The sequence below is a fragment of the Heteronotia binoei genome, chromosome 1, assembly GCF_032191835.1.
Source record: "Heteronotia binoei isolate CCM8104 ecotype False Entrance Well chromosome 1, APGP_CSIRO_Hbin_v1, whole genome shotgun sequence".
NCBI classification, from domain to species: domain Eukaryota; kingdom Metazoa; phylum Chordata; class Lepidosauria; order Squamata; family Gekkonidae; genus Heteronotia; species Heteronotia binoei.
This window is the reverse complement of record NC_083223.1, coordinates 248,180,910-248,420,671: the sequence shown is the minus strand read 5'-3', so window position 1 is coordinate 248,420,671 and position 239,762 is coordinate 248,180,910. Positions and strand designations below refer to the sequence as shown.

The 239,762-nt window shown below is 48.4% G+C and overlaps 9 protein-coding genes and 1 non-coding gene across 13 annotated transcripts; 7 read left to right on the top strand and 3 right to left on the bottom strand.

The window, feature by feature from the left end:
- Positions 1–8,448: 8,448 nt before the first annotated feature.
- On the top strand, positions 8,449–12,315 carry ZNF513 (zinc finger protein 513). The gene is made up of 4 exons (XM_060251294.1): positions 8,449–8,682; positions 8,998–9,123; positions 9,885–10,463; positions 11,216–12,315. Exons 1-4 carry the CDS (start codon positions 8,643–8,645, stop codon positions 11,860–11,862), a joined length of 1,392 nt encoding a protein of 463 aa, XP_060107277.1. The 5' UTR covers positions 8,449–8,642; the 3' UTR covers positions 11,863–12,315.
- A 340-nt stretch (positions 12,316–12,655) lies between these two features.
- SNX17 (sorting nexin 17) lies at positions 12,656–20,870 on the bottom strand. Its single transcript, XM_060251282.1, has 15 exons — positions 20,643–20,870; positions 18,142–18,216; positions 17,740–17,857; positions 17,352–17,416; positions 17,128–17,238; positions 15,183–15,273; positions 14,954–15,041; positions 14,763–14,832; positions 14,573–14,665; positions 14,206–14,409; positions 13,851–13,973; positions 13,634–13,711; positions 13,398–13,472; positions 13,262–13,303; positions 12,656–13,139 (listed from the first exon to the last, which is right to left on the bottom strand). Exons 1-15 carry the CDS (start codon positions 20,703–20,705, stop codon positions 13,020–13,022), a joined length of 1,416 nt encoding a protein of 471 aa, XP_060107265.1. The 5' UTR covers positions 20,706–20,870; the 3' UTR covers positions 12,656–13,019.
- Positions 20,871–28,062: 7,192 nt separating this feature from the next.
- EIF2B4 (eukaryotic translation initiation factor 2B subunit delta) lies at positions 28,063–40,570 on the top strand. Its single transcript, XM_060251269.1, has 12 exons — positions 28,063–28,198; positions 28,273–28,444; positions 28,661–28,852; positions 28,952–29,034; positions 30,938–31,029; positions 36,821–36,935; positions 37,012–37,088; positions 37,203–37,305; positions 37,545–37,672; positions 38,848–39,025; positions 39,447–39,627; positions 40,328–40,570. Exons 1-12 carry the CDS (start codon positions 28,130–28,132, stop codon positions 40,525–40,527), a joined length of 1,590 nt encoding a protein of 529 aa, XP_060107252.1. The 5' UTR covers positions 28,063–28,129; the 3' UTR covers positions 40,528–40,570.
- Positions 40,571–45,656: 5,086 nt separating this feature from the next.
- Positions 45,657–65,738, top strand: GTF3C2 (general transcription factor IIIC subunit 2). Of its 2 annotated transcripts, none has more exons than XM_060251257.1 (19): positions 45,657–45,736; positions 47,313–47,707; positions 48,552–48,930; positions 49,700–49,982; positions 50,191–50,285; positions 52,087–52,164; positions 52,783–52,884; positions 54,391–54,618; positions 55,260–55,371; positions 55,580–55,697; positions 59,939–59,970; positions 60,300–60,429; positions 60,508–60,652; positions 60,976–61,137; positions 62,399–62,486; positions 62,613–62,741; positions 63,757–63,900; positions 64,498–64,605; positions 64,874–65,738. In XM_060251257.1, exons 2-19 carry the CDS (start codon positions 47,371–47,373, stop codon positions 65,087–65,089), a joined length of 2,886 nt encoding a protein of 961 aa, XP_060107240.1. In that variant the 5' UTR covers positions 45,657–45,736; positions 47,313–47,370; the 3' UTR covers positions 65,090–65,738. The 2 variants fall into 2 exon arrangements, with proteins under 2 accessions (XP_060107240.1, XP_060107231.1); XM_060251248.1 differs by having other exon boundaries at positions 48,549–48,930.
- A 3,051-nt stretch (positions 65,739–68,789) lies between these two features.
- SLC30A3 (solute carrier family 30 member 3) lies at positions 68,790–95,538 on the bottom strand. Its single transcript, XM_060260065.1, has 8 exons — positions 95,441–95,538; positions 82,812–83,026; positions 79,750–79,896; positions 74,898–75,051; positions 73,153–73,357; positions 72,080–72,185; positions 69,455–69,589; positions 68,790–69,321 (listed from the first exon to the last, which is right to left on the bottom strand). The coding sequence occupies exons 1-8, from the start codon at positions 95,536–95,538 to the stop codon at positions 69,176–69,178; spliced, it is 1,206 nt and encodes a 401-aa protein (XP_060116048.1). The 3' UTR covers positions 68,790–69,175.
- Positions 95,539–102,680: 7,142 nt separating this feature from the next.
- Positions 102,681–114,846, top strand: LOC132580428 (uridine-cytidine kinase-like 1). Of its 2 annotated transcripts, none has more exons than XM_060251226.1 (15): positions 102,681–102,786; positions 103,102–103,301; positions 105,372–105,478; positions 105,603–105,773; positions 106,830–106,901; positions 107,048–107,237; positions 109,145–109,206; positions 110,747–110,766; positions 111,363–111,461; positions 111,688–111,781; positions 111,954–112,016; positions 112,548–112,670; positions 112,779–112,886; positions 113,519–113,675; positions 114,004–114,846. In XM_060251226.1, the coding sequence occupies exons 1-15, from the start codon at positions 102,743–102,745 to the stop codon at positions 114,075–114,077; spliced, it is 1,584 nt and encodes a 527-aa protein (XP_060107209.1). In that variant the 5' UTR covers positions 102,681–102,742; the 3' UTR covers positions 114,078–114,846. The 2 variants fall into 2 exon arrangements, with proteins under 2 accessions (XP_060107209.1, XP_060107217.1); XM_060251234.1 differs by lacking the exon at positions 110,747–110,766 and adding an exon at positions 109,702–109,718.
- A 2,565-nt stretch (positions 114,847–117,411) lies between these two features.
- Positions 117,412–124,732, top strand: DNAJC5G (DnaJ heat shock protein family (Hsp40) member C5 gamma). Of its 2 annotated transcripts, none has more exons than XM_060251214.1 (6): positions 117,412–117,511; positions 120,483–120,601; positions 121,492–121,705; positions 121,908–122,061; positions 122,579–122,662; positions 123,811–124,732. In XM_060251214.1, the coding sequence occupies exons 2-5, from the start codon at positions 120,489–120,491 to the stop codon at positions 122,656–122,658; spliced, it is 561 nt and encodes a 186-aa protein (XP_060107197.1). In that variant the 5' UTR covers positions 117,412–117,511; positions 120,483–120,488; the 3' UTR covers positions 122,659–122,662; positions 123,811–124,732. The 2 variants fall into 2 exon arrangements, with proteins under 2 accessions (XP_060107197.1, XP_060107189.1); XM_060251206.1 differs by having other exon boundaries at positions 117,447–117,515.
- A 5,724-nt stretch (positions 124,733–130,456) lies between these two features.
- Positions 130,457–130,523, bottom strand: TRNAL-GAG (transfer RNA leucine (anticodon GAG)). The gene has a single exon. It is a non-coding gene; the product is annotated as a tRNA-Leu (tRNA).
- An 8,976-nt stretch (positions 130,524–139,499) lies between these two features.
- Positions 139,500–179,808, top strand: TRIM54 (tripartite motif containing 54). The gene is made up of 10 exons (XM_060251194.1): positions 139,500–139,809; positions 154,255–154,427; positions 157,834–158,005; positions 162,758–162,853; positions 164,747–164,980; positions 165,202–165,224; positions 171,516–171,640; positions 177,065–177,172; positions 178,806–178,844; positions 179,554–179,808. Exons 1-10 carry the CDS (start codon positions 139,642–139,644, stop codon positions 179,562–179,564), a joined length of 1,149 nt encoding a protein of 382 aa, XP_060107177.1. The 5' UTR covers positions 139,500–139,641; the 3' UTR covers positions 179,565–179,808.
- A 29,794-nt stretch (positions 179,809–209,602) lies between these two features.
- Positions 209,603–210,080, top strand: UCN (urocortin). Its single transcript, XM_060260053.1, has one exon. The coding sequence runs from the start codon at positions 209,646–209,648 to the stop codon at positions 210,078–210,080; it is 435 nt and encodes a 144-aa protein (XP_060116036.1). The 5' UTR covers positions 209,603–209,645.
- Positions 210,081–239,762: the final 29,682 nt, after the last annotated feature.

The window sequence follows — 239,762 nt, the reverse complement described above, 5'->3', positions numbered from 1 at the left end:
TCTTCCCGCAGCTCCTACAGTCCCAGGTCCGGTACTGGCAGTCCCGCCGATCGTGGGGGTCGCCGCAGCTGGCGCATTTGGCCCTTTCGCTGGTGCGCTGACTCGGCCGTTCGTGGGCTCGGGGGCGCTGTGGAGCTCGGGCGGCGGGTCCTGCGGCGCATCGTGTCTGGAAGGCTTCTCCCTCGTCCTGGTGCTCGGGGTCCAGCTCCTCGTGGTGAGCGGTCTCGGTCTTGGCCCGGGGAAACGTCCTGGCGGTCCTCTCCCACGCTACCGCCTCGCTGAAGGCGCCCTGGAGGGTGAGCTCTTCTTTGGCGAAGAGCTTCTGTTGGAGCCTTTCATCGCGGAGGCCCCACGTGAATCGGTCGGCCAGGGTTTCCTCCAGCTGGGGAAAGTTGCAGTTCCCGGCGAGTTTGCGGAGGGCCGCCAAGTAGTCCGCTGCTGACTCTCCTGCGGTCTGGTCCCTTCTGTGGAACAGGAATCTGCGAGCCACCCGTGAGGGCTGCAGCAAGAAATGGCCCGTGAGGAGCCTGATGATCTCCTCGTAGGATTTCTCCGCCAGGCGGGCGGGCGCCGAGAGACCCTTTGCGATCTCGAACGTGGCTGGCCCGCAAACGCTCAGGAGGGCATCCCTCTTTGCTCCGGCGTCGGTGATCTTGTTGGCCCGGAGGTAGAACTCGACCCGTTCCGAGTAGGACTCCCAGCCCTCTGGATTTGCAGGGTCGAAAGGCTCGAGGTAGCCGGTGATCCCGCCCTGGTTGGCCATGGTGGCGGCGGCGGTCGTGTCCGGTCGTTCGTTGCCCAAGATCTCCGTCGTAGCCGATGAGGCTAGGATCCCATCCTCGTCGCCACTGTAAAGTACCAGACTTGGAGACGAGCGTAGGGCAACATAGTTTATTCCATGGTACTATACAAGATGGAGAGAGAGAGCACGCGGGCCGGGTCCCGCATATATACAGTTGCCGGACTATTCTCCCTGCTGGCCGGTCCAATGCCGGCCAGCCGTATTTCCCGCCACGAGCTGTGATTGGCGGATCGTTGCGCCCAGCGCGGAGGCACCTGGATGTTTCTCAGTTGCCTCCGCGGCTGGGGTGGACTGATGTCATTCTGCTGTTGTGGCCCTTATGAACTGGTTGCGTTCTGCGAACGCCATACACTACAGCCCCACTCTGTCTTGAGTGAAACTCAAAAGGCTATCAGAGATATGGGCATAGGGGAAACCAATGTGCAAAGTCTTTTAGAAGGAATCTCTAATGGATACACTGTGATTCCTCAAGATTGGAAAAATGTGATAAGGATGATGTTAACTCCTGAACAGTATGTGGCATGGGACAGTGAATATTGTAATTTGGCTGATGCTCAAGGGTGTGGCTCCAATGGGTCTTATACTGCTGAACAACTATATGGATCTGGACAGTTCAGTACTATTGAAGTGCAAGCTGTGCTCCCTGTTGCAACTGTCTGTCAAAAGCCACAAGAGCCCTACCTAGACTTTATCAATTGTCTTCAGGCAGCAATCAGAAGACAGATTGATAATCCTGATGCAGCAGGAGAATTGATGATGAAATTGGCCAAGGGAAATGCTAATTTGGATTCAAAAAGAGCCCCATGGTGCAGAGTGTTGAAGCTGCAGTACTGCAGTCTTTAGCTCTGCTTACAGCCTGAGTTTGATCCTGGAGGAAGCTGGATTCAGGTAGCTGCCTCAAGGTTACTCAGGCTTCCACTCTTCTGGGGTTGGTCAAATGAGTACTCAGTTTGTTGGGGGGGGGGGAAGTGTAAAAGATATACTTTACTTTTCAGCAGGGCTCAGTGCAGCAGGCTGAAATTGTTACTATTCACACAGGCTTTCAACTTAATAAGACACCTTATATACATTTAATTTGATTCATCAGCTTCCTGGTTCATGTATCTCTCCAAATTAACCTTAATTTGATTGATTATACTTTTATAATAATAATAATAAAAATTTTATTTATATCCCGCCCTCCCCACTGAGGCAGGCTCAGGGCGGCTTACAGAGTGTGGCAAAAGCCATGTTAAACAATAAAACAATTATACATTTCTATACCATTTAAAATTTACCATTAAATTTACATAACATAAAAATCTAAAATCAATCTAAAATAATCTTATCTTATTGCTAACTCGATTGTTGATGTTAGTGATGGCATGGTGTTCATTTCAGGTTTCATCTTGGAAGGCTAGCCGGAAGAGGGCGGTTTTGCACGCCCTACGGAATTGGCTAATGTCCCACCTCTTCCGGCAGTTCCACCATTGGGGTGCTTTTATAGAGAAGGCCTGTTCTCTGGTTATTTTTAGTTTGGCCTCCTTTGGCCCAGGTACTTCCAGAAGGTTTTGTGAGCTGGATCGCAGTGCTCTCTGGGGAACATATGGAGAGAGGCGGTCCCTAAGGTAAACAGGTCCTCGGCCATATAGGGCTTTAAAGGTAATAACCAGCACCTTGTAACGAACTCGGTAAATAACTGGCAGCCAATGCAGTTCCCGCAGCCCAGCCCGCACATGTTCCCACCGAGGTAGGCCCAATAGCAGTCTGGCTGCTGCATTCTGCACTAGCTGCAGCTTCCGGGTTCGGCACAGGGGCAGCCCCATGTAGAGGGCATTACAGTAGTCTAGCCTCGAGGTGATCGTTGCATGGATCACTGTTGCCAGGTCATTGCGCTCCAGGAAGGGAGCCACCTGCCTAAGGTGGAAAAAGGTGGATTTGGCAGTGGCTGCTATCTGGGCCTCCATTGTCAAGGAAGACTCCAGTAGCACTCCCAAGCTCCTGACCCTGCGCACTGGTATCAGTGACGCACCGTCAAAAGCTTTTAATCTTGCAGTTTTTAATTTTTTGTTGTGAGTTACCTATTTTCTGTTACTCATAGTGAAAAGAATTTTAATCTTCCTGGTGTGATTGCTCAGGGCAATGCATTTGCTTGTAAGATTTTGAAAGATGTTATTTCTCTATTTATGCTGTTAACCTGTGTAGTTTGCAAACTAACATAAGAACATAAGAGAAGCTGTGTTGGATCAGGCCAACAGCCCATCCAGTCCAGCACTCTGTGTCATCCAGTGACCAATATATGTGTCAGTTTGGTGTAGTGATTAAGTGTGTAGACTCTTATCTGGGAGAACTAGGTTTGATTCCCCACTCCTCCACTTACAACTGCTGGAACAGCCTTGGATTAGCCATAGCTCTGGCAAAGGTTGTCCTTAAAAGTGCAGCTGCTGTGAGAATCCTCTCAGCCCCACCCACCTCACAGGGTGTCTGTTGTGAGGGAGGGCAGAATATAGATCCAATGTCTTTTTCTATGCATTCACACATGCACATATATAGGTTTATATATACTGTGGCTAATAGCAACTAATGGACCTCTGCTCTATATTTTTATCTAGTCCCCACTTGGAACTGGCTATGCTTGTAGCTGCCGCCACCACCTGTAGCAGTGAATTCCACATGTTAATCACCCTTTGGGTGAAGAAGTACTTCTTTTTATCTGTTTTAGCCTGATTGCTCAGCAATTTCATTGAATGCTCACAAGTTTTTGTATTGTGAGAAAGGGAGAAAAGTATTTCTTTCTCTGCTTTCTCCATCCCATGCATAATCTTGTAAACCTTTATCATATCACCCTGTGGTCAATGTTTCTCCAAGCTAAAGAGCCTCAAGTGTTTTAACCTTTCCTCATAGGGAAAGTGCTCCCTAACAAACTTTGAAAAATGGATATTAACCATATAGTTTCCCTGAAACCCTGATACTGTGTCCATATTTGTATAGTCATGTACTCTAAATATCTTTAGGCTACTGCTCACTGGTGAAGCCACAAATCATGTCTTTGCTCACTTAATTGCTGCCATCACTGTTCTGGGGAAACCTCAAAAACTCAGGACAGATGATGGCCCTGCCTACTGTTCTGATGGTTTCCAAACATTTTGTATCCAATGAGACATCAGTCTCAGTCCTGGTATTTCTTATAATTCCACAGGCCAAGCTATCGTGGAACATGCTAATCAGACATTGAAAGCCACTCTTCAAAAACAATTAAAAGGAGTGAAAATGAAGGTCCCTACCCAAATGCAGGTTCAGGAACAACCTGAATTTCTTTGGGCTTATTAACTTGGCATGGTCCAGCTCCCCTTAACTGAGGTGTAGGCATGCTGCTGTGTTTTCTCTTGCAGGTCTTTTGTGGGTTCTGGCACCCAGCTAAAGATGGCATGGTATCACAGTCTTCCAAATCTGATTCCCAATTTCAATCTCAGCCTCAAATGCTGGAAGAGGCTGGGCAAAAGCCATCTCCAGAGAATTTGGTTGCTGCTGTTTTTGCAACTCACAATGAAATCTATGACTTGTTTGTATTTATGTATCTTGTCTCCTGTCAAGGCTATTAGTTTTACATTTAACACAGTTTTTTATCTTCCCAATTTTTCATTCATTTAAATTTGAAAATTCGTTATGTTGTTGGTTCTGAATTTTTATTTTCTGAAAATAACAGTGTTTTAAAATTCCACCTCACAAATTTTGGTTCCTACAAGACTTCTTTTCATTTGAAGTTACAGCATGTGTTATAAAAGAACATCTATACCCTTCCTTTGATAAAACTACCCTCTCACTGTGCAGCTTCTCTCTTAAGTCTTGAAAAACTAATACTAAGACCCAATTATTCTCAGTGTCGTGTTTCTCATAGAAAAGCTTTTCTAGATTTATTGGTAATTCACTAGGCAGAATTCCTGAAAACTCTTGGTCTTCATTAGAAATCTGGACTTTACTAATATTCTGCATTCCTCAAATGAATATCTTCATTTGCTCTCTTAATGTCATTTATAGTTATGTTCCATCTATGAACTGTACATATCAATCTTCCTCTTTAGCTATTTGATGAACCTCTTACCTATGGAAAGAGGCATCTATATGCTTATCTATTTTTATTTTATGAAGTTTCAGCCTCTCCATTATTTCAACCTTCTTCATCAAGGTGCATGTTTTAGCACCCTGCTTTATGCATCAGTTTTGAATTACATCTTTGCACTGCCTCACACATCTCCTTGGCTGTGCAAGCTCCTTACTAGGTTTTCTCCTAAGTTTATTTATTTAAAGTTTGTTGAAACCCACTCTCACACCTATGTGAGACCCACAGAACAAATTTTGGATGAACTGGCACAGAGAAAAATGGTTTAAATTCTCTGATCCAGTTCCCTAATCATTTTGAATCTGATCCCTCATATACATGTATGTTAAAGCTGGAAGTGTTCTATTGAGGACTCAGTTTTGTTTTGTTTGTTTTTGACGTTTTTCTTATTTTTGACAATTTCATATGTTCCAAAGCTATAGCAAAAGTTTTCCTTCCCTTTTTGTGACCATTTTCATAATCCAGGGGTAATTCCAACTCTGGTAATCTCTTTTTGAAGCTCCAATCTTGTGCACAATTTCATGTTTTCTTTTTTAAAATTCATATCTGTTGCAACAAAGTAAAAAGCCTCTCACGAATCTCTAGGTGCATGCTTTCTATATGGGTGTACACTAGCCTGAATTATGAGAAGTGATGCATAGGTTTATATTGTGGATTTGTATTCTGCATAATGTATGGTGTATAAAATTTGCCCTTAAATGATGGAAGGATAGAGACCTTGTCAGACTAAGACTCCATATGAGGAGGAGGAAGCCTCCAGTTCAAAAACAAGTGTGGTAATTTAGCTAATATGTGCAACCCTATCTCAACAGGAGCTCAAGTTATGGCAATTTGTGGACAGCCAAGAAAAGCTTTAAAAGAAAAATGCATTTATTATTGTTGTTTTGTTTGTTTGTTTCTCCAAGTATGTTTTCTAGGCTCTTCCATATCTACCCAGAGGTCCTGTAATTTGCCTGGTCATGCCTCATTGATGTTGGAAGGAAGGCCTCCCCCAAAACCTCATCCAAACTGAGTTATGGAGAAAACTTATTCCCAGGGAAATTCCTCTGCCTAGCAAAAGGCTGGTTGCCCCAGCTGATCATAATAGCAGCTGATCACAGCACTGCCACTTCCAAGTTGTACTTCCAAATAAAAAGAATTCCTTTTGGCTGCAATAGAAACAGATTTCCCTGTGAAAAGATTGTCATGCATAGAGCAGACAAACTCTCCATGAAATGAAGAAAGAAGACCTTTTGTTAGACTAAGGGGGGCGGGGAACAAGGAATTATTCAGGAAATGGTTTTTGTATTGTAATAATATAGCCAGTATGGATTGCCTATCTCTGGCCATGCTCTCACCTATGTTTGAATGTGTGTATCTTAACTCCCTAGGCCACAATAAGTTGCTTGCCATAAAGGCACATGAATCCTGGCTGTGACCTTCCAAATACTAAAATATCAATAGCCATGGTATTCTTATAACTACTTCTGCTCATATAAATCTGCTCCAGCACTGAGGTCATTATTGACACGTTGGACAGCACCTGCAGTTACTCTTTTAGCCAAATGGGAGTGATGCCTCTCCCCATCTCCTTTTTTTGGAGTGGTCATGGCCAGGGGTCATTTTGTAGAAAAATAGGTGGTGGAGCTCATCGAGGGATTGTTATGCAGCTGCAATACTATTCAATGGACAAGAAGGTGGAACTCTCAGAAAGGTTCAGGAGCTGTGCTCCTGTGAGCTCCCACTGAATCTGAGGCCTGGTCATGGCTGAGTGGTGGAGTAATCACTTTGCACATACAAGGTTCCAGGTTCAACCCCCAGATTTCCAGTTTAAGGGATCAGGTAGAATATAATGAAAAAGACCTCTGCCTGAGACCCAGAAGAGCTGCCGTGGTAGACCAGTGTTCCGACTTAGTATAAGGCTGTTTACTGTACAATCATAAATTCCATTTAGCAAAACTTTAGCAAGTAACTAAGCCCCTTGCTGGAATATAGTCCCCAAATACAGGGAACAAGTGGATGGCTTCAGGTCTATGATTATAGTGCAAGAGACTGTAGAATGTGTCTTGTGCTTACACAATACAAATGTCAAGGCCAGCCAGCCTCTTCTTGCCCTTTTTCATGTTTTGGCAGAGAGCTGTGAATTGGTGCATACCTAACCAATCCCCTTAAACGGAAAGATTTCTGAGCCTAACATCAAAAAAGGTGCCACAATGAACAACCCAAACGATCCAAAAGGGATACCATGCAATCCTTGGATTTGCTTTGAGGATTCACTATGACTGCAAAAATTTGCACACTTAAGAGGATGTGCATTATTTTCTCAAGCAGCCTGCCCTCACAACAATCCTGCGAAGTAGGTGAGGTGGCAAGGGGGAGTGGGTGTGACTGACCCAAAGGTCACCCAGCAAACTTTCATGGAAGAGTGGAAATTTAAACTCAGGTCTCTCAGATCTCATTTCATAGCCAGGACACTTCATTGCACTGACAAAGGAGCAAATCCCACTGAATTCAAGGAAATTTACTGCTAAAACATCTGAAAAAGTGAGCAGTGACTCACCAAAGCTCATACCCTATCACAAATGTTCGTAGTCTTAAGGGTGCTACTGGACTCTTGCTAGGACTGCACAACCAGTCTGGCAAGGCTTGACAAATAACAATCAGAGCTACCTGAGCGCTACCAGCCCATGGGCGAGAACAGAGCCAGCCTGGTCTAGAGCCTGGTTAAGAGCAGCGGACATAAATGAAAAGATGAGAATCCTCCTTATATATGAGTTTGGTATCTTAAAATCTAGGACTATTTTGTATTAGACAAGATCACTGCTGAGCTACACCACGTTAGCATAGGTCTATAATGGAAAAGTGGTCACCCTTTTTAAGAGTTAGTTTTGCTGATTATTTTTCTCTAACTTAATTTGTAAAATATATTTTTTCATGTACCTCTACACGTGTGTGGATTGTATGTATTTCCTGATGTGTTATTTTTAATGCTTTAATATTCTTTGTAAGCCGTTTGCGATGACAATAAAAATTATTCTTTTAAAAAGAGAGAGAGAGCAGCGGACTTTAATCTGGAAGACCGGGTTTGATTCTCCATTCCGCCACACGAAGCCAGCTAGGTGACTTTGGGCCGGTTCTCTGCCCCACTGCCCTCCCAAGGTGCCTGTTGTGGGGAGAGAAGAAGGGAATGGGATTATAAACCGCTTTGTGAGACTCCTTGGAGTAGAGAAAAGCAGCGTATGAAAACCAAGTCTTCTTCATTCGGAACCGCACAGGCGTATCCAACTTTTCGCTGGGCTCCGCGGTGAACCCAAAACGCCCGCCTATTTCTTCGGCCAATCAGGACACTTCTTAAAGGGCTCGCGGCAACCGGAAGCAGAAGGCGAAGGTATAATTATTAGCGGGGAGAGGGCGAAGCGATGTGAGCGGCGTGACGTCACTGCTGACGCGATACGTACCCCACCACGCCCCTCGGCTGTTGCGTAAGGGAGTGTTCTTCACGGTCCCACCGGTCCTTCCTTTTTGTCTTCTTTTGTGTTTTCTCAGGACTTCATTTCCCGTCTTGCAGCGCGGACGGGAGCGGAACCGGAACCGTGCGCTGCTCTGGCAGCCCGCCCCGCGGATGGGCGGGAGCGTCGGCGGGAGCATCTGCCGGGGCCTGGGGGCGGTGGAGGCGGAAGACGAGGCCGAGCGGCGTTGAGCGACCCGGTGCGGGGGAGGCACCCAGGGCTGGAGCGGCCGCCCTTTCCCCCGCCGGGCAAAATGCCCCGCCGGAAGCAGCGTAACCCACAACCAGTCAAAGGTGAGACAGCCTCGGCCCTTTTCTCCGCGGAGGGGCTGCTGGTGTCTTCCCCCTCCAGGCTGATCCTCTACACCGGAGGAACTTCGGGCTGATCCCTCCCGAAGATTCTCCTCCTGCTGTCTCCAGGCCGAGCAGCCACTCCGCGATTCTCTGGTCAGGCAGTCATGAGGGCTAGAAACCTTTGTCAAAGGGCGGGGGCGGGGAAGGTTGGGCTTGGGACTCCTCCTGGGATGCTCCCCACTTCCCCTCCTTAGGCTGGTGCCCAGATGACTTTTTCTGGTTGGCGGTCTCTGAAGCGGCTTCCCTCTGTTGCAGTGGATACCGTCGGAGTTCCCGCTGAACTCCCGGGAGACAACCTGGCGCCGCAAGGGAACTTCCTCCTGGAGCACGAACTGGAGGAGAGTGGCGACCAGATCCTGGCTTTCGAGAAGGACTCAGAAGGTTGGTTCGGGGGATGGGAGGTTGTGGTCCTTGGGCCCCCCAGGTAGCCCAAGTAGTGTTCCTGGGCTAGTAAGTGCTGTTTTTGTACTGGGCTACTGTCTTGGAACAGTGGCGTTTCGGGTGTCCTCAGTTCTTGTTTAGCTGAGTTCAGAGCCAGAAGTGTCAAAACCAAACTAATTTTTTCTCCCTCCCCTCTTTGTAGTGAGATGGGAGGTGGTGGTGAAGGAGAGAAGCTGAATGTTTTGTAGGGAACATGCAGAACAGCTGCATCTGTTGGACAAGACTCCAGAGCAGGGGTGGCCAAACTGCAGCTCGGGAGCCACATGTGGATCTTTCACACATATTGTGTGGCTCCTGAAGCCCCCACCGCCTTGCCAGATAGCTTGGAGAAGGCATTTTAATGTCTCTTTAATATCACCAAGCCAGCCAGTGGCTAGAAAGATGCATTTAAGGTTGCTTTCCACCTCCCCCCCCTTTGCCTTCCTTCTGACTCTCAAACATCTGACATTTATTCTATGTGGCTCTTACCTTAAGCAAATTTAGCCACCCCTGCTCCAGAGTTTCTAGACAAGAGAGGCTACACATTCAGGAGTCCCTTTTAGGGGAACAGTGGGGCAAGGGAGCCCAGAGGGAGGGTGGAGGGATTCCTGCAGCTTAGGTCCCCCACCCGGTAACCCCCTATTGTACCAGCAGGAAAGGGAGAGGCCAAGGTGAGGATCCCCACAGCTGCCTACCTGATGCCCCCTCCTTGTGTGCTGCAGACTCCCTTGGGGGGACTCCTGGGCTGCCGGCCTACCCACTGAGCGAGGAGGAGTTCGCACCTCTGTGTCAGACCCAGGAGGACAGAGAGACTGGTGGCCCAGGCCTGGCCTGTCACCACTGTGGCCTGCCTGCTCCCGGCTCCACCCCCTGCCGTCCTTGCCCCGAGGGGGACGAGGAAGGCTCCCTTAAGGGGCGTGTGGTCTTCTCCTGCCAGCTGTGCTCCTTCAGTTCACACTACTCCAGCCACCTCAAACGCCACATGAAGACTCACAACGGTGAAAAGCCTTACCGCTGCCCGCACTGCTCCTACGCCTCAGCCCAGCTGGTCAACCTGACACGTCACCTGCGCACCCACACGGGCGAGAAGCCATACCGCTGCCCCACTTGCCCCTTTGCTTGCAGCAGCCTTGGCAACCTCAAGAGGCACCAGCGAGTCCACGCCCAGGAACAGCCAGCGCGCAGCAGCCCCTGCAACTGCCGCTGCATCCATGGCAACTCTGTCCAGCACAATAGCCAGCAGCCGCAAGGGGAATCAGAGCCAGAGTTGGAGGGACCACCTGCAGCTGACCAGGAGACAGGTATAGTCAGAGCAAGGGCCCTGGGTTGCATAGCAGCAAGGCTTGGCAATACCCTTGATGTAGCAAACGCTACCTTCCCAAGTTGAAGCTTTTATGATTCTCCAGTTCTAGGGCAAATGTTGCTTACCATCATTTGAGTCTGAATCTCCAACCTGGGCTATTTCCCTGCCCTGTTGAAATTAAGCCTAAGAATACTTTTCTTGAGTCTGTATCCCTTCACTGATTTTTTTAAAAAAATACTTCTCTGTAAAATGACTGCATAGAGAGCACGCATAAGAGCGTATGAGCTAGTGGACTTCTAGTTTACAAAAGCTTATGCTGGAATAGAGTGTAGTCCAAGTGTCACAAGACTGCTGCCTGTCCTTTTTTGCTGCAATCGACATGTAATTCATCTCCCCCTCTAAAATTTTAGACTGCAGAACTCTTTAGAGCAGGGATCTGTCATCTTGTTCTATGACAGAAATTAGCTGCCACTTCAGTGGGCTAGTGGAGTCTGCAACCAGGAGTTCCAACCTTCCCCACAGAGAAACTAAACTCCTGTTGCTGATCCATGCTTCAGTTTTATAACAACCTGTTTCTCAGGAGCTTTACAGCCCAGGCTTGGGGGTGGGCTGCAGGAAGTTATTTGGTGCCTGAACCAAAGGAAAGGGGGGAAAGAGATGTTGCTAATGAAAATGGAGATGCAGGTCCTTGACCTGCACAGGGAAATTGGGAAAGTCAGCAAACTTGCTCACTGCTTCTTTCTTCCACAGAACCACTGCTGCCTGGCTCCCCTTTTCTGCGAGCTGAGGACTCTGCCACTGTTCTTCCCGAGCTGCTATTCCCGTTCACCTGCAGGGCCTGTGGACTGGTTCTGGAGGCTGATGAGGGGTTGGGTGAGCCTGTGTGTGGGCGCTGCAGCCTGACAGTGCTGGGGACTGAGCCCGCATCTCCTAAAGGCTTCTCGTGCCAGCTGTGTTCCTTTGTCACAACCTATCCCAACCACCTGGCACGGCACATGAAGACACACAGCGGTGAAAAACCTTTTGCCTGTGCCCTCTGCCCATATGCCTCAGCACACCTGGACAACCTCAAACGGCATCAGCGGGTGCACACTGGTGAGAAACCGTACAAGTGCCCGCTGTGCCCCTATGCCTGTGGCAATCTTGCCAACCTCAAGCGCCATGGCCGTATCCACTCGGGGGACAAGCCCTTCCGCTGCCGCCTCTGTTCCTACTCCTGCAATCAGAGCATGAATCTCAAGCGTCACATGCTGAGACACACCGGTGAGAAGCCCTTCCAGTGCCGCATCTGCCCCTACACCACTGGCCACTGGGACAACTACAAGCGCCATCAAAAGGTGCATGGGCAGGTCCTGCCGGATGAAGGGGAACCTGGCCCTGACAACAGTATGCCTTAAAGCAGGGCGAACATTTTTTGGACACTGAAGAGGTGGTCCTGAACACTTCTGCACTCTTGGCAGACAGAATGGTATCCATCAGTCTTCACTGCCTGTGGGGGTAGACTTGAGGCACTGACTTGTTAGCAAGCTTCTGGGGCCGGATGGAAGCTGTGCATACCTCGGGGGGGAGGGGGTGTTACTTTATAAGCTCTGAACTATGTCCTAAGCAATTTTGAGGGCTGGAGAAAGCAAATCTTAACTTTCTGCTCCATCTCATATCAGTGTGACAGATTCGGCCTGCTGCTGGGGCGGGGGGAGGGGTGGGCAGCTGAAGCCAGGGGAGGGGGAAGTTCTTGGTGCTTTTCTGTCTTTTGTGCCTACCACACCTCCCCCTCCCTTTAACTGTGGTTGCTGCTTGAGTCTGTGTAATTTATATGGTGTATTAACGCATTAAATGGTTTTCTTATCTTGCTTTATTTTGGCTGAGGTCAGGAAGGGATAGTATCTGAGCCCAGAGCCTTCTGTTGCTATGTGAACCGAAGTCCGACCTGAAGGGAACAGGTTCAGAGCAGGCAGCTATGGGGCTTCCCCCCCCCTTCCTCCTCCATTGCTCTTCTTTATTTTGGAAATAATTCCTGGACAGAGACCCCACCAAAAGAACCATTTAGCCCGCTTTGTCTCAGCTCTTCCCCCTCCCACCAAAAGCAGGTAAGCAGTACCAGTCACACTTTCACTGGCAGGGGAGAATAGTTTGCTAGCTTAGCTACACAGAAAAGAAGGGAGCAGCACTGGGAGGGCTCACAGGCCCCAATCCCAATCATGGACTATTTAATCATTGCCACAAACATTCGTTAATGTTCATCTGTAAACAGCAGGAAGATAAAAACAAGGTTATAAGCCTAGCGGTTATGCTGGAGTCTATGGTTAGCGCCAGAGCCATGAATGCTCTTTCTTTTTGTGCAAGTGTCCACTCTACCCTAACTTGGCATGTATGGAGCGGAAGCTGCCAGCCGGTTGTCCCATGCGGCTGCCTTGCAAAGGGCAAAGCAAGTCCCCACAGGCTGCAGGCACGGGTTGCGGAGGACGGGGGAGGCCAGCTGGGGTTGATTGAGGCAGATCCATCTCACAACCCTGGAGCAGGTCATACATTCCACAGATGCAGCAGGGCCAGGCGCCTAAAGGTCCTCGTCGCCAATGCCTTCAAAGGCAAAGTTGCCGTGGAAGTCGTTGGCCCGGATGTCAGTGGAAGAGCTGGAATGGCTGATTGCCCGCAGGCTGACAGAGCTGAGCTTGCTCTGCAGGAAGAAAAAGGAATTAGAAATGTTGCCCTCCTCCACTTTCCAGGCCTCCCCCCCCCCCCCAAGCAGAGACTGGTCTCCATCCTATGGGAATAATGACACAAGGCAATGTGACTTACCGAGACCTTTGCAATTGATTCCCTATTGGCGTCAGGAGAATCCTGGCAGGACAAGCAGATGTATTAGAGGGATGAAAACAATATATGCCCCAAATGGGGTAAAGGAGAGAGAGATCCAGGGATGAGGCTTACTTACCAGAAGTGGAGGCGACTTCACTGCCTGTTGGCTGTCCGAACGCTGCAGGGCACCATTGGCTCGCCTTCGGAACATCTGAAAGGGAAATGACACCAAAGCATCTGAATATGCAGCATTTATAGGGCTCTGCTCCAGCCTTTCCTTTCCAAGGTTCTAAAGAGGAAAAATGATTGTTCTGTCCCCCCCCGCCCCCGCCCAACTAAAGCTCCTAAAAGCCTGCTGGAACCAACTCTGACCTTGCGGATGCTGCCTCCTGACTTCTTCACCATCAGCTCATCCACCATAGACTGCAGACAGATGCTCAGCATTATAGCCTTAAAGGGGGGGGGGGGGGGGAAGAAGCTTAAGTCTCAATTTTGCAGTTTTTTCTCTCCCCTCCTAGAAGCTTTGAAAATGCAAATAAGAGATGAAACCCCTGCCAAGGTCCCCCATCCCCCCCCACTGGATACCTACTTGTGGGCTGGTGATAGTCACCCACTGCAGGCGGTCCTTGCTCATCAAATACTCAAAGGCCAGTTCCAGTTTCACATCCGACTTGCCAGCTGCTGGGCCTGATGTACCATTGTTCACAGGGACCTGAAAAATGTGCAGTGTGAGAGCCTGAAGCTCAAGCACATGTGGCTGCAGAAGGGGTACCAGCTAGCTTCCTAGAAGCAGAGCAGATGCAGAAGTTTCCAGGTTTGTTCTTTAGGAACTCCCAATAGCTGGGCTGGGGAAGACTGTTCTCTGCCTGTCCCGAAAGCTTCTGCTGCTTTGCACCAGAAAACAGGGTCTCGTCAGACTAAGGTAGCTTCACAGCTTTACTCACCGAGGAAGTAACCCGCCAGCAGCGCATGCGGGTCACTTTGAAACTCCCCTCTTTGATTTGGTCATTCGGCAACTTGACCTGGAAGTTCAGCTCGCTGTTCCCAGCTCCGACAATGACATGGCAGCCTTTCTCTGGAAAGTCGGTAATACAGGGGTCGAATTTGAGATAACCATAATACTTGAGAGTCTGCGCCAGGCGGATGAACTGTGGCGTGAAAAGAAGAAAAGGGAGCGTTGGCACAAGAGCCCACCTATCTGTCACTGCTGCCTGATTTCCCACCTTGACTGCCACTGAGGAAGCCAAGGAGTCAGAAGCAGCTTAAAACTAGTGCCAGAGAGATTCTGCTTACAGGGGAAGGGGGGCCCACCTCCTTCTTGGAGACCTTCTCCTGCAAGGACTTCAGCTGTCGGTGCTGTTCCTTGCTGGCGAGTATCCAGCCCTGCTCAATGTCTGCTACTGTCTGTGAAGAGATGGGCAGAAAGAGAAAGTAGACAGTGCCGCACTGCTTGCTGTCGGCTCCCTTCTCCACACTCCCTACAAGAGCCAGATCCTCTCACCTGGGCATATAACAGGTTCAGCCCCACCCGCTGCTCCATGACATCATCATCGTAGGCTGAGTCCCAGTAGCTGGTTGAGGGAGAGGGGAGAGTACAGGAAAGGTGACCCTTAGCTAGATTTCATGGGGTTGCTCAATCAGATCACAACTGATCATTGCTTGCTGCTCTTTCTGCCCTGCGCTCCCATGTACCTTTTCCGCAGAAGGATCTTGTAGTCTGGGTTGCGGAGGCTGGTAACAGACACGTACGGCAGTTCAAACTCCTGCAGTTTCCGAATGACTGGAAGAGAAGATGGCTCAGAAAAAGCTGGGCTGCAGCACACCCACTGCAATGCCCCCCCCTCCAGTTCTCGCACACAACCAGTTATTCCCCCCCTCCCCCCAGCATCACACAGCAGGGCCAGCAAGAGAGGACACTCACAGGAAAAGGCTCCGTCCTTGGCTTCTCGTACCAGGAAGAGGTGGAAGTAGCCAATCAAGTCCTCTGGCAGGTCCAGCTTGGAGGCTACAGCCTGAAAACAATGGGAGGGAGTCACCATAATCTGAACTCTTCCTACAGCTGTAGCTTGGGAAAGGCTGTCCTGGTTGCAGACATGACAGAGGGAGCAAGCCAGAAGATGCTGCTTTGTCACACCCTTTCACAAAGAGCTTGATTTGAGAAGGACAAGAAACATTTTGAAGATGTAATTTTTCAGCATCGCATTCATGGTGGAAACCAGTCAAAGGGTCAAAAATTACTGATTTTACTGGCCAAAATTCCAAAAAGACTGGCCCCAAACTGACAAATTACTGAAGAATTTAATTTCAGTCCATTGATAAAACAAAACTGGGACTTCATTAAAAATTATTATCTGGACTCCACCATACCCATAGCCAGTCGCTGCACCTCTTTTTATTGAAATTATGTTTTTATGAAGATAGGCCAATGTTTTCATTATTGTACAAAATTTAAGGCAAAAAAGATTCCCTTTTAAAACTGACTGCATACTGCAGATAATAGCAAAAAAACGTTTCAGGCTGGGGTGTCACCAACACGCTGCACCCCAGCTACAACTGTTGATGGGTGGCCGGCTGTATGCTGTTCTATTAGGTTTGGCTGAGGCAGGACTTTTTTTCTGAAGGGAATGTGGCGGAACAGAGTTCTGGAACCTTTTTGTGGAAACAAAATTCTCAAAACATGTTTAAAAGTTCATGAGGGGCACCCGTGTGTTTCTCCTTCATTTCCCTCTTGAGAGTTCCAGCACCTCTTTTTCCAGAAAAAGAGCCCTGGGCCGAGGGGTTGGAGGCTATAGTGGGATGGTTAAAGCAGAGCTGGCGGAGACTAAATCCTACTAAAACAGGTTCTGTGGCTGGGCAGGGAGGATTCAGGGTTGGGGTGCCAACTTCCAAGTCTTGCGGCATGCCCTTAACACTAGCACCAACTGTCAAGAGCCTGGGTGTGATTCAGATGCCCAGATCAATGGAGGTCCAGATCACAAATGTTGCCAGACTGGCATTTTTCCAGCTTCACCAGGTTAGGCAACTGGCTCCCTAACTCTTCTGCCTGACCTAGGCACAGTAATCCATGCAACAGTTACCTCCAGATTGGACTACTGTAATTTGCTCTACATGGGCTGATCCTTGAGACTGACCCAGAAACTCCAGCTGGTACAGAATGCAGCTACACGGGTCCTTATGGGGACCTCATGAACAGCACACATTCGTCTTGTGCTGCTTGAACTGCACTGGTTACCAGTTGAAATTCAAGGTTTCAGTGCTTGTCTTTATGGCCCTTAATGTCTGGCATTCGTCTGGCTGTTATTCCCTGCCTCCCAACAAGGTGGTAGTATAATTAGAAATTTAGATCCCCATTTGAGCAAATTTGGCTGATATTTAAATGTAATTTTAATGTTTTAACCTATAGAATATTTGGCTGATATTTAAATGTAATTTTAATGTTTTAACCTATAGAATATTTATTGTTGTACACTGCCCCCCCGAGCTCTGTTTACAGGGATGGATTTAAGAAATAACAAATAATAAAACATGTTAAAAATCATACATAAAATAATCATTATGATAAAACAATTACTGTAAGACTTGTCTTTGCTTTTACTTATCTTTGGTTTTTTTGCTGGAAAAGGTTATTAACTCTCATTTCTCAATTTTTCTGCACTGCATCTGCAAGCATTTTTTCTTGTCCTCTTCTCCTCCCCCATGCAGTAATGAAAACAACCCCCCCCCCACAAATTGTATTCACAAAAGCAAGAAATACTGACTTTACTGACCAATGACCGAGATGAAAAAACTTCTGATCTTACTGACCATTTCCCACCTCTGCTGATTCTCCACTTAACAGGTGCTGCCACCCCCAGGAAGGCGCTCACCTCGAGGACATCCTCGGTTTGATCCGAGGTGAGGATGTTGACCTTCACCTTCTGCCCATTGGACAGAAGCACTTCCAGTTGCACCTCTTCAGTAGGGATCTGCTGGGTCTCCTGAGGGCACACAGGGATCGTGGTCTGTTCACCTCTATTTGCAACACTCTAACCCTTACCTCCAACACTCACCCCCACTCCAAAAAAAAAAGCTGCCCCCTGTCCTTTCTCACCTGCTGAGCTCTGCGCAGGAAGCTGTTGAAGATCTCGCTGCCTCCCAGCAAGTGGTCCTGTCGTACTGGGGTTTAACAAAAGAGGTCATGGTCAGCCCAAAATGTTCCACTCCCTCCCCATCAGGACAGTGCCTTTGCTTAGATGTCTCAACTCCTCCTTCTCCCAACACCTTTCCAGACTTCAACAGCTGTTTAGAAAACTTAGGGGAGGGTGGCTTCGCAGTACAGCATCTGTTTTGCAGGCACAAGGTCCCAGGTTCAGCCTTGCCATCTCCAGCTAAAAGGATCAGGTAGCAGAGGCAAAAGACCCCTGTCTGAGGTCCTGCAAGCCACCACCTGTCCAAGTAGACAAGGCTGACTCAGTAGAAGGTAGACTCATGTCACTCACCAGCCTGCATATACTTCTCCAGCTGTTCCCGTCGTTGCTCCACCTCTGCTGGGGTGAGTGTGAAGATCTTCTTTGGGGGGAAGGCTGGTACCACGTTGGCACCATATTCTTTCCTTAACTGCAGAAAGACAAGGACACCTCTAAAGGAGTCAAGAATGGCTCTTCATTTTGCCATTCGAATTTTGGCAGAGGGCTGTCACACCTCACCCTGGCTTCAGAACAGGAACTCCCTGTGGAGTCACCTCTGTCTCATGGTAGTAGTAGAAGCCAGCATACCAGAAAAGACACTTAACACAGCTTCACCATTTGCAGTTTCGCAAGGCTGGGAGCACATCCTGCATCCTAGAAGCCTCATAACTCTAATGGCAGATTCCAGCACCTCTCCCCCTCCCAGCTCCTCACCTGTTCATGCAGGCCCAGCAGCTGACTATACCGTACTTGGCAGTGCAAGACACCGTTCACGTGGATATTGTAGGCCTGCCGGGGTGAAAGAAGGCAGCATCAGGAATGCAGGCAACAGCTGGACACACAGTAAGGATAGGCTGAAGAGACCCAATTTGGGGAGAGGAAGCCCTGCCAGCTGTCCCCCACTGGGGTGGTAGGACCTGGCAAGAATTCCCAGGTAAGAGATATCCTATCAACCCCATGACAACTCTGCCTGGACTGTGAAAGGGCTGCAGATCCCTGGCCAAGCCTAGCCAAAGATGCCTTAGCTCCCAGCATAAAGGCTCAAGAGGCCCTGAAGTAGATCAACCTCTAAGGGGCAAAAGAGGTGCTGGTGCATATGGATATTCTGCTTTGCACTGGAAAATAAATGACAGAAGGGGAAAGGGAAAAGGAAGATTACCACAGGCTAGCATAATACAGTCTTCTAAGGCAACATTCATCCTAAGAAAACTACATTCCCTGAACTGAACGAGAGTGTGTGCCTGAAATATCTGAGTCCAACAGTGCTCTTTGCCCTTCAAGACATATAGACAGGGCTTTTTTGTAGCAGGAACTCCTTTGCATATTAGGCCACACACCCCTTCATGTAGCCAATCCTCCAAGAGCTTACAGTAGGCCCTGTAAGCTCTTGGAAGATTGGCTACATCAGGGGTGTGTGGCCTAATATGCAAAGGAGTTCCTGCTACAAAAAAGCCCTGCATATAGAAATGTTAAAGCACTCATTTACGACAGCCAAAGCCTCTTCTACAAAGCTTTGTTCTGCAGCCCTTCAGACTGCACATGGAATGTCTTGTTTTCAATCTAGTTAAAAGGGTAACATGAAGGACCACTGCCAGTCAGAATAGACAAGGCTGACTTTAGCAGACCAATGGTGTGGTTCCAGCATAAGCCAATTTTCTTCATACAACTACTTGCATGGCTTCTACAAGAAGTGTACACAACAGAAGGAGGAAAAGACTGATGAAAAACATGCTTGCTATCACTTCCAGAGAAAGGTACCATCACAAGTGAAGCAGAAGCTGTAGCACTCCCTCTTCCAAGAAGACCTTGAGAGGAATGGAAACAGTTGCTCAGTCCCCCAGCACAGAAGCAGCAGAGAAGGAACCCAGATTAATGAGTAATACCAGCAGTCATCTTTGTACACATCAACTGCATACTATGCATGCATATACATATCAAACAAGCAGCTCAGCAACATGCTAGGTAGGAAAGGGTAATCCAGAGAGAGGCTCTCCCCATTAGGTCTCAAGTAGAAACAGGTGAAGACTATTTAATAAAAAATACTAAGGAAAAAAAAGCTACTGAAAGAGGAAGGCTGAAGGCAGCTACAGAGCAGTTACTGCTTGCTTCTTGCAAAAGTTGTCAAAGGCATTTAAACAAACTACACAAGTTGGAAGCCACAGCTCACTCCAGAGCACCAGCCGTGATTGCAGAAGGTTCCTGGTTCAATCTCCAGTGAAAGGATCTCAGATTGCAGATGTTGGGAAATATTTTCTCTGCCTGAGCCCTTGAAAAATCTCTGCCAGCCAGAGCAAACAATTCTGGGCAATGCAGACCAATGGACCGGGCTCTCTATCAGACAGTTTCATACATCTTAACAGCAAGAAAATGGTCACATACTGTGGTTTGGTAATGGCTGCAGAAGAGTTACCTAACTGGGAGAGAAAGGCTGGAAAAATCACAAACACAAAACTCTTCCCTACTCTACTAGAAGGGCTATATTAGGGATTGTAAAACAGGACTTTATAAAAGAGATTTTGAGTCCTCCAGAATGTAAATGAATGCTTTAACATTTCTGGGATGTCTTCAAGGGCCAGTATCACTATTGGACTCGAGGCTGTTTTGATTATTTTGGAGGCTTGTGTGGTGCTGTTTTTAATGTGTTTGTCCAGACTAGAATCCCGTTATCAGGGATAAAGGCAAAACGAATTGATAGGTTAGCAGAGAAATCCTTCCGCGAGCTTCATACCTCCGACACATAACTTGCAAAGTAACGCTGGGAAAGAATAAGCAAGGAGGGGAATGGGCGCAGGCGCGAACCAACAGAGCTGCCTCCCAAAAAGCCTTGCTCCAGCAGCTTCTGTGGGTTTGCAGGGAACTTGCGGAGGTGACGTGAAGGAAAAAAGCATGCCAGCTGCTAAAAACAGGACCCGGGACCACCTGATGCCACAGCCGGTGCAGCGTTGTGTGTTTGAGATTCCGTGCAGGTAGGCAGCAGCCCCTTCCAGCTCCAGCAGCGAGAGGGTGGCCAAGCACACCACTCTCATAACGGAAAAGGGACCGGGAAGCCCATCGGGTACAACCCAATATCTTCTTACCCCACAGTGAACACCAGAGCGCCGGGCGTGCAGAGGGGGCAGCATCGCCACCTCCCCGTTCGCCCGCCCCCCCCCCCCCGGCCCGCGACGGCAGAGGAGCAAGAAGGCTGTGGCTTCCCTCCCCCCCGCGACACCCACCACGTAGGCTCCGTTGCCGCCTTCCCCGGCGCGGGTCTCGGTCTCCGGGATGGAGAAGTGCATCGCCGCCCCCTGTCGCCTGGCCCCAGGTCCGCTGCTACCTCCGACTGAGGCCGGAACGGAGCCCCGCAAACACCGCCATCTTGCAGGGGACTGGGGGAGGAGGCCGCACTACTGTGGGCGGGGAGAGGGGGGTTGGCCGCCTCTCTCGTACGCGGTCCTCCCCCCCCCTCTTATTGCACCGAATGGATCGGCTCAGGAAGGACCAAGTGCCGGAGCAAGGGAGGGGAGACAACAAGGACTGTGGAGAGAAAAGGCAGTCTTTCTGCTGCTATGGCAAGGGATGGATATAGTGCATCTTGGATCCAACCTCTTAGGAAACCTCTGAACAGCGGGAGAAAGCCAGGAGAGGGATTTCCTCTCCTTTACACTACATATACCCCTCCTTAGCAGATGGCATGGTACGTCCCTTTAAAGGGACTGCAACACGTGGGTAATGTTGACACCGCCCCTTTGCTTTTCTATCTATTGAACGGATGCTTGGGATCATTCGCCTGGGTTTTCTTTTGTGAGAGTTGCACTTTTTGAAGCTTCCGCTCCCTACCCCAGTTCACCGGTCATGACTAGTAGCAACTGGATACAAGCTATTAACTGCATCGGGAGAGAGACAGTAAGAAGGAATATCTACCCCGGCATCCTTCCGGTTTCTCGCAGCCACTGTGGGAAACAGGATGCATACGATGTTTTGCGGCATTTTGGCTGATGCAAATAAAAGACATAAGGGGTGTTTTCTGATGCCTGTAGAGCACAGTAGCCCTTCCCAGCTGTTGATCTCCTCTGCCCAGTATTCAGAGATGCACTGCCTCTGACTTTGGAGGCTTTATTTAGCTATTGTGGCTAATAGCCATGGATTTTATTAATTTATTTGCTTCATTTGTTGCCTTCTCTTTTTGAGACTCAAGGAAGATTACAAAGTATTTTAAAAGACATCCAGTGAACAATGCAATAGGATTCTTTTACTTATTTAATCAAATTTATATCCCGCCCTTCCGTAACGGGCTCAGGGCGGCTTATAGGTACAGAACCAGAAAACAATCAAAACTGTCGTTTCGCTCAAAGTGGAAAAGCAGTCTATGAAAGTAGACAACAATGCATTTAAAACAAGGTAATAAATACAATGAACATTGTGATAGACAATAACATACCTGTCCTCTACAATTTTCTCTCATGCTGCAATTCTATGCAGAATTACTCCTGTCTAAATCCATTGAAATCAATGAGTGTAAACTGCATAATTCTGCAGAATTTCAGGCCCGATTTAAATGGGACACTGGCAAGATAAAAATAACTAGTGCTATTTTTGCAGTTGCTACGGATGCAGTAATGCAGGAGAGGCCATTGCAGTGACCATCTGCCAGGCATAGACAGACAGTGACCACGCGGCATTCACTACACCGGGAGAGGAGAGGCTATGTATTGCGCATACACTTTCTCTGGGGGGGTAGGATACCCAGAGGGAGCCCACCCCCCCCCACCCACCCCTTCTCGCTGGTCCCCCCCGTTTTTCACAGAGTTTGCTACGTTATGGTGCGACCAAATTGTCCGGCGGTATAACCGGATGGGCAGGCTGGGCCCACCAACCTTGCCAGCCTAAGAGAAGGAAAACTCTAACATCAAACCCGGGCAGATAGAGCTCGTTAATGTAACACCTACCACCTGGAGGACTCGCTGCCGGCGTCCCGACTTACTGGGCCATGGCAGATGACCCCCCAGGTGAAAGGGTGGAGCCAGCACCGCGCACACTGGGCTTCACCTAAAAAATTCCTCTGCGCAGGCCTGAAGGGCATATCCACATACACAACCCACAACGCATCAAGTCCTGCAGCGATGGGCAAGGGGCGAAACGGCAGGTGGAAGGTGCCACTGGAAGCTGCAGTCCCGATCCTGCATGTAGGCGGTTCAGGGTATTGGTCGCCTGATGCTAACCCGGAGACGAAAGCATTTTTCGGCAGCACCCTGAACGACCAAGCAGCCTTATCTAGGGACAGCACTGCTTGCTCCACACGGAGAGGGGCCTAGAAAAGGTGGCCTAAACAAAGCTCGTCTCCTCCACCCCAGTTGGCTAGCCACGGTCAACGGGCATCCTTACTTGCGGTCAAAAAATAACAACAAAGAAAAGGCATGCACCTGCCTCACAAAGTGTGCAAAGACTAAAGCTTGCGTGTTGGAACATCAGAACCATGCTTGACACAGTAGACAGTGGTCGCCCTGAACGACGCTCTGCTCTAGTTGCCCACGAACTTCTCAGGTTGAATATCGACATAGCAGCTCTCAGTGAGGTCCGTTTCCCTGAGGAAGGTAGTCTTCAAGAACACGGTGCTGGCTATACCCTCTACTGGTCCGGTAAGTCAAAGGCTGAGAGCCGCCTTTATGGCGTGGGCTTCATGGTCAGGAACTCCATTGCCTCCAAACTCGAAAACCTGCCAACAGGTCACTCAGATCGCATCATGTCCATGCGCCTCCCACTTCAAAACAAGCAGCATGCAACACTCTTCAGTGTGTATGCCCCAACCCTTCAAGCAGATCCTGCAGAAAAGAACAAGTTCTATGCTGATCTACACAACCTCGTACGGAAGACCCCTACAGAGGACAAGGTGATCATCCTTGGCGACTTCAATGCCAGAGTAGGTAAAGACTCGGAAGCCTGGAAAGGAGTACTTGGCAAACACGGCATTGGCAACTGCAATGACAACGGGCGCCTCCTGCTAGAATTCTGCATGGAGCACCAGCTCACCATCACCAACACTATCTTCCAGCAGAAGAACAGTCTGAAGACAACCTGGATGCACCCACGGTCCAAGCACTGGCACCTTATCGACTACATTCTGGTGCGCCAGAGAGACCTTCGAGATGTCTTACACACCCGAGTAATGCCCAGTGCAGAATGTCATACGGATCATCGTCTTGTACGCTGCAATCTCCGTCTTCACTTTAAACCCACACCCAGGAGAGGAGGTATCCCTTGGAGGAAGTTTCAGGTTGGCAGTCTCCAGTCAGCTGAAGTTAAAGCTGCCTTCCAGGCAAAACTCCAGTCAAGAATTGAGGACCCCAGTTGCCCCACAGACCCTTCTCCAGAAGCACTCTGGGAACACCTAAAAACTACCGTCCTGCAGATCTCTGAAGAAGTCCTCGGGTTCTCCACAAGGAAGAACAAGGACTGGTTTGATGAGAACAATCAAGAGATCCAAGATTTACTGGCGAAAAAGAGATCTGCCTACCAAGCACATCTTGCTCAGCCCTCCTGTCCTGGGAAAAAAGCAACCTTTCGCGCTGTATGTAGCAACCTCCAGTGCAAGCTTCGAGACATTCAGAACGAGTGGTGGACCAAGCTTGCTGAGAGAACCCAGCTGTGTGCAGACACTGGTGATTTAAGAGGGTTCTACGAAGCCCTGAAGGCAGTATATGGTCCATCATATCAGACTCAGAGACCCTTGCGTAGTGCAGACGGCCAAGTGCTCCTCACAGACAAGGCATCCATATTGAACCGGTGGTCGGAGTATTTTCAGGTTCTCTTCAGTGCCAACCGCGTAGTTCAAGATTCAGCAATTCACCTCACCCCACTTCAACCAGTGAAAACAGAGTTGGATGAGATCCCCACTCTAGAAGAGACTGTTAAAGCCATCGAGCAACTGAAAAGTGGCAAGGCAGCAGGAGTTGATGGAATTCCACCAGAGATCTGGAAGCATGGGGGCACAGTACTACATAGCTCACTTCACAAAGTACTTGTCACCTGCTGGGAACAAGGCAAATTACCACAGGACTTTCGCGATGCAATCATCATCACCCTATACAAGAACAAAGGGGAAAAGTCAGACTGCTCCAACTACCGGGGGATAACCCTGCTCTCCATCGCAGGCAAAATCCTTGCCAGAATACTCCTGAACAGACTGGTGCCCGCCATTGCAGAAGAACTCCTCCCAGAGAGCCAGTGCGGCTTCAGAGCTAACAGGAGCACCACCGACATGGTATTTGTTCTCAGGCAGCTCCAAGAGAAATGCAGGGAACAGAACAAGGCTCTGTATGTGACTTTTGTCGACCTTACCAAAGCTTTTGATACCGTTAGCAGGAAAGGCCTGTGGCAAATCTTGGAACGTTTAGGATGTCCCCCAAGGTTCCTCAGCATGATCATCCAGCTACACGAAGACCAGCGAGGCCAAGTCAGACACTGCAACGACCTCTCGGAGACCTTCCCAATAGGCACAGGTGTAAAGCAAGGCTGCGTTCTCGCGCCAACTCTTTACGATCTTCTTTAGCATGATGCTTCAAAGAGCCGCAGTAGATCTAGATGATGACGATGGTGTCTACATCCGCTATCGCACCGATGGCAGCCTGTTCAACCTGAGGTGACTAAAGGCCCACTCCAAGACAATGGAAAAACTCATCCGAGAGCTACTGTTTGCTGATGATGCTGCACTCGTCTCCCACTCGGTATCAGCTCTGCAGCATATGACGTCCTGCTTTGCAGAGGCTGCCAAGCTATTCGGCCTAGAAGTTAGTCTGAAGAAGACAGAAGTTCTCCACCAGCCTGCACCCCAGGAAGATTATCACCCTCCCTGCATCACTGTGGGTGAATCAGTTCTGAAGACAGTCCAGCAGTTCAGCTACCTGGGGTGCATAATCTCCTCAGATGCTAAGATCGACAAGGAGATTGACAACAGGCTGGCAAAGGCAAACCGTGCCTTTGGCCGACTGCACAAAAGAGTGGAGCAACAAGCATCTGAAAAAAGGCACAAAGATCAATGTTTACAAAGCGGTTGTGATGACAACCCTCATCTATGGCTCCGAATCGTGGGTTTTATACCGTCATCACCTGCGACTCCTTGAGCGCTTTCATCAGCGCTGCCTTCGCACCATCCTCAACATCCACTGGAGTGACTTTGTGACCAACACTGAAGTTCTCAAGCGGGCGGAGGTTACCAGCATCGCGGCACTGCTGTTGAAGACGCAGCTGCGCTGGGCAGGGCATATTTCTAGGATGGAAAACCACCGCCTTCCCAAGATTGCTCTGTATGGCGAACTCTCCACCGGCCATCGAAATAGAGGGGCACCAAAGAAGAGGTACAAGGACTCCTTGAAGAAATCCCTTGGCACCTGTCGCATCAACCATCACCAGTGGTTTGACCTAGCCTCAGATCGCAAAGCATGGAGGCACACCATCCACCAGGCTGTCTCTTCTTTTGAGAACGCACGCATAGCTGGTCTTGAGGACAAAAGGAGATTGAGGAAGAATCGCACTGCTACAGCACCAACCCTAAATCAGACTTTTCCCTGCAGCCACTGTGGCCGGACCTGCCTGTCCCGCATTGGTCTTGTCAGCCACCAGCGAGCCTGCAGCAGACGTGGACTATTGCACCCTTCTTAAATCTTCGTTCGCGAAGCCAAGCCGAGAGATTTTTGCAGTCACACATCTCCTTTAAACTGCAAAAAAATTGTATGTTACAACAAACATGCCAGACAGGCATGGGTGTTGCACATAAGTGGGTGTTGCACTGGCATATATACAGGGCTTTTTTTTTTTTTTAAAGACGGAACGCAGTTTTGGCTGGCTTGGTGTCAGGGGGTGTGGTCTAATATGTAAGTGAGTTCCTGCTGGGCTTTTTCTGTAAAAAGCCCTATCTGAAACAATAGTGATGTCAGGGGGTGTGACCTAATATGCAAATGAGTTCCTGCTGGGCTTTTTCTACCAACAAAGCCCTGCATGCACATACACACACCAGTCTCACACACACACTCTCTCACATGCACACTCTCTCACACACACTATATATACATGCCATATATATAGTGTGCGTGTGAGAGAGTGTGCATGTGTTTTATTTAAAGCAGGAACGCAGTTCCGGCTGGCTTGGTGTCAGGGGGTGTGGTCTAATATGCAAGTGAATTCCTGCTGGGCTTTTTCTGTAAAAAGCCCTATCTGAAACAATAGTGATGTCAGGGGGTGTGACCTAATATGCAAATGAGTTCCTGCTGGGCTTTTTCTACCAAAAAAGCCCTGCATACACATACACACGCCAGTCTCACACACTCTCACAAACACACACACACTATATATTATATTGTGTGTGTGTGACAGAGTGTGCATGTGTTAGCCTGTCTTGGCTCCAATTTCAAGGAAACGTCTACTGTGTGCTACAGTATAGTAGATAACTCTCCCTAACGTGACTAAACTGGGTTATTGTACTTTGGCCACATTATGAGACGACAAGAGTCACAGGAAAAGATGATAATGCTAATGATAAACTTGAAGGCAGCAAAGAGGAAGACCCCAACATGAAATGTTCATGGACTGACTCAATAAAGGAAGTATTGGCCATCAGTTTGCAAGACTTGAGCAAGGCTGTTAACGAGAGGACATTTTGGAGGTCATGGGTATGGTCATCATAAGAAGGAAGCGACTTGATGGCACTTAACACACACACACTCCCCTCTTCCTCTGAGGAGTGCTGTCTGTCTGTAACAGTGGAAAAGAGCAAGATGCCAGTAGCACCTTTTAAAGACTAACAAAATTTGTGGCAGGGTAGGAGCTTTCATGAGTCACTGACTCAGGGCTCACTTTTTCAGAAACATCCGAAGCAGTGACTCATTGGCAGACCCTTTGCTTCCAGATAAATTCTTTGCACACCATGCACAATAACTTGAAATGCCTCTGTTGTGTCCTCGCTTTATTCGACTCTGAAAAGGCCCAAGTACTAGTGCACACCTATGTCCAGTAGTAATCTCAAGACTACTGAAATCAATCCCTCTGCCTGAAAACAGCACCTAATGTAACATCTTCCTCAGCAAAAAAGTCAGACAAAACATGCATTCAACTTCTCAGCAATGTCCCTGTGGGCAGAGACCCCAGTCCCTAGACTCCAGAGGATCCTTTCTTTACGTCCCATTGACATGCAGGTGATCTGGTCGAACCCCTTGCCGCCCCACCGGCATCCAGATGCAGGCGCAACAGGAACATAAGAGAAGCCATGTTGGATTAGGCCAATGGTCCATCCAGTCCAACATTCTCATGTCACACAGTGCCCAAAAAACCCAGATGCCATCAGAAAGTCCCTCAGTGGGGCCAGGATGATACTAAATTGGGAGGGGTTGCAAACACAGAAGAAGACAGAAACAGGATGACCTTGACAGGCTGGAAAACTGGCCTAAACCAGTCATTTGATCACTGGGGGAGCGCAGAGCTGCCTTCCCAGGAGAAGGATTGGCGAGGGACAATCCCCTTCTCTCCACCCACCTCCCATCGCTATGGGCACAGCCGCAGTCCCCGTAGGCATGCTCAGGGCTGGGCAGCGAGGGCCTCCGCAGTACCGCCGCTGCAGGCGACCTTGCGCCCTTGTTTCCGTCTTGCCTGACGCCCTCGCTCCCTCCAGCAGGCGTCGCTGCCTCGCGGCTCCAGTCGCCTGCCGTCGGCTTCTGGCTAGCACTGAGAGGCAATGGCGGAGCAGCGCATCCGCGAGGCCAGGGAAGGCGTCCAGCCACCGTCGAGCGCGGAGCGGATCCAGGTACGGGTTGGGTGGCCGAGGCTGCGGCGGGAGGCGCCGGTCCGCTCTGACTAAACCTACGGTCACCTCTGCAGGGGCCCGGCACGGAGCTCTCCCACGAGGAGAAGCTGCAGCTCCGCAAAGAGAAGAAGCAGAAAAAGAAGCAGCGCCGCCAAGAGGAGCAGCCGGAGCGGCAGCAACAACAGCAGGAGGGAGCCCCCCTCGCTCAACCTGCACCCAGCAGTGCTCCGCCGCCGTCGCTGTCAGGTTGTCGATGGGGCCCGGCCAGGGAGCGAGCGCAGCCTTGAACGGGGCGGGTGGGCAGATGGACATAAGCCTGGCAACCGTTTGGCTCCCTCTTGGCTGCTGGAAGTTCCCCCATCGCGGTGGGGAAAAGCGCCCCCTGTCTCCGCCGAGGCTTGGCTGGTCGAGAGGGAAGCCGCGCCCTGGCTCCTGACCCTCTCACTCCCTCCCTCCCTCTAGGAACGCCGGCGGCCCCTGCCATGGCCGTTGACAAGGCCGCGGGTGGCAAAAGCAAGGCCGAGCTGCGGGCGGAGCGGCGGGCCAAGCAGGAGGCCGACCGGGCCCTGAAGCAGACCAAGAAAGGAGAGCAGCAGAGCCCGGCCGCCGCCGTACCCGCCAAGCCTCGGCTCGTGCCTAGCGAGGCCCAGCCAGGTAGGACTCTGCTCCGGCGACCCCTTCGGGTGGGAATGAGCCTCCCTGGGTCAGCCTCGTCCCTGACCTGGTTTTCTCCTCCCCCCCACCCCTTCCTAGTGGTGAAGCGGCTCCCCGAACACGTGCAAGTCGATGACCCGGCTGCACTTAAGAAACTGGCCAAGAAGCTGGAGCGACAGCAGGTAGGAGTGGGGATGCCTAGTTTCAACAGCCCTGTGGCTTGCTGCTTTGCTTTAGCTGTAGGAAGCAGTCCTGAAATGTTTTTATTTACTTCATCTCTCAGGGCCGGATCTACCCATTTTTTGAGCAGGGGCAAAACTAAAAGGCACCCCACCCCCACAAAGCAGCCCCAGTCTTCTGCCCGCCCCTTTTTTCTTTCCCAGGTCTGTACACAGACCCAAGGAGGAGAAGGGGGCGGGAGCAGTGTTTGCACCGTCCGGCATAAACACCACAGGAATGCCCTGGCTTTCTCCTCCCTGGGTCTGTGCACACAGACCCAAGGAGGAAAAAGGGGGGGAGTGGTGTTTGTATTGGCCTCTGCTTCAAGGATGGTGCAAACCACGCCGGGATGCCCTCATTTTCTCCTCCCTGGGTCTGTGCACACAGACCGAGAGAGGAGAAAGGGGCTGAGGCAGCATTTGCGGCATCTCCAGCTTCGAGGACGGCGCAAACACCCTTGCTTTCTCCTCCCCCAGTCTGTGCACACGGACCGGGGGAGGAGAAAAGCGTGGGAGGATGGCCAATTTGGGGCCCCTCGTGATGGTGCCCGGGGCAAGCACCCCCACTTGCCCTCTCCTAAACCCGGCCCTGTCATCTGTACCTGGCTTTTTTCCCCAATGGGAAGACAGCTTGTATCAATCTCTTCTTCATTTTATCCTCACAACAATTCTGTGAGGTAAATTAGATCGAGTGTGTGTGAGTGGCCCAAGGTAAACCAATGAGCTTCCATGGCATGACTAGGGATTCGAACCCAGATCTTCTAGATGCTAGTCTGACTAGAGTTACCAGCTCTGGATTGGGAAATATCTAGAGATTTTGGGAGTGGAGCCTGGGGAGGATGGGGTTTGGGGAGGGGAGAGATTTCAACAGGATATAATCTCATAGGGTGATAACAGATGGGCAGTTTGTGGAGGTTGGGAGGGGTCCCGAATTGGGCCAGCTCAAAAAGAGCTGCTCTGAAGCTTCCACATGCTCCCCGGTGAGGCAGCCCCATCCCGTCTGCAAGGCGACTTGGCACACTCAGATGGGGGGGGCGCCTCAGAAACTGGACTGCTCTTTTTTTCTCCTGAAGTGTCAAGTGCTTGTGCACTTATGTGCTTTGGTTAGGTTTTCAAAAGGCAAAAAAGCTGGAAATGGCTTTGGGCAGCGTGGTGGTTTCACATCACCAAGGCGCCTCCCTTGGACCCTTCCACTTCCAGATGCAGACGGGACGGGGACAGGTGGCAGACGTTTATGTGTGGAAGGGTTTTTTGGGTTGATGTGAGAGCTGTCTCTGAGTCAGCTCAAAGTGCCAGTCTGTAATCACCCATAGGGTCTACTCTCCAAAGCATCCATTTTTCCAGGAGATCTGATCTTGGTCATCTGGAGATCAACCATAATAGCAGGAGATCTCCATGTGCCACATGGAGGTTGGCAGCCCTAAGTCTGACAGTTTTAACCACTACACCACACTGGCTCTCACATTTGTAGGTAATCAGCCCCCAAACATTTGGGGGGCTAATGCAAGAGCTGCTAGTCCAAGGTTTCTTGGGAGGCTTATACTCTGCCCCTCATTGGTTTTGAATTTGGATGGTGGCTGTGAGTGTTAGGCCAGTGTTTGCCTGCGTGGTCTGGGGTTGGAGCTGAGCTGTGGGCTTGGGGGAAGATGATTTGGGAGGTACTGGGCAAATCACTCTGCCCTCCATCTTGTAATTATAAGGGGACATGCAAGAATGTTGCAAATCAACACATAATAGAAATTATTTTGAAGTAGGAATATGCAGAGTGAAGAAGCTGTAGGAGAGGGTGAAATACAGGAAGGGAGCCCCTTGCTGGTAGCCAGGAAGTGCAGGTGTCTTTCAGTTCTGTTCTTTGCTATCTGCCCAGGTGCCTTTGAGACCGGATTACGGTGCCAAAGTCAGTCTCTTCTCCCATCTGCACCAGTACAGCCGCAAAGTGTTGCTCACACAGCAAATGAGGTGGGTGCTTGCATGTGGTGGTGAGGATGCACTGAAACCCTGCAAAAGGGACTCCATCACAGTGGGACTCAAAGGGGGTGCCCAGAACTGAACAACTGAGCCAGGCGCTCTTAGAGGAAAGGGAAAGATGGACAACACACCTTTGGCCATCTCACTGAGACCTGGATAAAGGCCCTGTCGAGACTGGGAAACTGCTCCTGTCTTGCCAAGGCAGCTGTTGGTACTTAGATGCCATTCATTGGTGGATCCCCTTCTTGTATTCAAGTTCAAGTTTATTTATATCCCGCCCTTCCCACTGAAGTGGCTCAGGGCGGCTCACAACACATAAAAATCTAACATAATTTGAATTTAAAACATCTTACATAATTAAAACAGTAGAATAATAAAACATATAACGGCGGTCTATCAGAACTACACTCAGCTTCCAATGCCAGTTAATTATAAACCAGCCAGAAGAGGGCTGTCTTACAGGCCCCGCGGAACTGACCAAGGTCCCACAGGGCCCTCACCTCTTCCGGCAGTTGGTTCCACCAGAAAGGAGCTGTTATGGAGAAGGCCCTGTCCCTGGTGGATTGCAGGCGGGCCTCCAAGGAAACACGTAACTGGGAGGGCTGTGGCTTGGTGGAAGAGACCCTGATTTGCTTACAGAAGGTCCCAGGTTACAGGTTCAGTCATGGGCAACTCCAGTTAAAAAAGGATCAGGAAGTGAGATGAAAGGCCTCCGCCTGAGACCGTGAAGGGTTTCTGCCAGTTTGAGTAGACAATACTGACCTGGATGGACCAGTGGTCTTATTCAGCATAAGGCAGCTTTGTGAATGTTCAATCTAAACAGTTAAACCCTTCTAAATCTTTTGAAATCAGTGGCTAAGAAAGGTATAACTCTTGGTGCATTGACACTACACTAAATAATGCATTTGACACCTGGATTATTTCTGTGTTAGAACAGCAAAAATCCAGATGTAAAACGCATTATGTAGTGTAGTGTGAATGCACCATCTGATTAGGATTGTACTGGGAACCAAGCTACAAGATTATTTATTTATTTTGATTTCTAGCCCTCCCTCCCCTGCATAGCAGGGCTCAGGGCAGGTAACAATAAAACAATAAATACAATAATAAGAACATTAGAGACGCCATGTTGGATCAGATTGATGGCCCATCCAGTCCAACATTCTGTCACACAGTGGCCAAAACTCCCGGGTGCCATCAGGAGGTCCATCAGTGGGGCCAGGACACTAGAAGTGCTCATACTGTTGCCCCTCCCAAGCACCAAGAATACAGAGCATCACTTGCCCCAGACAGAGTTCCAACAATACACTGTGGCTAATAGCCAATGATGGACCTCTGCTCCATATGTTTATCCAATCCCCTCTTGAAGCTGGCTATGCCTGTAGCCACCACCACCTCCTGTGGCAGTGAATTCCACGTCGGGCAGCCCATTCCAGAGATAAGGGGAGGCCGGCCACGGTGTAGCTGGTGCGCCACTAGTAGACTTCCTGAGGACTTCGGCACGCTGGAGCGTGGGGAGGGGAGAGGGGTAGCTTGCTGTGAGGGAGACGGTTGCCATTGCTGGGCTGGCGGAGGCACGGAAGGGAGGCGGAGGCAGCTGGAGGGGAGGGCCAGCCCCCCCCCCCCATTGGCCAGTCCTGGTGCATGCGCCATGGCTCATGACCGTCAGGGATGGGGAGGGGCAGCCCCAGAGAGGCTGATAGCCATCCCCAACCCGCCCCCAAACAGAGAATGGAGCCAGTGATGGGCAGACCATCACAGGCAAAGGAGAGACGGCCCACCAACACAGGGAGGGAACAGGAGTGAGGCTGGGCATGCGCACATGAGAAGCCTGGCAAGGTGGCGGGTGGGGTGGGGGTGGGACAGGCCTGCACAGGACCACGGAGAAGCCATCAATCCCCTCACACCCTCCTGCTGTCAGAGACTCTACCAATGGCAGGCAGGCAAGCAGGAAGTACCAAGTGCAGGAGTTCGCTGTCATAGACAGCAGCTGGAATATGTGTCTGGGAGTGAGCAGCCCAGCAGCAGACACCCCCCCACCCAGAGACCCCCTGTGTTGCCCTGACACCCCCTGCCATGTGCACAGAACACCTCCCCTGGGGCGTGCATCAGCCGCGGAACTCTGAGTCCACTTCATCAGCCCCCCCTTAGTGCCCTGCGCACAACAGTCATGTGGGGTCGGGTAGGCTGTCAGCCCGGGCAGGCTGAGGGGTGGCACTCCCCTCCCCAGTCCAGCCACGCGGGGGGCAGTGTGGCGGCTCATAGACTCCTCCCAACCCAAGTCTGCCCACCCTCCCAGGCATTCCCTCGGAGTGGCCACTGATGGGGAGGGGTTGCCCAGGGAACGTGCAGCAGATGTCAAGCGGGAGAGACAACAGAGGCCACAGCTCAGACTTTATTTTTCTGGAACAGAGTGCGACAGTCTCCCTGGCACACACTGGGCAGTTTCACCGTGGGCGGGGCTCTGCTCCGAACGGCGGGCAGAAGCAGCTGAGGGAGGGGGGGGGCGGTGGAGCGGCACATGCGGAAGCCTCTGTGTTGGAGTCCCACCTGCAAAACAGAGACAAATCAAGAGCACCTGCAGGGGCGGCAGCTGGAAGAACAGGCTGCGTTTCAGCTGGCTGCTCTCTTAAAGGGACTGTCTCTGACCCACCTCCCCGCATCGGGGCAGCTGCCACGCACACGTACCTCGTGCCCTGCCAGGGGTTGGGAACGCGGCAGAGGGCAGACCAAGGGCAGGGAGCAGGCGGCAGCACAGGGAAGCGGGGTCAGCAGATGCCCCCTGCCCGAGCCCACTGCCTGGTTCATGTGCCAGAGACACTCGCACACCAAGTGGTCGAGGGGGAGGGCGGGACAATGGAACTTACCCAGTCATGGGCGACAGTCCTCGCATGCAGAGCCTCCAGGAGCCCGGCACCTGTGGAGACCTGGAAACAAGAGCAGTTAGCCTCAGGGGAGAGACCTCTCTCTCCCCCTCGCAAGGCAAAGATACTGTCAAAGCAACCGCGAGATGCAGAACCCATCACCAGTGTGCCTGTCTGTCCCTCACTCTAAGTCCATATGGCCGGGAGCTCACCGGCAGAACCTCCCGCCATTCGCTCCTTTTCCTAACAACAAAGTTGTGCGAGGCCAGAGCAGAAGTATTTCTAGGAGGGGGGAGACCGTGATTGGGTGATGGGGAGGGGGCTCATCAGCCTGAGCCATGAGGGGATGGGTGAGGCAATCACGCCGCTCCCTAGGGGGTTTCCGAGCTTCTGCAGTGGCTGCGGCAACCTTTGTTTTTAGTTTCAATGAGTGTCTATGGGGCACACCGCCATTTTTGCAGGTGTAAAGTGGCGCCTCTCGGGGGGGGGGGGGGATGTCATGGGCCGAACTGCTCAGGAAGCCGCCTAAGCCTGGCTGCGCCCCCAACTCCACCCCTTCTCTGATTGAACACCGCGCTCCGCCTCACTTCCACCCGTGCTTGGGCGCAGCCCTCAGGCACCGCTGCCCTTGGGCAGGGCACTGCTCGGGCGGCCTCCCACCCAGTACCTCCCTTTTGCTCTGGCGGCGCCGGTCGTACATCGGTGCGAAACCTTCCTGCACCCACGTTCTAGCTCGTCTGCTTCCAAAAGACTTTCCGCCCCTCCCCTCTGGATTGCGCTCCTAATCACCCTTTTGATAAAGAAGTACTTCCTTTTCTCCAATCTAACCTGACTATTCAGCAATTTCATTGAGTGTCCACGAGTTATTGTATCGTGAGAAAGGGAGAAAAGTAGTTCTTTTTCTACCTTCTCCCTCCATAAATTCCAGTATACAGTTAATAATCAAACAGACAAGGCACCTGGGTCCATCCTGTGGCTGCAAATGGCATTTTAGAAGCATTTGTGGTTCATTTATTTATTTATTTATTTATTTATTTATTTATTTATTTATTTATTTATTTTATTCTATAATTTATATCCCGCCCTTCCCACAGAGTGGCTCAGGGCGGCTCACAACAACGACAAAACAATAAAACAAGGTACAAAGTTAATACATTTAAAAGTCAAAACATTTAAAAAACCTAAAAACATTAAAATCTTAACATTAAAACTATCCAGTATATTTCACTAAAATCTGATAAGCTACATTTATCTAGTCGGCATAAGCTAACCGGAAGAGGGTTGTCTTACAGGCCCTGCGGAACTGAGTAAGATCCCGCAGGGCCCTCACCTCTTCCGGCAGCTGGTTCCACCATGTGGGGGCCATTATAGAAAAGGCCCTGTCTCTGGTTGTCTTGAGACGGACTTCCTTGGGCCCGGGGATGGTGAGAAGGTTTTGAGTCCCAGACCTCAGTACTCTCTGGGGAACGTGTGGGGAGAGACGGTCCTTCAGGTAGGCAGGTCCCAGGCCATATAGGGCTTTAAAGGTAATGACCAGCACCTTGTACCGGACTCGGTATGTTATTGGAAGCCAGTGCAGAGCCCGAAGGCCCGGCCGGATGTGCCCCCACCTTGGGAGGCCCAATAACAGCCGGGCCGCGGCGTTCTGCACCAGCTGCAATTTCCGGGTCTGGCACAGGGGCAGCCCCATGTAGAGGGCATTGCAGTAATCCAATCTCGAGGTGACCGTAGCATGGATCACTGTTGCTAGGTCGTCGCGGTCCAGGAAGGGGGCCAACTGCCTTGCCCGTCTAAGATGAAAGAACGCGGACTTGGCAGTGGTTGCTATCTGAGCCTCCATCTTTAGGGACGGCTCCAACAGCACCCCCAGGCTCTTGACCCTGTCTGCTTTTGAAATTTGCTGTGAGGCCCTGATCCAGCTTGTCTATTTCTACACTTGGAAAGATATGGAGGTGAAAACAGGAGCTCCTGGGGTCACTGTGCTGGCGCCCAATCCAAATCAGGGTCTCATATATAAACATATGAAGCTGCCTTATACTGAATCAGACCCTTGGTCCATCAAAGTCAGTATTGTCTACTCAGACTGGCAGCGGCTCTCCAGGGTCTCAAGCAGAGGTTTTTCACACCTATTTTCCTGGACCCTTTTTTGGAGATGCCAGGGATTGAACCTGGGACCTTCTGCTTCCCAAGCAAATTCTCTACCACTGAGCCACTGTCCCTCACATCTCGTGGACTACAAGTCCCTCATTTGTAGTGTGGCCCTGCAAGCATTGCCAAAGCATGTCCCTCTCTCAAATTATTCTTCTTGGGGGGTTTTCTTTTGTGGTCAAGCTATCCCTGAGACTACTGAAAAGTTCCCAGTGAGCCACTGTTTATCTTGATTCAGGGCTGTTTTAATATCACAGTTCAGCTGCGGTAGCAAAAATGCTCACTACCAATAACCTACCACACCCTTCATGTGCACTTTCTTTTGAAGTGTGTTGAGATATGGAGTTTTGTATGGATTTATTTTCTTGTGTAAAATGCTTGGGGGACCTCAGGGGAGAGAGAACACAAACCCAAGATCCTGATGCTGTCATATTGCCAAATCCAGCGCAGCTAGTTGGTCTCTTTTGCCTATTCTGCTGAAGGAAATAAGCATAGGAAACAGCCCTCATGCAAAGTACAGGGAGGATAGCAGTTGCAGGCAAGTTCACAGCAACCCCACTGCAGACCAAGAATTATGGAGGGTTGTGTTACTGCTGGCATCCCCATCACAGGCAGATGACCCACATGTGCCACAACATTCTTTTTATTTCTCTGCTTGTACTTGTTAAGCCACTTGAGGACAATCCCAAGAATTGAAATGTGGGGTACAATTAAATAAATAAAAGTAAATTGCTATAAAGTAGTAATTGCTCATTCCTGCTCTCCCTCAGCATCCCTGCATCTGCTATTCATCCAGCAGTGGTGCGTCTCGGCCTGCAGTATTCCCAGGGCATCATCAATGGCTCCAATGCCCGTTGCATCTCTCTCTTGCGTGTCTTCAAACAGGTATGTGGGTTGTGGGGTTCTGCTGTGCTGGGGATTCGAGGAGCATTCCCAATGGCGGCTTCTTTCTCCCTCTCAGGTCATTGCAGACTACACCACCCCCGCCAACGAGGAGCTCTCACGGGACCTGGTGAACAAGCTGAAGCCCTACATCAGGTGACAGGGATTTAGAGGGCCTTCTGGAAGGGTAGGCATTACTGGAGAGGGCTCCCTTAGGCTGGGCTGAGTACAGCTCCCTTAGGCTGGGCTGAGTACAGCTTTCCTTTGCAGCTTCCTGAATCAGTGTCGGCCCCTCTCGGCCAGTATGGGCAACGCCATCAAATTCCTCAAGAAGGAGATCTCAGGGTTGCCTGGAAACATGCGAGAGGAGGAAGTGAGTTCTGTTTTTCCCCAGGGCTGTGGATCAGGACATTGCTGCAATAAGCAGCCGTCCTTTGAGGCACTGATTTGTTTAAATGCCTCATTTTTCTCCCCATCATTTGAATTCCAAGTGACTTATGTCAAATTATGTGTGTGGTGGTGGAGGTGGGGTTATCAATTTGAGCAAAATAGGAGGGTGGGACTTTGATGCGGATCTCTCCAGATATGACCAGACCCTTCTTCCGGCAACAGGCCAAGGGGGTGCTACAAGACACCATTGACAAGTATGTGCGGGAGAAGATTGTTTTGGCTGCTGCAGCCATCTCCAAGTCTGCCTTTGAAAAGATCAACGACGGGGATGTCATTCTGGTATACGGATGGTATGGAGCTGTGTTGTAGGGGTCAGGATGGTGAAATCCTGCTGCTCGGGTGAACTGGAAGCGGAACAGAGGGCAGGGCTACTACTGTGGGTGGGTGTTGATCCCATCAAGTCTGTCAGTTTGCTTACCAGTGCTTTATTTGTTAAGGCACTGTATTATTATTAATTAGGAAGAAATTATGCTGCCTTTCCAGGAACCCACCTGAGGCAGATTACAAAATAAAAATAATCAAAACAAAGCATTAAAAGATAGTCATTAAAATCTAGCATTGCAAATCCAGCTCAGTGTAAAGCATAGGTGCCAGGTGAGTCTTAAATGATGATTATGATGATATTGGATTTATATGCTGCCCTCCACTCCGAATTTCAGAGTGGCTCACAATCTGCTTTATCTTCCTCCCCCACAACAGACACCCTGTGGGGTGGGTGGGGCTGAGAGGGCCCTCACAGCAGCTGCCCTTCCAAGGACAACTCTTGTGATAGCTATGGCTGACCCAAGGCCATTCCAGCAGGTGCAAGTGGAGGAGTGGGGAATCAAACCTGGTTCTCCCAGATAAGAGTCCGCGCACTTACCCACTACACCAAACTGGCTCTTAAAAGGAAGATCATTCCATAAATGAGATGCTGGACCATTATAGTGCTCTGTTACCCCAAAGCAGCATAGAAACAGACAAGTATGATTTAAATAAACAATTCAAACAAATAAAATACCATTGAAACTTTAAAAAAAACAACACATCATACGTTCTAGCTGCAGTTCATTCAAGGATGGCAGCTCATGGGCTAGAGCCTTTGGCTCTTGCCAAAAGGTTTGTACCTCTGGCGGTGTCCTGGCAGGTTGGGAAAAAGTATTAGTCTTGATGTTACACAGCTGACACCTTTACTCCTAAATTCTCCTTTTGCATGCAGAGCAGGCGGTTATTGTAGCCAGTGCAACACTCTCAGGGAGAGGTGTGGGTTATATCCTTTTGGCAGGAGCTGTGGTTTAGGTTCCTGACTTAGCAGCTGCCAAACTTCATTACATTTAAGGCCGCACTGAAAATCAAGGGAGAAAGAAGCAGTGCCTTCCTGCTCAGCTAGCAGTTGTGGCGAGTAGAAAGGTATGGGACATGAGTGGCAGGTTGGTCCATGGCTTAGGTTCCTTGCTGACTGCCTCTGTGTGCTTTTGCCTGGCAGCTCCTCCCTGGTGAGCCGCACACTGTGTGATGCCCACGCCAAGGGCCGTGCCTTCCGAGTGGTGGTGGTGGACAGTCGGCCGCGGCTGGAGGGCCGGGAAACTCTACATCGACTGGTGAAGCAGGGTGTCCGCTGCAGCTATGTGCTTATCAACGCCATCTCCTATGTGTTGCCTGAGGTGGGGTGCTTAGCGGAAAGGGGCAGGAATTAGGGTCTGAGAGGGGAGGAGAGAGGATGTGGGCAAAGAAACTGAGAGGGGGCCGTGGTTGAGGGACAGAGCATCTGCTTTGCACATAGAAAGTCCCAAATTCAATCCCACCACCTCTAGTTAAAAGGATCAGGTAGTAGGTGATGTGAATGACTGAGATCTTGAGGAGCTGTTGACAGTTGAATAGACAATATTGACTTTGATAGGCCAAGGGTTTGACTCCGCCTAAGCAAAACCTGGTAATTTGATGGAATTAGAGGAAAGGGGAAAGAGAGGTGGCTGCCCACCTGGCTTGAGGGGAAGTCACAGTTGGCTGGATGGTGGGGTTAGTGAAAGGGAATTAGGGCTCGTCTGAAAGGGAATTAATAGCCTAACTTGTCCACCCTTTCAGGTCTCCAAAGTACTGCTGGGAGCCCATGCACTATTGGCCAATGGCTCTGTGATGTCACGGATGGGCACATCGCAAATAGCCCTAATTTCCAAGGCCCATAATGTGCCAGTCCTGGTCTGCTGTGAGACGTACAAGTTCTGTGACCGGGTCCAGACCGACTCCTTTGTCTCCAATGAACTTGGTATGTTGTTGTATAGGGGCCAACCAGCAAGAGTGGAATATCTGCTTTTATCCTGCTGAATTTCTGTCCTCCCCTAGCTTCAGTAACCTCAGGTGGTTACAGCATGTGCTCACCTTTGTGAGAATCCTGTGTTTGAGTAGGGGCAAGAGCAGCTCAGAGACCCTCAAGGTCAAACAGGGCGTCAAACTACCTGGGGAGCAAATCGCTGGTGATCCTGGAGGCAGGCAGGGCTGCAGACAGGCAGAAGATACGGTGGTTGATGCTTTCTACCATCTCCAAGGGGTGGTCCTGCAAAATGCGCAAGCTACATCCCCTGTGGCTAGAGGCAGCAGATTACCATTGTAGGGTGGGCACCAAAACGTGTGGGAGGTGGGACTGGGCAAGTCCTAGGTTGCCCATTTGGGATCTGATTCTGTTTCTCCAGACCTGGCAGGGGCTGTTCCCTGAGGGATGGCGATAATGACATCTTCCCACTTGTGGGAAGGGCGGGGTATAAATCTTAAATAAAAAAAAATAAAATAAGGAGTTTGAGACAGGTTTCTAGTTGTGGAAGCAGGGAAGGAGGGGCTTGCTCCTTCACAGAATCCTAGCATCCCTGCCTTGCTGCCCAGATCCAGCTGTGCCCCACTGCTTTTGCTTCAGGGAGGGAGGGAGCCCCTGCCCACCTGCTTGTTTCCCGAATGGATCTTTGTCCCCGCAGATGACCCCGATGACTTGATAGTGCCGCATCGAGGGAGGATCCCACTGGCTGACTGGCAAGACAGCAAGTCATTGCGCCTCCTCAATCTGGTCTATGACGTGACCCCCATGGAGCTGGTGGATCTGGTGATCACAGACTTGGGGATGATCCCTTGCACCTCCGTTCCTGTTGTGCTGCGTGTCAAGAATGTGGAGCAGTAATGTGGGAGGGGAGGGGGGAGTGAATAAACCTTGTGTGCCCTGATCTGTGCCTGTGCTGTGTGTGCTCCTGAACTAAGACATGACTCCAAGCATTGTCCCCACAGCATCTTCCCTTCCCCTATTCCACTGCAAAGTTGGCTTTCTGGGGCTGGGGCTCAGTGGTAGAGTATCTACTTAGCATGCAGGAGGTCCCAGGTTCAGTCTCCAGTTTAAAGGCTCCTGTAGGAGGCAATGTGAAAGACCTCTATCAGGGACCCTGAAGGGCTGCTGCCAGTCTGAGTATACAGTCTTGACTGTGATGAACCAATAGTCTGATTTGGACCAGGTGTCCATGTAAGAAACACTGCATGCGTCCAAGTGAGAACCACCCCCGTCTGTATATATAGAACCATCTGCAAAGGCCATCAACATGGGAGGCAGGGCTCAGGCCGGGAAGTTATGAAGCCATATACGTGAGTACCTGTAAGCCGGTGCGGAGTGCCTTTCCCTCACTCCTGGGTATCTGTATCCCAGTCTGGGAGACAGGGTTGCCACATAGGCAGGAACCCCAGCCTCTGTCTTGAAGCTAGGCACAGCTTCGCAGGAGTTTTACTGTGTCCCTCCTTTTCCTGCCCAGAAAGGCCTTTGTTCTGATTTCAAGGGGCCAGCGCTTGTTCGCCTTTCTACACCTTTGTCCACACAGACCTTCCTTTCCACACAACTGCTGGGCTTGGTGGTCTGGTCCCTCTGCAGGCACCTCCTGTGCAGCTCACTGCTGATCTGCCAAGCTGGGCCAGGACTGACTCATTTGAACCCATTCTTGCAAGTTTGAGTTCAGAGGCAACCAGTCTCTGAATCACTGTGCCAAAAGGCAATATCAGGGCAGGCCTCGGCCATATTGAAGCAGGGACTTAAACTTGGGTCTCAGAGACAGTAGTCTTAACACTTTTAACCTCCTGTACACCACTCTGGCTCTGGAGTGTCCCAGTGGAAACTGTCTCTCCTCCAAGCCTAAACCCTGGTCCTTTAAATGCAGACAGTGGGGTGTCTTTCAGCACTTAAAGGGCTAATATTGTAAGAGTTGATCATGGTGTGGGGTTTTCCCAGAGAGGCATTAGGAGCTGGAACATGGAACGGTTTGATAGTTTTAGAAAAAGGAGATACTTCTCTATACAGTGAGTGATTAAAATGTGGAATCTACTGCCAAAGGACGTATAGATGACCATGGGCACAGACCGCTTTAAAAAGGGGAGTAGACAGATTCATAGTATCAGTGGCTACTAGCTATGGTGGTTAAAGGGAATCTCCACATTGAGGCAGTAAACCTCTGAATACCAGTGCCAGAAAGCTACATACGGGGGAAGGCTTCACCCTCTATGCTGTGTTGGCTATCCAGAGGGACTGGTTGGCCACTGTGTGAGAGAGGATGCTGGACTATGTGGTCCACAGGTCTGATCTGGGATCTTACATTCTCAGTGCCTGAAGGATCTGTCCTGGTCCCTGTGCTGTTCCAACAGTAAATTACTTGGATGAAGGAACAGAGGGCATGCTCACTAAATTTGCAGATTATACTAAATTGGGAGGGATAGAAAATACAGTAGAAGACAGGATACAGGATGATCTTAGGCCGGAAAACTAGGCTAAAACTTAGAATTTCAGCAGAGAGTTTGGCATTTAAGTAGGAAAAATAAAATGCATAATTGTAGGATGGGGGAGATTAATCTTGGCAGTAGCACATGTGGAAACAATCCAGGGGTCTCAGTAGACTACACAACATGAGTCAGCAGTGTGATGCAGCAGCTAAAAAGACAAATGTGATTTTGGTTAGACCTCGCTTGGAGCAATGTGTGTAGTTTTAGGTGCCACAGGTTAAGAAGGATATTGATGAGCTGGAATTTGTCTAGAGGAGGGCAAAGATGGTGAGGAAAGGTTGAAGGAGCTCTGTATGTTTAGCCTGGAGAGGACAGGAACATGATATGATAGCCATCTTCAAGGGCTGTCATATACAGGATGGAGCTAAGTTGTTTTCTGTTGTCCCAGAAGGCCAGACCAGATTCCAATGGATTGAAATGAAATCAAAAGAATTTTCAGCTAAACATTAAGAACAACTTCCTGACAGACCAGTTCTTTAGCAGAACAGGCTTCTTTGGGAGGTGGTGGGCTCTCCTTTGGAGGTTTTTAAGCAGAGGCTAGATGGCCATCTGATAGCAATAATCTGTGAATTTGGGCATGGAGAGTGAGCAGGAAAGGATGGGCCAGTGCTCAGTTCTCCAGACTGTTTTTTACATGCCCAGGGACCAGGTAATGCTAATTGCCCCTTTGGGGTCAGGAAGGAATTTTTCTCCAGGCCAGATTGGGGTTTTTCTTTTTCTTTTTTTTTGCCTTCCTCTGGCCATACGCCATGGGTCACTGGGGAAATGGGATGGGGTAGTTGTGATTTTTTTGCATTGTGCAGGTGGTTGGACTGGATAACCTTTGAGATACCTTCCAGCTCTGTTTCTTATCTTGGGTTCACTTGCTGGTCAGGGCCAGATACTGGGAACCCTCTGTCCTTAAAGTGGAATAGGCTGCAGTTCTGTAGTGTGACTTTTTTCTTGCAAATTTGCTTGGTAAGGTGCATACCCACATCGTAAGAATATAAGAGAAGCCATGTTGGATCAGGCCAATGGCCCATTCAGTCTTACACTCTGTGTCACACAGTGGCCAAAAGCACCAGATGCCATCAGGAAGTCCATCAGTGGGACCAGGACACTAGAAGCAAAGAGTGAGTATAAATGGGCAGTGGAGGACGGTAAGCAGTGGGGTGCCGCAGGGCTCAGTACTGGGTCTCATGCTCTTTAACTTGTTCATAAATGATTTGGAGTTGGGAGTGAGCAGTGAAGTGGCCAAGTTTGCAGATGACACTAAATTGTTCAGGGTGGTGAGAACCAGAGAGAATTGTGAGGAACTCCAAAGGGATCTGTTGAGGCTGGGTGAGTGGGCGTCAACGTGGCAGATGAGGTTCAATGTGGCCAAGTGCAAAGTAATGCACATTGGGGCCAAGAATCCCAGCTACAAATACAAGTTGATGCGGTGTGAACTGGCAGAGACTGACCAAGAGAGAGATCTTGGGGTCGTGGTAGATAACTCACTGAAAATGTCAAGACAGTGTGCGTTTGCAATAAAAAAGGCCAACGCCATGCTGGGAATTATTAGGAAGGGAATTGAAAACAAATCAGCGAGTATCATAATGCCCCTGTATAAATCGATGGTGCAATCTCATTTGGAATACTGTGTGCAATTCTGGTCACCGCACCTCAAAAAGGATATTATAGCATTGGGAAAAGTCCAGAAAAGGGCAACTAGAATGATTACAGGTTTGGAACCCTCCCTATGAAGAAAGGTTAAAACGCTTGGGGCTCTTTAGCTTGGAGAAACGTTGACTGCGGGGTGACATGATAGAGGTTTACAAGATAATGCATGGGATGGAGAAAGTAGAGAAAGAAGTACTTTTCTCCCTTTCGCACAATACAAAAACTCATGGGCATTCGATGAAATTGCTGAGCAGTCAGGTTAAAATGGATAAAAGGAAGTAATTCACCCAAAGGGTGATTAACATGTGGAATTCACTGCCACAGGAGGTGGCGGCAGCTACAAGCATAGACAGCTTCAAGGGGGGGGGGGGGTTAGATAAAAATATGGAGCAGAGATCCATTAGTGGCTATTAGCTACAGTGTGTGTGTGTAATTTTTTTTTTTTTGGCCACTGTGTGACACAGGGTGTTGGACTGGATGGGTCATTGGCCTGATCCAACATGGCTTCTCTTATGTTAAGCCCTCCCCTTGCTGCTCCCCCCACCCCCAAGCATCAAGAATTCAGAGCACCACTGCTCCAGAGAGTTCCATCAATATGCTGTAAAATTTATTCTGTCTTGGAATAATAATGATTTACAATACAGCAGTGCACTATTTGGGTTCTTGGTTGTGGCTTTGGGCTGCATCTGTTAAAATAATAAAATTTTCAGCTAAATTGACTTTTGGGATATTTTGCCAATGGCAGGAAAGGTGGAGAACTGAGTAATTAATTTTCCTTATATGAACTCCAGAAGCTTCTAAGTGACCTTGCCTGGTTGTGCAAAGAAACCTTATTAACGATGGGACAAATGGAAGCTTTTTGTGCCCATAACCTTCCTACTTTATGTGGTTTTAATGGGAGCGGGGTGTCTTTGGAACTAGAAACTTCTGCTTCCATTATTACCTAGTGATGCAATTTCAGTGAGAGGCAGCTGCAGTTTTCCAAGGCACATGTGGAATTCACTGTCATGATATAATAGCAGTGGTCACTAGCTTTAGGTGGTTTTGTTAAAAATGGGATAAATTTATGGAGCAAGAGAGGTCTAACAGACCCAGGGGCTTTCCAGTTTCCTTTGGCTATATACAATCATTCCCATTGGACAAAAGATTTGACTCTTAAAGTTTATATCTCAAAAATCTTGTTGGCCACTAAGGAATTACAGGACTCAAATCTAGCTGTTCTACTACAGACCAACATGGTCACTTCCTGAAAAATAGGGTTGCCAATCTCCAGGAGAACTCCATATTACAGAGATAATTTCAACCGGAGAAAATGACTGCTTTGGAAGGTGGACTACGGCATTATACACCATTGCTGTCCCTCCTCAAGTTCCACCCACAAAATCTCCAGATATTTCCCAACCCAGAGCTGGCAAGTGGCAACTTTACTCAAGTCTAACAGAGCAAAGTGAGGATTATTGCTAGCTAGCTTGGTTTGAGAATGAAGTTGGAGCTTAGTGATGTGATCCTAGTAGACTTTTTTTTAAAAGAGAGTGGGCTATGATATAATCTAGGTAAGGACATCGTACCATGTAGGAAACTGATAGCAGAAAGCGTTGCTAATTTACAGCCATCGTGGAAGATTTTCAAGGCAAGAGATGAGCAGAAAGGAAACTTTTAAATATGGGGCAGTCGTACTCTACACAACACTGCGCGTTAGTTACAAGAGCCCACATTTCTGCCATTCTTATACTCCAACGGTGCTCTGCTGCACAAAAATGTACAGGCCATATTTCCAAAAGCTGGCTGAGCAGCAAGCTCTTCGCGTCGCGCGCAGCAAGCCAGCGCGTACTCGTTGAGTCGCTGACGTCATCGGAACGAGCCCGTAACGGTCGCCATCTTGATTGCTCCGCCACCCCTCCTCCCGACCGGTTTCTGTGAAGAAAAGGCGGTTCGAGGTGAGAGTGGCGAGAGGACAGCTGGTTGGCTCTTTGGGCTTTTTCCTTTTCCCGACAGGAGGGGAGAGGTTCTCGGTATTGTTCTGGGTAGCGGTATCCTGTGCGGCCCGTGCAGAAGCCCTCAACTAGGAGCTTCTTGCGGACTGATTTGAATCACCGGCTGGCCTAGCCGGCAGGTTCTGCCATCCAGGTTACAAAGACGCCAGTCGCATTCGGGAGACATCTGTCACGTTTTTATCCCGATTTTTCTCTAAGGAGCGTGTCGAATATAGTTCTACATGCTCATCTTATTTAGCAGCACAACAGCCCTGTGAGGTAGGCTAAGTTGAGAGTGGCTTAGGTTGCCTAATGAATGGGGACTTGAACCTGGGTTGCTGTAGCCCAGCAATCAAAAGGCGGTACCATCTTGGCATGGCAATAGTTGCAACGAAGGGGAAAAACAGACTGAAACTAGAGCAAACACTTTGTATGGTGCCTGTTTAAAATAGCACATCTAACCAGAAACGTTCTGAGTACTACTGCAGAGGTGTTGTGCAGGAGATGGCAGGCAGCCTGGCTGGATCCATATGTCTCCAGAAATATCAGGAGAGTTTCTTTTTCCCCAAGGATAATACTGAACCCCCTTATAAAGTGGTCATAAAGGTTACTTGAATACTTTTTCTGTTATTACAGAATATTACAGACAATATATTTATTGTCAGAAAACTAAATGCATCCTCAGCTGTTTTTTAACTGCAGTTTAGCTAGAAACACCTTCATCAATTCTCAACTCTGCCATGATGTTCTTGCATGGCCTTAGTCAAGCTACTCTGAGCCATAAGTCCACTCTTATCTACAGTGTGGCCCTAATAGTATTGACATGTTGTAGTATTGCTGAGGTAATGCATTACTGCTGTATATAATTTGTATTGTTCTTTGTCTAGAACATTTAATTTGCAAGATTCTTTGGGTTTTTTTTCCTTAGCCCCACAATCTCCATGTGAGGGAAGAATAATTGTTGTGGCCCTTTTACAGATAGAGATCTAAAGCAGAATGCATTGGCTAAAGCCACAAAATGAATAGGACATATCAAGGACCCTTTTCTGGCCTTTGGTTCAATCCTCAATAACTAATAATGACACAGTGGTAAAGGAGACAGCAGGAACAAATAGCCCAAACCCATACTAATCTTCCTCCGGATTAGTCTGGGATACTAATACTGCAGCATTCTGCTGAGGAAGCAAAACAAAGATGGCCTGCTGTAAGAGCGCCTGCCCAATTCAAGTTATTGTTTAGTGAAGCAACACCTTGCACAAAGACCAGGTTGCTGAAAGTAATGAAAGAAGCATCCTACAGGCAGCAAAAAAAGTATGTGTGCTTGTGTCTACCTGTTTATTTCTTACCTAACTTAGAAAAGTGGGTTTCTCGCTCCCTGTGTTCTTATTTTTCATTCTTCAGTGTTCTTAGATTTGTATTCTAAATGTCTTGAACAGCTATTAATTACTTTCTGTATTTGCTGACTTAATTTCAATCAATACCAGTCCTCCCATGGTTTTTCTTGTTTGTACGCTCCTTCATTTTCATCCCTTTCTTGCAGGCAGAGCCTAGAACGCAATGGGAGGAATAGCACCTCCCTGAACAGCTGTGGTGCCTTCATGGAATCTTGCCCCACATCAGGCTGTGCCATGGGGATAGCCAAGAAAGCCATAGATCAAGTGGATGGAGGTGCCAGCCTGTCCATTTGCATGGAGACTTGCTCAGAGAACACTCGCTGGGGTGGGCAGATCGATACAGCCTTGGAGGTGGTGACCTCTACTGGAGCAGTTGTGAGTGAGGCAGACACAGCAGTCACCCCTAGTGTGGAAAGCTGTCTCCAGGAAGAATGGCAGAGCTCCTGCTGCAAGAAGAGAGGACGGGAGTCAGAAGAAGGCGAGCCTCTTCCTAAGCAACTGAAGAAGCAACCTAAGGAAACAGACCATCGGGAAGCCTCTGGTATGCTTCAGGGTGTTTTTCTGTCTCTGATAAGCCTATTTTTGCCATGGCTGGAAACTAGAATCATTCCATCTATCTGTTTTGCAAAGAAGAGAAGAAAAGAAATGGCTTAATGAAAATATTTTGCAGAGTCAGTGAGCATAAGAGAACAAGGTGGATTACAGGCTAAGAGAGCAATCCTAAACAGGTCTACTCTGAATTCTATTACAGCCTATTCAATGGGACTTACTCCCAGGAAAGTGTCCTTAGGATTGCACTGATTGTCCCTCTTTCTCCTTACATTTGCTGCACTGTCCTAGAGTCCAGCTCATCAGCCATTTCTCACTGTGCTCAAGTCTGCATGAGACAGGCCCTGAAAGAGTTTGCCTTTCTGCATCCATTCATGGAGATTTTGGGGGGAGGTATGTCTGGAGATTGATTGGGTGGAAATAAATGGCTGGTCTAATGGGTGTGGTTTGCTGATGAAAGGATTATCCTATCCTTACTCTTAGGTATCAGGATTCGTGCAGAGACTCTGTAGTGTGAAAGGGCAGTACATTAAATTATTATACTGGCTGTAGTCTTGTGGAAAGTTAGTTCTCAGTTCTGCAGAGCCTGTTGGATCCTTCAGGATTTGGGGCTTCTGTTGTAGCAAGAATGAGGATCTGAAGTGGGGAGGGTAGCTGAAAATAAATTGAATGTAATTGCTGGATTCACTGGTGAACTGACTGGAGCTGGCTTTCTGCATGGACAGTTGAAGCTAAAGGGTCAAGTATGGGATTGGGAGCCTCACCTAGTGCAGTCCTCTGTATCACTTCATGCATGGTCAACGTCTGCACTAATCTGGTTTTTTCTTTCCAAGCAGATGAGTTCCACATGTTAACAGCCATGGCTGTTGCTCATCCTGAAGCTGTGTCAGCAACCATCCCATTGAGACAGAAACCTACCCGTGGCCAGAAGCACAAAAAGAAAGCAGTGATTCGCAAGGTCCCCCCTCCTCAGGAGCCCAGAGTTCAAGGGGAGGTCCCTGGGCCTTCAGAGAATGGTCCTTCCCTGCCTGTGAAGGTACCAAAGAAGCGAGGGCGCAAATCCAAGGCAGAGCTGCTACTGCTGAAACTGTCACAGGGACTGGAGTGCCAGACGACTGAACCCCTTCACCAGCAGAAATTGCTGGCCAGTGACGAGAGCCAAGATTGCCTGGATACTACTCCTGGGGGGCGTCCAAAGCGCCGGGCTGCTAAAGTGTAAGGAAAAGGATTTAAAACCTTCATTTGGAGAGAAGGAATACACAGATAGCAAAAGCTTGTGTAAAAGTTATTTGGTAGACTGGAAAAGGAGCTTCCTAGTTAATGACTGGGGAAGTGGAGTTTAGGATACCTTCTCATAAGGTTGTTTTTGGGATTAAGCAGGAGACTCTGTGCTGCTCAGGAATGCTTTGCATGTTCTTTTTAACTCGTGATTAAGCTCCTCTTGATCTCATCTCAATGATACTGCTTTCTGCAGTTTTGTGGAGTTGGCTTTTTTGCTAGAACTATTAGGTATTGAAATCTTACCAGTTATTTACTTAATCTGCCTTTATTTGCATATGGGTAAGCAGCACACACAAAAAAAAAGGCCCTCCAATCTTGCATCAAGGCCCATTTTACACACTTCTGGTATCAGAGAAAAAGGGAAATGCCTCTCCCAATATGGCGCTTACATGTATATATAAAGATAATTACACACACACCAATCCTATATCTACTGTAATTGTGAGCATCTTTTTCTATTGGCTGATCAGACCCCTACAAGCTTGGTTATCAAATATAAAGCAGTATGGCTTCTAGATGGGTAGGATGGAGGCAGCTATGACAAACTTTTGGTCCAATGTTGCTGTCTTTCTTGGGAGTGCTAGATTCACACAGTGTTCTGAGAGTGGATCCTGCTGTTGCCCAGCAAACCCTGGAGGATGGCGGGTGGAATTCTGTGCTCTGCAACTTAGCCCCATGTCCTTGTGTCCTTGTATGTTCCCAGAGCCCTTCTGTACCTTCAGGAACTGGCTGAGGAGTTGACATCTGCCTATCAGCCCTCCACTCAGGGGACCTCCGAGAGCACCCTTGAGCCTGAGGAGCCTGTCAGGAAGCGACGGGGTCGGAAGCCACATGAGCAGAAGCTGGAGAATGATGGGGATGCGGACTTTGTCCCCTCGGAAGAAGGGCTTATGGAGGCGGCAGAAGCCGAGGAAGAGGAAGAGAGTGACCTGTTACTGAGTGAGGCATCTGACCCTGAGCCAGAGCACAGCCTGCCGGGAGCTGCGGTAACCCAGCTCTGCAGTACTTTTATGTTCGGGGCCTCTCTTGCCAGATACTTCTAAGGCAAAGATGCTGGTAGGGAGGAGGGATCTCAGAATACAGAGCCCACCTTGCTTTGGAGGGCTTAATTGAGCAGGGTGCTATTCTCATGAACTTTGGAGAACAGGTTCCAGGATCCTGGGGACAGCTTACATGGCAATTTCTTTTCTCTAGCGTCCTAAGACTCAGTGCCGAGGGTTTGCCTCCAACGGCTTACGCAACTCTGTCATGGCTCCTGTCTGGAAGTCTCTCAGGGTCACCCATCAGTTGTGAGTACAGAGCTTCTTGTGTATTTTTCTCCTGGTTTTCTCAATAAGTGGATGAGCTTGGGGAACTGGAAGATAACTGGAGGTTTGACAAGGATGGAGTGGATGCTGATGACCCCTAGCTGGAGGGGTGGCGTTGGTGTGTTGCCCAAAGGGATGGCACCTGATACTTCTACTTGTCCACGTGGAGGGTACAAGTGCTTTTGTGGTGTGAAGGTGCTAACACTTGCACTTCTAGGGCAGGTTTCCTACATGGTGCCTGTGGGTGTAGCGGAGCCTGCTGAAACCTTTCCTGTGCCTACCAAGTATTTTTAGGAAGTCTGTGGGGCTTTTATCCAGCAAGGCTTCTGATTGGCCACTGGAGATTTGGTTGATGGTGTAGATTTTTTAAAACTGCTTTAGCAAAAGCTGCCAGCACAGTACAAGAATAGTCACTGTATGACAGGGGGTAAGCTATAAGAGCCATTTTGGGACTGTGCCCATTGCCCTGTGTCAGAATTTCAAAGGTGTCCATAGGCTCATAAAGGTTGAGAGTCCTTGTACAAGGGAATGCTACAGCTACTAACCCAGAAGTTGGAGTCCCAGAACACAACAGATCTTACAGATTGCAGTTTGGGAGCAGTGGAAAGACTTGGTACCTCTGTATACAAATGACTTGGGAGGGGCACTTAATTCTATCACTGTTTGCTTTCTCATCCCATTGGAAACCTGAGGAAAGGGCTGTCATAAACAGAAAACAAGCAATGAACAGAGAAGCTGCTTTTTTGCTATATTTGGAAGTCATACGAATCTACCTCTTTTCTGAGTCAAATCCTTTGTTTTCATTCAGCTCAGTACCGTTTGCTCTGATTGGCAGCTGCTTGCCAAGGTTTTATCTTGCTCACTGGACCACGCACCTTCCTTCCCCCTCCATATTTTTTAAAATCTTCTTTGCTCTTTGTTTTAGTGTTTCAGTTTTTAGTCTTGGGTGAGTTTGCCATCATTTTATATGGCTCATTAAACAGGAAGGTGATAAATATTTTAAATAAAGAAATGGAGTGTTTGCAAGGCAGTGACAGAGGGGCACATTGTGTAACGGCTAGAGCAGGGGTGGCCAAACTGTGGCTCTTTCACACATATTGGGTGGCTCTCAAACACCTGCTCCCATCCCATCAGCCAATTTAGAGAAGCCGGTGGCTTGGAAAATGCATTTAAAGCTGCTTTCTTTCCACCTTTCCTACCCTTCATCTATTTGCCTTCCTTTCTGCTCTCAAACATCTGATGTTCATGTTTTGCGACTCTCAAACATCTGATGTTTATTCTGTGTGGCTCTTATGTTAAGCAGGTTTGACCACTCCTGGGCTAGAGATTTAGATCCTCTGGCGTTGTAAAACTATGGGCCAAAAAAGTTGGGAAAATATAAAATACATGTAGTACTTGCTTTGAAGCATGAACTTACTTATCCTGGTTTAAGAACATAAAGTGTATTCCTTCTGACTTCATTAGCTTTTAAAATTTCACTGTTTATGGGGTTAGGTCCCAGGAGGATTCATAGAGGTATGGAAATCCACTTCCTTTGCCTTTGGGTCTCCTTTTCAACCCACTTCTGTGTCCCCTCTATTCCTGCAGACCACTGCCAATGTTTGGGCACCATTTTGGGTTGCTGGGCAACCCAAAATGCCCCCTAGCTTGTTTTTGTTTGTTTTTGGTTGGTTGGCATGTTTTTGCAATATTTGCACTGGTGGGTTTGTTTAAATCTGGATTTTTCTGCAAACTTGGTTGTTTCCCTGTGACTGTGTGGTTATGCTTGCTTCTTCTTTCCCAGGCGTGAGCAATTTCACTCTCACTGGGAGTTTCCAGAGTGGATCCCCTCAGCTCAGAAATGGGTCTTTTTGTCAGAGAGGTGAGTGGTGTCAGTGGGAGAGAAGCTGAACAGGAGCTCTAGCTGTTGTGTCATATTGATCAGTCCAATTTTATACTTCCCTTCCTCCAAGGAGCTCAGGGCAGCGTGCATAGGTCTTCCTCCTCCATTTTATCCTCACAGCAATCCCATGAGGTAGGTTGGGCTGAAAGAGAGTGACTGGCCCAAGATCACCTGGTGAGCTTCATGGCAGTCTGGCTATTTGAACCTGGGTCTCTTTGGTCTCAGTCTAACTATTGCACCACATTGGCTCTCCTTGGGGGCAGCAAGCAGGTGAAGAAAGAGGCACATGGCAGTGGCTGCTGTGACTGGTCAGATGTCAGAGGGACACCTGGACTGGCAGGGAAGGAAGAAAGGTTAAGGGCAATGATAAGGGGTGTGCTCTGTGGCTGCTGTGGCAGAAGAGTTTGTCCCTCTTGCCCCCAGTGCTGTGAATGAATGCTTATCAGGAAGCAGACTGCACATGGCATGCATCAAGGAAGCTTGCAATCTTCAGGGATGGGGGAGCTGTTGTGCTTCTCAAGGGAGGGTTGAGGGGAGGATGACATCAAAGGATTCATAGGACTGAGCTTCCACTCTGTTGTTCTCCATCTCCAAAAGTGAAGTGAATGAATACCTCCCTGCGGAGACCAAATCCCCTCTCTTCTCCATCAAGCGGGAAGGTCTGCAAGAGGACAGCAGCATCCTCTACCGGATTAACAGGTATGCTGGAAGATGGATGGGAAAGCAGGGTGGTGCTGTAATGCGTTCTGGGGTTATTTTTGCAAAAAAAAGAGTAGAAATTATGCATATGACTGTTCCTGCATTAGTGTGATCCCAAGTTTCAGGTGTGTTTTTAATCAATGATCCCCCCCCCCCAAAGGTCAGTGGTAGTGGAAGGAAGTAGATTAATCCTAGAGATTGGCCTGAGATATTCAGGAAGGCAAGATTAGTTGCTACCAGACTGTGGCCAGAGTTCCAAGGCTATTTTCCTCTGGGAAAAATGAGGACTACAAGCAGGTTCAAAGAGAAATGGAACTGTTCTGGGATATTGAGTCTGTACCAGAGGTCTGATAGAATGTGGAACAAGATGTAATTGTTGGCTTTTGAGGAAGGGAATGGACAGAACTCGAGAGGATACAGCATGAGTGTTGTTCAAGATGTAGTAAATAACATGTTAAATGAGGGAATGATCCCATTAGGTCACCTAGGGTGCTGATGTTTTGTTGGTGAAAGAGACCCTAGTGTGCATACTCACATAGGCATCCTATTCATTGCTAATTCCAAATGGTTAGAATGGCATTGTTATGCTCTGGAGTACAGATATAGGCTAGGAATGGTTTGGGTTCCCTTTCATAAGCCTCTTCATTGGATGCTATAAATAATTGGACATTAAATGTTATCAGGGATGGGGAACTATGGATAACTGCTTGGTCTGGCAGGCATTGACCTTTTAGAGGCAGCAATCCACTTTCTGATTTTCTTATAAACCTTGGAGGGTGTTGGATACAGGCCAGGCAACAAATGGGGCAAAGTCTGGAAGCAGCTTGCTTGCAGCTGAGGCCTGAGTCTCAGAGCCTGGATGAAAGCATATGTAGGAGTTTACATCTGTTTGGGAAAGCAATAAGGAAGTTCACCAAGATTTCTGTATAATGGGATTATTAACAAGCCCGTATACCCTGTATTGGGTGGATGCAGCTTTTTCTCATCCAGTAGAAGAGTAGATTGTTGTACCCCACTTTACTCTAAGGAGCCTCAAAGCTTATAATTGCCTTCCCTTACTCTCCCTACAATGATAAGGGGCACCTCATGAGGTAGGCTGGGCTGAGAGAGCTCTGAGGGAAACTGTGACTGGCCCAGTGTCATCCAGCAGGCTTCATGTGGAGGAGTCAAAGCCAGTTCTCCAGATTAGAATCTGCCACTCTTAACCATTACACTACACTGGCTCTCTCAGTAACATACCTCCCAAGCCTCTTGGTTCTGGGTTTCTAATGGGCTCTACAATGTGCTCCCATGTGTTTGTTATGTCCCCAGTCTAATTTCTTGTATTTTACATGTCCATGGTGACTGGCATCAGCTCTCAAGGTCTGAGGCAGAGAGGTCTTTGCTCACTTTCATACTTGAGGTCCTTTGAATTAGAGATTTCAAGGACTGAATTTTGAACTTTCTACATGCAAAGCAGATGCTCAGCCATTGAATGTGTCCCCCCACCCATTTCCTACCTTGCAGGTTTAATGCCTTGCAGCCTCACGAGGAACGCTTGGACATGACTTTCTTTGTTGGGGGACCCATCTGGGCCATGGAGTGGTGCCCAACCCCTGAAGGCTCCATGGCATCCCAGTATGTGGCCATCTCTTGCAACCAAGGCATGGATGACCGGCACAGTTTGGTGGGAATCCATACAGGGCCGGCTCTGCTTCAGCTCTGGGAGCTAGGACCCATTCAACAAGACACGGGGTGAGTTGAGGAGAAAGAAGGGAGGCTGCTGCAGGATCTGTCCACCATTTTTCGGGCTGCCCTGTGTTCCAAATGAGTGATGCAGGCATTGGATGGGGTTTTTTTGCTGCATTGCCTCAAGTCTGGGACTTTCCCTGGGGTTAAGGTTCTGGCTCTGGGATACATTACAGGTATGTCAGTCCCACAAGAGACTTGTCGGTTGGCCATGGGCAAAATGATTTTCTTCTGTTTTGGGACAGAGGAATGCACATGTCTCCTCATGGCAGATGTCCCCATGAGCCAGTTGCTGCTATGCTAAGCTAGGTCCCCTGTTTGCCTGTGCAGAATAGTGCATTGGAGATTAAATAAGGGGTAGGTTATGTGAAAGGGGGGAAAGCTTGTAGGGGCAGCAGTGAGAATTTGCAACAAGGAGAGATGGTTTCCTCAGTCAATGGAATGCCTTCCCAGACTTCTTCTTTCTGGACACTGTGGACAGTCTAGAAACAGACTTTTTTGAGACTTCTGTTCACTGCAGTGGGAACCAAATGGCATGGCTGACTCCATTCCATCAACATGAGGGTGGGGGCATGGTTGGATAAGGAATCAGAGGTAAATGAACAAGGTTTACCTTAGATTCTCTTACAATCTCTTCTTCCTTCAAGGTCTACAACCAAGCCAGGACTGGCATACGCCATTGCCACCAGCCATGGCTGCATCTGGGATATGAAGTTTTGCCCAAGTGGAGCTTGGGAACTTCCTGGCACCCGACGCAAGGTAAGAACTTTTCTTGGCTGTAGTTGTGCTGGAGAGTTTGCAAAACAAGAGAAGTAGATTAGAAACCAGTCTCCGAGATCTTTTGTTTTCCATGAAATTTTGGGGATGCAGAGCAGGCAACCCACACATCGTCTGCTATCTATTGGGAGGTGACAGAAAAGCCTCTTGAGAAGACCCTTGTTGTCATCTGTCTCTCTGCCCCCTGCAGTCTTTCCAGATGAGCCGGTTGGGACTACTGGCTGTGGCCTTCTCTGATGGCAAGGTGCTGCTGTACAGCCTTCCACATGCCCAAGATTTGCATGCCTGCAGAAGAGCCCAGGTAACAGGTAGGAAGAGCTGTAACATCCCCTGGGAGAATGGTAGGCAGGCTGGACCTGGTGTCTGTTGCAGCAAACCAAACACCCAGGTGACTGTGAACCTGTGTGGTTGTCTTGGGCATCTCTGCCTCCCCTCTGAGCTTGATGGAGAAATCTTGTCTCCCTCACCCCCCCCCACTTTAATGAACCAAGCAGCGTTTAGGGAGGCATTCTAGGGCAGAGAAGGACGCTCTCCCAGCCCATGACTACTTAAGGTGAGGAGGTTAGTTGGACTCTCTAAACTGGATGGCGTTGGTGAGAAGCGGCCACTGCCCTTTGCTTAGAGGCAGCCTGTATCTAGTATCAGTCAGAGGAGAGCTCTTAATGCTGGATGTCCAAGAACAAGTAATCTACTAGTCAGGATCCAAACCCTTTGTCTCCACATCAGCCCTCTCTGCCTGGTGAGCTTCTGTGTGTTAATAAGCCCAAAGTTTGCCACAAGCCACAGTTACAGTCCTTCAGCAAAAGAAGTCAAACTTGTCAGTTCTTCCTTGGCAAATGATAGCCATGATGGTTTGCAGGACTTTCACATTCAGCACCGGCAGTCTTCTCACACTTAATTTGCTACTGAAGAGTGCTGAGACATTCCATTCTGAAGCAAAGGTTTCTTGCAGGATTCAAGAGACTGTTGTAGCACAGTTATGGCCTCCCTATAAGGGGACAGGGAAAACTGTGGCTTCCTGCTGCTTTCTTAATTTCCCTTTCTTCCTCCCCACCCCCCACAAAGGTTCTCCTAAAGTTATCCTTTCCCCAAGCTGAGAAACTTTTCACATCTTTGCAGGCAAGAGCCTTCAATGCAGTCCTCCACCATGATGTAAGATGTTTTTTTTTCATGGAACTGTCGGAATTCCAGCAGTGAATGTCTTTGTCCCTGTCTCTTGCCCCCTTCCCCCTCCCCTGCTCAGCCAACTATATCAGCTAATGACGCTTGTAATTACATCTGTCTACAAGAATGATTGATGATGATGGTTATGATTGTGTGTGTGTGTGGCACTCGTGGGCACTCAACCTTGGCCTCTGGTGATAACTGCCAGTCAGTCCCCAGGGAGTCCAGGCTGAGCCCTTAGCCCCTCCCCTCTCCTCCTAGTGCCTTTGGTGGGTGGGAGCAAGGGAGCACATATGCTTAATGTTCCATTAACCTCCTAGTCCTTCCACTTTTGCCAGAGTCTGACAGAGCCCCAAAAGGACATCTCTTTGATGGACAGATGGCTGGGGAGGACAAATTTGCTGTGCCCTCCCCCTAGCTTTAGCAGTCTGTCATCTTAAAAAAAAAAAAATTAATTGTAACCCCCAACCAGAAAGTAGTAAAAAATACAATAAAAGTGGTGCAAGTCTATAGATGAGCATCTATAAAAGGTTTCTAAATATCTTAAACTATGTCTATGCACAGTTGCTGCCTATATGCCATATGTTCAAATGTTGATAAGATTGTAACGTCCTCTGTTCATAGGATTGCTGAGGGTGGGCATTTATCTCTCCAGTGTTGTTATATTATATAAGTAAGGACATGAAGGCTCTGTTTTCATTGACCATCAGTTAGTCTCCAGGCGACCGGCAAATTGTTTAAAAGTTCATAAGCATCCTCAAAGATCAATTAATATTCTAATACAGAATTAAGAGTAATTACTTCCTCCCAAAAAGACTGTGAATAACTGGGCAGGCCCAAAGCATATATTTAACAAGAAGAGTATTTTTTTGTACCCTGCTTTTCTCTACCTAAGGAATCTCAAAGCATCTTACGATCACCTTTCCCTTCCTCTCCCCAAAGCAGGCACCTTGTGAGGTAGGTGGGGCTGAGAGCGTTCTGAGAGAACTGTGACTGGCCCAAGGTCACCCAGCAGGCTTCATCTGGAGGAATGGGGAATCAAACCCTGTTCTCCAGATTAGAGTCCGCTGCTCTTAACCACTACGCTGCGTTGGTTCTGAGATGAGTCTTGTAAGTTACAATGCCAGCAGTTTGACACTTTGGTGTCCAGTATATCCTGAGCATTTTTTTTTTGCTGAATAAGTTGCAGCTTGGTTCCATAGAAACAACATCCATCTCCACATCGCATTTCTGAGGCTCTTTATATCATATTAATTTATTGGCATGAAATATTTATAAACAAATACTGAGGGCTTCATTTTCTGTATTGATTCCATGAGAGGATTGAGTTTTCAAGAGTAAGGGAGAAAGCTGAAAAAATAATAAAAAATTCATTGTCTTCTTAATTGACCAAGGCCTTAATTTAAAAGTTCTCACAAATTTTAAATTTAGATTGGCCAATAGTGTTAATTTAGCATGTGAAAATCAAACTTATACTGTTGTGACAATATATGCCATAAATCATTAACTGCAGAAATTGAAAGAGGAACAGGATCTATTTTAGCATGAATAGACCCTAATCCAGGGGCACCAGACAAGAACCCTCCAAAATAGCCCAAGGTGGATAGTCAAGATGAGAAGAGTAATTAGTATTACCGTACTTCCTGTTACTTGGGCTAAGGCTGCCTATAGTACAGTTGGCATAGGAGAGATCTTTTTGCCCTCCCTGACAGTGGTTGCCCTGTTTCTCTCTTTGAAATCGATGGCGCGGCCTCATTTGAAACATTGTGTGCAATTCTGGTCACCGCACCTCAAAAAATATAGCATTGGGAAAAGTGCAGAAAAGGGCAACTAGAATGATTAAAGGGTTGAAACACTTCCCCTACACAGAAAGGTTAAAATGCTTGGGGCTCTTTAGCCTGGAGAAACGTCGACTGCGGGGTGACTTGATAGAGGTTTACGAGATTATGCATAGGACAGAAAAGGTGAAGAAAGAAGTACTTTTCTCCCTTGTCACAATATGAGAACTCGTGGACATTGAATGAAATCGCTGAGCAGTCGGTTTAGACCAGATAAAAGGAAGTACTTCTTCACCCAGAGGGAGATTAACACATGGAATGCACTGCCACAGGAGGTGGTGACAGCTGCCAGCATAGCCAGCTTCAAGAGGGGATTGGATAAAGATATGGAGCAAAGGTCCACCAGTGACTATTAGCCTCAGCGTATTGTTGGAACTCTCTGTCTGGGGCAGTGATGCTCTGTATTCTTGGTGCTTGGGGGGGCACAGTGGGAGAGCTTCTAGTGTCCTGACCCCACTGATGGACCTCCTGATGGTGCCTGGTTTTTTGGCCACCGTGTGACACAGAGTGTTAGACTAGATGGGACATTGGCCTGATCCAACAGGGCTTCTCTTATGTTCTTAGTATAGGTTAACAAATATGCCTAACAAATTGAGATAAGGAAAATTAAATCCTCCTTTACTAAAATGGGACTTGCATCCTCTAAGGAATCTGAGGTTATAAGGAACCCTATGTAAATTTCCAAAATAAAGTAGTAATTTTATTAATGTATCTTGCATGTAAAATGTATATACCGGTAATTGGAGGAATAATGTTCCTTTTGATTGCATTTACAATCTGTCACCTGTTTGATCTTGATAGTCCCTTCCTATCACTTGGGCTGAGGCCTTCTATAGTATAGCTGGCATGGGGGAGATCTTTGTGCCCTCCCTGACGGTAGTTGTCCTATTTCTCTCTTTGAAGATTGCCTTCTTGCTATGTGGAGGGTGGGCAGCAAAAGTTACCCATGCCTCCATATGGAAAGGTGCCATCTTGGCTAAGCTGTGAAGCTTCTTACAGGGCCTTGGCCAAGGACCCAAGTGGTGGTTGGGCAGGTTCCCTACATTGGGTTTAATTGCAGAGGCATTTGAGTTGCAGAGGAAGTACATCATGTGACTGCAGAGCTCCTCACAAGTTGCTTCTCTCAGGGAGCTAGCCACTCTTGAGAGTGCATTGCATTTCTGTTTGTGGCTTCAGGCTGTTTCTACCCAGTTTCCTCTGTGTGGACTCACTAATGCTAGCTTTCCTGGGCCTGTTCAAGGAAGGTAACAGCTCAGAAGAAGCTAGTGTGAGTAATATGACCCTTTCTGCTCCTTCTTGTGGAGTACCACTGGGGGAAACTAACATTTGAACCTCCTGGACTAAACGGAAGGCCATGAGGTGATAGAGAGGAGAATTGCCATGTGGCAAGAATTTGGGCTGGGCCAGGTGGTATTTGATCCCATCTAGCTCCTGGAATTCAGTGGAAGGGAGTGCTTAGACTGGAAGAAGGCTGTCCCACCAGCCCTTATAGAAAAAAAAGGATTGAGATTGCTTGTCATCTGATTCAATTTCTCCTGCTCTTCTAGATGGACCATCCCCACGGCACACTATCTGCAAGGTATGTCTCTGTGTCTGCATCCCTTAATGTGTCCCCCTCTGCAGGCTCCTATGGTGGAGGCACAAGTTGTCCTACATCTTTCAGTCTGCCAGTTCCTTGAGAGAGGTGGTTCTTTTTGCAAAGGGCTGCCCCTCATTAGCCAGTTAAGTTTAGTCTGTCCATTCAGACTGAAATTTACTGGCGTCCTCCCCCTGGTTCAGAGCTGGGTAAGAGTAGCCTGTTTCCCTTGGACCAGCAGTTACTCTGGAAAGACAGAGCTGGTCCTCACTCTCCCCTCACTCCCCCCAGTTATCTTTCTGCTGTTGATGGTGGCATCTCTTTCTCTTCAGGTGCAGTGTGTGGCCACGTTGCAAGTGGGCTCCATCCAGGCAGGTAGTCCCTCTGAATGCGGGCAGTGTTTTAGCTTGGCATGGATGCCCACCAAGCCTCACCATCAACTGGCAGCTGGCTTCTATGATGGTGAGAAGGGAAGGCCCTGTAGAGAGGGTAGGGAAGAGGGGAGTTTACAGTCCTGGGCTTAAGGTCTCCTCTCTCCAGGCACCGTAGCCTTGTGGAATCTCTCCAGCAAGTCCCTGCTGCAGCGAGTCCGCCAGCCCAATGGCTCCCTCAAGCTGTACCCGTTTCACTGCCTGCTTGCCCATGATCATGCTGTGCGCAACATCCAGTGGTGCAAGGCAAACAGGTGTGTGTACATGTGTGTGAAGAATGAGAGGTTGGTGAGAGCCACTCTTCCTCAGTGACCTAGCCTCCAGGGATTGGCAACCCTCAACCTGACTGTGGCAGAAGAAGCCAAGCAGTTGTGGTTGGCATTGGGGTTGCCTACAGAGAGATGCTTCTTGGCCTCCAGTTACTGAGTGCAATCTGTCTTGGTAGCCTCTGCCTCTTCTCAGCCAAGTCTGAGCCTACCTTACCCTCAGTCTTTTTCTGGCTATGACTAGCTGAAGATGGTGCCTTCCCTCTGGAAAGAAACTGGAGTGTCAATGGAACAATCTTTTTTTGTTGTAGCAATTTCATGGTGACGGCAGGGAATGATCGCAAGATCAAATTCTGGGACCTGCGCCGGCTGCATGAGCCCGTCAACAGCATCAAGCGTTTCTTGAGCACAGAAATTGCCTGGCTGTTGCCTTACAGTGGGATCACAGTTGCGCAGGATAACTGCTATGCCTCGTGAGTGTGTATGCATATGTGTATTTTGGGAAGAACACAAAAGCCTGCTTTGGAGCCTACACAGTCGTTTGTAGCCTTGTAGCTGAATTTACGCCAGTCATAGGAAACCGGGTTTATCATTTTTGCACTGGTACCCTGTGGGGAGCCAGCAGTCTCCTGCGGGATTGTGGGCAGTAGTTTCACAATAGGGCACAGAAGCCTCACTTGCACACTTTTCTCAAACAGGTTAAAATGCCATATGTAATTTTTTCCACATTTGTTACACAGAATAAATGTGTTATGTGAGGGTGCTTGCCTGTTGTAAATAACAACTTTCAGTGCTATAAATAACAGCGCTCTCTGCTTGAATGTAGGGGCAATTTGAATGCAGCGTCAACAGAATTTGTTTACATATGTACACAAAGAAACAGATACGCTCCCATACAGCTTGCTCCATCAGAGTTTTTCTATACGAGTGCCATAGCCCAGCCTACATTGCCTTATCTTCTACATGTTCTTAGGGTTTTTTGGAGTACCCAGTTCAGAGTCTAGTTCCAGAGAGCACCATCAAAGTGTTCTCTAGCTGCCACAGGTCTAGTTTATTTGTGAAATTGGCAAGCAGTTCAGGAAGTTACGCATATATTATGCAGACACACATTATGGGGAGGTTGTGTAAAAGTGATATTTATTTATTCTATAATTTATTCTATAATTTATAATTTATTCTATAATATCAGGTTTGAGGACGTCCTCTGAGCTGAGTTTGAAGCTGTTCTGATCAGATTCTGGAGATGGGCTTTTAAAGAGTAGGATATGAATATAAGATTTTCCTGTTGGACTCTGGATGTTCAGGTCTCACTGCTGTGCTGTGTTTAAGTTTTCTGCCATATAAAGGTTCACACTGGAAAAGGTATAGCTAGCCCTGGTTTTAAGCAGAGGCAGCAGGTCCAGAGAGCTGGATATGTGTTGGGATTAGCTCAGTGTTTGTTTTGGCATCTCCCACATAGAAATCTGTTCTTGGAAACAGTTTTGTAGTACTTAGACTTCTCTGAAACTGAAGTCCTTGTATGTTTGTTGATCTTTCTGCTACATTTGCCAGCATTTAGTGTTTTGACTTGTTGGCTATTCAGTGGAAGCTCCTCTGGATCAAACATAGTGATGATGCTGGATTGTTTGATAGGTGAATGGCAGTAGAGTACTGAATATGTGTGCATGGGGTGGGATCTGGGCCATTGTACACTGTAGTCAAGTATCATGATCCCCTACTCCTCTTGTGTTGCAGGTATGGCCTATGTGGGATCCACTACCTGGATGCTGGCTATCTGGACTTCCGGGCCTATTTTGTGGCCCCTCGCAAAGGCACCGTATGGGTAAGTTTCCACTCCTGCAGAAGGCAGAAATGAAGGGACATTCAGTTTGAGGCCTTTCCACAGCCTAGCTGGGTATGGAAGGAGCAGAGCCCTGTGCCTGGTTCTAGATTCTCTCTTCTTTTGCAGAGCATCTCTGGATCTGATTGGCTGAACACCATAGCTGCTGGAGATGCCACAGGGGAGCTGGTGGCCGCCATGATGCCCGACCTGTCAGTCAACCCACACAATGTCAAACGACCTTCTGAGCGCCGATTTGTAGGTGTTGCTGCCATTTCTTTTGGGGAGGCTGCATCTTGATGGCGTTGAGGGCATTCCCAAATATTATTGTCTGATCACATATTACAGGGACAGAAGAGAGCCCTGGCCATTATCAGAGAGATGACATTCTTTGTTTGGTATATGATCGGAGAGAACGCGTGGTCATCCTCATTCCAATCCAGAAGTATTCAATTCCCTAAGCATCCCACCGGTCCAGCTGCTGCAGCTACTGCTGCTATTTCCTATCTCCACAGCAGCTCTGAGGAAAATGTAACACTCTCCCTCCCCCACCCCCTCCCCCCCCAAAAAATGGTTAGCCTCATTTTCCTCTACCGTGGAAAGGCCAGGAGCTTCTGGATCAACCCTCTTTCCTCTTAACACAGAAAGAAATGGTGGCAAAGGATCTCTGATTTGGAGCCACTGCACTCCACACTAATTTCTCAGTGGTCAGCACCTTCCCTTCCTGTAAGAGTTAGTGATTACTTCATTAATCAGGTTAGATTCGAAGGGGGTTTTCTAACACCTAACAATGTACAATTGTGAAGTAGTCTCTCAATATGGGGTGGAGAGAAAATAAATGAAGAGTCTCAGATGTTTTCTTACGCCTTCATGTTGCACTCTCCTCCTCCTCCACCCTTCCCACAGATCTGCACATTTGTCCAGCTTCTTCCACAGTCATCAGAGCACCAAGAAGCCTAACAACAAATGGAGTTTAGGGTGGTCTGTGTTGCGGATGAGCCAGTAAACATTTAATGTCTTGCAAAGGAATTGTTGGCCAGTTTCTCCAGGAGGGAGAGGCTGATATAATTCCTTCGCTTGGCTCATAATGGCTTGGCTTTCTTGCTTGAGCCACTTCTTGGGTGAGGAGGCTGGGGAAGCCATCAGCTGTGCACATCCAGCTATCTCTAATGAGAAATAATAATACTGCTGAGCTGAGCCATGTTTAAGGTCAGGATCAGAGCAAGGGAATCTTTTCTTTGCCTTCAACTGTTCTCTGAATTTCCCTATGTAGCCTGTCTATAAGGCAGACCTGCTACCTTGTGGCCCCATCAGCACTGATGCAAGGACGGGAGCCAGTGAGAAGCCTCCGGTGGAGGGCCGGACATACAGTGAATCGGTGACCCGGAACTACATCCACTTTCAGGATACCGACCTGGTGAGGAAGCAGGGCTCTTCCCCACGTGAGGTGGAAGGGAGGCTTTAGTGAGGTGGTGGGAGGCTGTGTATGGCCCCTTTGGTGTCCCATTTCACATGGGAGTCTGTATGGTTGCCTTCTGCCTATTTGGTCTTGAGGTGGGGAGTTGTTCTCATGTTAGCAAACTGTGTTTGGAAAAGAGACTGAGCACTGTGGGGATGGGCGGTGGTGGGGATGAAGGTGTGTGGTGGCAGTTGTCTCTCCTCCTTTCATAATCCCCAAGAGGCCAGGAGTCCTATCATTGCTTTCCAGCTGCTCCAGCCTCCCTGCCCCTCAATTCTTCCATCTTTCCCATTCTGCGGCATGTTTTCTGGTTGATAAGAGTCATTTCAGCCAAATGATGAGGCTCCAGTCCCAGGCTCATCAATCTTTGACTTGACAGCAGGAGTCGTGGAGCTGGCCTGTATTGGAGCCCTGCCACCACAGGGGGTGCAGTCTTTTTTCTTTCCCTCACTTTTGCCCCCTGGTGAGCTGAGCCACTGCTTGGGCCGGCTGCACTTGCTCTTGAGCCTGATTCTCCCTTCTCCTCTGACCTTCATTCTCTTCCCCCAAATGAAGAGGAGCTTCAAGGGCTTCTTCAGGAGAAAGTCCCGGAAGCAAACCCCTATGCAAGGAATAAAAGAAGGGGATGGCCTAGGCAGATTGCAGCTGGAAGCCGTTCACAGGGTAAGAAGAAAAAAGGGACTACAGCATGGGCTTGGGGAGGCAGCCTCAGGTATCCCATTGTACATTTGGCGCTTATACACACACCTCTGCACCAAGAATCTCTGGATTGTTGCCAGAGAGCCTGTGGCTGGATCCAGCCCATCACAGCCTTGGGATAGAGGTGACTGGTCCAGAGTGGCTGGGATAAAGCATGCAGTAGAGCCTGTTCCTTCCCCCTCCCCTTTCTTGCTCTTTTCCCTCTACTTTATTGGCATCCTCTCCTTGACAGGTTCGCTTCAGCCCCAACCTGGACTGCCACAGCTGGCTGGTGTCGGGGGGCCAGTCTGGCATCGTGCGGGTGCACTGCCTTCGTGCATTGGCTTCGCCCCTAAGCCGCAAGCTCCTGCTTGATTGCCAGGCCCAGTTCAGCGCCATGTTCCAAGCAGAGGACCAGGGAGGTGGACCTGGAGGCAACCCAGCTGGGGCGCACACTGCAGTCAGCTGAGCAGCACTTGGGACCCCACAGTCCTTTTGTTATCAGCACACATCACCCAGGGATTCAAGTCTCCTGTGAAATATGTGGAGCACTGATGGTCTCTGCAGAATTCTGGCAGCTGATGGACTAGCTGGATGCTGACTTGAACTCTGGGGGTCAGCCAGATGAAGAATGGACAGGCTGCAGAGAAGCACAAAAGGGATGGGGCTCAGCCAGCCACTCTGACTGTCCTGAGCCCTCCAACAACCAACAGGGTTTGCCTCATGAACTATGGATGATGAGCCCATTCCTGGCAGGACCTCTCCACCAGGACAAGGGGCATGCTATCTCTAGCTGGAGTGTCAGGCTCTCTTTTGGATTACCCCCTGCATGACGCAAGGCGCCAGTCTATGAAAGAAAGGGTTTTTCGTCTCCCTTTGGCTGGCTCAGCAGAATAATGCTGTCTCCCCTCTCTGTGCATGGGCCTGCCAGTGACTGGGGGGTGGGCAGGTGGGGAGGCTTGCCGCTTTCCAAAGGCCTGTATTTGCTCTGAATGTTACACCAAGAAGAGCCAGCTTATAGTCCTCCCCTCTGCCTGCCTCTTTGGGGGCCGCAACCTTGCTCATATTGAGCTATTTTGTTGTCTTAACTGTTAGTAAAGTGGATTTTGGTTTTTAAAGGGTGTCTGTCTCTCTGAAGATAGAAAGGAGGCTGCCATTTTGGGAGAGCCAGTTTGGTGTAGTGGTTAAGTGTGCTGACTCTTATCTGGGAGAACCAGGTTTGATTCCCCACTCCTCCACTTGCACCTGCTGGAATGGTCTAGGGTTAGCTATAGCTATTGCAGGAGTTGTCCTTGAAAGGGCAGCTGCTGTGAGAGCCCTCTTAGCCCCAACCACCTCAAAGGGTGTATGTTGTGGGGGGAGAAGATACAGGAGATTGTAAGCCTCTCTGATTCAGAGAGAAGGGCGGGGTATAAATCTGCAGTTGTCGTCTTCCCAGTGGTAGGTGAGAGGTCTGGCAGAGATCTCTCTGCCACTACTTGGGAAATTCTTCTGTTATTTGGGTCAAGTTTGGTGATATGTTCCCTTTCCCCCCCTTCAGTCCTTGGTCTGCCCTTCTTCGGTAAGGTAAGGAGGTGCTACCTGGCAGCTTGGTGTTTTTTCAAAGAACTCTGCTGACACGTGCAAAAAAGCCCATTAGCCTGGCACCTGTTGGATATGCTGGCACCTGTTGGATATGCAAGTTAATCACATTAAGGTTAGCAAGGTCATCCCTGGCTTCCCCAGCTCAGGGAGGTGTTAATGCTGGAAATGGAGGCCAGGCCAGGTCAGGTCTTTGTGTTTCCAGAGAGAGGTATAGGAATTTCAGTTTCGCCAGTCTTCATACCCTTTTCTCTTTTCCAAGCATCAGTAAGTTGTGTGGGAGGAAATGATACAGAGTTGGGAAGGGGAGACATCTTGGATTTTACACTTGTGTTGTTCCTCAGTCCCCCCTCCCCCTCGTTTCTCAGCTTTTATTGGCCTCTTTATTCCACTTTTGATACGTCTTTTGTCTCATGAAGGTAAAAGTAGTCCCCTGTGCAAGCAACAGTCGTTTCCGACCTTGGGGTGACCCCACAACGTTTTCACGGCAGACTTTTTTAACGGGGTGGTTTGCCATTGCCTACACTTTCCCCCCATCAAGCTGGGTACTCATTTTACTGACCTCGGGAGGATGGAAGACTGACTGAGTGGGCTACCTGAACCCAGCTTCTGCCGGGATCGAACTCAGGTTGTGAGCAGAGAGTCATAACACCCCTAAAATTCCAGCCACCACAAAATGAACAGTCTTGCACATGCAGACCTGCAGACTCACACATCTTGCTGGAGTGGCTTAAATCAGATTGTTTCCTTGTGGAGCTTTCAGTGCAAAAGTTAACCAAATCCTTTGTGGGTAGGCAAGGTTAAGAATGTCCTGCCTTCCTGTCCCTCACCAGAGCTAAGCGGGCTTAGCAACTAAGGGGGAGTCTCTTAGAGGGGCAGTGTGGAACCTGTTTTAGTTCCTTGCCCTTACTGCCTTTCTTGCAGGGTGGCAACATGTGGGACATCAGTGACCACTACAAACAGCAGGAGGGACCCCTGCATGCCATCTTCAAACTCTCTGTGGGTCTGCAGCAATGAAGAATGCCTGTGAAAGCAGCTGTTTTGTTGTGCCTGATGGTATTGGAATTTGCTTCTCATTTTAAAAAAGCAAACTTCCAGCATGTGCTCTACCTGGGCAGTTTGAAAGCTTATCCAGCTCAGCTCTCCTTCCATGGTGGTTCCTATCTGCAGGTGTTTTGCTTCCCTTTCCTTCTCTAGTGGCTTCTGGTTTGTTGTCCTTGATTGTGATGCTCCTTAAAGAGAGAAGAGCCTTGTGCTTTGAGTCTGTTTTTTTAATGCAAACTGGAGAAAGGAATGTTACTGTATCCACAGTCCTTTGAAGCTGGTGTGATGCCCACAGGAAAGATCAGCCACATGGTGCTTTCTCTTTCTCCACCAGCTTCAGCTGTCCCTTTCCCCCACACTGCTTCTCCCCCCTCCTCCTCAGACACCCTTCATCCCCCCAACAACTGGCTCCTTATGTTGAGGCAGGTTACTTTATTGGGATCACTGGTACTTTCAGCACTTTGTTAAACACCTGGACACACAACACACTAGAAATACACTGATGTGCACGCACAGATAAGTACTCCACAAGATAACAGACAGAACACAACGTTTGGGCGCAGGAAGGATTTGGCTTGCGCACTTGCCTGTGCTTGGTGTGGAGGGATTTCCTGAAGACAGCAACATCCCTCCCAACCCCCCACCCCACCCTACAAGGGTTGGGGGTGGTCCTTGCTCTGCTAGGATGGCAGGGCTTGTAGGAATGGCAGGGAGACCATCCTCTCTGTATGAATGTGTCTCCTGGAAGTGCCTGACAAGCACTGGGTAGAATTCCTTTCCAAAGGGGGAGGGAGAAGGTGGAGCAAAATCTTGGGGATGTTCAAGAACAGCTTTGAACAACTTTCAAGAACAAGGTGCAATGCGCTCCCTAGAGAACACGGATATGGGGTCAGCTCCCCAGTTCTGTTGGCATTCCAGCTGAGGACAGCTTTGGGGTAGAAGGGCTGGAGGCAGCAGGAACTCTGCCCTGGGTTTGGCCAGTAATTTCCAATGCTGGCTAAATTGGGTCTCCCACCCAGGTGCTTTTTGGCTGACAGACTTGCAAGAAGCAGATGCAGAGACTGACCTTGGCTTCCTGTGGCTAGTAGCCAGCATGTGCTGGGAAGGCCCTGTACCACTCTTCAGTGACCAAGATGGAAGAAGGTAGGAGACCTTTCTCACCTGTGCAATGGAGGGTTGCTGTAGCATCTCCTTTCTGCCAGGTCCCTCCCCTCTGAGTGTTCGCACTGGCCCTTGGGAATGGTCATGCACAGTGGCTCCCAGCTCCTTATTCAGCAACCAGAATAAGTTTGAGGTTTGCCCTCAGAATCAGTCTCGGCCCATGCCAGCAGAAGCCAGCTCTCACTGCCCCACCATGTATGGGAAGGCAACTGTCCTGACTCTCAGCTGGCTGGTGGGAGACAGTGGTCTGCAAGTGGGCAGTATATCTAATTTTAGGTGGCCCAGATTTCTTAGGAGGGAGCAAGGACTCAGGAGTCACCTGAGCAATCTTGCACCTGGCTCTTGGTTCATTGTGAAGAAGACTGTCTTTCACGCCACCACCCAGACTCCCAAGGGGAGGAATGTGTGCTGCCAATATGACATATGTGTACAAAATGGCCACATAGCCCCATCCAACGGCCCGGCCCAGAGGCAGCTGTCTTGGCCTTCCTCCAGTGGCCCCAGCACCCACAGGCTTGCACATCAAAGACACTTAGGCTGATGAACGTGGGAAGTGGGCATAGCCCCCCCTGCTGGAGGGCAGCCCCCACCCAGCCTGGAATGTGACACGAAGATGCAGAGGGGGAGAGAGAGGCCAGATCCTGGGGCTCGAGAGACACAGCCGTGGACCCCGACTCTGGGAGAGAGGTGGGGGGAGTCCCCTGCTTCAGGCACCTCCTGGGCTTGGCAGTGGGGGGAGCACGGGAGCTGGTGCCTGGCAGCACTGGGCTCAATCCCGCGGGTCCTGGCACTGGCGGCAGATGGCCATGTCATCCAGGTAGCGTTCCACCTGGATGGTGCATGAGACAAAGCCAAACTTGCTCTGCAGGAGGGCTGTGGCTTCCTGCAGCACGGTCTCCGCATCAGTGCTGGGCTCTGGAAGCAAATGCCAAAGTTGGGGTCAACTGGGATGTGGGGGAGGGTTAACTGCCTAGCCAAGGCACTCCCACATTTCCTTCTCCCCCTCCTCAGGGTGAGGGGAAAAGCCAGGGGCCTTGGCCATGCTTACCTATAGCCACGTGCACAGCTACAACATGATGGCTGAGAGTCAGAGCCCAAAGATGGAGATTATGGGCACCTTTCACTCCCTTGACCGAGAGCAGCAGCTCCTTCACTGCCTTGAACTCCACACCACGTGGTGCACCTGAGAGACAGGAGGAGGAAGAAGAAGCTGAACTTCTGTGCACCTTTAATAAAAGGACCTTTGGTAAGGAAGCAAACATTTAAACAAGGCAACTCATTTGGGTGGGATGAGTAGTCAGAGTCAGACATTTGGTCTGTGTAGTTCAGTATTCTGTGACTGACAGCATCTGTCCAGAGGCCTGTCATTAAAACTTGAGACTGGTGAAACAAAAAGGGGGTCTCATTTAAACTGTGCTGCAGCCCACACAAAGCACCACTATATGCTTGGTTTGCATGCTGGCACCATCTCCCCAAAGGACCAGGGCGCTCTGCCATGAAGGCTTCCCCACAAGCAGCTGTTTGGCCTGGGTTGTGACATGGTTAAAATGATCCTTGAGACCATGTAAAGTTGCACAGGTAGTTCTTTGGCTTACTAGCATCACAGAAATCAGGACAGAGTCTCAGGAGACAGTCCCCCCCCCCCCTCAATAAAAGGACTCTGAAATATTTTCACTGGATTTTTTCCATACAAAACTTGCGTTGCAAAACTACATTGTGGTCCTTTTCTAATGGGCAACGTTTAGTGATCCTGTTGGGTACCAGAGCAGCAATACCTGCTTTGGGCAGTTCTCCATTTTATACAGTGGAGCTGTAATTTAAAGGGGGAGATGGGAGGGGTGGGGATGGAAGGTTCTCCTTCCCCCAGTCCTAATTGCCAGCTGAAACTTTCCACCATCCAGTTGCTTATAACTTACTGGGAAACAAATGGATGGATAAATAGTAGGCTCTTTGTCTGGGTCCATACCACAGGATGAGAATGGCCTGTACCACTTTGCAGTGCAGGTTTTTAAATGCACCCCATACATTGAAGGGGGTGTGCTCCTTGTAACTATAGCAGGTAGAATTAACACCACTATCTTTGCTATGACAATCTTCTTTTTGTAAGGGAGTCTTTCAAGGGATGGAGTATTTGGACTTGTTGTGTCCTGCCTGCAGTCTGAAGCAATCATTCTTGTGCATGTGGGGTGGGCCTGGTGTGGATGTTCAGCAACTGAATGCAGCTTGGTGAGGACTTGCATGATGCCATCCCTCAGAGATTTCATTCACTGGCAAGTGGCTGGGGAAAAATGGGTGTCCTGTTGGCTTTGATGTATGCTTCAATGGACTTTACTGGGATTTTGTCTTTGCAAAACAGCATAAGATTAAACATGGGGGGTACATTCTTAAATGTCATGCTGGTTCTTAAACCTGAGATTTGCAGTGTGTTTGGCCTTTTGGTGTTGTGATTTTTAGGTTAACATCCCCATATTCTGAGCATGGCAAAGCTTTTCCAGGACCCAGAAAGGCCTGTTAGATCTCATGTCCCTTTACTGTCTGGGGATTAAAAGGAAATTAGATGTATTCTTGGAGGAGGGGTCCAAGAGGGCTACTAGCAGAAGAAGAAGATATTGGATTTATATCCCGCCCTCCACTCCGAAGAGTCTCAGAGCGGCTCACAATCTCTTTTACCTTCCTCCCCCACAACAGACACCCTGTGAGGTAGGTGGGGCTGGAGAGGGCTCTCACAGCAGCTGCCCTTTCAAGGACAACCTCTGCCAGAGCTGTGGCTGACCCAAGGCCATGCTAGCAGGTGCAAGTGGAGGAGTAGGGAGTAGGGAATCAAACCCGGTTCTCCCAGATAAGAGTCCGCACACTTAACCACTACATCAAACTGGCTCTCCAAGATGATTAAAGGAGCCAAGATGACTAAATGAAAACCTCCATGTTTAGAGACAGTGACCTTCTGAATGCCAGTATGGTGGCCTTGGCTCCTATGCCTTTATTTATTGGCCCTTCGGGGGAATTGGTTGGCTGCTGTGTGAGACAAGAGGCTGGACTAGATGGGCTGCGGGGCAGATCTAACAGAGCTCTTCTTCATACATTCTACTCAGTGGAAATTGGCTTGAATAGAGCTGCTGGAATGAGGGCTCCTTTGTTTCTGTGTGACTACAAGCTTCTTGGGGCAGGGACCTTGAACTTCTTTTGCTTATGTAACATAGCAAAATGCTCTGTATGTTGGTGGTGCTAGGTAAAAGTAGTACAGCAGTTACAATGATGGATTAAGAGACCTAGTTTCAAATCCCACTCTATAATGCTTACTGGGTGATCTTGGATGAGTCACTGTTAGTCTAGCTCACAGGGTGATTGTGAAGATAAAATGGAGGTGAGGGGAACCACATGCACTGCCCTGAGGAAGGATTTTAAGGACTGAATAAATATTAGTAGCTGTTGCATCAGGAGGAGGATTCTAGCAGCTGCCACCTATTTTGCTGCAGCTGGGTGATGGGAAAAGCAATCAACAGGAGAAATAAGTTTGCAGACAAACTAGATGTGAGCCTGTCTGTACTCAGGTGGCTCAATCTACAGGGGGCTGCTGAACTGATTAGGAAAAGAGTTTAATTTTCTTGTACCAGTTTCCCAACCCAAGCCACACCCATGCATCCCAAACTGTACATGGAAGAAGACCTCTCACCTTCCATCAGCACCCGGAAGACGTCACGCAGGATAGTCAGAGTGGAACACAGCACAAAGACCGAGAAAAGAAATGTGCTGATTGGGTCAGCTATCTTATATTGGGGCTGCAAAGAGGAGAAGAGAAGCAATAACAGCAGGAGTAGGAGACAGGGGCCTTCTATCCTACTTTGAAACCTTGTTCTTGGGAGAGGAACAGAGGCTAGGTCTGCCTTGGAGTACAGACTCAGAGCATACTGGGGAACTTTTTCCTCTGTGCTAAGCTGGGTGTTCAGGAAAAGCAGGGGGGCTGATCTGGAACTCTCACTTTCACAGTGCTGGTCAATGATGGCATTCATGATAATGGACTCCTCCTAACCACAGACGAACAATTCACCAAGACTGAGAAAGCTTCATCTGCCTCTTACCTCTCTGAGAAGCAATGCTTTGTCTTTGAACAAAGCTGGAGGAAAATACTTGGAAGCATAAATGGAGTTAGGGTTTGTAGAATCTTTCGGGATCAAGTGCCGTGTTCTACTGGAGAAAGTTTTCCTTCCAGACGTTTCGTTCTCAGCTGCGGAGAACATCCTCAGTGGCGTTGCATTGAGTGCACAGCAGCCAAGAAGGTCAGAGCGCCTGCTACGGCTGCAACGCCACTGAGGATGTTCTCCGCAGCTGAGAACGAAACGTCTGGAAGGAAAACTTTCTCCAGTAGAACACGGCACTTGATCCCGAAAGATTCTACAAACTCTAATGATGTTACCAGCCGTGAAAACCTGAAATCTTTGATAAATGGAGTTATATGTTGTCAAAGGCTTTCACTGCTGGAGTTCATTAGTAGTTGTAGATTTTCCGGCCTGTAGGGCCATGATCTTGGCAAGAAAATCTACAACACCTAATAAATCGAGAGTCTATAACAACCAATAAATGGAGTTCTCACCAGCTGCTTCCTCTAGCATCCCTTGGTACTGCAGTCCCCCTCCAAAATACTTTTCCAGGTACAAGAGTTTAGTTGAAGTTAAGGAGTGGGGCTACTTAAGGTGAAAAGCTCCTTATGTAAATACGGGGGGTGGAGAATAAAGTGTGTCTCCATACCTTGAAATAGATGACAGTGGCAGCAACAAAGACCCCGATGCTTTGGAGCAGATCCCCCACCACATGCACAAAGGCAGCTCGTACGCTGGTGTTGCTGTGGGTGGGTATGGTGGTGCCGCAGGGGCTGTCGCCGATCCTCTCATAGCCCCCCGTGCTTGGGCCGTGGCTGTGTGGGGAGCCTGACTGGTGCAGAAGGTAGGCCATGCTGTGGAGGGAAGACAAGCATTGTGACCACAGACACTTTGCAAGTGGAATGGATTTTATGAAACAGGCTTGTACCCAGGCTGACCATTTAGCCCAGAATCGTTTCCATCTGACAGGGGCTCTTGGACAGAGATTTCCCCCCAGCCCTTACTGACTGGGATTCTTTTAGTTGAAGGAGTTTTTATGATGGACACTTTGCACATGTAAGAAACATGCTCAAGCTGTGACACTCTTGTTTACCTTTGCAGAAGCACAGCCGACATAACTATCCCAGCCAGCTCGGAAATTCCTACTACACATGGCTCAGTTCCTCCCACATCACTCTGTACAGGAGAAAGAGGACTGCTCCCGTTCTCTCCCTATCAGTGTTCACTCTAAGCTGTGTGTGCGTGGCCACTCATTAACACCGGAAGTCCTGCTCAGCAGCAATCTGGAGTCCATTGCCCATTTTAAGATTACAGCAGTTATACTCTGCTCAAGACATGAACGGCTCTGCTCAGTGTGGGTGCGTGTGGGGACATTAGCAGAAACATTGTAGTTGGCTCTTGTTCCACTATGTTCAGTGTGACCACAGGATCCTAACCCCACAGTGTGCAGCCTACCTTTGCCCCTGGATATCCGTGCAGAGTGGCAGGATTCTAGCATGCCCCAAAGTACAAAGACATCTCAGAGACAATCGGTGGCAATTCTCAATGTCAAAGTGATAGGCTGGCTTTCTTCTGGCTGCTTCTTTTCAGGAAAGATAAGAGCTCCAGGAAGCTACCTGTGTTTACATTTTTGAACCAGGTGCAGCCTCTAGTTCTGGCCATCAAGAAGTGTTCTCATGCACCAGATTAAATGCAGCAGAGAGGAGGGCAGTGTGAGGGCCTCAAGTCATAGTGCCCAAGAGCACTGCTATTTTTTTTTAAGAAAACCAAAGTGGCGCTGCTTCACATGCTGATTGTGAGAGCGAATCACCCTTTCCGCCCATCTGCTAATTTCTACCTGGTTAATTTGAAGAAGATGGATGCATCTTTGGGTATTAATGAAGGTGGTTTGCGACTGTCAAAGAATTCACAGCTAATCATTTGTTCCTTGTGAATGGTAGCTGCCTCGCTCTACTCTAGGCTCTTCAGTGCAGCCTAAGAAGTTACTTAGAAGGTGATTGCCCTGCAAAAATGACCCAGTCTGGGGATTTCCCCTGCGATGGCTTCATCAAATTTAGGGAAGAGCATCTGATATTCAGTGGTCTACTGCATTTAAATATGGACCTTGGTGATGCTAAAAGGTGTTCTTCTCTCTTACACACATTCCTATGAAGAAATAATATCATGTTTTCATTGCATTTTTAAGATCTATTTCTGCAGAGGAAGTGGGGGAAGTGTCCTCTTGCTAAGATCTTGAGAATGAACGGAGCTGTTGCCAGAAGGAAGTTCTATTCATGCATTGAATGGAAGCCTAAGAGGATAGCTCCTTGCAGCATAGTCAGGTGCCATAAAATCTACCTCTCTGTCCTCCTCTTTTAAATACAGTTTGTTTGCAATATCCAACCAGCTCCTTACATGATGTTCACGCCTACAGCACAGGCTGAAGTGCCCAGCATGGCTGATGCTTCAATCTCATAATCGTTGCTGATGATACGGGCAGAAGCCAGGTAGACGAGCACACCTGTGACAATCCAGATGGACAGGACAGAGGCCAGCGCACCCAAGGTCTCTGGGGAGAAAAAAAGACATCTGCCACTCTGGGTAACTAATCTGCCAAAACATGTTTGCCCTCTCGGGTATGGCAAAGCTTTCCCATGCACAATGCACCTAGTTCTTTAGCTTACCAGGAAAAAAAAAGTCTTGGATTTTACCCCTGCCAGCCTTTCAACAAATCCAGGTCAAAGAGATATAATAGCTTACATCTCAATCAAATAAAAACCAATGTCTAAAGAACATTACCTTGTATACAAATATATTGTGCATGCATGGGAGCATTTTTGTGCATTTTACAACTAGGGAATGCCAAGGTTCAGCAATACTTCCTTGACCCATGGGCAAAACATGGAAGTGTGCCAAAGATTCCAGCCCATGTAGGAGCACAGTCTTAGCCTTGCCATTTCAGTAAGAAAACCAGGTGGAGAGCCTGATCCTATGGTTATTTACCAGAAGGTGTTTGCCATTTTTCAAGCTATAAAAAAAGTTTTGAAAGAAAATAAGAGTATGCCCCTGTAGCACTGAGGAAATTGAGACCACAGAACATATCTTATTGCGATGTCCCTTCCATAAAGAAATTTGTCTAAGATTTATTAATCCTTTACTTAAGAGGTTTCCTGGTCACTCAGAATCAATGTACGCTAGACTACTGCTTATAGATGAAAATCCATCAGTCACAGTTTATAAGATTCATCAGTTAATGACCACTAGATAAGTTCATTTAATGATCTTGGCTGATGAACTATGGGAATTATTTTAAATTAATCTAATCAATATAGAGTATGTAATAAGTTGAGTAAGTGGTTTTGAATTTTATATGCAAATATATGTGTATTTATTAAGCTGGGAACATGTTTCTGAATGTATAGGTTAATGTTTTATCTTGGGCTGATCAAAGACCATTTAATAAACTATGTATGTACCAGAAAGTGAGTGGTAGTGACTTCAGTGGGGCTTGCTCCCAAGTAACTGAACATGTAGTCATAACATGATATTTCTATATCATGCCTTTGTAAGCCGCCCTGAGCCTGCCTTGGCGGGGAGGGCGGGATATAAATAAATTTTATTATTATTATTATAGTTTCAGTCCTGAACACACATGAATCTGCCAGGTACTGAGTCAGTTTATTGGTCCATCAAGGTCAGCACTGACTACTCTGACTGGCAGCAGCTCTCCAGGCTCTCAGGTCAAGATCTTTCACATCATCCACTGCCTGATCTTGAAAACTAAGCAAAGTAGGGTTGCCAAGTCCAATTCAAGAAATCTGGGGACTTTGGGGGTGGAGCCAGGAGACATTAGGGGCGGAGCCATGAGCAAGGGTGTGACAAACATAAATGAACTCCAAGGGAGTTCTGGCCATCACATTTAAAGGGACCGCACATCTTTTAAATCCCTTCCCTCCATAGGAAATAATGAAGGATAGGGGCACCTTCTTTTGGGGCTCATAGAATTGGACCCCCTGGTCCAATCTTTTTGAAACTTGGGGGGTATTTTGGGGAGAGGCACTAGATGCTATACTGAAAATTTGGTGCCTCTATCCCAAAAAACAGCCCCCCCCCCAGAACCCCAGATACCCGTGGATCAATTCTCCATGATTTTTTATGGGAATAAATCTCCATAGGAAATAACAGAGTTCCCAGCAGACATTTCCCTCCCCTCCCCCCTCTTTCTGACAACCCTGAAGCGGGGGGAGGGTCTCCAAACCAGGGGATCCCCTGCCCCCACCTGGGGATTGGAAACCCTAAGCAAAGCCAGCAGAGTTTCATTTGTTATCAAGGGCTAAATGTCACAATCTTATTTTATTGGAAATTATAGACTATTTATAATTTGAATTTATAAACTGCCATCACCTGAATACTCAAGGCTCAAGACAGTGAACAACACAATGGTAAAAACATTTATATCTATATATATAGATAGATAAAACATTCTCAGATGGTGCTAAAGAGTCCAATTGTGTCATTGTCCTGTGGGGAGGTAGAAGCAGGAAAATGGGGGTGGGGGGGAGAAGAGGAAGTGCTAGATAGGATGGTACCCGTTGTTGTCCTCAGCCAAAAGTCTGGTGGAACATCTCTGCCTTGCAAGCCCTGCAGAACTGCATGAAGGCCTGCAGGGCGCAGATGCTATTCAGCAGAGAGTTCCACAAGATGGGAGCCAGGTCAGAAAAGGCCCTGGCTCTGGTCAAGGACAGCTGGACAACTTTTGGGCTGGGAAATAATTGGAAATTAATAGGGTTTGGCCTTTTTATATCTAACACCGAGTGAGGGCAATCCTTTAATGCATCTATGTTTGGGCAACAATCAGGGCTTTTATTTTTATAGCAGGAACTTATTTGCATATTAGGCCATACACCCCTGATATAGCCAATCCTCCAAGAGTTTACAGGGCTCTTAGTACAGGGCCTACTGTAAGCTCCAGGAGGATTGGCTACATCAGGGGTGTGTGGCCTAATATGCAAAGGAGTTCATGCTACAAAAATAAAAGCCCTGGCAACAATAAGGATAGGCAAGTATAAGAGAATGAATCCCCACTCCCCCACTTGCAGCTGCTGGAATGGCCTTGGGTCAGCCATAGGTCTTGTAGAGCTGTTCTTGAAAGGACAGCTTCTGGAAGAGATCTCTCAGCCCCAAAGGGTGTCTGTTGTGGGGGAGGAAGGTAAAGGAGATTGTAGGCCACTCTGGGATCGAGAGTGAAGGGCAAGGTACAAATCCAATATCTTCATCTATCTTCTTGATAAACAAAACCTTAAACATTTTGCTATAAAAAAGGGAGATTGGTGAGCCATGGAAGGAAAATGACAGGAACATGAAAAAGTGAATTACAGTTTTGGAAGCACATCATGTAGGGATGCCAGCCTCCAGGTGGGACCTGGGGATGCCCCAAAATTACAGCCCATCTCCAGACTACAGAAGTCAGTTCCCCAGGAGAAAATGGATTATTTGAAGGGTGCTCTCTATAGTGTTGTACCCCCCAAGGATGCTGTGCTTCCCAGGCTTCATTCCCAAACCTCCAGGAGTTTCCCAAGCTGGATCTGGCAAGGCAACCCAAACTCCCCATTCCCTCCCTCTGGCATGGGGTGGGGACCTAACAATGTGGCAGGAAAGGGAGAATGGTGGCAACAGAGAAAGGAAGTAGGTCCATTTTACAGAAGGGGAAAGGATATTGAGGCAAAGGAAGGTACAGAAATGGGAGAAAAGGACTGACTTCCCTTCTCCATGTTACTGGAGAAGTGAGTCCTTTCCTCTCCCCCAACTCCTCCCCTTTGATGCTCAATAGATAGCCAAGGACAAAATGATCAAGGTGGAGGGAAGCTGTCGAATTTAGTCCTCCAAAAGAAGGGCAAATAGTAGATGCGTCAAATGGAGCACTCATCTTAAAAGAACATTGGGGTCCTCCCCTTGGACAATGACCTCTGAAGGGGATATCGATGGAAATAAACCTTCCAGCATTTAATGTGCAGCTTGCATCCTTTTGTCCTTGTACAAATGTTCTCTTTTATCCCAACTAATAACACTCCCTGTCTTAGTAATCAGAAAGCCCTGCTGAAGGCCAGACTTGAAAGGCCGGGCTCTTTCAGCTACCACTCAAAAGGAAGGCCTCTGCCCTCTTTGAACTCAAATAGAAGAGAATTGCCCGAATTCATCCACCACACATATTTACAGGGGCATTGCGCTGATGTATTAAGACATCTCCTGAGATGCCTGCTTTGAAGATCACTAGAGTGAAACACACATACATCTAGGCAGTTCTGCAATAAACAAATTCTCTCTTACAAGATTCCCAGTGCCCTCATCTGTTTGGGATGCTATTTGAGTAGTTTGGCAAAAGAATGCAGTGATAAAGGATGAGGAGAAATGAGCAAAGGGAACTGTAGTCCACAGTGTCCCCCCTTACTTGTTTTACTAGTATATTTATAACCTGTTTTTCCCTTTCAAAATGGATTAGGAATGCCAGCTTCGAGGTGAGACCTGAGGATCCCCTGGAATTATAGACTCCAGACTACAGAGATCAGTTCCCCTGTAAAAATGGCTGCTTTGGAGGACGGACTCTATGGCATTGCACCCCACTGATGTCTCAGTCCTCCCCATGCTCCATCACCAAAATCTCCAGGAGTTTCCCACCTTGGAGTTCACAAGGACAGAACCATCTACCAATGCTTAGACTCTGATCTCTTCAGAGGAGGTGCCTAGTACTTCCACAAAGAGATGAACTTTCCCACATTTCCCCCCCTGCTGTGCCACCAGAGAGCTGTTTGAGGGCTTTTGTAAAAAGTCAGTAACTGCCATTGCACCATAGTGCAATCATGCAGCAATGACCTATTACTGTGATCTGTTCAGTCCTCTGAATTCCAAATTTTTGTTTTATTAAGTAGGTCTTACCCTTTTCCTTGCAGAGATATAAGGGCAAAGGTTGTTGCTTTGGCCAGTCAAAAAGCCAGGGGAGTGGTCCCGGCTTTGATAGCCCAGGCAAGCTCAATCTCATCAGATCTTGGAAGCTAAGGGTCAACTTTAGCAAGTACTTGGATGGGAGACCTCCTTGACATACCAATAGTCAGAAGGACAGGGACAGGTTTTATTCAGCCATCTCTCTGAATATTTTCCAGGCTCCCAGTGAGGGTTAGTCATGAGAGATTGCCACGACTTCCAGGTGCAGACACACACGCACAATACAAAAATACAAAATGGGGGGTTGCGGTGGAGTGAGTGAATGTACCTGAACGGTGCCAGCCAAAGGTCATTGTCTTGGTGGCTGGATGAGTGGAGACCCAGAGGGAGAAGAGGCTGACACCCATACTGCCCATGTCTGTCAACAGGTGAGCCGCATCTGTCATGATAGCCAGGCTGTGTGCCAGGTACCCCCCTGCAAAACAAAAGAGAAGTCTCTCAGTGGTCCCCTAGGCTTAAGGTGTTGTTGAGAAGGGCAGATCTGTGAGTGCAGAGCCACAAACAAGGTATGGCTGGATATGGGGGTGTTGTTGAGTTTCAGCTCAGTCTTGGAATGGCTTTCTGTTTCTGTAGGTGAGCCAGGGCTGGCATCTTACAACAACAAGGAAGGAATGGCTGAGCTGTAACCTTGTACTTCATTCCCTGCCACTATTTCTGGGCCACAGCTAGAGAAGTAAGGAAGGGGAAAACCAGAAGTCCACCCAAGAGCAAGCATACTTTTTGTTGTTGTTGTCGCACAGTCAAGTTCAGCTCTTTGCAGCCCCATGGACCAAGTCATGCCAGGCTCTCCTGTTTCCACTATCCTCCGAAGCCCATTCAAATTCATATTAGTTACATAATCCCCTATTTTAAATACTTTGGGGGTCTGGTTTGACCAGAGATTAATGCAGTGCAAGCTGCTCATGTTAAAAGATTGGATATAGCGGCATCAGGTATTATCTGTTGTTTCTTTTATTCATCTGGGGCTCAGTATATTCCAGCCGCCATCAAACGGTTTAACAGCAAGGTGGCTGTGTAAAGTTTATATGGGGCCGATATCTGGATTGACAAAATTGGGGAGTCCTTCAATTCAATTCTTCTTAGATTCCTATGTTCCATCTGTGGAATTCCAAGCTGAAGTGGGAGAGCCAGCTCTTGAAGCTCAGACCTGGCTGAAGACTTTTCCCTTTAAAGTTAAAATTTTACACTTCGACATCCAAGAGGGCTACCTTGGCGTAGTCAGAGAGGACTCATATGTTTCCCACTGGGATAAACCTGTCGAGCAACAACTACAGTTCCTCAGTCTTTCCTTGAACTCCTTTTGTTCAGTCACCAGACGGAAAGCCATAAAATGATCAAGAAATGTCTATTTAAGTACAATTACAACAGTACAATCTGTAGAGCACAACATGTTTGTTCTAGTCAATTTGTTGATATTCTTCCACTTGGAGAGCTCCCCAGTTACTGCTCATATTTGACTATTCCTTGCAATAAGCATGACTTTATGTTGGTGTGCTTAATGCTAGGGTTGCCAGATCCCCTCGCTGTTGTGGCAGGGGGATTTGGGGGGGGCATTCTGGGGGTGCGTGGCACACAATGGTGTCACCTAGAAGTGATGTCAGCACATTGGCAACATTGCATGCAACATTCCAATTTTTGGGCAAAAACTTTTTTTTTTTGCTTCAGAACCATAAAGTTTGCAAAGAAAAGCATCACCGTATGACGTCCCTGGTGCAATGACATCATCTGGAAGTGATGTCATTGCATTAGGGATGTCATACAACAACATCACTGTTTGAGGGTGGGGTTTTCCCTGCTGGCCAACTGGCTGCCAGCAAGCCAAAGCCCCCCAAAGCAGGGAACCCCAGCTGGGACCTGGGGTCTGGCAACCCTACTTAATACCCTACCATCTAAAATTTCACAAGGAAGGTATCTTAAGATACCGTACTCTGATAATGTTTGCGACTGTGGTGCAGACAGTCTAGACAACCTGTATCATGTGACCTTTGAATGCAATTGTTTTTCTGAGCCTAGAAATCTTTTAATTCTTTCATTGCTCCAAAATATAGATCATTGGGAGACATTACCTCTTTTATTAGAAGATAATAGATCTATCATTCTTTTAGCTATGAAATTTTATGCATTTGTTCAAATGGGGTCTAGCTTCTTCTATATCTGCTTAAAACTAATGTTAAGAAGCAGTATGGGGGAGAGAGAGTAGAGATAGAAGTGCTGGACTTGGACAAGGGAGTCCTGGGCTAAAATCATTGCTTGGCCATGAAGCTCATGGAGGGATAGTGGCCCACTTAATCCCTCTTGCTCTTTCCAGCCTAACATACCTGTGTGAACAAAACAGGATATACATTGCCCCGAACTCAGAGAAAGAACAAAACACAAAAGGGATCTACCATCACTATACCATCTGACAGACATAATGTCAAATAATAATGCTTACCGCCAGATTTAATAGTGTTAGATTTAGGAATGTTTTAATTAATTATTGATTGGTTTTAATGTGAATTTAATGTCTTATTATTGTATTGTTCACTTTTAAATGCTGTTAGCCGCCCTGAGCCTGCTTCGGCGGGGGAGGGCGGGATACAAATAAAATTTTACATTACATTACATTACATTACAAATGTAATCAATAATAAATAATGCAGGGGTCAGACATTCCTGTGAGTGTTGAATGGTGATGCTCTTCTATAAGGGATAACTACGTAATCTTTACACCTCCAGAAAACTTCCCAAGGCCCACCCCGAGTTCGGAAAGCCCTCCCCCCTGAGTTTGGATATTTTGGAGTGGAGACCGGGAAGGGCAAGGTTTGAGGAGCAGAGGGACCTCAATGGGGTTTAGGGTTGCCAGCCTCCAGCTAGGGTCTGGACAGAGATCTCCCATTTTTACAGCTGATCTCCAGCTGGCAGAGATCAGCTCCCTTGGAGAAAATGGCTACTTTGAAGGGTGGATTGTACCATGCTGAGGCCCCTCCCCCTCCCTAAGCCCCACTCTCCCAGCTCCACCCCCAAAGTCTCCAGGTATTTTCCAGCACAGCCCTGACAACTCTAATGGGGTAGAATGCCTTGGAGTCCACCCTCCAAAGCAACCATTTTCCTCAGGGGAACTGATCTGTAGTCTGGACTCTGGAGAGCATTTGCAATTCTGGGAGATCTCCAGGCCCTGCCTCTTGGTTGGCAAGCCCTCTTGAACTTCTGCCCCTTTCCCTCAGTGACTTTCTCTTATGGTCACATTTGCTGCAGCTGTTTTCTTCCCCTCCATAGGATCCACTGATAGGTGAATGTGTATTGGGGAAGGGGGACAGATTTCTCACCATTCCTGTCCATAACACCAACCTATGACCTCGCCAATCATGAAGAGGAAGCAGACCGCACACGCAATGCTGAGTTTCCGCTGAGCCTGGAACTTCAGTTGGCTCTGGCTGGGGGAGCAAGGCCCCAGATGACAGTGCGGGGCCAGGCGTCGCTCCATCTCCAGGTCCACACCTACGGTCGGGTGTCCATTCTCTGGGGGCAGGCCAGGGAAGGCCTCCTGAGGGCCTGCAAACAGACTGAGATATCATAACATCAGGAGAGGCCTGCAAGATAACACTGAACTGGATCTATTGAGACCAGTGTCCTGTTTCCAATGGTGGGTAGCTAGATGATGACGTCAAGAAAAGCACAAGCAGCCCTGGCCTGGATAGCCCAGGCAAGGCCAATCTCGTCAGATCTTGGAAGCTAAGCAGGGTCGGCTGAGGTTAGTACTTGGATGGGAGACTGTCCTTGAAATACCCATTTGAGAGGCAGGGGCAGGCTTATTCAGCCACCTCCCTGAACATCCCCCAGACTCCCAGTAGGGTCAGTCACTGGAGGTCAACATGACTTCCAGGTGCAGACCCCCACAGACATAGAAAATACAAAAAGAAAAAAAGCACAAGCAGGGCATGAAAAGGCAAGATCTATCATGGTCACCAAGTTCTCAACACACACCAAGAATCATTGGGGTTTAATGCCTACAGTCTACCTTCTGAAGCAGCCATTTTCTCCGGGTAAACTGATCTCTGCTGCCCAGAAATCAGTGGTAATCCCAGATCTCCAAGTAGGGAGCTGCCAGCCTCCAGGTGGGGCCTGGGGATCTCCCACTTTTACAACTGATCTCCAGCTAACAGAGATCAGCTCCCCTGAAGAAAATGGCTGCTTTGAAGGGTGAGTTCTGTGGCATTGTGCCATGCTGAGGCCCCTCCCCTCCCAACCCCTACCCTCTTCTGAATCCACCCCCATTTTCCAACACAGACCTGGTAAGCAGCCCTATCTCCAGCCACCCTACCAGAGGCAGGTCAGAAACAAAGTGCTAGGCAGGTTATTCCCCCAGCTGAGGTTTCTTTGCTTAAACTGTGTACTCTCTGACTTGGTGGCTTACATTGTTCAGCCAGGACAACTTTCACCAGACTGTTGAAAATTGCTGCTGCTAGGATCCATCAGTTCCTGGCTCACACGGTATGCTGCATATGTGAACAGACCACACCAACAAGCAATGAAGTGCTTCACAGAGGCTGCAGGTAAGGTTTGACCATTTGGTTTGTAAACATCCCACTAGGGAAGTCATCACCACCTGCATTTTGGATGGACAGCAGAAAATACGAAGCACTGTCAAGGTCTGCTGCATGCCCCTATGTTTTCTGGATGAAAAATCTAAATCTTCTAACACAATGCGTGGACATCTCCACTTCAGTGCGCTGCCTTTACCATGCACTACTGCCCACCACCCCTGTTGCCTCTGAACGTGGCCGTGCCAATTGCTGTCCTGACAAGGCAGCTACTAGTGAAGCCATTCAGATAAAGCTGTAGTGAGCTGTATTAAGGGAGATAATGAATAGCAAGGGATGGGTTTAGTAAATGAAGAGCATCTCCCAGAGGCCTCTAGGCAAAATGAATCATCCTCTGCTCCAGCAGAAGCTGCAGACCCACAATGCACCTCTCAGGGTTTTGCCACAGTGGCTGAACATTGGGAGGGAATTCCTTGTTGCCAGAAGGGCTAATTAAAAGAGGCTGCTGGACACAGGAACTGAGCCAAGACTGTGATGGAGGAGCTTTGTTTGTGTGTACTTTAAACGGGGAGGGCTTGGCTGTATTCTGCCCACTCTTTTTACATCAACATCTTAAGCAAACTTTCACTCTTCTAAAGTCCATTAACACCGAGAGCACTAGAATGGTGCAACTATGCTTGGGAAGGTGCTGTTAGCATCACTGCATCTAAAATAGTGCCATGCAATGGAGTTCCTCAGAACTGTTTCTGAACTCTAAGCAGGGGCATATTGGCCGTTAAGGACATTGGGAAAAGTCCCAGTGAGTCAATAGCCCCAGATGCTGCCCCAGCCAGAGAAAGGCAGATTTGCTGATATCTTGTAGGCTGGTTGATTTTGCCTCTATGGTATGGGATAAATTGAGGGTCACATCCATTACTGTCCTTTATATAGGCAAAGAAAACTGGTCTGACTTGCCAAAGAGGCTGCTGCCTGTAAATTGCCAGCTCCTAATTCTCCCTGCAGAGCTACACTCTCTGCCTCCATGTTTGTGTGTGTGTGTGTAAAGTGCCATCAAGTTGCAACTAGAGGGGTTTTCAAGACAAACAGAGATGGTTTGCCATTGACTGCCTCTGAGTAGTGACCCTGGGTTTTTAATGATTTTTTTTGTATTTTTGAATTTTTATGTGCATGTGTATGCATGCATGTGAGTTTGTGTGCACGTACCTGGAAGTCATGGTGACCACTGGTGACTTCCTACTGGGTACATGGAGGATATTTAGAGAGGTGGCTGAATAAAGTCTGCCCCTGCATCCTGACTGGTATTCCAAGGAGGTCTCCCATCCGAGAGCCAGTTTGGTTTAGTGGTTAAGTGTGCGGACTCTTATCTGGGAGAACCGGGTTTGATTCCCCACTCCTCCACTTGCACCTGCTGGAATGGCCTTGGGTCAGCCATAGCTCTGGCAGAGGTTGTCCTTGAAAGGGCAGCTGCTGTGAGAGCCCTCTCCAGCCCCACCCACCTCACAGGGTGTCTGTTGTGGGGGAGGAAGGTAAAGGAGATTGTGAGCCGCTCTGAGACTCTTCGGAGTGGAGGGCGGGATATAAATCCAATATCTTCTTCATCTTCTTCTACATGCCAGAGTACTTGGCCCTGCTTAGCTTCTGAGATTTGTTGGGCTCTCTAGATGGCCTCCCATCCAAGTAGTAACTAGGGCTGACCCTACCTAGCTCCTAAGGTCTCATTAAATCAGACTGGCCTAGGCCACCCAGGTCAGGGAATCTTTTCCCTGTGTTTAGTATAAAGATTTGCCACCTGGGACTGGGAAGGGATAAATGCTACCATCTTAGACTGAAGACTGCCAGTTTCTCTCATTGTATCAGGCAGTTTTGTTTGGTGATGCAGTATTCTCCCGCACAATCAACGGCTGCTTTGGAGATTTCTTAAATTGTTGAAATAAGCTTTTGAGGTGTGAATGATGTCAAGAATGGGCTGGGTGCCAATTAGAGGAGTGTGCATAATGGATGTCTTGATGTACTTGGATTTATTATACAGTGATTTGAAATTGTTTATGACTTTAAAGTTGGTAAGGCGCTCTGAGTTCTGCTGGTGGTGGAAATGGCCATCAAGTCACAGCTGACTTATGGTGACCCCGTAGGGTTTTCAAGGCAAGAGATGTTTAGAAGTCATTTACCATTGCTTGTTCCCTTGTCACAACTAGTGTTCCCTCTAAGCTGAGTTAGTGTGAGCTAGCTCACAGTTTTTTAGACTCAGGCTCACACAATTCTGTCTTAGCTCAGGAAAAATGGCTCCAGAACAACCTCATTTATGCAGTAACTCACAACTTCAATGCCAGTAGCTCACAAAGTAGAATTTTTGCTCACAAGACTCCACAGCTTAGAGGGAGTATTGGTCACAACCCTGGACTTCTGCCATCTAAATACTAGCCAGGGCTGACCCTGCTTAGCTTCCAAGATTTGATGAGATTGGGCTTCCCTGAGCTGGGTCAGGACCTGAGTCCTGTTATCCAGGAGGAAAATGGCATATACATATTTTAAATGATTAAAGTACACAGAGACACGTAAAGAAATCCCGCTTTTCTCTTCTTGAGACAACTGAACAGTGGTTTCTTAAGGATTGCACAACAGGATGATCATACTGGACACCACCCTCGCCAACCAATCAGCAATAAGCCATTGTAGAATCCATAGTTTCTACAACCAATCAGCCATAGAGTTGTAGAAGCAACCAATCAGCAATAGGCAGTTGTAGAATCCATAGATTTAAAGAAAGTGGGACTTCTTCACTCCCATAAAGTTAACCTTCTCTCCCCCCACCCCATTTTGTGGGGAGCCATTAAGGTGCCAAAATACATTTGATTCTCAAGAAGACATCTAAAGATTCTATTGAAGTCTTTCTGTGTGAAAACATAAAATTGCAGATGGCATGATGCATTTGCCTCTTTCAATGGCCACCCTGCTTCTTTGTCTATGCATGCATTATAATATGAGCTTATAATGCATTAATAATATGAACTTTTTAAAAGGGTTGCATTCCAGAGTGGTCCACATTTTGCACTTTGGATACCTGGCCCTTGCTCGAGAGTAAGAGCATGCAGAGGTCTATTGAGAACATATGTGATGCTGGATTCAGGTGGGTAGCCATGTTGGCTTGAAGCAATGGAACAAAGTTTGAGTCCAGTGGCACCTTTCAGACACAAGAAAGCTTGTTCCCAGAATTGTTTATGATTGTTTATGACCAGAACTTTGCTGGTCTTAAAGGGGCCACTGGACTCAGACTTTGTTCATATGTGATGCTGGAGATTTATTGGGGGGTTTCAGATGTGTAAGGAAAGGAAAGGTCCCCTGTGCAAGCACCAGTCATTTCTGAAGCTGGGGTGACATTACTTTCACGGCACGCTTTTTACGGGGAGGTTTGCCATTGCCTTCCCCAGTCATTTACACTTTCCCCCCAGCAAGCTGGGGACTCATTTTACCAACCTCGGAAGGATGGAAGGCTGAGTCAACCTCAAGCCGGCTACCTGAAAACCCAGCTTCCACCAGGGATTGAACTCAGGTCGTGAGCAGAGCTTAGAACAGCAGCACTGCAGCTTTAACACTCTGCACCATGGGGCTCTTTTTCAGATGTGTAACAGAACTGCAAAACCATGGATGCGCTGATCTTACCAGGGAGTTAACACTTCCCTGTTCCTCTTTCACAGTTGCTTTTGTAGGTCAGTGACACATCTTGGGATCTGAGGATAAATCTCTAGTGTCACATGTGTTTTGAATCTGAGAAGCCCCATCCAGCGGGCAGCCAAGCATTAAAAAAATCTGGATTGGAGCCATATGCATATTTGCATACAACTGAAATATGCCAATACTTCATACAGTGGCATTCAATCAAATGCTGAATGCAAACATTCAAATTTGGGTCTGGAGTTTTGCAGTTAAAATATGAATCGTTGCATTAGAATGCTTCTCTGAGTTGGTTGGTTTTGTTTTAATCTGTGGCAGCCCTTCCGAAGTACTAGAAGATGTTGTTCCAATTGAACCTCAGCCTCAAACCCCTAGCAAGGGGGGACCATTCTTGGGCCTATCACTCCTCCGAGACTCTGGCCAAGCAGAAGGCAACACACCTAAATGATTGTTGTATAGACCAGCAGTAGCTCACCTTTCTGTGTTCTTGTGATGGCGGCAGAGACAGGAATCACAACGAATGTCAGAGAAGGGCTCAAACAGGAAAGAGCCCTTTCCCCAGACTATCCAGGTTTGCTGCCTTGCTCACCTTTCCAGGTGAGTGAAGCAGTGCCACCAGCACACCACAACACTCAGATTCCTTGGAGAATAGGTGGGACCTTGCAGCTTTATCACAGTTCCTCCAAACAAAGATAAGATTGAGGAGTCTCACCAGAGCTGGGGATATCCTGGAGTGAGATCTCAGGGGCCCTGCCTCCATCCTGGCTCCTCGCTTCTCTCCTTGTCGAAGGCTTAGTTATTTCACGCCTCAGCGCATCCCAAATGGCTCCATTTATTACACAGACTGCAGAGCAGTGTGTCACACGCCCCCCTCTTCCGCCCCCACTCGCGGCTGCTCCCTCTCTCACTTGTGCCAGCAAAATCCACCCCTGCTTTTGCAGAACCTGCCTAACCCAACATCCATCCCCCACCCCAAATGTCTGACAGCAGAGGAAGCCCTTCTATTAAAGAGACTGTGAACTTGTGCTAGCCTAGGCTAGGACTGCACACCTCTAAATGCACGTACATGCACACATCTAGAGAACATGGATACACAGCTTGGAAGATGCTTGCAAAGCCGTTTCAGAGGGGAAGATTAATCCCAGCCTTTTTCTTTTTCTTTTTTTTTTTGGTAGTTCAGAGCAGAGAAGAGATGGCTCCCTTCCATGCTGGGAGCAAAGAGACTGAGCCAAACAGACATGCACACACAGGGGCTGCAGCTGAAGGGTAGAGGGGCTGTGGCTCAGTGGTAGAGCAACTGCTTTGCATTCAGAAGGTGCCTGGTTCATCCCCCAACAGCTTCATCTAAGCTTCTCAGGTGGTAGGTCTTAAGGAAGACTTTTGTTTGCCTAAGAACCTGGAGCAGACAACACTAAACCACGGGGATTATTGAGTGGGCTTATGTCATGGGTGCTGGGGACCCTGCAGAGGAAGATGAGTCTGCCGAGGAAACTGTACCCCTGCCACCTGCACCAGTACCCCTGCCTCCTGCTGAAGAAGATCCCAGCTCCCCTGCCTCGCCCTCTTGGGTGGCTCGTGTGCGTGACCGCCTCCGTCAGGACCTCAGGGATCGGAGGAGGGCGGCACGCTCACAAGCAAGACGCTCCCTGAGTCCTGAGTTTTGAGAGGATTCTGGCCCTCCTAAGAGCAAGGATGCTTGAGTTGTAACAGGATCCTGGCTGCCTCCCAGAGCCAGCAATTAGCCCAAATGGGCAACAGCCAGCAGAGGGCTATATAGCTGTGGGCTTTGGGAGGAGGCTTTGTGGAAGCAACTAGTCATCTCCCTGACGTTCTAGCATACACTCCGGCTTGACTTTGGTTCCTGACTCCCTGACTTTGGCTTTTGACTTCTGGACTCCCTGACCTCGGCTTCTGGACCTTGGACCTGCGATACTTGCACAGCGATTTGGATTTGGCACCTTGGACACTCCTGCTTGCTGGCTACAGGCCTCGGACTGCCTCTGGACTTTGCCTGACCCGGCCCCAGCTGTGACAGCTTAGTATAAAGCAGCTTCCAATGTACATATCTAAAGAAGTCATGCAGAGATGGGAAATAACTTCTGCTGTGGCTTTTCAATGGATGAAAAGGGTATGAAAATATAGCATTGCTCCTCATTTCTGCAGAAGATACTCTGTCTGGAGGTTGCTCAGAAGGACCCAGCCCGATAGCTAGGGGCCACGGGGGGAGGGGGCCACAGCAGGGTGGCCTGTGGTGGGGGGGAGTGCAGAAACAGGAGAGGTTAGGGGCCATCTCCCTCCCTTCTGCTTGATTTAATCAGCTGATTGGTGAGCCCTTTAAATGGCATGGGCGGGGATGTGGCGCAATTTAAATCACATAGGAGTGGCCATGGGAAGGGGGTGAGAGCCCCCCAAAACCTATCAGGGGGCCAGGCCCCATGGGCCCCTTGTTAGCTACAAGCCTGGAAGGACCCAACTATATTACATGTTTTCCTGTCTCCTGGGGAGCCAGGAAATGGCCCTGCTTCAAATTTTGTAGGTGGGAACTGAGACTGGGGGAATGTAATGTGCCTGGGCTGTACGAAGTGAGAGTTGTGGAGAGAAGCCTTCCAGGTGGGTGGGGGGAGAGAAAGGCGAGAATGGAAGGAGGTAGAAGAGGTGTATCAAATTATGAATGGAGCAGAGAAAAGGTGGAAAGAAAATGATTTCTCACCCTGCTCACTCCTCAAACTTGATTGGCAACCTCCCGAGGGGAGGGGCTGTGGCTCAAGGCTAAAGTATCTGCTTAGCCTGCAGAAGGTCCCTGGTTTAGACCCCCCAGCATCACCGGATAAAAGGATCAGGTAGCAAGTGATATAAAAGATATCAGTCCTGGAGAGCCAGTACCTGTCTGAATAGACAATATTGACCTGGATTGTCTAATATTCAGCCCCAATGTAAGCAGCTTCATGTATTAAGCTTGCTCTGAACTAACAGTTTAAAATGTATGTCTTCACTTAATTAATTTAGGGGACTCACTGCCACAAAAAGGACTGGACAAACTCCCAGAGGAGAAGAGTTCTATATCAGACAATTGGCTATGGTGAGTAGGTGGAACATACATGTTCAGGAGCAGTCACCCTCTGAATACTAGCTGCCTGAGATAACTGGGGAGGACTGCTGCTTTTATGCCCTGCCTGTGAGCTTCCCAAAAGCATTGGGTTGATCGCTGAAGAAGGCAGAATGCAGAAGTGTGACCCAGAAAGGCAATTCTTATGCTTCTAACCAGTGCCAGGTGCCATGGAAAAAGTTCTGCATGCCAGGCCAGCTGTCTCTTGGGGCAGAGGTACAGTCTGCTGGGAGGCGCTGGAGACCAAGGGAAGTACTCAGCAGAGATACTTCCAGCAGCCTCAGTCCAGTGGAAACAGAACACTGAATGCCATGTTTTCATCCTTTCAAAGCCCTGATCCTGACCTCTGCATATTGGTTCAGCTTGCAAACACCACTTATCCTAGGTAGCAAGCAAGGATGCATCTGGCTATACCAAGGTAGCAGATGTCTGGGGCATCTCCTTCCCACACTGGGCATAGTCAACATAGGAAGCTGCTTCCAATGGAGCCAAACATTTGCTCTGTATTGACTTCTCCATGTAGGAGCATCTTGCACTGAAAAAGCCTGCCTCTGCATCCAAGTTCCTTTAATTTGATGTCTCAATGATTGAAAGTGGGACCTTTGGCATGCCAAGCAGGTGCTCTGCCCTTCAGACAGATATGATTATTATATCTGTAGCTCCCAGCATCTAATACCTCTCCCAGACTCTGCAGAGCTAGATCAGGGACAGCCAAACTGAAGCTCAGGAGCTACATGTGGCTCTTTCACACATATTGTGTGGTTCTTGAAGCCCCTAGCACCCCATTAGCTGGCTTGGAGAAGGTATTTCTTCCTTTAAATCACTTCGCCAAGCCAGCCAGTGACTTGGAAAATGCATTTAAAGTCGCTTTCTTTCCACCTCTCCCTCCCATCTATTTTCCTTCTTCCTTCCCTCCCTCCCACATCTGACATTCATGTCTTGCAGCTCTCAAACATCTGACATTTATTCTAGGTATACGGCTCTTACATTAAGCAAGTTGGTCACCTTGAGCTCGATGTTGCTGCATCCCCTCCACCCCCCACTTTCATATCTCTCTTCACCCTCAGTGATAGGGATTTTGGCAATGTGATGGCCTACCTCACCAGATCATTGTGAGGACTAATCAGATGATACCAATAAATTGCATTGGCTGCACAGATTTTAAAATTGCTGTCAAATTATTAATAATAAAGAACACCATGACAGCCCTTATCAGCTGCTCTGGCAAATTCCAAGAGCGGGGTTGGGAGATTCTGAAATCCTTTGTGGGGTGGTAGAAAAGAGCAAGAGTCCAGTTAGCACCTTAAAGACTAATGAAATTTGTGGCAGGGTAGGAGCTTTCCTGAGTCACGGCTCTCTTCTTCAGATCTTTTGTGGAGTGTTTCAACATGTTCATTTTCAAGGCTACAAATCCAAGTGGAGGTAAGGAAAGCTGTGTTGGCTTGGCACAAATAAGGGCCTTGTGGTGATTTAATGGCTTGGGTGGGAGATGCTTCTGCAGCAGCCTAAATAGCTGAGACTAGGCTGAGCTGGTCATGTCTTGGAAACCAAACAAGGTTGTCCGTGATCAGCACTTGGACAGGACACCACCAAGATAGAAGAGGGTTTGTTATGCAGAGGAAACCACCTTTGCTCATCTCTTGCCTTGGAAACCCCATGAGGTGGAACTATGAACAAGTTGCAGACTTCATGGCATGTAAAGACTATTATACACTTTTGCAGACTAGATCCCACTTCATCAGATGCATGTAGCAGCTTCCTAGTTGGCAAACATCTCTTCCTCTCCTCTCCCCCTTCCATTTTTAACCCATTTGGTCTCTAAGAAACTCAATGGAGCATAAATCTCCCTTGTTTTGTTTTGTTCTTACAACAGCCCTGTGAGGTAGATTAGTCTGACTGATCTGAACAAAAAGTTCCAGGTCAGCTTCATGGTAGAATGGAGATTTGGCTCTGGACCTCCCAACATTGAATCCAACCCACTACTCTCTGTTCAACACTTTCATAGAATCATAGAGCTGGAAGGAACCTCCAGGGTCATCAACCCCCTGCACAATGCAGGAAACTCACAAATACCTTCCCCTAAATTCACATCTTCATTGCTGTCAGATGGCCATCTAGCCTCTGTTTACAAACCTCCAAGGAAGGAGAGCCCACCACCTCCCGAGGAAGACTGTTCCACTGAGGAATCGCTCTAACAGTCAGGAAGATCTTCCTAATGTTGAGCCGGAAACTCTTTTGATTTAATTTCAACCCATTGGTTCTGGTCCTACCTTCTAAGGCCACAGAAAACAATTCCACATTTTGTCCAACACTTGGGAAGGGGACAAAAAGAGAACTCTTTGCCTAACATGAGCATGGCCAGAGGAGAGCTGGCTACCATACGGAGCATAGCTCCTGCTCTTAACCACCATGCTACATAACATATGGTAAGCAGCAGGGTTTAAAGGCTGTGAAAGGGAAGAACAGACCTTGATGTTTTCCGTGTAAAATCCAGATATATTCTGAACACGCACAGTCACCAGTTGCAAGAGCAACTCACTGGGGGACTGAGTTTTACTAACAATGCCACCCCCTGTGCTTCTTGCATTTCACACCCATTAAACTGCACTCCCCCTCCTACAACTCTGTGTGTGCATACAGACCCCCAGATTTCCAGGCACTGGATGATGTGGACCCTCCTCTGCAGAAGGCACCAGAAGTCAGTAGGATGGCCATGCAGAACTGGGAGGGTGAAATGCAGGCACAGCCCTTCCCACATCTCCCTTCACTCTCCGACCTGTGTGATACCTTTTCATAGGACCAGTGCCAGGTGCCTCTTTTTCCCGATCCAGAGGACCAACTAAAGTGGCACAAAACCTCCTGCAAGCTTTGGAGCTTCCCAGTACAACGTTTTAAAAGACAGAAAGGTGGAAAAGCAGGATTTTCAGGCCAGGCTGCGAAGGCTTCCGGGCAGCTGCAGCTGACCCCAGTGACCTTCAAGGCTTATCTCCTCCGCCAGGATCCTTCCTGAGCAGGATTGATGGGGCTGGGTTGGATGAGAAGCTGGGTGTCTGGACCCCCCCCCCCCCCCACTCTTCCCAAGCCGGGCAATTGCAAGAGGCAGCAGGGAAGCACTCCCGGAGGAGAGCACATTGCGCCAGCCCACACTCCAGCTGTCCCCGGCCCCCAGCAGAGCTCTTCAAGCAGATGGGTGCAAACAAACCACCTCCTGGTTGGCGTGGCGGGGGGTGGGGATGGAGTCGGACGGCGGAGGGAAGGATGAGAAAGCTTTTCCCACCTCCCCTTCGCACAGGCACACCTTTCCCTACACCAGGCCCGCGGCCGGCTCTGGGGCGCTTCCTGGCCGCCCGCAGCTCTGCCAGGATTCCTTGCAAGACCGTCACCCTGCCAGTCTCCCAGTGGAGCCGACGGAGTGGGTGGACTCGCGTCCCCTCCCCCCTCCCCACACACAACGGGTTCCTTGGAAGGAGCTTTTCCTCGTGCCAGGCTGCAGGAGCAGAGCGGGGCATCTTTGACGGATGGGGCTCCAGGGGCCGCTGCTCACAAGCCCCCCATCCATTCATCCATCCTCCGGGCGCACGCGGGCACTGGGCGGCGCTGGCGGGTCTGCAGGCGCCTTTGGTGCAGCCGCCACGGAGCGCGGGGCCCCCCTGCCTTCCCGCCCACGTCACTGCAGCCGCCGCCGGGGAAGGCCCTCCGGGGTCCCCCAAGCCCCTAGACCTCCTCCCTCCCGGGGTCCCAAACCGCTCTCCTCCGCCTTCTCAGTGGGGATGGGGGGAGGGGCTCGAAGCCCTGCTCAACCGAGCCGAGAATTACCCGAGTAGGATGGTCGCAGCTCCTAGCAGCTGCAGTCCTAAGAAGGTTTTCTGGGGGTTCCTTCTGAGTAGACTGGCGTCGGGGTGTCCCTTGGGTGGCGTCTCCCCCTTCTCAAAAAAGAGCAAAGGGGGGGGGGGAAGGCGAGGAGAGCAGCACGCGGGGAAGGCAGCCCTCGCAAGGCAAGGGAGAAGGAAGGGGCGGCGGGAGCACGTCTGAAGAAGAGCCTGACTGGGTCAGACCCGCGCTCCCTCTCCCGCCCTGGCCTCAAACCAGCTCCTCCTCGCGGCTGCTCTGGGATGCAGAGGTGGACCTCGACTCCCTCGGAGCGTCGCTCCCTGCAGATCCCATGGCGGGAGCCCGAGCGAGGGTCTTCTCCGCTCCCCCCGCCCCGCCGACGCTCCTTTCCCTCCCGCCGCTCACGAACCAACGCCGGGGATCTCCTCCGAGCCGTCGGGCAGAATGTATGCAGCAGTGGCTGGACCCCCACCACCGCTCCCTCCCCAGCAAGCTTCCGAGATCCGTGAGGAGAGGCAGCCAGAGGGAGCAGGCGGAAGCGGACAGAGCAGCCCGGCGGAGCCGTCGAAGCAGAGCAGGGCGCCAGGGAGGCCCGGGCTGGAGGCCGCTGCCGGGAAGAGGACGAAAGTGGGGACCGTCGGGTCGGGGGAAGGGGCGGCTGGGACTGCCAGCGTCAGCCTCCAAGGCCAGAGGAAAGGGGCTTTCGGGGGGCTCTCTGACCCAGACTGGCCGCGCAGGCAGGGGCTGCGGGAGGGGGGCTGTTGCAGAGCAACCGACGTGGAGGAGGAGGCCCAGCGAGGCGGCGGAGGGGCTGGCCCTCCCCTTACCTCTTGAGGCGAAGGCTGCCGGCGCGGCCCGGGTCGCGGCTCCCCACCAGACGGGCGGTCTCGGAGGCGTCCTTGCGGGGAGCGCTGGGGGGCTCCATGGCTCCCGGGGAGGGCAGGCTGGCGGCGGCAGGACGGAGAGCCGACCCTGGAAGCGTGCTGGGGGCCCCTCAGCGGCAGGCGCGCTCCGGGCTGGCCATGGGGAGCGGCGGCGGGTGCGGGCTGGAGAAGCGCCGGCTGCGGCAGCGCCGTCGAGCGGGTCCGAGCAGAGGCAGGCACAGGTGGGCGCGGGGGAGGGAGCCCAGAAAGCCCCGCCTCTGGCCGCCAGGCCCCGCCCCCTGCAGGCAACCGGGGGGCCCACCCACATCTGCACCACCAGACCAGTCCCGTCGAGAACCCCCAACGACCCCAGGCGGGACAGGCTGCTGCTGCTGCTGCAAGAGAGAGACCCCGGAGGGCTCTCCGCGCCCCCCCCCCCCCCACCGCCAAGACTGCGCTGCGCTTCCCGGGCTGGGACTATTAGACTGCAGGAGCCTCTGGCACGCGGATCTTCCCCGCCGGCCGCCCATAAAGGACCAAATGAGACGAGGACAGAGGGCGGGCGGGGGCGAGGGGGCTTTCGGCTCAGCCTGGCCGGTGGAAGGAACATCGCCGGGCAGCTCGGAGCCTCTCCAGTGAAGGGGCCGGCTCCTGGGCCACCGCGACAAGGAAATCCGGAGTAGTTGGGGACTGGCTGGCTGGCTGGCGTGGCCATGCCGCAGATGACCAAGGTAACCACCGGGAGGGACGGAGGCCTTCTGGAGGCGGCGGGGAGCGGGGAGGAGACGCCAATGGCCGCTGGGCAGAGCCGGCGGTCTGAGCACCGGGCAACCTGCGTGCAGGGAGCGGCGCGCGGGAGGACCCTTCTTCAAGATTCAGAAGGATGCTGGGGATGCCCTGAAGCCAAAGAAGACCCCCTGCGTTTGGGAGGGGCGAGACTGCGGGGTGGGGGCTGTCCCAGTATTAGGAGGGACTCCTGAAACAGATTTTTCGGGGGGGGGGCGCCAGGGGGTCGGTCTGGAGAGAGGGTCGCAGGCGCCCCAGCCTCCCGTTGCAACTTGGTGCTGCAGAGCGTGGCTGACTCCCTGACCTCCTTGGTTGGAGGGAGGCTGGGCGGGGAGGGAGGAGAAGGAACTGCACATTTTTTGTTTCTCCAAATGAGATTTTCTTTAATGCGCAATAGAAGGGCGACGAACCCCCGCAGCGCGCGCTCTCTGCCTTCTTGCAACCGTTAAGAAAGCAACTTCGACTTATTTTTTAATCCAGTTCTTTAAACGGCTAAAGCGCCCGGGACTTCCGCCCCCCTCCCCGGTGCTTTTGTGTCAATGCGGGAAAATGTGTGGTGCGTTGCCTCTGCGAGGGGGGGGGCTCTGTGCAGAGAGGGCGCGAAGATGTCCGCCTTGACTCCTGAGGAGCCCCGTGATTGATTCTCAGGCGCGCAGAGGTTATAAATCGCCCTTTCCCCCGAGACATGCCCAGATAGCTAAACAGAAGAAGGGAAGGGTGCCTTATCGCAGGAGGACAACGGGGGCGATGGGGAGGAGGCTGTGCCAGAAACGTGAGGGAGGCGAGTTTCTTCCTCCCTCGCTTTCAAAGGGAATCCCTGCCAATTAAGCGTTCAGCATAATTCCGGGGGGAAGAAAAACACCTCAATGAATGGACTACAGGAAGCTCGGAAAGGATCTTCCCCAAGTGGGCGAGTGGCATCAGAAGGGTGAATAAGGTTCAATCTGAGCAAAATGGTGCGCTTGTAGCAAAATATGCTTATTTTCTATATATGCATCCATCAGCTATGAACAGGCCGTGATTGTTGACAAAGATCTTGAGGTTGCGGTGGACAGCAGGATGAAATGTCGAATGGGTGTGGAACAGCGGTGAGAAAGGCAAGTTCCGCCTAAAGGCTTGTTAGGAAGGGGCTGGAAACAAAACAAGACGTTTTGAGAACGCTAGCAGAAGCAAATGTGTACAGAATGTAGAAATCGACCGTTCCGCGTTCCGCGGTTTTTTGGAGTACTGGGTTCAGTTCTGGTCACCTTCTTTCAAGAAAAAAAAATGCTGGAATAAAATTTATTTTAGGATTGAATGTGCTCCTCGAATTCTGCTTAGTTTTTCTTTCAAGAATAATGTAGGGGAGAGGGTGCAGAAAAGGGCAACCCAAATAAAAGAAGGAATGAAAACTCTTCTGACGCATTCGAGGATTTCCTTTAGGACTTTCCCCCCTCTCCCTAGTACAAGATTTGGGGGCATCCAGTGAAATAAGGGAGCAGGACAATCACACAGTGTATAAATTACATTCATCGATACAAAGTGTGGCGATGGTCACTGGCGTGGGGTAGCTTTGCAGAAGAATTAGATTCCTGGAGGAGGAGCGATCAGTCCAGGCGAGGAGTCCTGAAGGTTAACAGGTTTATGGCAAGGCTTATTATATGCGTTATCTTCCTCTGGCTGCCTTCTGTAACCCATGTTTTCCATTGCCTATGAAATGTCATGTCTTACTCTGTTTTAATTGCATTACTTTCTAGGTCTGTAATATCATCGTATTGTATTATTTATTGTGTCTCACACTATTGCATTATTTTTTTAATTTTTTTTTTTTTTTTGCAATTTACCTTGAATTTCACAGAGAAAGGCAGACTATAAATAAATAAAATAATTGCGAAATGGAACCTCCGTCGTCAGAGACAGTATGCTACTGTTGCTGAGACACAGACAGCGGGGAAAGGCTATTGCCTTCATCCCTGCTTATGAACGCCTCAAAGTATCTGCCTAATGGCTATGGGGAACAGGGTACTGAGCCTGGTGGACCTTTGGTCTGATCCAGCAGAGCTTTCTTTAGATCCTTACAAGGGAAAGCAGCACGAACAGACAGGGCTGCTTCTTGGAACTGGGGATCATATGCAGGGCGGAACCATTTGCAGAAGGGAAAAGGTAATCCAGTCCTGTAACTCTGAAAGGTCCCATTACCAAGGTCAACGAGAAGGGAGTCTTGCAAACGCTGAATGAATGAATGGCCATGGTCAGCGTTCCTCGCTGGGCTGCCACACTTCCAGGTGGGGCTTCTAAGACATGAAGAACCAGTGATAACCGACAAACACTGCTATAATCCTCTGGCCACACTGCAGCATCTCTTCTTAGTTAAGCGTGGAAGGGTGCAATTTAAGTAGACATATCTAGGATTTCTTGGAGGTATTGCTAGGGTGAGAAATGCTCAAGCGGAATGAAAACTCTCCGTTAAGGCTGGGAAGCCTTTGTCTGTTTATATTTAATACTTTCCCTTGATAGTGAATTATCTCCTGAGGACAGAAAGAAAATCAACGAGTCAACGGGGGCTATATCAAGTCAAGAGGAACAGAACATCAATTAGGATCCCATTGAATTAGATTACTTGCTACTTTCGATGCTCCCTAAGAATCAAGAAATTCTCGGCCACTACTGATTAAGCTGGAGAAGGGGCGGCGGAAGCCACCGTTTAACTACTTGTTGGGTTTGGCAGAGCGCTTAAAAGGAAGTTATCTTATTCAATCTCATCCCGCCATTCCCAGTGCAGCTTTCTATAGTTTCCCCTCCACCAGAGGGGAACAACAACCCTATGAGACAGCTTGGCTGAGCGAGAGTGACTGACTGGAGAGCACCCAGCCAGCGCCTATGGCAGAATGGGGATTTCAATCTGGGTTTCAGCACTCTAGCCCAGGGGTGGCCAAACTGTGGCTCCGGAGTCACACGTGGCCCTTTCACACAAATTGTGTGGTTCTTGAAGCCCCCACCACTCCATAGAGCAGGCTGAGGAAGGCATTTGTCTCTTTAAATCACTTCTGCAGGCCAAGGCTTGGATAATGCATTTAAAGTTAAAGTTGCTTTCTTTCCACCTCTCCCTCCCCATCTATTTGCTTGCCTTCCGTCCTTCCTTGCAGCTTTCAGACATCTGGCATTAATGTCTTGTGGCTCTCAAACATCTCACGTTTGCTCTGTGGCGCTTACCTTAAGCAAACTTGACTACCCCTGCTCTAACTTGCATTCCACGCTGGCGTTGTTGGAAAAACCCACTCTTGATCCATCTGTCTGGGCGCTGGAGAGGGATATCAGACCTGTCTAGTTTTCTGTGCCCCCCATCCCGCTGGGGAGGGATGCGAAGAAAAAACTATTGTTAGACTGGTTTCTGTTCGGCTTTCCTCCCAGTCCCAGCGCAACTCCATCGCCTCCTTTTCCACTAAAAGGTAAAGGAAGGTCCCCTGTGCAAGCACCCGTCGTTTCCGATTCCGGGGTGAGGTCGCATCACGACGTTTTCACAGCAGACTTTTTACAGGGTGGTTTGCCATTGCCTTCCCCAGTCATCTACCCTTCCACAGCAGAGCCCTAAAAGCAAGCTAGACGCTGGGGAGCTAGGGCACAAGGGCTGTCTCGGGCATTTTGCACAGGGTGCCTTCAGAAGAGAAGCAGAGCTTGCCGGGAAGTTGGCAGCGGCATCTTTTCAGTACCGAATGAAAGACTGCCCAGTATTGTGAAGGCCGGAGAAGGGGAGGGGGAGAAGGCATTCTTGGTCAATGAGCGAAAGAGGGGGAGGCAGGGGAGGCTATCTACCACACTGCTCCTTTTTACAATGATCACCGTTTCCTCCCTGGGCCCCTGAGAGCCCTGTGCCGTGTCCATTGCGCATCCATCCTCCGCTCCATACAGGGGGACACAGAAGCCCCGACCACATCTGGCCGCTGAGCTTTCTGGTTGCGGGGTCCAAGCGGAGGAGATAAACAGCCTGGCTTTGATTCTGCTGTTAAGGCCGAGCTGGGAAATCTTCCTCAGAGGAACTGCGCTGAGCTTTGAGGCTGCCAGGATCTGCTTATCCGGAAAAAAGAGGGGCCATTCTGGGGACAGCGCATGTCCGGGCTTCCGACCTGGACCCCTTTCTTGTCAGCATCCAACCTATCACAGCCCCCTGACAACAGAAAGCCTAACATAGACACTTGCTCCCACCCCAGGGAACTAATCCAGTCGCTTGTTTCAAAGCAAAGTTTCCCGCTGGACGCCTGTCCCAGGCCAACAAACCCTCAGGAGACACTGGGAAACTTTTCAGGATTATTCAAACTAATCTTAGTGCCCCCCTCCCGCCTCGGTCCCCAAACTCAACTGTACTTCCCAAGGTCAGAAAACGTGCCTGCTGAACGCCGTCTTGGGTTTTTCGAAGCCCAAGCAAGAGAGTGGAATGAAGTACAAGAAGGCAGGACCCCGCCCTGGCCTGGATAGCCCGATCTCGTGAGCTCTGAGAAGCTAAGTGGGGTCAACTCTGGCAAGTATTTAGAAGGGAAATCTCCAGAGAATACCAGGAATCAGAAGACAGAGGCAGGGTGTATCAAGTCACTTATCTAAATGTCCTCCATGCCCCAGTATCAATCACCAGAGGTCGCAATGACGTCCAGGCATGGGGATACACACAGACGAAAGACAGAAAGAGAAGAGAGAGGGGGGAGGGGGAAAAGAAGGAAGGAAGGAAGGACACCAAGGGATTCAGGACCATGGACAGTTCTCGGGCGGACAAGCCCCCTGGAGCATGCCCAGGTTGTATTCACTCTAAATCAGGCTTTTTTGGAAGCATGTTTGCTTGACTTCTACAGAGCTTCTTTGTCAGCAAGCTGGGTCAGAACAGGCTTACTTGGTTCCATAGAAGCAGAAGCTTTAGTGGGCAGCGGCAGAAGGTTCTCGGAATGGTGGGCCCAGACACGGGGGAAGTAGGCATAGAAGGCGGGATGAACCCCAGAGGCGGGATGGGGCTAAGAGGTGCCCGAGGGAGGGCGGGGCGCTAGTTATCCCGGGGTGGGGGAGAGATCTGCAATGTGTAGAGCACGATATCCGCTTTAAGCAATGCAGGGCTCAAAGAAAGGGAAGGAAATCCAGAGCTCCACTGCCCAGCTTCCCTCTCTGTTCTTGGCTCTGGTTCTAGGACAGGCTGCATGTTGGATTTCTTCAGGGCACTTCCTTTCTTTCTTGCCCTGGAGCTGCCCAGCCGACAAGGCACATCCGCCGCCTTCCTAAGCTTCCCCCGCAAAAGGTGAACATCGTGTCTTCTGCCGAGCCTGCCTCTCGCACTCTTATGTCTCCGGGTCAGCTGCAAAAATGAAGGGAAATTCTCCCTGGCGGTTGGCAGGACTGTTCCACACAAAGCCACCCGCCCGAAGGTCTGAGGTCAGAGGGAGACCTAAGATCTGCCCCTCTTTGGCTACCCAGCCTGCTAGGCGCTGTCCAGACCTCTGTGCTGGCGGTGGGGGCCAAAACCAAGGCTAGGGCTGGTCCAGGAATGGCTCTGCTGGGAGCCACGGAAGGGAAGGCTTGCTCAGGCGTGAACGCCAGACGGGCCTCGAGGCCATGAGCAGTGAAAAGGGGAGGGGAGGAGAGAGGGGAGCACTCAAAGGAAACCAGCCGGGAGACAACTGGAGGCTCCTCGGCGGCTTCGCTCCCCCGTGTGGTTGTTGCAGGGGATGAAGACTGGAAGCTGACTGTGGCTGAGAGGATTTCTGTAACCCACAGTGAGAACAGAGTCACAACCCGAGTTAGCCGAAGGAATGACTCCGCTCCATTACAGCAAGGGGGGCGGCAGTCTCCTCCTCTGGAGGGGAGGGGGTGTCTTCTCTTTAGTAAAGACCAGCAGACATAGGCTCTTCTGCTGCTGGGTCAAGTCTCTCCGCTAAGCAGAGGCAAGTGCCTCTGGGCAGGAAGGTGACTCTTTAGTGCAGAAGTGCTGCTGAACATGTCCACTCTTAACTTCCCAGAACAACCTCAGTCCATTTTCTCTCGTGAAAACCCAGAAGTACCTCGACGGATCTGCCTCTTTCTAAGCTGCTGGCGGTGCAAAGTCCGAAGCGGGTCCCGCTTGGGAACTGAAAGAATAAACTGAGAGGTTTTGTTTGTTTTTAAACATATAATGCAAATTGCATCTGGTGAAATGAGCTCGGACTTATGGTGGAAGACATGTTATTAGTCCTTACGGTGCACCTGATTCTTGTTTTTATAAACTGAGGAGGCGTCTTCTAATGACCTCCCCAAATGTCTTTATCGCAGCCTCCCGCTGGGTGAGGCGGGGCACGAGATCCAGGAGGCACCACCCGCCAAACAGCGGCTGGAGCCTGCGAAAGCCTAGCAGACGGACTGCGGCGGTGCATGTCGGGAACTGTAGTTTCTCCTCTGAGCGCCTGAATGCGCGCGCACCACCCCAGGTTCCACCTCCTTCCCGGCAGGCTCCGCAGCTGCAGGTGGAGGAGTGGCGGGAGTGTGGCCAAGATGGCGGTTCCGGGCGGTGCTGCTGAGGAAGCGCGGCGTGGCAGGTCAAGTACGGGGGAGGCGGGTTGGACGAGGAGGTAAAAGGGATACAATTCGTTGGAAGATCCGGGGATTGGAGTTCCCTTTGGTTTCTTCTGCATAGTGGGCTCCGCTCCATTACAGCAAGGGGAAAATCGCTCTTCATATGCTTGGAGACTCCTCAGACATCTTGAAGCGCGGATTCATAAACCGCTGAGAGGGGAGGACTCCTTTGTAAAATGAAGGGCACGGCCCCTGGCTGGGAAGGGTGGGGTGGAAAAGAACTGCGGCCGATCTCCCTTCTCCCTAATGTATTCTCTCCCTCCCTTTCTCCTACACAGCGGGAGGAGGGATGACTCGCTGGACACTCTCCTCTCCTGCCTGCCCCTCACCCCCTCGCTTTCCCCGCGGAAAAGGACCACAAGCCAGTCAAAGACTGAACCACCATTGCTCAGGACCAGCAAGCGGACCATCTACACAGCAGGGCGGCCCCCCTGGTACAATGAGACAGGCACGCCTTTCAAGGAAGCCTTTGTGATCGGTAAGGAAACTCAAATATGGCCTTGGTATGTCCTCAGCTTCCCTGACTGACCATGGGCTCTGCCTTGATGGTCTGGTCCTGGCACAGCTAGCTAGATCTCTCTCTTTCTCTCTGTGCCTTGCTTCCAGTGCTTCTTGTCTGGACCCGCATACTGGGTCCTGGAACTCCCCTTGTCCTTTCTTGCCTTTATTGGAGGCTGTAGTTCCCTGTCCATATGAGAGAGGCTAAAATACCAGCTGCTGACTAGACCTTTGGTTTTGGCTGGCTGATTCCAAAGCAACTGCTGGGATTTGGCAGCATCTGGTATGGAAACAACATCTGTGCTTGCTCATTGCAGCACAGGATTGATGGGGCTTGATTGCTAGCAGATGTTCTATGGATGGGAGAAAGGAAAGAAGAAGAGAAGATATTGGATGTATACCATGCCCTTTATTTGGAGTCTCAGACTGGCTTGAAATCTCCTTTCCCTTCCCCTTCCCACAACAGACGCCCTGTGAGGTAGCTGGGGGCTGAGAGAGCTCTTTTGAGAACTGCTCTTGAGAGAACAACTCTGAGAGAACTTGTGACTAACCCAAGGTCACACCAGCAACTGCATGTGCAAGGAGTTGGGAATCAAACCTGGTTCTCTCAGATTAGAGTTTGTGCTCTTAACCGCTATACCAAACCGGCTCTTTCTATGGGCTCTGGGAATCATAAGATAAGGAACATGCTGGGGATCTGGGGGATCTTAGGATAAGGAATGTGCTGTACAGTTCACAAGATAGGTTAGAGAGAAAGACTAAAGGATTCTCCCACTTTTTGTAATAATAGTTTTTTGCTTTATGCATCTCTAACTGTGTAGGGTATGGGGGCTTTAGAATTAATCACTAGCTCATTCTCCCCTCTTCTTTATTTTTATTTTATTTTTATTTTTTTTATTTATCTGGGATTTATATCCCGCCCTTCCCATCGAGTGGCTCAGGGTGGCTTACAACATATGTAAAACTAACATAAAAATACCGTAAGAACCTAAGAGAAGCCGTGTTGGATCAGGCCAGTGGCTCATCCAGTCCAGTACTCTGTGTCACACAGTGGCCAAAACCCAAGTGTCATCAGGAGATCCACCAACAGGGCCAGAACTCCAGAAGCCCTCCCACTGTTGCTCCCCAAGCACCAAGAATACAGAGCATTACCACCCCAGATATAGTGTTCTATCTATACCTTGCAACTAATAGCCACTGATGGACCTCTGTTCCATATGTTTATCTAATTCCCTCTTGAAGTTGTCTGTGCTTGTAGCCATTGCCACTTCCTGTGGCAGTCAGTTCCATGTTTTAATTACTCTGTGGGTAAAAAAGTACTTCCGTTGATCTGTTATCAACCTACTGCTCATTAATTTCTTTGAGTGGCCACAAGTTCTTGTATTGTGAGAAAGGGGACAAAGTACTTCCTTCTCTACCTTCTCTATCCCATGCATAATTCTGTAAACCTCTGCCATGTCATCTCTCAGTCATCATTTCTCCAAGATAAAGGCCCTAATCTCTTTAATCTTTCTTCATAGGGAAAGCATTTCATCCCCTTAATCCTTTTCTGCACTTTTCCTAGTGCTATACTGCTTTTTTTGAGGTGTGGTGGCCAGAACTGTACAAAATATTTCACATGAGGCTGCATTGTCAATTTACCAAGGGGCATTATGATACTGGCTGATTTGTTTTCAGTCCCATTCCTAATAACCCCCAGCATAGCATTGTCAACATTTTTAGTGAGTTATTTACCACGACTCCCAAGAACTCTCTCCTAGTCAGTCTCTGCCAGTTCGGACCCCATCAGCATGCATTTGTAGTTTGTTACCTTTCATTGTCGCTTTGTCTTGTCCTTAGAATGTGAGTTGCTGCTTCTCCCAGGTGGACTCTGACTTTTGGCTATGATGAGACTAATATCAGAGCTGTTCTCCACATTGATTTTTCCTGGTGTCTCTCTGGTAGTAGTTCCCAAGACTCTAATCCTTCCAGTTTAAACTCTTTAGATGGCCTGCTTCTCATTATTCCCCATCAGTTGAAGGATTCAGAGTCCCCTCTGCTCTGTTTGTAGGCTTGTGTGGTGGAAGCGCATCAGGCAAGACCACAGTGGCCAATAAAATAATTGAAGCTCTGGATGTGCCTTGGGTGGTACTGCTCTCTATGGACAGCTTTTACAAGGTGGGTGGCTTTGATACAGCCTTTTGGTTCAGCCCTCTAGAGCTAAAGCCAGGCTAGCTAATCCCTAATTACTAAATCTGTAAGAGTTGCTTTTCTGACCACCTTGCCTGTGGTGCTCTCCTAGGTGCTGAACAAAGAACAACAGCAGCAGGCTGCCTGTAACGAGTACAATTTTGACCACCCTGACGCCTTTGACTTCGACCTGTTGATCAGTGTCTTAAGGAAACTCAAAGAAGGAAAGAGTGTTAAAGTTCCAGTCTATGATTTCACCACACACAGCCGGCGTAAAGAGTGGGTATGTGAGGGAAGGCAGTGGGAAGAAGGATCTCTGTCTCTTATATGGCTTGTTGTGTGAATAGATATGGCCACTAAAACTGGGTCTTTGGGTCATGAGAAGACCTGGATTTAATTATGTAACTTGTAGAAGCTTCTCAGGTGAATATATGGCTACAAAGTTCTCAGGAAATGGAGGTTTGGGCTTGCAGAAAATTAGGAAGAGGAGTTAAAGTGTGCATGCCTCATCTAGACTCAAGGAGAAATCAACACTGAGGTGCTGTTGGTAGAAGAAGCACTTTAAGTGTGTATTAAAAAGATATCCTTGCTGCAGTCCTGTTTGGCCCAAGCTATAAAATACTTGCTTAAATCAAAAGACCTTGAAAGGTTTGTGCAGAATATGAGGTGTCAGGTTTTGTGGAGCCCGTGAAGGCTATGCATTTGAACCTAGCCTCTACTAATATGCAGAATCTTATTTTAAATGGTCTGACATGGAAGTCTTGTGCTGGGAAGTAGTATATTAAAAGTAGCCATTGAAACTGTAGAGCCGCCTCCACATACGTACATAAGGCCAGGCTCACTGATGGCACTGCAGATTTTCTTTTAAAGAGGAATAGATGTAGTGGGTCTCTGGGGGCTAAATGACTGATGAGTTTAAAAATCCAACTGAGATTACTTTTTAATTCAGAATGGTGAGCAAAGACTACCAGTGCTTTAAAAAGAACTTGCATTGCACCTTCAAGGGGGAAAACCTGCTTTCTTTGTTAAAACAAAAGCTCAGGTTATGAAGATTCTCCAGTCTGAGACTGTCTTGCCTTCCTAGTGCCATGGGGCTGAGGACGTTTGCATTCCCAAATGAGATCTTCAAAGAGAGTGGCATCTTTCAGGATCTTTTAAACCCTAATGGGGTGGGGGTGGGGTTGACATTAAGCTGTGTGTTGTATTTGAAAGGCAGGGTAGTGTAGCAGATGAAATGCTGCCCTATAACCAAAGAACCGGGTCTGTTGAATGTACTCTCTTGAGGAGCCTGAGAGACACCGCTCATCTGCTTGAGCCTTGACACTTCCTCTCTTTGCAGAAAACTGTCTATGGGGCCAATGTGATTGTGTTTGAAGGGATTTTGTCCTTTGCCAATAAGGAGCTTCTGCAGGTACTGTCCTGGTCTAAAGAGTGGAAACATAGGTCCTGGGATGGGGTGGTCTATTGGATGCCCGTTTTTGAACTGACAAGATTGGGGGAGACCTCTGTCCCATTTCCCCTGCCTGTAATTCTCACCTTAACCCATGGCTCCTCCAGCTCCTGGACATGAAGGTGTTCGTGGACACGGACTCGGACATCCGGCTGGTACGGCGGCTGAAGCGGGACATCATGGAGCGTGGGCGGGATGTGGTGGGAGTCATCAAACAGTACAGCAAGTTCGTGAAGCCGGCCTTCGAGCAGTACATTGAACCCACTATGCAGGCAGCGGACATAGTTGTGCCCCGGGGTGAGGAGGAGAACTTGTTAAGACTGTGATTGGGGGGGGGGGGGGGGAGAAGAGTCTTGGTGCATACTGACAGCTTCTCAAGGTGGGATGAAAAGGCATTGGGAAAAAAATTTGGCAGCTGCTAATGAAACAAAAGGGGATATGGCAGTTTTGGCTCCTGTTGTGGCATTTGCTTCATTTGGAGATCTAACCAGGAAGCCTGTTCCTGCATTGCCTGGTAGATTTCTGTGCTCAGCAGGAGTTGTTCACTCTGCTGGCCCCTTTGATTTTTGCAAGAGGCTTTTTCTTGTGGTTCATTCTGGTTTTGGATTTAAGCTAAATTGGAACTTCTTCAAATTTCTAAGTTTGCATATTTACTGCATTTCAAATTTGGGAGGTGGGGAGACCCGCCTAGTACATTATAATGTTAATCTAGCAAGAGAATACTTACAAAATGTCAACACCCTTGCATGTCACTTAGTGAATTTCTTTGCCACTTCTCCAGAACCTGCTGCTGGTGACTTTATGGAAATCAAATAGAAATTTATAATATTTGATGAACTGCCAACAAATATTTAAGTATTCTGTAAATGGGTGAATTTGGGGACATAGTTAATTTAAACTGTGCTACACATAGGGGTTGAGAATAAGCTGGGATGTTAGTAGTTCAAGTTTTATCTTGGCCTTGAGATAAAGACCCTTGGTCTTTTTGTTTAGGCCTCTCACCCATCCCCCATTCTATAGCACTATGAAATAATGTTACTATAAGTTTGATAAACAAAATGTCCTCATTGTCTTCTCTGGGAAATGTGCCCACATCTGGTTGCCTTGAGGTCTCTGGAGCCTCCATCTTTACTTTTATATATTTTCATAATTATGCTCTGTTTTTGTCCCCAGTGGGGATCCAGAGTTGTTTATTTTCCCTTTCTCTGTGAGGTGGGGGAGGGGGGAGTGGCTCAAGTTGCAGCTGGTTTAAAGTGACCTTGTAGGATTTTCCAGGCAAGAAATGAACAGAGTTAGTTTGCCATTGCCTACATGTAACAACCCTGGACTTCCTTGGCAGTCTGTCATCCAAGTAGTAGCCAGGGTTGACCCTGCTTAGCTTTTGAAATCTGATGAGATTGGGCTAGTTTGGCCAAGTTGGCAGCTGTGCTGGTCTGAAGCAGTAGAACAAAGTAGGAGTCAAGTGGCACCTTTAAGACCAACAAAGTTTTATTCAGAATGTAAGCTTTTGTGTGTTCTAAGTGCACTTCATCAGACGAGGAATCAGGTACAGTGAGCAGAGCTACATATAGCTGGTAGGCAGTGGATTAGAATGCAAAATGATACAAATTTAAGATCCAATGGCAAAATGATGATATTAACAAATTGAAAGAACATTTGGTCTGGACAGCATGAGCATGAGAAAGCAATAAAACAGTAATATGTCAAAATGTGAGAATGTTTGTTAATTACTCTATTGTTATAAGCCTGGGCCAAAAAGAGGGCATTTCTTTCTCAGAAGTTTTTCCCATCCAACTGATTTACCTTTTAACATGTAACATACATATAGTTTGCCATTAGAAGAAAAATACATTAACATATAGTGGAAGATGGGTTTAGTATATGTAATAAGATAACAGCCAATATCCCTATTTGAATATGTCAATACAGGTAGAAGAGAAATACACTGGATAGTGATGTTCTTGTTCAGTTTGCGAGGTAGGTTAGGCTGTGAGGAAATTACTGATCCAAGGTAACCCACTGAGCTTCCATGGCAGAACAGGGTTTCGAAGCTAACGTTATGATATTCTCACACTAACCACTACACCACAGTCCCATTTGCAGTTCTGTGTTCCCAGAGTAGGAGTGCCAGATACCTTAAATCTCCCCAGCTGGGGGGATCACGAAAATAAATGGTACTCCTCCTTTTCCCACTACTTCTTCAGGTGGGGAGAACTTTGTTGCTCTGGACTTGATTGTTCAGCACGTGCACAGCCAGCTGGAGAAGGTAAGGACATTGGAGGAGGGGACTCTGGGGTGAGGGGAGGGAAGAGCTACTGTCCCTTGCCTCCACTGCTTCAGAATGGTCTGTAGCCCAGCACTGTCACTCTCCATGTCACACCCCCCCAATATCACACCCCACCTTGAGACTCCAGTCCAGGATTTGTTCCCTCCCATACCTACTTTCGCCAACTTCACTCCAAGCCCTGTTTCAACAAACTGTGAATCCCCTGCAAATTTCATTCCCAAACTCACATAAAATGCAGCTCTTCGCAGTCTGCCTCCAGGCCCATCACACTGTAGCCACTCCTGAGTTAATGAGCAGTGGAGGGGATTGGGTGGGGGAGTGTGCCAGCAAGGGCTAGCATCCCGAGCCAGGCCGTGGGGCAGAGCTTGCTGTGTGCAGTGACTGGCTGTTCTGTGTTTCTCTCCCACCTCCCTCCGCCCCCTGCCTTGTAATGACTGCTGCCTTCCGATGTGGGCTCCTACTGCTGATGCCCAGCGTGAAATCACGGTCAGGTATGACGGCGGCCCTGAAGGAGCAGAACTAGACCCTTTCCTCCCCACCCCCCACCTCATCCTGCCTTGCCCCCATCCTGGTGCCTTTCCCTGCCGCACAGCAAGCCAGCCAGTGGGAGAGCAGCTGGGTAGTAGCGGGGGGTCTTCTGGCAAGTTCAAGAGGCAACTTGGGGAAAAGGAGCTGGATGTGGTGAAGGAAGTGTAGGGAGCCTTTACCTTTTGGGTTGTTCTGGAGAGAGAACAACACACACAATGCTGGCTGCTTCCTGGCCTTCTTTCTGGGTCTTGAATTACAGCTGGTCTCCAGACTGTGGAGATCAGTTCTTCTGGGTAGCATGGCAGCTTTGGAGGGCAGACTCTATGGTATCACATCCCCACTGAGCTCTCTTCCTTCCCCAGATTCTACCCTCCCCAGGGACTGCGTCCAAATCTCCATGAATTTCTGAAGTTGCATTTGGCACCCCTGCTTGTAACATGTGCTCTCCTGGGTGACTGGGCAGCTCTGCCTTTTTTCCCAAAAGCCAGCAGAGCTTGCTTTGGAGGTCTGGGTTGTGCTGCCTAGTCATTCCAAGACTCGCTAAATGGAGCAGGGGAGGTTGTGGTGTGCTGCCCTGTCTGTTCCTGCTGCTTGGGGGCTGTCTTTGATGAAAAATTTTTTAGACTTGGCAGTAGCTTCCTGAACACCTTCCACCCTCCCATGCATACCCCTCTTGGCTTCTGATGGGCTCTGTGAAAGGTGCATGTGTGTATGTGTGACAGCATCTGCCCTGCCTTGCCCAATGGTGGGTGGGATGGAGAGAGAAGGGGTACAGCAGCTGTTACTCTTCCTGCAGCAAAGCTTTGGGGTCCCAGCTGCTCCCCCCCTACTTTGGTACTGTGGGGCAGATCCCTTCTTCTGCTCCCCCTCCCACCCCTTATGTGTGTGGCAGGAAGCTGCTGCCATTTTGCCCCCCTCCTAATACCCTCTGTCTATCTGTCTGTCTATCTATCTCTCTTCCGTCCCTGCTGGGCCCTGGCGTCTTCACCAGAGGAAGCTACGCTGGCATATGTGAGGACACTCGGTCTCCTTTGGCTGTTTCCTGCTGCCTTGCCCCTTCCCTTGGTGTGGTGTTTGTTGGGATGGGGATGTGTGTGTGGGGGGAAGCTGGCAGATTTTCCTGCTATTTCCATGCACTGAAGTTTGCGGTGGGTAAGGGGAGAATGACGTTTTATAGCTGCATTGTTTGACATCAGTATGGACAGTGGCTCGCTTGCTTGTGCCCAGGTTAGCCTGGCCCGAAGTGCCACCTCCTGCTGCAGTACCGCAGCTCAGCAAACAGCCCCCCCCTTTCCTCCTGCTTGGGCTTCTGTCCAGGAAGGAGGGCAGCCTCCCCTGCCCATTCTGTGAGAAGTGGTGCTCTTTTCTTGACCCTGGACATCTGTGCCTTTGCCTCTTTGCACAGAGAGGGAATTTGGGCTGTCAGTTATGGGAGGGTCCAGGAGCTTCATAGATAGGGTGGCAGAGAAGTCCCATTGAGGCACAAATGTTCATGCAGTCTGCAGGCACTCCTTGACCCTTCAGAAGGGTGTAATGGTGGGGGGAAGTCTCATGTACAGAACGCCCTTTCTTCTGCATGAACGACGTACTCTTCTATTCCCAAACAGAGCAGCCTTGGCCTCAGCCCACCAGGGACAGCCGTTGCCGAAGACGCTGAGCGTCCTGGAGAGCACACCGCAAGTCCGTGGGATGCACACTATCATCAGGTACTGCGTATGCTGTAACACTGGTTCTTCCTTTCCTTTGTGGCCTAAGGAGGCTAGAATAGTAGCTTCTGGGGGAGGGTCCCTTGGTCTGGAGACCCTGCCAATTCAGAGGCAGGTTAGGGTAGAATCAGTGTGGCTTGGCCTGCCTTGTTCCAGAATATGTTCTTGGGTATGGAAATGGTAATAGCCTGAGGGAATAGCTCACTTTTTTCTCTTTATTCCGTAGGAACAAAGATACCACCAGGGATGAGTTTATCTTCTACTCCAAGCGTCTTATGCGTCTGCTGATAGAGCACGCTCTCTCTTTCTTACCACTCAAGGTATTGCATCCTTTCTAGTCATCACCCTTCCTTTGGGATGCCAGAGGCCAACAGACTATTCTCTGGGGCCTTGATGCTGTGTGTAGACCACTGGCCTTGTGCTAGTGACAGCACTTCCTCCCCTTCCTTTCTCTTTCCCTAAGCAACAGCAGCCTGTCTTGGTTTTTCACAGCCGGTGACTGTGGAGACACCACAGGGGACAGTTTATGAAGGGAAGCGTTTCCACAGGCAGCGGGTGAGCCACTCTTCTCTTCCCCAAGCATTCAGAGGATTGGAGAAGGACCTGAATTTGGTAGGGAGTCTGGGAGAGTCTGATAACACAGGAGGCTGCATTGTGCTGAGCCAGACAATCAGACATCCCACTTTTCTCCCCTCTGAGATTTTAGAGTAGCTTATAATACCGTTCTCTGTTGTGTCCTTACAATCCTGTGGGGTTGGTTAAGCTGAGAGTGGGACTGGCCCAGAGTCACCCAGAAAGCTTGCTCGGTGGAGTCAGGATTCAGACCTGGGTCTCACAGATCCTTGGCTGGCATTCTAACACACTGGATCTCAATTTGAAATGTCAGGGTTTATTGAATCAGTTTTGTTGTGTTTCTATGTCAAGTGGACTGTTTGTTTTTATGCACTCTTTGGGAAGTTCTATGCTAAATGGCCCTCAACAAAAGAGTTTAGGAGAAGGGTGTTGATATAGTGGTGGGGTGGGGGTGCAGGGACTAAGATGGGCTATCCCACCAAATCTCAGTGACTACTACTTTCTCCCCTCCAGATCACTGGTGTCTCCATCCTGCGTGCAGGCGAGACCATGGAGCAGGCCCTCACGGCCGTCTGCAAAGATATCCGCTTGGGCAAAATCCTCATCCAGACCAATCATGACACAGGGGAACCTGAGGTGGAGAGTGGAATGGGGAGGGTGGGGAGATACAATACTGGGACAGGGGAATTGTGAAATGTGGGATGGCCTGGACCGACTGACACGGCTCCCTTGTCCTCTTCCCAGCTGCACTACCTCCGGCTGCCCAAGGAGATCAGCGAAGATTATGTCATCTTGATGGACAGCACCGTGTCCACAGGGGCTGCTGCCATGATGGCTGTGCGGGTGCTGCTCGTAAGTGAAGATCCCATGACATGCAATGTGGAGACTCACGGAGGGGTGTGGGTGTCAGGATTGCAGCTGGGGCTGGAGACATAAACAGAGTCATGTGCCTTGTAGGTTGACTGTTAGGACACAAGGATTTCATCAATACTGATGTCATGAGATTGGGGCTGTGGGTCTCCCATATCCCTGTTAGAGCTTGGAACTTTCAGGGTGTGTGTATTCAGGAATCAATTTGGGGAGATACGTGGCTTTCTACCCACATGCACATGAAGCTCCCTTATACTGAATCAGGCCATTGGTCCATCAAGGGCAGTATTGTCTACTCAGACTGGCAGCGTCTCTCTCAAGTTGTGCTCTTTCATATCACCTATTCCCTGGTCCTTTTTAACTGGAGATGGTGGGGATTAGAGGCTGTTCCTTTGAGCCCCTGCCTGTAAACTGGGCAGTGGTTGTGCAGGGGAGCTCATTGCTGGATATGTTACCTTGCCCTTTCTTTATATAAATGACTCATTGTTGACTATCTTTCTTGGTTATTTTAACAGATTATTATTTTTATATTGCATTGTTCTCCCCCAGCCTGGATCCTGACTGGCAGGAGAAAGGTTGAATGTGTATACATATTGTAAATAAATATGCCGCAGGATCATGACGTGCAGGAGGACAAGATCTTCCTCCTTTCGCTGCTGATGGCTGAGATGGGGGTCCATTCAGTGGCCTATGCCTTTCCCCGCGTACGTATCATTACCACAGCTGTGGACAAGAAAGTCAACGAGGAGTTCCACATTATCCCTGGCATTGGTAAGTGGGAGCTGATCCTCTGAAACCATATCTCATTTGATTTTTTATCACATCTACAGCATTGTTTCCTACCAAGCAAAGACCTTGCAGCTTAGCAGCATGTCTTGAAGAAGCAAAAACTAGTCTCCCTTTTTTGTGGAGGGGAGGGGATTGAAAATATATATGAGTAAGAAGCAGCTTTTTTAGAGGAAGACACAGAGTCTGCCCTTCTCTAAGGATTTGCCATTGCTTAAGAATTTGGTTTAATGTCTGGACTTCTATGGGTAGGGGCAGAACTTTCAGTTTCCTCTGCCACATTGTTAAGAAATGTTCCTTTCTCTCCTGTCAGGCAACTTTGGAGACAGATACTTTGGCACTGATAGTACCACGGGTTGGTACGAGAATGACGGTGTGGACTGCTGAGCTTGTTTGGCGGAGCAGCACTTCATCTCTTTGGTGAGGGGGCAAGTCCCTGCCACAGGCACTGCTGTAAGGACCACTGCAGCGCTTAGCAGAGGCCACAGTTCTGCATGTGCCCCCCTTCTCTGGCGCATCAGATGGAGAACTGCTGCCACTGCTACCTCCTTGGCCACAAAGGGTCCCCTCTTGATATTTATTGGTATTTATGGGGGTACTTTGTTTCCTTCCCGGCCGCTGCCCCTTCCAGCGCTGACTGGCTTTACTGAGGCCTAATGTGCTAGTTGAAGGGCCCTGCTTAAGGGGACCATCTCACAGTAGCCTGTAAAATTGTCCTGGTGCCCCATTTATGCCCTTTCTAGCAGGCTGGGCAGAGCCTGATGCAAGCAGGCCTCAACAATAGGACTCTGACTTCTGGTCTGGAAGGCTTCTCTGGCTGTTGCCTCATTCACAACCTCCCTTTTCCATCACATTAGCCCCCCCTCCCTGCTATCTGTTGAAAATGATTGCACAGGCCTTCAGCACCACAAACATGGCAATAAGGGATCCATCTTGGAGAGAGTCCACTGCTCCCCTTTTGCCCAGAGCTGGGTCTACCTTCCTCCAAGTTGGCCTGGAATAGACTCTGGTCACCTGCACACTCCCTTGTCCTCTTTTCAGGTGGGTGAATGGGGGTCAGGGGCTGTACAGCCCACCCACACTTGCTCTGTATTGTCAGTACTGTACTCAGCTGCCTTCCTTGCTTTTTGTACGTGATAATAAAAACTGACACAAACGTGTGCTTGTTATTTTGGGGGTCAGCATATTTCTTGTTGGTGTTTGACAGCAGTTAAGGTAGGTGTGTGGGTGTGCTTTTGTGCCCAGGGTTTGCTACAGTTCCTATGGTGCCAGTAGCAGAACTGTGTTGTCATGCTGAGGAGAGGACTTCTGGTTATGCTGACATCATCCTTGCGCTCTAGTGGTACCATACAGTGAAGAAGAGCGGTTTTGGCTCATTGCGGCTCTAGTTTTCACATTTGTATTGCTATTTTTTTATTTATAAACACGTAAGTTATTTTAGTTTCCATTTATGGCACAAAAGAGGGACCTTCATGCTATAAATAATTCTAGAGGGTTCCTGGTTTACTTACTTTACATCCTAGCTTGCTAAGCAGGATCACAATCAGAAAGGATATATGACGCTTAAGAAGATTGATATGCAATATATTAACTGCCCTTTCTGGGGAGGACAGGAGAATTACGTAGGAGGGAACAAGGGAAGGCTTCCTAAAAGATAGGATGCCTTGGTACATTTTCCCATTGGTGGTGCTGGAGTGGCTGTTTAGTCCCCTGATGGGGGTCAAGTCTAAGAATTCGCCATAGTCCAAATGGGATGAGGCTGCCCTTCAGAATTGCAACTAAGGTAAGATTTTGAACATATGAAGCTGCCTTCTACTGAATCAGACCCTGGGTCCATCAAAATCAGTATTGTCTACTCAGACTGTCAGCGGCTCTCCAGGGTCTCAAGCTGAGGTTTTTTACGCCTACTTGCCTGGACCCTTTTTAGTTGGAGATGCCAGGGATTGAACCTGGGACCTTCTGCTTACCAAGCAGATGCTCTACCGCTGAGCCTCTGTACCTCTCCTTTTCCTTTCTTATATAGGCCATTATGAGCAAGAGTCCGTGAAAAGAGTACAAAGAATAGGGTGGGGTGGAGAGGATTTGGAAGGAGGCAGCCTTGATGGTCTCCTACTTTCCCCCACCAAAAGGTAGAAGAAATCTGGGATTTTGTGCAAGCTCAACCCTGTGGAGGGGGCTAGTGTTACCCCCCTCTTTCATTCCCTGTGTGTCCAGTGTGGTGCAGTGGTTAAGAGCGGTGGATTCTAATCTGGAGAACTAGGCTTGAGTTCCTGCTCCACATGCGGTTGCTGGGTGACCCTGTTCTGTCAAGAGCAGTTCTCAGAGCTCTCTCAGCCCCAACTACCTCACAGGGTGTCTGTTGCTGGGAGAGGAAGGGAAAAGAGATTGTAAGCTGCTCTAAGACTCTAAGAGAAGGGTGGGATATAAATCCAATATGTTGCCTTTGACAACATATAATCCAATATTCTTTCTTTGTTAGTACCCAAACACTTGTTTTCAGGGGATTGGAAGGACAGAGTGCTTTGCAAAGATTTTTCTTTTGCATTTCAGTAATGCCCCAGAAGAGCTCTGTTGGGTCGGGGAAGAGACTGAGGGTGGTCAGTGAGTGACTATAGTGATTCTTGCTTATTTTGGGAGCTATTTCTAAACTGAAAATGTTTCCTGGGGCTAATAAAAGTGGAATAAACACTTCTTATTTTTTTAGTCAGAGCTGCCTTCAGAATAATCAGGGTATTTCTGAACCTGAGCAAAATGTTTCCCAGTTTGTTCCTGCCAAATGAGTTGTTTATGCTTATTACAGGAAGCTTTTCTTTTGTGAAAAGAATCTGTTTGTAGAATCTGATCCCGAAAGATTCTACAAACCCTAAGAATCTGTTTGTGTTAGGAATCAAAGAGAAGCTGTTTAAATACATTTATTGCAAATAAAAACGCTTATGGGCATGTGAAATAGACTTATCTAGAAGTTTCTCTTGATTGATCTGGGGCCTTCAGCATTCAAAGCAATGCATGTGCTTTACTACAGTCCGCAGCCCCTCCCCCACGGGAGCTCCATTGCTTTCATCTCTGCCCTTAGGCTTATGGGAAATTCTAACCTTTAAACATCCAGTGTTGGGTCTGCTGTATCATGTTTTTTTGCTCTACACCCATTGCTTGTTGGCACTGGCGTGCATGGAATCTTGAGGTCTTCCTCTAACTTTTAAAGATGCTTTGTACATTCAAATCTTTGTTAGGTGTAGCAGCATACATGTTACTGTTTTGTTCTGAAAGCAAAGTTATGGAGCTTGAACGAAATATGTGTATAGCTGGGCTAACCAGCTGGCATTCTGTTTTCAAGTGGAAGCTGGAAATGAAGGAAAATGTAATTCCGTGATCTCTACAGCTGAGGCTTCTGACATTTCCGTTTCGAAAGGCGCACTGGACACCCGTGATGTGTTTTATTCTGTCGTAGAGACAGAAACTCAAAAGGCCAAACAGTGTGGTCACAGAGAGAGCGCATTTGCAATCTGTGTAAAATCAAAATCCGCCCTCCGGCTGGATTAATTATATTTGCAGAGTTTACAGTTCCTTTCTGGCGGAAACTCCCTGCGTGGAAATTCCCTTCAATTCTGCATCGGAAGTGTTTGTCCTTCTCTACCTCTACGGGGCGATTGACTTCTGCCGGGCCGTGTGGGGCGTCTGTACGCACTCGTGCGCATGCGCCCCAGCTTTATGGTTACCGGTTAGAGCACAAAATTACTTCCGAGCATGCGCAGTGAGAGTGACTGGGCCGGGTCGGAGCAGCGTCGGGAGAGTCGAGAGCGAGGGGCAGGCGAAGGCCGCAGGTTAGTGAAGACGGGGTTGGGAAGGTGACGCGAGGTGGCTCCGCCGTAGCCTTGCTTAGGGTTAGTATGGTGCTTGACGGCGTTCGGGTGACGTGGTTGTCCTGGTGTTGCGTCACTCAGCTTTCCCAGACGCCATTGTGGAAGTTCCCTTATGTTGGCCGTGGGGGAGGGAGGGAGAAGCTGGCAGGGGTGAGGCTGCTCCCGTTGTCATGGTTGCAGGGAGTGGGGTGGCTGTGTTGAAAAGAAAGCTTGAATAGGGGACCCAGGACGTAGTCTGTTTAAGGCCTGAGTTCGTGACGGCTCCGCCTCTCCGGCCTTGGACAGAGCACCCTTCCTTTGCCTTCTCCTTGTCACACATCCGGGTGGGTATGGGCCTTCGACGGGTGGAGAGCTTTAGGGCTCCCACTCTATGGGGAGAGGCAGCAGGTAGGTTGCTGCAGTGATTAGGGTACGTTGGCTCCCTCATCTGGGATCCCGGCTTCAGATCCCCACTCTGCCTACAGGTTTACGCTGGTGATAGAACTTGTAGTGTAATTAAATGTTTCCGAAAAAGGCCTTGATAGAGGGATAGGGACTGTGGACTGTATTACCGCGCACCACCTGTAGCTGTAAGTATTTTCCTACTGTGTAATTTTTTTGTTGTCGTGTTTAAATGGTTGTCATTTGTTTCAGCTCTGTTTAAGAGCTCTGGTTGGTTTCATATTGCTGCAATCCAAACTTTACCGTTCTGTAGACTGTGTTTGACTTAGACTGGTGCAGTCTGCCTTCAGCCTCAGAAAGAAAGGCAGAATATATATAATGTAAATAAATAAGCTTACTGGGTGATGTGAAGCTAGTCATGGACTAACCTGCCTGTCAGGAGAGCTGCGAGGAGAAAATGAGAACTAGGAAGCCATGTTACGTCACTCGCAATGTCTTGAGAGAAAGGTGGGGTAAAAATGTATTGGAAAAATAGCTAGGACTTGAACTCCAGGTGGTCCCCTAGACATGGTCTTTGGGGCACCTCAGAACCCAAAGTGCTTGAAGAAAATTGAATCAAACTTCCCTCCCCCCCCCATGTTCACTAGAATTGTTGCTGAGTTCTTGAGGCCCAGATGTTGTTTTTATGAGTCTGGGGTCTGTTCTGCTGTTGCTTGCATATACGTCTCTTGACTTCTAGCTCACCTGTTTCATGCTGCCAACTTCAAGTGGAACTGATGAGTGAATTCTACTGGGGGGGGGAGCAATCCTGATTACATCGCAAGCTCCTCCGATGCAGAGTCAATGCATGCATCTGGCTCTTAGGCAAAAACATCCCAGGAAACATATGTATTTATATCCTCCTTTTCCTCCAGTGGGGACATCATTCTCTCTTCCTCACAGCAACAACCCGGCAAGGCAGGTTAGGCCTCACTAGTCATAGACCCCCTCCATTTAGAGTCTGTGGCAGAGTGAGGATTTGAATCTGGATCTCACATATCCTAGGCTCACAATCTTAACAGCTATACCATACTGGCTAAAGTAGGGGCAGAGGTCACTTTTCCTGCAGGACTGCTTTCACCTTGTTCATGCTGGGCTAATAACAGGTGGCCGTTTGTGCAGACCCTGAGGCCTTGCAGCCTGTCAGTCAAAGAGGGGTGCAGTTGTTTTCTCCAGCCACAAACAAGGTGGTGTTCTTGCTGCTGTATGCTAATGGCTGGGTCAGTTCCCCAGTATAGCCCTGCAGGGTTGAGAGCTCAGTGCAATGGCAAAAACTTCTCTATGCCTGTCTACAGAGACCCCATGGCCTCATTTCCACTGGCTTAGTGTTTATTTGGCAGGATACAAAGCTGAATGGCTCAGGCCTTTGCAGCCTAATCTGGTTAAGACATTCAGTCTCCCAAAGCCTTCTCAGGCTGGCTTAACCTCACTGCTTCCCTCAATCATGCCCTGGTGGAAAAATGGGAGATCCCTGGAGGTGTGTTAGATGAAAATGGGTTTGTGGTTGGAAAGCCCCTGGGGGTAAGCACAGAGGATGTGGGGAGGCAGCCTTGACCCTGTTGCATCCCAGAAGATGCCCTGAAGCTCTGCAGTTTTGCAGCCTTGGAGATTTAGTCTGAGCCAGTTCTCTGTCAACCCATAATCCAGAGTCACCCACTAAACTGATGGGAGCTGGGGGTTTGGTAGTTAGTTAGCCAAGATGCTCCAGTGAGGCTCCAGTGGAGGTGAGTTCTGCAGCCCTGGATGCTGCTGCAAGAGGGGGAGGTTACCCACCCTGCCCTTTGAGGTGGCCCTGTGTCTGCCAACAGCTGACTAAGTTGTCCTCTGTGCTTCAGCATGGCACTGGCTGCTCTTTCTCTTTCTTTCTCACCTCTGTGATATTAGGCCTTTTGGATAGGTGTTTGCCCATGTGTCTGATTGATCCTCACCAGGGTGGCTTTCTTAGGACACCATAAAGCTCAGTTGGACAGAACAATAATCAGACTTTTAGCAGCTTTGGCTTTGACTGGGCAGAGTCAGAGGTTGGGGCAGGCCTGCTTATTTAGATTGGGATGTGTCCCCCCCCCCTTGGAATGGAAGGGGTTGGGCCAGCATGTTCTCACATGATTGCCCATCTCAGCTCTGGAATTTATTTCCTGATCCTGGGTGCGCCATGGCCAAACACACAACTGGAATGCAGATCATATTCCCACGGTATGTAGGCATACTTTCTCAGCATTCCAGCAGAATGGCTTTTGTATAGGGTCAGAATTCAGAGCCTTGGTCAGGCTTGCAAGTGTGTGGGGCTCTACAAGTGCCACCACTTCCATTGCGGAGTGGAGAGGAACAGGAAGAATCAGCTTCTATCTGGATCTTGTAGCCGATGGTCTTAGGCTGGGACTTCTCACCTATGATGCTGCATGTGAAGTCCCAGGAGCAGCATGGCAGGATGAGCTGGGGTTCCAGCGCTGCTCTGTCTTCTGCTGCACACATGTCTCCACAACTCAGTTCCTTGTGATGCCGTTTGATTTAGAGCAAGATGGCGGACACTGCTCGCCTGCAGCGGAAGATGTCAAGAGCTGGAGAGAGCTTATACCACATCCTGGGGCTAGAAAAGGGGGCTTCTTCAGAAGACATCAAGAAGGCATACAGGTAGGGTGTCCTTTGTTCCCCCACAGATGATAGCACATTCTGCCAGCTCTCATGAATTGGAAGTTCAGGGTGGTCCCTCCCCTGCAATATCCCTGTCCCTCATTAAACATAGCTAGCTCTGGGAATCTCTAAATACACCGTGTGGAATTTACACGGTTACTTTATCACTGCTACTGAGTGAGGCAGTCCTAGATGCTTGTTTGGTAGGTCCAAAGAAGTGGAATAAAGCCACTCTGGGGCAGTTTTTTTCTCTGACATAAGTATGCACTCTGCTAGTGGCTGCAATAGGGCAGTCCAAGCAGTCCAGAATCAGCATTCTTGAACTGCAGCCACATGCACACACTGACTTCCTCTGTGCACAAGTGATTGTTTCGCAAGGCTGATAATCCCAGGTGGACAGCCATGTTGCTCTGCAGCAGCAAAATAAAGCAGGAGTCCCAGCGCACCTTAATTACTGACAGCACTAATTTCAGTTAACACTGGAGCTCACTTTTATCACATGCATCTGCTGAAGTGAGCTCTGACTCAGGAAAACAGATACTGGAATAAATATCGTTAGTCCTTAAGGTGCCACTGGACTGTTGTCTTATTTCGCAGGGTGGTTATTTCATGCTGTGTTGATGATGATCCAGGCCACACATGTCACGAGATTCCTGTGTCTGTCAGCCATCTCTGTAACAGTGGTCCACTTTGCCCACCCAAGGTCCTGATAGGCAGAGGTAGGTCCCACCCCAGTGGGAGAAGAGATTCACTGTTGGCAGGGCCCACTATGGAAACTGTTGCTGCCCTTCTGATCATTCTGTGTCAGGGTCAGACCCACTGGAAGCAGTGCCAGGAGTCTTCCATCCCTTTTCGTCCTTGCCCACAACCCCATCCTGCTCTTCTTCCAGGAAACTGGCTTTGAAGTACCACCCAGACAAGAACCCTGATAATCCTGAAGCCGCAGAGAAATTTAAAGAGATCAATAATGCCAACACGACCCTCAGCGACGAGAACAAGCGGCGAATATATGACGAGTACGGCTCGATGGGGCTCTACGTGGCTGAGCAGTTTGGGGAGGAGAGTGTCAAGTACTACTTCCTCATGTCCAAATGGTGGTTCAAGGTGGGCTATGTGGTGGTGGTGGCAGGTCTGAAGACCAGGGGGGAGGGCAGTGTGCCTGTGCCATGTAGCAGGGACCAGAACACTTACTGTGTACCAGTCTAGCCTCAGGGGTGTCCCTGCGGGGTGAGTTGCTCCTGGAGCTGCAGGGGAGGAGGTTGAGTTCTGTGCCTGGCTACTCACCTGCACCTCTTGCCTGCCCCAGCCGCTGACCATATGCTGCACCCTCCTCACCTGCTGTTGCTGCTGCTGCTGTTGCTGCTTCTGCTGTGGGAAGTGTCGTCCTCCAGAAGATGAGGACGCTTACAAGCATGTCAACCCCGAAGACCTTGAGGCCCAGATCCGTGCCGAGGATGAAGGTGAGTGTTTGGATGGCGGAAGCAGGGGGGGAAGAAGAAGAAGAAGATATTGGATTTATATCCCGCCCTCCACTCCGAAGAGTCTCAGAGCGGCTCACAATCTCCTTTAGCTTCCTCCCCAACAACAGACACCCTGTGAGGTGGGTGGGGCTGAGAGGGCTCTGACAGCAGCTGCCCTTTCAAGGACAACCTCTGCCAGAGCTATGGCTGACCCAAGGCCATTCCAGCAGGTGCAAGTGGAGGAGTGGGGAATCAAACCCGGTTCTCCCAGATAAGAGTCCGCACACTTAACCACTACACCAAACTGGAAGGGGGGGGGGGCTTCAGTTTGAAGTGGTCCTGCTGATGCTGGTGCCATATTGGACCCACAGAGGAACACAGCAGCTGTCTGTAGCTCCTGTGGTTTTGTCTAGGAGCTGGTTGGAGGGGTCCTCATTTCAGGGGCTGGAGGCTGGCCCTTTTTTGGGCCAGAATAAGCCCCTGCCGGCATATCTCATGGACTGTGTTTCCTCCTAAGGTGTCAGTGCTATCCATATGCAGCCTACTTCCAGCGCCACATTGCACAATACAGATGAGACTCAGACCCGCAAGCCATGACCTCGTGAGTAGGACAGGACTTCTTATCCCAGGGATTGGGGGTAGGGTGGGGAGGAGTCAACTACAGAAGGCACCCCCCAGAGATTGTGGTTTATTCCATTTTTTTTGCACTGTTTCTGAACAAACCCAAGTAGAGCTGTCCTTCTGGAGCATTGCAGGGCAGCCAGCCCAGTTGCAGGATTGTTCTACCTGACTACATGATTTCTACACTGGTGGTTTGAGGAAAGGACAGAGCCTCTGTGTGCCGAGCCTTAAGAGTCTGTTTGGGGGTTTTTTGCCACCAACTCACAGCCAGCTTACAGTGGTGCTTTCGAGGCAAGAGACGTTCAGAGGTAGTTTGCCATTGCTTGCCTCCATGTCACACTCCTGGTCGTCTCCCATCCAAATACTAGCCCAGGCCAACCCTGCTTAGCTTCCTAAATCTGGGCTTCCAAGATCAGGGCTGACTTTCCCTAGGCCTGTGATTTGAGGATCTTCTTTCCAAAGCCTTACTGCCAGCTGGTTACATACATTAGGGATGGGGAACTAAGGCATCCCTCCCAACCTTGGTGGGATTCAGTAGACCACTTAGTGTGCAGTTCTTGCAGTGATAATCTGGAGCCTCATCATGACTTGTTAGGTGAATAATGACGTTAACTGCTCAAAGCAGGACATGCCTGGTGAGACATCCCACCCTCCTTGTTGAAGTAGCAGGACCATCCCTGAGCTAAGAGAGGTGTGGCCACAGCAGGTGTTGTCATGTGAAGTCTGTGGTGGGCAGGGCAGGGTTGTTCGGCTGGCAGTGCTGTGGCAGCTGAGGCTCTGATACAAAGCAGCCTCTCCCTTGAGTCACCTGACTTTCTGGTACAGTTGCAGTTCTGGTTTAAAACAGCAGAGGTATCTTGCATTCATTGTTTTTTTAACTGGGTCATCCTGTCCTTTTTGTAGAGCCACAGAACGATTTGGTTGCCCAGATCAGAATCCCATTCCCCTTCTTGTTGATTAGCTGTATGTGATCCAGACTGCTCAGGGGTGCAGGGAGTGAGCACGGGCTTTGCACAGAGAGACACGCCTCCTCCCATCTCCTGCCAGAACTTTCCCAGAAGGCATCTCAACAAAGTTTCATCATTCGTCAAGCTTCTAACCCTTGTTTGTTCTTCTCTTCTTTGTCAGAGTCCTTGCCAGTCGCAGTACAGCCTCCACCTTGTGCAACCATTCCAGAGGATCCCCCCCGTAGGCTTGGATTGCTGAGTGGGGACCATTTTTCAGTTCCTTTGACCCTTGGACTGTGGACAGAGAGCCTCCACCCGCTTGGAACCGAGAGGCCCTGAGGCTCCTGCCCCACGTGCGGGGGGTACTCGCGCACTTGCCCCATCGCCAAACCATGGTGTCAAACTCAGGGAACACGGCCAAGGACTTGCTCAAAACCTCGCGAGACTCCTTGCTTTGAAGGAGCACGGTTTTGCCTCCGCATCGGAGAAAGATAACTGACTATGGAAGCAGCCAATTATGGCCTGTGGTTCCCAGCAATAGGCCAGATATTTGGTGCTGGGCTGCAGGGGGTGCTTGGTCAGCCCTTCTGCAGTTCAAAAGGGTGGTAGATGCGGGGAGTGTCAGTAGTCATCATCCCCAAGCATATTCCCCCCTTCCAGCTTTGACCTCTTGCTGTCCATTGGAGTTGACCAGTGGAGGCCCAGCTCATAGTGGGGGAAGGGGCTGTGATCGGTCCCCATCTGCGACACCAGGCAGGACAACCCACCCCTGCCATGACCATCCCTCTAGGCACCAGCATGGCCCTCTTTTTATTTTGTCCTGCGTATTGGTGCCAAACCGGACTCAAGCCTGGCACATGAAGCTCAGCAGGGCCCAGTATTCCTGCTGGGGAAGATCAGAGGCTCACCACCTCCCAAGGCGCGCCAGTCCAGTCACTGGTTTCAATCACTGTGCGGGGAGCTGGGCTTCTCCAGCTTCCCCCTTTCTCTCCCTGCTTCGGTGGGGCAGCCCTAGGGAAAGGGCTGTTTTTCACACTGTGATCAACCATTTTTGTTAGGATTTTTATCAGCACAATTAAAGGTTTCGGAAGGAAGGAAAGAAAGAGCGGCTCTTCTGCTTTCAGTCTGTCTCCAGAATGATGGGGTGGGGGAGGCAGTGTCCTTGGGAGGGAGGGGAGGCAGTGTTCTCTGTGTGTATATGTGGCTGCCCAGGGACACCCCTGGTTATCCAGGGAAGTGTGGGGTGAGCAGGTCCAGGCAGGAAATGAGTAGTTGTTGCTTTGCAGGCAGCAGCCCTCTGCTTCTGCCTTCAGGGCCTCTCTTTTCTTTGGGCTTCCCAACTTTTTGGTGTGTTCAGTGTTTTTGAAGGAAGGGGATTGGAGAAACTGACTGCTGTTAGCACTCCAAGGAGCTCAAACAGCTTCTGGGTGCAGTTGTGCAACTACCCACTAGGTGGCAAACTGATCTGTTCTCCCCTTCCCCCCTTCCCCACAGCGTCTTGTGTAAATGGGTTCCCCGTCCAAGCCTCCAGCACCTCCTGTAAATGCACTTCTCCACAAAATTGCAAGGAGCAGCCCAAGTAGCATTCCAGTGAGGGGGTAGGACAGCACAGCTTCTTTGTCAGCATGGTGAAAGGAGCATTTCAGAGGAGGAGATGGCCTGTGGGGTCGGGGTAGTGGAACCTTTCTGCGTCCTGGGAAGTCTGGGCTGTCCAGGTCTCTTGGCATCCCATCTAGCTGTCTTTGCATGACAGTCAGACAGGTGGCAGGGTTTGCTAGCCTCTGACTTTCTACCCTGATGCAGGTTGTTTTCAACCTAGCCTAACAAGCAGAAGACACTGTTAACACTTCATTGTATTTTATAGTGGGAGCAATAAACAAATTGCCATTTCTGCAATGTGACCTCTGTGCTGTTATCCAGCACACGTGGCAGGGTGAGGGAGGGAATCCTATGAATCATGAGCCATTAAGCTGGGAATATGTTGGTGCAGGAATTTACAGGCTTACAGATTACACAGAAATTCACATGGCAGAAGGGAAAGGTAGCTTACATCTATCTTATGGCCAGGAGCCTGCTGGAGCAGGATTCTGGCTTTCCTTTTCTATCCCAGTGAATCACCTAACAGTAGATCATGGGCCCAGTCGTCGCCTTCTGTTACATATTGGAGCTGCTGCCAAAGAAACCCAATTGCGTGATGGGGGAGAGGGAGTCCCCTGCTTTGGCATAGCAGAGGATGCAGGTGTAGTTTGATCTGGACTTGCTTTGGAGGAGTAAGAGAGTCTGGCTCTGTCTCAGGCTTATTCCAATGGTGTCCATTCTCCAATGTACAGGTGACATTGTGGGACTGGCCTTGGCCAGGGCAGAGTCCTTCCCTACCCTTCCTCATGCATCAGTAGTGCAGTGGGCTCCTTAAACCCTATCTACCTGAGCATGCCCTTTGGAACTGGGATTTGCTTTCAATATTTTTGTATTTATTTACTTAAAATACCTCTCTCACCATATTTCCTTGAGTTCAAGGTGGTTAACTGCCCAACGAGAAGTTGCAAGGACATGAAATATCCATTAACCAATTAAAAAAAAACACTTGCAGACTTAGAAACGGGTAAATCTGCTGGAATAGTTCCCTGTCCTTTATGAAACAGAACTGTCTTGCCCTCCTTTCTAAACAGAGTCAGCGAAGGTGTCCTCCATATGCATTCTGGTAAGTCATTCCAGAGGACTAGGCCTCTCAGAGGGCCCAGAACCTGGTTGTTGCTGTCCTAAGAAAGGCAGGACAAGGAGAAGGCAGTCCAAGGAATGTAACTGGCACATGGGATTATACCAGGAGGCACCTTCATACTTCTCAAGCCACCATAGGCCACAAAGAACTTTGAAGGTAATGACCAGCCCTTTGAATTGGACCAGGAAGCAAACAGGCAACCTGTGCTGCAGACAACAGTGGAGTGCTATGTTCCGAGCTGCTGCTCCTAGCAGGGAGTCCTGCTGCTACAGTTTGTACCAGTGAATTTTCAGAGCCATTTACATGTAGAATGGGAATATCTCTTTTCTGCCACCCCCGCTGCTTCTCTAGTTCACCTGGGAGGAAACGGGGAACTCCAAAGGGCAGGGAAGACTGGCTGAGATTCTGCCAAGATTCTTACTCTCACAGTTTTCATATTCTGCCTTACACTTAACTGAGCTCCATAGAGAAAATGCTGGAACCCAACCATAGCAAGTTTATCTGCTTCAAATATTCATTTCAAGTGCTTTTAAAATCCAGATTTTCCTCCCATCTATTCAATACATCAAATACATAAAGCGGCCTTGAACTGATTCATGCAGAGGCCTTATGAGATGCTGTTCCTTTTAACTGGAGATGCTGGGAATTGAACCTGGGACCTTCTGCGTCTCAAGCAGATGCTTGACCATTGAGACAGTCCCTCCCAGACAACTTGTTATTCATCCCTTACTCTTGAGGAGCTCAGGGCTGTGTACATTGCTTTCCCTCCCTGTAGAAGGAATGCGGTTAGAGTGAGAGTGACTGGTGGCCCAAGGTCATATATCAAACGGTGATGGTGGAGGATTTGAATGTGGGTCTCCCAGATCCAACTCCACCATGCTGGCAAATGGAGTGAAGTCTAAAGCAAGCCTAACCCAAACAGTGCCTAGTTAATTTCTCTCCCCTTCTCTATGAACCAGTCAGTTCAGACACCACTTCTGTTCCTGGAACTACCAGGAAGGTCTCTGCACAGCTGAGGAGAGGAGGGCGGTTGCTCCCTGTTGCTCCAGGAGTTCTTGCAAGAGAAAGCAGGTGTCTAAGAAGCTCGCCTGCTCCTGCAGTTCTGTGCTACATCTCTCCTGACTGATGAAAAAGCCCAGGTAACCTTCGGGTGCGAGCCTTTGGGGGGAGAGCCAGTTTGGTGCAATGGTTAAGTCTGCGGACTCTTATCTGGGAGAACCGGGTTTGATTCCCTACTGCTCCACTTGCACTTGCTGGAATGGCCTTGGGCTAGTCATAGCTCTCACAAGAATTGTCCTTGAAAGGGCAGCTTCTGTGAAAGCTCTCTCAGCCCCACCCACCTCACAGGGTGTCTTTTGTGGGGGGAGAAGATATAGGAGATTGTAAGCTGCTCTGAGTCTGATTCAGAGAGAAGGGCGGGGTATAAATCTGCAGTCTTCTTAATAAAAACGGTGTTGCCTATCTTGCCTTTTTAATCTGATGGGAGCAGGTGCAGCAGCAATCCAAGAGCTGAGGCTGCCAGTCTCTACTGGGGTATCTGTGCTCAAGAGCTGAGAGGTGGCACCTGCCTGAGAGACTGGGTCCTGTCCTCCTGGCATGGAGTCATAGATCTGTGTGTTTGGGTGATGCAGCCCTGCCCTTGAAATATAGCTGGATGACAAAGGGAAAGGCACCCTCCTGGCTCTGAGGATGCCTTGCTGGGCTTTGAGTATTCTAGCATACTTCCCCTACCCCATCGTCCTGGAGCTGCTGCTCATGACGATAGGCTTGCAGCAGAACAGCTTGAGCAAGGCTGAAACTGGTTCCTTGTTCAGCACAAGAAGGACCAAATAAGGAGCTCCTGCTCACATATCCCTAGCAAAGGTTTGGGCTGCCTTAAATCCTAGACCTCTCCACCTTTTTCTATGGAGTTGTTCCTAAATAAGATGGCCTGGAGCTGTAGGAGGTGATGCCCCCATGTCAATGCTTAGGAGCAGTGCCAGATTAAATCCTGTAGGGGTCCCTAGTCAGTTGAAATCTCAGGGGTCCTCTTGCAAATTATCCTCTTAATATGGAGGGTCAGAGCGCTCACCCTGCCACCTGTGACTCCTGCTGCAGCCTGCAGGCACCTTCTCAAAAGCCCCTTTGACAAAGTTGTGGGGGAGAGGCAAAGCTGGCAACACCACCAGCAGCACTAGGCAAGCTGGGCAACGTGCGGCTCAGTTGCTGGCTTCATGTGGAGGCTGGGAGGGCTGCAAGCAGGGGGGAAACTGCAGCGGGGGTGGGGGGCAGCCCAGGGCCCATAGGCCAGTGCCTCCTTGGCCTATTTGTTAATCTGTCCCTGTTTAGGAGTGGGGGAGGAGGAAACCCTGATTGACATGTCAGTGTCTTTCCATCATTTTAGATTTTCTTTTCATGGCCCTTCAGGGCTGAGCCTCCGTTTAGAGAACAGAATTCCAGCACTGATGCTTCCTTGACCTCTGGGAAGTTTCTGGGCCTGTGGTGTGGCTGCAGTTTTGGAGCAGGAGTGGCTTATACTGCTGTGGACTTGGATGTGCTGGGGTGGCCTCAGGGGTTCTGGGACCATGGGCAACAGTCAAGGATGAGGCCTCATGATCACTGAGTGTGGCAGGCAGGGAAGTAATTAGAGCACTGCTTCCCTGATGGCCCTACGGCTGATTTCTTGCCAGGGTATGGCCCAGCTGTGACTCTGTAGGCAGTGATGATGGGGGTTGGAGGACCAGTGCAATGGTCGGAAGGGGGGCATTGTCCCTTGCAGCATGGGTTGCCCCACAGCTACAACTGCAAATGAGGTGCGCTGTAGTGAGCTATCCCTTCCCTCATTCCTGGTCCAGAGAGACTCCCCATGCTGGATAGGAGACTCTTCCTTTGGTTACATCTTAGGCTAGTGCACGCAAGTAGGAAGGGAATTGGGCACAGTTGTCATAAAGCACAGGGAACCTCAACATTGGCTGGGAGTCTGTATGCACAAAGGAAGAGCACTCCAGCAATCCACAGGGTTTGTTGTTGGGGGAGGGAGGGAGGGGTGTCATTGTTATTTTAACTCCAGTCTGTTCCACTTGTCCTTGCAGCCAGCAAATGCCAGATCATTCCTCATGGCCTAAATATAACCAAAGGTTTTAGAGAGGGGTTTTTTTTTTTTGCAAGTTGCATCTAGGAAACAGAGGAGGCTTTAGCTATGGTGTGGGGAGGTCCAGTTGAGACTCTTTCCTGCAATGTAAACACCTCCAGTTTTCTTTGTAAGGGGCTATTCTTCCTGCCCTGTAGGGATTGTGTCTTTGGAGCCCACACCAGTCTTCATACCCAAGCCAGCAACTCCCTTCAGCTTCACTGTGCCTGAATCTGCTGCCCCCATCCCAGTATGAAATAAAAAAGAGTGCTGTCTCTTGCACTGGACTGAGTGAGCCACATGTACAGTCCAAACTACACGTGGCTGACAAGCAGGCTAGACAGAGGCGGGACTTCTGCCAACAGCATCCAAGGACAGGGGTAAAGATTGTGAGCAAAGTCCATGTGTGTCACAAGCCATCGGCATCCTGTCCAGAAGGAAATAGGAAGCCCATAGTGTTCAGAAGCTCTGCTGCAACATGCTCCTGCCCAGAAGTGCTGAGGAAATCTGCCTACCGGCCTTGGGTCCTAAGATGCTATGGGGAAAGGCAGGCAGATAAATAGATCTTGTAAATAAAGTCCTGAGTTCAAGTCTTTTTTTTTCAGCCATAAGTTCATTTAGGTGGCCTTAGGCCAGCCTCTCTCTCTCTCCATTAGCTCCTACCCCACTATTGCAGTGTGGGGCTAGGAATAGCTGCCTACTTTGCAAGGCAGTCATAAGGATTACTGATCCTCCCATAGCCAGAAAATTGTGGCTGGAGGGTCCCGGGAGATAAAAAATTTGTTGAGGGGGGCCCATGGGGCTTGGCTGCTTCTTCCCTCCAGCAGCCAGCCCTCCTGGTCTCAGCTCTCTCTTGCCACCCGTAGTACACACATGAAGCTGCCTTATACTGAATCAGACCTTTGGTCCATCAAAGTCAGTATTGTCTTCTCAGACTGGCAGCGGCTCTCCAGGGTCTCAAGCTGAGGTTTTTCACACCTATTTGCCTGGATCCTTTTTTGGAGATGCCAGGGATTGAACCTGGGACCTTCTGCTTCTCAAGCAGATGCTCTACCACTGAGCCACCGTCCCTCCCCTAAAAGTAAAACACTTTGGTTGATTGTTTAAAAAACAACGTGGGTTCAGTTCAGACCGAGGTCTCCATAAATGTACAAGGAAGGAGATGATCGGAGGTGCCTGCACTAGGAAGGAGGGGTAAAAATGAGAGGGGGGAGGGAGGGAGAGAGTTCCCATCATGTGCTTGATATCTTAAGTAATTAAAAATGGGGTGAGGGGGGTGGGGCGGGGGGGTTATTTTACAGTGTATCTTCTCTCCTGTGGACTGTGCATTTCTGATCCAGCCCCAGGCGCTCTCTTTCTCCCTTGCTCTCTCTCTCTCTGCTGCTCTCACTCTGCCCCTTGCTGTCCCACGCTCTCTCTCTTGCTCTGTCACTCTCGCTGCTGCTCTCTCACTGTTTCTTTCTTGCTGTCGCTCTCTCCTCTCTCTTGCTCTTGTCGCTCTGTTGTGCGCACTCTTTCTTACGCTGTCTCTCCCTCCCTTTTCCTCGGGTCCAGCGGAGGGACCCTACAGAGGGAAGGGGGGTTAAATAGAGTGGCCTCCCCCCCATAGCTACAGGCCTGATTACTGAGGTACACAATGTACTTTGAACTCTTCATGTACCGTAGTGATCATGGTTGGCTGTTTATCCTTCTCCTGCGTGCTTAGGCCTGGGTGTTGTCTCCCAAGCTGCTTCCTGGGAGGAAGCCCAGTCACTGAGGAATATCCTGGTTTCTAGAATGGGACTGGACCACAGCACCTGTTTGCATTGTGTTGACCAGGAACAATGGCACATGGTATCTGTGTTTTGCTCAAGGCTGCTTGGAAATGACTCTTTTGATGACTGCATGAATGCCTCTGAGTTTCCAGATGCACTTGAGGCAGTGCCTTACTTCAAGCTGGAGGAAGTTCCTCTGACCTAAGGCAGCAGCTTCTCACTCAAGTGGCTCTTTGGTTGGAGGAAGGCTTCTGGCTTTGATGAGCAGTGCAGTAGGATACAGGCCTTTCTGCCAAAGGCAAGGTGTTTTGGTATGGCTTTAGTTTGGCACTCTCGCATTGGCTGGTTTCTTCCCTTTGCCCCGGCCAGTTTCTTTCATCAGAGAGATGCTTGTTCTGTTATGATCAGTGCTGCTTTCACTGTTATCATCCAGTAATCTCAGTCCAATATTCGCTCCCTGTTCTGTAGAACTGGGTCAAGACTGATGGATACATGAACAGGTGTTGGGAAGGATGGATCTTTGGCCCCCAGAAAGGTGTTACTGGAGACTGCAGGGCCCCATGGAAAGAACATCCTGGGAGTCTCCAATGTGATAAAGAAATCAGGTAAAAATCACCCTTACCTCTGCAGGCAAAAGAAGCATACTGGAGGAAACTTCTCCTTGATGCAAGGGAAAAGAAAGATTTTATTATTTGCATATCAGGCCTATGTTCTACAGTCCTGCCCCCCTCCCCTGCAGCTTCTTGTTAGCAGTGGTCATGCAGTGCCGTGCCAGGGAAGGGGAGCTAAGAAGGCTAATACGGCAAGGTGGGGAAAGACGCTCTCCCCCACTTCCATTTGCACAGTCACAGGGTTCAAACTCTGATAGAACCTCGTTAGTAGTTAAGTAGGCATCTCTGAACCAGTTAGGTTGTGCCTCCTACCAAATATGGCAGTGAGTGCTTTTGTCTCCGACTGTAACTGGGTAAGTCCATAATGATCATTGCAAGATCTGTGATCTCTATTGTATGTCTTTGGCCGTTTCCACCAGCTGCTCAGTCTTGGATCTCACTGATAAAACTTTCCAGGTGTGTTCTACACTGACCTGTTTTGAGCTACTTTGCTAATGGATCACATCTGTATTTCCTCCATTCATGAAGACTTCTGGGTGCTTTCTGCATTGGAGTCCCATCTTCCAGTATTTTACTCTCATTGATCCTAATTGCCCATACTCAGAGTAATGAGAGGTCCCAGGAGAGGGAGGGGTTGTTTTCAGGGTTTGGGAGCCTTGAAAAGCTTATGGCTTTTAAAGGAATAGATCTTACAAAGAGAGGAGTTCGGCTCAGGTGGAGAGGAAACACAGAGGCAGCCTACAGGATGGCAGAGCCTCTACTCTGCACCAAATCCACATTTTTATCCCACCCTTCCTCCAAGGAGCTCAAAGTGGCATACATAGTTCCCTTTTCTTCTCTTTATCCTCCCAACAACAACCCTGTGAGGTAGCAGAACAAAGTTTGAGTCCAGTGACACCTTTTAAGACCAACAAAATTTTGTTCCAGGTAGAAGCTTTTGTGTGCAGGCACACTTCTTCAGATACAGTGAAACAGAATTTCCTCAACCATTACTTATAGAGAGAGAGAGAGAGAGAGGAGGGGTTGGTTGCCAGGAAGGACTAGTTAGGATCAAGAGGCATAAGTGGTTATAACTGAGATTGGATCAAGGCAGATGGTAAAATCTGTGAATAGATGTTGTATTATTGTGGGTGAGGAGTTGAGAATTGGGGGGGGGGGGTGGCTATCTATGTGCAAGAAAAGGTTTGCCCCCCCCCAGTACTTGTGAAAGAGAGCTGTCCTTATCCAGTAGAGATTGTAAGTCACTGATGATGTTGTTCAGTTCTCACATGTTTGTTAACTCTTGTATTTGTATGCCCATTCACTGTCATTCACAGATCTTACCAATTGCCTTAATCCAAGCTCAGCTATAATCGCCCAGTTACATATGCATCTTGACTCTAAATAGCCCTTCTTGGCAATTAACCCCCTCTTCCCATACGTAATGATTGAGGAGATTGTTTCACAGTATCTGAAGAAGTGTTCATGCACATGAAAGCTTCTACCCAGAATAAAACTTGGTTGGTCTTAAAAGTGCCACTGGGCACAGACTTTGTTCTGTTGCTTCAGACAAACATGGCTCCCTACCTGAACCTGTGAGCTAGGTTAGGCTAGAGGGTCATTTCAGACTTCTGGTGGGTGGTTTTTGCAGAGTCCATATATGTTTGCTATGCCCCTTTATTTTGTCACTTCATTTATATCCAGTGGCAGGTTACATATCCTCTCCTTCATTTTGTTGTCACTACAACAACCCTGTGGGGTGGGTTAGGTATGACTGGCCCAGGGTTACCCAGCAAGCTTCCCTGGCAGTGGGGAATTCAAGCCCATGTCTCCCAGATCCTAACCCAGCAGTCTTAACTGTTGCACCAGGCTAGCTCTCTTCCTTCCTTCAAATTTTCCTATGCCCAGTCATTCCATCGCTAAGGCATTTGGATTCCTCCCCCCTCCATCCTTTGGCTTGTGTGTGTGGGTTCATCTATCACACTCATTCAAAATGGTATCAGACTATTTAATTATCCTCATGAAGCATGTCAAGAACTGGAACTGACCCTGTCTGTCTGTCGGTCGGTGTCTCGGTGTGTCTCGGTCTGTCTGTCTGTCTGTGTCTGTCTGTCTGTCTGTCTCTGTTTGTCTCTGTCTCTGTCTGTCTGTCTGTCTCTCTCTGTCTGTCTCTCTCTCTGTCTGTCTGTCTCTCTCTCTCTCTGTCTGTCTCTCTCTGTCTGTCTGTCTCTCTCTGTCTGTCTCTCTCTGTCTGTCTCTCTCTGTCTGTCTCTGTCTGTCTGTCTCTGTCTGTCTGTCTCTCTCTGTCTGTCTCTCTCTGTCTGTCTCTCCTCTCTGTCTGTCTCTGTCTGTCTGTCTGTCTCTCTCTCTGTCTGTCTGTCTCTCTCTCTCTCTGTCTCTCTCTCTCTCTCTCTCTCTTTCTTTCTTTCTTTCTTTCTTTCTTTCTTTCTTTCTTTCTTTCTTTCTTTCTTTCTTTCTTTCTTTCTTTCTTTCTTTCTTTCTTTCTTTCTTTCTTTCTTTCTTTCTTTCTTTCTTTCTTTCTTTCTTTCTTTCTTTCTTTCTTTCTTTCTTTCTTTCTTTCTTTCTTTCTTTCTTTCTTTCTTTCTTTCTTTCTTTCTTTCTTTCTTTCTTTCTTTCTTTCTTTCTTTCTTTCTTTCTTTCTTTCTTCACTGCCTGGAGGTCCTGATTGGATTCTCTCATGTCCCAAGGGTGGGGTTCATCAAAGGTCTCAGGATTTGGCCCTGAGGTTCAGGTTTGCAGACTTGTCCGGGTGGGAAATTGAAATCTTTGGGCTGTCAGCTGCCCCACACATTTGACAGCTTCTTTTGAAATCTCTATAGCTTGCAGTCAAAAGGACTAGAGACTTTATTTTAAAAACTAGGCTGGGAGACTGTGGCAACAGATCACTATAATAGCTAGATTTGAGTCCAGTGTTAACTTAGTCCAAGCTTTAACTCTCAAAAGCTTATAGCCAGCAATATTGTTGGTCTCTGAGGGGCTGCTGAACTCAAATCGAGCTGTTCTACTGCTGATCAACATGGCCACCCTCTACAACCAAGATTATGTCAGTTATCTAGAAAGTACCAATTTTTATAAAAGCCCTCTGTAAAGGAACCATTTGTCACAAGCCCCATTCCCTCAGATTGTAGATGATGCCTCTGTCCAGTGTGATAACCCTTCCCCTTATTCCTTGGTTCTTCAGTGCCTTAATTCTCTTGGCATGTGGTCAAGATGGATTCCCAAGTTAACAGTTTAGTCCTTTATGACTTGGGTCTATTTGAGACTGATGAACAAGAGGCAGAGAAGTTGTGGCCAGAAAATTTATAATTTCCCCTTGGGAATCTGTGTCCTTTCTGGGGTTGATCCCCAATTTCTCCCCCCTCAAAGGGTAGAAAAAACTAGCCATTTGGCTTTTGCAGTTCTCTCCCTTTTGCTGTGACAGCCTAACAAGGTATCAGATTGAAAACCTTATGTCTATGATCTGTGCAGAAAATTGTCTCTGTGTAGAAACAGGTTCAGTATGCTTCCTTGTGGCAATGACTGCATATGCACATTTGTCATGAGAGGAAATAATCTGGCACAAACTGCCAATGCTTGACATTTTACCACATAGTTCATTTCCATTTTTTGTGTGTGGCTAGTTCATCCATTCAAAGCCACATTTTTGGGGGCACAATTCCTAGTGACTTGTGGAAATATGACCATTAGTACAGCTGTTCAGTGCGACAATACCAGGTCCACCCCCCAAGAATCTCCTCTTCTAGCATGCTGAGGCCCTGGCCACTTTAGATTAGTCTCAGGTATGTGAGGGTGACAGAGTATTGTTTCACCAGGTGTTCACATTTACTTTGTATTGGATGGGATCCAACCAGAAGTTCCGTTGGTGGAAAAAAAGAAGGGATGAGGTTCTCCACTCCACCACATACAGCTGAGTGATCTTGGGTCTATCACAGTTCTTTCAGAGCTGTTCTCTCAAGAGCAGTTCTTGAAAGGGCTCTCTCAGCCCCACTTACCTCATAGGGTGTCTGTTGTGGGGAGGGGAAAGGAAAGGAGATTGTCAGTCTCTCTAAGACTCCAAGTGAAGAGCAGGGTATAAATCCAATCTCCTCTTCTTTGTCTTCCTCCTCCTCACACAGCCAGGGAAATGCTGTTCACCATTTTGGGGTCAGGCAGCAATTCTTCTCCAGGCCAGTTTTGCCAGGGATCCTGGAGGCTTTTGGGAGTTGGTTTTTTTTGCCATCTTCTGGTAATGAAACAGGTGTCACAGGGGTGTATGTGGGGGAGGTATTTGTGAGTTTCTTGCATTGTGTAGGGCAGTGTTTCCCATTTGCAGGGTCGTGACCCGGTACCAGGCCACGGAAGCTTCACTACTGGATCACAAGAAAAGCCAAAGCTAGCCCCGCCCCCAGCAAACCTAGCCTCGCCCCCAGCAAAGCATGAGCTCTGTTTGGCTTCCTTCCTTCCCCTGTCTCTGTGTTGTGCAGAGAGGAGCTGGGCTGCCTCTCCTTCCTTCTCCCTGCCTCCCAGTGTTTAAGAGAAAAGCTGGGGTCCACTGGCACTTTAGACCCATGAAGTGTTCTTCAAGGTATGAGCTTTCATGTGCCTTGCAGTATGCTCTTTTGGGGAGATTTCCCTGGGAGGCCTGGGGGGCAAAGAGGGGTGTGTGTGTTTTTTTTCAGCTGGAGAAGCGAGGAGTGGTCATTCCAGTAGCTATTTTTTTTACCATACGACCCCTGGGCAGAATTGTTGCTGGCTGGGATCATCTGATGGTGAGAGGCTTTTTTTTTCTCTCCCCCACTTTCTTTCTTTCCCTGCAAGTGATGCTCTGTATGTATTCTTGGTGCTGGTGGGGGAAGCAACCACTGTTGCTGGAGGGCCCCACTGGTGGACATTCTGGTGCTTTTTGGGCATTGTATGAGAGAATTTTGGACTGGATAGTCCACTGGCCTGATCCAACATAGCTCCTCTTATGTTCTTACTTTCTATGTCTTCTTTTCCTCTCCTTCCATTTCATTCTTTCCCTTTCTTTCTTTCCTTCCATTTTTGCTGGATGAAACTTTTCTGTTCATTATACTGATGTTGCAGACATAGGAGCTCTGCCAATGAAAAGTTGGCACCCCAGTTGTAGCCAGCTGACCTTTCTATGAGATTTCTGTGAGAGTAAGAGGTATGGGGCAGAAAGAGATTATTGGAGATTACTGCAGTATATCTCAACAGCACTGGAAGTGATGGTACTATAATTTGGCACCATTTTACTGGTCCTGCTTTTAACAGCTGTCTGACATCAAAATTAAACTCCTTCTGTAGATATTAAAAAGGATGAAAGAAGTTCACTGGCTAAATATCTGCAAAACAGCTTGCTTTTAAAGGCATGGGAAACACAGCTAGTAAAAAGCTGCAGGCCCCTCATAAATATCCTTTTTTGGGATAACTGCAGAAAAGCTTGTATGAACTTCATATAACTGGAAATTAATTCATTAATTGCAGTACAATTCTCTGCTACCTTTCATAGCAATTTCCCAGTGTTTCAGCCAAAGAAAAAGTATGAGAAATAGCTGTCGAAAGATTTTCTTGAAACCAAGCATGCTTGGTTATAGCTTGAGTCAGGGTTCCAGTAGTAGCTGCTGAAGGAAGGGCCTACTAAACGTTTCAGCATATTTTGAGGTAGAGCAGCTTCCAGGGCCCAGTGTGGGTGATACACAGTGCTGTCATTCCTGATGGCAATGGCAACAGCACTCCCAACTGCATTACACTGGCCAGTGCTGTTGAGGAAGGGGTGTGTAGGTGGTGCAGGCAATTGAACATGGGCATTAGGAGTGCTTGCAAGTTGAAGAACATGCAAACAGATAGGTGCATGCAGGTGTGGGAGTGGAAAGAGAGGACCGCCCACTTTCCACCCCCATTTTGGCTTAGCATGAGTTTCAGAGAGATTTTTCTGAAAATGAAGTTACTTCCGAAGAAGAGGCAGGTTTGGGGGAGTGCCCTGGAAGTGACATCACAGGAAAAGGTGGAGTTTTGGTTCAGTGTGCCCCAGAAGTGACATCACTTGGCCCTTGACACCACAGGGAGTGACATAATTCCTGTCTTCCGGCTCCACCCCCAAAGTCTCTTGGCTCCACCCCCAAATTTTAGTGGTCCATGAAAGAGAAGTGTAAAAATAACCAGGCCATAGGAAAGAAAAGTTTGGGAAACCCTGGTGTAGGGGGTTGGTCAGTAGATGATCCTAGAGGTCCCAGCAATATGATTTCCGTTTGACCACTAAAAAAGGCTATGCTGGGGATCCTGGGAATCCTCTATACAGAAGCCAGGTGTGTTGGGGGCTGTAGTTAAAAAGGGTGAGACTGAGTGAAAAAATCTACCTGGATCCAGACCAGTTGTAATCTTTTCAAGACCAAATATTTTCATATCTTTGCTGAAAGCTTGTGAAATGTGGTGCTTTTTATAAACAATAATAACTGAAGATTCCAAACAGCAGAAATCTCACACTGCTGTGAATGAACCTGAAGTTCCTTGCATCCCTGCTAAGTGGTCTCTGAGATATGGATTTCTTTCACTACTCCCCTTGGGATTCCGCTGAGCACCTATCCATTCAGATAAGATCACCTGAAGAGACCCTGCTCCAGCTAATCATTTTTCCCGCAGGGTCTTTTCTGTGGTGGCCCCATGTAAGTCCCTCCTGAAAACATTTTGGTTAGAGGTCTGCATCATCTGCCTTCAGAAAAGAATGCAAGATCTTCCATTTTAAAATGACCTCCTTTTAAAGATAACTTGGTGTTACAGAAGCAAATAAACATCCTCTGGATAATGTATTCTATTTATTTATAATATAAGTACATGTACATTAGAGTTGTGTGTTTTACATTTTTAATTGGAATATAAATTTCAGTTGCCATTTGGATACCTTAAAAAGGTTTAGTGTAGGTCAGGGGGAGAACTAGAGCTTACCCTGAACTGAATTGTCATTGCTGCAGTTTGGTTTGCAAGTGGTGGAAAAGAATTCAGGGCAGGGTGAACTCAATAATCAGAATTATACAACCCAGACTATTTGTGGAAAAACTTACCCATTTAGTAAGATCCAGAGGAGACAGACAGCGAGAATGTGTCTGTACTTTGGAATTCTTCTGCAATGTGCTTTCTTAATTTCTAAAGTCTCTGCTGTACTTTTAACATGACTCTTGTATTTCGATCTCCAAAATCCAGTGTGTGGGGGAGGAGGGGGCTGAGTCTGTCTTGAATTTAAGACAAAGATGTGGGGCTGATCCTTGATTTACGTCCTCAGGAACCCCGTATAGCCTTGCTCTGACTGAGCCACTGCCCCCCTCCCCACAATCTTCAGAAGTTGTCATAGCCTGTTGGGGGAAACTGACTAAGTGTCACCTGATGCTGCTGACAGCTGTTGCCTTGTCCTCCCTAACACTGGGACAAAAATGGCAGCTGGGATTCCATCAGGGTCATGTGACCTAGGCCTGCTGCTAAAAATAGCCTAATGGACCCCAGGACAGGGCTTGAGGGTCAGGAGGAACGCAAGTGCTGGAGAGGCAGACGAGACCAGACCAGAGGGAGTGAGACAGGCCCAAGGAGGAAGAGAAGCAAGTTGGGGTGGATAGAAAAAACTTAACAGGAGTGAGGAAAATTACCTGAGATAGGCCTAGGGAAGCCAGAGAGACAGAAAGAGGAGAGTTGACCAAGTGGGGAAGAACTCTGACAGAGTGTGAGGGGAGAAAGCCTGAAGGGGAGAGAGGCACAGGCAAGCAAGAGATCCAGGCAACCCAGAGGGTGGGCCGCATCGTCTGCACAGCCTGTTGGAGTGTGTGGTGGGGGCAGCGCTGGTGCCGCGGGGATGAACTTTGCCGTGGGCTTCAAGCCGATGCTGGGGACCTCGCAGAGCATGGACAACCTGGAGAAGCAGCTCATCTGTCCCATCTGCCTGGAGATGTTCACCAAGCCGGTTGTGATTCTGCCCTGCCAGCACAACTTGTGCCGCAAGTGTGCCAACGACATCTTCCAGGTGAGCGGGAGGGGCTCCTGGCACTGGCCTGGGGAGGCTCAGGCCTCCTGCTAAGCTGCTGGGTTTTTTTAAACAAAAGAACAAAATCCACGGAATACCTTCTATTAGGCACAAAATATTATGGAAGCTTTTTCTTGTTTGTTTGGGGGGGGGGGCGTTGTGTGTGAAATGGCCAAGCCCTACTTTTGACCTGTAGAACTAGTTGAATCAGCAGTGGAAGTGTGATTCCTGAGGAACTACATCATAGGTACACACAGAACCACTGTGAGGTAGTTATTAGGGTTGGACTAGGATCCAGAAGAGGTAGGTCTGCCAACTTTGGGTTGGAAAATTCTTGGGAGTTTTGGGGGTAGAGCCTAGAGAGTGGAGGAGAGACCTGAGCAGGTATAACTCCATAGAGTCCACCCTCCAAAGTAGGTTGGGGGAAGAGATCTCTGTAATTTGAAGATCAGTTGTAATTTCAGGAGATCTCCAGACCCCACCTGGAGGTTGGCAGCCCTAAATGAATCCCTGGCTTCCTGTGAAAGCTCACTGGATGGCTTGCCAGTCACTCGCTCTCAACCTAACCCATCTCACCGGATTATTGTTGTCAGGTATAAAACTGACATCAGGGTAAAATTGATGAGGAGAGAATGAGGTTGAAAGCCACTTTGAGTCCCCATTAGTGGGATATAAATATATGCATTGCCAACAAAAATTTGCAGTTGGAAGGAGTGTTGCTCAAGTTCATCAGGCTGTGTGAGGTGGACTGAACCATGGGAAGGGCAGGCAGGGGCCTGGAACAGTTTCCCATCAATAGTGAGCACCTGCAGAGCAGACAGAGCTGAGACGAGGGTGAGTTGTATTTCTAGTTTTATACATACATTTGCAGTTATGCATGCAAACCAGCATATGCAAATTTTGGGCAAACATTGTTCCTTTGTTGTTTTTTATCCTTTTGAAAACAACCACTTTGGGATGGGCTTAGCCAGGAGTGGCCAAACCTGTTTAACGTAAGAGCCACATCGAATAAATGTCAGATATTTGAGAGCTGCAAGACACGAATGGCAGATGTTTGCGAGAAGGACGGAAGGAAGGAAGGAAAATAGGAGGGAGAAGTGGAAAGAAAGCAACTTTAACTGCATTCTCCAAGCTGCCAGCTGGCTTGGCTTGGAGAAGTGATTAAAAGAGAGAAATGCCTTTTCTAAGTCAGCTGACAAGGCAGTGGGAGCTTCGAGAGCCACACAATATGTGTGTAAGAGCCACGTGTGGCTCCTGAGCTGCAGTTTGGCCACCCCTGGGCTTGACTGACTGACTGACTGAATTGCAATAGTTACACCCCACCTTTCCCACTGTCAGTGGGATCTTCTTTTCTGATTCTACCTGGCTATTTAGGCAAGAACATAAGCAGGAAAAACTGGCTCCTGCCCTAAGGAGTTTGCCAGTTAAATTTCACCCTTCAAGGGAATGTGGAAGAGGAGGAGGAAGCACAATTGGATGGTTGGTGAGCCTGTTATCTTGTGTTAGTGTTTAGGTAGAACACTGAAGCTACTATGGCAAAATCCGAGAAAGGCTTGAAAGGGGAGAAAGAGAGAGTAGGTGACCTTGTGTGCCTGTTCTGGGTGGAAGTTCCAGACAGCAAAATTCTGACTCACATGCTGGACCTAGGGACAGGGTCCCTGGCAGAACAGCAAAGCCCACAGGTTCTTTCAGAAATCTGCTCTTGCTGCAAGGACCAAGCAACCTTTATGCAACAATTTAAAAAGAAGGAAGTTCTTATTCTGTGCCTACTATTTAAATGCCAGGGTCTCCTCATTCTAACTGATGAAATGCCCTCTTCTCTCCCCCCCCCCCCACCGATTCATGCCTTATCTAAGGAAGAGAATTGGGAGGGTGGAGAAATGAATGGGAGTAGATAAAAATTCTTCAGAAGATCTAAGAGGAACTATGGATGGGATGTGAAGGTCATATGGTGAGTGCTTGGCAGAAAGGATTCTGGTTTTTTTTCTACAGCAGTTATTACTGTTTATACCTGTAGGGTGGGGTGTGTTAAGAACATAACAGAAGCCATGTTGAATCAGGCTAATGGCCCATCCAGTCTAACTGTCTTTCACACAGTGGTCAAAAAAACTAGGTGTCATCAGGAGGTCCACCAGTGGGGCCAGTGTTGCCTCCCCCAAGCACCAAGAATAGAGAGCATCACGTGCCACAGAGAGTTCTATCTGTACCTTGCAACTAATAGCTACTGATGGACCTCTGCTCCATATGTTTATCTAATTCCCTCTTGAAGCTGTTTGTGCTTGTAGCCACCATCACCTCCTGTGGCAGTGAATTCCATGTGTTAATCACCCTTTGAGTGAAGAAGTACTTCCTTTTATCCATTCTAACCCAACTGCTCAGTAATTTCATTGAGTGCCCATAAGTTTGTGTATTGTGAGAAAGGGAGAAAAGTACTTCTTTCTCTACCCCATGCATAATTTTATAAACCTCTGTCATGTCATCCCTCTAAATTGTCATTTCTCCAAACTGAAGAGCTCTAATCTCTTTAACCTTTCTTCATAGGGAAAGTATTTCATCCCCTTAATCCTTTTCTGCACTTTTTCCAGTGCCATAATATCTTTGTTGAGGTATGGTGACAAGTATTGTACACATTATTCCAAATGAGGCCACACCATCTATTTATACAGGGGCATTATGATACTGGCTGATTTGTTTTCAGTTCCCTTCCTAATAACCCACAGCATAGCATTGGCCTTTTTAAATTGCAGTTGCACACTCTGTCGACATTTTCAGTGAGTTATCTACCATGACCCCAAGATCTCTCTCTTGGTCAGTCTCCACCAGTTCAGACCCCATCAACATGTATTTATAGTGAGGATTTTTGGCCCCAATGTGTGTTACTTTGAACTTGACCACATTGAACCTCATTTGCCCCATTGATGCTCACTTACCCATCCTTGACAGATTCCTTTGGAGTGCCTCACAATCCCCCCTTGGTTCTCACCACCCTGAACAATTTTGTGTCATCTGCAAACTTAGCCGCTGCACTGCTTACTCCTCTTTGGATTTGTAAGGCTGCACCTTACCAGAGGTGTTGTGTGTGTAGGCCAAGTAATCTAAGTGTACACAACCCTAATCTGGATGGCCCAAGCTAGCCTGATGGTGTCAGATCTCAGAAGTCCAGGGAAGTTCAGGGTTGTTATACAGAGGCAGCCAATGGCAAATTACCTCTGAATGTCTCTTGCCTTGAAAACTCTCTGGGGTTGCCCTAAGCCAGTTGCAGCGCTTTCCACCACCACCACTAAGTGTGCACACCTCCTTCCAGCAGAAGAGGCTCTTCCTTCAGGAAACCTAACAATCCCCATATACCTCTTTCTGGGTCCCCTGTGATTGATCTGAGGGAGGCTTTTTCCTCAAAAGCTGATGCCAAGCAATGCAGGCCATCCTGAGGTAGCCACATTCGTCTACTGCAGCAAAATAACATAATACTTTACTGTACTCTGAGTGTGGCTGCCTTTGAAATTGGTCTGAACACTTCAGTTGCTCCAAAATGTGGCCAGGCCAGGCTACTTCAGGGGGTGGTTACAGGAATGGCATCACCCCAGTGCTGAAAGAGGTGCATAAGAACATAAGAGAAGCCATGTTGGATCAGACCAATGGCCCATCCAATCCAACACTCTGTCACACAGTGGCCAAAAAACGAACAAAACCCCTAGATGCCATCAGGAGGTCCATCAGTGGAGCCAGGGCACTAGAAGATCTTCCACTGCCTACCCATCTGTTTCTGGGTACAATTCAGACTGCTGACTCTTACCTTTTAAGGCCCTAAATGGCTTGGGGTCAGGCTACCTCAAGGACTGTCTCCTCCCATAGTATCCAGGCCACCAGTTAAGATCTGCCTTTCAAGTCCTGCTCTCTGTGCCCCCAGCTTCAGAGGTCAGGTGGGTGGCAACTAAAGTCAGAGCATTTTCGTGGTGGCACCTTGCCTTTGGAGCACCTTCCCCTTTGAGGCTTGCCTAATACCTACTTTCTTTCAGACACCAGGCTCATAATTAGGGTTTTTATCTTACCAGTTTTCTGTGCCTGTTTTAGGGATAGTTTTTAATGCTGTTTATACCCAACAGCTCGTTTTTAAATATTGTGATGTGGTTTTAATGATAAGCCACCTTCATTAGGACTCTGAAGAGACAGGTTAGAAATATTTTAAATAAGATAAAACGGAAGTCCCGGGGCACCTTAAAGACTGACAACGTTTAGTAGAGCATTTGCTTTTGTGTGTCAGAGCTCACTTCCTCAGAGGTATATGGGATCAGCAAATCCTTCATTGCAAACAACACACAAGAAAGCATTAAATGCTCTGCCTGAGGGCAGCGTGTTGCGTGCTTTGGACAGAACAGGAAAGTTGGTCCACGTAGAAGTCTAATTACATTCCAGGGGAAATATTTGCATTGGAGTTTTACTATGCATAGACAGTGCCACCTAGAGGCAGCAGAGAGGAAGGCAGGAGTGAGTGGATCGGAAACTGTTCTCTTCTCCCGGTAGGGATCAACCAATCCATATTTTACTGAGGCCCTCACCTGGATGGCCTAGGTTACCCTGATCTCATCAGATCTTGTAAGCAAAACTCAGACAGCTCTGGTTAGTATTGGGATGAGAGTCCACCAGGAGAAGTCCAGCGTTGTTGCACAGAGTCAGACAGTGGCAAGACATTTCTGAACCTTTCTTGCTTTGAAAACCCTAGAGGGCTGCCGTATGTCGGCTGCAACCTGGCTGCAGTTTCCATCACCATTCTGGGGAGGGGCTGTGGTTCAGCGGTAGTGCACCTCCTTTGTATGCAAAAGAACCAAAGTTCAGTCTCTGGCAGCATCTCTCTGTAAAGGATGTCAGAAAGTAGGCACTGAGAGCCAGCCAATTGTTTCTCTGGATGGTTCTCATAGTATTTCATTATATTACATACTATTCTGACATTGTCTTTCAGATATCTTCTAGGAAGAAATCCTGCCTGGTCTTGATGCGTTGTGGACTGTAAAACCTTCTTCAAGTGTTGTGCCAATATTGCTGCAAAAATTTTGTAATCCACATTTAAAAGAGAGATTGGCTGGTGTTTTTTAATATCTTTGAAGTCTGCACCCTCCTTTGGAATTAGAGATTTTGTAGCTTCTTGCCATGAAACTGGTATTTGAGCTTCCTCTTGAATCCTTTCAAAAAGAAGTTTAAATGGCTCTATGACGCAGAGTGTTAAAGCTGCAGTACTGCAGTCCTAAGCTCTGCTCACGACCTGAGTTCAATCCCTGGTGGAAGCTGGGTTTTCAGGTAGCCGGCTTGAGGTTGACTCAGCCTTCCATCCTTCCAGGGTCAGTAAAATGAGTACCCAGCTTGTTGGGGGAAAGTGTAGATGAATGGGGAAGGCAATGGCAAACCACCCCGTAAAATGTCTGCCGTGAAAATGTTGTGAAAGCAATGACACCCCAGAGTTGGAAACGACTGGTGCTTGCACAGGGGACCTTTCCTTTTCTTTGCCGCCTCTGGCAGTTATTTTGTGGCAGCCATTTTTTGGCTGTGCCCACCAGACTTTGTCAGACTGCCAAAGGTGCCCACAAACTCAAAAAGGTTGCTCTAGTGCAAGAAGTCTCCATCTGAAGCAAGAGCACTCATAGCTGTGATTATTGTAGGATCCTACCCTACAGGGTTCAGACCCTACCTCTTCACAGTATATAATGAAGTCTGTGACCTCTGTCCCCCAGTACCTCTTGGTGTGTGGATCTTTTCATAAGAGCAATAGGCCATCTAATCCAGCAGCCTCTTTCATGCAGTGGCCATCCAGTGGCCCCCAGAAGGTCCTCCAGCAAAGCAAGGAGGTGAATGACCTCCCCACCCTGTTGTCCCTCCCATCCCCAAACACTGGCACTCAGGGGATCACTGCCATTGAAGGTTTTCAGCCACCCTATATCAATTTATTGATCAGAAATGTAGACAGTTTTAGGCATGGAGAGGGGGTTTATCTTTGAACTCCCAATATTAAATATCAGTCTAGAGCGTTAAATCAGAAAAGAGCTTTATATTGGGGGGGGGGTGTATATGAGAGAGAGATATCAATATAAGTGTCCCATACAATAAAATAAAGTGTCATTCTAGCATTTCTTGCTCTGAATCATTAAAAGTTTTCATTCTAGCATAAGCTTTTATGGACTTACTTTGTCCAGACAAGTTTAGACTACGGTAAAAAAGCAGATTTCAAGGCTCTACAAGACTCCTATGTATTTTTGCTACAACAGGCTAACACAGCTGCCCCCCTGGATTCATTCATGCAATTCCTTCCCATTAATATCTCCCTTTTCTATCATGCAATGTCCAAGGCAGCTTCTCTACTTAAAAGGATCTTAAGTAAGGAGGCTGGGAAAATATTCTCCCTGCTGGAGACTTTGGAGAGCTGCTGCGTGTCAACTAGAGGGCCCAGCAGTCTGACTTGGTATAAGGTGGCTCCTGTGTCCCCTTGCACGAAGAGGACTGCCCTTGGTACTATTGCTCACCAATTTCAGAATTTAAAAGCAGTTTTTCTTGTTGCTCCCAGGCTTAGAACTAATCCTAAATTAAGGAGCTGAAGCAATGGGAGCCAGATGGTTTGACACTTAGGACATGCAGCTTGCATGCAAGATACTGCAACACCCACTGTTATGACTTACTTCATACAAGTTATCATGTCATTCTTCCCTCCTCCACCAAATCCTCGCAACAACACTGCAAGGCAGGGTAGGCTGAACAAGAGTGACTGGCCCAAGGTCATGGCGGAGTAGGGATTTGAACCTGAGTCTCCTAGGTCCTCCTACAATACCCTAGCCACTACGCTCTGCTGAATCTCAGAAGGCCTGCTAGAGAATTGCTTGGCAAGATAAGAGCACCAGGTTGCCAGGGATGATGGAGCGTCTGTGACACTTGCCAGCCCTGGCTACTTGCCTGGCGGCTTCTGTATGAATTTGAGCGATGCCCAGACTAACAGCAATCAAAGGACCTGAGGCTGGTTGGAGAGCAAGCCCTGGTGTCTAGAGGCAGCCCCATTCCAGCAGCTGTTTTTATGAGTTGCCTTCATAGCTTACTCATTCTGATACCACACACACTGTGCTGATTGGGGTGTTGCTACACCTAGTTCTATTTGAATAGGAAGAATGCAAAGGGCAGTGTTGTTCAGACTGGCAGCCTGAGATAGCCAGAGCAAGGGCAAGTGATTCTGCTGGAGTATATTCTTGGCAGAGGGTATCCCCTTTTCCTGGCTGTTCTCCATGGATGATCAGGGCTTGCCCCGGGAGATAGGGCCTGTCATGTCTGAATGGCAAGTTATACACCTATAGAAGTGGGGTCTGTGGGGCTGGGTTCTTGGCTGGGGAGCCCTTCTCATTACTTTCCTTGGAGAAAGGCATCTCTTGGGAGGTGGTAGCTCCAAAGGTGGGTGTTGAAGGTTTGTGACTGACTGAATGGGATGTGTCAGTCCTGGAGAAAGAGAGAAGAGCTGGAGCCAGTTTGGTGTTGTGGTTAGGAGCGTTAATCTGGGAGAACCGGGTTTGATTCCTCACTGCACCTGCTGATGTGACCTTGAGTTAGTCACAAGTTCTTTCAGAGCTGTTCTTGAAACAGCGGTTTTCAAAAGAGCTCTCTCAGCCTCACCTACCTCACAAGGATGTCTGTTGTGGGGAGGGGAAGGGAAAGGAGATTGTAAACTTTCTGAGACACTGAGTGAAGGGCAAAATATAAATCTAATCTTCTCTTCTTCCATATTGGCAAATCCGCCAGTGTTCCCTGCTCTGGGTTACCCCCAAAAAACCTTCTCCACACTGTTTGCCCCAGTGGGGGTTATTTAGACTGGGGAGAGGCTTGGGCCATTGCCAACGGCCCCAATTCAATTTTCCTCTTTCCCTCCCCACCGCAGATGCTTTTAAGCAACAGAAATGTCAAAAGACAAAGAATCATGGGGGTTGCATGTCTGTTTAGTTTGGTTCTCAGATTGGGATGAAGAAGTCAAGGGGTGAAGGCTTACCAAGATACCCAGTGAAGCTTGTGATCCCTCTGGCTCAAAACTCCTGCAGGGCCTGGGGACCTCCTAGGCTTGCCAATCCCCAGGTCCCAGCGGGGGTTCCTTCGCTTTCCCAGGCTCCTTTCCACCCCCAATCAGCTGGCTGGTGTGGGGGGAAGCCCCGCCCCCAGAGGACCATGTGCCTTTCTACCTCCGGAGGCGCCAGTCTCCGATTGAAAGGCTTCCTCTTGGGATGGTGTGTGTTACTTTGAAGAAGTTGGCAGCAACTCGTGAGTGGAGAGGCCAATCTCTCTCTTCAGAGTCACCAGAAACGGGGTGGGGGGAAGGGAAACTGCTGAGCACTTCATTATTCCCTATGTGGAGATCAGTTCTCATAGGGTATAATGGGGAATTGATCTGGAGGTTTCGGGGGCTCTGGGGGAGCTGGTTTTTGAGGTAGAGGCACCAAATTTTCAGTATAGTATCTCTCAGTATAGTGCCTCTCTTCAAAGTACCCCCCAAGTTTCAAAACGATTGGACCAGGTGGTCCAATTCTGTGAGCCCCCAAAGAAGGTGCCCCTATCCTTCATTATTTCCTATGAAAGGAAGACATTTAAAAAGGTGTGCTGTCGCTTTAAATGTGATGGCCAGAACTCACTTGGAGTTCAATTATGCTTGTCACACCCTTGTTCCTAGCTCCGCCCCCAATGTCTCCTGGCTCCATCCCCAAAGTCCCCAGATATTTCTTGAATTGGACTGCAACCCCAGGACCTCCCCCAGTGAAAACAAATAGATCCAAGTCTGGGGAATTTATTAACTGATGGCTTCTTGCCCAACATCCTGGGAACTGAATTAAGCAGGCGGTTGATGCAATTGGCCCTGGGTGCATCTTGTGCCAGCTGGAGCCTTCTCAGCAGCAGCTCTTGGTGGTAAATCCAAGTAGGCAGCTGTGTTGGTCTGTAGAACAAAGTGATTGCACCTTTAAGACCAACTTAGAAAGAGGCGGGTGATGGTTGCCGCTGGGAGCATAAATGGAAGAAAACCAGGAATGTTTCAGCTGAGCAGCGGCCAGACTGCATCGTTGGTGCTGGTGCCATCAGCAAAGCCTCCTCCCTTCTCTGAGATCGGACTCCAAGGCAAGGTCTTTCAAAATGCTTCTTAACTGAAATCTTCTAAGTGGAGATGCTGCCCGGAGTGCTGTTTTTGAAAAAGAGCAGCTTGTGCCTGGCAGGACATGTCAGCCATTGATCATTCAGAAACAGAGACTGCCCATCCATCCACTTGCCAGGAGGTGTGCATAGTCACTTCCTAAAGAAATAGGGTCAGCATGGCAAGATAATGTGTCTCTATCGGGGGCTGCCTTTGAAGGCTGACTGGTTTTGTTTGGAAAGTGGTGGATGCTTCTCTGAGCATTGCAGGCCTTGCTTGAAAGCGATTTTGGAGCTTGTGTGTGTGGGGGGGGTGGAGTTGGGGATCCCCTGGTTTGGAGGCCCTCCCCCCCCCCCGCTTCAGGGTCATCAGAAAGCGGCAGGGAGGAGGGAAATGTCTGTTGGGCCTTCCATTATTCCCTGTGAAGACCGATTCCCATAGGCTATAATGCAAAATTGATCCATGGGTGTCTGGGGCTCAGGGAGGGGGCTGGTTTTTGACACAGAGGCACCAGATCTATAGCATAGCATTTGGCCTGCTATACCTCTCCTCAAAATACCTTCCAAGTTTCAAAAGGATTGGACCAGGGGGTCCAATTCTATGAGCCCCAAAAGAAGGTGTCCCTGTCTTTCATTATTTTCAATGGAGGGAAGACATGCGGTCCCTTTAAATGTGATGGCCAGAACTCCCTTTGAAATTCAGTTATGCTTATCACAACCTTGCTCCTGGATCCACCCCCAAAGTCCCCAGAGATTTCTCAAATTGGACTTGGCAACCCTGGTGTGTGTGTGTGAAATCCTTCTGATGCATTTTACTAATCTAGTTTTCCCTATCACTAGACATGACCTCAAGATGCTGTGATGTCTCCTCTCATTGGCAGTAGCTCCCCAAGGGACTCAGCAATATTTGCTTTCTGAAATCTTTTAAGTAGAAACGTTTCCAGGGATTGAATCTGGAGCCCTCTGAAAACGGAGTAGGGGTAACATTGTCCTCAGAGCCACATGGCCCCTTCCCCAAAACAATGCTGTTTTCCAGCAGTAGTTTCAGAAGGGACACAAAGGAATGAAATTCCCCCATCTGAAGAAAAAAGTGTTTCAAATCATCTAATAAGATGTAGCATGGGGAAACTCCTGGTTGAATCAATCCCCATTTTATTTGCATATGAGCAGGAAAGATTATCTGTTTTTCTCTCCCTGGGTGAGGGTGATTTGTATCAAGGGGGGGAGTGGCTGCTTAGTGCTTTTACATTGGATTAGAGACACTGAGGGATTTCAGATCCTGTATCAGCAGTTCTCTTTTATGCAGAGCTATCCGAGATCCTTCCTCATCTATGACTTCTCATCTAGTCTTGCATTGTGCCTCTTTGTACTGGAGAAGGGGGACAAAACTTTAATCTCTGCCGCTATCAGTTTCTAATCGCCCTGGGAGCTTGTCTAAGAGTGCTTTGTGTACTGAATGAAAGGATGAATACAATACCCTCCCCTAGTCTATAGCAGTGATCCCCAACCTTTTTGGCACCAGGGACCAGTTTTGTAAAAGACCATTTTTCCACGGACTGGGTGCATGTGATGGTTTCAGGATGATACAATTGTCAGCTTTATTTCTTTAGTTTCGTGTGGTGGTTAAGTGTGTGGACTTATCTGGGAGAACTGGGTTTGATTCCCCACTCCTCCACTTGCACCTGCTGGAATGGCTTTGAGTCAGCCATAGCTCTTGCAGAGCTGTTCTTGAAAGGGCAGCTTCTGTGAGAGCTCTCTCAGCCCCACCCACCTCACAGGTTGTCTGTTGTGGAGGACGAAGGGAAAGGAGATTGTGAGCCACTCTGAGACTCTGAAATTCAGAGTGGAGGGCAGGATATAAATCCAATGTCCTCGTCTTATTATTACTACATTGTAATATATAATGAAATAATTATACAACTCATGGTCCAGTTGCTAACAGGCCACGGACTGGTACTGGTCCACGGACCGGAGGTTGGGGAACCCCTGGTCTATAGCATGCCCTGACCTGGATGGCCCAAGGGCAAGCCTGATCTTTGTCAGATCTCAGAAGCTAAGCAGGGTCAGCCCTGGTTTTGGGAGACCTCCAAGGAAGTCTAGGGTCCCTACACAAAGGCAGGCAACAGCCAACTGTCTCTGAACATCTATTGCTCTGAAAACCCCAGGAGTGGTCACTGTTAGTAGATGAAGATATTGGATTTATACCCCGCCCTTCATTCTGAATCTCAGAGTCTCATAGCTGCTTACAATCTCCTTTACCTTCCTTACCTACAACAGGCACCCTGTGAGGTAGGTGGGGCTGAGAGAGCTCTCACAGAAGCTGCCCTTTCAAGGACAGCTCTGCGAGAGCTATGGCTGACCCAAGGCCATTCTAACAGCTGCAAGTGGAGGAGTGGGGAATCAAAACCGGTTCTCTCAGATAAGAGTCCACACACTTAACCACTACACCAAACTGACTCTACACCACTACAGCAAACTGTTAGTCAGTTGTAACTTGCTGGCACTTTATGGACACACTGTATAGTGTACAACCAAAGCACTCCCCTTGTATCTATTGAGCCTTGTACCCCCCACCAACCCAAGTAATGGAATATCTGAGGCCACCAAGATCTATGCTGGCATAGAACCAGAAATCCCTCCCAAATGGAGCAATGGTGGAGGGAAGGTGGGAAGGCTGTGGGATGAAAACATTAGAATCCAGTTGGGCAGGAAGATCAGCTAGGTGCTTTGGGTGGAGGATGCCCCTGTCAGTCGTGTATCTGCTGACTGTCTGCTGCTCTCTTTCCCTTCTGGCTCCTGAGGAAATGAAACTAGCCAGCAAGATACCAGATGAGAAAACTTCTTTCAGTTACAAAATGTCAAAAAATAATGACAAGTGTTTCTGATATGTACATGTTTGCATTATTTGGGGTGGGTATTGCACCAGTGTGATGTAGTGGCTAAAGCGCTGGACTTGGATCTGGGGGACCCAGGTTCAACTGCCACTCTGCCAGAGAAGCTTGCTGGGTGATCTTGGAACAGTCACGCTGTCCCAGCCTAACCTACCTCATAGGGTTGTTGTGAGGATAATATGGAGAAGAGGAGAATGATGTAAGCTGCTTTGGGTCCCCATTGGGGAGAAAGGCAGGATATAAAAAAGTAAATAAAATAATAACTAGTGAATTAGTAGCTGCATATCCCTTCCAGGAATGGGAGTGCTCAGGGTGGCTGTTATCCCCTTGAAGGATCATGGCATCGGGTTGTGCTTCTTCATCTACCACAGTTCTCAAATTATACTGTCTTGAGGAATGCTTTTTCTGTAGACTCCAAAAGGGTTACTTACAAGGATTATATAATCAATACATAGGATTGCCAGCTCTGTTGGAAAATAACTGATTTTGGGGGTGGATCCAGGAGAGGGTGGGGTCTGGTGAGACGAGGGGCCTCAGGATGCCATAGAGTCCACCATTCAAAGCAGCCATTTTCTCTAGGGGTAAAGTCCAACAGTGGCTGCACAGTTAGAGAATCAGACAAAAATCAACTGTGCCAGAAAGAACAAAAACCAAGTCTTTAGAAAATTGTACAAATTTATATCAGAAATTCTCAATTCATGCGATAAAAATCCATTACAAAGGAAATCCCACACATATACAGTCCACAAAAATCCATTCTGATATGTCGACTCCTGAAGAAATTTGCAACTTCCAATGGGTCAAAAAGCCTCCTTCCTTACAACACACAAGGGGTCCAACCAATGACATCAGCTTCTAAGGTAAAAGTCACCTCACATGATCGCTAGCTTGAACCATGTTCCACTATAGATAGGTTTTTTGAAAGCTGAATGATAAACCTGAAAGACATAATATGACAGCAAACAACATACGAATAACACCCCCTCTAACAAAATACATGAGATAAAACAAATACTTTAACGCATCATTCTATCACACTCTTATTAGTGCCCGTTCTTAACTTCTTAAAGACGGCTTACCAAAGCATCCTACCGTCTGCTATAAAAAGGCAGATGAAAGCCTCTGTAATAGTCATATCACTAGAATTAACCCCACTGATCATATCACTAGAGTTATAGATGTGACTGTTACGGAGACGGAAATTTTTGGTTGGATAGAAGCTAGAACTAAAGCTTTTTTTACCAAAGACCCCCCCGCGTTCCGGTGCTATACTCTTTACCTAAGATCCACAAGCCTGGTTTCCCTCCTCCGGAGAGGCCTATAATATCGGGATCTAATTCACTGTTGGAACCACTTTCTCAATTTATTGATTTCTTTTTTCAACCTTTTGTAGTAAATACACCTTCATACATAAAGGACAGTGGAGATTTTATCACCAAGACAGAGGGGAAAGTTGTACCAGCGGATGCTGTTTTCTGCATGCTGGATATTGGGAGTTGCAAATTTCTTCAGGAGTCGACATATCAGAATGGATTTTTGTGGACTGTATATGTGTGGGATTTCCTTTGTAATGGATTTTTATCGCATGAATTGAGAACTTCTGATATAAATTTCCTAAAAACTTGGTTTTTGTTCTTTCTGGCACAGTTGATTTTTATCTGATTCTCTAACTGTGCAGCCACTGTTGGACTTTACCCTTTTTTTGTGGCCATTAAGTCCTGGGACAACATTTTTGCATACTCCAATAAGGAGGTGGATAAAATTGTGGCTAATGTTGCACACACTTTAGGTACTAAAATGAAGATAGTTTCACTGATTGGAACCAACGAGAGTTTATGTTGAAAAAAGAAATCAGAGTTGAATTGCATTCGGTCTCTCCTACGGACTACATAAAACCAAAGCGGATACCTTGGGGGTTGCATATTCAACCCCCCCCCCCGGCTATGTTTAGTGAGGACAAAGCCTTCAAAAATTGCTGGATAGCGATATTGAATGAATGCTCCCTTGACTTCAGGCAGATGACCTGTTTGACACCTGCAGTCAATGCAGGTGAGGGAAGCTGTTTCACAGAGCGTAAAATGGAAGACCTGCTGATATGTGGGTCCCACCTAGAGGCTAGCAATGTTGTGCTGGACTCTTAGCCCCACACCAGGCATATTTTTCCTGGCTCTGTGACCAGGGCCCTTAGAAAGTGGTGTCCCCTCTGTATTTGCTGCATGGGGTGAAGAAAAACAGGGCTGGCAAGAGTAGGTACGTTGCCTCACGCAACCTGGAGCATATCCTCTTCAGGGTTACTGGAATGGTCCTGGTTCTGCTCAGCGAAGGATAGGTCCATTCAGTGGCAGTTGAGACGGGGTGACAGTAAGCCCAAGTGTTCAGACGGGGACCCCACTGACCCTGCCTTCTTCTCCCTCCCTTCCAGGCCTCCAACCCTCTGTGGCAATCGCGGGGCTCCACTTCAGTGTCTTCTGGAGGCCGATTTCGATGCCCATCCTGCCGCCACGAAGTGGTGCTGGATAGACATGGAGTGTATGGCTTGCAGCGCAACCTTCTGGTGGAAAATATAATTGACATCTACAAACAGGAATCCTCTCGGTAAGTGGGGGCAGGAAGGGGTGGCACTCGAGGCCTGTTTTAAAATGGCTGTGGTGGCCCTGCGTCTCATGACAGGAACTCTTCTCCTGAGAGAATCTTCAAAGCACAAGAGTTAACAATTCAGCCGTTTTAAAATCCAGCTGATTCTGTTATTTCCTTACCTCAAGGCCCACTTCTTGTGCAACTCTGCACATGCATATCCAGCCTCTTTCCATTGCTACTGGATGCCTTCTCACCTCTTAGGGTTGCCCCTTAGGAAATTCCTGGATATATGGGGCTAGAACCTGGGGAAGATAGAGGAACTTTAGCTTGGTATGATAGCATACAGTCCGCCCTCCAAAGCAGCACCAGTCTGTGGACACATTGAATCAGTTTGGAAATGGCTGCCATTGTTGGGACTTTTATTTTTCATGGTGCCTTATTAGGAGCCAGCAGAGTACACTGTTGAGAGGTAGACCTGGATGCTAATCTGATGTTTTCCACCTGGTCCAAGATAGGGTTTTCAGCAAATTTCAGCAAATCAGAGCTGCTCTAAGAGCCCATTTGTCACTATCCCTGGGACATTTATAGGTAGGGGCAGGTCTTTTTTTGTAGAAAAAGCCCAGCAGGAACTCATTTACATTTTAGGCCACACCTCCTGACTCTAAGCCAGCCGGAACTGCGTTTCTGTGTGTTCCTGCTCAAAAAAAGCCCTGGGTAGGGGTCCTCTTCTTTCCAGAACCAGAAGGCTCGTTCTCTCTTCCCCAGACCAAAGCCCAACCAGGCAGTGAAAAGGTTTAGTAAAATGTTCAAATACCTATTTTAATTAGAGGACTGTTGTTAAAATGGGCTTGTTAACCTGGTGTGTGCTGTTCCACTTAACACACACAGGCAAGGCACTCAGTTGAGTGGGGAGGGAGGGCAAACATTATTCCAGGAATAAGGGGGATACAGAAAGATAAATCAGCTCCACCCATTCTGCTCCCACTAGACTGGAACTGGGGTGGGCCCTACACAAACAACTTTTCTTTGCATATGCACAAGATGCATTTTGTTTTATTCCCATAGCTAACTTCTACATGTCAGCAAGGACATGCTGAGCAGAAAGGTTAAAACGGATAAAAGGAAGTACTTCTTCACCCAAAGGGTGATTAACATGTGGAATTCATTGCCACAGGAGGTGGTGGCGGCGACAAGTATAGCCACCTTCAAGAAGGGTTTAGATAAATATATGGAGCACAGGTCCATCAGTGGCTATTAGCCACAGTGTGTGTGTGTGTATGGCCACTGTGTGACACAGAGTGTTGGACTTGATGGGCCGTTGGCCTGATCCAACATGGCTTCTCTTATGTTCTTAAGGAGAATCAGATTAGCTTCTTATCTCATTTGAGACATACTGAAGACTTCTTGTTCCCCCCCTCCAATATTCTCTTTGTTCCTTTGTGCTCAGCATTTCTTGGAATGTCCCTATCTCTTACACTCCAGAAAACCATCTCAAAGTTAATTGTCAGGGCTGGGCGGAGGTGCCCAGAGCACTAGCCACCTACCACCATCTACCAAAATGGCATTACTCTTGCCCATCAGAACCATGACTGGAAGGGTAGCCTAACAATACATTATAATATATTTTCCAACACCCAAAAGGGATCTCTTTTGAGTGTCTTTCTAAGCTGTCTTCCCACATGCCTGGCCTCCTGAATCCAGTGAAGGTTGTAGTAGAAAGATGTTTGCTTTTCCGAAGAAACCAACTTGCTGAATGGAAACTTCATAAAATATTAAAATAAAAAATTCCAGGATACTTGAAGAAAACTGCCAATTCTGTGAGGGAAACAAGCATGCAGAAAAGATGGGAAATGAGGCCTGAAAAAAATAATATATATTTTTCCAGAAAAAGTGATGGCTTCCTAAGTCAAATAATATATTAACCCCTATGAAAAAAAGATATCCATAAAATCTGGGGTGTAGGAAAAGCCCTTTTTTGTTCTTTTTAGGTTGCCCTTTTCTCTTTGTCTTGTGGGTTTACTTAAAAACAATTTAATTATAAGCCAGACTACTCAGCCGTGGTGCCAAGAAAAGCCAAATCCTATAATCACCATGTGGGTCTACTGTAACCTACTCTGAGCCCACCTGAGAGGGAGGATAGAAATCCCAATAAACAAATAAAATAATATAAGCAAAGTTTTTGTTCAAGTAAGAGATTCTGCCAAGGAAAGAGCAGAGAAACTGGAGGTGGGGGCTGGATGTTAAAGAAACTTAGTCCATTGTTGACCATAATAATAATAATAAAATTTTATTTATATCCTGCCCTCCCCGCCTAGGCAGGCTCAGGGCGGCTAACAACATTTATAAATATACATAACAGTAAATATAAGGCTTTAAAATTAACATTATTAAAAACCAGTCAATATACAATTAAAATTTAACTTAATCTGGCAGAGATGATGGTATTTCCGGCGCTAATTTCTGTCAGTTTACATAGTTTAGATAGATGATAGATAGATAGATAGATAGATAGATAGATAGATAGATAGATAGATAGATAGATAGATAGATAGATAGATAGATAGATAGATTTTTATTTGTATCCCGCCCTCCCCCGCCGAAGCAGGCTCAGGGCGGCTAACATAATAACATAGGTCCTTAAACAGAACCATTTTTGGCGGCTCCCTTTATAAACAACCATAACTCAGCAGTCCGTGTACGCCAGCTTAAAGAGGGTGGTCTTGCAGGCCCTGCAGAACTGATCGAGGCTCCGCAGGGCCCGCACCTCCTCCGGGAGCTGATTCCATAGGGAAGGGGCCGCGATTGAAAAGGCCCGTGCCTGGGTGTTCTGAAGTTTAACTTCTTTCGGCCCAGGGGTAGTCAGTTTATTTTTCCTGGCTGACCTCAGTGCTCTCTGGGGCTCATATGGGGAAAGACGGTCCCTCAGGTAGGCCAGTCCTCGGCCATATAGGGCTTTAAAGGTGATGACCAGCACTTTGTACTGGACCCGGTATGTAATTGGCAGCCAGTGCAGTTCGCGTAGCCCCGGCTGTATATGCTCCCACCTCGGGAGTCCTAGCAACAGCCTGGCCGCCGGGTTCGGCACAAAGGCAGCCCCAAGTAGAGGGCATTACAGTAGTCCAATCTTGAGGTGACCGTCACATACAGCATCCTGCTTTGCTATCCTCCCCTGTTGCAGTGTCTACCTACTTGCACATTTTGACCATAAATTTATATTTTAAAAAGGACAGAAGTTTGGCTTTTTAAAGCACAGACTTGGGAGTCTCAGCATGCCGAGTTCTATGCAAGAGACCCGGCAGAATGTGAGTGATATAGCACATGCACAACAGATCCCCCCCTCCCTTTAGGTGCCAGGCAGGGTTCAGGGCAAGAACTTCTGGGGACTCAGCAGTACTTGTCTCTGCCTTCTCCATATGGTCCCCAGACCCATCCATGCCAAGGCGGAGCAGCAGCTGATGTGTGAGGAACATGAGGATGAGAAGATCAACATCTATTGCCTGACCTGTGAGACCCCCACCTGCTCCATGTGCAAAGTCTTTGGGGCCCACAAGGACTGCGAAGTGGCCCCTCTGACCAACATCTACAAACGCCAGAAGGTAAAAGAGGGAGGGACCTTCCCGCAACCTGCACTCTCCAACCTGGGCAGGTGGGCTCAAGAGCTCCCTGGTGGCAGCCAAGTCTCCTCTCCCGTCTTGCAGTCTCTTAATGACCTGAAGGGGATGCTGATGAATGCTGGAGATGAAATATGATGGCTCTGGCAACCAGTATGAAAAGCTCTATTGGGAGATGGTATGTGTGCAATTTAAGATAAGAACTGAGGGGCTTCGTGGCTTGGTGGGTCTACTGCAGTCTGCCTGCTTTGGGCTAAGTACTCAGCAATCTGGTAAGTTTGGCCAACTGCTAGACAAAGAATCCTATTCCTTTAGTTATTCTCAAGCTCAAATGTAGCTGTAGCTCATTGTTCCTCCTCCTCCATGAGACATGTGAAAGGGAGAGCAGGAAGGGATGAACTTGACCCAGGGTAATGCCAGTCACCACTTTAGAATCAGGAAGGAATTTTCCTCCAGGCCAGATTGGCCCAGGGATCCTAAAGGTTTTTTGCCTTTCTCTGGGCATTCAGCAGGAGTCACTAAGGGACGGGGTGGGGGGGTGGGGGGGACATAACTGTGAATTTCCTGCATTGTGCAGGGGGCTGAGCTAGATGACCTTGGGATCCCCTCCAACTCTGTGTTTTTAGTTTCTGTGTTTCGTCTGTCACTCTCTGGTGTTTCATTTAGGGCTGCAAAGTGCTGACCCTGGACCTAAGTCACCACTTTGCTGAACCTCAGGACCCTCCTTTTAATGCAAACTCTGACCTGAATTCCCAGATATGGAACTGGCAGTGATCATGCAGTGGTGAGGGAAAGGCAGTCTGCACAAGCTCAGAGGCATTCTCTTTTTCTGATTTACTTGTTTCAAGGTAGACAAACATGGTACGTCAGTCCCTATAAAAATCCCCAATGCAGGAGTTGTGTGATGTTTCTTGATTAATGCCAACCAAAATGTTCAAAGGAATGGTAGGGCTATTAGCATGTGATGGTTCTTCAGAATAATTATAGGAATTGTTAATTATAAGTTTCCAGAAGACCAATGGAAAGCATTATAACAAAGGTGGCTGGCAGCTCAGAAGCTGTTCTTGATGGACTCTCCAAATGGCAGAATTTCAGGGGGGAAAATCAAAATGCAATACATAGAACACAAATATGTTACACAACAGAAGAATTTTCTTGAGAACGATGTTTCTCTTCAATCAGGCCTCACATTTCGTCATGTAAGCAGCAGTATACAATGCATTCTACACTTATATTCTCTCATTTATCAATTTCTCTGTTAACTAGATTTACATTTAGTCATAGATCCAGAGGAGTTAGCTGTGTTTGTTGCTGCAAAATAGTGAAGAGTCCAGTAGCACCTTTAAGACTAACAAATTTTATTGTTGCATAAGTTTTCAAGAAACACAGCTGGCGAAGAGAGCTGTTTCTCAAAAGCTTATGTTACAATAAAATTTGTTAGTCTTAAAGGTGCAGCTTGGCTGTTTACTGTTTCATTCCAGTGGTTTGTCTGCATCCTGATAGTCATTCCAATCCAGTATTTGCATACTTTTAATGGGCAATTTCCAAATGCTTCACAATTGTCATTCTTGTCAGAACGACACCCTAAATTGCATACTTACAAATTATTTTGCATCACATTTGGGACAACTAGTGTTCAACTAGCACACAGCAGCACATTATGCATTCTCTTGGGGAGATTCCTGACAAAATGACCCTTGAGGGCTTCAAATGATCCACCAATGCCTAAGCTTCTGGTCATAAGAGTCTGACCAATAGAATTCACAACCAGTTACATCCAGTTAACACCCAGAATGTTTCTTTTCTTCATGGAAGGAAGAAAGCAGCACCTCCTTTCCTCCCCCTTGAACATTAACAAGACAGTTTAAAAAAATGTTTTCAGCACAAAATGCTTACATGACGGGCCGAACTGATGATCTTCCAATGAAAGAGGTCTTTGGGATACTTTCAGGGCAAGACCTGATTGAAGAAAAGGTAATCTTTTTGCCACCTGTGCTTCCAAAGGGTGGTGAAGTATATGTGTACCGGCCTTCTTCTGAAGATCCAAAACATCAGATGGATTTCCGTTTTGACCAGCACAAATGGATTTCGAAGGGATCCAATCTAAAGATGCATCAGAAATATATACCACGTGTCAAGAAAATATACTATTACTTGAAAGATCCATTGGGTTCTTCAAAACAAAGTCTTTCTGGGTTTAAAAGGCATGTATATTGCCTGCGTGAATCGGCAGAGTCAAGGAAACTGTATGTTATTCATTACATAGGAAATGAACGTTTGTCTCAACCTTTAATTAATGGAAATGCAAGACCCCGTGTTCCAAAAAGGAAATTGAAAATGTCCAAAGCTGAAGATCCCATGCTACGTTTGATGGATCCCTGGAAATTATACAGATATTTACTGGGGGCAGTTCCTGGAGCCCCTTCCAGTAAACGTGTTGCTGTGGATTATCCAAGAAATTTGAACAAAAATGTAGGTCAAGAAATTGCATTGGGAGAAACAAACTGGCAATGAGGAATGTACATGTGTTATATGTCGTATGTGTGTGCTGTGGAACTGTAATGAATTTCCACAAAAATAGTTTGCTTACATGACCAAAGGTGAAGTTTGTTTGAAGAGAAGTTATTCAAGCTGTAAATTAGGGTGGCTAAACTAGGAGTAGGGAAGAGCCTGGAGACTGAAGGGGTGGATCCCAGAGAGAGTGTGGGGTTTGGGGAAGGGAGTAGGGTTGCCAGCTCCAGATTGGGAAGTATCTGGAGATTTTGGGGTTGGAGCCTGAAGAGGGCAGACTTTGGGGAGGGGAGGGATCTCAGCATGATATAAGGTCAGAGAGGCTAGCTTTCAGTCTGGCCATTTCCTCCAGGTGAACCAATCCCTGTCTCCAGGAGATCAGTTGTAATCTCAGGAGATCTCCAGCCACCCCCTGAAGGCTGGTGACCCTAGACAGGAGGGACTTCAGTGGGGCATAACTGCATAGAATCCATCCTCCAAAGCAGCCATTTTTCTCCCAAGGAGCTGATCTCTGTTGTCTGGAGATAAATCGTAATTCCAGGAGATCCCCAGGCCCCACCTGGAGGTTGGCCGCCCTAGATTGTACACAGCAGGTAAATGTAGATAAATGTTGGATAGTCATTTTGAGCCTGGTTAACTCCAAGCATTCAGCCCATTCACTGAATGTGTGTAAATGCCTATGGACATTCTGGGAAGAATGACAATTGTATGGCATTAAGACTAAGATTGCCCCTGGAATGTATGTAAATGCTGGATTGGAATGTGGTTGGAATGACTATTGTCCTGCATAGAGGCGTGGTCAAACCACTGGAAGGAATGCATTCTGGCAGCCTTTACTGATTGTACTCTCTTTCATACACACACTGTTGAATTGCTTTCCCACTGAATATTTTGCTTACATGAGGAATTAGATTTAGAGAAACTGGTCGATGAGACTGTTTAAATGTAAAATGAGTGCTGCAGAGTCTGTTGTATGTGTGCATGTGAATCTATCTGTGTCTCTGTACCTGTGAAGAATGTGTTGTTTGTCAGTATTGCCTTGGGTTGGGTTGCAACATTTCTTGGGGGGGGGGGGGAGTGTGGAAGAGTGCTCATGTGATGAAATGTGCCTAGAAAAACCTCATCCAAGAACTGAGAAAGTCCTTATGTTGAAGAGCAGATTTGTGTGGATCTATATGTAATCCCTTTTATGAATGTTTCTGAAATCCTGCCCTCTGGGGCATGGAGATGTTCCCTCCATATCAGCTTGCAAACAATCATTCCCCCTTTTTGAATGTTTTCAGGTAGGTAGCTGTGCTGGTCTACAGTGGAAGAGCAAGACTCATATCCAGTAGCATCTTAGACATCTACTTGATTTCCAGAGTCAAAGCTCTCAAAATTTGGCTGGAGGGAGCTTTGACTCATCTTGGAAATCTGGTTGGTTTATAACAGGGGTGGCCAAAATTGCTTAACATAAGAGCCACATAGAATAAACATCAGATGTTTGAGAGCCTCAAGACAAAGGAATCAAAATCATGGAGTTGGAAGGGACCTCCAGGGTCATCAATGCAGGAAATTCACAAATACCTCCCCACCACATACATCCCCAATGACCTCTGCTCCATGCGCAGATGATGGCAAAAGCCTCCAGGATCCCTTGCCAAACAGGTCTGGAGAAAATTTGCTGACTGATCCCAAAGTGTCAATCAGCATTTCCATGGGTGTGTCAGAAAGGACTGCAACTTTAACTTTAAATGCATTGTCCAAGCTGCCGGCTGGCTTGACTAGGAGAAACTATTTAGAGACAAATGCCTTCTCCAAGCCAGCCAATGGGGCAGTGGGGGCTTCAAGAACCACACAACATGTGTGAAAGAGCCACATGTAGCTCCTGAGCTGCAGTTTGGCCATCCATGGTCTATAAGGTGCTTCTGGTCCTGAATTTTGTTTGAATGATTCAATGGTGTTTCAGAAAAACCAGAAGTCTTTTTGAATGGCCACTGTGTCCCCAGAAGGCATTCTCTGTATTAAAACAAGACAACCTATGAAATGGCAAAATTGTCCAGAACTTGTCATCCAGATTAGTGTTCCATACAAAAATGGGAAGTGTGAAAGAAAAGATGTTTCAGGGAATGTTGGGAAAGCTGTTTTGTTATATTCAGGCATGTCCTAAGGCTGATCTTGGGAGATGGAAACAGGTTCTAAGCCTTGAAGAGCCCTGAACTTTCCCCCTTCCTAAAATCTCTGCAGGGGGAGCTGAGCGATGGCATCGCCATGTTGGTTGCAGGGAATGACCGGATCCAGGCAATCATTTCACAGATGGAGGAGATCTGCAAAACCATAGAGGTGAGTCAAGAAGACACCCTCCCCGCCCCCCAAAACAAAACCCTCTGGGTCTTCTGTTTAGGGTTGCTGACTACAGATTGGGAAATTTCTGGAGATTTGGGAGTGGAACCTGGAGACAGACCTCAGCCAGAGTTTTATGCTAGAGACTCCACCCTCCAAAGCAGCCATTTTCTCCAGGGCAGTTGATCTCTGCAGTCTGGAGGTCAGCTGGAATTCCAAACGATCTCTAGGCCCAGCATGGAGGCTGGCAACCCTACCATTCTAATCTGAGCTCACCTCTCCAGAGTGACTAACCTTCCTTCTTTGCCTCTCTGTGACTGTGCGTGGGGAGGGTTACCAACCTCAGGATGGTGCCTAGAGATCTCTCAGAAATAGAACTGGTCTCCAGACTGCAAAGATCAGCCCCTCTAGAAAAAAATTGCAGCTTTGGAGGGCAAACTCCAGTATCACATCCCCTTTGAGCTTCCTCCTTAAACTGGAGTTAGCTTCCCTTGTGGAGGAGGGGGAATATGGCTTGATTTTGTGAGCCTGGGCTTCTCCTCCAGCATGGCCTGCCCTTTACAGAGGTTAATTAGGTTTGCTCGTCATGTTGCAGTCACATTATCATGTGACATCACAATGTAATCCATTCTAGATATTAATTGTTTTTTTAGTGTCTCACACGGCACTTTCCTTGATTAGACTGGAGTCTCTGTTTGTCTTGCTCTTTGTACAGTAGGGAGTGATCCTCACCCACTTTGACTAAATTAGTTTTTCTTTGATTGGTTACTGTTTCTAACTCTTTCATACGGTAACCATGTTGGTCTGCAGCAGAACAGCTGGATTCAAATCCAGTAGTGACTTTTAGATTTTTGGGGCATAAGATCTTGACAAATCAAAAGTATAATATTATTAGCCTGTAAGGGGCTATGGGGCTCAACTCTAGCTGTTTCTAACTGGCCTCTCTTTGCAATGTCTCCGCCTCTCACCTTTGCTTTGCTTGTAACTTTGAGTATATACAGACCTCCCGTTGATGTATGCACTGTACACTGGATGAAGTGAGCTCTCATTCATGCAGTAAGCAGTGTAGTGTTTGATGTACTTCACTTATTTTTCTCCCCAAAGTGGCTTACAACATTCCCTCTTCTCCGTTTTATCCTCACAACAACCTTGTGAGGTAGGTTAAAGCCCAAGGTCACCCAGCGAGCTTCCATGGCAAAGAGGGGGGATTCAAATCTCAGTCTGCCATGCTGACTACTGAACCTCTGTTCAGATTTTGTGGTGGCAAAATTACACGGCTACTCCTCTGGCTTTGTTAACACTATATTGAGGTGGCCTGGCCATCTTGATCTTGTCAGATCTCAGAAGCTAAGCAGGATCAGCTGTGATTGGTACTTGGATGGGAGACCATCCAAGAAGTCTAGAGTTGCTATGCAGAAGCAGGCAATGATAAACTAACTATAGAATCATAGAGTTGGAAAGGGCCATACAGACCATTTAGTCCAACCCCGTGCTCAATGCAGGATCAGCCTAGGGCATCCCTGACAAGTGTTTGTCCAGCAGCTGCTTAAAAACTGCCAGTGAGGGGGAGCTCACCACCTCCCGAGGGAGCTGATTCCACTGTCGAACAACTCTTATTGTGAAAACGTTCTTCCTGATATCCAGCTGATACTTTCCCACCTTTAATATAAACCCATTATTGCAAGTCCTGTCCACTGCTGCCAACAGGGACAGCTCTCTGCCCTCCTCTAAGTAGCAGCCCTTCAGATACTTAAAAGAGTATTGTCCCTTGCCTTGAAAACACTATGGGGTTGCCATAAGTCAGCTATGGCTTGATGGCACTTTCCATCATTGTCTGGAGAGAGGTAATAAACTGTGATAACAAAGAGCAGTTTTCTGCACCCTCCTATCCAGGACAATGGGCGGCGGCAGAAGCAGCACCTGTGCCTGCGCTTTGACTCCCTGTACAGCATCCTGGAGGAGCGCAAGAAGGAGCTGCTGCAGGAGATTGGGCGAGAGCAGGAGGAGAAGGTCCAGAGGGTGCGAGAGCTCATCCGCCAGTATGGGGACCATCTCGAGGTCTCCTCCAAACTGGTTGAGTCAGCCATCCAGTCCATGGAAGAACCCCAGATGGCTGTCTACCTCCAGGTGGGTGGTGGTGGTCAAGGACCAACCTGGAGCTGCTTGAAGCCAACCAGGAGGGAGCAGGACTCTTGTGGCTGCCCCGCTGTGGTGGTGGTTGGGACTGGGGTGTTCTCCAAATAGGGACAGGGGTTCTGCAGTTCACAAGTGCAGGGGAGGGGGAGGCAGAGTGGATGATCTTGGTTGGTGCAGATACTGAAAATCCTTCTCTTCCTTTTTTCCTGCAGCAATCCAAGGAGCTGATTAAAAAGTGAGTGCAAATGGCCAAAGTTACCTTTTCTGAGAGCCCCAGAATGTCTTGCTGCCCTCTGGGGGCACGATGGTTGGCCCAGCAGATAGTGGGGTGCAACCCCTGACCGTAAAAGCCTTATTCCTTGACTCCTCCATACTTTAGTCCTGTGATGCTTTAAGGTGTCTGTGTATCCCAGCTCCACTTGATGGAGTCTGCCTCATCTAGGTTTGCCAACCTCCAGGTGGCATCTGGAATTTTCCTGCCATTACAATTGATTTCCAGGAGTAAGAGGTCAGTTCACCTGGAGAAAATGGCTGCTTTGCAAGGTGGATTCTATATGGAATACCTCCCCTCCCCAAACCCCATCTTCACAGGCCCTAAATCTCCAGGTCTTCCTTAACCCAGAACTGGCAACCCTCCAAAGACACTGCAACCATCTGCTCCTCATCCTCAGCATTTTAAGCTGCGCCTTGCCAAAGGCTGAGCACATCTCACAGAGGTCTGGGAGGAGCAGAGCAGAGCAGCTCTGATAGCTGAGACAGCTGGAGAAATTGCTGAGAATTTCTGAGTTTTGAAGGACTACATTCTAAGGTTTGTGGGGCTGCCTAAAATTCTAAGGTGTGATAGCTGGGGAACTGCTCTTTGTTTGGTTGACTGCTCTTTGTTTGGTTGACTGCCTTAAGGGTGAAAGAGATTGAGAGTGATTGCTGCTGATTGAGAGTGATTGCTGAGGAGTGCCCTGCTCCACCTCTTTGCATTTTAAGCTGCGCCTTGCCAAAGGCGCGAGCCTTTGGCGCGAGCCGAAGGGCGAGAGCTAAAGGGCTCTTGGCCTGTGGCTCTTCGCCTAGGGGCTCTCTAAGGAGCAGGAACCCAGATCCCTGGCTTCTTTGTTCTCCAAATAAGGTAAGTTCCCAATAAAGTAAGTTTAGGTAAGTTGACCCGCCAGAAGGGGAGCCACTTAAACAGCATTTAAAGAGGACTGTATATTTTAATATATATATATATACAATGAAGATAGAATGCCAGCAGGGGGTTGGGGGCTTTCCAGTGTTTTGCACTGAGTGTCACATGTATGACTATCTGCCCAAAGGACAGAAGTCTTGGGTGTGTGCTCGATGCAAGGAGCTCCTGGTCCTCAGGGAACGAGTTCGTACCCTTGAGGCCGAGGTGACTGCCCTGGAGAAGCAGAGACGGTCAGTTAGGCACTTGGGGAAGACTCTCGGGGGCGTATTAGATGAGCCCCGCTCTGAACGTAGCAGCCCCGTTGCTGCCAGAGAGCGTGAGGGTCGAGAGGGAACAGGGCACCGTGCTGAGGATAAGGGGAATGCGCCCTCAGAAGGGACCTCTTCTTCGGTCGGTGAGCGGGAATCCTTTCGCGCCAAGGAACCATCCCTGAGCAGGGGGAGAGGGGGGGTATTGGTAGTTGGTGATTCGATCATTAGGCAAGTAGACAGCCGGGTGGCGAAACCGCGTACTGACCGTATGGTGACTTGCCTGCCTGGTGCGAAGGTAGCGGACATTACGCGTGTAGTAGATAGACTGATAGACAGTGCTGGGGAGGAGCCTGTGGTCGTGGTGCATGTTGGCACCAACGATGTGGGGAAATGCAGTCGTGAGGTCCTGGAGGAAAAATTTAGGCTGCTAGGCGGGAGACTTAAGGCCAGGACCTCCAAGGTAGCCTTCTCGGAAGTGCTACCTGTTCCACGTGCAGGGCAGGAGAGACAGGCACAAATTAGAAGTCTCAATGTGTGGATGAGACGATGGTGTAAGGAGGAAGGGTTTAAGTTTGTTAGGCACTGGGATGCTTTCTGGAACAAGCAGGAGCTGTACAAAAGAGACGGTCTCCACTTGTCCCCGGATGGAACCAGGCTGCTGGCGCTTAAAATCGAAAAGGTGGCAGAGCAGTTTTTAAACTAAATCTTGGGGGAAAGCCGACAGGAGATGAAATGTCTCTGGTTCGGGAGGACTCGTCTCAAAGAGATGAAGGGTTAGCTGCTATTTTTCTACCGGGTAACGGACCGGAGTTGTCCACTGTGAAGGTGACAAACAATATGGACTGTCTGCCAGTGTCTCGAGGCGGCAGGAGGAAGGTGGCGGGCCTAGCTCGCCTGGGAAATTATAGATGTTTGTATGCAAATGCTAGAAGTGTTCAAAGTAAAATTGGTGAATTGGAATGTTTAGTGCTGGGAGAAAACATAGACATTGTGGGAATTTCAGAAACTTGGTGGAATGAGGAGAATCAGTGGGACACGGTGATTCCTGGATATAAGCTATATCGGAAGGATAGGGAGGGAAGGGTTGGAGGTGGGGTGGCTCTGTATGTCAGAGAGGATATACGGTCCAGTAAGGCTGAGATCAGAGAATTAGATTCACTTTTAGAAATGCTTTGGGTTGAAATAGAGGGCCCAAAAGGAAATTTAACTATGGGAGTTTGTTATCGCCCACCAAATCAAAAGAGAGAGGACGATTATAATATGATGGAAGGCTTAAAGATAGCGGCTAAACGTAAAAACTGTGTTGTAATAGGTGATTTTAACTACCCGCAGATTGATTGGGTCAATATGTGTTCTGGTCGAGAGAAAGAGATGGAGTTTCTTGATGCTCTCAATGACTGTGCTATGGAGCAGATGGTCTCAGAACCTACCAGGGGTGGGGCGATCCTGGATTTGGTCCTAAGTAATGCCCAAGACTTGGTGAGAGATGTAAAAGTGATTGCGCCGCTTGGGAGCAGTGACCATAATGTTATTGATTTCACCGTTTGTATAAATAGGGAGTTGTCCAAAAAGACCACCACAACCACGTTTAACTTTAAAAGGGGTAAATACACTGAGATGAGGAGGCATGTGAGGAAGAAACTGAAAGGAAAGGTACATACGGTCAAAACCCTTGAGAAAGCTTGGACGCTATTTAAAACTATAATCCTAGAAGCTCAGATAAAATACATACCACAAGTTAGGAAAGGCACAAACAGGCATAAGAAAAGGCCTGCGTGGTTAACAAATAAAGTAATGGAAGCTGTAAAAGGTAAGAAGGACTCCTTTAAGCGGTGGAAAACCAGTCCAAGTGAGATTAGTAAAAGGGAACACAGGCTGTGGCAAATCAAATGCAAGACTGTGATCAGGCAGGCAAAAAGGGACTATGAGGAGCATATTGCAAAAAACATAAAGACCAACAATAAAACTTTCTTCAAATATATTAGAAGTAGGAAACCAGCCAGGGAGGCAGTGGGGCCCTTGGATGACCATGGGGTAAAAGGATTACTGAAGGAGGATAGGGAAATGGCTGAAAAGCTAAATGAATTTTTTGCCTCCGTCTTCACTGTAGAAGACGAGAACTTTTTGCCCGCCCCAGAACCACTAATTTTGGAAGGGGTGTTGAAAGACCTGAGTCAGATTGAGGTGACAAATGAGGAGGTCCTACAACTGATAGACAAATTAAAAACTAATAAGTCACCGGGTCCGGATGGCATACATCCGAGAGTTCTGAAGGAACTCAAAGTTGAACTTGTGGATCTTCTAACAAAAATCTGTAATCTTTCATTGAAATCTGCCTCCATTCCTGAGGACTGGAAGGTAGCAAATGTCACCCCCATCTTTAAAAAAGGTTCCAGAGGAGATCCGGGAAACTACAGGCCAGTCAGTCTGACTTCAATACCGGGAAAGTTGGTAGAAACCATTATCAAGGACAGAATGAGTAGGCACATTGATGAACACGGGTTATTGAGGAAGACTCAGCATGGGTTCTGCAAGGGAAGATCTTGCCTCACTAACCTGTTGCATTTCTTTGAGGGGGTGAACAAACATGTGGACAAAGGAGACCCGATAGATGTTGTTTACCTTGACTTCCAGAAAGCTTTTGATAAAGTTCCTCATCAAAGGCTCCTTAGAAAGCTTGAGAATCATGGAGTAAAAGGACAGGTCCTCTTGTGGATCAAAAACTGGCTGAGTAATAGGAAGCAGAGAGTGAGTATAAATGGGCAGTCTTCGCAGTGGAGGACGGTAAGCAGTGGGGTGCCGCAGGGCTCGGTACTGGGTCCCATGCTTTTTAACTTGTTCATAAATGATTTAGAGTTCGGAGTGAGCAGTGAAGTGGCCAAGTTTGCGGATGACACTAAATTGTTCAGGGTGGTGAGAACCAGAGAGGATTGTGAGGAACTCCAAAGGGATCTGTTGAGGCTGGGTGAGTGGGCGTCAACGTGGCAGATGCGGTTCAATGTGGCCAAGTGCAAAGTAATGCACATTGGGGCTAAGAATCCCAGCTACAAATACAAGTTGATGGGGTGTGAACTGGCAGAGACTGATCAAGAGAGAGATCTTGGGGTCATGATAGATAACTCACTGAAAGTGTCAAGACAGTGTGCGTTTGCAATAAAAAAGGCCAATGCCATGCTGGGAATTATTAGGAAGGGAATTGAAAACAAATCAGCCAGTATCATAATGCCCCTGTATAAATCGATGGTGCGGTCTCATTTGGAGTACTGTGTGCAGTTCTGGTCGCCGCACCTCAAAAAGGATATTATAGCTTTAGAGAAGGTGCAGAGAAGGGCAACTAGAATGATTAAAGGGCTGGAGCACTTTCCCTATGAAGAAAGGTTGAAACACTTGGGACTCTTTAGCTTGGAGAAACGTCGACTGCGGGGTGACATGATAGAGGTTTACAAGATAATGCATGGAATGGAGAAAGTAGAGAAAGAAGTACTTTTCTCCCTTTCTCACAATACAAGAACTCGTGGGCATTCGATGAAATTGCTGAGCAGACAGGTTAAGACGGATAAAAGGAAGTACTTCTTCACCCAAAGGGTGATTAACATGTGGAATTCACTGCCACAGGAGGTGGTGGCGGCCACAAGTATAGCCACCTTCAAGAGGGGTTTAGATAAAAATATGGAGCACAGGTCCATCAGTGGCTATTAGCCACAGTGTATGGAGCACAGGTCCATCAGTGGCTATTAGCCACAGTGTATGGAGCACAGGTCCATCAGTGGCTATTAGCCACAGTGTATGTGTGTATATAACATTTTTTGCCACTGTGTGACACAGAGTGTTGGACTTGATGGGCCGTTGGCCTGATCCAACATGGCTTCTCTTATGTTCTCTTATGTTCTTATCCTGCATTTTCCATTCTCCCTTGGGCAGGAAAGCTCTCTGGATCCAGAATGAGTCTTAATATGTGCCAATTTTGGACCCTCAGAAAGAACTTTCCACAATGATCATTTCACTTGTATCTGGAACTGTAGTTTGTGGACAGCTTTTGAGTTACACACAACTCTTCTCTCCATCTGCAACAAAAGAAATGAAACATACATTCTATAGTAGGCAGCCATTCCCTAGTTCTAATTTGCTGACTAGTTATTCTTGCTTTCCTCTTAGGATGTAAGAACAGGAAGTTACTTAATAAGCAAGCTGTTAGAAGTAGATTACTAGTAGGCTAGAAGGCAAGAAATCCTCCAAGAAACAAAACCAAACAAGAGCCAACCAAATTCATCCTCTTTCGAAACTGACCAACTGTCAGGCATATTTGTGTCCTCAGTGCCTTATGTGCCCCCTAGAGCCCTTGGAAGGTAGAAACAAGCAAAGGTGAGATGTGACTGTTGCTATCTCAAGAACTCTGGAAGTTGCAGCCAGATATGATGATATTGCCGAGTAGTTAGAGGCCTTGGTGTTAGGCACTCTTCATGCTCAACTTCATGTGGTTTCTTCTGAGTTTATTTTAAAGGCCTTTTTTTGCTTCTGCAAATTTAGCCTCAGGGTTGCTTTTACAAGGAGAATGGTGGGAAGAAAGGGAGAGTAGAAAGACTCAATCCTTTCAAGCCTGTTCAAAAATGGAGAAAGCCACCCCCAGCATGAGAGCCAGTGTGGTGTAGTGCTTAAGAATATCAGGCTAGTATCTGGGAGACCTGGGTTCAGATAGCTACTTGTGGCACAGAAGCTTTCCAGGTGACCTTGAGCCAGTCACACTGTCTCAGCCTAACCTACTTCACAGGGTTGTTATGAGGATACAGTGGAGAAGAGGAGAAAGATGTAAACTACCTTGGGTCCCCACTGCTGAGAAAGGCAGGGGGAAAAAACAAAGTAATAAATAATAAATGTGCTTTTAGTCTTTGTGGGGGGAATGTAAAGGTACTCTGGGGGTGGGGTGTGCCGTTCTTCAGTCAGGGGCATATAATAGCTGAGCTCCCTTGCTAGAATCTCCAGACAATTCTGTCTGCAGCCCACTGGCATCCTTCCCAGGTAAAGCAATTAAGATCACACATGAACAATGAACTAAGCCATGAATTTCTTTCTGTCTTTGCGTCTGTTCTTCCAACAGGATCACAGACATGTCCAAAGTATCCATGAGCAACCGCCCGGAGCCTGGCTATGAAAATATGGACCACTTTTCTATCAATGTGGAACACGTGGCTGAAATGCTGAGAACAATTGAATTCCAGACAGGTGAGGGCAGTAGGTACCCATAAATCCTGAAGAAAAAGTTTACTTGTGTGTGGTAAAGATAGATAAGATTGCACAGAATACTGAATTGAGAGGTGGTACAAATAAATGGGAGAGATACTTTAGCTATTCTAGACACAGGAGTATCAGAAACACTGGTCAGGGAGGATTTGGTTAATGAAGAAAACATGATTTATTAAGTGTATATGATTTATATGTCCCATGATTTCAGCCAGTTCCCTTCTAATTAAACTGGATAAATACTTCATATATTGCGTGTCCGGTATTCTCCAGTTCTGAGCAGACCTTTCAAAAGTTGACAGGAAGATCTGTGGACCTTCTCCAGACACATACACCATAAAATCTTTTGGGATAACTCGAAGATAATCAGCTCTCAGTTCAGGGTTTTCCTCCTTTTTATCTACATTCTTAGGTCTCTCTCTTTCTAATTGTAATCTTTCAGTTTCCAAAATGGGTTGTCTTTCCATTTTTTGAGCTCTGAGACCCAGTTCTCAGAACTAGAGAACTGAGTTCTGCTTCAACTTTCCACTTTTCTATTTCTTTAGTTTTAAATTATGTTTCCACTTTCCACTTTTTCATTTCAAACTGTTTTTTGTTCTCTCATAAATTCTAAATATTCTGGACTAGGGTTATACATCCCCTCGGGGTTTATCTCCACTGTGGTTCTACTAGGCTCAACACTATTCTGTATCAGTATAATTCTCAGTTCTTCTACACATTTTCCCTCATGAGGTAAATTTAAGTATTTGCACTTCTGAATCAGAGCCTCCATTCCTAGAAATTCTGCCATGTTTCTGTCTTTTAATTGTATTTCCTTTTACAGTTTTTACAAAACCTCACAAGATTATATTCTCTTTCCTTTATAAGTTATTTTTCCTTCATAGAATTCAATTGAACATAAATCTCCTCAGCTGTCTGTCCCTTCAGAATGCCTTTTTCTCAGAGTTTCCTGAGGATGTTTTATTTTTCCACCTAAAATATTATCCCCTACTCAGGCTGTTTTATCCCATCTAGGCTGTTTTCAAATGTACAGTTTAATTGATTGCCGTTGCTGTTCTCTACTGGATTTAAAGTGCATGTTCAGACAGCAACATCTGCCTCCTGTTAGTGAGCTATCGTGCTCCTACTCTAATCCCTCTTCAAACTGGATTAGTTTGTTACCTGATCCATTGTGGTGTTTTCTGAGTTGTCTAGTGTTACCCTGCAGTTTTTGCCATCTGATCCCTCCTGCCATGATGTGAAGCCACTTCTGGATGTCTGAATGCTTTTCCAGTGCAAACACTGCTTTGGAAGCCTCAGGCTTCCACTTAACGTCCACCATTTTTTAAAAACTTGTTAGTGATGTGCTCATAACTGCATATTCACAAATTGCTCTCTCTCTCTAACACACACACAGGAGCTTGTTTTCTTTAAAAAAAAAACCCCTTCCAAAGAAAGATGCCTGTGTACTGCAGCTTTTTTCTGTGGTTTGCAGCTCATGGGGTGGGAAAGGGATTACTTGAAAAGAGATAAAGTTTTTTTTTCCAGAGAGGGAGGAAGACAGTCTTTGACTCTAGCTGTGTTCCAAGCTTTTAAATAAAAATGATAACAGCACACAGGACTAGGGTGAGGCTCTTCTATTCGCTCTCCTCCTTGGCTTTGAAATGTTGACATTCTTAAACACACAGTTTAAAAAAAAAACTTTCCTCACACTGACTGGGCGACATATCCCAGAAGCCTCCTCCAGCAATCCTGTTGGCCACCAGCTGCCACCATTCTGACAGGAGTTTGAAGCACTGCTTCCCATAAGTGCTTGTGTGCATGCTCAGATGACAAATGAGGTGGGGAGAGCCCAGTGCCCCACTCCTTGACTGCTGCATCTGATCAATCAAGGATGGTGTGAAAGTGCCTTGAAGCAGGCTAAGGCAATAAGTCTGATCAGAACTCTCTGTTACAAAAAACCTGGATCAATTAGAAATGGGGTCAAACTGAATCAAGCTGCATGTCTGATCACAGTCCTAGAGTCTTTCCTCTTTCTCAGGATGTTTTATCCCACCACTAAGCCAACACATGTCATGACTTCTCTCTTAATTTGTGTGGTTAGATATCTCCTAACTAATATAGTGATAGATGATAATACCAGAATCTAACCAAATCTTGTGTTGGCTGGCATGGTTGCTTGTTTTGATTTTTCTTAAAAGAATGATTGTTAAGCAATTTATAGTTTGTAATTTATGCCCCCTGCCAGTTTAGTTCAGCAAACAAATTTTTGTTAATCGTTCCATTATGTTGCCAAATTTCTCTGGCCTCAGTGGGGCTTGGTTTTTCACAGTGATAACCAATACTGCCTCTAAGCTGTGAAGTCTTGTGAGCAGAAATTCTACTTCGTGAGTTACTGGGATTAAAGTTGTAAACTACTGCAGAAATTACTTTGCTCTGGGGCTATTTTTCCTGAGCCAAGACAAAAATGTGTGAGCCAGATTTGGGGAGGGACGGCGGCTCAGTGGTAGAGCATCTGCTTGGGAAGCAGAAGGTCCCAGGTTCAATCCCTGGCATCTCCAAAAAAGGGTCCAGGCAAATAGGTGTGAAAAACCTCAGCTTGAGACCCTGGAGAGCCGCTGCCAGTCTGAGAAGACAATACTGACTTTGATGGCCCAAAGGTCTGATTCAGTATAAGGCAGCTTCATATGTTCATGGTGCAACTTTTAATTTTCTTGTTATTTCTCTCTCTGGGTTTGTAATGCTGTCACCAAGAATTTAATTCCAATCTTATTAACCTTTGCTTCAGTATTGTACTTAAGCACTAAAGCATTGGACTATGTGGTCCCAAGGATGAGATTCTTGTATTTTAATATCACAGGACTCCAGGTTAACAACAAAACAAAACTTATTTATACAAGAAGTGTATTGGTTTCAAGGTATTTATAGCTTCTCTTCAGTGAACAATAATAACTTCTGACTGGGGTGTCACACTCTTTCACTTCACGAACTCCTCACTCGCAAATTCTCCTTTTTCTTCCTAACTCAAATTTCTGTCAGCTTCTCTCTCACACACTCTTAGAATACTCTGATAAGATTAGGTTTTGGTTCTCTCACTCTCTAGCCACTAGTACGTCCTCTAAGTATTTCTCTTTCTCTTCTATAGAATCTTAATCCTTTCCCCAGCACTATATGGGATTCTAATCAGAAGACTGCTTATCAGACTTTGTAAACTGCTGATTGACCACAACTGACTGTTAACTGCTGACAGATTGGCTTCTGCCTTTTCTCTCTCTCCACACTCACACATGGAATCATAGAGTTGGAAGGTACCTCCTGGGTCATCTAGTTCACCCCCTTGCAAAATGCAGGAATTTCACATATATCCCCCCCCCACACACACACACACATCTCTGGTGACCCTTGCTTCATGCTCAGAAGATGGCAAAACCTCCCTTGCCAAACTGGTCTGGAGAAACATTGCTGACTAACTCCAAAGTGGCAATCAGCATTTCCCTGGGCGTGTAAGAAAGGGCCACAAGAACTAAGCACTGATGCAATCCTTCCTGCTCTCCTCATGATCTGCCTAATTCACAGAATCAGCATTGCTGTCAGATGGCCATCTAGCATCACTTTGAAAACATCCAAGGAAGGAGAGCCCACCACCTCCTGAGGAAATGTATCCTACTGAGGAATGACTTTAACTGTCAGGAAGTTCTTCCTAATGTTTAGCTGGAAACTCTTTTGATTAAATTTCAACTTGTTGGTTCTGCTCTGACCTTCTGGGGTGACAGGAAACAATTCTGCACCATCCTCTACAGCCCTTCAAGTACTTGAAGACAGTGATCATATCACCTCTCAGATCTCCTCTCCAGGCTAAACATACCCAGCTCCCCCAACCTTTCCTCATAGGACTTGGTCTCCAGGCCCCTCACCATCCTCATTGCCACCCTCTGGACATGTTCCAGCTTGTCCGTATCCTCCTAGACAAGCTGGAATATGTCCAGAGGAGGGCAACGAGGATGGTGAGGGCTCTGGAGTCAAAATCCTATGAGGAAAGATTCGGGGAACTTCAAAGCTCTGCCCATATGCTGAATCAGTCACCAACCAGTCACCTCACTCACTCATCTCCCTCTTTCACCCCTCCCCCCCGCACCCTGTTTATCTGCAGCTTATCAAACATTTAAAGCAGGCCTCATTTTGGGCAGGAGCTCACAGAAGCGGATCTCTGGAACCTCTAAATTTTATTCTGCTTTCTTTCCTACCCCTTACCCCCACAAATACTTGCTTCTGGGCTCCATTGTTCAAACCCCCCATGAGAATTTTGCTGAACTCTAAGATTTGACAAATTTTCTGATATTTTCCCCCACAAAAAAATGGGAAAATAACCAAAACATATAAAGCAGACAGATGGAAATCGTCATCATGCCATTGTGGCCACATAGGAGAAAGTAATTTAAAACATATGATGGGAATAAAGTTTTTTAAATGACAATTATAATTCAAGAAGCATTTTAGGGTAGATGTTGAGCTGATATAATTTAATACACCTTCTGGTGATGTCAGGGGTGTGTGGCATATGCAAATGAGTTACGTAACTGAGTTGTGCTAATAAGTTCCAGCACCTCTTTTTCTATGAAATGACTCCTGATTTAAAGAAACTCACATTTAAAACTTTAAATCATTATAGGGGATTCTGCCAAACTGGATGCAAAACCACCCCTGTTTTCTATCAGTGGAAATGGTGTATACATTCACACATGTGTTCAGTGCTCAATGTAATCTTCTCCAGATTGGTTCATTTTTCCCTCAGATTTATGCGTTTAATAATACTCTCTTGGAGAGCATTACAGTGAGTAGCTCTTGGTGTGTTCCAAACTTTTCCAGCTCTCTTATATCATCAGACTTTCAAGGAATTGACTCACTGGAATGCCCTGCCTTCCCTTCCCCATTTGGGTTCTTAGTAATAGAGAAGCCTTCTGGTGATTTTACCAGTAATAAACAAACAGCCGGACATACCCTGGGCACAAAGGGTTGGATCCAGTAATTTGCTTGTGCAAGGATTATATATCCTTCTGACACACACCCAGGCCATGGATTCAGTGGGAGTTCACAGGAGCACAGCTCCTGAACCTTTCTGAGATTTCCACCTCCTCCTTCTGAGAATTCCACCTCCTTGTCCATTGAATAGTAGGTGCAGCTGCATAACAATCCCTGGATGAGCTCCACCACCTATTTTTCTACAAAATGACCCCTGCACACACCTGTCAGTTTTCTTTTCTGATTTCAATGGGAGGTTGGGAGGAGGGGCAAAATTGTTCCCTCCTCCCTCTTTCATCCATGGAGCTCCGCTGGTGCCCAGGACCCAGGCAGGATGTGCTTGGCAGGTGGCAGAAATAATGACGCCATGACCCAGGCCTGACTGTGTCTGGCTCCTCTTTCTCTCAGACTCTGCTGCAGAAGAGGCTGAAGCAGAAGGACCTGGCCCAGAAGGTGGCGATGCTGCAGGAGAAGAGGAGCACCCGGAAGCAATAGATGTCCCTGAGGGGACAGAAGGTGAGCTGCAGCTGGATGTGCCACTATCAATATGATGGGGTGGAGTAAACATCAGGCATTCACTGTAGGTCAAGCTCAGTTTAAACAGGAACCCACTGGGGATGGAGTGGGAAGAGCTTCCCCTTTACCAGCCAGAAGGCCAGAACTTGCTCTTGGGGGAGGGCAGTTGTCACAAGAGCCAGTGTGGTCCATTGGATAAATTGTCAAACTATGATATGGGAGGCCCTGGTTTGAATCCCCATGGAAGCTCAGTGGAAGACCTTGAGCCTGGCTTGCTTTACAGGATAGCTGTGAAGGTAAAATAGAGGCATGGAGAACAATAAGGGGAGGGACGGTGGCTCAGTGGTAGAGCATCTGCTTGGTAAGCAGAAGGTCCCAGGTTCAATCCCTGGCATCTCCAAAAAAGGGTCCAGGCAAATAGGTGTGAAAAACCTCAGCTTGAGACCCTGGAGAGCTGCTGCCAGTCTGAGAAGACAATACTGACTTTGATGGACCAAGGGTCTGATTCAGTATAAGGCAGCTTCATATGTTCAATACTGCAAGCCACTTTGGGTTCCCATTGCGGAGGAACATCGGGTGTGTATGTAGCTAAAGAAATAAGGACTCATTATCCCAAGGCTCAGGGGGCAAACAGCTGGGCTTGGAAACTTTTCATGGGAAGAGAACAGGCATAGAAAGATTGTCATTTCCTTGCTAGCTCTGACCAAAGGTCTACAGAATCCAGTGTTCTAGATTCCAGCGGGGACCAGCCAGCTGCACCGGGGAAGCTCAGAAGCAGGGGTCAGCTTCTAATCTCTAGCCTGTTGTTAGTCCTCCACATGAGAGCCAGTTTGGTGTAGTGGTTAAGAGTGATGGACTCTAATCTTGGAGGTTCAATTCTCTGCTTCCTCACTTGAAGCTGGCTGGGTGACCTTAGGCAAGTCACAGCACTCTCAGCCTAAAAATAAGCATAGTTTGCCACCTAGTGGTGCAGAAAAAGAGCTACAGCTTTGGCAGCCAAACAGTCCCTTTGGGATCACCTGCCTATTCCACACACAGTGCCAGACAATAATTAATTAATTAGTCCTCTGTGTAACCAGCAGTGGCTCGAGGCAGAACAGTGCCCTAGGCAGGGGGCCTTGCCCCCTCCGAAAGCAGCGTGGAGCAGCCACGTGCCTTTGTCATGGAGTGTGCTGTGAGGCTGTCCTAGCTCTGCTTCTGTGTCTGGCGCACTCTGCAGCACAGGTGTGCACTCCCCCGCAGCTGCTTTCGCTGGTATTTCCCTCGCCATGGATGCAAGGGCGGGTGGGAGGGCCATTCCAGCACTCTCCTGGGGCTCGCACCAGTGCCCTTGCCAGGGCCGCACCCCAAGCAGCCACTTGGGCTGCCTAGTGAAAGGGCCAGCCCTGTATATAACTCTCCACGTCTCCATTCAGCCTTGATCCCGCTCTCCCAGCCATGGTCTTATTAGCATAATGCTGCTTCCAGGTCTGTCTTGGGCTCTGTGGGCCAGTCACTCAACTCTTGGCGTAACCTGCCTCCCTGGGTGGTTGTTCCAAGGGTAAAACAGAGGAGGGGAGAAGGATGCGGCAGACCACTTTGGATATAAACCGCTAAATACATGAATCAGCCCTGCCTCCATTTCTCTTCCTAGATGTGGGGTTGAGACCTAAGCCAGCAAGTGCCTCACATGGTAAGTCAAATATGTATGGCTGAACTCCCATTCCAAGCCTGGATCAGGGTTAGGGATGATGTTATTTTGGGGTGAAGAACCCCTGCCTGCAGAATTCCACAGCCTTGCTGATCCTCTTGGGATCATGTTGGAATTATGAATGCCATTCCGTCATTGAATCTGTTTTCCCTGGGGTGTTAAACTCAGAATGGTGAACGGGACTTGAGCAGCTGTAGAATTGGGGTGGGGGTGTTTGAACAGATGGGAGTTTGGGGGAGGAAAGGAGAAAAATAGGCTGCCCATGTTGCATTCCTCCCAATCTGAAACACAGTCTTTCTCCCTATATATTTTTAAATTTATAATCAAATCTTTATATTTTGCAATCGCCTTGGGCCTTACCAAGTAAAGCAGGATCTAAGTGAATACCTGGTGTCTGGGCAGGCCATTTTGATCTGAACTTTAGCTTAGCTCCACCTCCTTCCTGGCAATGCCTGTGGGCCCTCTTTCTCTAGTTCATTTAAAGGAAGTACAGAAGTTATTGGCTTAGGACAACTGGGCATGGAAGTTTTCTCTGCTTTCCAAGGGACTTTGCTGGTTGATATCCTCGGTGATGAGGGACCCACTAGCCCTTCTCACCCAAGCCCTATGACAGAGGGTCTCCTCTGGGGGGAGGGAATAGGGTCTGGACTTAGCACCTGTAGTCCTGAGCATCCTTCTTGTCTCCCAGCAGGTCAACACTGAAAATGCATCATAAAGGCAAGCTGGAAGAGAAGCAACCCACAATACACCCTGAGCAGCAGCATTCCCCACAAACCCCCTCAGCTCCATCTGAATACCTTGCCTGCCTTACTCTTCCTGTGACACAACCTCCTTTGGGTTATTTCCCTGCTAAGAAGAAAATGGACCTTGTATTGTCTTTGTAACTATCTTCTCTGGAGTGCTGCCAGATGTGGGTGGGCTGGCTGCTCTTGAAGCTGTTTCTCTTAGGTGGGAAATGAGCTGATGGAGTTTTGAGGGTTCTGGAAGTTGCAGAGAGTTAAGAACATAAGAAGAGTGCTGCTGGATCAGACCAGTGGTCCATGTAGTCCAGCATCCTGTCAGTGACCAACCAGTTCTTCTGGAGGTCCAACAACAGGGCAGAAGAGGCTAGAATGTTCCCCTAATATCGCTTCCTGGCTCTGGGATTCACAGGTGGACTGCCTCTGACCATGAAGGTTTTATTTAGTCCCTGGCTAGTAGCCCCTGCTAGGTCTCTCCTCCATTAATCTGCCTGATCCCCTTTTAAAGCTTTTGCCCGTGGCCAACCCTAGATCCTCTGGCAGTGAATTCTACATTTTAATATTTTAATCACTCTGTGTAAAGAAGCTGGATTGAATGGAGTTTTTCTGTGTGACTTTCCTTCCCCTTCCCAATTTCTGGTCCTCCCAGGAGCAGCATTTTGTGCTGCAGGGTCAACATTTGCATTCCCTGACTGGCAATACTGGTGTCTATGGAAATGCTCTACTGTATCATTGATGAAGCCCTATTCTGTACACAGGCTGGTGGTCTCTGCTTGGTCCCTAAAGAGCCTTTATAATAAACCATTGGGTGGGTACTCTGGAGCTGCCTCTTCTAGTTTGGAGCACCCTCCCTTACTTGCTAAGTTTTAACTAGTCTTTCAGAAAGTTTTAGTTAGTCTTTGGTTTCTTGCAGTTGCCCCTGAAGTGTTTGAAGGAGAGGCTGCTGTGGAGGGCAGCCTTAGGGAACCCATCAATTGCTTCACAGCTTCCAATCTAGCTCTTGGCTAGAAGACTGAGGAAGGCAGGATGGAGTGTCTCTCCCCCAGGAAGGCAGCAGTGTGGTGTAGGGGTCAGAACAGACTGGAAAGCCACGGAAGCCCTTCCCTCCTCTCATCTCCCTCAGGAAGTGACTGTGAAGATCCAATGGGAGAGAACTGGGTGCCATGCTGGCAGCTGGGTAGAGAAAGTGGAATGGAAATATGCAAGGTAGGCAGGGACCCCTGAGCTTGTGGGGTTCAAGGGCCCTTGCCTACCTAGCACGTTTTCCACACACACACCATCAACACAGGGTTCTCTCCACACTTCCCCACCCCCACCAGTAAAATATATGGTAGTAGTTTGTCTGGCAGCTGGTTTTATTTAGAAAGCTGTGTGTCCTTTATTTTGAAAGCTGGCCCTCCCCCACTAGTTTCCCCAGGGGGTGCTGTCTGCCAAGAGAGCAGGCTTTCTCCTAGAAGTGGCCCTTCTCCACCTCCACCTCCAGGGCCAGTTCCGTTCTAGGGCCAAGAGTCGCACTGCCAAAGCCTGTTATCACAGAGGGGCTTTGCCTGGAGAAGGTTCCAAGTTCAAATCCCGAAACCTCCCAGTGAAAAAGATGGAGTGGGGACCAATATTCCCTCTTAGCTGTGGAGTCTTGTGAACAGAAATTCTACTTTGTGAGTTGCTAAAATTAAAGTTGTGAGCTACTGAATACATTAGTGTGCTCTGGGGCCATTTTTGTGTGAGCTTAGAACAGTTTCCCAACTCAGCTAAGAACAGTTTCCCAACACCGCCCCCCCCCCCCCGTGGCCAGGTTATTTTTACACTTCTCCTTCGTAGCTCACTAAAATTCGGGGGTGGAGCCAATAAGCCCATAAGATAGAATGGACTCCATTCTATCCAATGAGCCCATAAGAAAGAATGCTGCCAATGAGCCCATAAGAAAGAATGGAGTCCACTCTATCCAAAGAGCCCATAAGAAAGAATGGACTCCATTCTCTCCTATGGGCTCATAGGTTATAATGGAGTCCATTCTTTCTTATGGGCTCATTTGATAGAATGAAGTCTATTTTATCCTATGAGCCCGTAAGATAGAATGGACTCCATTCTATCCTATGAGCCCATAAGATAGAATGGACTCCATTCTACCCTATGAGTCCATAGGATAGAATGGAGGGGTCCTGCTGCTTCTGCAGCATGATACAGAAGGGATTTAAATTTTAAACCCCTTCTTTGCCATTGCCCTGCAGAGGTGGCACAATCCCTCCATTCTAACCTCTGGGCTCACATGCGGCCCATTTGCATGGAGAGCTCCTCTTGAGGAGCCCTCCCTACAAAGCCCCCCCGGGGCACAGAGAAGCCCAGTGGGATCAGATCGCCCAGTCTGCATGGAGAGCTCCTCTTGAGGAGGCCTCCCTGCAAACCTTATACCCTGCTGGACCTCCCCGTGGTGCGGATAAGCCCAGCTCAGCCAGATCGCTCAGTTTGCACGGAGGCTTTCTCTTGTGGAGCCCTCCTTGCAAAGCCCCCCCTCCCCCAGACCTCCCTGGGGTGTGGAGGAGCCCAGTGGGACCAGATTGCCCAGTTTGCACAGAGAGCTCCTCTTGAGGAGGCCTCCCTGCAAACCTCACACCCCGCTGGACCTCCCCGTGGTGTGAAGAAGCCCAGCTCAGCCAGATCGCCCAGTTTGCATGGAGGCCTCCTCTTGAGGACCCCTCCTGGAAACCTCACATTCTGCTGGACCTCCCCATGGCGCGGGGAAACCCAGCGGGGCCCGATGCCCAGTTTGCACGAAGGGCCCAGCCCCCCCTTCTCACTCCTCCACTTACTATAACTTTGGAAGAGAGCTCCATTGGAAAGGAGGATCCTTCTGCAAAGCACCGACCATGTAAGCAACTGGACCAGCAATGGCAGCTGCTCTGATCTGGTGCCTACTCAGTATTGAACAAACCCCGCCTTCCAAAAAAGCCTGGGCTTCACACCAGCCACTCCCACACACAGCTGCGCTTGGGGAAGTTGGTTGGTTGGTATTCCGGGGGTCTGAGCTGCTTGTTGAGAAAGGCAAAACTCAGGGCAGCTCAGCTGGAAGAGGCTGCTGGGGGCGGGACTACCTACAGCCTTTTTTGTGGCCCAGTATGGAGTCCTCTGTGGACTGGGTCCTGACCCACCAAATGGGAAATGCCAGCTTAGAGGGAACACTGGTGGGGACTGTGTGGTGGGGGTGGAAGGCCTCTCTGTCTGAGACCCTGCTGAGCCACTGCTGGTCAGACTAGGTAACAGGTGACTGCAACAGGAAGCCCTGCTCTGGTTCAAGGCAAGCCAGCTTCATGGGATCTACCCACAACCGACCTCAAACCCAAATACTAATGGGGCTGCAGAGGTGAGGTGCTGCAGCTGGGATTGCTGGAAACGAGAATGGCAGCAATAGATCTGTGGGCCCTTACGCTCCTGCCCCACCCCCGGCTCTTCCAACCCAAGCCTGGCACACCAGACTTGTGTTACAGCAACGGGAATCTCTGGCTCCCCCCTCCCTGCAGCGGCAGCGTGGCCTGCATGGCAGCGTGGCATCTTCCTGGAAGCGGGCCAGGGCCACGAGAGGCACGCTGTCTGATGGCGATCCTTTTGCTGCTGGACAATGGGAGGCAGCACCAAGCCGGAGGGAGGGGTTGGCAGCCGGCAGGCAGGCTCCTTCGCTGGCTTTGCCGGCCGGTGTCACTTGCCCACGGACTCAAAGATCCGGCGATTTTCCTCAGCTTGCTTCCTTTGGCTTTCAGCTCTGGCAATTTGTTGGAATCTTTTTATCATCTGCTACCAAAATGTTAGGAAATACATGTTAAATTCAGAGGTTTGGAGTGGCAGTAATTGGAGTTGAGGCTTAAGCTTAGCAAAAGAAATAAAGTTTACTAGAAAACATCAGGATAGGGTACTTGGGATAAAACAAAAAAACATCTAGCTTACCAGCTAGTCTATCTACGTCTTATCTACATGGCTACGTTCTTTGTCTTCTCTGTTCTTCTCCCCAAAAAGCATTTCGCCAGGAAGAAGAGCAATAAAACTTGCATACAAGATCAAAGCATTTCACACCTAACATCCTCTCTGACCAATGTTGTGTTCTCAACTTTCGTGGGCAAAGTAAGAACCATCCCACAATTGAGTTTAGGTCACAATACATCACTTCCTATATCAGGTAAACAAACAGTTAACTATATAATGGCTGGAATGTACATAGCTTGTATTCCAACACAATTTCGTACTGTCTGCGGAGGAAGTCGAATTGAAAGTCAATGGCAGGTAGCAGCAGCAGCTTGCGATCCGGGCGCTTCAGCCTCTCACTCAGCTTGTCCATCAGGCGGCGCAACTTCCTGGATGGACCCGCCTGGATCAGGGATTGCCCCACCAAGGCCACCCCGTCGACGTGTCCTGGAGCAGGCGAGGAGGGTGGCAGCTGGGACTGGCGGGGGGCTCGATCCTCTCCCCAGGGCAGGAGCCTCAGCCCGGTCTTTCCATGGTCGTCAAAGTCAGGCGTTGGGAGGCCCCAAGGGACGCCCGTGAGAGCAGCAGGAGTGAGGGCAGGAGGATGGGCAGAAGCACCCTTCTCATGCTGGGGTGGTCCAGGCCTGGGAAGAGACAGGTGTGTCTGTGAGGAGGAAAGGGAGCCTCCCTGAGTGCTCTCGCCCTCTCCCAGCCATTTCTTGGCCCAGTGCCAGCAGGAGGCAGCACAGGCAGGCAGACTCCAAACTCCATTGAGGAAGTGGAGGCTCAGTCTAGGGGCCCCAGTCAGCCTGGATGGGTCCCTCTCTGCCTAGGTCCTGTGATAGCTGGAAGCAACTCACCCCCATACGTCCTTGCTGAGCTGGGAAGGAGGGTGCGCAGAGGGAGTTGCTGGCTGGTGCCTGGGAGTAGGCCAAGTAGGCAGCTGTCTAGGGTGCCACCTGGTCTAGGGTTTGCAGCCAGGCTCCCCCTCTCCCCATGCTCAGTGTCTGTGCTCCTTGGAGGCTGCCTTCCCCAGTGCAAAGAAGGTTCCATGGAGCGCAGATGCTGCTCGGACGGTTTCAAGTTCTCTGGGTCTGTTACAGACCCGGGAAAATGCGAAAGCGGATGGCACCTGCACAATGTGCTCCTTGGAGCCTGGCAGGGATAAATTAACCAATTGTAACAGCTGAAGAAGAGCCAATTGCAGTTTCTAAAAATTGGCTCCTGTTGAAGTTGTCTGCTGCCACTCATCCTTCCTACTCTCCTTTAACAGAGCCATGGGGTGGGAGCCATAGCTCAGTGCGAGAGCATCTTTCTCACATGCACAAGGTCTTGTCAGTCGCACCTCCAACTAAAAGGATCAAGTAGAAATGGTCATGTGAAGATCTCATCCATGACACCTCTAGCTACAAGGATCAAGTAGTATTCTTACAATTTGTATTGCTTAATCTAAATGTTTTTAAAAAATAAATTTAAAGTTAAAAACTGTAAATGAAAAATGTAAATAGTTTCAAGTTTCTTCATTTCTCCTACAATTCTGTTTTTTTTAAAAAAAATTTGTGGGGGGGGGTGCTAGTGGGCTTGCCTAGGACACCAAAAACCCTAGCACCGGCCGTGGTGGTGGGATCTTTATATAGAGCTAGGCCAGGAGGTCCATTGACGTCAGTCAGGACATGGATTGCTTGCCAATGAAGAGCCACCTTGGCCAGGGTGGGATGCATCAGAGGGAGGGGGGCAAAAAGAAAAACAACCACTCTGGTGATCATTGTAGTGCTTCACAAAGGCCGCTTCTGGACCGCTTTGCCGCCATCAACAGCTAAGCCCAGAGAGGGGAGCTCTCCACTACCTTGTGTTGCCCTACTACAAGCAGAACCCCCAAGCTTCCCAGATGCAGCCTGTACCCTCTGCCCTGGTCTGAATAATCTATCTACCTATCTTTAGAGTTGCCACAGAACTGCCCACTTGCTAAAACACGTTTGGAAACTGAGAAGCCTGCACCAGGTCTTTTTAAGTCTAAAACAGACCACTGCACAGCGGCGCCCAGAGAAAAGGACTCGTGTCTGTTGTGTAGATAGGTGTGTCATTCTGAGGATGAAATTTGGATCGAATGCTTGCGCAACTTGAATCAATTCAGCACCATGGACAGCAACAGCGCTTGGACGCGCCAATAGGGGTAATAGCCTGCGATACCATTTTTGACCACAAGTGGGAATATGATGGCAAGCAGGTGGAGCAGCATTTCTCCCTGCAACACAGCTATGAGATGTTTTCCTTCCACTCCCCGGGGCAGCCTGGGGAGAAGGGGACATCATGAATGCCGAACAACATGGAAGGACACACGTGAATGAGCTGCCCCTTCCTACTGGAGAAGTCTCTGACTAGGACTGGTCATAAACAACAGGCTACAGGCAGTTTGGACTCAGAACCGTAAGTAGGTCTTCTGCAGTTCCTCATTACCAGCAAACGCCTCCCGTGAGCCTGTTTCTCCAGCACCAGCTTGCTCCTGGGAGTTTTCCACACCCCTCCTCCCAAACTGAATGACTAAATGGGGTGGAACTCAAAGATCCTCCAGAAAAGAAAAAAACCCAGTAAGACTCATCATGCTAGACTAGATGTTTATAGCTGCATTCAGTGTGGACGCGGGGGCGGGGCAGGTCCGGTGACGTTCTGCTCTGTTGATTCCGAGCCGGAGCCTTTCAAGCCAGGGCGCTGTTCCTGCGATTACCCCTATTGGCGCATCCAAGCGCTGTTGCTGTCCATGGTGCTGAATTGATGCAAGTTGCGCAAATGCTGGCACTTCGATGCCCAGCTTCTCTTTCCCTGCCTCCACAGAACCTTTATGCTTCTCTCCAATGCTCCCAGCCCAGCTGAAATCCCCAGAAGGCAGAATTCATAGGGGCTACCAATCTTCAGAGGACAGGTGTGCGCATCCCTTTATTCCTTGCTTTCAGGGGCAAATGCACCTCAAGGTGGCATGGCTTTACATCTGCACTGGTCCAAAATCAAAATCTCAAAATGAACCACAATCCATGTTGCTGGCTTTCAACATGCTTGAGTGGTAGCTGTGTATCACATTAGCCAAGCACATCACACAGTTCAAGGGAATGGAAGGTTCCAAGAACTGAAGCATATCTCAGAGTGATAAAAGTTGTGGCTTTGACTCATCCCAGAGACTGTACCAGGTTCCCCTGGAATCCAAGGGCTGCCATCACCAATTTGGTTAAGTTAAATTATTTCCTTACTTTAAAGCTGTACCCCCTTTGTCATCTTAAGGGCAGGAATTAGCAGTTGCGATGAAAAACATTGAGCTCTAGAGATCTGGAAGTTACTAGTTTCCTGTTGCCACCTAAGCCACAGGTGGTAATTTCTGATTTATCTTGCCAGTTGAGCTAAACCTCCTCCCATGGAACTCTCCTTTCTTAGCAAAAGTGTTCTATGATTTTCATAGAATAATTGCTGTTTATAGGATGGGTGGAGGGGAGCTGGACAACTGGGGCCAAAGCTGCAGTTCTGGCACCAGCTGGAGCCCAATGTCTGGGACACTAAGCAAACACCAGATAGCAATTATCTCTCTCCTGGACAAACAGAGGCCTGGGCAGGTTGAACAGAGGGAGCAGGCAAAGATTGGCCAAGAAACAGCCTGGTAGAACTCTAGTCTGTCTTGCCTTGCAGTGTGTGGCCTTGAGAGACTCCCAAGGGAACCAGCCCCGCCAGATATCATCAGCCAGCATCTGTAGGAGTGAAGGCAGCTGTGCCATGATGCATCACTCCCTGGTCTCCGACCACATTACATGGCCTACAAGCATGTACTTATGCGATGTGGCAAATACAAATATGAGAAGGACCACTGAATTAAACTTCCAGGTCTGTCTTTCTTTGGGATGTGATCCTCTTTCAGATATCCCTGTTGGGGCTTGAGCCTGACACCTGGTAAACTGCCACATGCACACATGGAGTTACCTAAAACCAAGGCAAACCCTGTGTCTCTCAAGGGCAATATTGCCAATTTGGGCTGACAGCAGCTCTCCAGGATCTCAGGCTGAGGTCTTTCACACTGTCTTCTCCCTGATCTTATTACAAGGAGATGTTGTAGTCACTAAATTTGGGACCTTCTGCATGCAAGGCTGATGTTCTTGGCTCTGGACTGCAGCCCTTCTCCCCTTAAGGACTCATTCATCCCCTGGGCTAAGCACCAGGCTCTCAATGGATATGGCTGGGATTGCAACTGGGACCTTCCACATACAAAGCAGGTACCTGAGCCACAGGCCCTCCATTTTCTTTGAATGTTAAATCACAGCACAGCACCATTTTATACAGCTATCTAATTTCTTTTTAATTCCTCCCTCGAGGACTTCTCCATATTTAGTACTGTGAAGAAGACAGGATCTCTGAGCACTCCAAACTTCTCCAGGGCTCCTCTCTGAGGGTAATGGGAGCTCCACCACCTGCCCCTTTCCACTGCTCCCCTTTCTGCTCTGGCTTATCGGGTATTGCCTGCCTCGAACACGGTTTACAGAGAGGTGGCTTAGAAATTTTCTAAATAAATACAGAGATGTGCTCTACAAACCCTCCACTGGAATTGACCCCATTTCTGAAGTCATAATGGTGGTCAAGAGCAATGCTCCCTCTAAGCTTTGGAGTCTTGTGAGCAAAACTTCTACTTCATGAGCTACTGGCATTAAAGTTGTGAGTTACTGTGTAAATTTAGTTTGCTCTGGGGCCATTTTTCTTGAGCTAAAACAAAAGCATGTGTGTAGGCTTAAAAATTGTGAGCTAGCTCACAGTAACTCAGCTTAGAGGGAACACTGGTCAGGAGAACCCTAGACACCATCTATCCTGATTTGTGAGAGAACATGTGCACATTTTCTGGGGCAGTGATGCCCTGTATTCTTGGTGCTTGGAAGGAAACTGTGAGAGGGTTTTTGGAGCCTGACCTTGGTAGTGGACCTCCTGATGGCACCTGGGTTTTGGCCCCGTGTGACACAGAGGGTTGGACTGAATGGGCATTGGCCTGATCTGATATGGCTTCTCTGATGTTCTTATGTTTACAGTTGCTCTGATCTCCGCATTTGTCACAATTGGTTTATTTCAGTCAACAGATGAGTCCATGATAAGTATATGAGAAGATCTTCCTGCTGGATCAGAGCACAGGTTCATTCAGTCCCCTGTCTGCTGTCTGGAAGGAGGTTACAGAGGCTCTGCAGAGGTACACTGCCTCTGAACATGGAAGTTCTATTCAGCCATCATGCCTAACAGAACCCACTGAGAGACCCATAATCTCTTCCCTGATTCATCCAAGACAATGAATATGACCAATGGCATAACAGTTTTTTTGGGGGGGGGGAATTTTGTGCCTGCCTGCCTGTGTTTGCACCTGGAAGTCATGTCAATCTCTGGTGACTGACCCCTACTGGGGGCATAGAGGATATTCAGAGAGATGGCTGAATAGAGCCTGCCCTTGTCTTCTCAACTGGGTATTTCAAGGGAGTCTCCCATCTAAGTACTAACCACAGTGATCCAAGATCCAATGAGATCTGGCTTGCCTGGGCTACCCAGGTCAGGGAGGCATCACAACTTATTCATTCATTAGAATGACAAACAGGTCTTGAAGACACAGAGAATGGACCCATAAGTGGAAACTGTTGAATCAATTTCTACCTGTTTCATGGCATCTACCTACAAGTACCAATGAAATACAGACTGTGAAACCTTCTGGAAATTACTCACAGCCAGAAGCACCTGGCCCTCCTTGGGTGGAGGAGTATCTTCAGCCTGGCTCAGACTGGCTGAGATGTATACACTGTCAAGCCCTATGACTGTGGTTTGGGACAGTCTCAACTTGCGTGGGGGTGAGAAGACAGAACAGGGGTCATGTGACAGGGAAAGGGGGGGGTGCCGAGGCAGGATACTCTGGTGTGTGCAACAGACAGCTCCCCTGGGTGAGAAACAGAGGCCAAAGGGAGCATGTGCTGCAGGTCCCGGGAAGGGAGAAGTGAGCTCTGATATGCTGGTGTCCAAACAGTCTCTGTGTTGCCAAATCACAGTTGATTAGCCTTTCAGGAGAGGTAGGTGTTGAAGACTTCATATCCATTACTACTTTCCAAATGATATCGGTGCAAATCTGTGTTGACCTTTAGCGGTTGCCAGTGCTGTTTTGGATGACTGCTTGAAGGGCTTCCTGCCAGCACCATTAATATGATGTGAACATGTTGGAAAAACTTCATTTGCATTACTGAGGGCCCACAATGTCTTACGTAGGTAATATTTTAATTTTAAAAGTGAAGATCCAGTAGGAGAGAACCCTGCAGCCTCAGGTGACTCCCCATCCTAACACACACGCACACACACACACACACATGGAACACAGGGCGACACAGGCTCCCCCACCCCCGCCAATTGCACACAGGGAAGTAGTTTGTCTGGCAAGTGACTTTATTTCAAAACTGCGCCATCCAAGGGAGAAGGAAGGCCGCCTTCCTTTCACTTGGCCACCCCCTGCTAGTTTCTCTGCCTGGCCGCTGGCTTTGTCCTAGGGGCAGCCCTCCTCAACCTTCAGCATCCGAGCCACTGATTCAATTTTTGGGGCTAGGAGTGGCCCTCCACCCTGGAGAGGAGCAGGTCTCCAGCCGGGGCCCTTGCTGGAGGGAGCGCCTCAATTACAAAAATTGTGGTAGGATATGCGCTTTTGTGAGTCACTGCTTACTTGTTCAGGCTTATTTCTTTGCATCCTCCTGGACTGAATCCACTTGGCCCAAACTGAGACCTAGGTTTCCTGTCTCATTACCAGTGCTGGTATCTCCACACCTATTACCCCTCTGCATATCACACCTAATCCAATCATGCCTGCTATTGCCATTCAACAACTGAAATCATCTTTATAAAGTTTATATCTCTGGTACATCATGTTGCCTTTATGGCACACATGGTCCAACCTGACACGTTGACATTTAGGTCAGATCTAGCCCTCCTAACAAATGATTTCAACACTTCTGGTCTACTTTTCTTTCTCAGCCTAGAAGCACATGTCCCATATTACACTTAATCTATATCACCATGATCCAGTGAATCAATAGAGGAAGAAAAAAAGTCATAGAGACTTCATGTCCTGGGACATCCTTTGCTAGTACAACATGTCCCCTTTTCATTAGTTAGATTACGGTACAACATGTACCCTTTTCGTTAGATTATGGATACTTCATTAACTTTTGTCCAAGTGTTCCTTGACATTATCAATTTTATAACTTTAACTTTTGCAAACGTTTTGGGATGGTCCTAGGATCATTGTGTACATGTCCAAATAAAGATTGCTCATAGACCTGAGACAATTGTTATGCAACATATTCAACAATGTAAAAACCTAGTTTGCATTCTGCCGCAATTGCATTACTTCCCAGAGATTTGAATCAATTAAAAAATGGCTCCATTGTTTATTCAAATAAGAAAATGATAGGGGGCTGCCTGTGGATCGAAGTCAATATTCAAGCTCAATCTGATAGAATGAAATTTCAGAGGGTGGCTGTGTTGGCCTGAAGTAGAAGACCTGGATTTTACTCCAGTAGCACCTTAGAGACCAACAAGATTTCAGGGGGTAGAAGCTTTGTGGATCTATGCACATTTCAGGGGGAAGAACCTATGTGGATCTATCCACTTGTGACGAGTGGGGCTGCAGTGGAGAGGGGGACAGGAGTGAAATCACAACTCTTCTGTCTTTCCCAAGCACCAGCCTAAACAGAAACTCATGTTTGCACCATGCAGCATCCCTCTCTGATTGGCAATTAGAGCATCACACTGACTGGGGTGGGCTCTCATTTTATTTAAGCAAAGTTGCCCATTGCCATAGCATTTCCAGCTATTGCTCTGATTGCAGAAGTGGGCAGGTTCTTGGCTTGTACCAACTGGGAGAATGAAAAAGGAAGAAGGAGTTCTGTCTAATTCCTATTTTTCAGGTCTGCTGCCTGGCAGCTTTGGAGAAAAGGGGTGCCCCTGTAAGGCAGGAATGGCTGCCATGCAGCTTTAAGAGGGTAGGCAAAGAGTTAGAATTTGCTCCTCTTATTTCCCCAACCCTCACCCTCAACATAGGCATTTCATTTTATGTGTTGATAAAGCAGACAGTAAGATTTCCACCAATCTCTCTATAAATGAAGAGCCTTTGATGAGACACAGGCTGCAGTCAGATGGGCAGTTTGGCCTGATGTAGTTGCTGGTCTCGAATGGATTAAATGAACATGTTCATACAGCTACATCTGGCAGTTGTTCCCCAGTTATACTCACCCTGTTGTAAGTTGAGTTGGCTATGAAGTAAATAGTCACCAGAGGAAGTCAGGTGCTTACTGATCTCTGTGCCTTCATCCAGCATTTCTGGATGTCTGAACTCCCCTCTTGCAAAGTTAAGCTGTTTGAAAAGTCTGAGCCCTCCCTTCTGTTCCTGCCTCCTTTTTTCCTCTTTTGGATCAAGTAGCAGTGTGTGAATAAGTGCATAATCATCCCTGGCATTGTCAATCACCATGGCCAAGTAGTCATTCTGGATCAGGAGCCCCTGGGAGAGTTGCTTTTCAGTGACACTGACACTCTGTTCTGCATCAGAGTTTCTGTTTGAGATCACTGACACAAGGGTATCTCCCCTCTGGAAATCAATGGGGCTACTCTAGTGTAAATTTGCACTCCTGTGTATTCCAAGGAAGAGAGGCAAAGGGAAAGAGGCTGATAGGGCCAGAGTACTTGGCAGAAGGATTGTGGAGCTGTCAAAAAGAAGCCAGAGTTTCAGATACATGCCTATGCACATGGGTGAAAGACAGAGGAGGAGGAGGAGGAGGAAGAGGAGGAGGAAAAAGAGGAAGAGGAGGAAGAGGAGGAAGAGGAGGAAGGGGAAGGGGGAGGGGGAGGAAGAGGAGGAGGAAAAAGAGGAAGAGGAGGAAGAGGAGGAAGGGGAGGGGGAAGAGGGGGAGGGGGAAGAGGAGGGGGAGGGGCAGGAAGAGGAGGGGGAGGGGGAGGAAGAGGAAGAGGAGGGGGAGGAAGAGGAGGAAGAGGAGGAGGAAGAGGAGGTGGAGGAGGAAGAGGGGGAGGAAGAGGGAGAGGAAGAGGAAGAGAAAGGGGAAGAGAAAGGGGAAGGGGAGGGGGAAGGGGAGGGGGAAGGGGAAAGGGAAGGGGAAGCGGAAGGGGAAGAAGAGGAAGAAGAAGAGGAAGAAGAAGAGGAAGAGGAAGAGGAAGAAGAAGAGGAAGGAGGAGGAGGAGGTGGGGTGTGTGTGGAAAGGATGCCACAGCAATCTGAATTATCAACCACTAGCCTGAGACCCATGCTTCACTAAGGCATTTAACTACCTTTCAGTTTTTTTGTTTGTTTTAGGTAGGAAGGATGTTTTGTTTTGGGCAGATTTATAAGCTCAATTGCCATACCGACTGGTATGAAAAATGCCTATTCTGGTTTACAGCTGACTTCCGCTTTTGGTCTGCACAACAGCCCTGTGAGGTAGGTTAGGCTGAAAGTTTGTGAGTGGTCTGAAATCACAGTGTGGACCAAAGCAGGAGGGAAGCAACTTTGGTAGGGTATAAAGACACAGAGTCCAGCCTGTAAAGCAGCCATTTTCTCCAGGAGAACTGATCTCTGCCATTTGGAATTCTGAGTGATCTCCAGCCCTTACCTGGAGAGTGGCAACAATGGTTCCCCAGGAGGAAGTGGCTGATTTGGAGTCCATGGCAATGTATCTGTCTGAAGTCTTACCTCTGCTTGAACCCCACCCACTCCATGCTCCCCCACCACAAATCTCCAGGAATTTTCCAACATGGAGTTGGCAACCCTATGTCCTTCCCCTCAGCAATAGCAGCAGTAGCAGTGTTATTACACAGTCCCAGGAGCTTGGGCAGGGTGTTGATGAGTTAGTCAAGGCACCTGGTCAACTGTCTGCAGACTCTGTTAACTGATTTTTACCTCAGAACACAGAGCTCCAGTCCAGAGCTGAGCAATCAGAGAGAGGGGTGTACAAGCAGGCAGCAGCTTGCCAGCCACACAGCACAACTTTATTCCTATGAGAAAACACATTTTACTCCTTTTCATTTCTAAAAATCCCTTCAGAGTGGTGCTTACATCATGGAAGGAATGCACTCTCCAAATTTGGCTTTCTAGGTCCAATCCAGGGGTTTGGGCTGGGCATTGATGAGTCAGTCAGGAGATTTGCTTTTATATATATTGGGGTGGCCAAACTTGCTTAATGTAAGAGCCACATAGAATAAAGTCAGATATTTGAGAGCTACAAGGATGAATGTCAAATGTATGAGAGCTGCAAGACAGGAAGGAAGGAAGTTGGAGGAGGGAGAGTGGAAAGAAAGCAACTTTAACTTTAAATGCATTCTCCAACTGCCAGCTGACTTGGCTTGGAGAAGTGATTTAAAGAGACAAATGCAATGGGGACTTTGAGAGCTACGCAACATGTGTGAAAGAGCTGCATGTGGCTTCTGAGCTGCAGTTTGACCACCCCTGATATCTATAGATAGGGGAAGGGCACTGTGAAACCAGTTCAAGCTGGGATGTCTGATAAAAACATCCTGCAACTATTTAAACTGCTGCAAATAGAGATGAGCAGGGCTTCTTTTGTAGCAGGAACTCCTTTGCATATTAGGCCACACACCCCTGATGTAGCCAATTCTCCAAGAACTTACAGGGCTCTTAGGACAGGGCCTACTGTAAGCTCCAGTAGGGTGTGGCCTAATATGCAAAGGAGTTCCTGCTACAAAAAAAGCCCTGGAGGTGAGACCAGATCGCATCAAGCGTGACTTCAGCGTGACTGCAACCACCGCCTTTGCAAGGACAAAATGAGATGGGGTAGTTTCCAGAGGTTCTAAAATAGCCTTTATTGTGGTGGCGTTACAAGCAATCTAATTGCTGCCAGGAATTGTGGGCAAAGGCTGGAGAGGCTAACTCCTGACTAGGGTCTATGACTTGGGATCTGGAACATCTGATTAAATTCCATGTACCCTATCGTAGAATGTGTTGCCATAGAATCAAAGAATCATAGAGTTGAATGGGACCTCCAGGGTCATCTATTCCAACCCTGAACTCTGGGGTTTATTTTTGTCACACAGGGCATTCAAAAAATGTTTTTGGTTATGAAAGTTTTAAAAGGTTGTGGTCATGTTGCCCAAATGCATGTAAAGCATACTCTTCAGACATTATGGTGACAGAATGGAAATCTCTTTCCCTCCCTCACCCACTCTTGCTGTCTGCTGTCTGTGTATTTATGAAGTAAGATGAGATGAAGGGAGTACATTAAAAGGGTTGACAGATTTCCATATGAAAAATGAATATGTACAGCAGGGGTTATGAGGGCTGGATCTGACATAAATGAGACCTTGTTGGGCCGGGCCATGTTGGGCTGGCCCATATGTGTACCTATTTAAGATTAGGTAGCATTTATAAAGGACACAGACAAACACAATTAAAGATTTTTTTTTTAAAAAAAAACCCTTAAAATAAAACATGCTTAAAACATTAGCACTCGGTCTTAAAGGTGCTTACTTGATATTTCTCCCATAGGATCCAGGGAACAGGGCAAAGGAAGCTCTGGCTCTTTACTTCCTTCCCCAGGGCATTGGGGGGAGGAGCCTCAGCCAATAGGAAGAAGAGGGACATGGCTCAGTAGCTCTGCTGTGTGATTGAGAAAACAAGTTCTGCCTCCTCCCCCTTCCTCCCCAAGGGAGGAGCCTCAGCCAATGGAAAAAATAGAAGTTTTACTCTGTAGCTCCTTTGTAATTGAGCAAGCCTTGCAAAGCGAGCTGTTATGCAGAAGGAGTGAGTGAGAGAGAGAAGGAAGCAAATGACAGCCAGTTGCTCGGGGGGGGTGGGTGGGGGCTGATAGGAGCCCTCTGGGGGCCTGATTCAGCCCCTGGGCCACATGTTTGACACCCCTGATGTACAGTTTTTTTGTGCAATCTCATTTGGAATACTATGTGCAGTTCTGGCCACAATACGTTGAAGAAGTCATCACAGAGCTGGAAAAAGTACAAAGGAAGGCAACCAAGATGATTAGCAAGTTGGAGCACCTTCCTTGAGGAAAGGCTGAAGAGTCTGGGACTTTTCAGTTTAGAAAAGAGATGACTTGGGAGGGTGGGGGTGGGATATGATAGAGATTAATAACGCATGGGACAGAGACAGTTGACCAAAAGAAATTTTTCTCTCACTCGCAAAATATTGGAACCCAGTGACATCTAATGAAGCTGATGGGCAGTAAGTTCAGGACAGACAAAAAGAAGTTCTGCCTTACACAGAGAGTGATTAAAATCTGGAGTTCACTGCCAGAGAATATAGTAATGACCACAGGAATAAACAGCTTTAAAAGGGAATTAAATTGATTAATGGAGGATAGGTCTACCAGTGGCTACTAGCATTGGTGGCTGAGGGGAACCTCCATATACAGAAGCAGCAGTCAGTCCTCTGAATCCCAGAGCCAGGAGGCAACATCAGGGGAAGGCTTCAGACTCTATGCTCTGTTGGCCGTCTAGAGGAACTGGATGATGCTGGACTAGATGGACTATTGGTCTGATCCAACAGGGCTCTTCTTGTATTCTTATCTTTTAAGACAGATTCATGGATGATAGGTCCATCGATGGTTACTAGCCAAGATGACTACAGGAAACCTTCATGTCCAGAGCTTCTGAATCCCACTGCTATGAGGCAACATAATGGGAAGGTCTGGGGCTTTATGCCCTGTTTTTTGGCCCTCCGGGGCAACTGAGTGGGAACAGGATGAATGGAATACATGACTCACTTATCTGGACAGACAGGACACTTTTATGATCTTATGCTAACTGTGGATAAGTCAAATAATCTGTCCTTTCTGTGTATCCCAGGACAGCCTCCAGTTTACATCTCTTGCAGTGCCAGACTTCAATCCATCAGGGAGATTATAGAAGGCTTCTGCTTTCCAGCTCTCCAGTTTTTAAGCATGAAGTGTGGGATATGGCAGATGGAACACTTGCAAAGCGCCTCCACTAGAGGGAGGGCTTTCACAGGAGACAATGCCTGTCTGGACTCAAAGAGGACTTCAAAATGTGTGTTCAGGAATGCTCGAAACAGCCATGAGTGCATTACAAGACCTTTTTTCTGATCCTTTCCTCCTGCCGCCTCCTCCCCAGACACTGTAACTGGAGGGCCTGGATAAAATGGCTGCCAGGAGAATGATGTCAGCCACCTTGGGGAGAAAGGTGGGGTATAAATAAAGTTAACCACAAAGTCCATTAAATACAGTGGATGCTCCCTTGGGGCTTGGACTCTTGTTCTATGGGCTGATGATTTCCCCCTGGCCATTCAAGACCTTGATAACCTGGGGAGCAGCAAATTCAAGAGTCTTGCTGATCCTAGCCAATGCCATGTGGGCCTCTTTCATCCTCTCTTGCCTCTCCTTCTTCTCACCTGAGCCCCAAGGTCACCAGAGAGTAGGTGGATGAGTGAAGTGACAGTCAGGTGATTGCACAGAGATCTGGCCTGCGCTAAGTCAGAGTCAGTCCATTCCATCGTGCAGCTGCTCTCCAGGGTCTCAGGCTGAGGTCTTTTGCTTCACCTCCTACCTGACCCTTTTAACTGGAGGTGCTGGGGCTGAACCAGGGATCTTCTGCATCCCAAGCAGGTGCTCTCCCACTAAGCCACAGCCCCTCCCCTTAGTCCAGCATTCTACCCCTGGCTCTTGAACTGGGGGCTGGGTTGAGCTGGCAGAGTTTTAATCTCTCTAAAAGGGTTGCTGTTGCTGCTTCCTTGGGCGAGGGAGGGATGAGGTGCGAACGCTGGCTGTGCTTCCTGGCTCTAGGCCACAATTTGCACAGCACAAACTAGCCGCCTACCTGCCTCAAGGACACTCCACTCCCCTGCTTTCCCCTTGCAGTTTCCCACCCTACTGCGCTACTCTCAGTTGTCTCTAGACCCAGGAGCTGGAGTGCAGAGCCAAAGGCAAGGAATATTTGGGGAGGGGAAAAGATGGCTCTTGTTCTGCCAACAACCTGGAAGGCACTGAGGGTTGCCCCAAAACGTCCTGCCTGCCATCCCTTCAAGAAGCATTTGTGTCAGTTCTTCCTGCGCCTTCTAGGGAAGCAAAGAGGCTGAGGTGTGACAGACTTCATGCAATTTGTGGCCCATCCACTGGAAGATGAGGGCTCAGACACATCAGGGAAGGGGGGCACAATTCTGACAGCAGAGCAAATGAGACCAGCACCCCACTGTTTCCTGCCCAGACCAGGCACCTGAGATCTGGTTTGTGTTTGCTGCAGCCATGAGCCTTCCTGTAACTGTGAGAGTGAGGGTTGGTCTTCTGCTCAGAGAACACAGGAGGGACTCTTGCCCCTTGCAGAGGCATGAAGACAATTTCCTCTCCTTCACAGAGACCTACCTGGGTGCCACCGGCAACTGAGAAGGCCAGGCCCACCAGCCAACCTGTGATCAGTTTCATTGGGACTGGGGACAGTTAGCTTCAATGTAAATTTTCTTCCCAGTCTTACTAGGGACCCCTCCCCCCGCTTCACTCTGCCCCTTCCCCCATCCATCCATCCATCCATCCAGCCAGCCAGCCAGCCAGCCAGCCAGCCAGCCAGGCAGGAGCCGGCCGGTCAGCCAGCCGACACCCTGTTGCATCCCCAGCTGAGCAGGACCATCTATCAGGTGTCTTGAAATGGCCTGTTTTGCTTGCTGCAGGGAGGGTGAGTGATCAGAGCTGGCAGTCCCCCAAGGTGCCATGGGGGTGAAGTCATCACCCTGGGAGTCGTCAGTCTTGGTGGTGCAGCTGGCACAGAGCAACTCTCATCCCATTACACTTGGCAGGCTTGCCAGCTGCATCCTTTGGGGGCTACCTCCCCTCCCCCTTTCCATCTAGAGAGAAGTTTGAATGAATGAATGGAGGGATGAATGAGCAGAGGAGGGAGGCAGCGTTTGCTTCCAGATTTATCAATGAGCAACTGGGGAAACTAAGCCAGCTTGCTGTGTCTTTGATGCCACATCCAAAGATAGAGACTGCGAGGGATCCTTTTTGGGCACAGACTGCCTTTACTGGAGGTTAAGTATGTCACCCAACGAAGTCTGTACAGGCAATTGTCAAAAGCTTCTGAAGCCAGGTGACTGTCTTTGTGTTTCTGGTGCTGATAGAAAGTTAAGTTACAACTGTGGTCTTCAACTTATGGGTTGGGACCTCCAGCTGGCTACCAAGTCCCATGTGCCTGGCCATGAGGCTCTGTATTTTTTGCTGCCCCTTTTTTGGAAGACCATGCTGCTCTTGCCTATGTACAGAGAGAAGGGGCACCACACCTCCTGCCCTTTTGCAGAGAAGAGCAGCAGAGGAGAGCCATCCACTCAGCAGGGGAGTGCATTTGTCTCTGGCTTGGTTTGTTCCTTGCTATGGTAAGCCTCTTGATGCTTGGTTTTCGCTTCCTGTCCCCAGCTTTCTTGTCTTGTTGCCTGATCTCCTGGCCTCAACACCAGTGAGGTAATAACTTTGTCTCCTACCACCTCCTCCTCTTCTTGTCATGTGATCCAGATTCAACCCCACCCCTTGGCTCTGCTGTGGAATGGTGCCCTTGGGCCACAACACACTCTCAGCCAAAGCAACTTCACATGGTTGAAGTAATGAGGATAAAAAAGAGGAGGAGCAGCAATGCTGGGAGGGGGCAGTGGCTGAGTGGTGATGCATCAGCTTTGTGTGCAGAAGGCCCCAGGCTCAGTCACCAGCATCCCCAATTTAAAAAGGACCAGGTAGTAGGTGATGTGAAAGACTTCTAACCAAGTTTCTGGAGAGCCACAAAGAGCCTTGGGGTTATACTAGAACCAAGATGATTGGTGGAGAAGCAAGTTAATATGGCTACAAAAGAGGTTTCCTTTCAACTCAGGCTAGGCCAAGAAATGGCTCCTTTACTTTGATATGGCCACCTGGATCCACACCACGGGGACATTGAGACTAGATTACCATAATGCACTGCACTATGCACTGTCTCCCTGCAAAATCAGTTCAGGAATTCAAGTTGGTGTAGAATGCCATGGCTTGGGTATAACTGGGAGCAATATTATACTTATGCTTTACTTCAATTCTTTAAAAAAAAAAAATCTGGGTGGTTCTACAACCCTGATCCTATGGAATTCCCCTTCAACCCTGTGGGTTGATTCCCTCTGTGTAATTTGCCTTGAGTCCAAGTGAGAAAGGGGAATTGTAGCTAATGAAAATATATAAATATGTACATACAATAAAAGCTGATTTGGTTCCCCATGTTGGAGGAAAACCGGATATGTATTAATTAATGCCTGCAGCTCATTGGGCCCCTTGTTGCCTGGGAATTCAGGATCGAAAAGGGTGAAGACCCCTAATTTAGAAGACTACCTACCCATATGATTCTTTTCAGCTTTCCATTCCCAGCATTTCTCCTCCTCAGCTCCTCAAATCTGAGCCTTCCAGATCTCCCTGGCACCTTACTTTCCTATTTTGGTTAGGTTTTGTGGGGCATCTCATTGAGTGAATCCTGTTAATATCTGGGTAGATTCTTCAGGATGTGGTGCTCAGGGCATACTTGGAAACTGGGATGATGAATCATAGAACAGTTTTTTGTGACTTGGCAGACCCAGCATCATCCTTGGCTCGGGTTGGGTCCCTTTGCCCTTGGCTCATCTCAGTCTACACTCTTTCTGGGGGAAGGAGAGACTATGAAAGCTCTTCCCAGCATAGAACTCTGGCTGATCCTGCTGCCAGCTGGCCAGCTCAAAGAGGAGAGGTGTGATGTCAAAGAGGCGCTGGCTGGTGCTTTCAGGAGCCAGGAGGCCAAGTGCTTTATCAGAAGCAGTCTAGATAGGCAGTGCACCCCAAGCCAGACTTCAGTAAAGACTGGCACATATTGGAACATGGATTTAGCTCTGCAAAATGTGGAACAATCCTGACTCCCCCTCTCCTGCACACACAATGTCCTGTCTTCCCCAGATTCAGGGGATAATTATTTGATGGTGAGCTTTTGATGTGGAAAGGTCTTCCTCTGGCATGGACATGTGGATGAACTTTCTTAGATGGATGAACTTTGCTGATGGTTGGGGGAGGGGATGTGGCTTTGCATGCTGAAGGTCCCAGGTTCAGTTCCTGGCATCTCTAGCTAAAAAGATCAGGTAGCAGAAATGAAAACAGAGGAAGATTTGAAACATCTTGGAATATCTGGAATGGGTGTCTTTTGTGAAGGCTGAATAGATATTATATGCTTCATTCTCATATTCTTCATCCCCCTATTGGAAAAGCATGGAAGCACTGTGGATTCATATGAATGGACTTTAATTTATTGTGGGGGGCGGGGTGAAAAGGAAATTGTGAGAGAAGGATCTACACTGGGTGAGGTTTGTACTGGTGGGAAATTTGTTTATGTTTGAAATCTGTTTATGAACTTTATGTATGGTATAAGCACTTTACCAATTGATATAAGAATTTGAAAACTGAAACGAATATATGTTTAATTATATTTGAAACTACTATTGTACTCAGTGGTCTTTTCATTGCCTAGTACTAACACTGAGATCCCTTCATAGGATGGTTTCTCCCCTGGGCACTGGCCACTTAGATGTCTAAGCAGGAGTTCTGATGGTGAGCCTAGAGGGAAGAGAAACCAGCAGTTACCTGGAGGTGGCTTTTAGGACATGGGGTGGGGAAAGGTGGCAAGTTACAAAGCAGTAGGGAAGGCAAAGGAAAGGGACTGGCTGTTATTGTCTGGGAGGCAGGAAATGCCAGACAGGAAGGGATAGATCCAAGGGGGCTGAGTGGAGGAGGTGGGCAGGGTCAAGTGTGTTGTCGACTCACCTCTGCAGTGACCTTTGGGGGCTTCTTGACTGGGGATACAGGGCCAGCCCTGGCTCTCTGTCATTGACTCCCTCTCCTGAAGTACCTGATAGGGTGCTCTTGGAACCCAGGCAAGCTACTGAGTCAGTGTGTAGCTGCTGCATTGAGTAAGCTGGCAGCCACAGAATGGGGGTGGGGGGGAATGAAGGAGGTAGCCCTCTTGCGAAAGGCATCATCATTTCCCAGGCACTGTGATCCAAGGCTGAAGTGCTCTCCACTTCTGAAACCCAGCTCTTTCCTGTTTTCCTTGGCTATGGATGAGCTGTCATCCCCTTCACCATTCCTGTCAGTAGCTGAAAATCACCCCCTGTCAAATATGCCTAGTTCCTTTTGCCTGTTTACATGCAATTTGTCTCTTAGGCCCTTCAGTCATCCTTGTAGGACTTCTCCCAAGCACCCTGGTTGGGCTGGTGTGCCTGGAGCTGAGATCTTGGCAATGCTGGGCCCATTTTTCTTTTCTGGTAAATCAAGGTCCAGCCAAGGAAGGACGTGGTCATTGAGTAGCACCCACTTGGACATCAGCTCTTGTTCCCCAACCTTCCCTCTGGAAGCCCCACTCTCTTTCCTCTTGTCTCCTGCTTCTGACAATGCCAGGGAGCTGCCGCCTTCTCTGCTCCTGCATCGGTGCCTGCTGAGTCATCCAGTGAAAGCTTGGCTCAGGGGCCAACACGGTCATGATACAATAGCAGTAAGATGCCTGAGCAATATTTTTTCTGTGTTTTCCTTTCCTTGTTCAGTGCAAAACTCTCTCATCTCTGTGTAGACTAAAAATCACTTGTTGTTTGCTGACCAGAGATGAGTCAGGAGAGGGTAAATTTCAAAGAGCTGTGGTTCAAAGGAGTTGGTGAGGATGGGTGCCATCAGTGGGCAGGGAGGGTGATTGGGAGCCCAAACCCAACAAAGTGCCAGTGTCCTCAAAACATCATGGTGAACCAGCCAGGGTCCCATGAAGGGAAATGAATGCCAGAGTCCCATTCCTGCTTTCTGTCTTCTCAGTCCCCCATCCTCCATGCCATTTCCATGTACCAAAAAAATAAAGTTTAGGAAACCCATTTACTTGGGAACTGTGATCTCCCTTTGGAAGGACTTTGCACTGTCTCCTCTCTCAGACTTGAGAGATGGCAACAAAGAGTTTAGCCAGATAGGGAGGTCAGGACACACAGAGCATCCTTGCCTTCCTGCTATCTGATCCTATCCTTAGAAGTAGAATGCTACTCTTAGAAGTAATTACCTCTGTTTCCGTTCTCTCTCACACACACAAAGAAGGTGCATGATCTCTCCATCTTGCACCGTGGAGGCTGGACATGTGGCCAGTATTCAACACCATCTAGTTAGCTAGAACGATATATCTGTTTCACTTACCTGCAGTCTCCTGCATGTATTTCCTTAATTGAAAGTTGTCTTAGAACTCCGTGTAACTTTGCTGACTCCGTGTAACTTTGTGAAGTCTGTTGCCACATCTAGTCCCAGCTCTGCCATGCTAAAGCCTTGAGCTCTCTGCTCCTTTTACATGGTTATCTGGCAGTACCAAGTCCAGAGAATCCAGCCTTGTATACCAAAGAAATGAAGTTTGAGAAAACCACTTACCTGGGCTCTGTGTGGTCCCAAGGCAGTTTGTTAAGATACCCACCTATCCACCAACCTCCTAGTTGGAATCAGTTGGGGAAACTGCAGGAAGTGAGTGTTACCTTGAGTTCATTAAGTGAGCTTTTTGGAAGACAGGAGGGGTTCTTGGAAAGATAGGGGAGTGGTCTCAGGATGTCTAAGCTGGGTGGGCAAACATCTTGTTGGGACACTGACCCATGTAGATGGACATGGTAAGAGTGTGGATATGCTCAAGTCAGTCTGTTTCCCCCCTTTGATATTTTTCAAGGAGAAGATCATGTCAATCTTTAATAGGAACATATAGCATTCTGTCAGGTCTCCAGCTCTTTAGAGGACAACATTCAGTAATGGCTTGCGTGAGAAAGCAGACACCCAATTTCCCTCTGGTTTTGCTTGGCTTTGGGTAGACAGTCAGTTCTTTGACCAGAGCTGGCATGGAGAAAGTGAGGCCTCCGTTGCTGGAAGTGATGCTGCTTAACACCTTAATGTGATGCTGTTTTCTCTTCCCACAGAGCCTGTCTCAATCCATCTCCCCTAGAGTGGAGTTCTGGGATGAGATTGGTGGGACTCCCAGCCCCAACCACATCCTGGCCTCATGAATGGTAACTGGCATTTACTATTGCAGACTTTAAACAAACAAACAGACAAATAAATAAATAAATAAATAAACGTACTATTGCTGATTGGTTTACAAGACTTTATATTTTATTATGCTCCCCTTTCCCTTCTTGAACAAAGATCTGGAATTTTTTTACTCATGACAAATGTTAAGTCTTTTAAGAAAACCTGGGGCTCCACAACCCAGCTCTGCCAGCTTGTACAGCCAGCTAAGCATCACTTTTTTCCTTGATGAGATTTCTATGATTACATAAATGCAGTTCACCCTGTACTTCTGGCTTTTATCTCCATTCCTTTAGTCTTTCTACACAGGACTTCACATCATCTTCACCATCCTCCACCCTCCTTTCTGGATTGTTGCTGTTTTTTGGGGGTATTTTGTACCCCAGAAGAAAAATGATAGTATAGTGAGGCCCCACTCATTGAAATTGAAAAAGTGGCCTCTAGACCACAAGAGCTTATGGTGGAATTCAAGGCTGTTCATTGGTAAGGGTGGTACCCCCAAGATTTATTTATTTATTTGTATGTCCTGTAAGCTGTCTTGAGGGTGTTAGAATGGGGAGACAAAGCATCCTTTTTAAAAGAGAGATGGAGAGACAAAATATCCCTCAGTAAAGTCAGCTGTCCATGGGTAAACACTGTGGCTAATAGCCACTGATGGACCTCTGCCCCATATTTTTATCTAACCCCCTCTTGAAGCTGGCTATGCCTGTAGCCGCCACCACCTCCTGTGGCAGTGAATTCCACATGTTAATCACCCTTTGGGTGAAGAAGTACCTCCTTTTATCCATTCTTGAATGCCCACAAGTTCTTGTATTGTGAGAAAGGGAGAAAAGTACTTCTTTCTCTACCTTCTCCATCCCATGAATAATCTTGTAAACCTCTATCATGTCACCTTGCAGTCGACGTTTCTCCAAGCTAAAGAGCCCCAAGCGTTTTAACCTTTCTTCATAGGGAAAGTGTTCCAAACCTGTAATCATTCTAGTTGCCCTTTTCTGCACTTTTTCCAATGCTATAATATCCTTTTTGAGGTTCAACTGCAGAATCAGCTCCTTTGGGAGGTGGTGAGCTCCTCCTCACTGGCAGTCTTTAAGCAGCAGATGGATGAACACTTGTCAAGGATGCTGTAGGCTAGTCCTGCATTGAGCAGGGGGTTGGACTAGATGACCTGTATGTCAGCCTTTTTTTGTAGCAGGAACTCCTTGTCAGATTAGGCCAAACACCCCTGATGTGACCAATCCTTCTGGAGCTTACAGTAGGCCCTGTACTAAAACCTATTGGATATTCTTATAGAAAAATATAATTTAGCAGAGTTAGAATCGAATAGCACAGCAGAGAAATACACAGAGATCATTTGTGTGTTTAAAAGAATATGATTGCTTTACTTAAAACTACAAGGGAAGGGTAAACAGAGTAAAATAACAGACACTAACTCCTACATCTTTACATCCTGAGTACAAAGCTAGGAATGGCTCCTCTTCTCCAAACTTAGACAAAGGGAGGAAGAGATGCCATAAAATGCAGAATAGGCAATACATTGATTTCCAATCACAGCACTCAATTACTGGTCATTTAACTAAGACCTCCTACAGACCTTTGTGGGCTTTCTCTCTAGCTAAACAGATAGATTACAGTAAACACATGTAACTTCCTGTTGACTAACAGTAACAGCAAGGCTAACTCTGAAGTGTTGCAGACTTGCAAATCCCAACAAAAGCCCTGTAAGCTCTTTGAGGATTGGCTACATCAGGGGTTTGTGGCCTAATATGCAAAGGAGTTCCTGCTGCCCTGTCTGTATGGCCTCTTCCAACTCTGATTCCTTTTTAAAAAACTAGATAAGATGGCTGTGATGCCCCCTCTGCCACTGCCTGTGCTTGGAGTCTGCATTCAGCCAACCCTAAATAGCCAAATCTTCCCTTTGCCTTTCATACATCATGTGTTACTTCTGTCGCATTTTGTGCCACAGACAGCATGCACAGACAGTTAAGCCTTTGCCAGGGCTTGCAATTCAGGCCACCTGCGAGGTGTTGCATTGATCTTTGAGAGTGGCTGGGTCACGGCCAACCAACCATGACATTTTGTGAACTGTGGTTGACTGTATATTGAACTGGGGCTCCCTTTTTCAGATAATGCAACTTGAGCATGTGAAGCCCAGCTGAAGAAGGTTATTTGACTGAAATGGGTTCTTCTGTTGCAACGCTGTCAGGAGGCTTCTGTGGAAGAATTTACAGAACCTTTTCTTGGCTTGCATTTGAGCTGTGTTTATCTTAGCCCAAAGGATTTACAGACACAAATCAGATACGTTTATGTTGATGTTGGTGCTGTTTTGTGTATTGTACTATGATATTGCTTTGTTATACATGTTGTAAGACACATTGAAGTGTTCAAAAAACTTTATTATATAAGAGTTTTGAGTGCCACACAGTTCTGTGGTTGAATATATCTATATGGTTAACTGGATTCCTTTTTGCATAATTGTAGCCAGCTGTGCAAATTGCCAACTTCTACTTCATCCCCTTGCAGTGCAGGTGACAACTGCTCTCCCTGCATGCCCCAACTTTGCCCTCTCTCTCTAGCTGCAGCTGCTGACTTGAAGCCACCTGGGCAGCCACATCCCAGTGTATATCTGGAAGCTGCAGGAATTATCCCCACCAACCTTTGGGTTTTCCAAGTCAGACGCCTAAATGCAGGTCCCATAGCTGGTGTGGTCCCTGCTGGTATGCAGTCATTCTCAGTCTCCCTGTTCAGGGCTGATGCCTCTACCCACTTCCCTCTTTTTCTGCCCCCAGACTGGCTATGGTCCAGTGTGTCATCATCCTCTTCAATGCCTACTTCTCCTGGAAGACTAATCAATTGTGACTTGGCAACATGGAGACACAGAGGCTCTTCTGGACACCAGCACATCAGAGCTCATTTTTCCCTTCCTGGTGCCTGCAGCACATGCTCCTTTTGGCCTTTGTTTCTCGCCTAGGGAAGCTGTCTGTTGCCCACACCAGATTATCCTGTCTTGGCACCCCCTTCCCCCCTCACATGGCCCCTGTTCTATCTTCTCAGCCCCACGCAAGTTGAGACTACCCCAAACCAATTCAGAGCCAAGAATATCAGCTTTGTATGAAGAAGGCCCAAGATTCAGTCTCTGCTAATATCTCCTTGTAAAAAGATCAGGGAGAAGACAGTGTGAAAGAACTCTGCCTGAGTCCCTGGAGAGCTGCTGTCAGTCCAAATTGGCAATATTGCCCTTGAGAGACCCAGGGTTTGCCTTGGTTTAAGGCAACTCCCTCTGTGCATGTGTCATGACCAGGTGTCAGGCTCAGGCCCCAACAGGGACATCTGAAAGAGGATCACATCCCAAAGAAAGACAGACCTGGAAGCTTAGTTTAGTGATCCTTTTCATACTTTATATTTACCACATAGCATAAGAACATGCTTGTAGGCCATGTAATGTGGTCAGAGACCAGGGAGTGATGCTTCATGGGACAGCTGCCTTCACTGCTACAGATGCTGGCTGATGCTACCTGGGACGGGGGTGGGTGGGGAGACTGGTTCCCTTGGGAGTCTCTCATCTCATTCCCCTAGACAAAGGCCACACACTGCAAGGCAAGACAGACTAGAGTTCCACCAGGCTGCTTCTTGGCCAATCTTTGCCTAATCCCTCTGCTCAACCTGCCCAGGCCTCTGTTTGTCCAGGAGAGAGATAATTGCTGTCTGGTGTTTGCTTAGTGTCCCAGACATTGAGCTCCAGCTGGTGCCAGAACTGCAGCTTTGGCCCCAGTTGGCCAGCTCCCCTCCACCCATCCTATAAGCAGCAATTCTTCTATGAAAATCATAGAACACCTTTGCTAAGAAAGGAGAGTTCCATGGGAGGAGGTTTAGCTCAGCTGTCAAGATAAATCAGAAATTACCACTTGTGGCGTAGATGGCACGAGGAAAATGGTAACTTCCAAGTCTCTAGAGCTCAATGTTTTTCATCGCAACTGCTAATTCCTGCTCTTAAGATGAAAAGGGGGGTACAGCTTTAAAGTAAAGAGGACAGTCATTTAACTTAGCCAAATTGGTGATGGCAGCCCTTGGATTCCAGGGGGAACTTGGTGCAGTCTGTGGGATGAGTCAAAGCCACAACTTTTATCACTCTGAGATATGTTTCAGTTCTTGGAACCTTCCATTCCCTTGAACTGCGTGATGTGCATGGCTAATGTGATACACAGCTACCACTCAAGCATGTTGCAAATCAGCAACATGGATTGTGGTTCATTTTGGGATTTTGATTTTGGACCAGTGCAGATGTAAAGCCATGCCACCTTGAGGCGCATTTGCCCCTGAAAGCAAGGAGTAAAGGGATGCGCACACCTGTCCTCTGAAGGTTGGTAGCCCCTATGAACTCTGCCTTCTGGGGATTTCAGCTGGGCTGGGAGCATAAGAGAGAAGCATAAAGGTTCTGTGGAGGCGGGAAAAGATAAGCTGGGCATCAAAGTGCCAGCATTTGCGCAACTTGCATCAATTCAGCACCATGGACAGCAACAGCGCTTGGACGCGCCAATAGGGGTGATTGCACCATGGACAGCAACAGCGTCCTGCCTTGAAAGGCTCTGGCTCGGAATCAACAGAGCAGAACGTCACCGGACCTGCCCCGCCCCCGCGCCCACACTGAATGCAGCTATAAACGTCTAATCTAGCATGATGAGTCTTACTGTTTTTCTTTTCTTTTCTGGAGGATTTTTGAGTTCCACCCCATTTAGTCATTCAGTTTGGGAGGAGGGGTGTGGAAAACTCCCAGGAGCAAGCTGGTGCTGGAGAAACGGATTCCCAGCAGGCGTCTGCTTGTAACGAGGAACTGCTGAAGACCCACCAACGATTTTGAGGCTAAACTGCCTGTAGCCTGTTGTTTATGACCTGCCCTAGTCAGAGGCCTGCCCAGTAGGGAGGGGCAGCTCATTCACGTGTGTCCTTCCATGTTGTTCGGCATTCATGATGCCCTCCCCAGGCTGCCCCGGGGAGTGGAAGGAAAACATCCCATAGCTGTGTTGCAGGGAGAAATGCTGCTCCACCTGCTTGCCATCATATTCCCACATGTGGTCAAAAATTGTATCGCAGGCCTTTGAGCTTAAAGCAATCGATCCAACACTTCATCCTTCTAATAACACACCACACCTATCTACACGACAGACACGATTCCTTTTCTCTGGGCGCCGCTGTGCAGCGGTCTGTTTTAGACTTAGAAAAACTCGGTGCAGGCCTCTCGCTTTCCAAACGTTTTACCAAGTGGGCAGTTCTGCGGCAACTCTAAAGATAGGTAGATTGATAGATGATTCAGACCGGGCCGCGGTGGCGATGTGCGGGGGGCGGGGGGGGACAGTCTGCATCTGCGAAGCTTCGGGGTGCTGCTTGTCTTAGGGCAGCACAGGGAAGTGGAGAGCTCCCCCCACCCTGGGCTTTGCTATTGACGGCTGCAAAGCGGTCCAGAAGTGACCCTGGTGAACCAGTACAATGACCGCCAGAGTTGTGTTTTTCTTTTTTGCCCCCCTCCCTCTGATGCGTCCCACCACTTTGGCCGGGGTGGCTCTCCATCGGCAAGCAGTCCATGTCCCGGCTGACGTCAATGGATCTCCCGGCCTAGCTCTATATAAAGATCCCGCCAGCGGCTCCCTCCGCGCACCCTCCTTCCCAGCTCAGCAAGGACGCATCTGGGTGAGTTGCTTCCTGCTGTCGCAGGGCCGAGGCAGAGAGGGACGCACCCGGGCTGACTGGGGCCACAAGACGCAGCCTCCGCTTCCTCGACAGAGCTCCAAGTCTGCCTGCCTGTGTCGCCTCCTGCCGGCACCGGGCCGAGAAACGGCTGGGAGAGGGCCGGTGAGGCTCCAGCCCCCGACTTGGACACCCCAAGACCCTCCCGCCCCCCCGAACTCTTGCCCGGTCTCCCGGTCCCGCTGGAGGAGAGAGAAAGACTGACCAGCTCCCGCCTTAGTGCCAGAGCGCGGGGGCGGGTCCCTTTCCTCCTCCTGGACTCACCCGTCTCTACCTTCCCAGGCCTGGACCGCCCCAGCATGAGAAGGGTGCTTCTGCCGATCCTCGTGGCCTCGCTCCTGCTGCTCTCCCGGGCGTCCCTCGGCGCCGCCCAAATCCCGGACTTCGACGGCCACGGAGAGAGCGGGCTGAGCCTCCGGCTGAGGCTCCTGCCCTGGGGAGAGGACCGCGGCCCGCGCTGGCTCCGGCTGGCGCCCTCCGCGCCTGCCCCGGGACACCTCGACGGGGTGGCCTTGGTGGGGCGATCTCTGATCCGGGCGGGTCCGGCCAGGGAGCTGCGCCGCCGCCTGACGGACGAGCTGAGCGAGCGCCTGAAGCGCCCGGATCACGAGCTGCCGCTTTCCATCGACTTACACTTCCACCTCCTCCGCCACCTGCTCGGGATCGCCAAAGCTGCCAGCCAGAAGGAGCAAGCCGAGGAAAACCGCCTGATCCTCGACTCCGTGGGCAAGTGACGCCGGCCGGCAAAGCCAGCGAAGGAGCCTGCCTGCCGGCTGCCAGGGCCAACCCCTCCCTCCGGCTTGGTGCTGCCTCCAATTGTCCAGCAGCTGCAGCAGCAGCAGCAGCTAAAGGATCGCCGTCGGACAGCGCGCCTCTCGCGGCCCTGGCCGGCTCCCCGGAAGATGCTCCAGGCAAGCCACGCTGCCGCTGCAGGGAGGGGGGAGCCAGAGACTCCCGTTGCTGCCTGCAAGACAAGTCTGGCGCGCCAGCCTTGGGTTGGAAGAGCCGGGGGCGGGGCGGGGCGGGAGCGGAAGAGCCCACAGATCTATTGCTGCCCTTCTCGTTTCCAGCAATCCCGGCTGCAGCGCCTGACCTCTGCAGCCCCACCCCCACCGGCATTTGGGTTTCAGAGGTCGGTTGTGGGTGGGTCCCATGAAGCTGGCTTGCCTGAACCAGAGCACCGCTTCACCTTGCAGTCGCTATCTACTCTGACCAGCAGCCGCTCACTCAGCAGAGTCTCAGGCAGGGAGGTCTTTCCCCCCACCCCGCTCCATCTTTTTCACTGGGAGGTTCCGGGAATTGAACTTGGAACCTTCTCCAGGCAAAGCCCCTCTGGGGTAACAGGCTTTGGCCGTTCCCAAGGAGCTCCAGCCTAGAGAACCTGTGGGGCGAACGAGGGTCTCCTCACTCCTTCCCAGAAGGGAAACGCAAGGGGGCACTGCCCCCCACCCAGGTCCTTTGAGGCCAGTGTGGTCTGGAGGAGGCCGTGTTACAACCCCACCTTAACGCGCCCTGCTTTGGAGGAGGGGAGGTGGTCGCTCGATGGAGGGAATGGGCTCAGTCTACGAACAGGCACATAGAAATCAATCGTTGGAAAGAAAGAAAAGGGCACCCCCAGCCCCTGTGGCGGACCTTCACGGGAGAGGCATTCCCTCTGGGGTGAGGGAACCCAGGGGAAGGCGCCTTCCAGGAGTAGCTAGCCAGCCAGCCAGCCTGCCTGCCACCTTCGGGACGCGGGACAAGTCTGCTGCCCGATCGCCTGGTGGGGGGAGGAGCATTTTCCTTGCAGATCCAGGAGGCCACCCACTAAAAAGGACGTCGCTGTCTGGTCTCCCACCAAACCCCTCCAAGCGCACCTTTCAGGCCCTTCTCTCCTCCCTCCCCCCCCCCCAGCTCTTTCTTCCCTCTTGAAACAGAGGGGGGTGGGGGGGTCTGGGCTCGGGAAGGGCAGGCAGCTGCGGAGGGGTGCTGGGGGGGGGATCCGGGCAGGCAATCCCGGGGGGAGGAGGGGCAAAGCGGAAAGCCTCCTCCCCTACCCTCCTCTTGGCAGGCTCGGAGAGCTCCCCCCTGCCCCCCACCGTCCAGCTTCGATGTCGACCCGAGGAAGTCGCGGCGCCTGCAGGCGGGGGGTGGGGGGCGGCAATTGCTGTGAGCCGTCGGGCTGGCCCGGTTCATCTCATCCCGCTATCTCTCCGCAGGTCGGCAAGAGCAGCCCAGCATGAGACGCCCCTCCCACCCGCTCGCCCGCTGCAGCAGCGGCAGCGGCAGCCCGGAAGAGCTGCGGCCAACCAGGGGCCCGCCCGCCACGGAGCAGCGCAGCGCATCGCCTCGCCAGGCAGCCATGGCGACTCCTGGCCCAAGAACTGAGCTGGCCCGGGAGGTGGAGGCGGAGGAGGGCCTCTGCTAGGACGAAGGCCGCTCTCTTGGCAGCCAGCGAGGGAGGGCCGGCCAAGCGCAAGGAAGGCGCCCCCCCCCCCTTCCAAACACACTCTTGGACGCCGCGGTTTCACAATAAAACCAGTTGCGAGACAAACTAGGAACAGGCGTGCTATTGGCGGGGGTGGGGAAGGGGGAGAGGCCTGTGTCGGGAGGGGTGGGCATGTGGAAAGAGGAGCAGGGGGGAGCGGGGAGGTCCCTGAGGTTGTGGGGCTCAAGGGCCGCTGCCTACCTCGCACATTTTCGTCCCCTCCTTTCTCTACCCTGTGCCAGGCATGGCGCCCGGTTCTCTCCCATTGGATCTTCGCAGTCACTTCCAGAGGGAGGGCTTCCGTTGCCTTCCAGCCTGTTCTGACCCCTACGCCACACTGCCCCCTTCCTGGGGGAGAGACACGCCGTCCTGCCTTCCTCAGTCTTCTAGCCAAGAGCTGGATTGGAAGCTGTGAAGCAATTGGTGGGTGCCCTAAGGCTGCCCTCCACAGCAGCCTCTCCCTCAGATCCCTCAGGGTCAACTGCAAGAAACCAAAGGCTAACTAAAACTTTCTGAAAGACTAGTTAAAACTTAGCAAGTAAGGGAGGGTGCTCCAAACTAGACGGGGCAGCTCCAGAGTAACCACCCCGATGGTGAATTATAAAGGCTATTTAGGGAGGGGCCAAGCAGAGATCACCAGCCTGCGTACAGAATAGGGCCTCATCCATGATCCAGTAGAGCATTTCCATAGACACCAGTATTGCCAGTCGGGGAATGCAAATGTTGACCCTGCAGCACAAAATGCTGCTCCTGGGAGGACCAGAAATCGGGCAGGGGAAGGAAAGTCAGACTCAGAAAAACTCCATTCGATCCAGCTTCTTTAAACAGAGTGATTAAAATGTTAAAATGTAGAATTCGCTGCCAGAGGATCTCGGGTTGGCCACGGGCACGAGCTTGTAGGCCAGGTAATGTGACTGGCGACCAGGGAGTGATGCTTCACGGAACAGCTGCCGTCGCTCCTACAGCTGCTTGCTGCTGCCACCTGGGGCTGGCTGCCTTGGGAGTCTCTTGCCCTTTCCCCAAGACAAAGGCCACACGCGGCAACAAGGGAAGACCGACTTGAGTTCTATCAGGCTGCTTCTTGGCCTGTCATTGCCTCCTCCCTCTGTTCAACCTGCTGGGGACTCTGTTTGTCCAGGAGTGAGACCATTGTTGCCTGGAGTTTGCTTAGAGTCCCAAGCATCAGGCTTCAACTGGTGCCAGCAGTGCAGCTTTGGCAGGGGTTGGGAGACAGGGTTCCTTGGCCACCTTCCCTTAGCAGGGAAGAGCTGGCACAAAGGGAGCATAGTGTACCTGAGCAGAGCCGCTTGCCAGCACGTTTTGGGGGACTGCATCCCAGAAGTGGACATTCAGCAGGAGGACACCTGTCGTGTAAAGTTGAGCCCTTCCTCATTAGGCATATGTGGCACAGCCATGCCTCCTGTGGCTCAGGTGTCTGAGGAGGTTTCAGCACAGCTGTAGTCCACAGCTGCATCGCCCCCGAACTGGATCAAGTCAAGAGCTGCAACACGATGGTCACCTGGGCCAGCAGAAAGATGGGTTCTCTCTGGGGAGGGGGTTCTTGGCTTTGGACAGGTATGTGCTGATTGGGAATAAATCACAGGTTGAGCCGCTGCCTTCAACCCACTACATCTATCTTCTGTTGCAAGTACATAGAATTTTGCCCTCGCATGGATGGTCCAGGCTAGTTTGATCTCATCAGAAGAAGAGATTAGATTTATACCCCACTCTTTATTACCCGAAGGAGTCTCAGAGAGGGTTACAATCTCCTTCCCCTCCCTACAACAGACATCCTGTGAGGTAGGTGGGGCTGAGAGAGCTCTCACAGAAACTGCTCTTGAGCAGAACAGCTTCGAGAGTACTTGTGGCTGACCCAAGACCACACTAGCAGCTGCATGTGGAGGACTGGGGCATCCAACCCTGGTTCTTCCAGATAAGAGTCCACGCACTTAATCACCAAACCGGCTAAACCAAACTAAACATCATTGGCCCTGGATACTGTTTGGATGGGAGGCCACCAAGGAAGCCCAGAGGCAGGCAATGGGAAACCACCTCTGAATGTCTCTTGTCTTGAAAACCTGGGGTCCCCCTGTACAGTCAGCCGCAACTTCATAGGCACTTTCCAGCATTTCCCCTTAGAATTGTAACTATCTTGGAGTTTGGCAGGTTCCTCAAGGGTGGGTGGCAGGAAGAGACTGCCCTCCCCCTTCCACTCCCCCTCTTTTGGGATTCGGACTTCCCTCTCGACACACTCGTTTTTAAGGCAGGATTCCTGGAGTGGGGGGGGGGGAGGAGGACCCTTTCCATTCTTTTTGAAATCACCTGCCTTCTGGTAACTCGGGTATAAATGCCCCCTGCTGCCCTCCCCAGCTCCGACAAAGAGGGAAAAAAGACCCTTTAGAGATTTCCCGCATTCTTCCCGGGGGTGTCCAAACTCTGCCCCCGCGTTCTCTGTGGCACACATAAAGTTTCAGGCTTTTACTCTCAGGGGTCCCAACCTGAGATGGGGGAGGGTGTCACCACCTCAGAAAAGAATGAAGGTCCGGAAAAGGTGCCCAGCTCCCACCGCCCACCCTAGAAGCAGCAATGCTTCCGCTAAAAGTTTTGCTAGGAAAGGACAGATCCATGGGAGGAGGTTGCATTTAAATGGCAAAAGAAATCAGAAACTACCCCTTGTGGCTTAGGTGGCTAGAGGAAGAGGGGAACTTCCCGGCCTCGAGTTCAGTGCTTTTGGCTGCAACCTCCAATACCTGCCCTTAAGATGAAAAACGCGAGTAGGGCTTAAAAGTAAGAAAAACATTAATTTCACCCAGCCATTTTGGTGATGGCAGCCCTGGGATTCTAGGACGACCGATAAGAATAGATGACAAAGAGTGGTCATAATTGTAGTCAGTTTCCTCGAGGAGGATGTCGGTCATATCTAGTTCTATGGCTGCTTCACTCCACCGGGCAACGCGCCTCGGGCGCCAGCTCCACTCCCTCCGGCGGCAGCGCAGCTCCCGGGCCCGCCCCGCCGGGATGAGGGATGGCCCCGCCGCGGCCGCCCCGTCGCGGTGTACGGGAGCAGGTGGGGAGGGCGCCGGGCGGGGCCAGCGGGGGGCGCGGTCCTTTCCCCCGGGCGGGAGGCTCAGCCCGCTCTCTCCGCCGCCGCCCTCCCAGGCCGGGCTTCGAGGGGCTCCGAGGGACGTCCGGGAGAGCAGCAGGAGCGAGGCCCCCAGGATGGGCAGCAGCGGCCGCGCCCCTCTCATGCTGCTGCCGGCCGGGCCTGCGAAGGGAGAGAGAGAGACCGCTGAGTCCCGCAGGGAGGAGGGAGGCGAGCAGCCCTGGCGTTCTGTGGCACCCCAAGAGGGAGGTCGGCCGGGCTTCCTCTCTCCTCCGCAGAGGGGTCGAGGGACCGTCCGGGCCAAGTGGGCAAGAGTTTGGGGGGGGGGGGGGAGTGGGATAACCAAGGCAGGGGCTGGAGCTGCTGGGGCCTCTCCCTTCCTCTCCCGCCTTCTAAAGCCCTTCCTGGGCGCGGGGCCAGCAGGGGCCACCCAAGCATGCAGCTAATGCACTCGTGGCTGTTTTGAGCATCCTGAACACTCATCCTGAACTCCCCTTTGGGTCCAGACAGGCATTGTCATATTATCAAGGCTGTATCCTGTGAAAGTCCTCCCTCTAGTGGACATGCTTTGCAAGTGTACCATCAGCCACATCCTAATTTATGCTTAAAAATTGGAGAGTTGGAAAGCAGAAGCCCTCTATAATCTCCCTGATGGACTGAAGTCTGGCATTGCAAGGGATGTAAACTGGGGCTACCCTGGGATATATAAAAAGGACAGGTTATTTGACTATTATGCATTTAGCATAAGAGCCTAAAAGGTGCCCTGTCTGACCAGATAAGTGGGTCATCTATTCCATTCATCCTGTTCCCAATCAGTTGCCCTGGAGAACAAAAAAAGAGGGGCATACCTTGCCTCCTAGCAATGGCATTCAGAAGGTTCACTTTGAGCCTTCCCGATCACCCTGGCACCTTGCTTGCTCTACTGTAGTTGCCCTACCGCTAGCTTGTGGGTGCCTCACTGAATGAGGCAGCCAATGAATCCTGTTAATATCTGGGTGGATTCTTCAGGATCTGATGCTCAGGGCATACCTAGGAAACTGGGCAGCTGAATCATAAAACAGTTGCTTGCAACTTGGCAGACTCAGGGCCAGCAGCATCCTTAGCTCTGGTTGAGTCCCTCTGCCCTTGGCTCATCTCACTCTTTCTAGGGGGAGGGGAGACTGTGGAAACTCTTCTCAGCAGACATCTCTGGCTGATCCCACTGCCAGCTGGCCAGCTCAAAAAGAAAGGTGTGATGTTAAGGAGGCACTGGCTGGCACTTTCGGGAGCCAGGAAGCCAAGTGCTTTGTCAGACACAGCCTAGGAAGGGAGTGGATCCCAAGCCAGACTTCAGTAAAGACTGGCACTCACTGGAACCTGGATTTGGCTCTGCAAAATGTGGAGCAATCCTGACTCCCCCTCTCCTGCAAACACAACATCGCATCTTCCCCAGGCTCAGGGGATAATTATTCGATGGTGAGCTTTTTGTGTGGAAAGGTCTTCCTCTGGCATGGACATGTGTATGAACTTTCCTAGATGGGTGAACTTTGCTGATGGTTGGGGGAGGGGACGTGGCTTTGCATGCCGAAGGTCTCAGGTTCAGTCCCCAGCCTCTAGCTAAAAGGATCAGGTAGCAAAAGAAGTGAAAGACCTCAGCCTAAGACCCTGGGGAGCAGCTGCCTGTTTGAAAAATAGTGACCTTGATGGATCAAGGGTCTGACTCAATATAAGGCACCTTCATAGGCATTCACTGCAGTTCCTTCATTTTTAGGCTGACAGGAAGGGATATTCAATAGGATCAGGGTTGCGGAACCTGTCAGACAGCTTTTTAAAAAAGAACTGAAGTAAAGTGTAAGTATAAAAATGTTGCCAAACTGGGTGGATAAACTGGCATAAACTGGACACACATCTTGTTGAGACACTAACCCATGTAGATGGACATGGGAAGGGTATGCTCAAGTCAGCCTGTTTCTCCACTTTGACATGAGTCAAGGATAAGATTATCTCAGTTTTCAACAGGAACATGCAGCATTCTGTCTTGTCCCCAGTTCATTGGAGGATTCGGTAATCAGTAATGCAGCCCAGCTTGACCAAGAAAGCACACACCCAATTTCCTTCCAGTTTTCCTTCACTTTAGGTAGACAGTTCTTTGACCAGAGCTGGCATGGAGAAAGTGAGGCTTCCAAGGCTGGAAGTGATGCTGCTTAACACCTTAATGTGATATTGTTTTCTCTTCCCACCAAGCCTGTCTCAACCCTTCTCCCCTAGAGTGTTGTTCTGGGAAGAGATTGGTGGGACTCCCAGCCCCATCCACATCCTGGCCTCATGAAAGGTAACTGCCATTTACTACTGCAGACTTTGAATGAACGAACGAATTCTATTGTTGACTGGTTTACAAAACTTTATATTTTATTATGCTCCCCCTTCCCTTCTTGAACAAAGATTTTGAATTTTTTACTCATTATAAATGTTAATTCTTTTAAGAAAACCTGAGACTTTACGACCAAGCTCTGCCAGCTTGTACAGCCAGCAAAGTGTCACTTTTTTCCTGGATGAGATTTTCACTGTTACATAAATGCAGTTCACCCTGTACTACTGTCTTTTTTCCCCATTCCTCTAGTCTTTCTACACAGGACTGCACATCATCTTCACCATCTTCCACCCTCCTTCTGGATTGCTGCTGTTTGTTTGGGGTATTTTGTACCCCAGAAGAAAAATGATAGTATCGTGAGGCCCCACCCATTGCAATTGAAAAAGTGGCCTCTAGGCCACAAGAGTTTATGGTGGAATTCAAGGCTGTTCATTGGTAAGGTCTGTTTTGCCTTTCACACATCATACCTTGCTTCTGCTGCATTTTGTGCCACAGACAGCATGGGGCTCCTTTTTTCAGATAATGCAACTTGAGCATGTGAAGCCCAGCTGAAGAAGGTAATGTGACTGAAACCAGTTCTCCTGTTGCAATGCTATCGGGAGGCTTCCATGGAGGTACTTACAGAACCTTTTCTCAGCTTGTGAGATTTATTTGAGGCTTTGTTTAAGACTGTTTATCTTAGTCCAAAGTTTTTATGGACAGAAGTCAGATGCATTTATGTTGATGTTGATGCTGTTTTCTGTATTGTAGTGTTATATTGCTGTGTTATAAAATAGACTGAAGACTCGTTGAAGTGTTCAAAAAACTTTTTTATATAAGAGTTTGGAATGCCACACAGTTCTGTGGTTGAAAATATGGATATGGTTAACTGTGGATTCTTTTTTGCATAATTGTAGCCAGCTGTGTGAGTTGCCAACTTCTACTTCATCCCCTTGCACTACAGGTAACAATGGCTCTCCCTGCATGTCTCAACTTTGCCCTCTCTCTCTCTCTCTCTGCAGCTGCTGATGAAGCCACCTGGGGAGCCATGTTCCCAGTGTATATCCAGAAGCTGCAGGAATTCTCCTCAACAATTTTTTGGTTTTCCAAGTCAGACACCTAAATGCAGGCCTCACAGCTGGTGTGGCGCCTGCTGGTGTGCTGTCAGTCTCAGTCTCGGTCTCCCTGATCTGGGGTGGAGGTATGAGCCTCTACCCCCTTTCCTTTTTCTCTGCCCCCAGGCTGGCTGTGGCCCAGTGTGTCACCATCTGTCTCCAACACCTACTTCTGCTGGAAGACTAATCAACTCCGACTTGGCAAAATGGAGACACAGAGGCTGTTCTGGACACTAGCACATCAGAGCTCACTTCTCCCTTCCTGGGCCCTGCAGCACATGCTCCCTATTTGATGGGAAATACATGTTAAATTCAGAGGCTTGGAGTGGCAATAATTGGAGTCGAGGCTTAAGCTTATTAAAAGAAATAACTAGAAAACGTCAGGATAGGGTACTTGGGATAAAACAGAAAAACAATTTAGCATACCAGCTAGTCTAACTATGTCTATCCTACATGGCTACAACCCCTTTGTCTAACAGTTCTTCTTCCCAAATAGCATTTCACCAGGAAGAAGAGCAATTCAGCTTGCATACAAGATCAAAGCATTTCACACCTAACATCCTTTCTGACCAATGTTGTGTTCAGATCTTTCGTGGGTAAAGAAAGATTCCGCTCACAATTGGGTTTAGGTTACAATACATAATTTCCTCTAGCAGGTAAACAAACAGTTAACTCTATAATGGCTTGGATGTACATAGCTTGTATTCCAACACTTTTCCTCTCTTTCTCATTCAGGGAAGCTGTCTGTTCCCCACACCAGGGTATCTTGCCTTGGCACCCCACTTCCCCCATCACATGGTCCCTGTTCCATCTTTTCAGTCCCACACAAGTTGAGACAGCCCTGAATCACAATCACGGGGGCTCAAGAGTGTATACGTTTCTGGCAGCCTGAGCCAGTCTGAAGTACTCCTCAACCCCAGGAGGCCAAGGAGTTACAGGCTGTCTGTTAGATGCTACAGAAAGGAAGTGGATCAGTTTCATGTGGTGTGGAAGACCAAAATACTGCTGTAGGCATTCAGAAACATGACTTGCATTGGTAGTAGGAACCTTTTTGAAAATGGAACCTTAAGGGAAGGCAAACATGAAGCCCAAAGCCTTGCCAGTTCCCAACTGCTGTGAGTAATTTCCAGAGGGTTTCACCCTCTGTGTTTCATTGGAACTCGTAGATAGATGCCACAAATATGTTAGAGACTGATTGGACAGTTTCCAGCTATGGCTCTGTTCTGTGCATCTTCAAGACCTGGTTGTCATTCTGATAAGTCAGATTAAGTGGTAAGATGTCAGGTGATGTTGTATATTCAATAAATGGGAGTCGTTGTTCAGCAAATTAAGAAGTTTTAAGGTCATTGTTCTTGTTCAGTCGCACAGTTGAGTCCAATTCTTTGTGACACCATGGACCACATCACATGATATTATCTAAAGAGATTTAATCTGTGATCTTCTTCATGATAAGTTGGTCTCAAATGTTGGTGTACCAGAGGGGATAATAGAATCATAGAGTTGGCAGGGACCCCCCAGGGTCATCTGGTCCAACTCCCTGCACAATGCAGGAAAAGTGATGGTACTGGATTCGATTTCCAAAGTGAAGCAAGAGCGGTTTTTGCTGCAGTCAGCATGCTATCAATTAAGTCACATTTAAGTTTAGGGTTTGCCATGTCTTGCCAATGTTGAAGAAAAATTATATTTGGGGCTAGAGGGATATCGTAACTAGCTATAATTGCAATTTAGTCTACTATGCTGTGATTTAACATCCCAAGTCAACAGAGGGCCTGTGGATCAGTGGTCAAGAATCTGTTCTGCATGTGGAAGGTCCCAGATCCAATCCTAGACATCCCCATTGAGAGCCTGGTGCTTTGCTCAAGGGATGAATGGGTCCTTAAGGGGAGAGGAGCTGCAGTTCAGTGTTAAGAGCATCAGCTTTGCATGCAGAGGGTTCCAGGTTAAATCTCTATCTCCTTGTAAAAAGATCAGTGTGAAGACAGTGTGAAAGACCTCAGCCTGAGACTCTGGAGAGCTACTGTCTAAACTGGCAATATTGCCCTTGAGAGACCCAGGGTTTTCCTTGGTTTAAAGCAACTCCATGTGTGCATGATGTGGCAGTTTACCAGGTGTCAGGCTCAGGCCCCAACAGGGACATCTGAAAGAGGATCACATCCCAAAGAAAGACAGACTGTAGGAGTTTAGTTTAGCAGTCCTTCTTATACTTTATTATTTGCCATGTAGCATAAGTACATGCTTGTAGGCCATGTAATGTGGTTGGAGACCAGGGAATGATGCTTCCTGAACAGGTGCTTTCACTCTTACAGCTGCTTGCTGCTGCCACCTGGGGCTGGCTTCCTTGGGATTCTCTCGTCCTTTGGCCAGGACAAAGGCCACATGGTGCAAGGCAAGATGGACTTGAGCTCCACCAGGCTGCTTCTTGGCCAGTCATTGCCTTCTCCCTCTGTTCAACCTGCTGGGGGCTGTATTTGCCAAAAGCCAGACAACTGCAGCCTGGTGTTTGCTTAGAGTCCCAGGCATTGGACTCTAGCTGGTGCCAGCAGTGCCGCTTTGGCAGGGGCTTGAAGATAGGAACGCTAGGCCACCTTCCCTTGGCATGGAAGAACTTGCACAAAGGGAGCATAGTGTACCTGAGCAGAGCCGTTTGCCAGAACATTTTGGGATGGGGACTGCATTCCAGGAGTGGACATTCAGCAGGAGTATACCTGTTGTGTAAAGCTGAGCTCTTCCTCATTAGGTACATGTGGCACAGCCATGCCTCTTGTGACTCAGGTGCCTGAGGAGGCTTCAGCACAGCTGCAGACCACAGCTGCATTGCCCCTGGACCAGAGTAGTCAAGATAAGCAACATGTTGGTTACCTTGGCAAAAAAAAAAGGGTTCTGTCTTGGGGGGGGGGGCGGTGTTCCTTGGCTTTGAGACAGGGTGAAGTGTATGTGCTGCTTGAGAATAAATCACAGGGTGAAACACACAGACGCTGCCTTTAACCCACTGTTTCAAAGGACATTTTGAGGGATCAACATCCAAAGTATGTTGAAAGTACATAGAATTCTGCCCTGACATGGATGGTAGAGGCTAGCCTGATCTCATCAGAACTCAGAAGCTAAACAGCATTGACCTCAGCTAGTGTTTGGATGGGAGGCCACCAAGCAATCCCAGAAGCAGGCAATGGGAAACCACCTCTGAATGTCTCTTGTCTTGAAAACCTGAGGTCCCTATACAGTCAGCTGCAACTTCATAGTCACTTTCCAGCATTTCCCAATAGAATTGTAACTATCTTGGAGTTTGGCAGGTTCCCCAAGCGTGGGTGGCAGGGAGAGTCTGCCCTCCTCCTTCCACTCCCCCTCTTGCTTCTTTTGGGATTTGGACTTCCCTCTCGACACGCTGGTTGTTAAGGCAGGATTCCTGGAGGGGAAGGAGGACTCTTTCCATTCTCTTTTCAATCACCTGCCTTCTGGTAACTCAGGTATAAATGCCCCCTGTTTCCCTCCCCAGCTCTCCCAAGGGGGAAAAAACCCCTTGAGAGATTTTCTGCTTTTTCTCCGGGGGGTGTCCGAACTCTGCCCTCCCACCTTCTCTGTGGCAGACATAAATTTTCAGGCCTTTACTCTCTGGGATCCCAACCTGAGATGGAGGAGGGTGTCACCACCTCAGAAAGGAATGAACATCCAGAAACATTACCCAGCTCCCTTCCACCCATCCTAGAAGCAGCAATGCATCTGTTAAAATCATCAGACAGTTGTGCTAAGAAAGGAGAATTCCATGGGAGGAGGTTGCACTCAAATGGCAAAATAAATCAGCAACGACCACTTGTGGCCAATGTTCCCTCTAAGCTGCAGAGTCTTGTGAGCAAAAATGCTTTGTGAGCTGCTGACATTAAAGTTGAGAGCTACTGCATACATTAGTGTGCTCCGGGGTCATCCTTCCTGAGCTAAGACAAAAATGTGTGAGCTGCCTGGAGGCTAAAAAATCTGTGAGCTAGCTCAGGCTAACTCAGCTTAGAGGGAACATTGCTTGTGGCGTAGGTGGCAAGAGGAAGAGGGAAACTTCCCGGTCTCTAGAGGTCAGTGCTTTTGGCTGCAGCCTCCAATACCTGCCCTTAAGAAGAAAAGGGAGGACGGCTTCAAAGTAAGAAAAAACATTAATTTAACCCAGTCATTTTGGTGATGGCAGCGCTGAGATTCTAGGAGGATAAGAACGGAAGTTCTGGCAGCGAATGGTCATAATAATCGTTGTCCTTGGCGACTCCGAGCACCACCTGGGAGATCAGATCTTCTATGGACATCTCAGTCGTCCGGCCAAGGTGCTTTCTGCGCCCGCTCAGCTCCGTCAGGCGGCGGCGCAGCTCCCGGGTCCGGCCCGCCCGGATCAGGGATCGCACTGCCGCGGGCGCCCCGTCGCCGTGTCCGGGAGCAGGCGGGGAGGGCGCCGGGCGGGGCCAGCGGGGGGCGCGGTCCTCTCCCCCGAGCCGGAGGCTGAGCCCGCTCTCTCCGCCGCCGTCCCAGGCCGGGCTTCGGGGGGCTCCGAGGGACGCCCGGGAGAGCAGCAGGAGCGAGGCCCCCAGGACGGGCAGCAGCAGCGGTGACCCTCTCATGCTGGGGCCGGCCGAGCCTGCGAAGGGAGGGAGAGCGAGAGACCGCTGAGTCCGAGGGGACAGAGGGGAGCAGCCCCAGCGCTCTGCGGCACCCCAGGGGGGGGGGGGGTCGGCCGGGCTTGTCCGGGCCAAGCGGGACTCGTCCTCTCTTCCCCGGGGCAAGAGTTCTGCGGGGCTTGCGGTGTCCAAGGCGGGCGCTGGAGCTGCTGGGGCCTCTCCGTCCGTCCCTCTCCCGCCCCCTGGCTGCCCTTTTGGGGCGCGGGACAAGCGGGGGCCACCCAGGCAGGCAGACCCGGAGCTGCGTGGAGGAAGTGGAGGCTGGGTCTGGGGGGGAGGGTCCCCTTCTGCCTGGGCAGCGGGCAGCCTCTCCCCAGCAGCACCACGAGGCGTCCTTGCGCAGGCGGGGCGGAGGGGCGTCCAGGGAGCCTCTGGCGGGACCTTTATGGAGAGCCGGGCCGGGAGGTCCAGTGACGTCAGCGCGGGGCCTGGAGAGGCAGCGCGGCCATCCGAGGGAGGGCGGGGCTCCCCGGGGCAGCCTGGGGGCATCATGAATGCCGAACTACATGGAAGGACATGTGAGTGAGTGAGCTCCCCTCCCTACGCTGGGCAGGCTGTCATAGGCCTCCTCAGCAGCTCCTTGTTAACAGCAAACGCCTGCTGGGAGCCCGTTTCTGCCACACCAGCTCGCTCCTGGGAGTTTTCCACCCGCCCCCACAACGGAGTGACTGAATGCGGTGGAAGCCCAAGAGCCTCTAGGAGAAGAGGAACAATAAAAAGCAAGCAAGAATGTCCAATGACGTTCTGCTCGGTTCAGTCCCAGCCAGAGGCTTTCAAGGCGGTCCGGCACCAGTTTCGGTCTTCAAGGCAGTTCAGTCCTCGAGTCTAGCCTGAGTCTTGCCTCTCTCTCTTCTTCGGCTACTCTGCAGCTGCCTCTTGGGAAACTTTTCTCTTTGGGGTCTTGCTGAGGTGTTTGCGGGAGAGGCTGCTGGGGCTGGAGGGGGCACCCACCCCTTGCTCTTGGTTGGAGGACTGAAGGACGGAGGGGGTGTTTGTCCCTCAGGGAGGGGGCCGTGCCGTAGGGGTCAGAACAGGCCTGAAGGCAACCTAAGTCCTCCTCTCTCCTCTCGGTCTGCAAGGCTCAAGCGACTCCGCACCCCTCCATCTCCTCTTTCCATACACCCCCCCACACGCAGACCACAGGGCGACACAGGCTCCCCCACCAGTTCCCCCCACCAATCGCACGTGGGGAAACAGTTTGTCTGCCGAGTGGTTTTCCTTCAAAGCAGTGCCATCCAAGGGGAAAGGGGGGGGGGGATGCCCTGATTGCACTTGGCCAGCAGTCCCTGGCTAGTTCCTCTCAGCTCACAAAACATTGGAACTCAGTGGCATCCAATGAAGCTGATTGGCAGTAGGTTCAGGACAGGCAAAAAGAAGTACTGCTTTACACAGAGATTGATTAAAATGTGGAATTCACTGCCAGAGAATGTAGTGATGGCCACAGGAATAGACAGCTTTAGATTCATGGAGGATAGCGGCCACTAGCCATGGTGACTGAGGGGAACCTCCACATACAGAAGCACCAGTCCTCTGAATCCCAGAGCCAGGAGGCAACGTCAGAGGAAGGCTTCAGCCTCCATGTCCTGTTGGCTGTCCAGAGGAACTGGTTGGCCACTGTGAGAGACTGGATGCTGGGAAATACGTTTAAATTCAGAGGTGTGGAGTGGCAATAAATGGAGACGAGCCTTAAACTTATCAAAAGAAATAAAAGTTTACTAGAAAAACATCAGGAAAGGGTACTTGGGATAAAAGAAATACAACTTAGCTTACCAGCTTGGCTAACTACGTCTGATCTCTACATGGCTACGATTTACAATTACAACTCTTTGACTAGCTAGTTCTTCCCAGAAAAAAACCAAGACAGGAAATAACACAATTTCAGTTTGCATAAGCTTTTCACACCCAACGTGCTGTCTGACCAATGCAATGTTTACGTGTTTCTGTTGGGGTTTAAAAACAATTTAGCAGAGTTGTGTGGTAAGAACCACGATAATAAACAGCCAGGCACACAGTTTAGCTTAAGAACAAAGTAGTTTACTTTTACTATGAGGAAAGGGTTACTGGGATTACTAGAAAACAAAGAAGGACTCAATATCCTATCTAGCTCTCTAAGCTACATCTCGACACTGAGATGTCCAAACTCTAACTGCAAGGCAGATCTGAGGACTTACACAAAGGGCTGTAAAACTGACCAAATGGTTTTCCCCAGACCACCTCCCAAATATATGGATTAACCAATTAGGGCATTGCTTCAATGGTCACTTTACATTTTGACACCTAGCCTGAGCAGGAAATACGTGCACACATTCTCATTGGCTCTACCTCTCACTGGCTAAGCATCAGCATGCATATACATTCATTTAGTTAACTCATGACAACAGGAAGTGAAATTGCAACAGAAAACCCAACAATCCCCTTCTCAAGTTCACGAACTGAAGTCATGAAGTTTCAGCTTCTCTCTCAGGTGCTCAAACTTCTTCTTGGTGAGCGGCTTGGTCAGGATGTCAGCAATCATTTCTTCTGAAGGACAAAACTTTACTTCAATCATTCCTTGTTGCTGCAACACCCTCACCTTGTGGTATCGTACAGAAATGTGCTTGGTCTTGCCTTTGACACTTTCACTCTTGATCAAACTTAGGCAAGGTGTGTTATCTTCAAACAGGGTTACTGGAATAGGCTCTTCTATTCCAAAGTCTCTCAGCAGGTGTAGAATCCATTCAAGCTCATTGCAGGCACCTGCTGCAGAATCAAACTCAGCTTCCGTTGAGGACATGGCTACTATACTCTGCTTGCGACTTGTCCAGCTGATCGGGTTGCTTCCGTAGAAAAACAGATGCCCACTAACTGATTTACGTTCAGTAGTGTCTTCGGCCCAATCTGCATCCATGTATCCAACCAATCTTGGGTCGTCATCAGCTGCAATCTTCAGTTTCAGGTCAGCTGTCCCAATAAGATACTTAACAAGTCTCTTCACTGCTTTCCAATCATGGTGATTAGGTGAGCTTGTCTTTCTGCTCAAGATTCCAACGGCTGCACTTATGTCAGGTCGGGTGAGTTGAGCTAGATACTGAAGTTTCCCAATGGTCTCTCTGTACAGACGATTGTCCTTTAGAGGCACTCCATCTTCCAGCTTGAGGTAAGATGGGTCAAGTGGGAAACTTGCTCTCTTGACATCTTCTAGGCTCAGTGCCTTAGCAAGATTCAGGATTTTGGTTCTTTGACTCAGAAGAAAACTTCCATTCTCTGTCCTTTCTATCTGTATTCCAAGATAGTGGTTCAAAGTTCCAAAACATTTTACTTCCACTTCTGCATTCAGCTTGTCAATTATCTCTTGCACATCAGATTCACATTGACAGCATAACAACAGTCCATCAGTTGACATCAGTACATACTGGCATTTATCATTCTTCAGTTTGAAGAACAGGCTGGGTTCTATTTTCCCTTGCTGGAACCCTTGCTTCTGCAGAAAAGCAGTTAGCACTTCACTCAGTCCTTTATGAGATAAGTTTTCCTTGAGGTTTGCCTTTTCAGTCTCAAGGTGCTGCACATGCATTCCTTTCTGTGCTGCTATACTCAGTAGGATTCTGAGAGTGGCATACTTTACAATCAGCTCCCTTGGGATTTCCTCATTGTTTGAGGATTCTTCTGCAGTTTGCAGAACATTACAAAGTCCATATCTGGCAAGTGGTACACCCTTGTTGCTCCTCTGAGATTGCCTCACAGTACTGCCTGTCTCCCCTTCTGGCCCAGCTTGATCTGCCTCCCCTTCTGCTTCTGGGGTGCTTTCTGGCCTACCTTGAGGGTCGGCGCTATTGGCAGTCAGCCAATCGGCCATTTCAGTGAGGGACATTCCTGCATCAGCTTCCAGATCTTCCTGCACTGTGGGCTTCACTGTCTCAGGTATCAGGGGTACACTGCTCTCATCAATATGCACAGCATTGCATTCTTTAGATAACAGAGTTTTTGCATTCATCACATCACCTTTTACAGTCTCTAGAGACTTCTCATTGTGCACTGGCTTTCTCTTGCTATAGGGTGGCGCTGTGCCTTTCCCTTTCTCATATGCATCACAAGCTTGCAACCTTTGGCCACTTCTTGCAAACTTTTCTTTGCATGTGTTCAGTGACTTCTCAACAGATCTCACATTATAGATATGACCCATTTCTATAGGATTAAGATAGTATGCTCCATCAAATCTTTCTGCTTCAAAAATCATGTCTCTCCCTGAGTGGGTAATGGTGCATTTTCTATCTTTAATCAAAAACGTATTTCCTTGATCTGTTAACTTCATTACAGAGATTAAATTCTGATCTGCTTGCTCAGAGTAAACACAGTCTTTCAGCAACACATCAACCAGCTCTCCATCCTTTGAGTAGAGTGAAAACTTAACGTCTCCAACCCCGTTTGTTTGCAAAATATCACCATTTGCAAGCTTCAGAGATCTCTGTTCCCTTTCATCTAGATAAACAAACCATCTTCTCGATCTACATATATGCGTAGTCGACCCAGTGTCCAGCAAAAAGGCTTTCTTTGCATAGTCATTAGCCCTTAACATGAACGAAACTTCAGCACGTGGCTTTTCTTTTGTTAGTGAGCCTTTGGGCCCCTGCGGGGAAAGACTTCTCTTCTCTTTGTCTGAGAAGGCTGGGCTATCACCTTTAAATCTCCCTTGCTTTGATTTACAGGACCTGGCTAAGTGCCCTGGTCTGAAACATCGGTGACAGATTCTTTGATCCTTGCCCCCTTCTTCCTTCACAGCTAACGCTTGCATTTGGCTTGACATTTTAGAGAGTTTCCGTTTAACACTCAAATCTCTCAAATATGCAATTGTGAAATCAATATCAATCTCTTCTCTGGATTCAACGGGCACTAAAATACTCTCATAGGATTCTGGAAATGATGACACAATTACTGCCTGCAACTCTTCAGTGGAAACTGTTCCTCCTGCAGACCTTAATTCAGCTACAAGAGCCAGGATCCTATCTAGGTGATCTGAGATATCACCCCCTGGGGCAAGACTGAGGGAGTAGAGGCGTTTGCGCAGATACTGCCTCTGAATAAAGGTGCGTTGCCCGTACTTTGAATTCAGATTATTCCAAATCTCCTTTACATGGTCACAATTAACAACAATGGCTGTTTCTTGAGATGAGACCGAACTCAGTATCAGGAGTTTAGCCTTGAGCTCATCTGCCTCAAATTTCTCTCTTTGATCCTGAGATAAATCCTCTGGGATCACATAATCCAGCACATATTTTATCTTTTGTACCCCAAGAGCACACTCCACTCCCATTTTCCATAAAAGGAAGTTATCCCTGCTCAGTTTAGGGATGCTTAACTTGGGGGGATTTTCCATATTGCATACGACCTGCTCTGATGGCTGTAACGTCATACTTTCCTCAGTCGAAGATGCTCCGGCAGAACTTGCAGGCGCTTGCCTCACTCTGGGTCTTCTTCTCCAACGGGACATCAAAGAGAATCCGTTCCTTTGTTCCCAAGCGGCCAGCCAGCGACCACGAGCGATGGGGAAGGAATTCCTTCAGATGCAAATCCGTGAACAATAGACCTGAGCACCTCTCTTTAACTTTCTTAGCTAACTGCCTTGGCTTATTGTGCGCAGCTATGAAGCTTACTGCGGCCCACAACCTTTGTTGGGGTTTAAAAACAATTTAGCAGAGTTGTGTGGTAAGAACCACGATAATAAACAGCCAGGCACACAGTTTAGTTTAAGAACAAAGTAGTTTACTTTTACTATGAGGAAAGGGTTACTGGGATTACTAGAAAACAAAGAAGGACTCAATATCCTATCTAGCTCTCTAAGCTACATCTCGACACTGAGATGTCCAAACTCTAACTGCAAGGCAGATCTGAGGACTTACACAAAGGGCTGTAAAACTGACCAAATGGTTTTCCCCAGACCACCTCCCAAATATATGGATTAACCAATTAGGGCATTGCTTCAATGGTCACTTTACATTTTGACACCTAGCCTGAGCGGGAAATACGTGCACACATTCTCATTGGCTCTACCTCTCACTGGCTAAGCATCAGCATGCATATACATTCATTTAGTTAACTCATGACAACAGGAAGTGAAATTGCAACAGAAAACCCAACAGTTTCCCGGGCTTAGAAGAGTCAGTCCCTAATTGGGTTTAAGCTACAATACATCATTTCCTCTTTCAGGTAAACAAACAGTTAACTCTATAATGTTTGAAATGTAAATAACTTGCATTCCAACACTGGACTAGATGGACTATTGGTCAGATCCAACAGGACTCTTCTTTTCTTATTTTTTAAGATAGATTCATGGAGGGTAAATCCATCAATGGTTACTACCCAAGATGACTATAGTAGATTTGAGGAGTGGAAGAGGGGAAGTGCTGGAAATAGACAGTTGAAAGGAATCCAGGGGGTGGTCTTCTAAATGAGGAGTCCTCACCCTTTTCACTCCTGAACTCCCAGGCAATAGGGGGTCTGAGGAGTTGCAGGCATTAATACATATCCGGTTTTCCTCCAATGTGGGGAACCAAATCAGTTTTCATCATATGTACATATTTATATATTTACATTATTTACAATCTGGCTTTCTCACTTGGATTCAAGGCAGATTACACATGTCAGTACAACCCACAGAAAGGATCAGGGTTGTAGAACCAGCCAGATATCTTTTTTTTAAAAAAAGAACCAAAGTAAAGCATCAGTATAATATCACTCCCAATTATAGCCAAGGCGTGGCTTGAGTTCCTGAACTGATTTTGAAGGGAGACCATTGTTCAGTGCATTATGGCATTCCATAATGTCCCTGTGGTGTAGATCCAGGTGGCCACGTCAAGGTAAAGGAGCCATTTCTTGGGCTAGCCTGAGTTGGAAGGAAACCTCTCTTGCAGCTGTATTAACTTGCTTCACCACCAAATAACTTTGGATTTACTATAACCCCAAAGTTCTTGGTTGTTAGGTTAGAGGACTTTCACATCATCTACTGCCTGGTTCTTTCTTAACTGGAGATGCTGGTGATTGAACCTGGAGCCTTCTGCATGCAAAGCTGATGCACCACCACTGAGCCACTGCCCCCTCCCAGCATCCTTGTCCCTCCTCTTTTTTTATCCTCATTACTGCAACCCTGTGAAGTTGCTTTGGCTGAGAGAGTGTTGGTGGGGTTGGAGAGAGCAAGCTGGGGTTTTTGAACCTGGGCCACATGACAGGAAGAGTGGAGAAACCAAAGTTATGACCTCACTGGTACAGAGGCCAGGAAATAGGCAACAAACCAAGAAAGCTGGGGACGGGAAGGAAAAGCCAAGCACCAGGGAGGAAGAAACCTTCCAAGTCAGATAGGAACGCTCTCCAGTGCTGAGTGGACAGCTCTCCTGTGCTGCTCTTCTCTGCATTGAGTGCAAAGCAGCAGGAAGTGTGGTGCCCTTGCTCTCTAGACAAAATCTACATGGTCTTCCAAAAAGGGGGAGCAAAAAATACAGGGCCTCATGACCAGGCAAGTAGGACTTGGTAATCACCAGGGTGTCCCAACCCATGAGCTGAAGACTGCTACTTAATTTCCCATCAGCACTAGAAACACTAAGACAGTCACCCTGCTTCAGAAGCCTTTTTGACAAGTTCTTGTACAGACTTTGTTGGGTGAGATACTCAGCCCAGTAAAGGCAGTCCATGGCCCAAAGGGGACCTCTGGCAGTCTCTCTTTTTGGATGTGGCATCACAGACATTGCATGCTACTTGGCTTCCCCAGTCGCTCATTGATAAATCCAGCTGCAATCACTGCCTCCCTCCTCAGCTCATCCATCCATCCATCCATCCATCCATCCATCCATCCATCCATCCATCCATCCATCCATCCATCCAAGTTCTGTCCAGGGGGAGGGAAAGTAGCACTGAAGTATGCAGCTGGCAAGCCTGCCAAGTGTGATGGGATGAGAGTTGCTCTGTGCCAGCTGCACCACCAAGACTGATGACTCCCAGGGTGATGACTTCACCCCCAAGGCACCTTGGGAGACTGCCAGCTCTGCTCCCCCACCCTCCCTGCAGCAAGCAAAACAGGCCTTTCCAAGACACCTGATGGATGGTCCTGCTCGGCTGGGGATGCAGCAAGCTGTGGGCTGGCAGGCAAGCTGGCTGGCTGGCTGGATAGATGGATGGATGGATGGTAGGGTGGATGGATGGCAGAGGAGATGGGGGAAGAGGCAGAGTGAAGTGTGTGTGTGTGCGGTCTCTAGTAAGCCTGGGAAGGAAATTCACACAGCAGCTAACTGTCTCCAGTCCCAGTGAAACTGTTTGCAGGTTGGTCATTGTGGGTTGCTCCACATTTGGCTGGGAATGGCCAATGCTGCTGCTCTACATATAGCTGGGCAAAATGGAGATGGAACCATCAGCAAGACAGGAACTGACCCATCAGGACCGTCTGTGATGCACCTGACCACTTTTGACAATCCCACTGGGGGGGGAGGGACAGAGACTCGGATAATGTGGGTCAGAAGGAAACAGTTTGATCAGATCATTTTTGCCATTCCACAAGGGTATAAATGGCATCGCCCAAGGAGGAAGGAGGATTGATGCCCATTCTGCATTTGAACTTCTGAGCAAAGTGGGATGCTGTGACCTCTGAGGGTCAAGACCCTGCTTCTCAAGACAGGACCAAGGACAGACTAACCTTCCAGTGGAGGTAAAGAGAGCTGCATGCTTCGTTTCAGAGCAGCCCTTACAGACCTAAACTTTCCCTCACAACCCTGAGACTTCCTCAGCCAAAGCTTTTGTTTGTCTAATTGCAGCCAATTCCCTGCATATGGTGCCACTTTACTGAATCTGTACCCCACCTGGTCTATGTGACAATGTACTTATGCAGTCCCCCTGTCCTCCCCCACAGAAGGAATATCCACAGAGGACAAGAGCTGTCTGCTTGCCGCAGTCTTGGGGTATCTTTGCTACATTCTTGCACTTATGTTTCTGGGCCATGGAGGATCCTCTCCAAACTCTGACTAGGAGCATATGCTCTGGCACTATCAGAAGGCCTGGTTTGGCATTGGGGAGGGGCTTTCACTCAGTGGTAGAGCACCTGCCTCGGTCCTATGTTCAATCCCTGGAAGATTAGAAGGTGATGTGAACAACCTCTACCCAAGACCCTGGAGAGCTGCTGCAAGATGGAATGGACCCTGGAATGGTCTGTCTGACTCTGACAGACCAGTGCTCTGACTTAGTGCAGGGCAGATCCCTGGGCGATCACCTGACTATCACCCTCACTCGTCCACATACTCTCTGGTGACCTTGGGGCAGGCGTTGCCTCTCAGCTGAGTGTACCTCACAAGGTTGTTGTGAGAGTACAATGCAAAGGCTCCTCAGTGAAAGGCCTCATAAAGGAACGCAAGCTTTCAAAGGTCTCTGGAATCTGCACTTGAAGATGTTTTTTAAATACCAGATGGGCAGGCAACTCAGAGTTTCTGACTTGGAAGAGGACTTCTCCAAACAGGCCACTGTCAGGATCCTAGGAGAGGCCTGATAGCCCGTCACTGTCTAATCAGGCTCCTCCACACCCCAGTGTAGGCATCAGATCAGCAGCATGCTATGCTTCCAGCTTCCAAAGGGGGTTCTGGGCTTTTTTCAGAACACCCAAGTGATGCACCCCCTTCCCTCTGCAATTCACAGGAAACTGCACTGGAGCTCATGTCAAAAGATGGTGGAGTCCAACCAGCCATGGCCAGGGTGGCTCAGGAGAGAAGAGGGAGAGGCAGCCAAGGCAGGAGCGGATGAAAGTGGCCCACATGGCATTGGCTAGGATCTTGAATTCGCTGCTGCCCAGGTTATCAAGGGCTTGAATGGCCAGGGGGAAACCCTCAGCCTATAGAACAAGAGTCCAAGCCTCAAGGGAGACCCTTTCCGGCTGCCAGGTCAGCATCCACTGTATTCATGGTTAACTTCATTTATACCCCACCCGCTCTCTCTCTAAAGCAGCTTACATCATTTTCCTCTTGGCCATTTTATTCAGGCCCTCCAGTTGCAGTGTCTGGGGAGGAGGCAGCAGCCAGAAGGGACTAGGAAAAGATAATGCACTAGTGGCTGTTTTGAGCATTCTGAAACACACATTAAGAACTCCCTTTTGGGTCCGGACAGGCATTGCCATCCTATCAAGGCTGTCTCCTGTAAAAGTCCTCCCTCTAGTGGAGATGCTTTGCAAGTGTACCATCAGCCAAATCCTACTCCAGGCTTAAAAACTGGTGAGTTGGAAAGCAGAAGCCTTCTATAATCTCCCTGATGGCTTGAAGTCTGGCACTGCAAAGGGATGTACACTGGGGCTACCCTGGGATACACAGAAAGGACAGGTTATTTGACTATTACATATTTAGCATAAGAGTGTAAAAGGTGTCTTGTCTGACCAGATGAGTGGGTCATCTATTCTATTCATCCTGTTCCCAATCAGTTGCCCTGGAGACCCAAAAATGGGCCATAAAGGCCCAGACCTTCCCATTATGTTGCCTCCTAGCAATCGCATTCAGAAGCTGGACATAGGGGTTCACTCTGAGCTTTCCAGATTGCCCTGGCACCTTGCTTGCTTTACTGTAGTTGCTCTACTGCTGGCTCATAGGGTGCCACACTGAATGAGTCCTGTTAATATCTGGGTGGATTCTTCAGGATCTGGTGCTCAGGGCATAGCTGGGAAACTGGGAAGCTGAATCATGGAACAGTTCCTTGCAACTTTGCAGACCCAGCAGCAGCATCCTTGGTTCTGGTGGGGTCCCTTTGTCCTTGGTTCATCTCAGTCAACACTCTTTCTGGGGGGAGGGGAGAGACTATGGAAGCTCTTCCCAGCATAGAACTCTGGCTGATCCTGCTGCCAGTTGGCCAGCTCAAAGAGGGGAGGTGTGATATCAAAGAGGCACTGGCGGATACTTTCTGGAGCCAGGAGGCCAAGTGCTTTGTCAGACGCAGCCTGAGTAGGCAGTGCCCACCAAGCCAGACTTTAGTAAAGACTGGCACTCACTGGAACCTGGATTTAGCTCCTGACTTCCCCTCTCCTGCACACACAACATCCTGTCTTCCCCAGGCTCAGGGGATAATTATTTGATGGTGAGGTTTTGGTATGGAAAGGTCTTCCCTTGGGGGTGGACATGTTTATGAACTTTCCTAGATGGGTGAACTTTGCTGATGGTTGGGGGAAGGGACATGGCTTTGCATGCTGAAGGTCCCAGGTTCAGTCCCCAGCATTTCTAGCTAAAAGGATCAGGTAGCAGGAGAAGTGAATGTCCTTGGCCTAAGACCTTGGAGAGCGGCTGCCTGTTTGAAAAATAGTGACCTTGATAGATCAAGGATTTGGCTCAGTAGAAGGCAGCTTCATGTACATTCACTGCAGTTCCTTGGCCTTTTGACCAACAGGAAGAGATATTCAGTAGGATCAGGGTTGTGGAACCAGTCAGATAGCTTTTTTAAAAAGAATCAAAGTACAGTGTAAGTATAAAATTTTGCCAAACTGGGTGGACAAACTGGCATAAACTGGGCACACATCTTGTTGGGACACTGACCCATGTAGATGGACATGAGAAGAATGTGGGTATGCTCAAGTCAGCCTGTTTCCCCACTTTGATATTGGTCAAGAAGAAGGTCATGTCAAGTTTCAACAGGAATATGCAGCACTCTGCCATTTCCCCAGTCCATTGGAGAACTCAGCATTCAGGAATACAACCAGACTTGTGCAAGAAAGCACACACCCAATTTCCCTTCAGTTTTACTTGGCTTGGCTTTGGGTAGAAAGTTCATGGACCAGAGTCAGCATGGAGAAAGTGAGGCTTCCATTGGTTTAAGTGATGCTGCTTAACACCTTAATGTGATGCTGTTTTCTCTTCCCACGGAGCCTGTTTCAATCCTCCTCCTCTAGAGTGAAGTTCTGGGATGAGACTGGTGGGACTTCCAGCCCCATCCACATCTTGGTCTCATGAATGGTAGCTGGCATTTACTATTGCAGACTTTAAACAAAAAGACAAATAAATAAATAAATATGGTTGAACTCAAAGATCCTCCAGAAAAGAAAAGAAAAACAGTAAGACTCATCATGCTAGACTAGACGTTTATAGCTACATTCAGTGTGGGCGCGGGGGCGGGGCAGGTTCGGTGACATTCTGCTCTGTTGATTCCAAGCCAGAGCCTTTCAAGGCAAGGTGCTGTTGCTGTCCATGGTGCTGAATTGATGCAAGTTGCGCAAATGCTGGCACTTTGATGCCCAGCTTATCTTTTCCCGCCTCCACAGAACCTTTATGCTTCTCTCTGATGCTCCCAGCCCAGCTGAAATCCCCAGGAGGCAGAGTTCATAGGGGCTACCAACCTTCAGAGGACAGGTGTGCGCATCCCTTTACTCCTTGCTTTCAGGGGCAAATGCGCCTCAAGGTGGCATGGCTTTACATCTGTACTGGTCCAAAATCAAAATCCCAAAATTGCTGACTTGCAACATGTTTGAATGGTAGCTGCGAATCATATTAGCCATGCCATCTCATCTTGTGCCGTCCCCTTCTTCTTTTGCCTTCTGTCTTTCCCATCATCAGAATCTTCTCCAGTGAGTGCTCCCTTCTCATTTGGTGGCCAAAGTATTTGAGCTTCAGCTTCATCATCTGACCTTCCAGGGAACAGTCTGGGTTGATTTCCCTTAGGACTGACTGATTTGATCTTCTTGCAGTCCTAGGGACTCTCAAGATTCTTCTCCAGCACCACAGCTCAAAAGCATCTATTCTTGATCAACTTCCGGAGTTGGAACATGGCGAGTTGAGACGCTTCTCACAAAGAGGAGCGGACCGGAGCCTCTGTTCTGGGTAGTGAAGGCGACCTCAATGCCTACTGCCTACTTTACTCAGTGAGGGAAAAGGCCAAGACATGCTCAGGAAAATTCTGAGGGGATTTACTTTGGCTTATGAGGAGTCCCAGTGGGGTTCCTTATGGACTTTGAAGGATCCCCAGCGAAGAATTGTATTCCAGCGTCTACAGAAGACATCCATGGTCATTAATTTGACTTAAATTCACCATGTTTCAAGCTTTCTTTGGACTATTCTAACATCTAAACATTTATCATTGACAAGAATGATGTTAACCAGGATATATTGGGCTGCAAGGTAAGAAGATCTTTATCTATCATTCTGGGATTAAAATCAATTTTATCTGAGATAAAGATTAAGATTTGGACTTAACTATATTACTCTAAAGTTGTAAAGAAGAGAAGGGGGTAATTTCGGGACTTTTGGCATTTAAGAAGCAAAGTTAAAAGACGAAGAACAACTATAGTTTGGAATACTTGCGATTTCTGCAAAAAAAAAACCCCATCGTCACTGAATTGCTGAACTGGAAGACGTGACAGGAAGTGGCGTCATACAAGTATTGCCAGATCTCTCAACCATCGAAATGAGACTTTGTGGCAAGAAAAGCAGGAAGGAGCCATTAGAAGAAGGGAACTTTTAGACCTCCTGGCTTTCACTAGGACTTGAAAACCATAGAGAAATTGTGGCAGCCATTAAAGGAAGGTCAAAAAATTTAAATATTCAAGAAAAGAGAATAACACTTTGAAAATTAATGGAGCCGGCAGATATCAAGATTACAAAGTGAAACATATTGGATTGTAATATTGGAACTGATTTTGGTGGTTTTTTGGTGAAAAAGGAAAAAACTTCCAAAAGGGTCTGAAAAATTGCGGACACCATTTTGTGCATTTTTAAAACTTTAAAAAATTATAGCTTGAGTTAGAAAGCCCTGAGAATGGTGATTTTGGGCTTATTGAAAAGGGCATCTCCTAATCTATAAAATCCTATGGTTTAATTTGATTTTGGTGAGGTCAACTTAAGAGCCTATTTTGGTAGTGGAGAAATAGTAATGTCAAATCACAAGCCGGCACCAAAACAGACACACGCAAGGACTGGTTCACTTGAGGAAGGTCTGATGCCTAAAATACAAGATCAATTGGATGCTATGGATGCAAGATTGGTCAAAGTGATGAAAGATCTAATAATGGACAATAAGAAGCAATTAATTAAAGAACTAAAAAAAGATATTGAAACAAATGCAGATGTGGTGAAGACAGAAATTAAAAAAGAAATTGAGGATCTCAGAAAGGATTCATAAGCAACATTAAATAAAGTACATGTGGTTGAAAATAAGGTGAAGGATCAAGATTCTATGATTAATCAATTGCAGGAGAAAGTAGTTCTGCAAGACTGTAAGTTAATTGAAAACCAGATATGTCTGAGAGGAGTGCCTGAGAATGAAGGAGATGACTTAAAAACATATATAGGAAGCACTATTGCTGAGTTTTTGGAAATAGAACCTGATGAATCTAGTTATCTTTATGATTACATATACAGGGTTAATTCATCGTTTGCCAAGAAAAACAAACTATCAAGAGATGTGGTAGTAAAATTTATTTCAAGAGACATGGTGGGAAAGATCTTAAGAAAACAATTTGAAAAAACATTGGAAATTGATGGAAGCAGAGTAAGAATCATGAAAGAGCTGCCAAGAAAGGTTATAAATGACAGAAGATTGTACAAAAAATTAACTGACAAGCTGCGGGAGAATGAAGTGCGATACAGATAGATATTGCCTGAAGGTCTAAGTTTTGAATATGGAGGAAAGAGGATTACAATTAAAAATGTACAGGAAATGAGGAGATTTTTTTGAAGAAAATGAAGGATTTGGGGATACAGAATAAAAGAAGAATCATTATGGATTACAAATGAATATCTTGGAACGTAAATGGACTAAATTCACCGCAAAAAAGAAAGGCTACATTTCATTGGATCAAGAAACAAAAATATAATATAATTTGCTTACAATAAGTACATATTAAACAATTGGATTAAAAAATTTTATGGAATAAACAATTGGGTAAGGAATTTTTTTCCTTGGCTAAGGAGAAAAAACGGGGAGTGATTTTTTATGTTAAACAGGAATTGGATCCAAAATTGATTTTTAAGGACAATGAAGGAAGATATTTAGCTGTGGAAGTGACAATGAATGATAAAAAGACATTGTTGTTGGGATTGTATGCCCCAAATGGGATGAAAGACTCCTTCTTTAAAGATATTGTGCAACAATTAGTCCAAGTGACTTATGAACAAATAATGGTAATGGGAGATTTTAATAGAACAATCATTAATGATCTGGCCCATCCAGTCCAACTCTCTGTGTCACACAACAATCCATGAGAGGGTGCTGTAACTTAGCAGCTATTATACATAGGGACAGTAGTTTACTTTACTTGCTGTTTCTATGTAATCCTTTAAAAATCAACACAGTTCTTTTGAAAGTTAGAAAAATCACAGCAGAGTACCTTTTTATGGGTTCTCAGCTGTGGCCTGTCTATCTTGGGTGACCCTGCATGGCATAGCCCACAGACTCCCTGAACTGCGCAAGCCCTCTCGCCACGTCAAGACAACAATTCATGAGAGGGTGATGTAACTTAGCAACTGTTATAAATAGGCACAATAGTTTACTTTACTTGCTGTTTCTATGTAATACTTTAAAAATCAATATAGTTCTTTTGAAAGTTAGAAAAATCACAGCACAGCAGAGTACCTTTTTATGCAGTCTTTAGCTATTTAAATTCTGATTCCTCCCTCAAGGGCTTCCCCAGATTTAGTAGAGTGAAGCAGACATGGTCTCTGAGCACTCCAAACTGCTCCAGGGCTCCTCTCTGAGGCTGACGGGAGCTCCACCACCTGCCCCTTTCCACCATTCCCTTCTGCTCTGGCTTATCAGGTATTGCCTGCCTAGAACAAGGTTTTTGGAGAGATGGCTTAGAAAAATGCTAAACAAATACAGAGATTCACTTGAGAAAACTTCCACTGGGACTGCCCCAATTTCTGAAGCTGCAATGTTGGTCAGGAGGATCCTAGAGACCATCTATCCTGATTTCTGAGAGAACATCAGCACATAATATAATAACCTTTATTGGCACAATATCAAACATGACAAGGAACCAATCCATCCATCAAATGGCAATTTGCAAATACTTTAAGCGCCTTCTAGAGGCTAAATATAAAAAATTTGCAACAGTTTCAATTACCTATTGGTTCTGAGTTGACAACAGGAAGACAATTTTATATTTGTCGAACTTCACTGTTTGCTCACTCAGACAGGGTCAATGAGTATGGAGTGCAGGTCAGAGTAAAAAGTAGTTTAGGAACACATCTTCTAACGTTTCTATCTCTGGACATGCACAAGAGCACAATCTGATGGCATAGGGAGTTTTGTGGAATCCCCCAAGAAGTATCACAGTAGCACATTTAACCTATCTAGCGAATAGCTTCTGCATTGCCAGGGGGCCATTAGGCAGGTGAGATATTCAGTCTATACTCAGGAAGTGAAATCCCCAAACTCAAGGGTGAACATCTACCTTTAGCAAGGCTTTCAAGAACCTGCAATTCAATATCAACCAATCTTTGTCTGATCCATAAGAAAGCTGATTTTTCTGAATGCAGAAACAGATCTCCAATATTAATCCCAATTGAATTGATTTTGTCCTCTATGTGGCACAGCCACGCAGAGGACTGAGACTCCATTAACAAGTAAGCAATGGGACTACCATCGCCTGTTTTAAAAAGTATGCATAACCAAAATTTAATGTCCATAGTCCATCCTCTCGTTTCAAGGAATCTTTGATTGGTTTCTAGGCCCATATGGCACGCATGTGGAGAAGCCTAATATCTTACATAGGAAACTTGATTGAATTCTTTCCACGTCCTTATTGAGGGCCATAATCCAAATGGGAGCTCCATAGAGCAAT

Excerpts from the sequence above, each read along its gene's own strand:
- ZNF513 (XM_060251294.1), top strand. The coding sequence starts at position 8,643 with ATGCCCCGCCGGAAGCAGCGTAACCCACAACCAGTCAAAG. Across the intron at positions 8,683-8,997 it reads TAACCCACAACCAGTCAAAG|TGGATACCGTCGGAGTTCCC; the intron begins GTGAGACAGCCT and ends CCTCTGTTGCAG. Across the intron at positions 10,464-11,215 it reads TGCAGCTGACCAGGAGACAG|AACCACTGCTGCCTGGCTCC; the intron begins GTATAGTCAGAG and ends TTTCTTCCACAG.
- SNX17 (XM_060251282.1), bottom strand. The coding sequence starts at position 20,705 with ATGCACTTCTCCATCCCGGAGACCGAGACCCGCGCCGGGGAAGGCGGC. Across the intron at positions 17,858-18,141 it reads TGCTGGGCCTGCATGAACAG|TTAAGGAAAGAATATGGTGC; the intron begins GTGAGGAGCTGG and ends GTCTTTCTGCAG. Across the intron at positions 17,239-17,351 it reads TCCTGCGCAGAGCTCAGCAG|GAGACCCAGCAGATCCCTAC; the intron begins GTGAGAAAGGAC and ends GTGTGCCCTCAG.
- EIF2B4 (XM_060251269.1), top strand. The coding sequence starts at position 28,130 with ATGGCGGAGCAGCGCATCCGCGAGGCCAGGGAAGGCGTCCAGCCACCG. Across the intron at positions 36,936-37,011 it reads TCTTGCGTGTCTTCAAACAG|GTCATTGCAGACTACACCAC; the intron begins GTATGTGGGTTG and ends TCTCCCTCTCAG. Across the intron at positions 37,673-38,847 it reads GTCATTCTGGTATACGGATG|CTCCTCCCTGGTGAGCCGCA; the intron begins GTATGGAGCTGT and ends TTTGCCTGGCAG.
- GTF3C2 (XM_060251248.1), top strand. The coding sequence starts at position 47,371 with ATGGAATCTTGCCCCACATCAGGCTGTGCCATGGGGATAGCCAAGAAA. Across the intron at positions 55,372-55,579 it reads TTCCTGGCACCCGACGCAAG|TCTTTCCAGATGAGCCGGTT; the intron begins GTAAGAACTTTT and ends TGCCCCCTGCAG. Across the intron at positions 62,487-62,612 it reads CTCGCAAAGGCACCGTATGG|AGCATCTCTGGATCTGATTG; the intron begins GTAAGTTTCCAC and ends CTTCTTTTGCAG.
- SLC30A3 (XM_060260065.1), bottom strand. The coding sequence starts at position 95,538 with ATGGAGCCCCCCAGCGCTCCCCGCAAGGACGCCTCCGAGACCGCCCGT. Across the intron at positions 73,358-74,897 it reads GCTGTAGGCGTGAACATCAT|CATGGCCTACCTTCTGCACC; the intron begins GTAAGGAGCTGG and ends TTCCCTCCACAG. Across the intron at positions 69,322-69,454 it reads AGCTGTGCACGTGGCTATAG|AGCCCAGCACTGATGCGGAG; the intron begins GTAAGCATGGCC and ends ATTTGCTTCCAG.
- LOC132580428 (XM_060251226.1), top strand. The coding sequence starts at position 102,743 with ATGGCGGTTCCGGGCGGTGCTGCTGAGGAAGCGCGGCGTGGCAG. Across the intron at positions 105,774-106,829 it reads ACAGCCGGCGTAAAGAGTGG|AAAACTGTCTATGGGGCCAA; the intron begins GTATGTGAGGGA and ends CTCTCTTTGCAG. Across the intron at positions 110,767-111,362 it reads AGGAAGCTACGCTGGCATAT|AGCAGCCTTGGCCTCAGCCC; the intron begins GTGAGGACACTC and ends ATTCCCAAACAG.
- DNAJC5G (XM_060251214.1), top strand. The coding sequence starts at position 120,489 with ATGGCGGACACTGCTCGCCTGCAGCGGAAGATGTCAAGAGCTGGAGAG. Across the intron at positions 121,706-121,907 it reads TGTCCAAATGGTGGTTCAAG|CCGCTGACCATATGCTGCAC; the intron begins GTGGGCTATGTG and ends TGCCTGCCCCAG. Across the intron at positions 122,062-122,578 it reads GATCCGTGCCGAGGATGAAG|GTGTCAGTGCTATCCATATG; the intron begins GTGAGTGTTTGG and ends TTTCCTCCTAAG.
- TRIM54 (XM_060251194.1), top strand. The coding sequence starts at position 139,642 with ATGAACTTTGCCGTGGGCTTCAAGCCGATGCTGGGGACCTCGCAGAGC. Across the intron at positions 139,810-154,254 it reads GTGCCAACGACATCTTCCAG|GCCTCCAACCCTCTGTGGCA; the intron begins GTGAGCGGGAGG and ends CCTCCCTTCCAG. Across the intron at positions 158,006-162,757 it reads ACATCTACAAACGCCAGAAG|GGGGAGCTGAGCGATGGCAT; the intron begins GTAAAAGAGGGA and ends AAATCTCTGCAG.
- UCN (XM_060260053.1), top strand. The coding sequence starts at position 209,646 with ATGAGAAGGGTGCTTCTGCCGATCCTCGTGGCCTCGCTCCTGCTGCTC.